Source organism: Hylobates moloch, unplaced genomic scaffold (genome assembly GCF_009828535.3).
Source record: "Hylobates moloch isolate HMO894 unplaced genomic scaffold, HMol_V3 SCAFFOLD_1, whole genome shotgun sequence".
In the NCBI taxonomy this organism is placed as follows: domain Eukaryota; kingdom Metazoa; phylum Chordata; class Mammalia; order Primates; family Hylobatidae; genus Hylobates; species Hylobates moloch.
Window position 1 is genome coordinate 25424864 of NW_026652276.1, and position 258063 is coordinate 25682926.

General features: G+C 44.0%; 3 protein-coding genes across 3 annotated transcripts; 1 reads left to right on the forward strand and 2 right to left on the reverse strand.

Annotated features, from left to right (window-relative positions):
* Positions 1 to 357: 357 nt before the first annotated feature.
* SMARCAL1 (SWI/SNF related, matrix associated, actin dependent regulator of chromatin, subfamily a like 1) lies at positions 358 to 70547 on the reverse strand. Its single transcript, XM_032754554.2, has 18 exons — positions 70329 to 70547; positions 69091 to 69127; positions 67523 to 68391; positions 66725 to 66775; positions 62544 to 62777; positions 59379 to 59429; positions 54283 to 54469; positions 50209 to 50359; positions 47609 to 47767; positions 44627 to 44692; positions 35952 to 36092; positions 31932 to 32150; positions 18704 to 18774; positions 15326 to 15428; positions 7911 to 8093; positions 6168 to 6268; positions 5084 to 5180; positions 358 to 637 (listed from the first exon to the last, which is right to left on the reverse strand). The coding sequence occupies exons 3-18, from the start codon at positions 68331 to 68333 to the stop codon at positions 398 to 400; spliced, it is 2865 nt and encodes a 954-aa protein (XP_032610445.1). The 5' UTR covers positions 68334 to 68391; positions 69091 to 69127; positions 70329 to 70547; the 3' UTR covers positions 358 to 397.
* Positions 70548 to 110936: 40389 nt separating this feature from the next.
* MARCHF4 (membrane associated ring-CH-type finger 4) lies at positions 110937 to 221078 on the forward strand. Its single transcript, XM_032754575.2, has 4 exons — positions 110937 to 112956; positions 195241 to 195396; positions 201116 to 201308; positions 219201 to 221078. Exons 1-4 carry the CDS (start codon positions 112438 to 112440, stop codon positions 219566 to 219568), a joined length of 1236 nt encoding a protein of 411 aa, XP_032610466.1. The 5' UTR covers positions 110937 to 112437; the 3' UTR covers positions 219569 to 221078.
* Positions 221079 to 230730: 9652 nt separating this feature from the next.
* LOC116810327 (cyclic AMP-dependent transcription factor ATF-4-like) lies at positions 230731 to 231962 on the reverse strand. Its single transcript, XM_032754577.2, is given in 2 exon segments — positions 230731 to 231814; positions 231817 to 231962. Coding segments are annotated over 2 exon segments (1050 nt in total). The 5' UTR covers positions 231878 to 231962; the 3' UTR covers positions 230731 to 230825.
* Between the last annotated feature and the right edge of the window lie 26101 nt (positions 231963 to 258063).

A 258063-nucleotide genomic window follows, 5' to 3' on the forward strand; every position in this document is an offset into this window, starting at 1 on the left:
CTTTTGTTGGATGAATGACTACCAGCACTTAGGACAGTGCCTGCACAAATTAGGTGCCCTATAAATATTTGTTGAGTCACTAAATTTTAAAATTCTAGATTATGGGGACTGTGTAGGAAGGACCTCATTATTTAGAGAACATGAATTACCCACTACTATGACTTGCTGTGTCCATCCCTAAGCCAGAAGAGCGGAGGTTAAGACCCCAAGCAAGCCCACACATAATGACACAGGAATGGAAAGCTGATGCTCGGCCTGGTCTCCTGCTGAGCCTGGACACAGGCATAGGCACTGCTGCAATGGCAAGAGAAGCGCAAAATGTTTTAAAACAAAATACATTATTTTATTTTAATTCCATGATTTTAAAATGCTTTTTATTTTTTTCTTTTTGTCCCTTTTACAGGGGAGAGGTAAAACTGTCCCAATTATCAAAAAATTCAAATCTCCTTTTCTTCTGGGGACTGGCTGTCAATGAGCTTTCATCCAGGGTGTCTCCCGTGTTCTGGGAACTACTTCCAGATGTTCCTGAAGCAGTTCCTGGGTCAAAGGACTCTGCTGCTTCCAGGAGCTCCATATCACTTCCTTCTTTCTCAAAGGACTTCTGGAATAGGTCATAGATCTTCTGCTGCTTTGGGTCCTTCATCAGAGAAAGAAAACAAAAGATAAAAGGAAGAACCCAGGCTCCAACACTGATTCTCCTCCACTAGGGCTGATGGGAGAATATAAAGATGAGAGACCACACATTTTATGGTGTCAGGGAGCTACGTGATGGCAAGTGCGCATCATCTCAGCAAACCATCACTAAAGCAGCCTCATTGTTTTAGTGTCTGCCATCTTACCCTCTCCGCGCTCATAGGGTTAGGAAAAAGAAATGGTTGTGAGTGCAACAAAGAAGCTGCTCTCACGCTATAATTTACGTTGGAAATGTTTTCTCCCTTTGAACTTTCCAAATCATTATTTCAATACTGAAATAGCACCCAGGATCTCACTTCCTCCAAAGTCTTTCTCTACTAAGGGTCAGTTAAGGTGTAATTCAACTTCTAAATCTCTATTTTTAAATTTATTTTTATTTTTATAATTTTTTAAGAGATGGGATCTCACTAAATGTTGCCCAAGCTGGTCTCGAACTCCTGAGCTCAAACGATCTGCCCATGTCGGCTACCCAAAATGTTGGGATTACAGGTGTGAGCCACCATGTGCCCAGCCCCCTAGACTTCCAAATCTCTGTGTTCAGCCATGGCTTATACCTAATTTTCAAAGTGGTTGAAAAAACTTACACACATTTAACATATTCATAAGTAGATATGTGTACCTATTCTGATTACCTTAAATTACAAACAATCAAAATACCTACCAACTGCATCTATACATTGATGACAATGGTGTAGTGTTAAAACCATGCCCAGTGGATACAACCACAACACAGGATCACTATCACCCCTCTGCCGATTTTTCCTACATCTAAATTTCCAACCTTGACCATTTTTCAATCCAGAGGTATATTTCCCATATCTCCATTGACGTCCCACAGTTTCATAAAACTAAACTGGCTTAAAATCAAATGATCTTTTGGCTGGGCACAGTGGCTCTCGCCTGTAATCCCAGCACTTTAGGAGGCCAAGGCGGATGGACCGCCTGAGGTCAGGAGTTCGAGACCAGCCCAGCCAATGTGGTGAAACCCCATCTCTACTAAAAATACAAAAAATTAGCCAGACATGGTGGTGCGTGCCTGTAGTCCCAGCTACTTGGGAGGCTGAGGCACAAGAATCGCTTGAACCCGCGAGGCAGAGGTTGCAGTGAGCCATGATCACGCCACTGCATTCCAGCCTGGGTGAGTGAGACTCTGTCTCAAAAAATAAATAAATAAATAAATAAATAATAAATAAATAAAAGGCTGCTGCGAGGGCTCACACCTGTAATCCCAGCACTTCGGGACGGGAGGCCGAGGCGGGGGGATCATCTAAGCTCAGGAATTAGAGGCCAGCCTGGGCAACATGGCAAAACCCCATCTCTATCAAAAATACAGAAAATTGGCCAGGTGTTGGCAGTGTGCACCTGTAGTTCCAGCTACTCGGGAGGCTGAGATGGGGGGATCACTTGAGCCTGGGAGGCGGAGGTTGCAGTGAGCCAGGATAGTGCCACTGTACTCCAGCCTGGGTGACAGAGTGAGACCCTGTCTCTAAATAAATAAATATAAAAAATCAAATGGTCTCTCATCTCACTCCTATACTCTCAAAGCAGCTTCTCTTCCCATAAGTCTATTTCTTATAGTCTACCTGCATTCTCGTAGTCTCCCAGGTGGAAATCATCCAGGCAAACAGAGTCCTCAGCTCATGCAAGTTTGTTCCCCCGTCAGTTCCCTCCTCTCTCCTTCAGGCACCATCTTTACTTGGGCCACGTCACTTGGTACTGCATGGATTTGCAACAGCTCAGCTGCGCTTCCTGCCTCAGGCTTCTTCCCATTTCACACAGCCTACAGATATTTGCCAGCTGATTTTTACCCCAGGCTCTCCCTTAAAGATTTTTTTGTCATGTCTTTGGGCTCTGCTGTCCCTACCTCATCAAGTCTAAAGTTGCTCCCCTGGCTTTTCAGGCCTTTATAGAATTAGGTCTCAACCTACCTGGCCACTGTTCCTCACTATTCCTTAACCAAATCCCTCCACATTGGTGAAGTAGAGTTCCTTGAAAATTGATCATGACAGCCTGTCATGTAAGAACTCCAGATTATTCAATTAACCTGCACCCGAAATCTCCTAGCCTTTCAGGATCCCAGCCTTGCAGAGAGGGAAATGATATGAAAGATCATCAAGGCTGACCCCCAAATAACCCACATGTCCTCCTCCAGGATGCCCTCATCAGCCTCTTTCTGAATGACTGCAATGTCAAAGAAACGCCACCCTGCAAGGCAGCCTATTCCAAGTAGAAAAAGCTGCTAATGTGCATTTGATTATGATGATGGCAACACTGTATGCTAACTTGGGGCATGCATAATTAATTGGAAGCGAGTTCCAAGATCAGATTAATATTTCATTTCCCTTCTCAGAAGGAAGGCTATCTCAGTGAGATATAACCTCTTCTGCTTTTGTCTGCTATATTGGAAGCAACATTTTCTTTTTCTAGTAGTTGATAAAATTTTCAGCCCCATCTTAATTAAAAAATAAATTGATATAGTTATTAATCAAAATAAATATTGATAAAACTCATTTATATTACCTTGTACTTATATTTTAGGTAGAAATTCTTAACTAATTTAGAGTAAGAGAAAGGCAAGGAGGAATAAATGAGTTCAAGTGAGAATCCTTTAAAAATAGGCTTTCTTTTCTTTTTTGAGACAAGGTCTAGCTCTGTTGCCTAGGCTGAAATGCAGTGGTGTGATCTTGGCTCATTGCAACCTCTGCCTCCCAGGTTCAGGGAATCCTCCTGCCTCAGTCTCCTGAGTAGCTGGGAATATAGGCATGTGCCATCATGCCTGGCTAATTTTTGTATTTTTTTGTAGAGATAGGGGTTTCACCATGTTGCCCAGGCTGGTCTCAAACTCCTGGGCTCAAGCCATCTGCCCGCCTCAGCCTGGGATTAGAGGCTTGAGCCACTATACCTGCTCAGACTCTTTCTTTTCAAAAGGCTTATAATAACCTAGGCTCTGTTACCATTTACCATTCAGCTGAACTGGAGAGTTCTTTAAAAAGCTTAAAAATAAGGTTGTTTTAAAATTGGCTTATTAACTATATATGTCTGAAAGAATAATTTGCAGTCTGCATTTAAAAATATGATCTGAGTCTTATTTATCCCAATATTTAGCAAATAAATTCTTGCAAAGAAAGAATTTATTTGCTAAATAAATGTAAGTGAATGAGCAGATCCACAGAGTCTTAAGTCTTAGTGTCAACGATAAGATTTAACTCAACTTCTTATTTTTTTAAGCTTTTTAATTTCTTTCTCTTTTTTTTTTGAGGCAGGCTCTTGCTCTGTTGCCCAGTGTAGAGTACAGTGACCATCATGGCTAACTACAGCCTTGACCTCCTAGGCTCAAGTGATCCTCACCTTTTCCTCCCGAGTAGCTGGGACTACAGGTGTGCACCACCACGCTTGGCCTAACTCAATTTCTGATGGTGATTTCACAGGAAGGAGGAGGTGCTTCACTTTCCTGATAAGCTACCCTAAGGCCCCTTTCTGCATGAGGCTCAGACCTGCTTCAAACTCTCCTGGCAGAAACAATTCAACCACGAGCTGTGCTCGAGGAGGGCATACTCCTAGTTTTCACCTTCTGGCCAACAATCCAAGCTGGGGAAGGAAAACAAGCTTTTTGAAGGCTCTGGGTCTCTTGCTCCCTCCATTGTGTTTCACTGAAATGGGGGAGGAAGAGTCTGTGGCAGCCACTGGGCTGGAGCACTGAGGCCAGGCAGGCATGATGGGCCCAGGGCTGTCCTGTCCAGAGGCAACAGCCTTCCCCCTCAGCACCTTTGACAAGGCCTGCCTGATCATGGAGGGATGCCTCTTATACTCCTTTACAACAAGGGGCTGAGCTCAAAGGAGGAATGCTGGGCCAAGTCAGGAAGCCTTCTTCCTTGGGCTGGCTTCACATGCCCTGTGACTTTGTGCAAACCTACTACACTGCCATGTCTCAGTTTACCCCTCTATCAAGTGGGGAGACACTGAGAATAATTAAAATGACAGAAGGGAAAATATATTCTATGAAGCCAGTACCCTATTTTAAACATTCCCCATTCTGTGCTGGGGACGCATTCCTGTGGCAGCCCTCTGTGTGGTGTTGCTGTGTACTTTTTGAAACAATTCAACATTTGCCATGGGGAGTTTTGTCAGTTTCTAATGGCCTGCTGGAAGAGGCAGCATTCAGAGCCTGTGCGGGAATGTCAGCAGCTGTAGGAGCTAATGCCATCACTTCCCCATAAAGCGATGCATGCATGGTTCAACTGAGAATGACTGCAGGCCATTGTTTTCAGCTCTGGGGCTGGGGGAGGTCCCTAGGAGTGATTCACATCCTCCCACTCAGGACCCAAAGACTTGGCAGACAGCTTAATGCCTCCCTCTGCTCCAGGGGTGAAGAGCCATGTGCTGGCATTACCTTGTAGAGGTGATCAGTGGATTCTGTCATTTCTGAAAAATTGGTCTCAGAAAGCCCGGCTTCCGCCAGAACTTTAATCTTCTCTTGAATCAGGGGCCTTTTGGGGAGAAATGAGCTGCAGTGAATACAACCTGCACAGAACCACCGGACTAATGAAAATGAGGCCACCCTCCTTGTTCTTATGGGGCAACGGCTTGTTTACGGTTTCACATCTTTGCATCTCTGCAAACACCCATCTTGAAAAATTTGCCCCCCTCTCATTTGTAAAAACTCCAATTTAAGGCTAAGAATATCATCAGGTTCAATATTCTTTCTAATGGAAGATGTGTAGGAAATAAACGCTGCCTCATTACAACATAATTTTGAATCTGGTGGTGTTATAAGCTGCCCAATTAACAAATCCACTAAACAGAGGGAAGTAGGAGTGACCCACACACATTGCAAAGGGAAGACTCCTTAGTCATAAGGCTGGAAACAGAGACAAGCAGTGGAAGCGAATGAGATAATCAAGAAATTTAATATCAGGAAGGGGGAGATAAGGGGAAGAAGCTTTTTGAGATTTTTCACTTAGTTAACAGACAGAAAACCCCAGGTTGAAAATCTTACTCCAGCTCTGCTAACGAAGTACACTACATGGTCCAGGGTAAGCCACTTTCTCCCTGTGGTCCGGCAGCAGCAATGTAAGATGTGCCCACCAGATAAATGCACATCATAAGAGGTAAAAGACTGTCACCCTGTCCTAACAAATGCCTTCACAGCTGGGAACAGGGTGTTTTACAAACTAAATTCCATCTACATTTTGTCATAATCGGCACCTCTCCCTGCCTCAGACCAGCAGCAAAAGGAGCCACAACCCCTTATTGCTATAAGATTCCGCATGCACCCTGCAAGCCACCAGTGAATGCTAGTGAGGGAGGCCAAATATGGTCATGATGAAAGCAAGAGGGCATTACTAGTCAACTTTCTATAGATCCTTAAAGACCTTACTTAGCAAAAGCAGAAGCACTTTGGGAGCAAAGTAAACATATCATCAGTTTCCACCCTTGCTCGACTGCAACTGCCAGGCCACCCAGCCAAACCATACCAAAGGTAGTCATCAGCTGTGCCCTTTGCCACGAGGTAGTGAATGCCCACGGAGCTGGTCTGTCCAATGCGGTGCACGCGGTCCTCAGCCTGGATCAGCACCTGTATGTCCAGGAATCGAGACGGGCAGGTAAAGGCCTGAAGCAGTTCCATCCACCATAGCAGGTAGCCTCTCCACCCCATTTCCAGCCCCACCACAACCCTCCCTCCGCAAAGCACTGCACTGTCTCAGACCTAGAAATAACCTGCATTTCACCAACTCAGACCTACAAATGACCTGCCACTTTAACAAAAGAGAGAACCCAAAACAGCCCTGGTTGGGGAATTGGAATCTGAAGCAGAAGATCTGCGGGTGGCTGTTCAGTGCTGGGCACTGAGCTAGGTGCTGTGAATGAAGAGGCACAGGCTCTGCCATCAGGCTGCATGGGGAGGGGCTGGTGATGGAGGCCTGCATGCTTCCATTTCTTCTCTGTGTGAAATAAAAAGTTATCTTCTAAATAAATAAAAACATCACACACAAGGGAGAGGCTATCCATGATTTGGGCGTAGGGTGGTGGTTTAATATAGTGGTAAGCCTTATAATAAATACTTAAGAGCTGGGCGTGGTGGCTCACGCCTGTAATCCCAGCACTTTGGGAGGCCAAGGCAGGCAGATTGCTTTAGCCCAGGAGTTCCAGAACAGCTTGAGCAACATGGTGAAACCCCATCTCTACAAAAAATACAAAAATTAGTCAGGCATGGAGGTGTGGTCCCCTGCTACTCAGGAGGCTGAGGTGGGAGGATCACCTGAGCTGGGGAAATCAAGGCTGCAGTGAGCCAGTAAGTCCCTGCAGTCCAGCCCGGGTGACAGAGCAAGACCCTGTCTCAAAAAAGGAAAAGAAAACACCACCTAACATCATGAGCATTACTTCTTGTATAAAATGGCTTCACCCTCAAGGTCTACCCATTATTAATGTACTCCCTCATGTGTAGCCAACAAAAGCCACAAATTATTAAATATTATATAAATATTACAGGGGATATAACTTTTCTGGAGATTACCAGAAAAATTTAAGAGTTCAAACAAATGTCTTATCTCTGCCCTCAGTTGGTCAGGTGAGGCCAATGGTGGTGTCCAGGAAACCCTCACTGCTGTCACTCTGCGTGAGGTCCATTGTTAAAGCAGCTCACATGATGGCTACTAAAGGGGGCACAGGCTGGAACGTGAGGCCTGGGCTGCAACCTGGTGCCACCACGTGCCCCTCTTCAGTTATGGTAGTGCAGTCCTGCCTCACCCCTTGAGCTCTCGGTGCCCTAACTTCCTCCTATGAGACATGAAGTCAAGATTCCTTCTAGCCCTGGAAGACTTCAACCTTCCCGTTGATAAAATGGAGTGGATAATCCTACAGGTTGCTGTGAACATCTAGAAACCAGCCAATCGCCTGGCGCAGTGGCTCACTCCTGTAATCCCAGCTACTTGGGAGGCTGAGGCAGGGGAATCACTTGAACCCAGGAGGCGGAGGTTGCAGTGAACTGAGATCACGCCACTGCACTCCAGCCTGGGTGATAAGAGACTCTGTCTCAAAAAAAGAGAAAAAGAAACTAGCCAATCAACACAGAAGTGCTTAAAGGAAGTGAAAACTGACTTGTGGGAAGTATAATGAATGGATAAAAAGGAAACCACTTTCCGCGACCGACACTCGCTGCTTCCTGCCCACAGCCATGAGCATGCCTGGGGGGTATCCAAGTCTTCTGCGTCTCTTACCCCTGGGTTCCAAAACAGCTCAGCGAACACCACCAGGTCGGCCGAGGAGAAGGTGAGGCCCATATTGGCAGCGGTGATGGACAGCACGGCCACGGCATGCCTCTCCGACAGTTGGAACTGCTGGCACAGGTCTTCCCGCTCAGCTGATGAGGTGGAGCCGTCGATGCGGATGTGCTGCACGTGCTGCAGGAACAAGGGGCAGAAGCAAGGTGGGCAACAGCCCCGGGGGCTTCTGAGCAAACCACACCCAGCCATAGCTCGAGCACAGAACCAGGTTCCAGCTCAGCAGAGGCCCCTGCCTTCAGGGCTTTTCTTTTCAAATTGAAATTGGTATTGAGATGATTGCTTATACTCAGGTGCCATTGTAAGAAATAATACAGAGATCCCTCTTAGGCCTTTGCCCAGTTTCCTGCAATGGTAACATTCTATAAGAACTATAGTATAATACCGCAGCCAGGATGCTGACTTCTATACAATCCACTGATCTTCAGATTTCTTGTTTTACTTGTATGTGTGTGTTCTACACAATTTTATCACCTGTGTAGGTTTTCATATATTCACCTCCAATGTCAAGATACTCAACAATTCCAACATTGCAAGGATCCTTTTACCTCCCTCCTCTTTCCATGGTCCTTAGCTCCTGATAGCCACCAATCTGACCTGCATTTCTAAAAAAATTTTTTTTCTTTTTCTTTTTTAAGATGAAGTTTTACTCTTGTCACTCAGGCTGGAGTGCAGTAGCGTGATCTTGGCTCACGGCAACCTTCGCCCCCCGGAGTTCAAGCGATTCTCCTGCCTCAGCTTCCCAACTAGGTGGGATTACAGGCACGCACCACCACATCTGGTTAATTTTTGTATTTTTAGTAGAGGCGGGGTTCCACTATGTTGGCCAGCCTGGTCTCAAACTCCTGATTTCAGGTGATCCGCCTGCCTCGGCCTCCCAAAGTACTGGGATTACAGGCATGAGCCACTGCACCTGGCCAATTTTTTTTTTTTTTTTTTCAAGAATGCACTATAGGCCAGGCACAGTGGCTTACACCTGTAATCCCAGCACTCTGGGAGGCCAAGGCAGGTGGATCACCTGAGGTCAGGAGTTCGAGAACAGCCTGGCCAACACGGCGGAACCCCGCCTCTACTAAAAATACAAAAATTAGCCAGATGTGGTGGTGCGTGCCTGTAATCCCACCTAGTTGGGAGGCTGAGGCAGGAGAATCACTTGAACCCGGGAGGCAGAGGTTGCAGTGAGCCAAGATGGCACCACTGCACTCCTGCCTGGGTGACAGTGACAGAGCGAGACTCTGTCTCAAAAAAAAAAAAAAAAAAGAATGCTATACAAATGTTATACAAATTGCACAGCATATAACCTTTTGGAATGGGCCTTTGCATTCAGCATTCTCTGGAGATTCATCCAAGTTGTTACCTGTATCAATAATTTTCTCCTTTTTATTGTTGAGAAATAGCCCACGGTATGGACATACCATAGTTTCACCATCCATCTGTTGAAGGACATCTGAGTTGATTCCAATTTGGGGCTACTACAAATAAAGCTGCTATGAACATTTGTGTACAAGTTTTTCTGTTAACCTAAGTTTTCATTTCCCAAAGAAAAATGCTCGAAAGTCAATTGTTGTGTTGTATGGTAACTGCATGTTTACTTTAGCTATTTTCTTTTAGATGGCATTTATTTATTCTTGCTAGTGATAAACATGATAAGGAAAATAAAAACATTTAGTAATCTAACCAATCTACTTTTTCCTGTCTCTTTTTTTGATGTGTATGGTATATATATCTTTTAAATAAAAAGTTTTATATCCCGTTTTCCCCCAATAAAACGTATTGTAAGTAAAACTGTATTATTAAGTGTTCTAAAATATAATTTTTAATGGCCCTTTGTCATTAGGCAGCAACAGCATAATTTAACCATTCTATTTCTGCAGATTTAGGGGTCTCAAATTTTTCCTAAAAGGATATGTTGGTAAATGTCCATCAACAAGTGAACAGATGACGTACAATGGGATGTTATTCAGCACTAAAAGGGAGTGAACATCTGCAGGTCTAGATAACCAAAAAAGAAAAAAAAAAAAGGAAAACCAAAGAGTGAACACTAAAAAGGAACGAGACACACAACAACACGGATAAATCTCAAAAAAAAAAAAAAAAAAGTACATCCTGAATGTCCTTTTCTCCACATTTATATTCCATTATATTCCATATTTATATAAAATTCTGAAAAACTGCAAACTAATCCTCAGTGACAGACAGTAGACCAGAGGTTGCTTGAGGATGGGAGGGTGAGGGAAGGGGCAGGAGGGAGTGATTACAAAGGGACACGAGAAAACTCTGGGGGCGGGGGCAGCGGGTGGCAGATATGTTTCCTATCTTGATTCTTATAAAATTGTACACATTATGTGCAGTTTACTGCATGTCAATTATACCTCAATAATGCTATTAAAATGGAAAGTTTGTAAGAGGATGCCAATTTTTGGTGATTTTCTTAGATTGGACTACAAACCAAAGTACGATAGCAAAAAGAAAAAACTTAATTTAAGGCTCCTGATATTATTGCCAAATTGCTTTCCAATAACTAATGTATTAGCATGTCCATCTTGGTACACTTTCAGCAACAGTGAGCACCACACATTTTTAAAACCTCTACTGACTTGATGGGGTAAAAAAAAAAAAAATCTTTATTTTTCACTAACTTGATTACTAGTGAAATTGGGTGTTTTTGTATCTTTTAATTGGCTATTGGTGTCATTTCTTTGATGAACTATCTATTTATACAGGTTGCCCTTTTTTTTTTTTCCTACTGGGAGTTAGGAAATACCTTTACATGTAAAAACCATTATTTGTATGTCACAGAGGTGGCTAATAGTTTCCCTAGCTTATTTCCTTCTATTAATTTTCTGTTGTTTTCTAAATGCTCCTTTATTTTTAAAAACATAATTTTTCTTATTATAAAAATAATACACACTCATTGCAAAAATACAGAAAAACTAAAAAGATAATGACTACTTAGAGATAATCATCATTAACGTACTGGTATATATTAATCAGGCTTTTTTCTATGGATGACTATTTTGTTTATTTTATTTATCTTATTTTTGAGACAGAGTCTTGTCTTTCACCCAGGCTGGAGTACAGTGGCAGGATCTCGGCTCACTGCAGCCGCTGCCTCCCAGGTTCAAGCAATTCTCGTGTCTCAGCCTCCCAACTAGCTGGGATTACAAGCAAGCATCACTATGCCCAGCTAATTTTTGTATTTTTAGTAGAGATGCGGTTCTGCCACGTTGTCCAGGCTGGTCTAGAATTCCTAACTTCAGGTGATCTGCCCGCCTCAGTCTCGCAAAGTGCTGGGATTACAGGCGTGAGCCACCGCGCCCGGACAACATGACAATTTTTAAAAATTATTATACATACAACAGCTTTTTGTCCATAGTATGGACATCTTCTGATAGCAATATATACTAACCAGATACCAAGACCTTCAATTTTGGAGTTTCTTCAGGTTCTTATAGGGTTCAATGATCTCCAAAGTTAGGAACCACTGATCAATATTATATTTTATGGCTGAATGGACTATAATTTATTTAATAGTATATCTGTTGATAAAAACTTAGATTTTTAATTATTGAATATTATAAACAGCATGCCTAATATTCTCATTTATAAATCTGACTAGTCTGATGATTTCCTTAGGATAAATTCCTAGAAGTGAAATTTGAAAAACTGAGTGCACGCCTTAAGTTACTGTCAAACTGCCCTCCAAAAATGTAACAAATGTACAAGAGAATCATAACCACCGTGGGCCGGGCATGGTGGCTCACGCCTGTAATCTTAGCACTTTGGGAGGCCAAGATGGGTGGATCACCAGAGGCCAAGAGTTTGAGACCAGCCTGGCCAACACAGTGAAACCTTGTCTCTACTAAAAATACAAAGATTAGCTGGACGTGGTAGCAGGCACCTGTAGTCCCAGCTACTCGGGAGGCTGAGGCAGGAGAAATGCTTGAAGCCAGCAGGCAAAGGTTGCAGTCAGCTGAGATTGCACCATTGCACTCCAGCCTGAGTGACAGAGCAAAAACTCCACCTCAAAAAAAAAAAAAAAAAAAAAAAATTAATCACTGTGTATATGTCACAGAAAAAATCCATGTGTTTAGGTAATTCAAATCAATTTTTCCTTTGTAATTTCTTTGTTTTTATGCTTAGAAAGTCATTCTCCACCCAGTGATCAGCTATTGTTCATTGGTATTTTCTTCTAATACTTTATGGTTTCAAGGATCTTTGATTCACCTGGAATTTAATATAGCAAACAGTGAGGTAAGGTTTCATCTACCCTCCCCACCCCCCAATTATTTAGGAAATTATCCAAACTTTGTTGAAGAAATTGAAAACGGATTTGTGACAATTCCTTGATCATGTATTTGCTTTCCGTTTATGGTAAAGGGTTATCTATTCTATTCCACCATCTGGCCATCTCTCTGGGGACAGCATGGCTGAATTTTAATTATTGGTGTTTTATAATAGATTTTAATATTTAATATCTGAAGGGACAAGTCTTCCAACATTGCTCTTCTTTTTCATAGTTGTTTAGATATCGCTGCCTTTTTTTTTTTTTTTTTTGAGATGTTCTTGGGAGTAACAATATAAAGTTCCCTTTAGAAAATCCAACTGGAGGCTGGGTGCAGTGGCTAATGCCTGTAATCCCAGCACTTTGGTAGGATGAGGCAAAAGAATTGCTTGAGCCCAGTTCTAGACAAGCCTGGGCAACATGGCAAGACCCTGTCTCTACACAAAAATTAAAAAATTTGCAAGGTATGATGGTACATTCCTGAGGTCCCAGCTACTGGGAAGGCTCAGGCAGGAGGATCACTTGAGCCTAGGAGGCTTCAGTGAGCAGTGTTCATGCCACTGAACTCTAGTGTGGGAGATAGAGTGAGACTCTGCCTCAAAAAAAAAAAAAAGATCTAGTTGGAGTTTTTATTAGAATTCAATTAAACCAGCTGGGCCTGGTGGCTCACACCTGTAATCCCAGCATTTTGAAAGGCTGAAGTGGGTGGGTCACTTGAGGCCAGGAATTCGAGACTAACCTGGCCAACATGGTGAAACCCCATCTCTACTAAAAAAAATGCAAAAAAATTAGCTGGGCATGGTGGTGCGCACCAGTAATCCCAGCTATTCGGGAAGCTGAGGCATGAGAATCTCTTGAACCCAGGAGGCGGAGGCTGTAGTGAGCTAAGATGAAGCCACTGCACTCCAGCCTGGGCAATGGAGTGAGACCCCCTCCCCAACAAAATAAATTTAAAAGATAAAAAGATAACTGATAAAACATTAATATCCAGAATTTATAAAGAATTTTCCTAAATCAATAAGAAAGAAACAATCCAACAGAAAAACAGGCAAAGGATACAAACAGAATATTCACAGGAGGCAGCTAAAATGGCCATAAATAAATAAATAAATAAAATGATACACATTTTACTGGTAGTCAGGGAAATGCAAATTAGAGCAAGAATGAGATGATATTTCATTTCTCTGGATTGGTAAAATTAAAAAGTCAGATAATACCAGTGTTAATGGGCACACAGAACAGCAGGAACCCTTATATGTTGTTAATGAGATTATAAATGTGAATGACCACCTTGGAGAGCAATTTGACACCACTTAGTATGAAGATGAGCCTATTTAATAACCATGCAACAGCATGACTGAATATGCTTCCCCTACACAAAGCACATACACAAGGCATGAAGAAATGCATAGATACAAACATACACCTACTGTAATATTCACACGATAGCAACCATCAGCAGGAGAATGGATAAACTGCAGTATAGCTATCCAATGAGATACCATTCCACAGTTACAGTGAATGAACTACACGTGTAATGCAGTATAAAGAAATCTCCATTGGGAGGCTGAAGCGGGCGGATCACGAGGTCAGGAGATCGAGACCATCCTGGCTAACACATGGTGAAACCCTGTCTCTACTAAAAATACAAAAAAATTAGCTGGGCATGGTGGCGGGCGCCTGTAGTCCCAGCTTCTCTGGAGGCTGAGACAGGAGAATCACTTGAACCCGGGAGGTGGAGCTTGCAGTGAGCCAAGATCACACTACTGCACTCGAGCCTGGGCGACAGAGCGAGACTGTCTCAAAAAAAGAAAAAGGAAATCTCTAAAACAATGCTGAGAAAAAAGTAAGTTGCAAGATAATTACTCCGTGCTGTCATTTATTTTAAATTTTTAAAAATATGCAAAAAGGAGACGATAAATTGCTTATGGATACATACTCCTAGAATATAGTATGACAACATGGAGGGCAAGGATACCCATTGCCTTCATAATAGTGATGTTATTGCTGGAGAGATGGAAGGGGAATAGAGTTAGAATACTGAGGGGACCTAAGTATTTTATTATTAAAAAGATAAACCTTCAGGCCGGGTGTGGTGGCTCATGCCTGTAATACAAGCACTTTGGGAGGCCAAGGTAGGTGGATCACTTGAGGCCAGGAGTTCAAGACCAGCCTGGGCAACACGGTGAAACCCCATCTCTACTAAAAATACAAAAATTAGCCAGGCGAGGTGGTGTGGTCCCAGCTACTTGGGAGGCTGAGGCACTTGAACCTGAGAAGCGGAGGCTACAGTGAGCTGAGATCCTGCCACTGCACTCCAGTGTGGGCAACACAGCAAGACTCTGCCCCAAAATAAAAAAACTAAAAAAAACCTTGAAATAAATACAGTGGAACTTTTCATTTATTAAATCTGGGTGGGAGATACATGGGTGTTTGCTGTATATTTCTCTGTACTCTTAATGTACATTCAAATATTATATAAATATAAACGATGAGGGAAGACAAAGAGCAATTTACAGCCTTAAATTTAACCAAAAATGAAAAGGGGATGAAATGTGTTCAGTTTTCATAAACATCCTTGGAAATCCTTCTAGATCCCTTTTGTTCAATTTCAGGAGAGCCATAAAACTCTCTACTAACGTCTGCACACTGCCATGTGCAATTAATAAAAGTGCTTTGACAGTGCTAAGCAGGAATGAAAGGAAGGAAAAAAGGAAAACATTCACATAAATACTTGTCTCCATACAAAAGGACAATTTTGCTATCTCCTCTCTTGCCAACTTTGTAATTATTTATGCAGAATAATGGAACAGCCCCTGGGAGAAGTTCCTAAAGCAATACTCCTGGGATATCTATTTGGAGCATGGAGGAAGTTAAAATGACATGGCTGGGGAAACATTTTGACCCCACTGTGGTTCTATAAGCAAGAAGAACTCTTCTTCAGAAAGTCTTCAGCAATGCTTCCAGAAGCTATCGGTCTCACTTTGCTTGGCTCTGACCTAAGCCTGCTCAGAACAACTTTGTACGTGGCAAAAGTAGCCCATGGTGAATTTCAAAGGGAGCTCACCTTTCTCTCAAGCTCTTGTGTAATTGCGTCCAGGACCACCTTATGGTGTGCAAACACTAGAAACTTCTCTCTTCCACTTTCCAGTAGGTCCAAGATATATTCACTGCATTTGACAATGACAACAAAACAGATTAAACATATACTCCTTATGTTTTATGTGTCTCTGGTATGTTACTGAAACATTCTTATTATCTGGGATCATAGAAGATGATCAACAGTTTTCACTTTACCTCCGACTATCATTATAATGTGTTTTAAATACAAATTAGTGTCCCCTGTAGATCTCAAAACACTTAGGGAGGGGACTAAGGAATTAATGACAGTACACAAATTTCTAGAAGCTAAATATTGAGACATACATAATACTAAAGAGACATTCCAGGAAGGATCTCCAGCTCCTCCCACTTTAGACCTCAAATGACAGGGCCAGTAGTTAAGTCAGTTAATTCTCTTCCAAGGCAGAGGACTATGGAGAGAAGGTTCTCATTTGTTTGGCTTCCCTTTAATTTACATCTCTCTTCCATCCACTGTGTTTTTTCTTAGCTTCCCACCCTTATTTTTTTTTTTTTTTTGAGACTGAGTTTCGCTGTGTTGCCCAGGCTGGAGTGCAGTGCTGAAATCTCGGCTCACTGCAACCTCCACCTCCTGGGTTCAAGCAATTCTCTTGCCTCAGCCTCCTGAGTAGCTGGGATTACAGGTGTGTACCACCACGCCCAGCTAATTTTTGTATTTTTAGTAGAGATGGGGTTTCACCATGTTGGCCAGGCTGGTCTCAAACTGCTGATCCCAAGTGATTTGCCCACCTCGGCCTCCCAAAGTGCTGAGATTACAGGCATGAGCCACCACACCCAGCAAGCTTCCCAACTCTTATCTTTCGCTTGGCCTTAAGGTAGCTACCCTCAGGGAGCAGTGGGGTGGGAAGTCATCAGGTTAACAGACCCTGGCTAGGTCCCCCTCTCCCCTGGTAGCTCCCTGAAGAGGGAGCACAATCCCAAAGAAGAGGTAAGCCCAGTACAGGCAAGTGAGCTCCTTCGCTGAGGCCATCGCCAGTCATGGGTGCGTCTGGACAGGGAACAGACTCTGCCTTCCTTAAAGAAGGATATGTCTCAGGTGGGGGAAAGGTATGTGGACTCCCCTGTAAACATCCAAGAGTCATTTCAAACAACACTATGACTGACCAGGGCACCAGATTTGAGTTCAATTTGTGAATTGTTGATACTAATAGAATTCACTTTAATTATTTTGAGAGACATAAAATTTGCCATGATATAAGCAAAAAAGTTTACGGCTACGGCATCAAAAAGTCACAAGGCCACAAAATCCACTTGGTGAGCTCATAAAAACCACAGGCCCCAATTTTCCTAATGCCTCTTTCCCCTCTATATCTCATACACAGCTTTGTTGTTCTATAACCTTCTACAAGTTCCTAGGCTGGAAATATCTGCCTAGCACAATAACCTTGGCTTTTATATTAAAAGATGCCCATTAAAATGAAAAAACAAACAACAGCAAAAAAAGAAAAGAAAAATAACTAGCTGAGGAAATTGGGGTTTTGAAGACGTACAATCTAATTTCCACTTACTAACTGTGTGACTCTGAGGTCCAGAGAGTCATAGATTTACTCAGTGTTTGCATTTTTAAAAATGGAGCCGGTGTGACTTACATGATCTCACAAAGATGCTGTAAATGTGAAATGAGTTCACAGGTGTAAAAAATGTTTGGAAACTACAAAGCACTACACAATTTATTGTATAACAGAATTTTGAGAAAGTATGTATAAGGTATGACCAAAGTTTATTTATGAGGTGGTAGAAAGACTTAAAATTTCTAAGGGAAATGGGTGGCTCTGGGCGCAGCATTTGAAGAGAGGCACCTAGTGGACTCTGAATTTTGCAGGTCCTGAGCTGGCTGAGGGAGCAAGGGAGAAATGCACATCCTTGCCATCTGTTATTCCACAGCACATGAGAAATGGGTCAGCGGGGGCAACTCTGATGTATTTCTGGGAGAAAAGTTTCCAGGCCATAAAAACCACATCTGGAGTTCATTAGCTCTGTAACAGGGTCATAAATGAAAAGGGCAGTGCCCAGGAAGTGAAGGGGAGAGGCCAGCCCTGGGCAGTCTTTCCAGGGGGCATTGCAGATCGAGTGGTGTAGGGAACTGTCTTGCCACAGCGGAGGGGGTGGAGACGTAGGTGGGCCAAGTACGAGGATGGGGCAGATATGTTTCTTAATTTATCCCCAGATCTCAGTCCCCACAGCCAGTCTGGCACCACTCAGCCCTACGGAATCCATTCTCATTGTAATTTCATCAGTTGGACCATTATCCTGCCAGAGCATCACATGAATGTTAAACAAAAAAAAAATCAGGCAAACTGCACGTCATTAGAATTGCCAGGTTTCTACCCAGTGATATTTAAATAGGAGTGGGTTTTTCTCTAAGAAAGGCATACAATTGAGATTTTGTCATGAATAATTCTAAGAACAGAAATTATTACTTTAGCTTTAGTTTACAAGGTGGAAATAGAACTAGGTGTGACAATGCCCATATGCCCATATCTTTTGAACAAACTTTGACATTTGTCTTTTTATTTAGGTAAGTAATGGATGACAATTCCTGACCTTGGGGAAGACCCAAGTATCCCCATAAGGCAGCTTTTCCTTCTAATTTTTTTCCCCTAAAGGCAAATGATCACAATTCTCCTAGAAAAACTCTCCCTTTTAGTGTTGGGGACAACCCCACCCTCCTTTTAAGGAGCAGCAGCTCCAGCCTACTTGGCTCAAGACAGGATCTCTTAGAGAACCAGGTACATCCTAGTAGTCGCTCCAGTTACCGGCCAACTTATGCCTTGTGTGTAATTAAGGGCAGGGTGCCCTAAACTTTTACTTTTTTCATTTTTCCCTTGAGACAGGGTTTTAGTCTCTTGCTTAGGCTGGAGTGCAGTGGCAGCATCTTAGCTCATTGCAGCCTCGGCCGTCCTCCCTCCCAAGCAATCCTCCCTCCTCAGCCTCCTGAGTAGTTGGGACCACAGGTGCATGCCACCATGCCCAGCTAATTCTGTTCATTTTTTGTAGAAATGGGGTCTCACTATGTTGTCCAGGCTGGTCTCAAACTCCTGGACTCAAGCAATCCTCCCACCTTGGCCTCCCAAAGTGCTGGGATTACAGGCGTGAGCCTGGCCCCTAAACTTTATTTTCAAGGCAGCTATAATTCTACTCTCTGATCATCTGTTTTATTTTTTCCTTCCTCAACAAAAGGCACATTTAATAATCTCTGGTCATTTCTTAGAGGCAGTAAAATCATTCAGGCAGAATAAAGTAATAAGTTTTGTTTTTTTTTAAAGATGAGAGAGAGAGAGGTCGACACTTCATGACCACTTACATGACAGATGGGATTTTAGCTTCAGCTGTTCTGTTGAAGAAGAGAATGAGGGCGTCTTTCTGCTGCTGTTTCTGTTGAAAGATAAGTTAAGAATGTTAAGTGCCCCAGTCTGAGAACTCTGGGATGAGTGGATCTAATTATTGCTCCTATGTGCTTTACAAATCTCAACCATCCATCACCAGAGTCAGGAGACCCTGGTGCTGACAATGATTCCCCTTTCACTTTGGCCAAGTCAGAAGAACTGCCTGGGTCGGGTTTTGTCCTCAGAGACGGCATTAGAGCTACTCTGCCATTGTCCAAGAACTGTTGCAAGAATCCAAGAGGCAAGGAATACAAAAGCTCCTTGGAAAAGCATTTCGGGTAGGGCTTCACCATATACACCAAACCCATGTGACCCACTGAAATGCGGCCTTGGCTAAGCATGTAAGTGACATGCTTGTCACTAAGCATGTAAGTGACAACTTACATGTGACATTTCCCCAACTTGCTTTTTGCTTCCCTCTTTTCTTCTGCCAAGCTGTGACTATACCTGACTTACGGAGCTTACCTCTGTCCAAGATTTACTGAATCAATTCCAATGGACCCTGACTAGTCTATTTTACTATCATTTTATTTTATCTTATTTTTTATTTTTTTGAGACAAAGTCTTCCTCTGTCTCGCCAAGGCTGGAGCACAGTGGCTTGATCTCAGCTCACTGCAGCCTCTGCCTCCCAGGTTCAAGCGATTTTCCCGTCTCAGCCTCCGAGTAGCTGGGACTACAGGTGTGTGCCACCACGCCCAGCTAATTTTAGTAGAGACAGGTATTTTTAGTAGAGACAGGGTTTCACCATGTTGGCCAGGCTGGTCTCGAACTTCTGACCTCCGGTGTTCCACCCACCTCGGCCTCCCAAAGTGCTGGGATTACAGGTGTGAGTCACCGTGCCTGGCCCATTTTAGTATCATTTTAAAACCATTATTCAGGTGTTCTTGGTCTACCTCCCACATAAGGTAATTAACTTCCCAGAAGAAGAAACGGTGTTTTCTTTACGGTTTACATTTAAGTGACTCCTAATAAAGAATGCTAACACAGGAGATGCTCAAATTGTTTCATAATAATGTGAGATAACATTTACTATTGCTCTGGCCTCCCAGAGATCATATTCTTACCATCATTGGTAAGAGTGTCCCTCCAAAATTCATAATCTGAAACTTAATTTCCAGTGCAGTGGTGGTGGGAAGTGGGGCATCTGGGAGATGCTTAGGTCCTAAGGACAGAGAGCCTGTTTTTTCCTTCCGCCCTCTTTGAAACAGAAACTGGGCCCTCACTAGACACTGAATCTGCTGGCCACTTGATCTTGAACTTCCCAGCCCCTAAAACTGTGAGCAATACGTTTCTGTTTATAGATGACTCAGTCTAAAGTATTTTGTTACAGCACAAATGGACCAAGACAGGTGGCCATCTCCTTTCACCAGCAAGCATAGTTTTACAGGTGCACCCCCCTTCTTGTGCCTGGCCTCTGTAAGATCTGTGACTGACAGGACAGCTTCCCCAGGGAACAAAGACGTGATTCAACAGCAATAACATCTATAGCCTTGAACCTGTCATTCTGGAGATCTTGATAACTCAGGAAAACAACCACAGCCAGACTGTACCTAAAACTAATAACCATGGATGGAGGAAAAAGCTGTCTGGTTAAAACAGCTTCTTGGCTTTGGGGTTGTTTTTATTGTTTTTGAGACAGGGTCATGCTCTGTCACCCAGGCTGGACTCGACCATGGTTCACTGCAGCCTCAGCCTCTTGGGCTCAAGGGATCCTCCCACCTCAGCCTCCCAAGTAACTGGGACTAAAGGTATGCACCACCACACCAGCTTTTTTTTTTTTAATTTTTTTGTAGAGACAGGATCTCACTATGTTGTCCAGGTTGGTCTCAAACTCTTAGGCTCAAGTAATCCTCTCCCATCTCGGCCTCCTACAGTGCTGGGATTACAGGCATGAGCCACTGCATCTGGCCAGCTTCTTAGCTTTGAATGGTGTCTTTCCTCCAGGACTTTATGGGAAAAAAGAAAGATGCTGAGGAACCACAGGAAGCTGTGGGGTCACTGATTAGACTGTAAATCCCTTTCATATCCTACATGTGTCTTGGCAGTGGCAGCCACCTACCCTCCTATTTTGTATCAGGCTCTGGAAACATACACTTTTCACCCATGGCTAGTGAGCTCAGACTTCATGAAATCCATTCATGGACCTCTAACGGTCCCCAGGAGCAGGCTAGGCCCTCCAACCCAATGCAGTTTCTAGTAGCCAAAGGGGCAGGGCAGGCGTACATATGATGACCTCACTCGCAGCATGTGTGCCTCCATCAGACTGCACCCCAGTTGGCCCCCGTCTACAGTTTTACTCCTGTGTCCTTCAGAGACAGCCTACCCCTCCCACCCACACTCACTCATGCCACACTCCCTACTAAGAAAGAAAGAGGGCAAAACAAACAGATGGAAAACTGCTGAGAAGCACTTTCAGGAATCTTGCCCTAACATTTAGCACCTAGAGTTGATGAGAGTGTGAAGAAACAAACACTTCTATTATACATGACTGGTGGCATGGTACACTGGGCTAGCCATTTTGGTGATGATGCAGCAAAATGTACCAACCCCCTTTAAAACATGCCAAAACCCTATCATCCAGCAACTTACTCCTTAAAACTGATTCTCATTATAAAATCGCATGTGCACAAATTTCAACGTAAGCTACTTTTTCAGTACAGTATACTCAGAATAGTGAGCAACTGAAAATAACTTAAAGGCCCAACAAAAAAGATTAGCAAAATTATAGCCATGTGAGAAAACACTATGCAGTCTTTAAATATTATGTTTTTTTTTTTTTTTTTTTTTTTTTTTTTTTTCGAGACAAGGTCTCTCTCCGTCAGACTGGAATGCAGTGGCACAATCACAGCTCACCTCCGCCCCAAACTCCCAGGCTCAGGTGATCCTCCCACCTCAGCCTCCTACCCGAGTAGCTGGGACTACAGGTACACACTACATCGCCCAGCTAATTTTTTTGTAGAGACAGGGTTTTGCCATGTTGTCCAGGCTGGTATCAATCTCCTGGGCTCAAGTGATCCTCCTGCCTTGGCCTCCCAAAATGTTGGGATTACAGGAGTGAGCCAGCACACCTGGCTAAACATTATGTTTTAAGATAATATTATGTTTTAAGATAACATGGAAAAGTCTTCATAAGACAGTAACCTGTTTTCCTTCCCACTTGATGTGTATGATCCCAGTTCTGCTTTTAAAATATACGTATTGCTTATTGCATATATAAATATAACATTTTATATATATTTATATGCAGATATATAAAAATATATCTTAAAGCAACATATACACACATAATTATAGAAAAATACTCATATATGCCAAAATTATGGTTGTATAAAAGATGATTTTTAAATATATATATATATATATTTTTATTATACTTTAAGTTTTAGGGTACATGTGCACAACCTGCAGGTTACATATGTATATATGTGCCATGTTGGTGTGCTGCACCCATTAACTCGTCAGTTACATTAGGTATATCTCCTAATGCTATCCCTCCCCGCTCCCCCAATCCCACAACAGGCCCCGGTGTGTTCCCCTTCCTGTGTCCAAGTGTTCTCATTGTTCAGTTCCCACCTATGACTGAGAACATGTGGTGTTTGATTTTTTGTCCTTGTGACAGTTTGCTGAGAATGAAGGTTTCCAGCTTCATCCATGTCCCTACAAAGGACATGAACTCATCATTTTTTATGGCTGCATAGTATTCCATGGTGTATATGGAGTCTATCATTGTTGGACATTTGGGTTGGTTCCAAGTCTTTGCTATTGTGAATAGTGCCGCAATAAACATATGTGTGCATGTGTCTTTATAGCAGCATGATTTATAATCCTTTGGGTATATACCCAGTAATGGCATGGCTAGGTCAAATGGTATTTCTAGTTCTAGATCCCTGAGGAATTGCCACACTGTCTTCCACAATGGTTGAACTAGTTTACAGTCCCATCAACAGTGTAAAAGTGCTCCTATTTCTCCATATCCTCTCCAGCACCTGTTGTTTCCTGACATTTTAATGACCGCCATTCTAACTGGTGTGAGATGGTATCTCATTGTGGTTTTGATTTGCATTTCTCTGATGGCCAGTGATGATGAGCATTTTTTCATGTGTCTGTTGGCTGCATAAATGTCTTCTTTTGAGAAGTGCCTGTTCACATCCTTCGCCCACTTGTTGATGGGGTCGTTTTTTTTTTCTTGTAAATTTGTTTGAGTTCTTTGTAGATTCTGGATATTAGCCCTTTGTCAGATGAGGAGATTGCAAAATTTGTCTCCCATTCTGTAGGTTGCCTGTTCACTCTGATGGTAATTTCTTTTGCTGTGCAGAAGCTCTTTAGTTTAATTAGATCCCATTTGTCAATTTTGGCTTTTGTTGCCATTGCTTTTGGTGTTTTAGACACGAAGTCCTTGCCCATGCCTATGTCCTGAATGGTATTGCCTAGGTTTTCTTCTAGGGTTTTTATGGTTTTAGGTCTAACATTTAAGTCTTTAATCCATCTTGAATTAATTTTTGTATAAGGTATAAGGAAGGGATCCAGTTTCAGCTTTCTACATATGGCTAGCCAGTTTTCCCAGCACCGTTTGTTAAATAGGGAATCCTTTCCCCATTTCTTGTTTTTGTCAGGTTTGTCAAAGACCAGATAGTTGTAGATGTGTGGTATTGTTTCTGAGGGCTCTGTTCTGTTCCATTGGTCTATATCTCTGTTTTGGTAGCAGTACCATGCTGTTTTGGTTATAGTATATACCTATAAGGTTGTAGCCTTATAGTATAGTTTGAAGTCAGGTAGCGTGATGCCTTCAGCTTTGTTCTTTTGGCTTAGGATTGACTTGGCAATGTGGGCTCTTTTTTGGTTCCATATGAACCTTAAAGTAATTTTTTCCAATTCTGTGAAGAAAGTCATTGGTAGCTTGATGGGGATGGCTTTGAATCTATAAATTACCTTGAGCAGTATGGCCGTTTTCAAGATATTGATTCTTCCTATTCAGGAGCATGGAATGTTCTTCCATTTGTTTGTATCCTCTTTTATTTCGTTGAGCCAGTGGTTTGTAGTTCTCCTTGAAGAGGACCTTCACATCCCTTGTAAGTTGGATTCTTAGGTATTTTCTTCTCTTTGAAGCAATTGTGAATGGGGGTTCACTGATGATTTGGCTCTCTGTCTGTCTGTTATTGGTGTATAAGAATGCTTGTGATTTTTGTACATTGATTTTGTATCCTGAGACTTTGCTGAAGTTGCTTATCAGCTTAAGGAGATTTTGGGCTGAGACAGTGGGGTTTTCTAGATATACAATCATGTCATCTGAAAACAGGGACAATTTGACTTCCTCTTTTCCTAACTGAATACCCTTTATTTCTTACTCCTGCCTGACTGCCCTGGCCAGAACTTCCAACACTATGTTGAATAGGAGTGGTGAGAGAGGGCATCCCTGTCTTGTGCCAGTTTTCAAAGGGAATGCTTCTAGTTTTTGCTCATTCAGTATGATATTGGCTGTGGGTTTGTCATAAATAGCTCTTATTATTTTGAGATACATCCTATCAATACCTAATTTATTGAGAGTTTTTAGCATGAAGGGCTGTTAAATTTTGTCAAAGGCCTTTTCTGCATCTATTGAGATAATCATGTGGTTTTTGTCTTTGGTTCTGTTTATATGCTGGATTACGTTTATTGATTTGCGTATGTTGAATCAGCCTTGCATCCCAGGGATGAAGCCCACTTGATCATGGTGTATAAGCTTTTTGATGTGCTGCTGGATTTGGTTTGCCAGTATTTTCTTGAGGATTTTTGCATCGAAGTTCATCAGGGATATTGGTCTAAAATTCTCTTTTTTTGTTGTGTCTCTGCCAGGCTTTGGTATCAGGATGATGCTGGCCTCATAAAATGAGTCAGGGAGGATTCCCTCTTTTTCTATTGATTGGAATAGTTTCAGAAGGAATGGTACCAGCTCCTCCTTGTACCTCTGGTAGAATTCGGCTGTGAATCCATCTGGTCCTGGACTTTTTTTGGTTGGTAAGCTATTAATTCTTGCCTCAATTTCAGAGCCTATTATTGGTCTATTCAGAGATTCAACTTCTTCCTGGTTTAGTCTTGGGAGGGTGTATGTGGCGCGGAATTTATCCCTTTCTTCTAGGTTTTCTGGTTTATTTGCATAGAGGTGTTTATAATATTCTGATGGTAGTTTGTATTTCTGTGGGATTGGTGGTGATACCCCTTTATCATTTTTTATTGGGTCTATTTGATTCTTCTCTCTTTTCTTCTTTATTAGTCTTGCTAGTGGTCTATCAATTTTGTTGATCTTTTCAAAAAACCAGCTCCTGGATTCACTGATTTTTTGAAGGGTTTTTTGTGTCTCTATCTCCTTCAGTTCTTCTCTGATCTTAGTTATTTCTTGCCTTCTGCTAGCTTTTGAATGTGTTTGCTCTTGCTTCTCTAGTTATTTTAATTGTGATGTTAAGGTGTCAATTTTAGATCTTTCCCACTTTCTCTTGTGGGCATTTAGTGCTAAAAATTTCCCTCTACACACTGCTTTAAATGTGTCCCAGAGATTCTGGTATGTTGTGTCTTTGTTCTCCTTGGTTTCAAAGAACATCTTTATTTCTGCCTTCATTTCATTATGTACCCAGTAGTCATTTAGGAGCAGGTTGTTCAGTTTCCATGTAGTTGAGTGGTTCTGAGTGAGTTTCTCAATACTGAGCTCTAGTTTGATTGCACTGTGGTCTGAGAGATAGTTTGTTATAATTTCTGTTCTTTTACATTTGCTGAAGCGTGCTTTACTTCCAATTATGTGGTCAATTTTGGAATAAGTGTGGTGTGGTGCTGAGAAGACTGTATATTCTGTTGATTTGCGGTGAAGAGTTCTGTAAATGTCTATTAGGTCTGCTTGGTGCAGAGCTGAGTTCAATTCCTGGATATCCTTGTTAACTTTCTGTCTCATTGATCTGTCTAATGTTGACAGTGGGGTGTTAAAGTCTCTCATTATTATTGTGTGGGAGTCTAAGTCTCTTTGTAGGTCACTAAGGACTTGCTTTATGAATCTGGGTGCTCCTGTATTGGGTGCATATATATTCAGGATAGTTAGCTCTTCTTGTTGAATTGATCCCTTTACCATTATGTAATGGCCTTCTTTGTCTCTTTTGATCTTTGTTGGTTTAAAGTCTGTTTTATCAGAGACTAGAATTGCAACCCCTGCCTTTTTTTGTTTTCCATTTGCTTGGTAGATCTTTCTCCATCCCTTTATTTTGAGCCTATGTGTGTCCCTGCACGTGAGATGGGTTTCCTGAATACAGCACACTGATGGGTCTTGACTCTCTATCCAATTTGCCAGTCTGTGTCTTTTAATTGGAGCATTTGGTCCATTTACATTTAAGGTTAATATTGTTATGTGTGAATTTGATCCTGTCATTATGACGTTAGCTGGTTATCTTGCTCGTTAGTTGATGCAGTTTCTTCCTAGCCTTGATGGTCTTTACAATTTGGCATGTTTTTGCAGTGGCTGGAACTGGTTGTTCCTTTCCATGTTTAGTGCTTCCTTCAGGAGCTCTTTTAGGGCAGGCCTGGTGGTGACGAAATCTCTCAGGATTTGCTTATCTGTAAAGTAGCTTATTTCTCCTTCACTTATGAAGCTTAGTTTGGCTGGATATGAAATTCTGGGTTGAAAATTCTTTTCTTTAAGAATGTTGAATATTGGCCCCCACTCTCTTCTGGCTTGTAGAATTTCTGCCGAGAGATCCGCTGTTAGTCTGATGGGCTTCCGTTTGTGGGTAACTCGACCTTTCTCTCTGGCTGCCCTTAACATTTTTCCTTCATTTCAACTTTGGTGAATCTGAAAATTATGTGTCTTGGAGTTGCTCTTCTCGAGAAGTATCTTTGTGGCATTCTCTGTATTTCCTGAATTTGAATGTTGGCCTGCCTTGCTCGGTTGGGAAAGTTCTCCTGGATAATATCCTGCAGAGTGTTTTCCAACCTGGTTCCATTCTTCCCGTCACTTTCAGGTACACCAATCAGACATAGGTTTGGTCTTTTCACATAATCCCATATTTCTTGGAGGCTTTGTTTGTTTCTTTTTTCTCTAAACTTCTCTTCTCACTCCATTTCATTCATTTGATCTTCAATCACTAATACGCTTTCTTCCAGTTGATCGAATTGGCTACTGAAGCTTGTGCATTTGTCACGTAGTTCTTGTGCTTTGGTTTTCAGCTCCATCAGGTCCTTTAAGGACTTCTCTGCATTGGTTATTCTAGTTAGCCATTTGTCTAATCTTTTTTCAAGGTTTTTAACTTACTTGCAATGGGTTCGAACTTCCTCCTTTAGCTTGGAGAAGTTTGATCGTCTGAAGCCTTCTTCTCTCAACTCGTCAAAGTCATTCTCCTTCCAGCTTTGTTCCATTGCTGGTGAGGAGCTGCATTCCTTTGGAGGAGGAGAGGTGCTCTGATTTTTAGAATTTTCAGTTTTTCTGCTCTGCTTTTCCCCCCATCTTTGTGGTTTTATCTACCTTTGGTCTTTGATGATGGCGGACGTACAGATGGGGTTTTGGTGTGGATGTCCTTTCTGTTTGTTAGTTTTCCTTCTAACAGTCAGGACCCTCAGCTGCAGGTCTGTTGGATTTTGCTGGAGGACCACTCCAGACCCTGTTTGCCTGGGTATCAGCAGCAGAGGCTGCAGAACAGCGAATATTGCTGAACAGCAAATGTTGCTGCCTGATTGTTCCTCTGGAAGTTTCGTTTCAGAGGGGTACCCAGCCATGTGAGCTGTCAGTCTGCCCCTACTCAGGGGTGCCTCCCAGTTAGGCAACTCAGGGGTCAGGGACCCACTTGAGGAGGCAGTCTGTCTGTTCTCAGATCTCGAACTCCATGCTGGGAGAACCACTACTCTCTTCAAAGCTGTCAGACAGGGACATTTCAGTCTGCAGAGGTTTCTGCTGCCTTTTGTTTGGCTATGCCCTGCCCCCAGAGGTGGAGTCTACAGATGCAGGCAGGCCTCCTTGAGCTGTGGTGGGCTCCACCCAGTTCGAGCTTCCTGGCCACTTTGTTCACCTACTCAAGCCTCAGCAATGGCAGGCACCCCTCCCTCAGCCTCGCTGCTGCCTTGCAGTTTGATCTCAGACTGCTGCACTAGTAATGAGCAAGGCTCCGTGGGTGTGGGACCCTCCGAGCCAGGTGCGGGATATAATCTCCTGGTGTGCCGTTTGCTAAGACCGTTGGAAAAGCACAGTATTAGGGTGGGAGTGACCCTATTTTCCAGGTGCCATCTGTCACAGCTCTGCTTGGCTAGGAAAGGGAATTCCCTGACCCCTTGCACTTCCCCGGTGAGGCGATGCCTCACCCTGCTTCGGCTCACGCTCGGTGCGCTGCACCCACTGTCCTGTACCCACTGTCTGACAAGCCCCAGTGAGATGAACCCGCTACCTCAGTTGGAAATGCAGAAATCACCTGTCTTCTGCGTCGCTCATGCTGGGAGCTGTAGAGTGGAGCTGTTCCTATTTGGCCATCTTGGAACTGCCCCAAGATGATTCTTTTTTATAGTATAGTAATAAAAATAACAACTAACTCTCATATACCACTTATTACAGGCCAAGCAGTAGTCTAAGAACTAAATATGCATTAACTCACTGAATAATCAGCATTGCTATGAGGGAGGCACTATTATCACCACTGCACAGATTAGGAAACTGAGGCAAAAAAAAGTCAAGTGAGTATACTTGTCACACTGCTACTAAATGGTAGAACCAGAATTTGTAGCACTTAAAAGTGCAGGCTCTGAGGCTCAAATATCTGGGCTGATGGTGAGAATTTAATGACCCAATACACGTAAAGTACCATGCCCAGCACATAGCAAGTATTCAATAAATGTTACTGATTGTAAGTATTTTTATTTTTCAGATTTTATACAATAGATATCTATTGTGTTAATACTTTTAATGTGGGAGAAATCAATAGTTTTAGCTTTAAGAAAAACTCCCCCAAACTGTGCAGACATAATACTCTATTAATGATCTTACTTCTTTTGCCAGCTACTGGCCAGGAAATTTTAAATAACCTGCATTCTTTGTTCCTGACTAGACCTTAATTAAATTAGATCCAATGGAGTTTTTAAATTTTTCTACATTGGAAATTCGAGTGGATTGTCAAATGGCAAGGGTGAACTGATATTGTTACCAGGAAATCTGTATGGACTTGTTCCATTTCTCTGTTACTGGTCTTGAGGATGAAAAAATGGCTTTAGACAAAAGATGATTACAGTCAGCTTTCCTTTGCCTGTGAAGCGATATCCATTATTTCAGCTGAAAAAATGAGAAAAGTCTTTCATTATACATTATATTCTATAAATTGGCTCCTTCACCTCGGCTCCTGTGATATAAAGCTTTTTAAGAAATGTATTCTTCCAGATGGAAAGGTGTGAAGGAACAAAGAAAGAATCAATTCTTGACAGGCAGGTCAGCAGTGCTTGGCTGCAGTCACTATGATTTGCAAAATTGCAAGGAAACTTGGGACTAAAAAGTAACTTAAAAAGCTGGTGGCAATGGAGAGAAGGGACTTTCTATAGATCCACAGGGTCTCCTTATTTGACTAAAACCATAAAAAAAATAAGTCCCCATTTTAACCCTTCCAACTCAGGATTTCATAGCTGGCCAGGGTTTGGAAGACATGCCTATGGTCATCTAGTCCAGCCTCCAGCTGATGCTGACTCCCATCCTGAATTAAGTTAGAGCAATGCTCCTGATCAGATCCATGATTTAGAAATGCACTAAATCAATGGCTTTAGAAATCCAAAGGTTCTGATGGCCCAAAGCACAAACACACAAATCTGTTTTCTACTTGGATTTTCCATTATAAAAATGGATTTATATTAAGACACAAAAAGTCATCAAGTTCTTAAGGAATTATTATCTGAAAGAATTTAGTGTCTCGCTTCAGCCATCACACTGAAGGTAATCTGTACCAACTCAATTTCTATCTTTCAGGGATAAACGTTTAATTTTCCTAAGACTCCAAGGAAGCAGACAGCAACTCTCAAGTGCTGGACTGAGAAGAGCTCCGGGCTCTTTCTCAGCTGGATTCTTAAAGAATGACACTGCAATTTAGGCTCCATTTTCATCATCTGCAAAATGGAGTTAAGACTGTGGTGTTTACAAAGCAAGGAGGATAATCACCCAATAGGCAGGATTCTGGGCAACTGGCACTATCCTTATGTACTTTTCCACAACCAAAAGGGAGCTGTGGCTCCATTTCTAAGCAAGAAAATATAAAAATGTCCCCCAAAATACTGGATTTGTATAGCTACCTAAAGTTATAAAACACCCAACATTCCTAAGTTCCATGGTACCTCCTAGTTAATTTCATAGCAACACCAACAAGCTCAGAAATCAAACTCTCAGGTGGCATCTGAAATCATCTTTGAAAAGAGCTACTTCCTTTACTTGAAGAACTATACAAGTTGGCAGAAGTTTACAAAATGCTTTCAGATCTTGTTGCACTAAGTACAAAATTTCTACTGCTTTTCTTTTTTCTTTTTGGCCATACTACACAATTCACAGTTGTGTTTCAACAAGTTAATGTGCTTTTCCTGCTTAATTCAAATGCCCACTAATTGCTTTTTCAGGTGTCTACCTTGGCTGTTCTGAAACTGGTTCAGGAGGTGAACCAGGTATTGGTGAGGGTGTTCTCTGGGGAATCTCATGAAACACTAACAGACTTACTTCCATCTCACACACACAAGGAACAACTTTGCTGGCAAAAAAACATTTTATAAATATTCAGATCTTTGCATCTAAAAATATTGCATGTCTGAATTTTTCCATTAATATTATATTTGCTATACCAGTTCACTGGTTTTCTTGTCTGGTAGAGTTCACCAGTAGACAAAAGTTATTAAGAAAAAGTTATAAGAAAAAACTTCAAATTGAGAAAAAATATTCTACTCATTGCATTTTTATCTCTAAAAATAAATAAAAGACCACCAAGATTGATTTTAGTGACAAAGCTTCCTGGTTTTACTCATGGTTCCACTGAAATATAATCTGAGAACACTGGTCTATATGTCTACATCAATGTTGTTTAACTTTGAAAACTCCACAATAAAGAGATGATGCCTGCTCACTTACTCCAGACCATCCAGATTATTATATGTAGTACAGCATAAATTCAATACAGCTTGACAATTTGCCAGTGCATCCTCTATCCTGCCATTTCTTAAAAGTTATCAATGAATCTTGCTCATCCCATGGCAAAATAACATGAAAAACATGCATTCTGTCTCTTGTCATTCTTATTTATTTTGTAACCTCCCAGAAGGCTGAGATCTATATCTAAATATCTTTATACAGGGTAATATCAAGCCCAGATAATGCTTCATGATGTTGAAAAATATCAATGACTGTTATTTTCTTGGTAATGGGAATTACAAGATTTTATCTAAGAGGACAGAAACAGAGCTGGTATAGATTATAGCACTTAGCACAGTATGACACTAAAGACAGAAATAAAATAAAATGTTTGAAAAGATAAAACCATCATAGTGAAGAGTCCTAAAATAGGGGCAAGAGGCTTGGTTCTAGCCTCAGCTCTGCAGTGGAGCAGCTGAGAGACCCTGGGCAAACTGCAATCTCTATGAGCCTCAGTTTCCCTCTCTGTAAAAGGGGGATGCCAACTTCCTGCCAACCATAAATGCCTGTAATAGGGATTTAAAAGGTTAGGAGGGTTTGAAAAACTTTATTTTGTTATATGAATGTCGACTTGTTATTTTGACTAACACAAATGACACAGTATAGCTAAAGGATTAACATATGTATCAAACATGTTAGGACTAATTTTCTAACAACTGTTACTAGAATGATGCATTCTCAAAATATAGTAGACATAATTTCCACATTCTTTGAGGGATTCGGAATATTGATCACCACCCTGCTGTTGCCTGTGCTTATCTTTATGGCCATCCATCAACAGCGATCTATGCAAGTATAAAACCACAAATTAATAAGAGATTTTTCAAAACCGACTAGGTAGACTGAGGAATGAAATGGACTTGCTGTTCTTGCCTAGGGAAGAGGGAAAAGGTTACAGAAAGGAAAGCTGAAAGAATGCCAGGTCATTTTCAAGGGCCTCTCATGGAAAGGAACACCTAGACACCTCTGCTTCCAAATCTGTCTCCAGCCCTGGACTCACAGTTTTGTCCTTGGTGGTCATTTCCTTGGCTGCAGCATCCAGGGCAGCTCTGGTCCTGGCATTGATCCGTCCTGGGGCAATCACCACTATCTTGCGCTGCTTGGCAGGCAGCTGGGAAAGGACGTCGGACTTGAGGCGCCGCAGCATGACCGCTTCCTCCAGCAGGAGCTTCAGCTCTCCCAGGTTGGAGGAACCTGAGTAGTCCCACCCCCAAGGCATCTGCAGAGAACAAGACAGCAACAGCCCCATGAGGCTCCTTTCAGGCCCAGTCCAACAGGGACGTGGGATCCTGGGAGGTCCCTCTTCTCACAACCACCCCTGGCTTAGCTCAGAGAACTTCTAGTGACTTACAGGGACAAATAAACCCCCAATAAAACAAACGAGAAATGGAAAGGAAAAGAGAGAAAAAAGTCAGGAATGAGATGAACAAAAAAACACCTATCATGGCATTCTAGTTTGGCAGTGAGCTTTCTTTTCCAGCAGCAAATGCCAGAAGTCAAGCAATTGGGTGTCCATTTTATTAAAAAACAAACAAAAAACTTGGCTTGTCAGACTATTCCTGTACACTAAATACTAAATCTTCCCTATGGCTTATCCTACAGAGTCCATTGCACAATGTAATAAAATAATGTCAGTAACATCTTTATTTGATGAGACTTACAGGGATTTTAAAAACTGTTGTTCCTCAGTATGGATTACACCAGCACAAACAAGTACAATATAATAAAAGTAACTGCAGTGTTTTTGTGGATGGCAGCTGGGGTTGGCAGGAGGAGCTCACCACATAGGCTTCTGGCAGTCTGGCTAAGTGCCTAGGCAGTCCTTCATAAACATGGCTCCCTCGCTGAGTAGCTCACGGGAGGCAGTGAGCTCAAATGTTCATTCCCCATCACACAGCTAGAGAAGCCATTACCGGCCAGGCACAGTGGCTCATGCCTGTAATCCCAGCACTTTGGGACGCGGAGGCAGGAGGATCACTTGAGGTCAGGAGTTAGAGACCAGCCTGTCCAACATGGAAAAACCCTATCTCTACTAAACATACAAAAATTAACCGGCATGGTAGTGTGCACCTGTAATCCCAGCTACTAGGGAGGCTGAGGCAGGAGAATTGCTTGAACCCGGGAGGCAGAGGTTGCAGTGAGCCGAGATGGTGTCACTGCACTCCAACCTGGGCAACAGAGCAAGACTCTGTCTCAAAAAAAAAAAAAAAAAAAAAAGAAGCCGTTACCATTAAAAACCCTATCCCTCACCAACAATCTTACTGGAAATGGAACTGATTTCTACAATCTAGTAGAAAATCAGGGAGCCAGTGTGCCTGCTACTTTGTATTTTAAGGAGCTCATCTCTCCTCCTGGCTGATGAGCTAGCTACCTGAAGGTAGGGGCTAGGTTTTTCCATTATGGAGGGCTAGAGAGCCTAGCATAATAGTGGAGACAGAATAGGTGTCTCATAAACCTTTGCTAAATTGAGAGAAGGAAGAGATGGTCAAAGGTGGAGGAATAAAATGTTGTAAAGCTGTTTCTTCTTTTTAAAAAATACTCTGAAATCAACTGGAAGTTCTCAGCAAATGCCTTCAGATAGTTAGTGGTTTGCAAATGAGCTCAGCATGAGGTTCTCTTTTCAGTGGTTTCTTAATGCATGAGGCTGGCAAAAAATATATGAACGTATCTGATTTTTTTTCCCCGTATATTTCTTACTTTGTGCATTTGATATTCAGTTGTGTTTGTAATCACAGAAAAATAAAAGCATATATTTAAAAAAAAAAAAAAGAAAAAAAAAAAGGCAGCCCTGGCTTATGGATTGTATTAAATAAAAACCATGCTGAGAACAAGTGGATATCATAATTAATTTGGATATTGCTATGGCTTAAATGTGTTCCCCAAATTTCACATGTTAGAAAAGTAATCCCCAAATTCATATGTTGATTGAAGGTGGGACCTTTGGGAGGTAGATAAGGTCATCACGGTGGGTCCCCCATGTTGGGACTGGTAGCTTTATAAGAAAAGGACCAGAGACCTGAGCTGACACATATGGTCTTGCTCTCTTCTCCATATGATGCCTTCTGCCATATTATGAAGCAGCAAGAAGGCCCTCACTAGATGCCAGTGCCATGCTCTTGAACTTCCCAGTCTCCAGAACCATGAGCTAAATAAACCTCTATTCTTTGTAAGTTACTTAGTCTCTGGTATTTAGTTACAGCAACAGAAAACAGATTAAGACAGATAGCATGCTCCTAGGTTCTAATATTGTTAGCTCTTAACCTTGTAGGTTAAAACTTAGTAATACCAAGTAAAGCAATTTGTTACTTTTTTTTTTTTTTTTTTTGAGACAGAGTCTTAGTCTGTCGCCCAGGCTGGAGTGCAGTGGCATGATCTTGGCTCACTACAACCTCTGCCTCCTGGGTTGAAGCGATTCTCGTGCCTCAGCCTGCAGAGTAGCAGGGACTACAGGTGTGTACCGCTGCATGCAGCGAAAATTTTAAACTTGACTTTGGGATAGTCACAATCCAACAACCTTTAATTGAAAAATTACCACATATCAGGCACTGGGTTAGGTGGAAAGAAGGATGTGAAGATGAGGAAGGCATTCTTTGTTGTATTGGGGAGGTGTATCAAGAAGGCAGGAAAAGGAGAATTCAAAGATAATGCCTTAGTTTCTGGCAGGAGAAACTACTGAGATGCTGGCCTGAGATGAGGAACATAGGAAGGGACAGTTTGGGGAGGAAAGGCAATGAATTTTATCTTCAGCCCCTTTCATCACTAGCTGAACATTATTATGCCATGGGCCCATATAGTCAAGAAAGAGAAGATCCTTTTTAGAAAGTGGACTATTTGCAAATAGGACAGAAATCCAAATCATACATGAAGGGTTTTGAGGGACCATGAAAACTATATAGCATCAATCTAATCTGGATTGATCTACAGGGAAAATGAACTAAATATATGATTAAAGAAGTGTACAGCTTTTAAATACATTTAATAATTGGGAAATTTCCTGCCTCAATAACCAGCTAAAAATGGTTTGCAATTAACTATGCTAAGCACTACAATTTACATTGTAAGTACTTTGTTTGAATGTAAGTGGATATTTTTAAAGTACTTGAAAACTTTTTTTTCTTCTTTTAAAAATTTAAAAAATAAGACAGACACTCTCATTTATATCATGTACTTGCACAGCAAGGCTTTTCCCTGATAGATGGCTTGTACCCTCATAGATGGCTTGTAGGATAAGTTGCAGCTATTTCTCCAAAGTGTCAGTACATTTGTGACTTGATCACACAACAAGAATCCCTAAGGTCTGAATTAATGTGGTTTTAAAAACAAGGGTTCCATGGTAATGCATTGGTGTTTACAGGGCTTCCCTGCCATTTTGGGAGAGCATTTCTGGAGTGCTGACTGTAGGTCCTGAGGTGCCTGCGCCATTGGCACTGCACTCACAGAGCCCACCCAAGGCAGTTTGGGATCAGGCTCCCCAATCTACCTTTATCTTTTTTTTTTTTTCTTTTTTTTGCACAGGGAGGAATTTCCCACCTTTACTTCATATTCCTCCCATATCAGGAGGAAGCCCTTACCCCCTCACCTACTTCTTCCCTCTGCCTGGGGCCTCAGCCTCACTCCTAGCTCACCTCAGTGCCAGCATCTTCTCTAGGGCCAGCACTTGACATGGACTTTCATTTTATAGCTCCAGCACTGTGCCTCATGCAGAGCTGTGACTCTGGGCAAGGGGGCAGCCGGCTCTCAGAGCTCCACACACCTACACATCAGCCACTGGTCCCTTTACTGGAAAACGGTGACTTGGGATAACCATAACCATTAAAACTAGATTTAAAGGGTAAGATGACCATTGTCATCTTACCCCTGAGGACATTCTAAAGCCATAGTAAGAAACAGAAAGACTAACATCCATTCCCCTGGCCAGTGCTCTTCTGATCATATCATGGCCAGAGAGAAGGAAGAGAAAGGTAAGTGTCAAAATCAGGGTGAGAAATGGGTGGGCTGGGAGGGAAGAGATAATACATACCCGCTTGGCATCACAGTAGCGAAGTCCAAAGGCATGAAACTGGGGGAAGAAAGTTGGCTTGACTGCGATGATCTGCGTGTAGAGCTCTGCGGGCCGGGACATGGCTGGTGTGCCCGACAACAGGATCACCCTCTTGGCAACCTAAAAGACAAACAGCCAAAGGTGCTCTGAACACAGGGAGGAGCACACAGGAAATGTTCAAAATGCCCCAGTGAGGGAGGAGCTGGATGCCCCCAGAAAAAAAGACCACGCGTGTTGCGAGAACCTAATGGCATTGCCAATGCAAGCAGTTAGACGGCATCTCCTTTTCTTTAAATCCTCCCTGCCTGCGCTCTGCTGAGCTCTATCCTAGTACTTAACATATTACATTGAATTATAACTTTTCTGTCTCCCTTGTTAGACTGCAAGCCTCTTGAGATCAAGGACTGGGCTGTATTCACCTTTATTTTCTGTAGCATATGCCTGACACCAAGTAACCAATAAATGTTCACCGTATGCTGCAAAAAAATTCACAAGAAAGCTAATCAGTACCCTGCAGAACACAGAGTAAACTCAAAGAATCCAGCATTGGACAGGAAGTGGGAGAAGACAGTGGTAGGTCTGAACTTCCTCCAGAGTGGATCTGTGACATGCAAGTTGAACGCAGATAATGACAATTACAATCAGCCTTCTCCTGTTCCCAAGAGGAAGTGTCAGGGGTTGCCAATGTATACGTCTCCATGTGACTTTCTTTAAAGGAAAATAAGGCCTTTACTAACTCAGCTTCACAACGCTTCAAGCCTACAGATCCTGATTCAGGCTCATTTTGCAGTTATTAACAATAAGAACCTTAAAAGGTGATACCTGGTTCCATTTTCCCTAAACTCAGCCCAGATCTGCAGCAGCCTGCTTAGTATAGGCAAGATGGGAAAAAATAGATGGTCAACAGCAATGGCAGATTCCAAGTTCCTCACTACCCAGACGCCAACCTGACCCATGGGGATCAGACCCAAAGATCCCATCTCCTATTATTAAGATGGGAAAGAGGGTGAGAAAAAAACAAAGGAGACGCTTCCTACTGTATTAGAACACAGAATCACTACAAATTACTGGAGGTAAAATTCACTTCAGCTCTGGGAACGGACCCTACCATGGAGCTCAGTTGTCTAGAAACAGCTTGTTAACCACTGTAACCTTGAGTTAATGACAGTAATACAAGGCAATTGCATGTAATAAATCACCTAGGAGAATAAATTAGGTTTACAGATGGATACACTGCCTCATAAAAATAAATAAAGGTGCAATAGTGAAAAGAAAAATCATTCTTTATAAATATACAATATATACAATTATCAAAACGCATTTGTGCCCTCACAACAATCGCCAATATCTAATTCCATTATGACGGGAGAGCTATGAATGTCTCCAGCTATAATTTCCACAGTTCAGTTACCTAGGCCTTCTAATTTCCTGCACAGTTTAATGCAGACTCATTAAAATAACAATGAGCTGACGTTGGTAGCATCTCTTGCCTTGGCTTTAAGATCATTTCAATGAAAAAGGAAAAATGAAAAGTTTTATCAAAAAGAGAAAATCTCCCCATCACCCCAAACCTATTTTTCATGTCGCTGTGCTGGCCTGGGGATGGAGCCAGGGCAAAAACAGTTCATGAATCAGATGATGGAAATTAACTCCAGGGTCTTCTGTCAGATATTTATAGGATGTAGTTAGTATTGAATCGCTTCTCCCATACACTCCCCAGACTAGAGAGTGATGGGAGCGTTGCAAATGGGTGTTTGTGGGCATCAAAAAGGCAGAGGCAGCATTACAAAAAAAGAAAAAGACCAGCTTTGAAAAGAAACCAGAATGGCATCTCGTCTGTAATGGGGTGATTTGGCTTGCTCCCGGCTCAGCATTAACATGTGTGTATGTCATCACTATCACCCATAAGGGCTTTTAACACATGCCGAGCTGCAAAGGTGTCATATGTCACCCTCCACTTCTGAAAACTTCCAAATCTAGGAAAACATAAATCTATAAAACCACATAAATCAACACTAAATTGAGTTTACAGTGAACTCCCCCACCTAAGGGAGAAAAGCAACACCCAAGAAATCGACAATAGAACAATGTAAAAAAATACTTTCTGTGTGGTGTTAGAAAGATAACATGATTCACATGTGCAGACACTGTTGGGATCAGATGACCCTTAAAGACAGGCTTAGTTTCTTCGTGGGTTGGGGGTGGGAAAGCCCTGCAGAATAGGTTGAGTTTGTGTATATATAATTTGCCACAGAGAATTCAATGTAGTAATTGAAAGTGGATAACCTACACATAGTTTTAAAATTAAGAGTTGGCCAGGTGTGATGGCTCATGCCTGTAATCTCAGCACTTTGGAAGGCTGAGGCAGGCGGATCATCTGAGGTCAGGAGTTCGAGACCAGCCTGGCCAACATGGTGAAACCCTGCCTCTACTAAAAATACAAAATTAGCCGGGTGCAGTGCTGCACACCTGTAATCCCACTACTCAGGAGGCTGAGGCAGAAGAATCGCTTGAACAGGGGAGGCAGAGGTTGCAGTGAGCTGAGATCATGCCATTGCACTCCAGCCTGGGTGACAAGAGTGAAACTCTGTCTCAAAAAAAAAAAAATTAAATAAAAAATAAAATTAAGAGCCAAGAGAATGTTCTACTGTAGAAAAAAGAGCTGAAGTCTTAAGTTTATGTAAGAAGCAGTCCAGAAATTCTTCATCACTTTATGTTATCTCTTTTTTTTTTTCCAAATGAGCCAGTAACTTGCTTTACTGAATTATTCTGATGGGCTGTAATATATTTTGCCAAAACCCCAGACTAGGAAAAAAATCATGCTCTCCAAACCTCAGTCCAGTCTTATACCCAGAATTATTCCTAATGGTAGTCTAAATAAATTTACACAATACCATATATTCAATTTAGAAATAAGACATGAAGAAGGCAGGTAACATCAAAGAGAAGGTCAAGTCCACACTGCTGGAAAGTCTCCATACTCAGTAACCCTGATGTGGCAGGGACATTGAAGCTGTGTTTTAATTAGTTCAGAGGTCATGATACAATCTTTAAAAATAAGGATAGTGGCAAGCATAGCTTGAGGACAAGTGACCAAAAGAACACAGATCAAGAATAAATGTGGGATCACAGTCACTATACCAGGAGCTACAAAAGAGACACCTGTAGTTAAATCGAAAGCCTAAGAGCAAAAAGAAAAGCTCAACATTCAGAAGAAAGCCAGTGCTTGGAGTCGGGGAGGGAGACCGCAGGTGTATTCTTTACTCTGCTCCTGAGTGGTGCCCCCCAAAACAAACCAGGCCAAACCAAGAAAACAGCATAATTATGGCCACTGCTGACCAGAGGCTGCCCTAAGTATTGGCAGAAGGCCACCTACCACCCAGTGATACCTTATATATGGCCTTTGAATCTCTGGTTAGGTCAGCTTATTTCACATAAATGGTTCCCTCTAGGTTCTAGCCTATGTTCCAAAAAAGACAAAGTTCCAGTCACAAATCTGAATAGTACTAATCTTAACTAAACTGATTTGCTATAATAACCATAATGCCTTCAGGCTAAGTGAGTATTGCTGCTGTAACATAAATGAAATTATCATGCCACATACAAGGCAGTTCTTGGGTAAGAACAAACAGAATGAAGACAGTGAGTGCATGTATATTGGTCCAAAAATACCAAAATATTATAATGAGAATACATCGAATGGTATAATTATAGCTGATTAAAGTTATGCCATTCCAAGCTTTTTTTTTTTTTTTTTTGAGACAGAGTGTCACTCTGTCACCTAGGCTGGAGTGCAGTGACATGATCTCGGTTCACTGCAACCTCCACCTCCCAGGTTCGAGTGACCCTCCTGCCTCAGTCTCCCATATAGCTGGGATTATAGGCGCACACCACCATTCCCAGTTAATTTTGTAGAGATGGGTTTCACCACGTTGGCCAGGCTGGTCTTGAACTCTTGACCTCAAGTGATCTTCCCACCTCAGATTCCCAAAGTGGTAGGATTACAGACATGAGCCACTGTGCCCGGCCTAAGGTAGATTTTTTTACTCTGGAAAAGACAGTCTATTTTACCATAGGCTTCAAACTCTAATAATTTCCTTTTTAAGTCTGATTATGTAATGAAAGTGAGGAAATAAATGAGAATGGCTGGACCCCAGGGGACTTCTATAGCCTCATCACACTAGGGCAGAAAACAGAATCTGCCAGTTGACACTGCTCTCCCCTCTGTCCTGATAGGCAAAAAGCTATCTCAGACACAGAGGGATTGCATTTTCTACTCCCCACTTCTCTATTGTATGAAAAAATGGTCATTGCAGTGTTGCATGTAATAGCTGCAATTTGGTTATAAATCTATCAAAAGAGAACAGATAATACATATTATGATAAATTTATCCAATAGAATGCTATTTGCAAGAATGCGGTAAAAGTCATTTGGAACAATATGGAATGATTTTCAAGACACATTATTAAGGGGATAAAGGCAAGTGTAAAATAATGGTTGTAAAACACTCTAAGGAGGCAGAAAGGAAACACACACATTCGTACTTCCATAGGCACAGGCTATTTTATGGAAGTAAACCTGAAAACTGGTAACTATAGCTGCCTTTAGGGAAAGAGACTGGGGACTAGGGATCCAGAGGGGTTGAAAGACTTATTTTTCACTGTCCATCCTTTTGTATCATTTGAATTTTTTTTTTTTGGAGACAGACTCTAGCTTTGTTGCTCAGGCTGGAGTGCAGTGGTGTGATCTCGGCTCAGGGCAACCTCCGCCTCCCAGGTTCAAGTGATTCTCCCGCCTCAGCCTGCCGAGTAGCTGGGATTACAGGCATGTGCCACCACACCCGGCTAATGTTTGTATTTTTAGTAGAGATGGGGTTTCGCCATTTTGGCCAGGCTGGTCTCAAACTCCTGACCTCAGGTGATCCTCCTGCTTCAGGCCTCCCAAAGTATTAGGATTATGGGCATGAGCCACTGCACCCGACACCATTTGAATTTATCATCTATTTAAACTACTTTAATAACAAAGGAAAAAGAAAAAAACCTTATACATTTTAGCTGCTATCTCATCCAGCCAATCAACAGAGATATAAAAAGTACTCTCTACTTACAGAAAAAGAGAAACAGCTGCTTCTTAGGAAAGACTGGTAGGATTCTGGGGGCCTTTCCCTTTTAAAAATTTTAATTTTGTTATTACACTAGTTTAACAATAAAAGCCAGTGTTGACAAAAGACAACTAAACTAAAGCAAAATACCCCCCACACCTACCTCACTGTTCAAAAGTGAGGTAGGCGCCTGCCGGTAATCCTGAGGGCAGAGTCATGTGGGAAAAAAAAGCCTCTGATTGAAGACTGAATGGGAGTGAAGATTGTTATGCCTGGCCAGACTGGACTTCAGAGGCCTCCCCCAAAAAGGTCAAATGAAAACTGGCCTGGCAATTCTGATTGTAGGAATTTGTCCTAATAGGATAAATATGCAAGTACATACAGATGATGTTCACTTGCAGAATTATTTATAATAGCAAAAATGGAAAACAACAACATGTCTGATACTGAGGATTAAATTATGGGATGTGTCTCTACTATGTAAATGTTCCATAGTTATTGAAAAATGATGATTTTGCTCAATAATTCACATGATGGAAAAATAAGCTGTTAACAGTGGTTTTTTCTGTTGGAGGGATTAACAGTAATTTTAACTTTGTTCTTTTTAGCTTCTATCTTGTCTACTTTCATGTATTTATATATAAAAATAGATCTACCTCATTCAAGATTAGTAGCCCCAGCAAATAGTGCTGTGGGAGAAGAAAAATGTCACATTTCCCAGGGGACAGTGACACTAGTTTCTTACAATCTAACACATCTTCTCTCTGCTGACTGCTATTGCCATTTACAAAAGCCACATTTTTCTGGACACGATCTGGCCCTGCTATCCAACGAACTGTATGATTTAATCTAAATACCTCATTATGCCTATTTGCTGAAAATATGCTCATAATATTATCAGAATATAGTTCTAAGAGATGTTCACATTAGAGGAACAATCAAGTGGTATTAAATTAGGTCCTTATATGGCTTTTCAAAGACATACTTTACTTTTCCCCAACTATCTTATTATTCCAAAAACATTTAGATTCATTTCCTTATTTAGATTGGTGGTTCTCCATGGGGTTGGGGAAGGGCAAGGTGGGTAGAGAGTGATTTGTCCTCCCTCAGAGGACATTTGGTAGCATCTGGAGACAATTTTGGTTGTCATGACTGGGGAGGAACTGCTGGCATCTAGTGGGTAGAGGCCACGGATGCTGCTAAACATCCTAAAATGCACACGACAGTCCCCCAACAACAGAGTCATCCAGCCCAAAATGTCAACAGTACCAAGGTTGAGAGACTCCAATCTAGACGAAAATACAATAGACAGAGGTGAAAGGTTCGGTTAACAGAATAGCACGGAATGCTCCATCCCACTCCTTCACCCCAATCCTGCCACAGTCCAGCATTATATGAAGTCAACGTTGCAGAAGAGCGTGGCCTCAAGACACCTTCATAAACACAGGCCATGTTCATGAGGCTTATTTTAAAATATTAATTCATCCAAGTTCTACAGCAAATGCAGAGTAGTACATATTAGTTAGCAGTTTAAAGATTTCTTTTAAACATGTCACTTTGAAACACACTCAAGATATTATAGAGGTATATGCTGCTTCCAAAGGTCTGGCTGAGAAGCACACATTTCAGAAACCACTATCTGGTTCAGCTTGCCCAGCCAGGCAATGACTACATTAACAAGTGGTTGCTAGAAGCTTTCACATTATATCTTTAATGATAGAATCTATCTATTGTGCAATTTCTTTTGTCTAAACAATCAGGAGTAAAGATTTAATTTAGTTATGGCTGAAATACTGAAACCATAATACCAAACCCTATTGTTTTCTTATGGAAAGCATATTAAAGCCTCCCAAAAGAAGGGTTACCAACCTGGGAAAAACATTTTATTTAAATGTGTCCATCAATGGCTATCGACATATAAATATTTATAGGTAATACTGGCAGAGAATCAAGCTTTTTTTTTTTTTTTTTTCTCTTTTTGAGACAGAGTCTTGCTCTGTCATCCAGGCTGGAGTGCAGTGGCGCAATCTCGGCTCACTGCAACCTCCGCCTCCCAGGTTCAAGCGATTCTCCTGCCTCAGCTTCCTGAGTAGCTGGGATTACAGGTGTGCACCACTATGCCTGGCTCATTTTTGTATTTTTAGTACAGACGGGATTTCGTCATGTTGCTCAGACTGGTCTCAAGTGACCCACATGCCTCAGCCTCCCAAACTGCTGGGATTACAGGCGTGAGCCACCACCCCAGCAAAACCAAGCTTTTGCAGTAAAAGACTTTCATTCTTAGGTTTGGCACATGACGTGACTCTGCCTTGGAAAATGTATCATATTCCGTTATTCCTAAACACATGAAAATCTGAAATGAGTGGACACTTACGTGTGTTTTGTGAGGAACTGGTAAGATTAATGTTCAAATGCTAAGCTTCATTAACATTTAGCATATTTGTTTTCCCTAGTTTAGGTAAAAGTTAAAGCTTCTTTTAATCAATAAAAGCCATAGTTTTAAAATGCTAGTACAACACAAAGGTTGCTTTGAGCACAAGAAAAACACACACTTTGGTTTGCTCAGTCTACACAAACCAAAGTGGATACCTCCAAAGTTATCTGTGAGAAATTTCTAACTTGTTACGAGAGAAAAGGCTACTTTTCTAATTGTACTTCTCCTTCCCTCTTCCAATAATAGGAACAAAATCATCCCACCACCCCCAAAATGGAAGGAAATTTAGAGGCCTACCCTCTGTTGGGATGGGGGACTAAGAAACCAAACACAGACAGAAGAGAGAGAGATGAAACACAGAGCCTATATTGCACATGAGAACATGCTTAGATAAAGACTAGAATCTGCATCACATATCCACGCCTGCCTGCTGTGAAGCCAGAACTCACACCCACCAAAGCACTCAGAGATGAGTTTAGGCCACCACAGGGAGGAATGGGGATGGCTGCCCCTTCTGTCAACCAAAGAGGCTCAGGGTAGCCACAGAAAACAGTATCAGCTTTTAAAGCCCATCTTGGCTTTGCCAGTGTATCTCGCTGACCCCACCAGCCCTTGCTCAGTTCTGTTTGTATTAGGTTGATGCAAAAGTAATTGCATTTTTTTGCCATTACTTTCATTAATACAACTCATCTTCCCTGATTTCCAGCATCTAGACAGCTTTGCCACTACAAGTGACTTAGAAGACAGGCAGTTTTTTCTAAGCTAATGAGTAGACAAGCTGCTAGCAGCTCTCCCTTGTCTAAGTAGGAAGCCAGAGGAGGATTCTGGAGTCCAATGCCCACCCAGCCTCAATAGTCTTGACCTTGGAGAGACAAAGGCAGCACTACTGACTACTAGTACTGACTACTAGTTCCTTAGCAGGATGTTAGGAAGAAAGATGAAATTGGTACCACAGCCCTAAGGAGAGAGAGAGAGACACCCTAAGTCAATGCCAAGTCATGACCATGGCCCACAGGTCTGTACTTGCAACCCCTGCTGGACTAGGGACCACATGCAAGCCTGAGCAAAATATTATGGGATGCCAATGCTCAGTGGGCTCGGTTCTCAGAAGTACTCACCTTTAGAACTGGCATAGCTGCTCGACAGCGGGCAGTCCTACTGTTTTTGAGGAAGTGAGATTCATCCTGAAAAGAAGTAGCCACATAAGTGAACAAGGTTCAATCTTGAGTGGACAGAAATATGGGCCACTTTAGGCTTGACCCTGGCACGGCAAGCACAAGGTGGATGCTCCCTTAGCACTTTCTCATTCAAGGAGATGGCTCAGTGGGCCTAGGTCAGGACCCAGGGTTCTGGTGGCAGCTGCTCTACTGCATTCTGAGCAAGTTGCTTCATCTCTCCGGGACAATTTTCCATCTATAAAGTGGGATTCATGAATCCCTGCTCCACCCACCTCAGAGGCTGCTCAAAGAAACCACTAGAAGGTGGTTTGCTGCTTTTTAAGAGGCACCTCGCACCTGTGGAGCACTAGACCAAGTGCCCCATAGTGGGCCCTGCACTGGTGCAAAGCTCTGGGGTGTCCGGCCCCTGCCCTCAGGGGCTCAGGGTGCAGGAAGGATGCCAGACACAGTGACAACTGATCAGGCTATATTATCAGTACTGTCACTGAGGCAAGTGTAAACAAAGTGCTGGAGAAACTGAGAAATGGAAGGAAGATGATATGATTCCTATTCTCAAGGAACTGCTATGTTTAGAACATGAAGTCTGATTAACCACTCTGTATCTGTGCATAAGAAAATATATATATATATATATATAGTTTTTCTTTATTCTTTTTTCTTTTTGCTGCATAAGCAAATATAGAGTTGATCATATTTTCTAAAGCCAAATGAGTAACTAATACCTAAGTATTTGAGTGGAAATTTTCTAGTTTGGTACAGAGTCAAATTCCTTGCTGTGTGACTCTGAGCAACTACCTCTCCGTAATGCCAGTTTTGCTGTTTGTAAAATGGGTATCATAGTCCCTTATGTATTAGGTTGCTGTGAGTCTTAAATGAGCTAACACATTGTGAAGTCCTTAGCACAGCCCTGTCACTCAGTAAGCACTCAATGGTATCAGCCTTCCTATAACTGGGATACCAGTGAGATCCCAACGCTGTCCTTAAAGATGATCTATAAGAAATCCCCTATTCCATTTCAGCTATCACGAGCAAAAAGGGCCACAAAGCACAACAGAGCGGAGTGTGAAATAACCCTCAAAATGTCAAGACGGTATCTTGTCCAGAAAGCTGGAGTGTTACAGTCATATGCCTTTCTGATGATGAGACCTCATTACAGTCAAGAAAAAGGTATTTATGGAGAAAAAACACAGAAAGTACAGAGGATATGGAAGAGAATGGGCCCTTTCAACCAATGGGTAAAAATGTGCCAATACTGGAACAAATCTCAAAGAATGGCTTGAAACTGAAGCCTCTTCTGAAAAGTGTGACACTTCAGAGCCATCACTCTATTCTTTCCTACAACATTTCTCTGAAAGCAAGGGGACAGAGCTCTTACTTAACTGAAGAACAAACCAACAATGGTGGTAAGTGGCTTGCCAAAAATCATACGGCAGGTTAAGTGATGGGCCAGAAAGAGAAGAACATGAATTCTGAAGGCAGACGCAACCCAGCTTTAATCAATAACCTCTAACTTGCTAGCTTCGTGCCTATGGGCAAATTTATGTACCCACTCTCACTGCCAGTTTCATCGGCTGTGAAATGGATAATTCACAAGGATAAAAGATAAAGCCTGCTCAGGGGCCACTGGGAAAATAGATGATTATATGTCAGTACCTAACACAAGGCAACACTCAAGAATTGAAAGCATTATTCTTCCCACACACTCTAGAGCCATCCCCATCATCCTGGGAAACTTCTTGTAATGTTTTCATTTCACATGTATGCTGACATCTTTTCAAAGCCACACTTGAATTTGTGCCGAACCAGAAATTACTCCCCCAAAGACTCATTACCTCTATCACTTTGCAAAACTATCAACACTCAAGTTTGCTTATGCTAAGAACACAGTGTGGCTCTCATGTCCAAAACAGAATAATAGATCCCCTGAGGTCAGTAACGGTATCTTCTCCTTCCTTTCTCTAAGCTCCCACAATATTTGTTTGAGTTTTGTAAATATACTCAGTACTGACAGAGATGGCTGGGTACCAAGTCTGTCTAGACTTTCCTTAGGAAGTATGTGAGGAGTTAAAAGTAGGAAAGCCTGCAACTGAAAGATATGTTGTCAAATCTGGAAGCAGGTCAGTCAGACCTTCTTTAAAAAACAATTAGAGGCTGGGCAAGGTGGCTTACACCTGTAAATCCCAGCACTTTGGGAGGCCAAGGTGGGTGGATCACCTGAGGTCAGGAGTTTGAGACTAGCTTGGCCAACATGGTGAAACCCCATCTCTACTAAAAATACAAAACTTAGCTGGATGTGGTGGCAAGTGCCTGTAATCCTAGCTACTTGGGGAGCTGAGGCAGGAGAATTGCTTGAACCCGGGAGGCAGAGGTTGCAGTGAGCCGAGATCACGCCACTGCACTCCAGCCTGGGTGACAAGAGTGAAACTCCATCTCAAAAAAAACAACACAAAAAGACCTCCAAAATACAATTAGAGTAAAAAGTGCTTTTGTGGGGTGGGGGTGTATCTTCACATTGGCTGGAAGAAAACTCAATTGTTTGAGTAAGATGGCACCAGATGTAGGCACACCCCCTTACCGTCCAGGTTGTAGTCCCCAGAGCCCCAGGTGGCCTGGGATCCACATGATGGCCTCCATCCATGACTCACGCTGGGAAAGAAGATGAGCTAGAAATCCCCAGCAAAGACTAATTAAATCACAATTTCAAAAAAAGCTCCCTAGGAGATTCTAGTACGTAGCCAGAGTTGAGAATGGCTACTTGAGGGGAATGAATTTCCAGTTCCCCACAAAATAAAGACAGTGATTTCTATTCTTCTAGAAACTAAACGCGGCTCAAGGAGATTATAGACATGAAAGTTCTCAGAGCTTTTACAAAGAAAGTTTCCAGAGAGATAAAGTACTTAAAGACTTTGCCAAGTTTCTTACAATGATGACAACTTTAAAAGGGGTTTTTAGCTGTTTTTCCAACTTGCTAAGAAGGTCAAAGCTGACAATGTTGATCAGGCCAGCTGTCAGGCGGTCCTTCCCAGTCACCACGACGTTGATGCAATCTGGGCTCAGAGATGGCAGCCACCGAAGGAAGGCCTGTGGACAACAGGAGGGAACAAAGCTACAATGACCACCCAGCACAGCAGCTGTTGGTTGTGACAGCAGCAGGCTCATGCCCATGAACAGCCATCACCTCTACCTTCCTCTCACTCTTCTGCACCCCTTCACTTGCCACTGACAGGACACTCCCCCCCGCCTTTTTTTTAATAGTTGGGGGAGCTGGGTGCGGTTGCTTACACCTGTAATCCCAGCACTTTGGAAGGCCGAGGAGGGCGGATCACCTGAGATCGGGAGTTTGAGACCAGCCTGACCAACATGGAGAAATCCCATCTCTACTAAAAATACAAAATTAGCTAGGCATGGTGGTGCATGCCTGTAATCCCAGCTACTCGGGAGGCTGACGCAGGAGAATCGCTTGAACCCGGGAAGTGGAGGTTGTGGTGAGCCGAGATCGCGCCATTGCACTCCGGCCTGGGCAACAGGAGAGAAAACTTGGGTCTCAAAAAAAAAAAAGAGTTGTATTGGTCACACTTTGTTGCCCAGGCTGGAGTACAGTGGCACCATCATAGCTTACAGCAGCCTCAAACTCCTAGGCTCAAGTGATCCTCCCGCCTCAGTCTCCCAAGTTGCTGGGACTACAGGTGCGTACCACCATACTCGGCTAATTTCTTTCTTTTTTTTTTTTAAAGAGATGGGTCTCAGTATGTTGCTCAGACTGGTCTTGAACTACTGGCCTCAAGTGATCCTCCTGCCACAGCTTCCCAAGTTGCTGAGACTACAGGCATGAACCACCATGTCTGGCTATCTCCCTGCCTTTGTCAACAGTCACTTCATAGTGTCTGGGTTTCATCTCTGTGATCTCTAACTAGATGGTAAGTTTTTGCAGGGAAAGAACGCGACTCTTCTTAAGAGGAATTTTATAAAGGACTTAGCAGAGCCTGGTACACTGAAGGCAAATCATAAACGTTTATTGATGATTATAAGACTATTTATGTCAATATTTCTACAAATTCACCTTCTCTCTCTGGCAATCTGAGGATCTCTAGCCAAACTCACCCAGGCATCTGGGTGCTCACTTGCCTCATCTGGGGTGACACTGTTCGATACAGGGAGGGCTGGCCTTTTCTCTAACCTCAGGCTGGTCACCATCTGGCTGACTCTTCCTAGAATTTCTGAGGGTACTGTGGGAACCTAACACACACAAAATATGTACTGAAGATTACTTTCTACAGGCACTGGCAGAATTCACAAGACTTGGGAGGCCAAGGCAGAAGGATCACTTGACCTCAGGAGTTCAAGACCAGCCTGGGCAACATAATGAGACATTGTCTCATCAAAAAATAAAATAAAAAATTAAAATTAAAGAAAAGAACTCAGACCACCCGGACAGAAAAAAAACGAGATGCATATTTTTTAGTTTTTTTTTTTTTTTTGCCATCTCTTCGGTCGCAACAGCATGCCTGGGCCTTGGGCTGACTGGCAGCAGGAGGAGCTGCCTCCTCTGCACGAGTGGCTTGTGGAGGCCTCAGGAAGAAGCCCCAGGCTGATGTCAGTCGCATAAAGCTAGAAAAAGCTGTGGACGATGGACTAGGTCTTCCTTCTTCACTGAGTTTGTTCACGGGCTTTTTATTCATTTCACAAAACCACTCTGATTCCTGGATTTACAGTAGAAAAAGCTCAAGGGTGGGTGATACAGTTTTCTTGTCAGGCTCTGCATCCATAAAGCTACCTGGCAGACAGTGAACATCCCATTCACTCCCCCCTCTACAGAGTGCAAAATCCCTGAGTCGGGAAGTCAGGAGATGCCACATCAAGATCTGCCAGGGCTCCTCATTAACAGGAAGCATGGAGCTTAACCTCTGAGATTCCATTTTCTCATCTATAAATGGGGTTACTGTCTATTGTACCCACCACACAGGACTGTCATGGGATTGAGGAAAATATAGGAGGTAAAAATATTTTAAAAATTAAGTGTGGGCCAGGCACAGTGGCTCCTGTAATCCCAGCACTTTGGGAGGCCAAGACAGGTGGATCACTTGAACCCAGGAGTTTGGGACCAGCCTGGGCAACATGGCAAAACCTCATCTTTACAAAAAGTACAAAACCTAGCCAGTCTCATAATCCAGTTTCAAAATGAATAAAAATTTTAAAAAACAATAAAAAAGCAGAATAAAAAAAATTAAGTGTGGTACAGATGAAAAGTATTATTAGCAGGGCACAGAGGTCCCAGAAGTGCCTGCTGACAGATGAACGCAAGTCTCTAAGCCAGTTTCTCCTTGGCTTTCTTCCCTCAAGGTGTAACCTGATTCTAATCCAGAAAATCCCCAGCCTGCCCTCAGGTGGCATCTCATCTCTCTTCCTGCCTTTGCCTTTACCTAAGACGATACTTAAAGATCCCTAGGCCCTGTCTGCAAACCATTATTTTATGACTCTAAGAAAACCTTCTCTGTGAAAACTGCAATTTGAAGAGCATTAACCTGCTCCCAGGTGAAGCGCACAGAGGATGGCACCACCACCAGGAGCGGCCACTCCTTCCGGTAAAAGGCTGCGATGCAGATGGCTTGGATGGTCTTCCCCAGGCCCATGTCGTCAGCGAGCAGCAGGCGGCCTCCTTTGGCTATGGCAAAACTGAAGGCAGACAAGGTGAGGATGGCACGTTTCCCGGGGCATGAGTTCATGTGCCCTCATGTCCGGTGGGTCAGCACTGCTGGGTGAAAGCCACTGCACTGGCCAGCCCGGGCCCAGCCCACCACCAGACTTGCTCCCCAGAAGGAAAGGAGCATGGGCCAAATAGGGAGCAGAATAAAAAAGAGAGAGAGAGAGAAAGCCCAAAAAGGAAAAATGTGGAATGTGGTCAAAAGGTAGGGAGAAGATTTGGAAGATGATTAGGTCGTGGAGGCCAAAGAAGGAAGTTTCCAGTGAGAGGAGTCGCCTCGGTCCACTGTAGGCAGGGCCCAGGGGACGTACATGGAGGAGGGTGGTGGGAGTCCAGGACTAGCACTGAGGAGGGCATGCTTACTCACTCCAGAGTCTGCCTTGAAAGGAAGGAAAGGGTCGGGCGCGGTGGCTCATGCCCGTAATCCCAGCACTTTAGAGAGGCTGAGGGGGGCAGATCACCTGAGGTCAGGAGTTTGACACCAGCCTGACCAACATGGTGACACTCCATCTCTATAGGCACATGCCTGTAGTCCCAGCTACTCAGGAGGCTGAGGCAGGAGAATCACTTGAACCTGGGAGGCAGAGGTTGCAGTGAGCCAAGATCACACCATTGTACTCCAGCCTGGGCAACAAAAGCAAAACTCCATCTCAAAAAAAAAAAAAAAAGAAAGGAAGGAAAGAAAGAAGAAAAGAAGGCTTTCTGAAGATCAGAGAGGACTCAGTATGCATAAAGGCAGAGAAAGGGGCTGGCAAAGACAGAAGATGCTGCTAACGAGGAGAGAGGCGCAGAAAAGGATGGGAGGAAGGGTGCTTGTCCAACAGGGAGCACCAACCTCAGTACTGAGTTTTTCACTATGGCAGCCTCCAGGACCCTAAAGCCCTTAAGTGCAGCATCCCTTGCTAATAGTTCATGAATAAAGGTGTATTCCACTATTTTGGAGCCAGATTGGCTGGGGTTGGAGTCCCAATTCCATCACTCAGCAGCTGTACACCTTCATGCACATGATTTAACCTCCCTATGCCTCAGCCCCCTCAGCAGTAAGAAGGGAGTAATAACGGTACCTATCTCATGGAGCTGTGGGAGGGTTAATAAAGCTAATACTGAAAACAGTGGTTGGCAACATCATAAGCGCTAAGGAAGTGCTTCTATCATAACTACTATTCCACAAAAAGAAAAAGAATCAAAACACAAACAGTAAAAATGACTTGTTCGTGTCGCATGATGAAGCAGTGAAAAGCTAAAAGGATCCCAAGTGCCAGATGTCTGGTCCTCTGTGCCAAATACTAGTCTTCTTTCATCTAATCTCTGAAAAATAGATCATTTGCTCAGAATCCTGATAATAAGCTGCTGGGATAGTTCTTTCTCTTTCCTTCTCACACAGTGAAAACAGAGAATGTCACCTCTTCTAATCAGCAATTAGCAGGGCTGACAAGAAGTCTAGGCTGCACTTGCCCTTTCTGAATTGCCTGGAAACACCGTTTCCAAAGATGGAAAACTGGGCAGCAAATCCCCAGGCAGCCCGAGGCCAGTAGAGTGTGGGGACAACAGGCATCATAGCATGGCACCCTTCTGTTCTCCCTGCAGCCTGGGCGGGGCCCTGCCTGGGAGAGGGGGCAGCCCTTCCCAAAGCCCAGATTTGGCGGCCTCACCCTCCACTGGGGAGGAACGGAGCCGAGCAGTGGGCTGCCTCACCTCTCCAGAACAGGCGCAGCCTCCTCCCTGTACACCCACCTCTATGAAATCTTCTGGACCATTTCTGGGATCAACCCACAACACAGACAGATGGGGGGAGGGCAGGTGTGAAAAGATGTATTTTTTACCTCACTTTCTGATTTACAAAATTGGTGGCCAGCGAGGACAGGCAGTACCTAAGCAACGGAATCCATGGAGAGCCCCACGCCCTTTGAGCATCTTTTGTTTCAGCCTCCTCAGCTTTACCACCTATAATTTCCAGAAGTTTGGTCTATCCACATCCTTAGAGCAGAATGGACCCCCTGAATTTCACATTCTCTCCTTTTTCCCCTGCCTAGAGGGAGCCCAACTAAGGAACAAAGTGGCCAAAAAATGACAACAAAGACAGAAAAAGCCTGGATAACAGAGGAACAATAACATAATTAAATGTCATCCTCCACAGGGTAGTTGAATATAATAGAAAAAAATGCCATACTCAGAAATTAATCAATCAGAAAACACAGACTTAAGCCCCAACTCCACTTTTGGCAGCTGGATAACTTTAGGCAACTGACTGTCTTTCTAAGCCTCAATTCATTCACCTGCTGAAGAGAGTGACTTGGATATTAGAAGATGCTGATATTTCTAAGAGATTCTGCTTTATAAATTAAAGGGTGTGTTCAATTGTAGTTCTTGCATTAAAGAAAACAAAACAAAACATGGAATTGACAGCCCTCCTCCCCCAATGCCAAACCCCCACCTCTTCAGGGTATGAAAGTTAAAATCTGAGTTTATTTAGAAAATTCTGAAGAAAGATTACAAGTACTTTAGAGCCACAGAGAGAGAAACAGATCTGCCCTGGGGCGCCTCACACACAGAGCCTCTCTCAGGGGTAATGGGGTAACTGGTAAGACCAGCACCCACCACGTGGACCCAAGGATGGCTAACAGTGCCACAAAGAACTGGATGCTGAAGGCAGGGGCTGCCCAGGGGGTGGGGCTGGGCAACCTCTACTGCAGCTTTAATAAAGAGGCCCAGAGAAAGAAAGATGAAAGGAAAAAACCACCCTGAGCCTGGTTAAAACAAGGCCCAAAGGACATCTCACCAGCTGGAGAATTGGAATGGCAATGCCAGAGGAGGTTTTGCAGAGTGTGCTATTTAAGAGAGATAGAAGGAAATGAAGAAAAGAATTAGGGGGAAGGGCTAGGGCCAGGTAATATAATAAAGTGCATTGTGCCCAAACGGCACACTGAGACCCAAATCCTGCCAAAGACGGTAGCCAAGCTTTCACCAAAATACCACAATCAGGCTTCAAGCAGGCAGGCTGTTGTGGTTTGTCAGTGCCATTGTTAATTTAGGTTCCTTCCCTTGCACAGGGCTCTATGTCCAACTACACTGTCTAATAACAGCTTCTTATTTCTAGACAGACTATCAAGACTTCCTCTTTCTTCTCCTTGAACTCCCATATTTTTAAGAGAAGACTAGTTCAAATCTGGCATTTTGCTTCTCCCAAGAAACTCAGGAAAAAAAGGAAAGATCAGGATGTAGGTTTATCTTTTTTCTTCCTCTAATAAGAGCACCTTGACTTTCTTTTGGAGAACTGCCACCTCCCACCTTCAATCCAAGTAATTTAGGTGGGCAGGCCTTACCCTCTGGTTCTAGGGACAGGCCTATCACCAAGTCTAATCACCAAGACCTCAAGCCTCCAAGGCCACAATGACTGGCTCCAACATTGGTACCAGACTTAAGCTATTGCAGTGTTAGCCCCATTAGAAAAAAGGTGCTTCTGTGTGTTGCTAAGCTGAGAATGCAAGTTGGAAGCTCCTGGCTGCCCGAGCTGCCACACTTGAGTGACACCTGCTTGGGAACAGAGCAAACAAACAGAAAGCAGATCTGAGAGAGGAGAGCAGCCTGATGAGATCTTTAGAGATGCTGGATTTTCTCTTACAGGCACTGAGAAATCTCTTTCCTTAAGCTAGTTTGAATTGGGTTTCTGCATAGCTGCAATTCAGAGTCCTGATTAACCCATGGAATTTGAAATCAATGGTTACAATAAAGCTTTGGTAACAGCACACCTGGCTGTTTAATGCCTAGACTCCTCTAAATTTTCATCTATCCGTGGAAAATAAAAGTTCATAAAACAGGAAGCATCTGAATGCGGTCTGTGGTGAGTAATGAAATTTGAGCAAGAGAGGAAGAGAGAGGAAGATCAAGAACCTACTTGACTCCAGCTCTCTGAAAGGGCATGAGATTAGACACGAGCTTGGGGTCCACTTCAGAAAGGTCTGCCTCTGGGACATCTGGCGTGAGACTGAGAGATGTCTTCTTGAGCTGAGAAGCAAACGCCAGGGTGAGGGTCGTGGGCAGAGGGTCCAGCTGAACTTGTGGGAGGCAGCGCACCTTTGCAACTGAAAAGAAGAACAGAAGCATATGAGCTGGAGTGTTCATGCCCAAAAGATTTAGAGAAAGAGGAGCTTTGGGATATATATATTTCCTTCCAATGATGCTGGTCCTAGGTCCCTATATAATGGGTGGAGAAATCTCTTCTAGTCAGGACCATTAACCCAAATGGGAAAAAATAATTTACTTGGGATCTACATGGAAATGAAAGCAAATGAATTGCACTGACCTTGCTTTTTGAAAGAATGTAGTCTCACCTGATTTTAAACTTCAAAAAAGAGGGGAAAAAAAGCCTTTATTCAATAGAGAAACAGAAAAAGAATAAACCAGAGAGATAAATAAAACACATAATTCTTGGGAGAAGGAGGCTGAATTACAAATTAAAAATGCAGAGAAAAAATGACAGAACAAGAGACCCTTGGCAGTGGAACTACCGTTAAATCACTAACCACAGCCTGCTGTCCTGAGGGCTGTCACTTTCAGGATGTTCTTCCCTTTTATCATTTTCCTTTGAAAAATCTAATTAGAAGAGTAGCCATTATTTACAGATCGTCAATTGCCCTTTATCATTTACCTTTTCAAGGGCACTCTGGGAGTCAGAGTAACCCACCAAGAAGCTAATTGTCCTCCGGTATCTAGTAAAGGAAACTACAAAGAGAAACCGGGTATTATTTTACTTCTATCCAATATTATTTGAAATAGTAAGGCTGGTTCTCTATTTCATACAGTCATGTGTGATCATACGTTTTCTCAATACCCTCACAAGTGATTCCAAAAGTCTTTTGCCACAACCATCAATTGGTTACCACTGTAAATACTGATGTGAACGTGCAGGGCTGAGCCATCTACTGCTACCTCCAATTGCTTTGTATTTTCAATATATTTAAGTCCATTTCTCTCTTCCACTAAATATAAGTATCAGTTATTTCTGGAAACAGTTTCCACAAAAATAATCACCATGAGAGGAAATTAGGTAAGGTTGATGGCTTTAATACAAAACAGACTGTCCATATTGATGCAGAAATACATTTTATACCTCCAAATTAAATATGAGCATGTTGATTTCTGCACACTTCAGGAGGCTGAGCACTCCTTGTGCTTTCAGAAACCATTTTCATTTTAATTCTAGTGATCCTCAGAACTCAAATACCTGATGAAAGCTAAGAAAGGGCTGACGAACTGGCTGGTAGAAAATGCAGGGCTTTGTAAGCATTATGTTCCTTCGGCCATTTAAGAGGAATAAAACCAACATCTACCCTGTCTCCTACCAACTACTGTCTCCCAAATTCTATGCTGCTAGTTCAGACATCTCAGTGTTCCTGAGAAAGCAACCATTCCTTGACAACGACTGTCTCTACTGTCCTTTCCCTGGTACTAGGAGATAACAGACGTGCTGTCTGGCTTCATGAGTCATCTGGAAGTCATTTCTGTAAAATAGCTCTCCGCCAGAATGCTACTAGCCACATAGCAGAGATGCTAATGTTTTCAAATAGCAGCTGACAAGACAAGATTGTTGAGAACCCTTCTGGACTGACAGCAAGGGGAAAACAAAAGGCCTATGCCAGTTTCACTGGGGGCAAAAGGCCTGAGTCACTTAGAATAGAGGAGGAAAGCTTAGATTCTCCTTACTAGAGAAAATAACTCCCACTGCTTCACCAATGAACACTCACATACTCAGGTCTTATTGTCATTTCTTCATTAGTTTCCTATGCACATGTTCACTAGCTCAGGGTCAACGATCCAATTTCACTCGTGAGGAAGGAGAGCATGGGGTGTGGAAGGAGGTGGGCATTCCCCAGGTTCACAGTACTGGCGGAGAAATAGGAACTAAAGTGGAACTGGGCTCTATTCTCACCGCTTTTCCCTCCCCAGCTTCTTAGTATAGCTGGCTTCTAAATTTTATAATGGGTCACGTTACAAAGGCAGATGGCAATTTTAGTCTTATTTCTGTCACTGACCTTACTGTAACCCTGCAATGCTCCCAGTAAGGAAAGCCACTGTTTCCTTTCTCTGGGCCCAACCTTTTCTCAGTCTATGAAATAGGAAGATCAGTCTTATCTTCCGTGAGACACTGTCATGATGAGCTAGCAGGTAAAAATTCTAAATCTAGAATCTTCACTCAGGATCCATGGAATCATCTTTATCAAGTGCAAAATCTTATTTGTGACCATTATGTGCATTTTTTTCTGGGTGAAGAATCCATTCTTTTCATCAGGTATTTCAAGGAGTCTGTTGTCTGCAAAAGATCAGGAACCACTCTACAATGCTATCTGAGTCACAAGTCATGGTTTTTCAACACTACATTTATCTATTAATGTTGTAAGTGTCCTGCTTTTTGTTGTTCCATAAAAGTCAAAGACTTTATAGCTAACATATGTGTGTTTCCTGGTTGAAAGACAAAGGCAAGAAGGAAAGAACTCACTTCTATTTTTCTTCAAAAATTCAGCTTTTGTGGCCGGGCACGGTGGCTCACACCTGTAATCCCAGCACCTTGGGAGGCCAAGGTGGGAAGATCACTTGAGGCCAGGAGTTCGAGACCAGCCTGGCTGACATGATGAAACCCCATCTCTACTAAAAATACAAAAATTAGCCAGGCGTGGGGATGTGCACCTATAATTCCAGCTGATAATAGCAGGAGGCAGACAACTTCCTAGGCAGACAGGTGTGGGTCCGCAGTGAAACCCAACCTTCAAGCCAAAGACAGACTGAAATCTGAAAACCAGGCTGTCAGTTCCAGGTGGAGTCCACAACCCAGAATGAGAACTTCCTCAATGCCTTTTAGCCAATTGAATGGTGCTTTTTCCAGGCCTGCCCATGGTCCAATCAGCACACACACCCCCATTCTGAGCCCATAAAAACCCTGGACTTGGCCACACGTTGGGACTACCCACTTTGGGTCCCCTCTCCACTAAGAGCTGTTTGTTGCTCAATAAAACCCTTCTCTGTCTTGCTTACTCTCCAGTTGTTCATGTAACCTCATTCTTCTTGGACGCAGGACAAGAATCTGGGAGCCGCTGAACGGCAGGTGAGAAAACGGCTATATCACATTCCTGGTCTGCTTGCCAAGCTGCAGGCAGTGACATGCTCCTGTTTGTCGGACCACAGGAGTGAAGAGTGGCAACCTTTCTGGAGCCCAGACCTTGGGACTCCCTGAGCCAGAGCTGTGACACGCTGTAACACCCCCTTGGGGCTCCATGGTTGCTGGTGTCTTCAAGTTTTCGGGTACCAGCACATTCTCATCATCCAGATGCTGGTGCCCAAGGCAGAAGCTGCTTGTAGTATGCCTAGTCCAGCTGTAGCCTCACACGGAGCTAGTGCCTGTGCCACAGTCTGGAGCTGCCCGCTCTGCTGCAGCAGCTGGCGCACCTGGCTGTGTGCTGTGGCCAGACCCTACACTCACTCGCTCACATACCCTCCACTGCTCCATGCCTAGCTCGCCCATGGTGGGTGTGGAATCTGGACTGGTAGTGTGAGCCGAGCGCAGTCTGCCAGGTCGAGTGGGCAGAGCAAGCCCAGTGGCAAGCCCGGCTGGTAAAGTGGCACCAAAAGGATTCTGTGTAACAGCTACTTGGGAGGCTGAGGCACGATAATCGCTTGAGCCTGGGAGGCAGATGTTGCAGTGAACTGAGATCGTGCCACTGCACTCCAGCCTGGGTGATATTGAGACCCTGTCTCAAAAAGAAAAAAAAATTCAGCTTTTGCCAAATAATTCCCTCTAAATCACAAGTTCCAAATAGTAGCAGCCAGAGTCTCAGGATCAACGTGAGCCAACCTTTCTGCTTCAGCCGGCATTTATGAAGTTATCATCTCATATTCAAACCTAATCGTGTAGTTCACAGCAAGTTTTGCTCAAGGAACCAAAGGCTCTTCCTTTATATTTAATTCCTATGTCAGGAGAGCAGATAGAGATTAAAGACCACCCTTTTTTTAACTAAAGGGACAATGGGACCCAGAATGTTTAATTATTTACTCAATGTCACACAGTAAATCACATAAGAAGGAGACAAAAGGAAGGAACCCAGTTTTTCCCTCACATTGAAGCCCTAGCCTGCCAGGCAAGATGGCCAATGACTCAGAGCTCCCAGGGTTGGCTCGTGTCTGTCCTGGCCTGATTGGTACCCACAAATGACTCCTTCCTTGGTTTGGGAGGCCCAACAGGCCATCAGGATTAGGAGTAAAGCAGAGGAACATAAGCCATGCTAGCTGCAAACCCAATGCAGAATTGTTACAGCCAGATAGATAAGGGACTGGTATTCTGGTACAGTCTGAGATATTACCATATTTCCTTTTTCCAGGCATATTAGAATTTATTGCCCCATCTAAGCAAAACACAGAGAAGAAAAATGATAAACCCAAACTGGCTTCTTCTTGCACTTATGCTGTCTGTACACATATCCCTTTTCCTTGGTCAGTCTGTAAAGTGCTTGTTAAAATGCCTAAGTCCCTCGCCTTGACGTCTGCCTCAAACAGAACTCTATGATGAAGTCCATTCCCAGTGAGACTCTCCTACCTTTCTTGATCATCCCATCCAGTTCTAGAAGTACACTGAGAGCCTATTCTTAGAAGTAATCTATGGTCACTTCCACCTAAGCTAAGCAATCCTAGCTCACTTCTGATTCCTAAAGTCTACGTACCCATGCTTCTAGCACTTCTATGACAGCAGGAAGGTTTCACAGGCCTGGGAAATTTCACTATTGCTGCCTCACCCTCATGGCAGAAGAGGCCTGGCATTTGTCTGGGCTGTCATAAAGCCAGTGGATGTGGACAAGGCTGCATCCTCACCTGTACTCACCCTGTACTCAAGCATCCCACCATAGCAAAGGGAGGAGAAGATTCTTCGAAAATACATCAAATTCAAGGTGAATTATTAAAGCTTAACAATAGTATGATATAAAACAAGTAAGGAAGGCTTCTTACTTAGTTTACTGTGCTCTTCCAAGAGAAAGCTCCACTTCCTGGTCTTGACATCTGCAATGACAAGAAATAAATAAGCAAATAGGACACCTTGCCCTCCTGCTACGTGATCACACTTACTCATTTATTCCTTGGCTTCATAAACTTCCATTAAGCTTAGACAATGTGGCAGCTGGTCCTGTACCTAGCACTGCAGATACAGAAATTAGGAGAGTACTTTCCCTGGAGGTTTCCCCAGTATACTGGGAGGAAAAAGAGGCAGAGATGCTGACAACACTGGGTTGTAAGGGTTGTGATAAAAGGTGCCACAGGATACATGGCTGGGGAGGGTCTAGCAGGTCAGAAATGCCCTGAGTGACAGGGGTGGTAACTGGAGCTCACACCTAAGCAGCATTCATGTTCAGCCCGGCACTGTGCCAACACTCAGTGGCACCCTCTCATCTGCCCCTCCCAAGTCTGTAAGGTGGGCTGTTGTTAACTCCATTTTACACATGGGAAACAAGTTGCATGTGGTCAGTGGTCAAAATGCCAAAGTTTCAACTTCAGCTCTGCCTCTTGCTAGCTATGTCACCTTGGGCAAGTCACTGTAACACCTCTCCCTCAGTTTCCACATCTGAAAAATAAAGATACTACAGCTCCTACCTCAGGGGTTACTGTGAGGATTACGTGAAATTAAAGTAAAATGCTTATAAAAGTATGACTGGAAAGCAATGAGCACCTCAAAAAGCCAGTTATTATGAATTATTGTTAGTGTGATTATTATATCATCTGCTAATCAGCATAGTGTAGTATAAATTACACACAATATCAACTAAAAAAGGTGAGCATCTTTCTACCCAATGGTGGCTTATTCTCTAAATAGAGGAATTTCTCTACTAATCTATCTTTTGAAAAATCAAGAAAGCTTGGTCTCAGTAAATGCTATCTGGGCAGCAAAAGTTCATTCTTCACTGTATAGTTCCTTCAAAAGCAAGGTGGTCAGAAAAAGGCATCATGGACACAGAGTCAGTTTCAGCAAAAAGCGAGGTCGTCCAGGTACAACCTGATGGAAGGAACAAAGCAGACAGACTAATCTTAAATGCAGAACTAGAAAAGGAAGGCCCTTCCTGACAACTTGATTCTCACAGTGGCACAGCAGCAAACAGGAAAAGCTGTGAACAACAGCTAAGGCAAAGGAACCAATCACGGTTTTTAGACCAGTATCAATGTGAGCAGGATCAGTATCAATACCTTCATGGTACCCACTCCTAGAATGCAGACCATGTCAGAAGTGTGATCTCATAGGCCGGTGATAGACACATATCACTGTATTTGCCTTTTTTATTTTTGAGATTGTCACCCAGGCTGGAGTGCAGTGGTGCGATCTAGGCTCACTGCAACCTCTGCATCCTGGGCTCAAGCGATTCTCCTGCCTCAGCCTCCTGAGTAGTTGGGATTATAGGCTGGCACCACCACACCTGGCTAGTTTTTGTATTTTTAGTAGACAGGGTTTCACCATGTTGGCCAGGTTGGTCTCGAACTCCTGTGACCTCAGGTGATCCACCCACCTCGGCCTCCCAAACTGCTGGGATTACATGCCACCACACCCGGCCTGTATTTGCCTTTTAAGGGCCACCCCAAGCTGAAGCCGAACATCCGAGGGGGCAGGAAAGGCAAAGGATCTAGACTGTCGTGGAGCAGCTCATCTCACGACCTGCCTGGGCCTCGCACAACTCCCCTGTGCCCTGCTCACCAGCCTGCCCTCATCAGTCCAAACTCCATCCATCTAAGGATGATGACGTAGCAACCAGCATCAGCCTCCTCCGGAACCCAAACCCTGATGAAAGCTCTTGTTGAGCAAGCAATTCTAGAGGCTTCTTCCAGAATGATGCTTGAATGTGAGGTCTCAAAGGCATGAGGTTTTAAGTATTTGAGTTCTACTGGATTAAGAACAAGATTAAACCAATTCAAGAATGGGGAAACACTAATCCATAAAAACTACATAGTTTTTAAAAAACAATGTGGCCCAAGCTAAGAATGACACCCACGAGTCCAGAATCTATAGCTGCTTCTCCTCTATTCTGACGGGGGAGCTTTTGAAGAACCTCACAAAAAAATAAAGCAAAACGGCCAGGTGTGGTGGCTCATGCCTGTAATTAATCCCAGCACTTTGGGAGGCCAAGGTGGGCGAAGAAGTTTGAGACCAGTCTGGCCAACATGATGAAACCCTACCTCTACTAAAAATACAAAAATTAGCCCAGTGTGGTGGCAGGTGCCCGTAGTCCCTGCTACTCAGGAGGCTGAGGCAGGAAAATCGCTTGAACCCAGGAGGCAGAGGTTGCAATGAGCCAAGATTGCACCACTGCACTCCAGCCTGGGCAACAGAGTGAAACTCCATCTCAAAAATAAATAGAATAAAATAAAATACAGCAAAACTATTCTGCTGTGGCCAGTAGATGTCAAGACTGGCTTATAATTAGGGTCATCTGAAGATTAAAAAAAACAAAACAAACAAAAAACACCCCAACAATGTCCAAGCCCCACCTCCGACAAAAAAAACATCTCTGGGTAAGAATCAGGCATCGGTGCTTTTGAAATGGCCCCGTGATGCTGATGGGCAGGCTGAGAGCAGAACTACCAGCATTTTCAAACTGTGGCACCATCACCAGCAGCAGCACCAGCACAGGGAACTTGTGAGAAACGCAAATTTTTGGCTCCACGCTCAAGTTCTAGAATCAGAAACTCCAGTAGTGGGGCCCAGCTAGCTGCGTTTTAACAACCCCTGCAGGCAGTTCCCTGCATGCTCAAGTTTGAAAACCACTAAGTTTGCATATGGAAAAGCATTTATTTTTATGGCAACCACCTGTTTTTCTGCTCGGCAAAGGCCAAAATAAAAACAGATGGGTTTTAAATGGCTGAAGCAGGAATTTACCTGCTTCTACCAAGAAGATATTGACCAGGGGGAAATTACGAGGTCTTCCCTTTGGGAGGCCTTATGACAAAACAGCCGCCACTGTATGTTTACTATCTGGAATAATTAACATGTCATCTTTCTATAGGAAGAGGAGCAGAACAGGAAGTCTTTCCCAAGAAAGTAATTTTTGAATATTCAAGGTAGAGAAAAATACCCTATGTTGAGATCACAGACCACTACACATTCTGGGAATCAGACAAAGACCAATTACTTGCCATATCTTCTGGAATCCATCTGTTTAAAAAGCACAATCAGGTCCTGTGAATAACTGATGTCTGCCTCGAAGTAGGCCCTGGAGATGAGCATGCATCGCCCTTTGACAAACGAAAGGGATGGAGCTAATGGAAGTCCGGCCTGTCCCTCACTGCTGGTGGAGGGTGACTCGCTGCCGCCATAGGCCCATTCCAGAGGCTGCAGGTTGACCGTTGGGAGGCTCTGGGCTGCTTTCACTGCCAAAGAAGAAGAATCGAACTGAAGTGATAAAGCAGAGGACTATGATGTGGCTTTGAAATACAGGCAAGGCAAGAGGGAGAAAGTGGGGAAGGGACATGGTCAAGAGGCAAGAAAAGGTACTGTTAGATTAGGAAGGCTTGAAAGTGTTTTTTAGTTGGGGCTTTGGGAATTTCAATATTTGTTGAATGTAACTTTCCATCTCCTTAAGTTTCTCTTTTTTTTTTTTGAGACAGGGTCTTGCTCTGTCACCCAGGCTGGAGTACAGTGCTGTGATCATGGCTCACTGCAGCCTCAACCTCCCTGGCTCAAGCCATCCTCCACCTCAGACTCCCCAGTAGCTGGGACTACAGGCGTGCACCACCACATGCGGTTAGTTTTCGTATTTTTTGTAGAGACAGGGTTTCGCTATGTTGCCCAGGCTGGTATCAAATCCCTAAGCTCAAGCCGTCTACCCACCTTAGCCTCCCGAAGTGCTGGTATTACAGGCGTGAGGCACCATACCTGGCCTCCCTACATTTTTCACATCAAAACATTTAAAATTCAGAAATTAACAAGGGGAAGAGGAAGCTCGCCAGGATGAATAAACTTATTAGATAATTTCTGGCATGGTGTTGGAGAAGCCACTGAAGTCAGCACACCACAAATCACCCAGTTAAGCCCACTCCTAGGTTGCTACTCTGTCTACTGCTCAGAGAACAAAGGAGTGAGGACCAGGATCACCAGGTCACAAACACACAGTTCTGAACACTATTTTATCTACTACAGATGCATTTTATAATGAACAAATTCAACTATGTAACACTAAGCTGTCAATAGACACACACTGGAGTGAAAGGCAAAAACCCTGAGTAAAGAAATATAAAAGAGCTCATGCTTTAAAAAAGTACTAAGACCACAAAAGAAGAGGATAGAGATGTAGCTAATTCAAAACGGGAGGAAAAAAACTAAGAAACATTTGAAGAAATGTTAACCTTCACAAAAAATCAGAAAAATAAGAGACTTTTTTACTTCTCGAATTTGCAGGATGAGAAACAATCAGACATCCATATTGCTAGTTAGGAATAAAACCTTCTGGAAAACAATTTGGCAATTATAGCAAGAGCTCTAAGAATAATGATTCAAGTTCTGGAAATCTATCCCAACTACCGATTGAAAATACAGACAAAAACTTACATACAAAGGTGTTCCTCTACAGCTTTAAAACTGGAAGAACTGGCAGCAAATTAAAATCAAGCAGGAAAAAATAAACAACAACAATTTAAGCAATGTATGACACATTCATAAGACAGAATGTTATACAGCTATCAAAATTTATTTCGTACTAAAAATTCTGGAAAAGACAAAAGTAGTTCAACAACATGAAACCATTTCTTGAAGGTCAAAATGGCCCATTATGATAATGGACACATTTTCATCACTTAGAATTAACTGTTAACATTCAGTAAAATAAATATGCTTTATGCTGGACCATTAAATTAAAAGGGCAAAATAAAAATTATATGCATATGTAAAACTTTATATTTTAATGCATAGAAAAAAGGCTGCAGGGAATGAAACCAAAATGTTAATAATGGTTAGTTGAGTGGGGAGATTACGGGGGATAGTTTTTCTTCTTCACAGGTCAAAATATGTTCTACAGTGAGTATGTGGTAGGGTTAATGAAGCCAAATCCAGAGATATACCTAAAACAAAATGACAGAAAGACTGACACAGAGACAATTTTATATGGTTATACCGATAAAAAGCCAATCCTGACACACAATCATGAACCTATCTGAAACTTAGAAATACAAGGAGAAATTCACAAATCCATAATTATGGCAAGGAATTTCAAGGTTTATCTCAGCAGGCAAAAGGTCAAGTGTGTAACACATTGGTAAAGATGCAGAGGAGCCAAACAATCAGAAAAATTCATCTAAAAGCTATATGGAGAATTTTTTTCTCTTTTGTGAGCTTCATTGAGAAGTATATATGGAGAATTTTGTACCCAATAAACATGGTTTTCAAAACATGTGGAGCATTACACAAAGCAATGATAGTCGGGCACAGTGGCTCACACCTATAATCCCAGCACTTTTAGAGGCTGACGCAGGTAGATCACCTGAGGTCAGGGGTTCAAGACCAGCCTGGCCAACATGGAGGAAGCCCCATCTCTACTAAAAATACAAAAATCAGCCGGGCGTTGTGGTACACACCTGAAATCCCAGCTACTCAGGAGGCTGAGGCAGGAGAATCATTTGAACCTGGAAGGCAGAGGTTGCAGGGAGCCAAGATCACGCCATTGCACTCCAGCCAGGGCGACAGAGTGAGACTCTATCTCAAAAAAAAAGTAACGATATCACACAAAAAACCTAAATGAATCTGCAAAAGCAGGAGTCATCTAAGTCACCATGCACCGTGGTCAGAACAAGAGTAAAAAGACAAAACAAACAACCGCAACAAGGGAAACCACTGGTTTAAAATCACCAGCAATGAGAATACCGGGTGTCAAAATCTGCAATCTTTATCCAGAGCCTTGGGTCTCCCTGTTCCAACAGCAAACAAATCGATTTAAAAATGAGCCCTCGCTAGACGGACCTAGCAGCAGCAGTGTTATGGGTTGAATTGTGTCCCTCCAAAATTCATGTTAAACACACAGCACAGGACCTCAGAATGTGATCGTATATGGAGACAGGGCCTTTAAAGAGGTTAGCTGTTCAAAACAATGAGTTCACCAAGGTGGGCGATAATCCAATGACTGGTCTTCTTCTAAGAAAAGGGAGAGACCCTAGGGATTTGCACACACAAAGGAAAATCCACACAAGGACACAGAGAGAAGGCAGCCACCTGCAAAGCATGGAGAGAGGCCTCTGAAGAAACCAACCCTACCAATCTCAGGCTTCCAGCCTCCAGGACTGTGAAAAAATAAATTTCTATTGTTTAAGCCACCCAGTCAGTGGTACTTTGTCACGGCAGCCCTCGCAAACTAACACATTAGCAGCTACCAAAGAAAGATATCGCCTAATGTACACATTTCAAGAATTGGAGGCCAAGGAGAAAACCAGGAAATTCTACAGGGAGCTGTCCCATCACCGGCCCAAACCACCCTTCCCAGAAACTGTACTGGTGCGTCCAGATAATCCTATCTCATACCCCAAATCTGCAAAGTGACCATCTTTTCCCTTCTTAAGCTGGGGGAGGAAGAGAGGGTGTAGAAACGGCAGCTGGGGGAAAAGAGTAAAATAAATGGAAGATGAAAACACACGGGGCTGACGCTTTGACACAGGTGTGCAAGCTTCATGTACCAGGATCAAGTGACAAAAACTTTAGTGTATGACAGTTTTCTCAGAAGACAGAGGGACGTAACCAGGTGCTGACTATGACCAGACACTGCATTAGCTGGAATTTGCTTGGCCAATGCCCCCTCCTTGCATTTTTGAGTAGTTAGCTGCACAGAGAGTACTCTGAGGATCTGTGCTGTTTGCTGAACTGTTACCTTCCTGGGAGCAGGGGCTGGCAGGCTGCCTGAGCTGCCTGTCACTGCTGGGGCCAGCGTAGTCTGGTGGGAACATGTAGTCTGAAGTCATACTGTTAGGGTTTGAATCCCAGTTGTACAACTTATTGGCTATGTGACCCTGTGTTACTGACTCATCCTCCCTGGACCTCAGTTTCCCCATCTGTAAAATAGTCATTATAAGGAATAAAAGTTAGCCTAAGGGGCTTAGAATAGCCTAATGCATAGCGAGCATCATTTAGTGCTAGCTTTTGTTAATATTACCAACGGCCTTCACCCACAGAGCTGCCTCATTAGGCTAGACAGAGTGGGAAGGAGTGTGGGGGGGTGCCCTGAAAGCTTTCACCACCTGTAAAGCCATGCACACCATAAGCTAGACTACATGTGATACTCTAAAGATTTTCAGCACCAGTGTCGCCCTCCATGAGAGACAACCATGTGTCTACTTACTCAGGGCACTATAGTCATTCATGCTGAAGTTCCAAGTCTTGGTGACAGGATCTGAAACAAAACAGAGGGCTGATGACTGTTGACAATTTGTACTTAGGCACTCAACACAAGCTTGTCTTCTAAATGAATGAATGAAGGATGCCAAGTTCAAAACAGCTGACCAGCAAGCCCCCACTGATCTATAAAAACCTCTGTAGAGGACAAATAGTAAATATAGACAATTCTTTTATTCCATGTAGTGGAATCCAACTCAGGCCCTGGGAAGTCATGAACTTCACCTAAGAGGACTGAGGGCAGAGTTAGGACTAGAATCCAAGTTCTCCAGGTCGTAGTGTGGTCAGGCAAAGCAGTATGAGGGGTAATGGCTCTGGGCTGTAATTGAGCTAGTCACATCCTGACGCTGCCTTTCCAGACCAATGAAACTGGGCCTGTCACTTAATCTTGCTGAGCCAGTTCCATCGCCTCAAAAACTAAAATAACATCTACTTATTTCAAAAAAACTGCTGTTCAGCTTAAGTGCTACAATGCATATAAAGCACCTGGCAGAGGAAGCGTCTTCTCAATAACATTCAACCGTTCTCCAGATGGCCATGTGACAACCATCAAGTTTGGCAGCTGTTTGAGGGAATGACTATTATGAAGGGAAACACAAGCTAAAATTGAAAAATTGTTAACAACTGGATGGACAGAATGTGCCAATGCACTCTCTTAATATTTATGAGAAACTGTTAGATTAAAAGAAACTCCAAAAATAAGCAAAAAAAAAAAAAAAAAACAGCTGAAGAACAAAGACATTACCATAACTCTTGCTGGGCAGGCTCTTAAACACTGCAATGAGTTCCGCATTGTACCCAATCAACACCTGGAAACGATCGCCGTTCCTTATGCACTTTCCGTTCTGAGAGTTCACTCCTTTTTGGACTGAGGACCCTGACTTCTGTTGGAGTCTTCCTTCTGTCCTGGGCGTTACATTCTCTGAGCTAGAATGGACATAAGAAATGTTCTGCCCCGAGGTGGAGGCTTTTGCTGTCTTGGCCTCTAATTTAGCATCCCTGCGAGGCTGTCCAGAGGAATGAGTTGGTGTCTCTTGGGAACTCTTTGCTTTGGCCAGAGGCTCATGACTTGGGTTAGCAAAGGGTGTGAACCTGATCTCAGGTGAAGCCTGAGCATGACCTTGACCTAACTCATAACTCAAGAGCTGTTGTTTAGGGACCTCTGGAGGACTTTGTGCCAAGGGAGGAGAGATTCCAGTGACAGCCATTTGACTACGTGGACTGTGGCCTGGGCAGGCTGTGGGCATTTCTTCTGGCTTTTTCCATATTCCCTTTGCCTGAAAACTGTGGGAATCATGAGGTCTTTGGTCAGCATTAGATGAGCTACTGAGATTCTGTTGCTTGAAAATGACACCATGGCTCACTGGCTTACAAGACTCCCTTGGGAAATTTTGGGATGGGCCTTGCTTGGACTGGAATGGGCTGCCAGCAATGGAGGTGCCCGAGCTAGTCCTCTGACGCTGTTCTGCCAATAACTTCTCAGCTCTGCGGGCCAGAGCCTTTTGTCGATTCTCTTCAATCTTTTTCCTCTGCTCCTCTGTAAGAGGCAAGGACATTTTCACAGAGAAATGCTTATGCAGGAATGTCAACCTTTAACTGGAAAGTTGGCAAAAGCTGTGGAAGAAAGTAAGAAGAATGAAATGAACATTACATGTATTAATTGCCATGCTCCAACCATGATTTTCACAAGCTTTTGTCCCAGAAAATGCATAATCAGCACAACTGAAGGATATATTAAAGTTTCTTTTATAATTGCACACACACTGAAATAGTAGGTAGCAAATGCTGAAATAAAGATCCTGATCAAAAAGCAAAAGCAGGCCAGGCGTGGTGGCTCATGCCTGTAATCCCAGCACTTTGGGAAGCTGAGGCAGGCAGATCACTTGAGGTCAGGAGTTGAGACCAGCCTGGCCAATATGGTGAAACCTCATCTCTACTAAAAATACAAAATTAGCCAGGCGTGGTGGTGCACACCTGTAATTCCAGCTACTTGGGAGGCTGACGCAGAAGAATTGCTTGAACCTGGGAAGCAGAGGTTGCAGTAAGCCAAGATCGTGCCACTGCACTCCAGCCAGGGCGACAAGAGCAAAACTCTCAAAGGAAAAAAAAAAAAAAAATTAAAAGGCAAATCCAAAGCTAAAAAGGCATTTCAGAGGCAATATTTCTCTCCTTCCCATGGCCCAGCCAAGGTGAGTTATCAGAACCTAAGAAAGTTATGCAGTGCAACGTGAATCCATCAGATAATGAGAAAGGTGACATTTTTAACCAGAAAGCATAATAGATTAGACTGAAATAGACCAACCAACCACATACCATGGCGTGACACTTGTTAAAATAGTCTCTTTCCAACCTAGAAGAAGGAAAAAAGCATTAGCCTCCCATAGACTGCACACTAAATTCTCCCCTCACATTCACCCCTTTTTATCATTCCTGGCAAATCAGTCTGCCTGTGGCTCAATGCAAGTCAGAGCAGCTGGCCTTAGTACCTGACTTCCAAAACACAACACAAGGAGCAACTGACTGACTCTCCTGGGAAAATAAGGGGCAGAAAAAAAAAAATTATGTGTTCAGTGTGCAAATTAAGATGCTACATAAGGATGTAAACAAAAAAAAGAATAAAATTACTCTGTAATCTTACCAGCCATCAATAACCACAGTTGAAATTAATAATTTAGAGTATATAGTTCGGATTTTTTTTCATCCATAACCAAATGGCACATATTTAGGAGACATAAGAATTTATTATAAAGTAGGATAATTGTAAACATTCCATATTGCACCCTGATTATATTTTTTTCCATGAATTTACCCGGAACATTTATTTTCCTATGAGCTGAGACATTTTTACAATATTTTAGAAGCAGAGGGCAGGACACCAATTTGTCTGGCTTGGTTCAGACTAAATAGCCTGCATCTAATGTAATACTGTGTAACAGTTAGAATGATGATGTAGGGGTACTCCAAAAGCATTGCTTAGGCCTCTGGGCAGCTATAGGGTTCAAAGGTTTCCTTCCCTACTGGGGCTCCCTTTGGCCAGAACCCAACCCCTCTCTCCCCTCCCCCACCACGAAGTATCTATCCCCAGAGAACTTCCACCTTCTCCAACCATTAGCAGTTAGGAAGGGGTGAAGAGGTTAGGGAAAGGTTTTGGAGGTGCACAGCAGAAGCCCTCAGTTTCTCTGGGTAACACACTCCTGCTTAAGTTTCCAACCAGGGATCTCCTGCACCTCCAAACTCCCCAGATCCCAGGCCTGGTAAGCTGTCTCCACTAACCAGGGAGACTCGGCCATAAGACCCACTGATCAGCCCCAAACCATAAATCCATTCCGCCACATGGACGCCCCTCTTCCTCTCTAGGCAGGGACCTCTGCCACCCCCCGGCATTTCGGGGCGCGCCTCACCCGGCCTCAGGGTAAGCGGGCGCCACGCCCCACTCCCACCCCTACAGTCTCCACTTGGATTCACCCTTCCCATTGGCCCACTTCCTCCTCCAGGCTGGCATTGGTCTCGTCCGCCTCCGCCGCCTTCCTGCCAGTCTACCACTTTCTCACCCAGGGAGGCCTAGAAGGCGAGCCGCATTCGACCCCTGCCCTGACCCCAGGCGCGACTCCAGAGCCTCCCGAGCGGGGCCGGTCTTCCGAGTGGACGGTTAGGCCATGGGTATTCAAGCGCTGCGAGTTCGCCCGCCTTATTGTAGCGGCCAGGCCTGAAGGGCTCGGCCACCGCTGAACTACATTTCCCAGCAGGCAATGCGGCCGCAGTTTCGCTTCCAAAAGTAGGAATGATGAGACGAGAACGCGAGCGGGGCTGCAGCGTCTTCCGGGATTTGTAGTTCGGGCCGGCAGCCTGGCGAGGAACGGGAGCTGCAACGTCATGGGCGGGGCGAAAGTGGTGCACCTTGGAAGTTGTAGTTCTCCAGAGGTTTAGCCAAACGCTAGGTCCTGAAAGCCTGGGACATTGAGGTTTCCAAACCCGGAGTCTCCTGTCTCCACAGGGCATCCCAGACAGCCATACTAACTCGGCAGCTCTTAATAAAAAATATCTCCCCGGGGCATCCATTCCTGGTATTGCTATACTTGCAATTTAAGCCCCACCCGCTGCGCCCGGCTGCCATCATCGTCATCATTGTAGTCATCAGTCATTGTGTTTAGGATAAAGATGAGTTACCTCATTTAACCGCACTACAACCTATGGAACACATTCTTGTCCCCATTTTACAGAGGGGGAAACTGAGACAGCTATTTGATAATATTTCTCAAGGCTTTATTAAGCTAGCTTGTGATTCTGATTCCATAGCCCCTCCTCTTGAGGGAAGATTAGTCATGAGACTTTAAGAGTCGCCTTACCCCATCCTGAGCACCAACATCCTGAGCCATCCTGAGCACCATTGGTGATAAATATAATATTTCTGTATCAGTGTGCATATGAATGTTGCTATTGTTCTATTTTCAAACACGGCTCATTTAAAAACAAACAAGTCTACTAAAGGATTTGGAAAAATGGACCAGACATGCTAAGAAAAAGGAAGCACAGCAATGTGTGTAGTTTGATTTTTTTTTTTTAATCCTTACCTGTACATGTATGTAAACTCATAAAGGTCTGGGAAGGAAACTTGAAAAGTCACCAAACTGTTCAGGAGCAGAGTGGCATGGAATACACTTTTCAGCTTTTTAATCTCTATTTTTCAGAATGATTTGAATTTTCTAAAATAATAATGTAGAATTTGTGTGACTTTTGAAGCAATAAATAATCTCCCTTCCTCCTTCCTTCCTTGCTTTTTTTTTTTTTTTTTGAGACAGAGTCTCACTCTGTTGTCTAGACTGAGTGTAGTGGTGTGATCTCGGCTCACTTCAGCCTCTGACTCCTGGGTTCAAATGATTCTCCTGCCTCAGCCTCCCAAATAGCTGGGATTACGGGTGCACGCGGCCATGCTTGGCTAACTTTTGTATTTTTAGTAGAGACAGAGTTTCACCGTGTTGGCCAGGCTGGTCTCGAACTCCTGACCTCAAGTGATCCACCTGCCTCAGCCTCCCAAAGTGCTGGGATTACAGATGTCAGCCACTGTGCCCGGCCCATTTTTCTTAAATGACAAAGACATTGCCTGTCTTAGGGGATCTGTGTGAGGTTTAGTAGTAGAAAGTATTCAAATCTCAGCTCTACACCTCTTATTGACCTCACATACCCAGTGACTGTGTCTCCATTTTCTACATCTGTAAAGTAAATGTAGAAAACAATACCACCTTGGTAAATCTCCTTGTTATTAGAATCAAAGCAAGGTATTATGAGGGGAAGTGCTTAGTGAACTGTGAAATCCCAGAACAGGTAAGAGAGGGATGTTGTTATTATTTGAGGTAAATCTCTTATATCGTCCATTTCTCTATGCCTAGTGCTCATTTCCTACTATATAGCGTGAACAGAAAATAGTTAATGAACACCTGTCCCTGCCTTTCCTGTCTCCCAACAGAGTCAGTTAATTTGCTAACAAAGCTGGGTGCTGTGCACTTGACTCATGTCTGTCACCGATTCATAAGACCATCACTTCACTTTCCTGGGCTTCAGTCGTCTCACCTGTAAAATGATATCCTGCTTTGACATATGCTAAGAGGGCCTGTGGACCAGTGGATCCTAATGTTAGATCCTAGAATTCTTATAGAATTTTTCTTCCAAAACTTAATCCAATAATGTTTAGTCAGTGAAATCCAAAAAACTGGCAGACACCACCATAAGGGAATCCAAAGATGAGTAAGGTCCAGTTTTTCTCCCTCCAAAAGGTTACAGTATTTGGAGAACAGAAGACAAATAACTAGAACAGCCAGATTTAACAAATGTCTCAAATATTTGTCCCAAATATTGTGTGGGACATACACTAAAAATGGATTTAAACATATCTGAAATTCAAATGTAACTGGACATACTGTATTTTACTCGACAGCCTCCTATTATTAGTAGCTCAGGACTTAGTTGAGCAACAAGCAAATATCCATTGATAGATGATTCATGGATATATTGACACATTGCGTTTTAAAGCTAGAAGGACCTTTAGAGACCATCTGGTTTCATAGGTGAGGGAATAGAGGCCAGATTGGCTGCCAGTCCATATGGCACCTGTGTTACTCTGCTCAGGCTACAAAAAAAAAAAAAACCCACCACCATAGACCGGGTGGCTTAAACAACAGAAATGTACCTTCTCACAATTCTGGAGGCTGCAAAGTCCAAGATCGAGGTGCCAGCCGTTGATTTTTGGTGAGGAGTCTCTTCCTGTCTATGTCCTCACGCGGTGGAGAGGGAGAGAGCACAGCCCCCTCTCTTGTCCCTTCTTAGGACGCTGATCCTGTCATATCAGAGCTTCGCCCTTAGGACCTCACTGAACCTTCATTCCCTCCTTGCAGGTCTTGTCTCCAAATATGGTCACAGTAGGGGTTAGGGCTTCAACATATGAATCTCGGGGGGGACACAGTTCAGTCCATAGCAGCACCTTTGTGTGTTGTAAAAACACACCCCTTTCTCCCAGGAAAGCAGCCTGGCTCCAAGACCCACTGCAAGCAGAGCATTGCCAGCCCCCAGTGGGGTGCCCCGGCCAAGTGGCAGTCTTGCTGCCTCCCCAGAAGAATGCCTCAATTTTGCCAAAGCTACTTCCTTAGGTGGAAGAACATTGATTTCCCATCTCTCTTTGGAGTAACCATCCCTCCCCAACTTCATGCAGACTTGGGAGAGTGTTAATCAGGGGGCCTCACTCTCGGGGAAGGCAGTGGATGCAAGATACGAGGGAAAACACCAGACCCCCTCCTTCTGGGAACTTAATCTATAAGGATATGATACAATGATAAAAAGACAACTGAACTGATATAGCCCAGCAGTGGCTTTGAATGGAGCCTGTTCCTTAGTTCCTGACACCCAGCTTTGAGAGTCACCCTGACCCTGTTATTCCTGAGCCTTGATTTTGATTTTGCTATTCTGTGAACTGCCCTTAGCCTTCCAATGAATTCTTTATTTTTATTTTTGGAGTGGGAGACTCTAATTAGCCAAAGTCAGTCTCTGTTGCTTGCATCCAAAGAACCTTGACTTCTTTTTTTTTTTGAGACGGAGTCTCACTCTGTCACCCAGGCTGGAGTGCAGTGGCACGATCTTGGTTCATTGCAACCTCCGCCTCCTGGATTCAAGCAATTCTCCTGCCTCAGCCTCCTGAGTAGCTGGGATTACAGATGCAAACCACCATGCCCAGCTAAATTTTGTATTTTTAGTAGAGATGAGGTGTCACCATGTTGGACAGGCTGGTCTTGAACTCCTGGGCTCCAGTGATCCACCTGCCTCAGCCTCTCAAACTGCTAGGATTACAGGCGTGAGCCACTGTGCCTGGCGAAGAACCCTGACTTCTAACTGTCAAGTCAAAGGAGTTTTATCCTCCTTCCCTCCATTTTCCTTCCTTCTTTTCATCCTCCTCTGAAATATGCTGAACTCTCAATAAGCTGAAAGTTTAGTGTAAAATACCGGTGCAAAAAGGCAACGTTTACAAAAGGATCCAAATAATGTGAATTTGTCATTCTCAGGTTCAACAAGTCCCTTAGGATTCCACAACATCATCTCTAGGTTATCTTGGATTCTTGATCCCTTGAGGACAAGAGTTGCATCTAAGACATATTCTTCCTAGTCTATAACTCTTAATTATCCACCTTGTATACTCTGGGGTACTCAAAGTGTAATAGCAGCACTACAAATACATTTCCAGAGAATCTATCTCATTTTCTTTTCTTAACCCATAAAATGAGATTTAGAAAGGACCTTAGAGAGCATTAATCTCTCTTTAGAGCTAAAGAAATGGAAGCCCAGAGAAGTTAGCTATGCCTGATGTCATAGACCAGGCACAGGCCAGGCTGGAATGAGGCACCTCAGTCCCCCAGTAGGGCTCTTTCTAGATACTAATTAAATGTACAGATAGTGATTGCATGCTTGCCCTTGCCTGACAGTGTATATCTGGGCACCTAAAGCAGTTTCAAGTCCCTCTCTCTGGAGCTTACCTGATAGTGATGTAAGTACTGGGCTTCCCTCTTCCCTCAGCAAGGATTCCCTAGAGAGCGCTTGACAGCCCTTTGGGGAGAGCTTTTTTGAAAGCCACCGGTAGGGCATGTCATCGCTCAGGTTAATTACACCTAGAGTGCTGTGATGACATTCAGGAGCAGATGCAATACTTTGGGTGGAAAAGGAGGCTATTCCCTCTCAGATGCTGCCAGTTGGCAAAGACATTTGCATATCCAAAGCACAGAGGAGTAATGTAAAGGTTTATAAGCCAAGAAATTCACCTTCCTTAGTGGTTGTTCCGTTCTGATGGACTTAATTGCTTGGAGTCTGACAGTTCTGTTTTTCTTCCTCCTCTTGTCTGCCTCCCTCTCGCCCTCCTTCTCCCTCGACTCTAAATGTTTTATGAAGACAGAATCTCCATGTAATTTCCTTACACCACACATTCCATGGCTTGGTATGAGGGTTCTCCTAGTGTCTTAATTTCTCTAACTGGTCTTGGTGGCTGTGATTACTTCACTAGCCTCTCTCTCAAACCTGGCACATTTTCTGCTGGGATGGCTTTGTCTGTCCTTTGCTAAAAGCACCCACCTAGACACCCTGTTCCAGTGTTTTTAGACTTAGGAAATTTTACTTTTTTCTGTTTCTTCAATATTGCAAATTCCACTTTGTTCATATTCATCCATTCATTCTTTTTTCAACCATTCATTCTTTTTCTTTTTTTTCTTCTTCTTCTTCTTTTTTTTTTATACAGGGTCTGAATCTGTCACTCAGGTTGGAATGCAGTGGTGTGACCTTGTCTCACTGCAAACTCTGCCTCCCGGGCTCATATGATCCTCCCACCTCAGCCTCCCAAGTAGCTGGGACCACAGTTGTGCACCAGCATGCCCGGCTACTTTTTGTATTTTTAGTAGAGACCGGCTGTTGCCATATTGCTCAGGCTTGTCTCGAACTCCTGGCCTCAAGCGATCCACCCGGCTCATCCTCCCAAAGTGATCCCCCAAAGGGATTACATGTGTGAGCCACCATGCCCGGCCTTCATCCATTGATTCTTATATTCACTTAACAAAAATTTAAGGACCTACCATGGGCCGCACGGTGTGCAGAAGCAGCAGGGCTGCAATACTGATGTCACCCTTTTTTAAATAAAGCTTACAGTTTAGTTAGGGAGGCAGATCCCCCCCAACACACACACAAAACAGAAACAAATCAGCTAAATGATAAGTGCTGTGAGGGACCTAAAGAGAGAGCCCAAGTGGACACTTAAGAGGGAACTATTTCAGAGTGGTCAGGAAAGGTGTCCCCAGGGGAGACCTGAAGGAGGAGAGGAGGCAGCCATGAGGAGCTCAGAGGGAAGCGGGTTCTGAATGAGCTGCAAGGGCAAGAAACATCGGGCCCAGGCAAGGAAGAGCTGAGCTGGGCATGTTTGAGAAGTGGAAGCGAGGCTGGCTTGGCTGGAGGAGGTGTGAGAGGATGAAAAGGACACAAGATGGGGCTGGGTAGAGAAATAGGACAGATAACGTCCAGGTTCTTCAGTACCACACAAAGACATTGGGAATTTGTTCTGAGAACAGCAGGAGGCCCCTAATAAGATGCACACCAGAGTGGAGTAACTTGTGTGTCTCAGGAAGCTTCTTGCTGTTATGTGCAGAAAGCCCCGGAGGAGGGCGGAGTGCGGATAGGAGGACCTCTTAGGAAGCCATTGCAGGAGTCCAGGGAAGAGACGATGGTGATGGAACTGGATGGACAGGTCGGAAAGCTATTTGGAGGTGGCTCCAGCACCATCTCTCTATCTCAGGAAGCCTGAATGTCTGAGTCTAGCACATGCACGTGCAGGGCTCCACAGCTCATCTGTTGGCCACAACAGACATGAAGTTGGCTTAGAAATTCAAGTTCGGCTAGGTGTGGTGGCTCATGCCTGTAATCCCAGCACTTTAGGAGGCGAGGTGGGCAGATCACTTGAGGTCAGGAGTTTGAGACCAGCCTGGCCGACATGGTAACACCCCATCTCTACTAAAAATACAAAAAAAATTAGCTGGGTGTGGTGGCGCATGCCTGTAATCCCCTCTACTCAGGAGGCCAGGGCAGGAGAATCACTTGAACTTGGGAAGTGGAGGTTGCAGTGAGCTGAGATCGTGCCGCTGCACTCCAGCCTGGGTGACAGAGTGAGATTCCCCCCAACCACCCCCAAAAAAAGAAAGAAAAGAAAAGAAAAAGAAATTCAAGGTCATACACTAAACTTTCTTTTTCTTTTTTATTTTTTTGAGACACAGTCTTGCTCTATCACCCCAGACTGGAATGCAGTGACATGATCATAGCTCACTGCAACCTTGAACTTCTCAGCTCAAGGGATCCTCTCACCTCAGCCTGTTGAGTATCTGAAATTACAGGCACATGCCGCCAAGCCCGACTAACTTTTAAAATTATTTTTTGTAGAGATGGGGTCTCACTATGTTGCCCAGGCTGGTCTTGAACTCCTGAGCTCAAGTGATCCTCCTGCCTTGGCCTCTCAAACTGCTGGGATTTCAGGTGTCAGCCATCACATTGGGCTGAGCTTTCTTATGGACCATTTCTTCCTGCATATGAGGCAGCTTCTTCACAGAGACATAGACTGGAAAAAGTATGATTCATGATTTCATGATTATTAAGGGAGAATGAAGGCAAAGGGAAGCCAAGTAGCTTGTGCAAGGATATGGAGAACGCTGGAGCCCAAACTTGATCTCAGGCATCCTAGTTTCTTCTACTCATCCAGCAGGCCACTCTGTAGCTCCAGCAAGTGGAGCACCATCAGCCTTTGATCAATAGTCTACTCTTAATATAATTGTATCCACCACACTAGAAATTGCCTAACTGTTCAAAGTGCATTTTTGTCTGCAGATGTGAACTGTTAAGGTTGGATTTGAAGTAATTGGCTGACTGCAATGTCCCTGAGGACCACAAGGGGGCGAATAGATAGGCTGCCTGTGTCCCTCTGTCCGTCTCACCTGCCCCTCTGTACTCCTTAATTTTATTTATTTATTTATTTATTTTTTTGAGAGGGAGTCTCGCTCTGTCACTCAGGCCGGAGTCCAGTGGTACAATCTCGGCTCACTGCAACCCCTGCCTCCCGGGTTCAAACGATTCTCCTGCCTCAGCCTCCCAAGTAGCTGGGATTACAGGCAATCGCCACCACGCCTGGCTAATTTTTGTATTTTCAGTACAGACAGGGTTTCACCATGTTGGCCAGGCTGGTCTCGAACTCCTGACCTCAAGTGATCCGCCCGCCTCGGCCTCTGAAAGTGCTAGGATTATAGGCGTGAGCCACCTCACCTGGCCTCCTCCTTAATTCTACATGTGTGTGCTTTATCGATCTCATTCGATTTTATTATAGTAAGTTACATCTATTTACTTTTTATCTTTCTCTTTCTCTCTCTCTCTCTTTTTTTTTTCTGTGCTCCTCTAACCCCACATCCAGCTGCCCATAGCATGGAGATAAAGCTTATTTTGCCCGGTTTGCCGTATGTGTTAAATTGCTCCTGGTTTTCAGTTCTCAAAAGGTACAAGTGAAACATCTCATATTTCCCTCCTCTAGCCTTTCCTCACGCTGATTTGATGTTTTCTTATATGGCCACCAATTGCCTTCCTCTTTTCTAGCTGAGTGGTCTTCAATAGAAAAAGAAAGAGGGGTCTACCTCTGACTGAAATGCAATAGCACACACACAAACAAAAGGCCAATCAGTTCTTAAGGAATTTCCTGAGTAAGGGAAAGAAGGCTTTGAGGCCTGCATCCTGTCTCTACTGTAACTAAGATGGCACCAAAATAACCATCCAAAGTGTGGGATTCCTGTGGGTCTGGGCAAAAGGCAATTCCTTCCTTCCCTTTCTCCAGCATTTCACATTTCTTATTGTCAGATTATTCTTTTTAGTGTTCGCCCAAATTATCTGCAAATTGTGTCCAAATTCCCTGCAAATTTGTTCTGTCCATGGGGGAAAGATAAATGGAGGGGCTGCTAGCTATTTTGTGTTCCTGTTGACTTGGAGGACTTACAATCAGCCCCTTGCACAGAGCCAGGCTACAAGCTGCAGGTTTAGACCTCAGGGTGGTGAGGATACAAGGCTGGCTTTCTGCCCCAAACAGAACTATTTATATCTGCATTCAATGAAGGCACAGCCCAGACTAAATCAGGGAGAAGTAACTGTCCCATTCATCGCGAGGATAAATTACCCTAATTGAGTGGTTAAGAGCCTGAATGATTTCTAGACACTTTACAGTAAGGGACCTGCTACTCCTAGATGCAATAATAGAAAACCACGGGCCATCAGAGCCATTTGGGAAAGAGCATTAGCATCCTGTCTGCTCACATCCTTGGTCCTCAGCACTGGTTTCCAGGAAATTAGCTCCCTTTTAACAATCAGTGCAATATTATTTGAGTTTTTACTTTAATTTTCTCTTGTATGTTTCTGAAGAAGCAGGGTCTCTTTTCCTTGTCCCTACGTGTATACATGTGCAGTATATGCCTTTTATTTTTAATTGTTTTCATTTTTCCATGTTACAACTGTATATGCCTTTTACATTTCTGACACAAATCTCTACTCGGAATTATGAAGGTAAATCCCCATGTCCCTCTACCCTGCCTCCATAAAACAGGCAACTCTGGAATTCCTCCTCAGCACCCCCACCAGCTTGCTATAGGCACAGACACCTCTGCTTCTGGAAAAATGAAAACTTAGTTATTTACTTTTTGAAAAATGTAAAAGTCCTGCTTTATGAAGTCAGTTGGAGAACTGGCTTTTAAAAATATTATTATTATTTTTGAGAGAGAGTCTCACTGTGTCGCCCAGGCTGGAGTGCAATAGCATGATCTTGGCTCACTGCAACCTCTGCCGCCCGGGTTCAAGCGATTCTCCTGCCTCAGCTTCCTGAGTGGCTGGGCTTAAGGCATGTGCCACCATGCCCAGCTATTTTTTTGTGTTTTTAGTAGAGACAAGCTTTCACCATGTTGGCCAAGCTGGTCTTGAACTGCTGACCTCAAGTTATCTGCCGGCCTCAGCCTCCTAAAGTGCTGGGATTCCAGGCGTGAGCCACTGTGCCTAGCAAAACAAAAAATATAAATTTTTAAAAAACTGTATCTTTTTGAATAGACAATGCATTTACATGATTAAAGCTCCATATATTTAATATATACAAAAGTATATATAGTGGAATGTCTCCTTCCTGCTGAGGGCAGATTTAAAAAGTAACCTATGGCATCAGGGATCCTCATTTGCATATATCCCTTCTAAGGCTCTGTATCTAATTTTGTATTTTTTTGGTAAAAGTGCTCCCCCCAAATTGTATGAGCTTCAGTGCACTCAAAACTTGATTCTGCTCTTCTTCCATTCTTAACTCCCACATCCCATTCCCTTCCCAGCAGGCAGCCAATGTCATCCATTTCTTTTTTTAAAAAATTGTTTATTTTTAATTGACTTATAATAATTATGGATATAATTATTATATTTCAATTACATAATCAATTTCTTGCATATTTTTCTGGATATATTCTATGCACATTTAAGTAAAAACATTTATTTATCTTCCCTTCCCTTTCATACAAATGGCAGTGTGCTATACACACTGTTCTGCACTTTTTGCATTTGTCTTGGAGTAAATTCATCTCTTTAAATTTTGTTTTTTCCATCTGTAATATGGAAATAATTGTACCTATCCCATAGACTTCCTGTTAGGATTACCTGAGATCATGTAAAGCACTTAGCTCATTGCCTGGAAAACATTAAGTAATCAATAAATGTAAGTTATTATTCCATTAATGTTTAAAATATACTACAAAGCTACAATAATAAAACTAGTGTGGTATTGATAACATAGTAGCAGACTGATGAAACAAAGTAAGAAGCCTCTTCAACTTGGTCTTTATGATTTGTGTGCAAGATACTGTTGCCAACAGATGAAATACAAACACTAAAAAGAAAGTTTGTCTCAAAGAACTTAAAGACTAGGGGAAGAGAGAATATGTGTGTGAAAAATATAATACAAAAATAATTGTGGATAAGATCAGTGCAGTGGTGTGTGCCTGTAGTCCCAGCTGCTTAGGAGGCTGAATCAAGAGTGTTGCTTGAGCCCAGGAATTCAAGGCCTTAGTGGGCTATGATTATGCCTGTGAATAGACACTGTGCTCTAGCCTGGGAAACATAGTGAGACTCCATCTCTAAAAAGAAATCAATCAATCAATCACAGATAAATGGCCTTGCGGGTTTAGTGAGGAGCTCTGATGATGGAGACACAGGGAATACAGAATCAGGAAGGTTAAGTGGATGAAGTGGTGTCTGAACTGGCTAAGTAGAAATTTGGAATCCGACAATAATAGGAAGATGGTGGTTATGGCAAGGATGATCCAATCCGATGGAAGCACAAATGCTGAGAAAAATCTAGTTAACCAAAATAATGTGTAAAAAAGTTTATTCTTTAACATAGAGTTATAGATTGGCGGGATGTTTTCCTATATGACTTGGTCTCTGGGGTCCTTTCTACAAGTCTGAACAAGTAAAAGAGAGCCAGAAGTCCCTTGGCGGGGGATAAGATGTGCATTTTGATTGAATTTGGCATCTAAATCTAACTCCTAACTGCATTAAAGGGGGGAAAACCTTGTCAATATTAACAAAACCAGTCCCTCACGAACAGACTCAAAGTCTAAATCTTTAGCTAGCACTTTATCAATAACATGTTCTAATTACATGTGAAGCTTTGAAAATATGCCTCTGTGTGATAATTGCTGGAAAGCAGATTTTAATCCCAGGAACTTATAAATTGCAGTTGTAAAGAAGAAATAGAGAGCTTATCCATTGACACTATTTAGTGTCATTTGATTGCAACTGCAGATATTGACAGGACACTGCTTGGAACAATGGGTGCCCTGTCCCCCTCTATGACCACCACCCCAGTAGATCAAGTGTATAAGTGACAGTTAATATGCAAAATGGTCAAAAGGCTACCTGATCACCCCCCAAGGCCACATGAGGCTTTGAGGAAACTGAATGCAAAGCCACCTGTTAGGTAAAATAAAGCTTATATCTTCATCCCAGAAATTAAAAAGCCTCCTGGCAAAGTCAGCTTCCAGACAAGCTGAGGCTCGAAAGAAGAACCAGTCCCACAAAGCTCTATCATTGGATTGAATTGTTTCAGACCTGAGGAGGAGGGAGCTCCTGAAGCTGGGCCCACCCTGGCACATGGAGGGTGGGCTTCTTCTGCCATCTGCCACTTCTTTATTCCAATGCCTTCTCCTCTCAGTCTAGATTTCCCTGGGCCCCCAGTCCTCGCCCAACCAGTATGTGCTGTTTGTGTGATCAGCAAATCGTTTAGGGAAAAGCCTTTTAATTAAGAGGAGAGCAACAAATTATTAAATCAGAGTCATTTATTACCCTGCCATCTGGCCAGACTTCCTTCTGGCCCCCCTTCTTCCTCAGCCAAGCCTGCACAGGCATATAAAGTAACAAAGAGAATGAAAAAAGAGGAGACTCCTTTCTGCCTGGACTTGGAAAGGACTGTCCAGCTCCTCCTGGAAGCAGGGTAAGGGTTCTAGGAGGACTTTTCCACACCTTTTCTATACTGTAGAAGCCAAGTCTTTGTTTTCCTCTCCTGTAGAACGGGGATGATGAGGTCTACCTCAGGGCTTCTGGATGCCTGGCCCAGTGGCTGGTATAGTGGAGGCACTCAGGAAACAGAAGCTGAATCTGAAGCCTGCAAATTGGAAGCTTTGTTATGGATGGTGGCCTCAGCAGTAGCGGAGGCAGTGATGGCTGGAGGGAGCCTACTAAATGTTTCCATCCTGTAAGCCCAGCTGGCTCTCCCTCTGTTGTGACCCACAGAGGTATTCCCTTGCTGCCTCCCTGCAAATGTCAGGGAAGCTCAGGAAATTCATGCCCACCCCTTGCTCCCATCCCCAACCAAACCTGAATGCTGGGACATTATTCCAAGAGAAAGGTAGCTGGAGACCACAGTATCTGGTTCAGGCATGATGAGAAGGACTGAGCAACACTCAGAGTAGAAAGAAGCTAAGGAATCACACATAGGGGTGTATTTCAATAGCCAACAGCTCAGAAAGGACTATGCTGGGATACATAATAAGATAGTCAGGCACTATTTCCTAAAAGCAAAACACCACAGTTACGACAGCTATGAATGAAAACTAATACAGGCATATTGGAGACTCAATTACCATGAGTGGTGTGGCAGTCAATGATGTGATTTTCCAAAAGAGTGAGCAACTCTGGTAAAGAAATTAACAACACAAACTCTAATCTTCCCTTAATTTACAGAGTAGTTTCATTCTTAGCATATACTTAGTGAATATTAACAATCATTTTTAAAAAGTCTCTCTGTTTACATATAAAATTAAGTTACTTTTTAAAGCTCAGATAGTTATAAACAAGTTATAAACAGCTCTGCAAATATCTAGTAGAACATTTGAAAATTGTGTGGAGCATAAGGTAAGTATATATGAGATGGTGAGATTGTCTCACAGATAGTAAAAGATTGAGCTGCCTGGGGTCCCAGCCTCTACTTGCCAGGAGTGAGCCCCTTACCTATCACTGGGGCAACCAAAAACACTCCACACTTTTTCAAAATGCTCCCTAGTGGGTGATCCTGTGCTAGACTAAAAATTGAAATGTGAATCAAACTAAATTAATGTTAAAAAAAAACCTTACTTTGACACAATCGAGAAATTTTGAATTTGAATGGATGCCTGATGATATGAAAGAATTTTTGTTTTGTTAGATATGATAATTGTCTTAGTCCATTTGCATTGCTGTAACAGACTACTACAGACTAGGTAATTTGTAAACCAGAGAAATTTATCTGGATCAGGGATCTGGAGGCTGGGAAGTCCAACATGGAGGAGACGCATCTGGCGAGGGCCTTCTTGCTGTGTTGTAACCTGGCAGAGGGCATCACATGGTGAGAAACCTCTCCAGAGCAAGAGAGCACGAGGGGGCTGGACTTACTTTTATAACTGTCCCACCCCGGAGACAACTAACCACTTCTGCAATAATGATTTTAATCCATTCTTGAGGGCAGAGCCTCCTGACCTAATCACCTCTTATTAGGCCGTGCCTCCCAACACTTTTGCCTGGGTGAGTAAGTTTCCAACACACCAATTTTGGGGGACACATTCAAATCATAGCAATAATGAAATGGTTTTACATAAAACCACATTCAAACATGCATATACTGATATCAAAAAATCAGGCTCACAATAAAATTTCAGTAGTGACCATCTGAATACAATATATCTTTGCATTTTATAGAAAGTATTTCTTGGGGTGGCTACTCAGCTCCCAAAGACTCACTCATCTCATGGAACTTCCTTAATACAATACTCAAGGGGACCTTAGTAGTGGAGTTTGTGTCCCTTACTCCCCTGTCTGTAGGTGATGAGTCTATGTGGGACCGGAGCACCCCTGACCCAAGTGAAGCCATTCAGATGCTCTGGCACAGGAATCTGGCCATTCTGAAAAGAGAGATGGGGGCCTAGGGTGTGGAAGCTGAGTCACATTGGTGGCAACTCCTAGAGAAGAGCCTTGTACTGCAGGAACTGAAGTCTCCAAAGCCACCCTGTTCCCTGTCTTTGTTGAGGCTTAGTAATCCAGTCCTTCCAAGGTTTCTGTGAGACACCACAGAATCTTTCCCCCAGATTCCCTTCATTTGTGTCCAAGACAGCTAAAATTGGTGCTTTCTGTTTATTACCAAATAATTTTAGCAAGATTATTTCATTCTAGAGGCAAATAATATTTCAGGAGATGATTTACAGATAAAAGATGGATTACTTAGGACTAGGTCCTTTGGAAGTCAAAGTTAGAGAATTGTTATGTGCCTGAATTTGTTTTTTAAATAAACACTACAAAGGGGGATGCAGTTGAACTTGGCAAATCATCTGTCTTTGGATATATTGGAAATTCTCGTTTAAATAGAATAGCTGTGATAGCCAGTTTCCAAAAGGGCCCCCAGTGTTGTTAGCTGCTTGGTATTCACACTTTGTTTAGTCCCCTCCCACACGGAAAAAGGCTGACCTGTGCAAGCAATAAAATACTATGAAATATTATGTGTGGAGTCATAAAAAATGGAGGCTTCTGCTTTGTCTCTTGGATCACTTACCAGGGAGGAAGCTATTCCCCATGTCATGAGGACCCCGTGGAGACAGCCGTGTGGTGAGGAACACAGCCTCCTCCCACTTGCCAGCCTTGTGAGTATGTGAGCCACCTTGGAAGAGGGTCCTGCAGCCCCAGTCAAGAGGCTGCAGATGAGTACAGTACGTGGCGACCATCTTGATTACAATCTCATGAGGGTCCCTGAGCCACTGAAACTGTGAGGTAATCAATGTTTGCTGTTGTTTTAAGCCACTGTGTTTTAAGTTTTGTTATATTCCAATAGATACTTAGCCCAAAATTCAAATCAAACTCCTCACAAACTGTAGGTGGCCTTCCCACTTTCTTTCCCGAGCTGCATTTTTTTTTTTTTTTTTTTTTTGAGACCAAGTCTCACTTTGCCACCCAGGCTGGAGTACAGTGATGTGATCTCGGTTCACCGCAACCTCTGCCTCCTGGGTTCAAGCAATTCTCCTGCCTCAGCCTCCCAAGTCAATGGGACCTACAGATGCACACCATCATGCCTGGCTAATTTTTGTATTTTTAGTAGAGATGGGGTTTCTCCGTGTTGCCTGGGTTGGTCTTGAACTCCTGACCTCAGGTGATCCACCCACCTTGGGCTCCCAAAGTACTGGGATTACAGACATGAGCCACCACACCTGGCCTTTCCCAGCTACATCTTTATTTTTTCTTTTCTTTTCAACTTCCTTTGTTTTTTCCTCCCCCAACTACATCTTTGACCCTATCTTCTGGTCCTCTCCCTCTCTCTCATTCTGCTTCAGATACCCTGGTCACCTGCTTTTCTTGGAACTTGCCTGGCACGCATCTGCCTCACACACTTTGTATCTGTGGGCCTCTCTGCCCAAACCACCCTTCTCCCAGATACTTAAGTGACTCGTTCCCCCCGCCTCCTTCAACACTTCGTTTAAATCTCACTTTCTCAGTGATGCCTTCCCTGGTCACCATATTTAAAATGAAAATCCTTCTCCTTACCTGGCAATTCCAACCTCCTCTCCTGTTTTATTTTCTCCATCACTCTTATCACCATTTCACATCCCATATGTTTTACTTGTCCGTCTTCTTTATCATCAGCTCCAGGAGGGCAAGGATTTAAGTGCATTTTGTACACGGCATCCTTAGGGTCCAAAACAATGCTTTGCATGCAGGAAGCTCCAATAATTATTTGCTAAGTGAATGAATAAATGAATTAATCTAGTTAGCTTAAAATATTAAACTCATTATAGGGGTTCTTTGTAGGAAAATAGAAACTATGATAACCCTTAGGAATGAAATAAGAACGACCAACTGGAAATATCCAATACTAACATTTTTCTAGATATTCTTCTTGGCTGCTCTCATTCATGCCCTTAGATTTGCAAGGAATGGAAATCCACTCTGGCTAACCCAGACAAATTAAAGGCTGCAGAGGACTCTAGGGAAATGGACAAGGCACAAGGCACCTCTGGGGGTTAAGAGAACCAAAACTCCAACCAACATGCTGCTCTCTCTGGCTTGTGGGGCCTTAGGACCTCCCTCCCGTGGCATCTCTGCTTCCTCTCCTCACCTGCTCCAATCTGCTCACTCATTAATTCACATATGGTTTTCATGGCTGTTCTGGGATTGCCATGCTTTTCAGTCTTGCTGGCTTAGTCCCTCTTTGTCCCAATTCCCAAGTTCCAAGAAAACTCTTAGTATGCCAGCTTGGGCCAGGCATCCTCGTCGGGTAGACGAGGTCATAAATCTGTATTTGTTTGCTGGAGCTGCCATAATGAAGTACTACAAACCGGGAGGCTCAAGCAATGGAAATCTGCTGTCTCGTGGTTCTGGAGGCCAGAAATCTGAGATCGAGGGATTGGCGGGTTGGTTCCTTCTGAGGGCTCTGAGGGAGCATCTGCTCCATGCCTCTTGTCAAGCTTCTGGTGGTTTGCTGGAAATAAATCATTAGCATTTCCTACCTTCCACTGCATCATGTGATCTCTGCCTTCATCTTCACGTGACATTCCTCCTGTGTCTATCTCTTTGTTTCAAAATTTCCCCTTTTTATAAGGACACTAGTCATATTGGATTATGGTGTACCCTAATGACCTCTTCTTAAGTTAATCATCCACAAACACCTTATTTCCAAATGAAGTCACATTCTCTGGAATTGGAGGTTAGGGCTTCAGCATAGACCCCGTGATGGTCACACTGAAACACAAACGCTCCCCGACTTACGATGGCTGCAGGACTCACCTCCTTTTCTCTGCTTCTGAGTGAGGGTGATGCTCTGATATCAACTTGCAAAAAGGACAGGTCTAGATGCCCTTTTCCCCAACAGATCGTGTTATATAAATGTCTCAACATCTGCCAAAACGGAGACTTGGGCCAGATACTCTCAAACCTCTCTTTAAGATCTTAAAAACCTGCAGTCCCTAAACCTGAGCCATTGGCCTGGCAATATGGGCAATGTACAGGAAAACGAGTGGTCCTGTTTAGCCAGGACTCAGGGTGCGTTTTCCTGTAGAGGGTCCTCTGGTTCCAGGCACCAGGAGGGACAGGGTAAAGTCACATAAGTGGGAAGGTCATGCTGAATTCATCCCTGTATCCTTAGAGCCCAACACAATGCTGGGTCATGCAGGACATGTTTGATGTCTAAGATAAAACCCCTCAAATGACAGTGGCCGAGCTGAAGCCCCAGTCCTCAGAGACCCCCAAACTGTTTCTGAGAGTTTCCCAGAGTGCTGCCTTGCATGTGTCCAGAAAGAAATCCAGGAGATGATTCCTGTTGCCTTATCCCTGAGCCACTGCCTCCTTCATTGACCTTCACCGTGTTTCGACTGGATATGATTGCCCTGCTACTACCACTGATTCGACTTCTCTGGTCTCAAGGGAGGAGACACTGCCCACTGCTCTGCTGTTTGGTCCCAAATGGGTACCAGACTCTTCCCTCAGCCTCTGCAGCATCACTGAGACCAGGCTGTAGATCTTAAAGAGACTTTTCTCTAAGTCAGAGATTAATGGAAGGAAATATAAAAACTGAAAATTACCAAAACTCTTGCCTGATACCAGGTTCTTCCCTAGGATCTGTTTCCTTGTTTGGCTCCTGGGCTGCCTACATTTGGCAAAGGGCAGCCTTCCTTCTGCCCCAAAATTCACTCACTGGGAATATCCCACTCCTCTCTTGGGACACCAGATAAAGACATACCCTGCTCTGGGGAAAACGAACACTTTCTTTTCTTTCCACTCTCTGTCTCTCCTCTTTATATCCTTATAGCCAGCATCAAATCAAATTCTTGCCAGGATGATGGACACGAGAGCATCCATTAGCTTCAAGGGCAAGCCCTCCGTATTCCTTCACCAGGGTGTGTCTGGCCTAGATAAGACAACCACAGAATGGCCTGACATTAATGAATTTCTTCACTTGGGTTCGCTAGTCTTATTCATATGCACTTTATTGATGAAGCAGTGAATGATGTGACCTAAATCAAGGTACCCACCCTAATTCCAACCAACAAGGCCTATACCAAGCATCTTTTTAAGTATTCAGACAGCTTCCTCTTCACACCAGAGCTTATAAATTCCCAGCACAACCTCCAGCACGGATCAACACTATCTTCCCTTCCTCTGGCCATCGTCAGTTCTCCAAGCCCAGGATCATTAAACACTCTGCCACCACCAGGCCCTTTCTGTCAGCCATGGTCCCCTCTGACCTGTCCTGTCAGTCCCCATCCCTTGCCTCAGCCTCTCACAGCAAAGCTGAGGCTCACACCTGTTAGAATGGAATGGGCAAAACCAATCAACAGGGGTGTGAATCTCCCCTACTGCCCACCCTGCTTCCCACCCTTTCATTCCTCTACTTCTCAATAGCACGCCATGACCTGACACATTTAGATTTTTTTTCCTTTGAGAAGGGGTCTCACTCTTTTGCCCAGGCTGGAGTGCAGTGGTGTGATCTCAGCTCACTGCAGCCTCGACCTCCCAGGCTCAAGTGATCCTCCCACCCTAGCCTCCTTAGTAGCTGGGACTACGAGAGTGCCCCATCACACCCAGCTAATTTTTGTATTTTTTGTAGGGACAGGGTTTCGCCATGTTGTCCAGGCTTGTCTGGAACTCCTGGGCTCAAGCAACCCGCCCACGTTGGCCTCCCAAAGTGCTGAGATTAAAGGAGTTAGCCATTGCGCCCAGCCCACATTTGGATTTTTAATTTTTTCCTGGGATTAGCCAAGGAGTAGTGGTGATGAGAGGAAGTGGGGAAGAACTTAGGGAGAACCACAATCTCTGGGGGGTCCTGTGGGGCTTTGGGTGCACCCTAATGCCTGGCTGCCCTAAGCACATAAAAAAGTTCTCCAACTTGGACCTAGATTCCCGTGAGGAGAAATTGCAAAACCTAAATGGAACTGCAAAGGAGAAGCAGAATATGATGCTTTACTTGTGGGCCCATTGTCTTATTTTCTTTACAGCCTGCTTCCTAATTTCTTCAGGGCCCTGGTCATATGGGCATGAATGAATTAAGTGACTGGCATCTCAGTAGGAGGCAAAATTGTAAAGTAGGCCACTCCTGCCTCCTCTGAGCTTCTGGCCGTATTAGCTCTTTGTGCTAAAAGGAGCAGACTCAAGGGCCTCCCTTCCACTCCCAGGAAGCCTACTTTAATGGTGACCTGCTGGGAAACATGCCCCGTTCTTTATCATCTAAACCCTTAGCAACTCTAATGGTAGGAATTTCAGGCTCAATAAGAAGGGACGGTGTCCCAGGCAGGTGGGTAGAGGAGATATTTTTAGGCAGGCAGAGCCTCTGAGAACCCATCAAATCACAGCGGCCCGCCCACTCCACCTGTGTTGTCAGCTTTAAATTTGGATGGTATTTTTGGTGGCACAAAAGAGTCTATGCCTCCTGCCACTGGGAGGGCCCATTCTCCCACCCTGCCATTCTCTGGATATTCCATCCTTCTCTTCCCCGCTGACCCCAGCACCCAGCTGGCTCCACTCAGCTTGAAGGACAGCAGGCGGCCAGACCAGCCTTGCTAGACTGGCCATCTGTCTCAGAGGAGGGTGGCAGTCCCACCTATCCCAAGGCCTCCCAGGGCTGCTGATACAGCTGCTCCAAGAAGAAGATTTTATTTTATTTTAATTAATTTATTTATTTTGAGACAGCATCTTGCTCTGTTGCCCAGGCTGGAGTGCAGTGGCGCGATCTCCACTCCTGGCTCACTGCAGCCTCTGCCTCCTGGGCTCAAGCAATTCTTGTGCCCCAGCCTCCTGTGTAGCTGGGACTACAGGCATGCACCACCATGCCCAGCCTAATTTTTGTGTTTTTAGTAGAATGGAGTTTCGCCATGTTGGTCAGGCTGGTCTTAAACTCCTGGCCTCAGGTGATCTGCCCTCCTCTGCCTTCCAAAGTGCTGGGATTATGGGCGTGAGCCACCATATCCAGCCAAGAGAGATTTGAAAGCATGTTTTCTCATAGGTGCCACCGACTGAGATTGGGTTGCAGGGATAGTGACTTCTAGCACTTCAGGCCAAATCCTCAATCTCTACATGGATCATTTCAGAAAATAGGACCCAATATCGGATAGAGTTGGTGAGGGAAAATGAGCTGGGGTAGAATAGTGAGGAGATGTGGCTTCTGGTCCTGACTCTGCTTCTCAGTAACTGAGTAGCTTTAGTGATTATTTCCTTCTCTGGGCCTCCATTTCCTCCTCTGTAAAATGAGAAGGCTGGATAGGTTGTATCTATTTCCTTTTAACGCTTCCTTTTTATGGATTTAATATGATTCTTATGACCAAATATCTGTATGAAGCATCCAGGTAATACCTACAATGATTCAGTGGCATTTGAAATTGTGACAAGTGTCCAAACTTGAGGCCCATACTTTCCTTAATTTTATTAATATTTTAAGCAGAAGTATTTTGATATATTTGGGAAAGGTACGGGGTGGGAGGAGGCTGGGTAGTGCTTCATTCTACTTTTTTTGCTGGTATAGATTAGATTTATTTGCTGGGTTCAGATTAATTTGAAAATACTTATATATGTTGTCTGCACTGGGGTGACTTTTGGGTACTGGGAACTCTATTCCTATTCCATCTGTATCAGTTAAATCATTTTGTTGCAAGCAGCAGAAACCCCAACCCTAAGGGACTAAAGCCAAGCAAAAAAACATATTGTCTCATAAATCTAAACCATTTGTCACTAAGATCCACTTCTTCTCTGTCCTCAGCTCTGCATCCTCGAGTCTTAGATAGGGCCTTTCTTCATGATTAGAAGAAAACTTCCAGGCCAGGCACAGTGGCTTATGCCTGTAATCCCAGCACTTTGGGAGGCCGAGGTGGGCAGATCACCAGGTCAGGAGTTCAAGACCAGCCTGGCCAATGTGGTGAAACCCCATCTCTACTAAAAATACAAAAATTAGCTGGGCCTGGTGGCACGTGCCTGTAATCCCAGCCACTTGGGAGGCTGAGGCAGGAGAATTGCTTGAACCAAGACACAGGAGGCAGAGGCTGCAGTGAGCCAAGATGGTGCCACTGCACTCCAGCCTGGGCTACAGAGCAAGACTCCTTCTCAAAAAGAAAAAAAGAGAGAACTTCCAGTAACTCCCAGGGCCACATATGTCCTTATTGAAGTCTATGTCAGTTAGGATAATTTGAGCTGCAAACAGGAGAAAATCTGACCCAAAGTAGCTTAGATGATAAAGCAATTTTTTTTTTTTTTTTTTGAGACAGAGTCTCGCTTTGTCGCCCAGGCTGGAGTCCAGTGGCGTGATCTCGGCTCACTGCAAGCTCCACCTCCCGGGTTCACGCCATTCTCCTGCCTCAGCCTCCCGAGCAGCTGGGACTACAGGCGCCCGCCACCACGCCCAGATAATTTTTTGTATTTTTAGTAGAGATGGAGTTTCACCGTGTTAGCCCGGATGGTCTTGATCTCCTGACCTCGTGATCTGCCCGCCTCGGCCTCCCAAAGTGCTGAGATTACAGGCATGAGCCACCGCGCCCGGCCGAGAAATTTTTCTCTGCACACAAGAAATATAAAGATGTGGTGAGATCCAGAATGGTTGATTAAGCGCCTCAACAATGTAGCTGAGATGCCAAGTTTTTCCCACCCCTTCATTTTCAGTGTCAATTCTCTCAGGATGGCTTCCCTCATGGTTACACAATGGCTGTTAAATTTTTAAGTGTCATATTCAGACACTGCAATGTGCAGAAAAAGAATTGAAACTACCTCTTCCTTCTGCTCTTTTGTCAGAAAAAGGAAATGTTTCCCAGAGTCTCCTAGAAGGCTTTTTACATCTTATGGGACAGAATTGCATCACTCACCCATCCCTCACCCAGCCACTGATAAGTAGGATAAAATGTTCATGGTTAGCTTAGACTAGTGGTTCTCAATCAGGGGAGATGTCGCCCCACTGGGGCCATTTGACAAAGTCTGGAGTCATTTTAGGTTGTCACTGAGTGGGGTGGGGTGGGGTGCTCCTGCAATCTAGTGAGTAGATGACAGAAATGCTGCTAAACATTCCAGATTGCACAAGACAATTCTTCTACAACAAAAAAACTCTCTTGTCCAAAGTGTCAGCAGTGTAATGTTGAGAATCCTGGCTTAGACGATCACCTAGGGTGGAATGACTGGTGGAAAGTCAACCAGCCATAATGTCTTCTGCAGTGTCTGCTCTAGGAAAAGTCTTTGTTCCAGAATTTCTAGCAAAATTTCACTACATTTTATTGACTCTGACTGCATCACATATCCACCTCTGAAACAATTTCTGTGTATAGGAAAATGGGACACAATGATTGGATTAAGCCTAGGTCACATGTTCCACCTCTGAGCCAGGCTCAAGTCAACTCTACCTGAAACACATGAGCTGAGACTTGGGGAGGAAAGGATGATACCCTAGAGAGAAGCAAGAATGTCACCAAGATAAGATGAATATATGATGAGCACCAATAAACAAACAAACACAAACAAACAAAACTCCGGATGTCCACTACGCCAGTCCTCTTACTGAGAAATTGTGGGCAAGAATTGTGCATGTACTTTGACTTGGATAGCAGCAGCATCAGCAGCAACAGCAGGCTAATGGGACTGTCCAGGAACTCTCTGAGCTGACTCCATGAATTTCTTACTCCTTATGGTAGGTAGAAGTACTGACTTTAACTATCACCATCCAGGAAGTACTTTTCACCTGAGGAGATGCTCAGTCAACCTAGCAAAGTGAAAGTGGGAGGAGCAGAGAAGGAAGAAGGAGAGGAGGAGGCAGCAGCTAAGAAGAGTGCAGAGAGAGGGAGAGTTGGAGCACAGGTATACTGTTTGTCCCCAACCCCGGATGACTTCTCTGGGCTGGGGGCCATCTCTATGACCCAGAAACCCAGGCTTCCCTGTCTCGTGGCTTTCAGTTGGGTTTGGCCAATGGGTGGCATTATCAGGGGATGAAAGGGAGGAGGAATGAGAGATTGGGATATTTGTTCCTCCTGTTTCCTCCCCTACTTGTCAAGAGTTCTGGCAGTCGCTACATCCCGCTTTGACTAGTGCTTCTGTTGGGTGGTTCCCCATAACACCACTTCCTCCCTTTGCTCCTTTAGGTCTAAAGGTGACATTACATTACTGATGGTACCTTCCTAGATGAGTCAGTATTGGTTTTCTTAATTCTACCTATACATCTGTAAATAGTACCTTCATTAGAAAGTCTCTGAGTGTGTTGTCTGGTTCCTATAAGGATCCTGACTAACAAGCAGGTGGGAGGCACAAGAGCCTCTCATGCCAGACTGTTGTGCCTGGATACCACATGCTTTGATCACACCCAGTGCTCTGTGAGCCTAAAGAACATCTACTCATACCTGTTTTTAGGACCTAGCCTTCTTGGGAAGCCTAGTAGTTAAAATGATGGATTTGCAGGTTGTTCTCTCTCTCTCCTTCCAATCTCTGCCAACCTCTTCTCCCTATTTTCTAAGCAAGTAAAAAGTATACTAACCATGATATATTTGATGAAGGTGCCTCCCATTTCTTGAACACATTATGTGCCAGACACTGTGGTAAGCACTTAAGATGCTTTACTTCATTTAATCTTCACAACAATTTATATGTTAGATACTCTTGTTTTTCACATTATACAGTTCGGGGAACTGAGGCTCAGAGAATTAAGTATTGCCCAAGATCAAACAGCTGGTAAGTGGCTATGGTAGCTAATACCAGTGGTCACCAATATTTTCAATTCTCTTCCTCTTCCTAGATACATGGGAAACTTTGTTTTCCATCTTTCTTGGCAATTGGGTAGGGACTTATGACTAGTTTTGCCAATGTGTTGTGACTTTGAGTGATAAGGTACTTCTAGGCTGACACATGTAAGAGCTCTCATGTGGGCTTTAATGCTTTATTCCTCTGCTCCAGCAGTCATGGAGGCATTTGTTGAAATGGAGGTGCCAAAGATTGAAGAGATGTGGATTGCTGACCCACCGCATGAAGGCAGTTGCCCTACAGAGTCACTTGGACCTGCACTGACTTGGTATAAATGTAAAATAAGCTTTTATTGTGTTCAGAAACTGAAAATTTGGTGCTGCTTGTTACTGCAGCATAACCTAACCTATCCTGACTGAAACAATGAAGGAGCCAGGATCAAATCAAAAGTCAGTGTCTTTAACCGCTGGATAATACTCCTTCTCCCTGCCTCTTAATCCATGGAAATTTCTTGAAAGTTGTGGTTTTGGAAGGATGAGTGAAATGGGACAAAAGAAAAGAAAGTGATACTCATGAGGACTATTCTTGAAGGAATAAAAATGTTAGAAAGGGATTAGCAAAAAATCATGCTTGTCTTTCCTTTACTTCCCACGTCAATAAAAAAATGAAAGAAAATAAAAGAGAGAAATCTTTAGAAAAATGTTTATACATAGGGCCTCCAGGATTTTTGCTCTTGGCCAGGGAATTAATTGTGGCTGCTTCTTACTGAAAATAACTTGCAGCCCATCTCTAGAGAAGTCGAAGTGGAAATTCTGTCTGCTTTAGAAGAGAAGCTTCAAGCAACAGCCCCTTTGCCGGAAAGCAGGACAGAACCTCCATTCGGGTCATTGTCTCCCTGTGTGGTTTATCTCTTTTTTTGGTTCAATAAAGACAATTTGCTGGTTTAACACTGCTTATTAATCTTAACCACCTCCTCCTTTCAGCCCTCCATCACCTACTGCTCTCAAATCCCAAGGATCGACAGGCCGTGTCTTTGTATCTAAGTTTGGAAAGAACCCAGGTAATGAGGCCAGTGTTCATGGATCTAAAGGCACTTTGTATAATAAATCACAGTCCCCCAAGGTTACTAGAAAACCTGAGTTTAAAGGGATTACATAGGAAACCAAGATGCTAAAATGACCTCTTTTTCTGGAGTGAAAAATATAATACTTTCTATAGAAAGAAAAAAAAAGATTTGACAAAGAAGGTGGTACTTATTGCCCACATCTTTATATACCTATGGATGGGAACATAGAATGGTGACCCATCTTATCCATATTCCAGGGCATGTGTACCCGTGTCCCCAAACTGGAAGCAGCTATGAGACAATTTGCTAATTAGCATCATGTTTACACATTTATTGTCAACTGTAATTACTTGTTTATTAGAACAGAGGTTTCCCTGTTTATTACAGTCATTATGGTCTGTCAGCAAGAGATAGTGTGGTTGAATTTCACAAGTATATGTACATTGCACAAGTCCTGCCAGCCCTAGCTGGGACCAACTCAGAGTGAAAATGCTCGGAGAGGTAATTCTCAAGGAGGTATGGGGATTTAATTTTAGCTAATAAGGAGTTATCCTGCCCAATAGAACTGCAAATCTTCTCCTAAGTAAGGAATTTGCAGCAAGCTCCTTCTTATTTAGCCTGAATGTCTTTATCTTCAGTAGTGTTAATGCCAGGCATTGTGCTAGGCACTTACTTGATATGTGTGTTTTCATTCCATCCTCACAACAACCCTTCAGTGTGGAAGTGAATAGCCTCATTTTCTAGATGAGGAAACCAAAGCTCTGAGAGGTCAGGAGACTTGCACTGAGGGACGCACCTGGTATCTATTACACACACACACACACACGCGCATGTGCACGTGCATACACACTCTGCCCACTTATGCTCTCGTATCCCACATAAATGAATTACAAGATAACACTGATTGGGCTAATTTTTCTGGTGTATGTAACTGCAGGGGTGCATAAGAAGGGGAATTGTTGGGAAGGACATGACAGGGAGGTAGAGTCTCTAGGTTAGCAAAGGCAAGCAGAGGTGTGGCAACGTGTTAAGATGGGGAAGCTGGTGATGGAACAAGGTTGTGCTGTTTGCTGAGGAAGTTAGAAAACATGATGACTCATCGAGGAATTGGGAGATCAACTGTTGTGGATGGAGTTGGACAACCAGGACATTAAGAATCATTAGGTCTCTGATTATGTGTAATCGTTTTTTGCTTTCACAGATTCTGCAGGGCAGAGGTTGTGTTCCATAAATAGTGCTATGCATTGAGTGTCTTCTGGCTCTGTCAGTGTGAGGAGTAAGGGGTGGTCATGATCATCTTGGAAAGAGCCCACTGTTGCTGAGAGTTACTATGTGTCAGACACCATGCAAAGTGCTTTACGTTAATTTTTTTCATTTGATTTTTCTGCAGCTCTATAAGGTTTGATCTATTTTGTTTGTGGATGAGGAAGCAAGCACAAGGAGTAAAGTGGCCAAGGTGACATGACCATGAATTATCACAATCCAGACTCAATGCTCCACCTTATCTGAACTAACAGAGTTCTGAGAAGTGCCCCACGTAGTAAGTTCCAGCATCCCTCTGAGATGTTGTGGATTCAGTTTTAGGCCACCATAGTAAAAAGAATATTGCAACAAAGCAAGTTACACACACTTTTGGTTTCCCAACGCAATAGAAATTATGTTTACATTATCTTGTAGTCTATTAAGTGTGCAATAACATTGTGTCTAAAAAACAATGTACACATCTTCATTAAAAAATACTTTATTGCCAAAAATGCAAGTGATCATCTGAGTCTTCAGCTAGTCATAATCTTATTGCTGGTGGAGGGTCTTGTCTCTATGTTGACAGTGGCTGGAGGGTCAGACTGGTGGTTGTTGAAGGTTGGAGTGGCAGTGGGTTTTGGGTTTTTTTTTTTTTTTTTTTTTTTGCTTGAGACAGGGTCTTACTCTGTCACACCTAGATTGTAGTGCAGTGGTGCAATCACAGCTCACTGCAGCCTTTCAAGTAGCTGGGCCATCAGGCATGTGCCACCACATCTGGCTAGTTTTTAAAAATTATTTGTAGAGACAGGATCTTGCTGTGTTGCCCAGGCTGGTCTTGAACTCCTGGGCTCAAGCAATCCTCAGCCTCCCAAAGTGCTGGGATTATAGGCACAAGCCACTGTTCCTGGCCCAATTGGCTCTTTTAAGAAAGATTTCTCTGTAGCATGTGATGCTGTTTGATAGCATATCACCCACAGTAGAACTTCTTTCAAAACTGGAGTCACTCCTCTTAAGCCCTGCAGCTGCTTGATCAACTAAGTGTATGGAATGTTCTAAATCCTTTGTTGTAATTTCAACAATGTTCACAGCATCTTCACCAGGAGTAGATTCCATCTCAATAAATTGCTTTCTTTGCTCATCCATAAGAAGCAACTCCTCATTCATTAAAGTTTTATCATAAAATTACAGCAATTCAGTAGCATCTTTAGGCTGTAATTTCTGATTATGATTATCTTGCTATTTCCACCACATCTGCAGTGACCTCCTCCCCTGAAGTCTTGAACTCCTTAAAGTCATCCATGAGGGTTGAAATCAACTTCTTCCAAACTCATGTTTAAAGTTGATATTTCGACCTCCTCCCATGAAACATAAATGTGCTTAATGACATCTAGAATGATGAATCTTTTCCAGAAGGTTTTCAATGTACTTTACCCAGATCCATCAGAAGAATCGCTATGCATGGCTGCTATAGCCTTACAAAATGTATTTCTTAAACAACAAGACAGGAAAGTTAAAACGACTCCTTGATCCGTGGGCTATGGAATGGACGTTGGGTTAACAGGGCAGGAAAACAGCATTAATCTCCTGGTGCATCTCCATCAGAGCTCTTGTGTGGCCAGGTGCATTGTTAATGAGCAGTAATATTTTGAAAGGAATCTTCTTTTTCTTAGCAGTAGTTCTCAACAGTGGGCTTAAAATATTCAGTAAACCAGCCAGGTATGGTGACTCATGCCTGTAATCCCAGCACTTTGGGAGGCCAAGGTGGGCAGATCACCTGAGGTCAGGAATTCAAGACTAGGCTGGCCAACATGGTGAAACCCCGTCTCTACTTAAAAAAAAAATTAGCCAGTTGTGGTGGTAAGCACCTGTAGTCCCAGCTACTCAGGAGGCTGAGGCAGGAGAATCACTTGACCCCAGGAGGTGGAGGTTTCAGTGAGCTGAGATCACACCACTGCACTCCAGCCTGGGCAACAGAGTAAGACTTCTTCTCAAAAAAAAAAAAAAATACATATATATGTGTGTGTGTGTGTGTATGTGTATATATATGTATACATATATATGTATATATATTTATATTTATATATATTTATATGTATATATACATATGTGTATGTATATATACATGTACACATATATATGTATACATATGTATATATGTATATATGTGTGTGCCTCTAGCTAAGACAATGATAAATAATGTATACATATATACACACATATATGTATACATGTACACATATATGTATACATATATACACATATATGTATGTGTGTGTGTGTGTGTGTGTATATATATATATATACACATCAAATATTCAGTAAACCTTGCTATAAACAAGTGTCTTGTCATCCAGGCTTTGTTGTTCCATTTATAGTGCACAGGCAGAGTAGATTTAGTATAATCCTTAAGGGCCCCAGGAGTTTTGGAATGGTCAGTGAGTATTAGTCTCAACTTTTAAGTCATCAGCTGCATTAGCTTCTGACAAGACAGTCAGCCTGTCCTTTAAAGCATCAAAGCCAGGCAATTACTTCTCTAGCTGTGAAAGTCCTAGATGGCATCTTCTTCCAATGTAAGTCTGTTTTGTCTACACTGAAAATGTGTTATGTAGTGTGGCCACCTTCATTAATTGTCTTAGCTAGATCTTCTGGCTAGCTTGCTGCCCCTTCTCCACCAGCACTTGCTGCTTCACCTTGTATTTTCATGTTATGAAGGCAGGATCATGAATCAACCTTTGCTAGCTTCCAGCTTTTCTTGTGCAGCTTCCTCACCTCTCTCAGCCTTCATAGAATTGAAGAGAGTTAGGTCCTTGCTCTGGATTAGTCTTTGGCTTAAAAGACTGTTGTGTCTGGTTTGACCTTCCATTCAGACCACTAAAACTTTCTCCGTATCAGCAATGAGGCAGTTTTGCTTTCTTATCATTCGTGTGTTCACTGTAGTACTTTTAAATTCCTTCAAGAACTTTTTCTCTATGTTCATAACTTTGCTGTTTGGCTCAAGAGGTCTAGCTTTTGGCCTATCTCTACTTGCAAAATGGCTTCCTCACTAAGCACAATCATTTCTAGTTTCCAATTTAACATAAGAGACATGCAACTCTGCTTTTCACTTGCATACTTAGAGGTCATTGCAGTGTTATTAATTGACCTAATTACAATATGGTTTGGTCTCAGGGAATAGGAAGGCCTGAGAAGCAGGAGAGAGATGTGGGAATGGCCGGTCAGTGGAGCAATCAAGACATACACAATATTTATCAATTAAATTTATTGTTTTATATGGGCATGGTTCATGACACCTCAAAACAATTACTATAGTAACATCTAAGACCACTCATTACAGATCCCCATAACAGATATAATAATAAGGAAAAAGTTTGAAGTATTGTGAGAATTACCAGAATGGGACATAGAGACACGAAATGAGCACAGGCTATTGTGAAAATGTCACCGATAGACTTGCTCCACGTAGGGTTGCCACAAACCTTCAATTTGTAAGAAATGCAAGATCTGTGAAGTGCAATACAGTGACATGTAATAAAACAAGGTATGCCTGTACTCTTTATTACCCTGGCCCCAGGTTATGAGACAGCATCCTGGATTTCAAGAGGCAACTTTGTTTTTTCTCACTTTTTAATATTGAGGTATTTACCTATATATAGCAAATTGCACGAATCTTAAGTGAATCACTTAATGGATTTTTACCCAATTATCTAATCATGTAATAGTGTTCTATTTCAATAACTATACCTAATCTGAAAAGGCAGAAATGAAAATGCACTTACAAAAGTTTTTTTAATCTCCAGGTAATGTTACTTAGGACATAGTCACATAGCATGCATGTGTATGGTATTACATACAAATTCTTGTTATAATTTATGTTTTGGATGGTGTGTGAATTCAGATGCTTAGGGTGCATGTGGTGCACAGGTAGCATTAACTAGAATGTTATAGGACTTTCTCTGTGTTTATATTAATTCTGCTTCACGTCTCATGCATAGATAAACTTTTATTTTTTTATTTTTTTATTTTTGCACACAAAACAATAAACATTTTCTAAAAGTACATACAAACAAAAAGATGCATATCAAACATATTAGGAAGGTTGCACATGGGAAGACGGGGAATAGAAATGGGGGGTGGGAATTAAAGAAAATAAATGAGAGAGGGACTTTGTATGGATCAATGATAATAACTCAATCCTCTATTTGACAAAGAAGAAGGAGAAGGAAGAGGAAGAAAAAGAAAGTGGGATAAAGGATCAGAAAGGGAGGAAAATAGAAAAAATTAGAGTATGACTCCAGGGTAGACCTGTTTTGTTGTCGCTTGGTTGGTTGGTTGGTTTGTCAGTTGTATTTTTCATATGTTTCGCCATGTTGGCCAGGCTGGTCTCGAACTCCTAGCCTCAAGTGATCAACCCGCCTCGGCCTCCCAGAGTACTGGGACTACAGGCGTGAGCCACCATGTCCAGCCCCCACATTGCTTCTGGCCTCTGTGGTAGACCTCCCAGACAGGGCGGCCGGGCAGAGGCGCTCCCCACATCCCAGACGGGGTGGCCAGGCAGAGACACTCCTCACTTCACAGAGGGGGCGGCCAGGCAGAGACGCTCCTCACTTCCTAGACAGGGTGGCGGCCAGGCAGAGGGGCTTCTCACTTCCCGGACGGGGCGGCCAGGCAGAGGCGCTCCTCACATCCCAGACAATGGGTGGCCGGGCAGAGGCGCTCCTCACTTCCCAGACGGGGCGGCCGGGCAGAGACGCTCCTCACTTCCAGGATGGGGTGGCGGCCGGGCAGAGGCGCTCCTCACATCCCAGACGATGGGCGGCCAGGCAGAGACGTTCCTCACTTCCTAGACGGGGTGGCGGCCGGGCAGAGGCGCTCCTCACCTCCCAGACGGGGCGGCCGGGCAGAGGAGCTCCTCATAACCCAGACGATAGGCGGCCAGGCAGAGACGCTCCCCACCTCCCAGACGGGGCGGCGGCCGGGCAGAGGCTGCAATCTCAGCACCCTGGGAGGCCAAGGCAGGCGGCTGGGAGGCGGAGGCTGCAGCGAGCCAAGACCACGCCACCGCACTGCAGCCCGGGCAACACCTAGCACCGAGTGAGCGAGCCTCCGTCTGCAGTCCCAGCACCTCTAGAGGCCGAGGCGGGCAGAGCACCGGAGGTCAGGAGCTGGAGACCAGCCTGGCCGACATGGCGAAACCGCGCCTCCAGCCAAAGGAGAAAAACCAGGGAGGTGGTGGTGCGCGCCGGCAATCCCAGGCAGCCCGCAGGCCAGGGCAGGAGAATCACGGGAGCCAGACGCAGGGAGCCTGCAGTGAGCCGAGTGTACTCCAGCCTGGGCCACAGAGGGAAGAAAAGAAAGAAGAAAGAAAGAAAGAAAGAAAGGGAAGGAAGGGAGGGACGGAAGGAAGGAAGGAAGGAAGGAAGGAAGGAAGGAAGGAAGGAAGGAAGGAGATAAACTTTTAGACTCTCCACATAGGGAAGAAGTGACACATCCTGCACATTCCCCAGGAGAAGGACGCGTATAAAGGTTTTATTGTTGCTATGTCTGTATCTAAAAATCAATATTTCTATTTGTCTGACTATCAAGCTACATGTGCCCATTGGGCAGACATTTAAAACAGGCTGTTTTTAAAGCCACATTTCTTTAAGTGGGCCCTGTGTTAAAATGGGTTATGTGTATATGGCTAATGTTTGCAGAATGTGGGTATCACTGTACACATATGAGCTGGGGGAATTTGAGGTAAATACAGATTACATTTCTGTTTAGAACTATGTATGTATACACATGACATCTCAGACACCTATAATTCCATATATTGTCACATGTCACTTGAACAAGATGATATGTCACCAATGAGGAATGGTCTGTGGAGGGACTTGTCCCCATGAAGGGTAAAAGCCCTCATGTCTGGGACCACATGTAGGGTGGACGCATCAGAGAAGCCCTGGGACGCATGGGCTGAGACCACACGTCCTTTGTCCCAGCCTCACTCTGAGTAGGCAGCTGCCCTCTCAGCACAATTGAAAAGCAGGTTCCATCTATCATGTCCACTGCCTCTTTGCAGGTGTATTGAATATTTAATAATGCCATTTGCCTTCCCAGAAAAAGAGCTCAAAGAAGCCTGAATAGGCTGGCGGTAGGCAGCAGGGTGGTGCTGGAGGTGGGTAGCAGGGCCGGTGATGATACAGAGCAGGCTGGCCAGTCATTTCCCCCCAGGAACATCCCCAAACTGGAAACCCCGGCAGATGGCTCTGGGCTGGGATGCGACAAGCAAGGAGGCCATCTGTGTGGTTTCAGGCACCAGTCAGGAGCTTGGAGAGGAAGAGGAAGTGCTGAGCTGATATCAAGTGACCACGCCATGCAGTGAGATTGAAACCAGAGACTTATTTTCCACTCACATATAAGAGCTTGACTCAAATTCAGGCTACCATGGTGTATTCATGGAATAGCGAAGCTAGAAGGAACCGTACTGCTCCCTTGGTGCCAAGCAAACATTTTACTGATTGGGAAACTGAGGCCCCAAGTGTACTCAGTCTCTGCAGTCATACAGCTGATTGGTGGCCAAGCTGTTTCCACTCTTGCCTACTTCCAGTCCACTCCCTACTCAGCAACCAAAGGGATGTTTTACAAAATAAAAATCCATAACTTAAAATCTTTCAGTGGCTTTCCAGCTCTGTTAGAATTAAATGCAATCTCTTTTCCCATTGTTACAGGAACCTACATAACATGATTCCTGCCCTCCTCTCTCATTTCATCTTCCATTACCCCGCCTCTCGTTCCCTTGCCTCCGACTGGCCTTTTTTTCTGTTCCCCTAATGTGCCACATCAGTCTCACCTCAGGCTCTGTGCTTGCTGACTTCTCTGATTGAAAACAGCCTCAGATCTTCACATCATTAGTTCCTTCTCTTTGAGGTCTAAATTCAGGGACGCCATCGCAGCCCTTACCGTCTATTTTCCTCTTGTCAACACACATTCTAGTGGGTCATTCTCTATCACATTACTGTGTTTAGTCTCCTTATGGTACTTACCAACACAGGAAATTAACTTATTTTATTTGCTTACTTATCTGTCTTTCACACTAGGCTAACTGTGAGGGCATGGACATGATCTGTCTTGCTCCCTACTGTACACCTATCACTGGGAGGGTCTAGGGTTCCAGTGCCGAATGATCAAATCTCTGTTCAGCATCTTTTCTGTTTCACTATGTTGCTTCTTTTTGACACTGATCCAGCAATTGCTCTTTACTCACTCGTGTCTACAGAGTAATATTAACTCATGACAGGCAGTAGCTAGCTCTGCTCTGACAGTAGCTGATAACTGAAGGGTGGGGTCCTGGCTCTGGGCTTTACCTTTTAAGTCAGTATTCTTCACAAGGGAGCTTAAGGATCACCTGTCTCAGAATTGCCTAAGGAACTAATCCAAAGTGCATAACCTAAATCCTACACTGTACTAAATTGGAATCTCTGGAGGCGAGAGTCTACCAAGGAATGTGCCCCTTTAATGAGTGCCACAGGTGATCCTTAAGATAATCTTAGGGCATTAATTCATGCTCACCAATTAAGCATATCAAAATACTTCCCCCTCCCCACCCCGATGAGCTCTCACATTTATACTTTCAATGCCTTATGAATGATCAAACTCTGTCTGAGGTTAGGGTAGCATACCTTGAGATACAGGAAGTATGGGCATAGTGGTTGGTGTTCTAAGTGCCCTTATGTATGGGTTATCAATTGCTGTGTAACAAATTACCCCAAAACTTAGTGTGCTCCTCTCATTTAGGGACAATCTTATGCTCACCAGAAACTCCTTGAGAAGTATGGAGCAGAGTAACATAGGTCAGGAGCAGAAATAGGACAGGAAACTAAAATCCATTTCAAATTACCCCCTTGTCAATGGTTTAATGAAAGGCTTGGATAAGAGGCTGGGGATGTTGGTGAAGATGAGGCTGCAATATTGCTTTGGATTCTTATGATCTATAAGTCAAAGAGAACTAGGCTTAGAATTATGCTGACTACAGTGATGATGGACATAACCCATTCAACACATTTTTACTGAGCGCCTGCTATGTTCCATCACTGATCTAGGCACATGGCATCAAAATGGATCCCCTCTAGAATGCTTGCCCCGTGGAGTCTAAATTTCAGAAGAGGAAACAGAAGATGGTGCTGGGATTCCCCTTCCATGTTTGGAACATTTTATTCTTGAGTTCTTAGTCATTAGAGACTTGGTCTACACCAAGTAAATAAGTCTCTAGTTCCCATCTCACCACATGCCATGGTCACTTGATATCTACACTGTGTTCTGAAGTTCAGTGAGGGATTCTGAAAACTTTATCTCTTCCAAGGCTTGCAGACAGATATCTGTCCAAAATGTTTTATGCAGGGAAGCAGACTCTTGTTGACAGGCAGTTATCTCTGTGTACATGTTTTGGAGGTGGCAGCTGTGATCACATATAGAGGGCTTAAGACAAATACATCTATCTAATAGTTTCTGTCAGTTAGGAATTCAGGCAAAGCTTTTCTGGGACCCCTGGCTCAGGAGCTTTCATAAGGCTGCAATCAAGGTGTCAGCCAATGCTGCAGTCATCTCAAGGCTCAACTGGGGAAGGATCTACTTCCAACCTCACTCACAGGGCTGTTGGCAAGATTTAGTTCCTCATGGGCTGTTGAACTAAGGGCCTTGGTTCCTTGCTGGCTGTTGGCTAGAGTCTGTTCTCAGTTCCTCACCACATGGGAGAGCCTCCATAGGACAGCTCACACTACGGCACCTGGTCTCCATCACAGTGAACAAATGAGAAGAGCCAGAGAGAGCAAGGGCAAGCAGGGTGCAAGTCACAGTTCTCCCCCTCCCCCTCCTCCTCCTCTTCTTTTTCTTCTTCCTCCTCCTCCTCTCCCTCCCCCTCCTCCTCTTCCTCTTCTTTTTCTTCTTCCTATATATTTTTGAGACAGGGTCTCACTCTGTCACCCAGGCTACAGTGCTGTGGCACAATCTCAGCTCACTGTAACCTCTGCCTCCTGGATTCAAATGATTCTCAAGCCTCAGCCTCCTATGTAGCTGAGACTACAGGTGTATGCCACAACACCTCGCTAATTTTTGTATTTTTAGTTGTATTTTGTATTTTCACCATGTTGGCAAGGCTGGTCTTGAACTCCTGACCTCAAGTGATCTCTCTTCTTTGGCCTCCCAAAGTGCTGAGATTACAAGTGTAAGCCACCGCACCCAGCCAAGTCACAGTCTTTTGTATCCTGATCTCTGAAGTGACATCCCATCACTTTCACTGTATTCTAATTGTTAGAATCAAGTAAGGCATGGATGCCAGGAGACAGGGATCACTGGGGCCATTTAAGAAGCTCCTTACCACACCTTATCTTGAATTTGAACTATCTTTTGACATGGGACATGTATGGCAGACAGATAACTATGTGGGGATTCCATGTGGCACCTGGAGATCTAATTCAAAAGGCAGTATTTCATAGTAAGAGGAGCATAGACTTCAGGTTCAGAGAGGCCTCTGTTAGAATCTCAGCTTTAGTATTTACCAACTGCATGACCTTAAACTTAGTTTCCCCAAGACTCAGTTTTCTTACCCCAAAAATGTGAAAAATAACACCTATCATCTAAGGCATTTTGAGGTTTAAAAAAATCACTTGGGTAAGGCACTTGTCAAAAAGTGGATTTCCAGGTTGTTTCCCAAGAAATTCTTATTCAGTAGACTTGCAGTGGCACCTAAGAATTTATATTTTTAATAAGTGTCCAGGTGCTTCTAAGTACATATGAAAAGCACATGGTAGCTGTTAATTTGCCTATTAACCATAATTCTACACCTATTCTTGAGGAGCTATATGTTTGAAGAAAGTCAAATGTGATATAGTAGAAAGCAAATTGTATTGAGGATTAGAAGAGAAGATATGTGAGTTCTGGCCTCTATCTGACACTTACTTTGCAATGAGATCTTAGTCACAGAGCTATCCAATTTTTCTAAACCTCTCTTTTTAAAGGGTCTGTAAAATCTCCTCTAGCCTGGGTTACTGTCTGTCTAGGTAAAGAAGAAATAATAACAACCAGCGTGGAGTCCCTTTAGAGCTCTCTTTGTTGGAGAAACAAGTACAGTGGCCTCCATAATGCATCTCTTCTGAATCTCTGGGTCTTCTAATATTTCTTCCTGAAGACTATTTTTTGGTGCCTTTCATTCCACTATTCCTCTTCTAATTCTTATGACCTCAGCATCCCTGTATGTAATGAAATATATCTGAAAACAACCTCGTTTAAAAGAATAAATCTATTAAGGAGCTGAGAACTTTCTGGCGTGAAATGAAAAATATTGATTGCTTCCCACCTGTTAGCAATGAAATCCCATCCAGTTAATTAACCTGCTCAGAGATAAAGTTTATTTTTGCCCTTCACTTTCAGCTTCAAATCTTTAAAACCATTAAAACAAGTACTTGGTCAATGAATAAATCTTCTCCCAGAGTGGCATTCAGGGTCTTCTGTAATCTGGCTCCAGCCTACCTTTCTGACATTTCCTCTAGCTACTTACCTTTGAGTACCTTCAACCATAGCCTAATGGAAAAGCTAAAGTATTCAGTGCTCCCACTGCCAGGAATATGCCTCCCTCCTCTAAATTCCACATATTTTAACTCAGTTCAAATGTCACTTCTTGAAAAAGGCTTTCAAGGCTTTCCCAGAGCTGTGGCAACTATCTCCACCTCCCCACTCTTCCCACCTCTCCTAATTGCTGCCAAGCTGTAAGCATTATCTCCCTATTTTGAACACTCCCCAAACTTTGTATGCTTTTGTAACACTATTTTATGCTTTATATTATGATGACATACACATTTATAGTACTAGACCCTTGAGGATGCAATTCCAACCAGTTTGTGCTCTGCGTATCTTTCAACACAATGCTTTACCTATGATGAGTGTTCAGTAAATATTTTTTGAATGTCTAAATAGGAACCCATTGATTTAATATGGTCTTTATGGTTTGTTTTTACTCTGGAGCTCATTAGACAATAATGGGGTTTTTACTTTTGGGCTCATGATTAGGCAATTATGTAAGAAGAATCTAACTCAGTGAAGTGTTTTACAAGATTTACATTATATTCAAAACAGGCCTCTTAGGCTTCTCAATCTTCTTCTTTTTTTGAGATGGAGTCTCACTCTGTCACCCAGGCTGGAGTGCAATGGTGCAATCTCAGCTCACTGCAACCTGCACCTCCCTGGCTCAAGCAATTCCCCTGCCTCAGCCTTCCGAGTAGCTGGGATTACAGGTACACACCACCACACCTGGCTAATTTTTTAATATTTTTAGTAGAGACAGGGTTTCACCATGTTGGCCAGGCCGGTCTCAAACTTCTGACCTCTGGCAATCCACTGCCTAGGCCTCCCAAAGTGCTGGGATTACAGGTGTGAGCCACCACGCCCGGCCATTTCTCAATCTTTCTAAAGGCAGCCCTGTTGTTGCTTCCTGTCCTTAGCAGTTTTCCGTTTCTAGAAATCTTTTCACTTTCAATGGAAGGGTTGGGAAAGGCAGTCTTGTTATGGACATCATCTCTTTCTTTCTTTCTTTTTCTTTCTTTCTTTTTCTTTTTCTTTCTTTCTTTCTTTTTCTTTCTTTCTTTGTTTTTCTCTTTCTTTTCTTTTCTTTTTTTTTTTTTGACAGAGTTTCGCTCTTGTTGCCCAGGCTGGAGTGCAATTGTGCAATGTTGGCTCATGGCAACCTCCTCTTCCCAGGTTCAAGTGATTCTCCTACCTCAGCCTCCCGAGTAGCTGGGATTACAGGCATGTGCCACCACACCCGGCTAATTTTGTATTTTTAGTAGAGACGGGGTTTCTCCATGTTAGTCAGGGTGGTCTCGAACTCCCAACCTCAGGTGATCCACCTGCCTCGGCCTCCCAAAGTGCTGGGATTACAGGCATGAGCCACCATGCCTGGCCGGACATCATCCATTTCTATGACTCTGGATATAGGTCTCATATGGCATTTCTATCTCCTGCCCTAATTTACTTGCACAACACACTTGGAGCTAGAATTTAATGAGCACAAAACCCTAAAACTCAATTTTAGGTAAAGCAGATATTCAGTCATATGTGGGAGCACTCACATGTATGTGTTTAGGCTGAAGGGGAGAAATATGGTAGCTTCACTGAAATAAAAAAGCCATTTATTTATTCAGAGTCCATTTTCTTGAACACCTACTAAACTTCAGGTGCTGCATTATGTGCTGGTGATACAAATATAAATACTGATCCCAGCCTTAAAGTAGCTCTGAGTCATACAAAGGGAGATGAATGTATGGTGAGATAATTATTATATAGACTGTGACTTCTGCAATACCAGAAACAGATACAGAGTGATGTGGAACACAAAATATTTTCTTGAAGAACAAATAGAATTTTTTAAATAAAGAGGTTTTCTGTTGCTGCACAGTATTTGTGCTGATATTAATCAATAAATATTATTTTGTAGTTATTAAAACATTAGTATCATCTTTAAACAAGCACCTTGGGCTGGGTCTCAGCATCCATGGTGAGTCCTGGGGCATGATTCAGACAAGTAGCCATGCTGGGTTAACCAAGACTGAGATGTAGGTCCTTTCTCCTTAGAGCTTGTAGGAATGAATCATTTCATAGAGATGGCAGCAAAGGGGTAGTTTTCTTATGACTCATTGGACTGAACTTCATTCCAATGATATTTTGCTGCAGAAATTGTGCATGCTACTCTGTCTATGGCTCCAATATTTGTAAAGGCATTACCATGGCTGTTTGGATGAATCACTGGCATATCTTCTCTATGGCCCTAGAGGGGTGTGTGTGTGTGTGTGTGTGTGTGTGTGTGTGTGTGTGAAAGAGGTTTATAAGGAAAGGCAAAAAAAGCAATCCTAAGTTTTCAATGACCAAAATCTGCAGCTGCAAACACTGAGGTTTTATATAGACCAATTTAAGTTTCCTTCTTTTTCTTGCTCTTCACATTTAGTGGCACTTTGCTGCTCAAGAAACTCCTTGAGAAAAATAGGGTAGGGTGACATGAGTCAGTAGCAGAAATAGGAGAGGAAATTAAAATCCATTTCAAATTACCTCTTGTCAGCGGCTCAGTGAAAGGCTTGAATAGGGAGAAGCCTGGGGATGCTGGTGAAGATGAAGCTGAAATATTGCTCTGGATTCTTATGATTCACAATTGAAAGAGGACTGTGACTTAAAGTAATGATGACTGTGGTGATGGTGGCCACTAGCCATTCAACAAATATGCATTGAACATTTACTACATGCCATCACTGACTTAGGCACATGGGATCAAATGGATTAAAAAAATTATCTCTGTCAACTGGAGCTTAAATTCTACGCGAAGAAGCTGACCAAAAAAATGGTACTAGCATCCTCCTCCCTGTTTGAAAATTTGAAGCATTTCCTTCTCATGTCTCAAGCCTCAATGAAGCATTTCCTTCTCATGTCTCATGTCTCCAGCATTTCTTTAGTCATGAGGGATTTAATCTCCATCAAGTCCCAGCTTCATTGTGGAAGTCACAAAACTTTATCTCCTCGAAAGCTTGCAGACTGAGATCTACTTTAAATGTTTATGTGAACAGAGAAACAGTCTCTGGTCGAGAGGTGTCTGTGTCTTGTATGTGCAATGAGGGGAGCTGTGATAGTGGACAGTGGGCAGAGAGTCTACAACCAAACCTTCCACACCGACACGTTCCTGCTGAGGTGAAATGCAAGAGTTAGTGCCTGAATCGCTCCCCTCCCTCCCCGCGGCCTTTCTCCTTCTTTCTTTTACTCTTCACTTCGCTCCCTCCTCCTCTTCTTCCTAAATCCCTCCCTCTCCTGGTTACCTCCCTTTCTCTTGGTCCCTCCCCATCCCCTTCCCTCGCACAGTTCTCTCCTCCTCTTGCTCCCTCTCCCTCCAGCTTCTTTTCCTCTCATCCCCTTTCCCTCCTCCATCCCTCCGCGGCGTCTGCGTCAGGCCCCCACGAGCGTGACGCGCGGGGTCTGGGTGGGAGCTGTCCACTCGCCCGGGGTGCTGAATGCAGCAGCGGCGGCCGCGGCGCCGGCGGCGGAGATAGCCGAAAGCCTCCCTCGCTGCAAGAACCTTGTTTCCAGTTCTCGGACGGTCAGCTCGCCGCCCCGCCACCTCCCTTCCAGCGCCACCCCTTTGGGAACCCAGCCAGTGGGGGCAGCGGCGGGTGCTGAGCAACGGCGGAAGACGAGACAACACCTGGCAGCAGCCTGGAATCTGATTTGCTTCCTCTTGGCTTTTATAAGAGATATATTTATATATGGTTTTGGGGAGTCGCGAGGACCAAGCTGGAGCCAAGTGCCTGCTGCCTCCCACCTCGGCCACACTGCTTCGCTCCCCCCTCCCCACCTTCAGCTGGCACCGCAAACAAGCCTTACCTCGTTGCATCTGCGAGGAGAGGTAGCAACAGCGAGCCCAGCCAGCCAGAGGCGGCGGAGAGGAGGAAGGGGCGGGGTGGGGGGGCAGAGAGCGAGCCGAAGCCGCCCTTGGTGGGGGTAGCGGGGGCAGAGCTGCCGAGTAGACCCGGCAGTCGCCCTCCTCCGCCCCCACCCTCCGGAAGCACTCTTGCCTGACTGAGAACCGAATTATTCCACTAGTATTATTTCATTTTTTGTTACCCCCCCTCCTCACTCCCCAGCCTCCCCCACCCCCACGCCGGCCTCGCCTCTGGTTGCATGGCAGCGCTGCCCGGGCGCGGGGGCTCAGGGCTGGCCCCCAGGGAAGGGGGAGGAGGAGGAGGATCATGAAGGCCGGAGTCGCGACCGCGCCGGACGGCGGGCAGCAGCCAGAGGACGAGCCGGAGCAGCCCCCGCCCCAGAGACACCCGGACGCCGAGCAGCAGTCGCCTCCGCCGCCGCAGCAGCAGCTGCGGGCGCGGGCCGACCCGGAGCCGGAGGAGGAGGGCGACCGCGACCCAGAGGAGGAAGAGGAGGAGAAGGCGAGGCCACTCGCCCGCCCGGACCTGCCCTTCTCTCGGCTCTTGCCCCTCGCCCGAAGGGACCTTTGATGGAACCGAGGGGAGGGGACCACGGATTTGCCGACTGCAGCAGGGGTGGGCTGGGGGCTGAGATAATGTAACGACTCCTTTCTCCTGTTCTCTCCCACACGCCCGTCTCCTCTACCCCTATTCTCTGCTCCGCCGCCCTCTCACCCCGGTACACACACCCTTCCTCTAGCCAGGATCTTCATGCTCAGGAAGGAGGCGCCTCTGCAAGGGTTAAACGATCTTTTCTTTTTCTCCCATCCTTTTTCCTTCCCAAACCTCTATTTTACCTCCCTTCTCTTAATTGGCTTTCCCCTCTTCGGTGTAGCCCTTTGGCTGCGGAGGCAAAGCACAAGCCCCTAGCCCAGTTTCACCTGCAACACCCCTCCCCCACCCAACTGCTCTCTTAAAAGCAACTCTGGTGCTTCTGGGGGTTAATTACCCCAGTTTTCTGCCCAGGAGAATTAAAACTTCTCCCAATCTTCTCTCCTCCCCTACCTTGACTCCTCCAACCCCTACCACCTGAGAAAAACGATCTTTTCTCTCTCACACATGCAGTCCTCAATTCTTCATTGAGCTAGTTTTCTCTAAGCCCAGCTCAGTCCACTCCAGATTCGATTTACAGTTGTTCCCACCCTTTTATATAAAAGAAAGATTTCTCACTGCCTAGGAATTTGAGAAGAACCCAATAATCTTTTCCTGGGGAACTTTTAAACAATTCGACATTGATTTTAAGGCTCTAGTGGCCCCTCCACCACGCTTCTTCAATCCCTCTGCTCCTACGAGTGTCCTCAGGTCAAAGGCAGAAAGGAGACACACTGAACAAAGTTGGAGGTTGGGGTGGGTGTGTGAGGGCAAGAAAAACTTTTTTGTTATTGGGCTTTCCAGGTGGAATTCAGAACCAGTGACTCACACTTCTCAGTCCTGGGAGCAATTTATTTGCTACTTGGAGGGGTTGTAAGAAAAGCCAGTGAGAAAGCAGACTCCCCCCACAACACAGATCCACTGTGGACCCCCAAACCTGTCCTGTCCCCCTCTTTTAAGACTCCGGCCACCCCTCTTGGGCTCTCTACTTCCACGGGGCACATGCTGATGCCCCTGTGTGGGCTGCTGTGGTGGTGGTGGTGCTGCTGCTGCGGCTGGTACTGCTGTGGATTGTGCGCCCCAGCCCCCCAGATGTTGCGCCACCAGGGTCTCCTCAAGTGCCGCTGCCGCATGCTCTTCAATGACCTGAAGGTTTTCTTACTGCGGCGCCCTCCTCAAGCGCCCCTGCCCATGCACGGCGACCCCCAGCCCCCCGGTTTGGCGGCCAACAACAACACCCTTCCGGCTCTGGGCGCCGGGGGGTGGGCAGGCTGGAGGGGCCCCCGAGAAGTGGTGGGCAGGGAGCCTCCTCCTGTGCCACCTCCACCCCCCTTGCCACCTTCTTCTGTGGAAGATGACTGGGGTGGCCCAGCCACAGAGCCACCTGCCTCGCTGCTCAGCAGTGCCTCCTCAGATGACTTCTGTAAGGAGAAGACCGAGGATCGCTACTCACTGGGCAGCAGCTTGGACAGTGGTATGAGGACCCCACTCTGCCGCATCTGCTTCCAGGGGCCAGAACAGGTGAGTCCCCTTTTCTCTTCTCCTGCTTCCTGTGGTATTTTCAGGTCTTGCAGATTACTACTCGCCTGCTTGCCCTGGGGAACCGTTACGTTGTCTTTAGTATGAGGACTCTATGTTTAAGAGCCCTCATTGATGTTTCTTGTGGTTAAGTTTGCCCAATGAGTGTCTGGTTCCTGGTGGAGCCTGTTTGGTGGTTCGTTTGTGTTCTAGATTTTGCATTTTCCTTCCAATGCTAGTGTCTCCAATTCCAACTCCAAATTTCACAAACATCCTCAGAATAGAAGATCTAGAAACAACGGAGTGAAGAAACTTGGTGGTACATTCACACTGGTTGCCAAGATATCCTCTTATCTAACTTGTTGATAGTAACATTTCGTCTAGCCCATCTTCAGTCCCATATCCCAACTTCTTCCTGATCTGAGAGTATGCCGAGATCTTGTTCTCTTTTCCTATTCTCATAGGTTGAAATCCAGTAAGTTTGTTCTTTTACTTTGGAAAACTTCCTTTCATATCACATTGACATCCTCAGCATTATGTTCTAGCAACTGAGGAGGAAATGGAGAGGGATTCTAGGTCCAAGACTATATGGTTTGCTGAGACACTTCTTGGGAGACTCGAATTTTTCTATGTTGAAAACAGGCAGGTAAATGGGAACGAGAGTGAGTTTAAGAGACTGGTGTAGGCAATAAGGTATCTTGCTATTTCCCTTTTCAGACCTAAAAAGTGTATTGACTTAGAAAATCCCTTAAATGCTCCCCATCCAGGATAGGGGATGCCAACTCTCATATGGCCCAGAGCTTTCCCAAGTCTGGCAGGTTTTTCCTACCCTATTCCTTCAGATTTTCACAGACACCTCTCCCAACTTCACCTACAATCTAGTATCGGCAATGCTGGATAGCATGTGTACATTCTTCAAGAACCATAGAATGTGGCAACACTCTCCAAAGAATCCCAGATAGAAAGGCTCACGCAGTTAGTGATGCTGGAGAAGGAGTATTCAATTGCAAGGTGGGCAAGGTTATGTGTTCCTATCAGCCACTTCTTCAATAGTTTCCTGAAGTGCAGGGAAGACTTCTGGATACTCCTCGAGGAAGTGGCAGTGCAGTAGGATGCCATGCCAGACTTTGACTGGCTCTGGTTCTTGTTGAGGGTGTGCTCTGTAAGATGCATGCTTAGCTGGCATTTTCATTCATTTTCTTGCTTTGCTCTCAATGGACAAAGAACTTTAGGGATCAGTGATCCCTGGAGCTACAGCTTGGAATTATGAGGGGAAGTGATTATAGATCTCAGTGTGAATAAATGTCTCTGAGAGGCTGGGGGCTGGGTTCTTCCATCTTAAGATTACCTAAGTATCCAATAAAGTGTTGTCCAGAGTTGAAAACTCCTGTTAGGAAAAATCCTCCAGAGTGCCTTTCCTTCAGTCTTTCTCTCTACTTCCAGCACCAGGCTCTGGCAGAGCTATGGGGTAGAGTGTCTTGGCTGACAACAAGAGGGTGCCTCACTTTGATATCAGGATCTTGCCACCATCAAGTACTTCATACTTCCAAAAGAAAGAATTACTTAGCTTCCTAAATTCCTAAGGCATTTCTTTTGTCTCCCATATAGGCTCAGGTCTGCATGTCACAGGGGCTTCTGAGAGTGTGGCTTCTGGCAAGAGCACTCTTGTCTCTAGAAAACAGCAGGACTTGGAGGTACCCTGGGATAGTATTTCCCCCACTGTGTGAACTTCTCCAAATAGCTTTATGCCTCTAGGCTGCTTTTCCAACTTAAGTGATTTGGAGACACCTTTTCATGCCCCCGCCCCCGCTCCTTTCCTCAGAGGTGTGTTGGGAGAATCCAGGAGAAAATAAGTGTAAAAATATCTTGGAAGGAATTTATATATAATGAGCATGTATTTTGATAACAGAAAGCTGTATGTTATTGAAAAAAGAAAAAGAAAAAAATCATTGGCAATACTGTGAAATACCCTCATGTGATACAAGATCTGGTCAGAGGTTAGAAGCTTTCCTTTCTTGTTCATTATTTTGATGGTGTGTCATAAATAAAGCATTGAATAAAAAAGCTAACGCCAGTAAAGTAAAGGGCTCTTTATGTGGGAGGATTAGGGGGCCATGTCTGCATTAAAACTGGATCAAATTAAGCACTTCCTGCATATGATTATTATGTTTTGGGGGTTTACCTTATCTGCGCAGGAGCCAAGAGGCTTTAATGGGATTGTGTTACAGTAGTAATAACAGCAATGTGAGTACTGCATTAGATGTGGAGAACACAGTTTCCCAGTTTCTTCTCATTTTTTTTTTCACAGCATTTCTATGAAGGAGACAAAGGAGGGGAGATAAGGGAAACTCTAGAAAAGGAAGAGAGAGATAGAGAGGCAACAGCAGCGGAGGAGAGGGAGAAAGAGAGGGATAGAGAGAGAAGGAGGAGGAGGAGGGAGGAGGGGAGAGAGAGAGAGAGACACGCTAAAATTTCTGTATTTTAATTTCTGTGCAGGGAGAGAGCTGTCCAGCAATTGTCTACACATGGCCCTGGAGGAAATGTGGTCTGCAATCTTAGTAGCTGAATGTCTTGGTGTTATCTCTGCCCAAACAAAGGAATTAAGCAGACCCCCACCTCCCTGCTCCCCATCACCCCAGTCATTTACTACTGCTATAGGGGCTAAACGACTGCCAAAAAATGAATATTTGATCTTTTCCTGCCAAGAGCTTGCAATATTTGTGGTGAGGAACAACAAGAGAATCCAGCTAGTTTCACCTTTGTACCTATCTACAAAGGACTTTGCACCTATCTACAAAGGACTTTGCATCCATTCGTTGGTGCATGCATTTATTTAACAAATTTTTCAGGGCACCTACAGTGTGCCCGTTGCTATTCCAGGCATGAGTATTCAGGAGTGAACAAAACAGACGAGATTTCTGCTCTCCTGAAGCTGACATTCTAGTAGAGACACACAAATAGACAAGTAAACTAGTAAGTAAATAAGGTGATTTAAGCTCCATGATGAAATTTAAAAAGGAAAATGAGTTAGAAAGGAATGAAAGGGAGGCAGTGGGAAAGGTACCATCACATTGGATAGGGTAATCAGGAAAAGCCTTCCTAAGAATGTGTCATCTGAGCTGACAACTAAATGATGAGAAGGGCCCAGCAATGCATAGGTCTAGGGGAAGAGCATTTCAGGTGAAGGAAATATCAAGTTCAAAAGCGTGAATGTGAATGAGCTTAGCATGTTGGAAAAACAGAAGAGAAGACAGGAAGAGAGAGAGAGATAGGTGTGAACACTTGCTTTGCGAACCTACTTGGCTCCATGCTAGAAAGCTACTGAGTAGCCTCTCTCCTCTCCACCATTCATTCATGTTGAGCAGGGGTCAGGACCCATGAGACTGTAGAACCAGAGTCCAGCTCACAACCTCCTCACTCTCCCTTTTTGGTTGAAGCTGCACTAGCCCACTTTGCGGGACAATGTACCATTGTGAGTAATCTGAACTCTCTGAAGCCAGATGGCCCCAGTTGGAGGCCTGAACAAGTTATATAGCCTGTCTGTGTCTTGGATTCCTCATTTGTAAAGATGGAATAATAATAATAGTCCCCATGTCATAAGATTATTCTGAGCATCAAATCAGTCAATACTATAAGAGCAGTGCCATTGTAGTATTTTGTTATTGTTATTACTATCTCAGATGCAATACAGTGCTGTTCCTGCCTTGTTTAAAAGGAAAAATGTGCCCCAGCCCACAGGCTGTCAGGAAGCCACTATGATTGTGGCATGGATGTGGACTGTTTCTTGCAGATTTATAGTGCTCTAGGCACAGAGCGGAGCTTGTCCGTTTCCATCATCAAAGTCTTTATAAGGACCTACCTTTTGCCTGCTGTTCTGCTGGACAAGGTCCAGAGACATAGGGTAGATGTGGTCCTGCCCTCTGGGAGTGTCATAATCTAACCCAGACATCACAGGGGCTGATAGAGATCAAGAACACACAGACAGTGAGGCTGAGTGAATTACAGTAATATCAGGTACAAGAAAGAGATGCATGTTTAAAAGAAGCTAGTGGGCGGGGTGCCTATTCAAAAAGACAAGTCGGGGAATTTGCCACTTTATCTACAGTTAGTTAGAGAAGGCTTCTCTATTGCTGCTGAAGACCAAGTGAGAAGAAATGGATTTAGGCTGCAAGGCTGAGGTTAGACAGATGGAAGCAGAAGAGATGTGTCCCCCACCCCCACACCTGACTGCCATGGTGGATTTTATTTTTGTGGAGCAACCTCCAGGCACTCCACACATGGATACCTTGAAAAGAGGTGAATCCACCTCCCAGCTAGGCAGCTGTGGAGTGCCTAGCAGTGGGTACGAAGACAAAATCCACCATGGCAGTCAGAAGCTAGGGTGGGAGGCCACCTGTTCTGGCCCTAATGGGAAGTAGGATGTGTATCTGGAAAAGTTTAGCAGGCTTAATCTGCCTTTTTATTCTTTCTGGGGTTGTCTTCCCTGGAGTTCTGCATTCAGAAGGAGCAATAATTGTATAGAATGTTCTAGTCAGTGTTTTGGTTAGTTGGGAATAAGATATGGCTTTTCAGGGCTTGGGGAATCTGGAGATCCTAAGATGCAATGAAAACCTGGGAATGGAGCTCAAGTAGAGCATTTTACAAGAGACTTAAATGGTGTACTTACTCATCTTAGTGCTGTGGTTTGATTTTACATTTCTTTGTGTGGTTATTTAGTATCTGTCTTCCACAAAGAAGAGACTCATCCCTAACATTTACAGGCCCTAGGGCAGGAGTATAAATGGAAGCTCACATACTATGTGCCAAAATATTTAAAAGTAGTAAATCCAGCTAACAAACTGTTAAACAAAATATACTTTATCCTTCTTTCCTGAAAAATACTCCTTCAAAATAACCTGGAAGACAGGTTTGAATTTAGAACTTTTAGATGTCTCTGGATTCTGTACTAGCCAAATGGGGATAACTGTCCTTTGGTCTACAGGACATTCTGATTCTCTTTCCAGTGCTGACTCTAGCCTGTACTAATGAGCCTTGGACCCACGTGTATGGACAGTCCTGCTGGCTTGTCCAAGCTCTGTCCATATCATCCCCAAAACAGTGGTGCCTTGCCCCAATCCCTGCCCTTGGGCCAAGAAGGGAACAGTTTATGGATCCAAAGAAGAGAGTCTGCTTTGGACGGTGCAGGTCCTGGGAGCTAGTTCATGGCTGTCTGGACAGGAATTCCAGGGTTCTGGGTAATTGGAACATATTCCAGAAGAGGGGTGAGGTTTCTTGACCCTGCAGACTCCTCACACTGTGGGGAGAGGTGCAGCTGAAGGGGGAGCAGAGTGGGGTCCTCTAGAGCTAGACGTTCTCTTGCCTGGGTCTAAGGGGAGCACTGCAAAGGGACTATAAGATCCCTGGAGGAAGTGAACTGTGTGTGTTCATTCATTGTTAGATCATCGGCTTTCAACCCAGTACCTGGCACCTGCTTCATGCTCTATGAGTATATCTTGAAAGGACCAATCTCTGGAGCTCATCTAGTGGGCAGCTTCATAGGTAGGAGAACTGGGGAAAAGAGAACATTTAGGAAAAAAGTGGTGTCAAATGCCAAAGGTGTGCTCTGCAGAAGAAAGGGTCCACAGGGCAGTGCCTTCGATAGTGATAGAATTTCCAGGGAAGTAAACTTGGGTTTCACTATTATACAAACTTTCTATCAAAGCTGTCCCAAGATGTTATAGGCTGCCTTAGAAGGAGGATCTTATGGGGACGTGGGACTAGATAATCCTCAAGATCCCTTCTGAGCTTGGGAGTTGGAATTCATAAATAAGATCATTTTGGGGTCCGGGAGATTTTTAATCTAAGCAAAAAGAGATGATCCCCTCACCCTCTCCAATTCAAGGGGTCATGTCATCTCAGGACATCTAGGCCCAGTAAACATGTTACATGGCATATACAAATATATCTTCAGCAAAGATTGGAGAGAACAGTCTCTGTCCTGTGTTCATAGAAATCCTAAGGTGTTGCCAGCCATATTTTTGCTGCAATTGTAAATTTTCACCATGCACACACCATGATGGGAGAGCAAGCCCTTCATGGCCAATAGGCAATGGACACCATTATGGACCCAAGGATACAAAACCATCCTGGGAAAGGGGGAGCCCAGTTACCTCCAAGAGTTGTGAGCTTTCAGTTCCTACTTCTGTCAGTCCTGATCCTACTTAAATTGGAAGCTCCAAGAACCTTTTCTTCACTCAAGGCTCTTACCAAAGCTCTAATTCTCTATCGGGAGATAAGGTAAGGATGTTAAAACCCCACCACTGGGTTACAGGCTATTTCACAGATATAGCTATCTTACATGCACACACTTGCTCACGCATAAGCACGAATACAACATTGAATGCATCTGTCTCACTTTCACAGGCAGAACTGGGAATGAGAGGAGGGGAGATGCCTGTGTCTTGACACTTGTGAAGCAGTTCTCCAATCAATTGTTTGTAAGATTCTCTACACAGTGTTCAGTTCGTAGTAATCCTTCACTTACCAGTATCAGCTTGGGCTGAGTTGACCAATTTATTGGATGTGGCTTCTAGCTGAGGCCCCCATTGAGAAAGTTACTTAAGGCTAGCAGGGCAGGAAGTTATGAAATAGGGATTTCAGAAGAGGCTGGAAGAGAAAAAGGAGAGATACTGGGACTCTCTCTTTCTCCTGTCTTTCTGCCCCTTTTTCCAGCTGGTATGCTGGAAAAGCCCAGCTGTGGCCTGTGAGATGGGGGAGGGAGAGGAGGTTGGAGGGAGAGGAGACACTTAAAGGAGTGTGGGAATGAGCAAGCTGCTGGTTGTTTGCTGGGAAGGAAGCCAAGTTGGAAGTGAGCCTGGATGTAAAGGAGCTGGCAAGAAAATACTGTATGGCCCAAGCTGCATACCATCCCCCTCCCGAGATGCCAGAGTTTACATGTGCATATAGTACACATTTGATACCTCCTTCTGTGTATGGTAAAAGCAAAGGTGAGGTGTACCCAGGGCTGACTGTCTCATGACGAAATAGCAAAATTGAGTAAGTTACAATTTGAAATCCAGGTAGATGCAAATTGTCAGGGAAAGAAAGGGGGAGTTTGCAAATATAGGTTCTATCCAACTCTGTGATCCAAGAATGACCTCATGCCCCACAAGGGGGACACAAGGTCCCCAGTCCTGAACCCAGCGAATTGTACTCATGAGGATTTTTGCAGGACCTGTCCATAGAGGTGTTGAGAAGGACAGATCAAATTATTTTTCTCCTTTATGGAAAGATTGTTTTGGATGTAGTTGAATAGAATCAACATCAGTGTCTGAAAGAACCCTCTTGAAGCCAGCCCAGTGGCTAGCATAGGGCTCTGCATACAGTAGGGACTCATTATTTGCTAATCCTTTCCCCCTGCTACTCGCACATGTTCATTCCAGATTAATAGTGCTATCTTTGGTTCCTAGTATATGCGTGGTAGAAGACATATTTGTGTGTGTGTATAAACGAAAAGGCCAAGCAACGGGGGTATGGATGACCCCTTGCAATCTCATCCAACCTCATTTTCTGTTTCTATAATGACAAATAGCAATGATTCTTGTCCTGGTAATCATAGTGATCATTATCTTGGCTTGAGACCATTTGGCCAGCATGCATTTCCTTATTCTATTGCAGAATGATGGGAAGAACATGGGCTTTGATGTCCAAAAGACATGGATTTCATTCCCATTTGGGGCCCTTCCCAGTTGAGTGGTCTTGGGCAACTTATTTAACCTCCCTGGACCTAGATTTTATTGTTTATAAAGCAGAGATAAAATACTGAGTTTGAACATTTGTAAGGAATTGACATGATGCATTAAAGATCTAGGCACACAACAGCTGCTAATTGAATGAGGGTGATATTTACCCCATCCCACCAGTGTATCTCCGAGACCTGGAATGGAGCCCTCAGATCACACTGTTGCTTTTCCTACTACCCTCTCTCACTGGAGTCTTTAAAAAATCAGATGTCTAAGGCTATGCTTCCATCACAGTAAACCCCAAGCTGTTTTTGTGACTGACAATCAGGGATGCATGTTTTGGACCAGCCTCTGTTTAGCACATTTTCTGCCTCTGTGTTGTCTGATTCAGCTGAACTCTGTCCTCTCTTCCTTGGATCCCTCACTCCTAACATAGTTGTCTTTATCCATCTCCATCATCACCAGGTCCCTGACAGGTCTTTATTAAGCAGCACTCTCTGCTTGGCAGGAACCATGTAGAAAGACACTTTCCTGGACTTTGAGTCCCTAGAGGTCAGGGGCAGACCATGCATGCAGGCAAGCATGCAGAAGAAGTTGCAGAGGAAACACTTGCCCAATATGTAACAGCAAGGGATTTGCATTGAGGGTCCTCCTTGGACTAGGTCCTCCTTTCTGAAAGCCTGAGTTGGGATGGACAGCCCCAGACAGACATAATGTTAAATAACATTGATCCCCAGGTAAGAATGTTGTTCCCTTTTCAGTTTGTTCTTATGCTTCTTGATTATGTCTAGGAGAAAATCTGACCATAGTGATAATATGTCTTTAACACCTTTCTAGCAGTGTCAGTCTGCTTTATAAACAAAGAAAGAAGGCATTAGACTCAGAGTCTTCAGACGTGCACTATTTTAGCTAGAATTTCTCACCTTGTTTGTTTACATTTGTGTGTGTCTATTCTTTTTTTTAATGGGCTTCATTTTTTTAGAGCAGCTTTAGGTTCACAGCAAAATTGAACAGAAAGTACAGAGAGTTCCCATGTAATCCCTGCAACCCCACCATCAACATCCCGTACTTTGGCCAGGCACAGTGGCTCATGCCTGTAATCCCAGCACTTTGGGAGGCTGAAGTGGGAGGATTGTTTGAGCCCTGGAATTTGAGACGAGCCCTGGAATTTGAGACCAGCCTGGGCGACATAGCAAGACTCCATCTCTACAAAACAAAACAAAGGCAAAAAAAAATCCCACCAGGGTGGAACATTTGTTACAACTGACCCTACATTAACACATCATTATCACCCAAAGTCCATAGATTACATGAGGGTTCACTGTGGTATCGTATATTCTAAGGGTTTTGACAAATATATAGTGACATGTATCCACCATTATGGTATCATACAGAATGGTTTTACTGCTCTAAACACCCACTGTGCTCCACCACCTATTCATCTTCCTGCTTCCACTCCCGATCTCCCGGCAAAATATTTGGCCTTTTCCAGGATGTCATATAGTTGGAATCATACAGTGTGTAGCCTTTTCAGATTGGCTTTTTCACTTAGTAATATGCATTTAAACTTCCTCCATGTCTCAGTGTCTTTTTGTGGTTGATAGCACATTTCTTCTTAGCGCTGAATAATATTCCATCACATGGATGTCCCAGAGTTTTTCTATTCTTTTTATGGCAAATGGTACCAGTTTTTTCATTTATGGCAGTGACAAAAAGTCTCCCTTAGAAATAAATTTATTGAAATAGAAATGTGAGACATTTAAAGGCAAATGTTAAGTTTGAAGAAAATAATAGTATAAATGGTACATGAATACATCAAAAAGTATAAGTGACTGAAGTTATTCTGACCTGGCTACACTTTAAAGTAGCTTTGAAACATCTGTGGACATCAAGAAGTGCTTCAGGAAGGGGATGATACGTGGAGTCCCAGGCTGTGATCCCAGGGTAGTGCCCCGGGATCTGCATTTTCAATCTCTGACTTTGAGAATTCCAAAGTAGGTGACTACTTCAGGAATACCATGTATTAGTAGGAAATCAAGTGGGGAGAAGAAATGTGTCCACCAGACCTGAGGTTCTGGAACAAGGAACAGAGGTGTGGGCCCTGGAGGAGGAGAGGAGAGTTAGTTGGAAGAGTATGATATAATAAAAAATGCAAGCTCAGTCATTCAGTGCTGGCAGAGTTCAATTAATAAGAGCAAGATCTGTTATGAAGAAAGTGACTTTTTATTCCAAAGCTAGCTTAGGGGAAGAAGTACAGGTTTCTTGCTTTAAGGGTACTACTTCGTTTTCAGAGCAGAAAGCAGGTGCTTTTAGAAGGGGTCTCAGCGTGCAAGGCACACAGTGGAGGAAGCAAGCAGGTGGAGGTCTGCATAATTCATTTCAGTGCCTTATCTACTGGGTGGTCAAGCTGGTGACTGCTGGCACCTTCATGAGCAGAACTAGACTGTAAATGTGATCAAAACTTTCCAGGTGGGAGAGAGTTTTGTAGTGGGCATACTTGGGGTTGTAGATTGACTGTTGTCTCTTGAGGCAACCTCCTGGTGGGTGAGTTCCACTCAAGCTTCTAAACACATAGTTAGGTGAACTTGTCCTGTAGGGAGAGCCTGATGAAGAGGAGGTAAAAAGCTATAATTGCCTTTCTAAAGGACTAAGTAGGAAGTGGGGAATAGGGGGAAACAGAGAAAAGAGAAAAGAAGAGGAAAAAATAATAAAAATAATAATTCATTCTCTTTTTTGTAGAAAAATGGGGGTACTTGGCTACAACAGGACCATGTGACTAGGAAAGAAGAGGCATGTGTCACCCATGGCAGAGGTAGGAAGGGATGCCTCTTACATCTCTCTTCTCCCCTGCCTCAGGGATCTGAGAACTCTAAGTCCTAGGTAGGATAGCTGCAAGATGGAAAAGTCTGACCAACATGGGCTCTGACATGAAGGAAATGCTAACTTTGATTGTGTTAAGACACTGAAGCTTGGGAGTTTGTCTGTTACCCAGCTAATGTTAATTTCCCTGACTAATACAACCATAAATTCCCACTCCTGAGGGTATTCTTGAGTGAAGAATATTCTGTTCTGAGGGTATTCTTGAGTGAAGCCAAATCTGGGGCTTGCTTCTCGTTTCTCCCCATTTGGTTTCCTTCCCCTGGGTTCCAGAGCAGGGCAACAGATGGTACACAGCTCCATCCCTCACAGCTCACTAAGTCCCAACAATGAAGTGTTTCAGCTCAGGAATGACATATCACTTTTGTCTACAACTGCCTGGCTGGATCTAGGAACATGGGTCTGCCTAACAGCAATAGCGGTGGGGAGTATAATCCTTCTGGGTACCGGCAAAAAGATGAAGGCTTTTTTTCCAGGGATGGGTGAGTTCTAGAAGTCTCTACCTCAATAAAAATAGAGGGAGTGAACAAATGAGAAAACACATGGCAAGCTTTTAGAACACCATTTGACCCACATTAAGCATGCAATAAGTATTCCTAGTTATTGTTCTTATTTGCTCTTTTATAAAAAGAGGAGGTTGTGCTCTGGAATATCCACGCTGCTTCTAGTTCTGCTGTCCTTGTTTATGCCTTATCATGCCCCCGTCACACCTGGGGCTGATATAAATCCAATTCCTCCTTCTATCTATAGCAGATGCCTCCCTAGAAGAATGGTCTAAAAACTGGACATTAAAGGCTGAAAAGGGAAAAGAATTTGGGAAATAGAAAATGAAGACTGTCCCTGGCATAAGGACAATGAAAGCAAGGAGTCAGAGATGCTTTTGGAGAAAATTAGCAAGGTTGATAAGAACACGGGCTTGTAGAGTCAGGCAGAACTGCTTTCAGATCCCATTGTTACTGTGCAGTAGATATGTGTCCTTGGGCAAGTCACTTGTAGACTCAGAATCTTAATTTCCTCCACTGTAGAATGGCAATGATAATAATAGTACCTGTCCCAGAGGTTGTTGTGAGGTTAACTGATATAATGAATGCAAAAATCTTAGCATAGTGCAGAATATAAACATACAATAAAATCACAAACGTACATTAAACATTAGTGCTTGGTGTTTTTGTCTGACCTCACAAGCTCGCTATTGTTTTTTCAAACTTTGAAAATTTCTGCCTTGGACTGTGTATGATTGCGGGCTGCTGACCTCAGGAGGAGCTGCCATAATATCATCTTTCAGGAGTAGATGAAACTAAATATACCCAACCATTGCCTGTAGCTAAATAAAATGATCTCACAGATATACTTACTATTTTTCAAATGTATATGGAACAAACTCAAAAGCATTCTTCAATTTACTATAGCTTGTCAATAAATATATTCTCAAAGAGATACTTGAAGTATAACTACAGTCATTTGAGGGTTTGTGATACTTTTTGAATATTAAAAAGAGTCTAATTAGAGAGATTTTATAAAATAACTGGCCAGTACTTTCCAAAGTCTCAACATCATGAAAGATATAGAATGAAGGCCGGGCATGGTGGCTCATGCCTTTAATCCCAGCACTTTGGCTGACTAAGGCGGGAAGATTGCTTGAGCCCAGGAGTTTGTGACCAGACTAGGCAATATAGTGAAACTTTGTTTCTACAAAAAATTTAAAAATTAGCCAAGCATGGTGGTGCAAGCCTGTGGTCCCAGCTACTCAGGGGACTGAGGTGGGAGGATTGCTTGAACCCAGAGGCAGAGGCTGCAGGGAGCCATGATGCACTACTGCACTCCAGCCTGGGTGACAGAGGAAGACCATGTCAAAAAAGTGTGTGTATGTGTGTGTGTGTGTGTGTGTGTAAAAGTGTACATATAGAATGATGGGGAACTATCTCAGATTGGAAGAGTCTAAGGTGATATAACGACTAAATACAATGTATAATCTGGATTGGATTCTGGACCACGTAGAGGACATTAGTGGGACCCTCGGTGAAATTCAAATATCTGTAGATTAGTTAATAGTCTTGTATCAATGTTAAGTTCCTAGTTTGGGTCATTGCACTATGGTTATATGAGATTTAACCTTTGGGGAACTTGGGTGAAAGTCATATGAGAAATCTTTGTGCTATCTTCATAATTTTTTTTTTTTTTTGAGACAGAGTCTCGCTTTGTTGCCCAGGCTGGAGTGCAGTGGCATGATCTCAGCTCACTGCAACCTCTGCCTCCCAGGTTTAAGTAATTCTCCTGTGTCAGCCTCCCTAGTAGCTGGGATTATAGCGGCCCGCCACCACGCCCAGCTAATTTTTATATTTTTAGTAGAGACGGGGTTTCACTATGTTGGCCAGGCTGGTCTCAAACTCCTGACCTCAAGTGATCCACCAACCTCGGCCTCCCAAAGTGCTGGAATTACAGACGTGAGCCACTACGCCCGGCCTATTTTTATAATTTTTAAAATAAGTTTAATGTTATTTCAAAATGAAAAGTTAAAAAATAAAAATAAAAGGGAAGAGGCTTTTCAGACTTGGAATAATTGCGAATTACCAGTATAGCAAAAAGAGCATAGATTTGCTGGTTAGAAAAACCTGTATTAGAATCCAGGCTCTAGCATTTACTAGCTGTGTGGCTTTAGGCAAATCAGTTAAATCCTCCGAACTTCAGTGTCCTCTATCTGTCACACGGGGCTAATGAAAATAAATATCTCATAGAATTGTGTGGAATTTAAGAAGACAATACGTAGCACAGTGCATGAAATGGGCTCCTGAGAACTATTAGTTCCCTTTCTGGTCTTTTCTTCCCCATCTGTCCAAAGCGGATGATAAACATGCTTCACGCAGTTTCTCAGGTATAAGTATACTGCATGCTTTGAGATTGACAGGAGGGACACCCGAGCAGTGCAGTGTTGAGTGGGCAGGGAAGTTTCCCCAATATGGGCCCTTCAGCATCTAAACAGTTAATGATCATCAGCACAAACAGCATTGGCCATTATGCAGTGTTCTTGAACACTTCTTAACCTGACACTGCCAAAAGAGTGCCTTCGCACATTGAAGGAATGTGGGTTGTATATTTTGATTTATCCCATGGTGATCCCTCTAGGAGCCACAGATTTAAGCCTCTACGGAGCAAAAAGAGCTTTCTAGTCCTGGGGCTGTCAGTTCTTCGACTGGTTTGGAAAACAAGTGCCAAAACCAGCCAGAGGCAGGTGAATGAGTATAGGCAGCCGGTGAGGGTGTAGAGGTGTCCCTTCTGTTGTATGTGTGCTTGTGGGTAAGAGGGAGGGAGAAGATTGAGGGGTTGGGGGAGTAGGCTGGGTCTGCGTGAAATGCAACTTTTTAACATAAAAGAAAAAAGGCACTCCAGGGGTTGGCCCATTTGGCTGCTCCAGCCTTTTGTGCATCTTTGTTCCAGGGAGAACCCAGAGGGTCTGGTCTTTGCAAAGTCAATGCAGACATTCTGTGCAATACTTGCTGCTTTATTTCTGGCTTTTTGACATCCATTACGCATTTGCCTGCAAAAAAATAAAAAATCAGTTTGAGTATCAGAAAGAGTACGTGATGTGATTTCACGGACTTTCCACCCCTAACCAAAGACCAAACAACAACAAAAAAAATCCACTTATTGGGAAGTGACCCTAGAGGGAGGTTCCTCCCAATTTAAATTAATTTTTATTCTTTCTACAAATGCAATTCAAGTAAAAAACTGTGTCTTTGACATGACGCTGGAATTTGCTTCAAAATAATCCAGTGACTATAAGTAAAACAAGACTGATTTTGTGTGTCATTGCTGAAGGTGGGTGCTGGGTACATGGGGGGTTTATTCTAATTTTCTCTCTACTTTTATATGTGCTTGAAAGTTTCCATATTGTTTCATTAATAAAAAGATTATAAAAATACAAGTATTAGGGCCAGGCGCAGTGGCTCACGTCTGTAATCCCAGCACTTTGTGAGGCCGAGGCGAGTGGATCACTTGAGGTCAGGAGTTCAAGACCAGCCTGACCAACATAGTGAAACCCTGTCTCTACTAAAAATACAAAAATGAGCCGGGTGTGGTGGCACATGCCTGTAATCCCAACTACTCGGGAGTCTGAGGCAGGAGAATCACTTGAACCTGGGAAGTGGAGGTTGCAGTGAGCCAAGATCACGCCACTGCATTCTAGCCTGGGTGACAAAGTTAGACTCCGTCTCAAAAAAAAAAAATTATTAAATAAGTTTCACAAACAGGCAGGTGGAATTAGCTGAGAGTAGACAAGACAGCTTTGGGCACAATTATGCTGAGGACCAGAGTCAAAGACAGAAAGGACCTGAGTGAGTCCCACCAGGTATTCACCAGTCTTGCTCAATGAGGGGAATCAACTTGATGACCTCTTAAGGGATCCTCCATCTCCCAAGGTCATGATTTAGAGATGAAAATGTCCTGTCGTGGCCGGGCGCGGTGGCTCACGCTTGTAATCCCAGCACTTTGGGAGGCCGAGGCGGGCGGATCACGAGGTCAGGAGATCGAGACCACGGTGAAACCCCGTCTCTACTAAAAATACAAAAAAAAAATTAGCCGGGCGTGGTGGCGGGTGCCTGTAGTCCCAGCTACTCGGAGAGGCTGAGGCAGGAGAATGGCGTGAACCCGGGAGGCGGAGCTTGCAGTGAGCCGAGATCGCGCCACTGCACTCCAGCCTGGGTGACAGAGCCAGACTCCGTCTCAAAAAAAAAAAAAAAAAAAAAAAAAAGAAAATGTCCTGTCGTCTGTTTCCTTTCTGGTCCCCCTGGTCTAGTGGCAGCACTCAGTAGAGGTTGAGTGAACACCACTTGGTGTCAGGCCCCGGGAATGCAGAGATAAGATGAGGAGCTCGGAGTCTTGTGCAAGAGACTGGTGTGCTGAGAATAACCACAAGACATACTGAGTGCCATGGACCAGGGTTGCATATGTTGTGCTAAAAAACCACACAGGAGGGGTGACTAGTGATGCCTGGGAAAGCTGGAGAAGGACCCCACGTGGGCTTGCCTTTGAGTGGTTGAGTAAGAATGAGTAGGTGGAGACAAGGCAGTTAAGGGAATTCTCCAGGTGGAAATGTATGCCAAAATATGGCAATAAGAGATTAACCCCGATTCTCCTCATCAGAAATGTATTCCTTCCTACTCAGCCTAATCCTGTCTCTCTCTCACTGCATTTCAAATTGCCCTCTGTGCTTTAAGACCCAGAATGCAGGGTAGGGTGCAGAGATGGGAGAGATGTGCTTACTCCTCTTTAGCAACTAGTCCTCTTAAGCCCAGCCTTTTTGTGGTTGGTCCTAATGACCTTTCTGTAATAGGAGTCTAGAAGTCTGGATGTGCTTGGAGGCACCTGCCTGGGAACAGTAACTCCACAACAGCCATCTTGGTTGATTGAATGGAGTTTTTCTCTGGAAGCCACCGGAAGGTCTGGAAGAAACCTTGTGGGTTCAGAAGCTTCCTTATCTTCCAACACATGCAGAGCCACTAGCTCATGTTTCTATGATGGGAGGGAAGAGTAGGCATTGTTTTCCTGATCTTTAGAAGCGAGAAACTGGAGGCCAGGCACGGTCTCTCATGCCTGTAATGCCAGCACTTTGGGAGGCCGAGGTGGGCACATCACTTGAGGTCAGGAGTTTGAGACCTGCCTGGCCAACATGGCAAAACCCCGTCTCTACTAAAAATACAATAATTAGTTGGGCGTGGTGGCAGGTACCTGTAATCCCAGCTGCTCAGGAGGCTGAGGCAAGAGAATCATTTGAACCTGGGAGGGGGAGTTTGCAGTGAGCTGAGATTGCACCACTGCACTCCAGCCCAGGCAATAGAGTAAGACTCCATCTCAGAAAAAAAGAAGAAGAAGAAGAAGAAGAAGAAACTATGACCCAGAGAGGTGAGGGGACATGTTCAAGGTGGAAGGCAAATGCCTAAGCTGATATTTCCTATTCTCAGACTAGAAAATATCAGTGAATACATCTGTACCTCTCAGGAGAAATAAATTCTTCCTTTTTTCACCCGCTTTCCAGCCTCAGAGCTATTTATCTATTCACTTCCTACATATTAATATATTGTAGTAAAGGATTAATTTACCAGAATGCTTAGATAATGGAAGAGATCAAAGAGAATGGGTGGGAGTTTATGGTTAATTTGATTTTCTAGTGAATTTGGGGCTAACCCCTGTAAGTTTTATTTCAGTTTTATCGTTGAAAGTCTTTATAAAATGTGAGGATACTTGGCAGTGCTTTTGAACATCGCCTCAATTTTTTTTTTTTATGTTGAAGTGTTGTCGTTTAAAGTTAGGCTCTATGGTTAGAAAAGGCACAGGAAATGAAGTTCTAGCTTCACAGACCACAGGATATCTTGTAGAAGCTGGTGGGTGGCTTTTATTTAAACTGTGATATCAACTTGTTTTATCTTTCTCCCACACAAAGGGGAATAAAATCTCTAGTTCATCCATTCTGCAAATATTTATTGAGCAGCTGCTTTGTGCCAGAACTGCATGAGGATTCTGGGTACCATGGTGAATTGGAACATAGCTCCTGTCTTCTTGGTGCTTTGCCAGTCTTGTGACTGCAGGGCAGGAATTAAGATATAGTATGGTAAGGACTGAGGACTGCTCAAGGTGTTGTGGGAGGGCAGGCTTGAGGAGGGTCAGGGATGGCTTCTCACAAGGTGAGATATCTATGGTAGACCTGAATTTAGCCAAGATAAGAGAGTGGAACACACTCCAGGTCAAAGGAGGAGCTTTTCCAAAAGCACAGAAGGGCCAGGCCTGGAGGTTTATGTCTGTAATCCTAGCACTTTGGGAGGCCAAGGTGGGAGGCTGGCTTGAGCCCAGGAGTTCAGGACCAGCCTAGGCAACATGGTAGGACCCTGTCTCTATTTAAAAAACAACAAAAAGAAGCAAAAGCTCAGAGGGAGGAAAGAAATGTCACCCCTGGGAGGAAGGGAAAGGCCACTTTGCTTCCATACACAAGCACTCACTCATCCTCCTTTCTCCGCACACTCACCCTGGGCAGTAGAGTTGTGTCAGCTTCTCTGGAGCATCTGCTGGGGCAGCTGAATTTCCCTTGACTTGGGAGCTCCATCTGTGCAGGCCCTGGCCTAACCCAGCCTGGCTTCCACCAGGAGGCTGCCTTACTTAGCCCACTTGAGGAAGGGGGACACAAGAGTCCCTCCATTTGGGGTGATCACTAAGTTAACAATCACGTCAGGTTGCTGGGGATTGAAACAGGTGGACAAAGGAGAGTACAGAAGCCCCAAGCCCCTGGACATGCCAAGGTCCCTCCAATGTGGTTGGCAAAGCGGATCTCTTTCAAGACTCATGCATACTTCTATTCCAGATCTTTGACCTAGAGGCCATTTTCTGGACAGAGAGCCAAATAAAATATCAGAAATGCAGCACATACCCCATAGTTTTCTCAGCACTTGGAATTATCTAGTCCTTCCTATTATTCTGCATTTGCTCATACCTGTAGGGATCTGGTAGATGCACAACCAACGTACTATATTTGCCTTTTTTTGTCCTTTTAAAATTAATCCCCAGGTGCCATCAGCATTATTACTACCTACCCTCATGCTGGAAAGGGTTAACAGGTTCTGTTATTTATAGAATAATGCACTTTGAGAAAGGGACCTTCCTTCATCTTTGAGATGAGTCAGTCAAGGTCTAGAGAGGTTAAGTGAGGTGTGTGTGTTACTGTCATGCACAGATGCTGTGCTAGCCATAGCCACAGCCATATCATCATAAACAAAACAGACAAGGCCTCCACTCTCATGGAGCTTACAGCCTAGAAGTGAAGTCCAGCAGAACTGTGGGTCCTCAGCTCATGATAGTGGTCCTGGTGGCCTTGGCCCCTTGGCTGAACTGCACCAGCTTCTTCTTTTTATTATTTTAAAATTTATTTTAATTATTTATTTTTTAAAGGCTAGTCAAGTGAAGCAGTGGGAGTGGAAAAGGAACAAAGAAATTTGTAACTGGTTGTGATCAGTTATTTGTAAATACCACTGCACTTGGACCAGCCAAGCTTCTTGGCATAGTTCTGCTTGTAGCTCTTGCATTCCCTCTGCTGATAAGCCTTCAGCCTCTCGAAAAGGGTTGACAATTTCTTGGTCAACTTTCATGTCCTTTCTCCACTACATTTCTACTTCAAATATTCAAGATGTCTTTTTCCTTGCGCGTGGTGATGCCTGGCATGCAGTGGGACTCCCAGTGGCAGTAATGTCTGTTCTTTGCATGTTTCCACTCTAGAAACTATTCACTCTGAATAAACAATTACAGTTGAGGTAAGTGCAATGGGCAGAAGCACAGCTATTATGCTCCAGAAATATAATAGGGTCCTTCAGGAGAAAACTGTGAAATTGAGATTATTATCCCTTTCCCCTCCTATGAATGAGAGGCAGACTTGGAGGGTTGGGTTACTTGTTTGTTTGTTGTAAGACCGGGGTTTGGATTCTAGGCTCCTGGCTCCAAGGTCAATGCTCTTTCTACTGTTTAATTAAGCATAATTAAATTTAGCAGCTATTTTTCAAGTACCTGTGATTTGCCAAGCATGGTGCTAGCCCTAGGAACTCAACAAATAAATATGGTTCCCTGTCTCAATAACTTTTCAGTTTAACAAGAGAGATAAGTGTGTGAGCAAATGATTGTCATAAAAAACCATGATGATGAAATGTTCCAATAACATCAGGGGCAGAAAACAGGGAGGGGCATGCTTAGATTGCATGAGTCAGAGGCCAGTGGCTTCCTAGACAACAGAACCTCTAGCTGGTGGTAGGAGCATGTGCGATAGCAGACCAGAGAGGTGGGGGAGAAGGGGCCCACAGGCACCTGTCAAACAAGGTGGTCTGGTGTCACAGTGTGGTGGTGTGGCACAATGAGGTAGTATGGCACGATATGCTGTACTGTGGTGGTGTGGCACAGTGTGGTGGTGTGGCACAGTGGTGATGGCGTTGGTGGTGGTGTGGCATAGTGTGGCATCATGTGGCATAGCACGGTTGTGTTGTGGCATAGTGAGGTCTTGTTGTATCACATTACGGTGCGGCAAAGCAAGGTGGTGTGGCAGGTGAAAGAAATCCACTTGATGAGTGTCAGAAGACAGGAGGGCAAGGCCCAGAGGCCCCTGAGCATGTTAGTTTTTTGCCTCCACCCGGCTGTCCCTTGCAGTGAGATTGGGAGGAAAGCATCAGGCCACCACCTGACCCAGTGACCCTACATAATAAAGATTTTGAGCAGTTCACTCTGCTGCTTCTCACTGTCGAGAAAAATGTTAAATGCCCAGTGACAACCAGGCACTCCTGAGGTCCGACCCTAACCTTTTGGTCGAGCCTCCAACCTCATCACTTTAACCTCCCACCAGATACTCTGGCTAATCCCCACTGCCTGCATCTCCAAATAGACTCCATAGCTCTCTGCCTTTCGTTTCCATTCAAAGGCGTTCTTCCCCACTGAGGCCTCTCTTCCGTCACCAGTCCAAGCCCAGCCTCCTCCAAGCACTAGCCTGTCACATGTCACCTTCTCCATAAAGCCTCCTTCCTGCACTTCACATCATCCCCAGCTGTGCTTCTGCAGCACGCAGCGCAGGCCACCTGCCCTGTTATCACTATGTACCTGTGAAACCTCCATTTCTTCCTCCCAGGTGAACGATGAGCTCAAGGGAGCTTATTCCATGTGTCTAGTTCACCTTTATACAGAACCTTGTGCCTTGCAATCGCAGAGGCTCAGAAAGGTAATGTAATTACTGCAATCGAAGCCAATTAGGCATTTAGATACTTTCATGGATCCACTCAAGAAAAACTTGTTTTTGTTTTCCTAACCAGTGTTCTCCCCTTTCTGCTAAGACGGGAGAGGAGAGATCCCTGAAACTTATGTTTTTAACCATCTTGTGGTTAGCACATCATTCTCTCAGCCCTTTCTTCAGCACATTGAGCATGTACACTGAATTTGTTACTGCTCCCCACACTGGGAATTAGTCACTGAACAACGAAACAAGATCCTTGCTCTCAAGGAGCTTACCTTCTTGCTCTCAGATACAGAAACCCAAAGACACCAGACCAGCCCAAACTGACTGACAGTCGGCAAAATCACTGACGTCTTCTCGGTGTCAAAATCCTGAAAGACAAGAAAGACTGAAGGACTGTTATAGATGGCAGCAGGCCAAGGATAAACAACAATGAAGTGCAATGTGGAATTCTGGAACCAAAAACAAAAAAATAGGATGTTAGTGGAAAATTGATCAAGTTTGAATTGAGTCTTTAGTGTGTACCATAATTTCCTGATTCCGATCATTGTACAGTGAATATGTCTAATGTTAATGTTACAGGAAAAGGGTCCTGATCTAGACCCCAAAAGAGGGTTCTTGGATCTCTAGCAAGAAATAATTCAGGGCAAGTCCATAGAGTAAAGTGAAAGCAAGTTTATTAGGAAAGTAAAAGAATAAAGAATGGCTACTCCATAAAGCAGCCCCAAGGGCTGCTGGTTGCCCATTTTTATGGTTATTTCTCAATGATATACCAAACAGGGGGTGGATTATTCATGCCTCCCCTTTTTAGACCACATAGGGGGACTTCCTGACATCACATGGCATCTGTAAACTGTCATGGCACTGGTAGGAGTGTAGCAGTGAGGACAACCAGAGGTCACTGTCGTCACCGTCTTGGTTTTGGTGGGTTTTAGCCAGCTTCTTTACTGCAACCTATTTTATCAGCAAGGTCTTTATGACCTGTATCTTGTGCTGACCTCCTATCTCATTATGTTACTAAGAATGCCTTAACCGGCCAGGCACGGTGGCTCACGCCTGTAATCCCAGCGCTTTGAGAGGCCGAGGCGGGTGGATCACCTGATGTCAGGAGTTTGAGACCAGCCTGACCAACATGGAGAAACCCCGTTTCTACTAAAAATACAAAATTAGCCAGGTGTGGTGGTGCATGCCTGTAATGCCAGCTACTCGGGAGGCTGAGGCAGGAGAATCACTTGAACCGGGGAGGCGGAGGTTTCAGTGAGCCGAGATCGCGCCAGCACTCCAGCCTAGGCAACAAAAGTGAAACTCTGTCTCAAAAAAAACCAAAAAACAAAAAAGAATGCCTTAATCTCCTGAGAATGCAGCCCAGTGAGTCTCAGCCTCATTTTACCCAGCCCCTATTCAAGATGGAGTCGCTCTGGTTAAAATGCCTCTGACATTAACATTAGGAAAGACTCAGTGAGGGATGTATGAAAACTGTATTTTTGCAACTTTTTGGTAAGTCTAGAAGTAGTTCAAAATAAAAAGTTAAAAAAAAAAAAACCTGTGCCTAATCCCCAATTCTTCTCTGTCTTTACCATCACCCTATCTCCATCAAGGGCATTTTTCTTTTTTTTTTTCTTTTTTTTTTTTGAGACGGAGTCTTGCTCTGTTGCCCAGGCTGGAGTGCAGTGGTGCCATCTCAGCTCACTGCAACATCCGCCTCCCTGGTTTAAGCAATTCCCTGCCTCAGCCTTCCAAGTAGCTGAGATTACAGGTGCCCATCACCATGCCCGGCTAATTTTTGTATTTTTAGTAGAGACGGGGTTTCACCATCTTTGCCAGGCTGGTCGGCATTTTTCAAACACCATGTTCTTCTATGGCTTCTACTCTCTGGATAAAGAGAAACGGATGGATTCAAGAGATGTTTATACTGCCACCGTCTCAGTTCAAGCTACCCTCCTCTCTTGCTCCTGGATTACTAAGCCTTTGTTTTGACTTCCCGCTTTCATTTTTATTTTCTCCATTCTATTTTCTACAGAATTGTAGAGTGATTGATCATTTTTCACCCAAATCTGCTTCTCAAAATTGGCTTTAAATTCTTCTGTGGATCCTCTTCTCTTAGAATGATGCCGCAGTTCTTTGACTGGTTTTACAGGGTCATTCACAGGCTGCTGTATTAGACCGTTCTTACACTGCTATCAAGAAACACCTGAGACTGGGTAATTCACAAAGAAAATAGGTTTAGTTGGCTTATCGTTCCACAGGCTGTGCAGGAAACATGGCTGGGGAGGCCTCAGGAAACTTACAATCATGGCAGAAGGTGAAGGGGAAGCAGGCACATCCTTACATGGCCAGAACAGGAGGAAGAGAGAAAAGGGGGAGGTGCTATACACTTTTAAACAACCAGATCCCACAATAACTCACTCACTATCACGAGAGCAGCACCAAAGGGGAAATCTACCCCTGTGATCTAATCACTTCCCACCAGGCCTCACCTCTAACACTAGGGATTACAATTTGACATGAGATTTAAATGGGGACACAGACTCAAACCCTACCAACTGTCCTCTGCCTACCTTTCTAAACTCATGGCCTACCTTTACCTCCCACCTCTCATTGTATCCTCCTTAGGAATATTGAACTTCTTTCAGGTTCAAAGGAGCCATGCTCTCTTTTGCCCCAACCTATGGACCACTATTCCTTCTGCTTAGAAGCTTTCATCTCCTTACTTATGCCCTTTGCCCCCACCTGGTTAATTTCTCCCATCCTTCAGAACTTTCTGGCACACATGTGTGGTGCTCCTCCCATAAGCTTCTGCAGATCCCTACACTCAGACAGTGATCACAGTGCCCACTCCACTGCATATCATCACTCTGTATTCGCCTCTAAACTGTAATCCCCATGAGGGCAGGTGTTGTGTCTACTTCTGTATTTTGCAGAGGCTGGCACACTGAGGACACTCAATGAATTTTTGCTGAATGAATGAACCAACATTTTAAAGCATTAACTATATGCACAAAAACACCCAAGTTCCTAGCTATGTGTGTTCATGAGGGTTGGTGGGTACCAAAGAAGCAGAGCTTGCCTTTTATGGGGTGTCTGTGCGTGTGTGGGTGGGTGGGGGTGGAGGGCTTAAAATCGGTTCAAAATGTTGCTTGACATAGAATGACCAACTATTCTAGTTTGCCCAGAACTGACAGATTTCCCAAGATGTGAGAATTACAATGCTAAAAGTGGGACAGTCCCTGACAAACCAGGACAGTTGGTCATCTTACAAGAATGCTTCAGCTAACTACACTGTACACTGTTAAGCCCGAGAGACAACACTCAAATACCGAGTGTCTGCTTGCTGAGATGTCAGGAAGCACTTGTTCATGATTGGTTGATAGGTGCCTGTTTTCACACTCTAGGGAAAAGCAGACATCAGCTCTTTGCCAGGATGCTCAGAGATAAGGAGGTGTGATCTCGGAGACCCTCCTATTTGATTTTACATGGGGTGGGTGGATTTAAGAGGTTAGTTCTCTAGCATAGAGCTCCTCAGGCTTCAGTGGAGAACAAGGCTGGAGTCCTTGTTGAATTGCAGATTCTGATTTCTCAGATCTGGGGTAGAGCCCGAAATTCTGCATTTCAAACAGAAATCCAGGCTCATGCAGGTACTTCTAATTCACAGATCACACTTTGAGCAGCAAAGGGGTCAGTGGTTCTCTTTCTTAGCTGGCATATTAGAATTATCTGGGAGGGTTTTCCCAATGCCCAGCCACAAAACCAGACCAATTAAGTCAATCCCTAAGGGTGGGACCAGGCATTGGTATTTTTAACTTTCCCTAGGTTATTCCAATGTGCAGACAGAGTTGCAAATCCCAGGAAGGGGGAAGTGGAGAAAAATATAGCTTGATGATAAAGGCTGATTGATTGGTCCAGATGGGCTAGGCTGTGCTGTCAAGAGATTTATTGGATGTAGAATCAGAAATCTAAAAGAAGTAGCTTATTTTGGAAAGCCTCGAGGCAAGATTCTTAAAAAAAAAAAAAATCAGGGTGTAATAGTTTGTGTTCTTTGGCCTTTTAGCAGGGTATCAACAACATTCCCTGAACCCTTGCTCAATGTGTAATCTTGGGGAGAAGAAGGGGCCGTGCTTTAACAGTATTCTTGGGGAGCGAGCAGAGGTCCTCCAAACCAGCAAACCACAGGTTTCACAGACCAAGGGATCTACACTGGACCTCCCACTATTCAGCCTTTCTTTTGTTTCTTTACTTGTTGATGTTTCCTAGCAGCTGTTCCCAACATTTCTTATTCACATGAAGTTGCCATCCTCATTCTCAGCAGACGACCTTGCCTTCTACATTGCTGAGAAAATTGGGGTCAGCCGTTCACATTCCATCATCTTTCCCTTTCTGCTTGCCATCACTGCCTCTTCACTCCTGTAAATATCTATTCTTACCTAGACTCTCCCCTTCCCTATCTGAGAGAAAGAAGCACCCTGCCTCCTTCCCAAAGTGCTCTTTGTCCCAGCTCATTCCAGGATTTTCCATCTCCCCGTGGACTTGGCTCCATCCATTACCACCTCCGCTCACACCCACACAGCTCACTGTGGGACACCTTCGATCACTTCGTCTTTGCTGGCTCCCTCCCCTCTGCATGCAGGCAAGCCTTTAACACCCCTCCCTCTTTCATCTCCTTAAGCCTACTCCTATTTTCCAGTCTTGTTTCCACCTCCCCCACTGACTGAAACGGTTCCTTGGAAGGTCCCTTATGCCCTCATTGTAAAAATAAGGGGCCTTTTAGAAGCCCTGCCCTCCTTGATTCCTCTGCACAGTAAGTATTCTCAATTTCCCATTCTTGCCAATATCAATTCCTCTCTTGGTTCTGTCTTTCATAAAGTCCGTGTGTGGTGATCATGAGGACTGGCTGCTCTACTCCACCCTGCTTCTGGTGAAGTCTTAGCCAAACTTTGGGCCCTTCCCCATTTGTGAGTCATGAAATCAATTCCATAAGAGGCAGCCAGCGTTCTCCTTCTCCACCTGCACCCCCACCATGAAATCGAGTAGAATAGGATAGGAAAAGTCAGAGTACATTATGCAGAGGAAGAGAAAGTATTGTTACACGTTTTTTGTTTGTTTTTGTTTTTGTTTTGCTGTGGGTGAGTTAAAAAGTTGGGAAGTTTCTGTTTTAGTTTGTCTTTCTGTACCGCCAAGCTGGGAAGTAAAAATGACACTTACCATTCCTCTATAACTAACACAACATTTTCAAAATCATAGTAAGACTATCTTCTGAAAACTGAGCTCTCTCCCAAATTCTCTACATTGCTAATGGTTTTGCCAGGGTTCCCATCAGTCCCCCCTCCCCTGCCCCATCCTCTGTGACTTCTTCCTCTGGCCCCATCCATACCGGATCAATTATCACTAGGTCCCACTCTGAGATCTCCAGCATTCATTCCCTCTCGTGATTCTCCTGCCTCAATTGCAGTTACAGATATTACTATTCATATCCAGATAGTACTTCTAGCTACTCTTCCGACCTCTAGTTTCACAAAGTCCCCGACTTCAGTTACAATCCTGACCTGTCATTTACCAGCTGCTATATGACCTCAGGAATGTTGTTGGACATTTCTGAGCTTCAATATCCCTACATGCAAAGTGAAACTATTTAATATTTTTCTCACAGGGCTGTTCTCAGAATTAGAGGAATATGGAGATAAATATATATACATATATAAAGCTGGATAAAGGATACACAAAGGGGCTAGCACAAGTTCGGAGCTCAGATACTAGCTTCCAACCTCACAATGTGTCTGACGCTATTATGGACTAAATGTTTGTGCACCGCCCCCAACACCCGGATCATATGCTGAAATCCTGACCTCCGATGTGATGGTATTAGGAAGGGTGGGGACTTTAGGAGGTAATTGAATTTAGATGACGTCATGTGAGTAGATTCTCCATGATGGGATTAGTGTCCTTATGAGAAGAGGAAGAGACTAAAGCTCTCTCGGCCATGTAAGAATACAGCAAGAGGGAGGCTGTCTGCAAGCTACAAAGAGAGGTCTTACCAGAACCCAATCATGCTGGCACCCTAATCTCAGATTTCCCAGCCTCCAGAACTGGGAGAAATAAATGTCTGTTATTTAAGCCACTCAGTCTATGATATTTTGTTATAGCAGCCCAAACTAAGACAGATACCCCACTAGCAAACCTTCCATGGCTCTCTGTTGCCTGCTGAATGAAATATCTCAACTCTGGTCCTTGTCCCTTAAGAATCCTTCAGCTCGGTCACGGCCTGCCATTTAAGCCTTCACTTTCCATTAGTCCCAGTCCTTTGGGACAGGGGGACAGCTCACCGTTCTTCCTACAGACATGTGTGCTCCTGTCCCCACACTTCTTCCTCAGGCAGTCCTTTCTGCCTGCCCCGCCCTCCCCACACCCCCACCTTGCTCTCATGCTGGTCACTACAGCACGGTCTTGCTGAAGGTGATCACAAGAGCCCACCTACCGGCTGGTGGCCCCACCCAGGACCTGGGAAGGAACTGGACTGGAACCCAGGAGCAGCAGGCGTCTTGGAAGGGAGGGTGTACCGTGCGGCCACACTTAGCAATCGGTTCCCTGGGCCAGTGCAGAGAAGGTGGCATGTGGGCCTTTCTGCAGGATCATGGAAAACAAAACCTCAGCCCCTCCTAGGGGGTCTCTGAGTCCTCACTAAGACCCAAGTCCGCTCATTCCTCCCACAAGAATGAACTCCAGAATCTCTCTAACATACCTACCCCATTCCCACTTCTCCATGCAGGTTCTTATGCCTTCCCACCATTCCTGCAGGCATCCTAGGCCCATTGCAGCCACCCCTAGCAACCTTGCCAGTCCCTCTGCAGACCTGTCCTCAGCCCCAGCCCGACCATCAACAGGACACATGCCGAATGGAGCACGGAAACATTTTCGCACCCAAGAGGGTCTTTTCTCCTCCTTGGAGACAGGCAGATTTGGGTTCAACCAGCTGCCTTCTCTTGTTCCAGATGAGTTCTCCTGTTGGCTCCCATCACCCCATAGAAAACTGATTTTCAGTTTTCTCCTCTTTCAAGTGGAGAGAATAACAAGAACCTGGTGGGTGGTTGTGAGGAATTAACTGCAGTTAAAGTTCAGCACAGTTTCTGGTACCCTAAGGCCAGAGGGCTCAAACTGGGGGCTCTCAGAGGGCATATGGGCAAAGATACATTTTATTTGGCCTAGTCTGGCTATGTAAACAAATGTTTTAAAATAAAAAGTTCTACACACACATACACACTTCAGATCAGACTGCTCTTGAAAAATGGGAAGATCCAGAATCAATGGGCTGCTTCCTCCCACGAGGCAATTATGGGCCACTGCTGAATAGTGGTTGCCCCAATGATGAGTTTGCCACAGTCATCTCCAACCTTCTTATCTGACCCTCTGGGCATATGGCTGATATTTAATATTGCTGTAACATTGCAGTCCTTCTGTGCTGGTTGGTGAGCAGCTGCTGTCTGGGACTTCACCATCCTGGCTGCTCCAGTCCCTCCCTGGGATCCCCAAGACCTCATTAGGATTCAGCACCTAAAGGGTTAATTCTCAGCCCAGTGGGGGAGCCCCTGGGACTGTGCTACTTGGTGGCTGATGGATTGGTGTCTATGCAGGTCCAGTTGTTAAAGATTTAGAGTAATATTCCCACCAGGAGGCACCGGAGTTGCTGTCCTCCATTCACTGCTTCAGTCCTCCGCTTTGAGAACAGGATGAGGTGCACAGTAGGTACTAAGCCTACTAAGACTTTGACTTTGTGGACTGAGTTTTGTCTTATGCCCTTAAAACCATTAGTTTCCTCTTCTTGGCCTTGCCCTCCCCTTCCTTTCAGGCTAACAGAAGACGGCCCTCCCAGCTGCTACCCTTTGCGCAGCTCTGCCTCTCCCCAGGCTTAGTCCGCATTAGCAGTGAACGTGGGTGGGGTCTGGGCGGCTCTCTTGGCTCAGGCTCAAGCCCCTGTGGAAGAGGCAAGCAGGCCTCTTCTAGGAGCCATGGTTGAGGGATGCAGCTGGTGCCTTTTGCCTTGTGGGTAGCCAAAGTACAGTCATTCACGAGAGACCGTGGGTGTAATCAAAACCATTTTATTTCTCAGACAATGGAAACAAACAGAACAGCCATCTCAGTCAGGACATGGAAGGACCAGCAGGGAGCAGGCAGATTGGAGGAGCTGCAAAATGGTATAAATTAATGAAAATGATTCTGCTGGCACTGCTCACTGCCTCCTCCGAATAGTTCCAGCGACTGCTTTCCCGGGGCCCGGCCACTCACGGAGGGTAAACGCTGGAGGATCCGAGGAGAGTGAGGGGAGGAGGAGCAAGAGGAACTGACTGACAACTGGGCGTAGTTCACAACCTGGACATTTAACTTTCCAAGCCAGGGGGCTTCAGTGTGAGTCTTGTGCTGCCCTTGACCGGCTGTGTGACCTTGGACAAGGCACCTCACTTCTCTGGGCCTCAGTTTTCATATCACTGAGTAGACTGGGGTAGTGCAGCATCCAAGGCCCTGCCGGCCTCTATTCTGTGGCCCCCACATATTGTTTTATATACTATACTTCCCTTGTCCCTACCCCAACACCGTATTTTCTCTGTTGAAATACTTGGCTCATAGACAGCTCTGTCTTCTACAGCCAGGAGCTCCTCCTCAAGGCTAGGGAGCACTTCCTTTCCCTTTTTGTCCATGAGGTCCTAGGGGCATGGGAGATGCTCAGTCAGCCCCTGGGAGGCTGGACCAGGGGTAGGCTAAGACTGTTGCAGGTGGCAGCCCTGGGGGGCTACTGACAAAGGCCAAAGGAACAGTAGGTGTTGGTGGAATTAGGCGAAATTGCTGGCTTGACTGGATTTGGATGGGGTTTGTTGACTCAAGCCTGGAACCCCCCAGGCCTCTTCCTCTCCCTTCTGTAAACATAGCCTGGCTGGGCGCGGTGGCTCACGCCTGTAATCTCAGCACTTTGGGAGGCCGAGGCGGGTGGATCACCAGGTCAGGAGATCGAGACCACGGTGAAACCCCGTCTCTACAAAAAATACAAAAAATTAGCTGGGCGTGGTGGCGGGTGCCTGTAGTCCCAGCTACTCGGGAGGCTGAGGCAGGAGAATGGCGTGAACCCGGGAGGCGGAGCTTGCAGTGAGCCGAGATCGCGCCACTGCACTCCAGCCTGGGCGACAGGGAGACTCTGTCTCAAAAAAAAAAAAAAGATAGCCTCAGAAGGCTGCAGGAGGAGAGCCAGGGAGGCCTGTGTGAATTCCTGGTGAAACCGAACTGCCAGCCCTTCAAAATCATTATGGGGTTTATATTCTTGTGTCACCCTAAATTAAACAACAAACAACACTCAGATGGGGAATTCCACCCCCACTCCCTCCCAGCCCACTCCGAGGTCCCTCATTCTGGCCAGGAGAGCTAAGCATGGTTCCAAACGCTCAGGCTGTAAAAGGAATCTGGCAGCAGGCTCTGTGGAAAAGCTCCAGGGATTGGATGGATCTGAACAGCAGCCCCACCCTCTCAACTTCCTGTTTCTTTTGTCTGGGGCGAGGGCTTGGGAAGAAAGGCTGCAGGGGAGGTTTGGGAAAGAGAGAGGCGGATAACGGCTGGAAATTCAGCTTCTCCAACCCAGCGGACTTGAGGGAAAGGGGGTGGGTGCTGGGGAGGAGAGCCCGGCAGGGAGGGAGCCAGCTGCTACTTGATTTAAGGAGTTGTTTTCCAGTCACCCCAGCAGGAGGCCCAGAGAGATGGTGGAAATTAAGTGCATAAGTCCCCTGAGGCTCCATGGTACCTTATTGCCCTGGCTGGGTCCTGGGCGATAATGGGATCTCCTGGAGGGCCTCTATGGGATCCTTGCTGATGCCAGCCTTATACTTGACAGGCCCCAATAAAACCCAAAGCCCTAAGTCAGTGCCTGCCCCATAGAAGGCACATGAATGAACGAATGAACAGATGGATGAATGACCAGGAGGGCAGATGAGGATTTGAAAAGGATTGTAAAACTGCCAGACTCCCTGTGTTAATGCTACTTTCACTCTTGCTGAAGAAAAACACTTCTCCACTGAGCAGCCAAGAGAGAAAAGCATGTTTTGCAAGAGGAGGGGAAGGGTAGAGGAGAGGAAAGAATGAATGGATTTTGTGTTTTGACATATTTACTAAAAAATGTGGAAGCTGCTCAGCACCTGCTAATTAGAATCAGAGCAACCTGCACTCTCTGTGATGTGCAAGTACCAAGGCAGCGGGAGCCTGAAGGATGGGTGGATTGCCCAAGGGGATTATGGGCTTTTTCCCAATGGAGGAGAGAGGACCATGGGAAGTAGGAGGGTGGAGATGAGGAGCAGAGGGAGGTGCGGAGAAGGGCACGGCCATTGAACACTGCACATTGGATTTCTTGGCATATTTCCTTTACTGTCTTCTCCCATAGATGCCTAGAATGACAAGACTGCTGTTGGGTGCCAGGAAAGGGGGGATTGGTGACTAGGTCTATCCTCTCAAACTACAGATCAGGAATTGCAATCCTGAGGTCAAAGACTGGTCCAAGGCTCCCCTCGTCTTTTTTCTAACTCTCACCTCTCTTAGGAATCTCTCCCATCTCCCCACTCCTTCCTGTCCAACCTGGGACAGCCAAGAGGTAGGAACACAGGTCCTGGATTCAAACAGCCTGGGTCTCACTCTTCCTTCTCCAGCTTGCTTGCTGTGCCTTTTGGGAAAGTTTCTTGGCTTCGGCTTTTTCTCTTGTAAATGGGAGATAATAAGAGCACTCACTTGGTAGGGTTGTGGTGAGGATTAAATTAGATGATCCGTTTGAAGACCTTGACACTTAGTAACTATTCGATGACTATGGGCTACCATCTTTGAAGACTTTGGAGTCCAAGAGCCACGAGTATCCTAGTTCAGCCACTGATTAGCTGTGTGACTATGTGGGTCAGGATCTGTTCAGGAACACAGGCCACACTAGATGGTTCATGTGGGGATTTTAACATCAGGAACTAGTTATAGAGGTGGCAGTGGAGCTGTAAGTCCACGCAGGAGAGGCTGAGATGGAGCAGAGATGGAATGCAGGAAGGCAGTGCCTAAGCTGGAGGGACAAAAGGAGGAGGTAGGTTACTAGAACCTGGGAATCCAGGGTTGATGGGAACTGCGACCACTGAGGAAGGGCTGTCAAGGTTTATGGGGGCTGGAACCAAGGAGGGAAACAGCCACTGTTGAAGCTACTACCTGCAGTTGCTACCTGGAGCTGGGAGGGAGCCAGCAGAAACTTCTGTGGTTTCTCCGTAACTCCCATCCTCCAGCCTCCCATTTGGCTGAACCAGCTGGCAATGGTGTCTAGGTAGTGTAGATTGCAGGCGTCAGTACTCTGGGAGAGACAGCAGAAGAGGACAAGGCAAGGAGTGACCACACAGCACCTGGGCAGGTTACTTACCCTCTTGCACTTCAGTGTTCTAAACTGCTTAAGGAAAAGTTGGGAAGGGGAGAGGATGCTGGGTATGATTGCCGGGAGAATTATATGACATAAGGCATGTAAAGTCTATACCACAGGGCCTGGTCATAGCCAATAACTGTGGGCTCATCATGTTCCCTCCTCCAGGATCCAACTCTAGTCTTACCTCTTCAAGAAGTCACTGCTGACCTCTGTGATCTTAGACCACTTTGCTCATACTTTTGAGTGTGTTTTTCCACACTGCAGTGCCATTTCTGATCAAATATCTGTCTCTTCCACTAGAGTCTGAACTTCTAGGAGTGTCTTCCTCCTTTTGGTGTCCTTTGCTCCTTGAGTGCCTGCCACTCAACAGTTAGAGGATGCAAACCCTGTATGTCAGCATACAACATGTAACTGTTAAAAAACAGTCTCCAAGCAATGCTGTAGTTCTTGGGGTATGAATTTCTAGAAGTAGTAAGTCACTAACCAAATTTAAAGAAGGGAAGGGAAAGACCATGAAAGAGATGTGAAGGTCAAGGAAAATGAGAAATATGAAGACTTGGAGAGAGGCACAGTGGCTTATTTAAGGCCATATACATTGGAAGGGTGTTCTAGCTTCTAAGCTAATGAGTGATTAAAAACTCTTTTTTCTTTTTATAAAGAATAACACATTTTCAGTGTGGAAATTTTAGAAAATTCAGGTAAACAAAAAGAAGAAAATAAAAATTATCCATAATGCCAACCCCAAAATAACTAAATATTTTGGAGTTTATCCACTCAGTCACATGCATATGGCATTTTTTTGTGTGTTTACTAAAGTAGTATCAGTCTGTTTCACAGCTTTTTAAAAACAATAATGCTTGAAGAACTTTTCAAGACATCAAATATGCTTTCACAGCACAAATTTTAAAGCTTCATAACAGTCCGCTGATCCATTTAACCAACACCTGTTATTGAAATTTTTACTTGTCTTTAATATTTTACTGTATTAGATAATTCTGGTACAAAATCCATGTAGCCTGATCTTTTTGCACATTGTCATTCATTCTTTTTTAACCTTTCTTTTTTTTTTTTTTTACTGAGAGGGAGTCTTGCTCTGTCACCCAGGCTGGACTGCAGTGGCATGATCTCAGCTCACTGCAACTGCCGTCTCCCAGGTTCCAGCGATTCTCCTGCCTCAGCCTCCTGAGTAGCTGGGACTACAGGCATGCACTACCATACCTGGCTAATTTTTGTATTTTTAGTAGAGACGGGGTTTCACCTTGTTGGCCAGGCTGGTCTCAAACTCTTGACTTCAGGTGATTTGCCTGACTCAGCCTCCCAAAATGCTGGGATTATAGGTGTAAGCCACCGTGCCCGGCCTGTTTTAAAAATAATTTCTTTGAAGTGGAATTGTTGGTCAATGAATCCCATTCACATTTTTACAGTTTCTAACAAGGGTTGCCAAATTGCTTTCCAGAAAACTTTTTTTTTTTTTTTTTTTTAAATCTATTTGCCTTTCCCATTTGCCATGAAGGAAGTGGTTTGGGGTGAATTTACCAACACTGAATTGATCTAAAGCCATTTTGCCAAAAACCAATTCATCAAATAACCAATTCACAAAATAGCCAGTTAGGAAGATACAGTGACAGACAGATGGGTAGAACAAGCCAAAGACAGACGGATAGAACAAGCCAAAGACAGACAGATAGAACAGACAGAACAAGCCAAAGCCAATTCTTCAAACTACCAATTAACAGAATAAATAATTTAACAAATGTACTGATTAACATAGTCGTAAAGAAATTTCTACTGCGCAGGAAGGTTTTCATGTGGTTTTGGAGATCACCAACAAGTCTGAGTGGATGGGTTTTCATTTTGTTCTTACAGCAGCCATTATGGATTACTCAATTTGTTGAAATGATGGGGCTTTGTGTGTGGGTATCTTTAATATCCAAAAAGTGTATTTCTTCATTAGACACCAGAATGTTGTCATTTTAAACAGTAATCTTTTGGTTTTTACTGATTTGTTTTGAATTCTTTTTTAATGTCATTTTCTGTTGCCACACTTAAAATTTTTATGAGTGTTCAGCTACTTTCTCCATAGTTTCTCAGCTTAGCAATTGTCTAGCATTTTTTGGATTAGTAACCAATTGACTTGTTATCTTTCCTTAATACCTTTTTTTTTAGACAGAGTCTCACTCTGTCACTCAGGCTAGAGTGCAGTGGTGCAATCTCGGCTCACTGCAACCTCCACCTCACCGGTTCAAGTGATTCTCCTGCCTCAGCCTCCTAAGTGGCTGGAATTACAGGTGTGTGCCACCATGCCCAGCTAATTTTTGTATTTTTAGTAGAGATGGGGTTTCAACATGTTGGCCAGGCTGGTCTTGAACTCCTGACCTCAAGTGATCCACCTGCCTCGGCCTCCCAAAGTGCTGGGATTACAGGCACGAGCCACTGTACTTGGCCTTCCTTAATATTTTTGTATTTTATATATTTCTATTGTATATTGATCATTAATGTCTGTCGTATTCAAGGCACTCATTGTACTGCTCATTAAAATAATCTCTCCTAGATTTCTGTACTCCTTTTCGGCTGCCTGGAACAGTTTACTCTTTTTTGTCAACTCTTCTGCAAACTGCTACTAAGTCCTCAGATCCCAAGTATTCCTTGCTAGACATCAAAATGTCAGAATTTCATATTAGATGGGATTGTTTCCTCCGATCTCTTTAGTATGTTGGTGAATGTCTCTTACATTTATTCAATTATATGCATTTTTAGCATTCATTTGCTAATTCCTCAGATTGTGTGTTAACCTCAACGCATTTCTAGCCATTAAATTGTTAAATTTTTATCATTTCTCCTGTAAAGAATTCACGGATTGTTTTGGACTCCTGCGTGCCATTTTCTATCATTCCCATCTTTAGTCATTTGGGGCTTTGTTTTTTCAATTTCTGAATGGCATATCAGCTTCTATTTTAAATCCTTCTGATGGTTTCTGCCCTTTTCTTGCTTGGCCCATCTTCTGGGCTACTATTTGGAGCCAATTAGTGTTTGACTCTCTTAGTTAATTTCATATTTATAGTGAATCTATATCCAGATTTGGTGATTCTAGTCTGTCACTGATACCTTCTTTTTTATATTTTGACCAGTTTTGTCTTGATTGTGAGCTATATAGATTTTCTGAAAATTGCTACCAAGTTGATATTATTATAATTTTTTTACAACATGTAAATCGTCTATGATTACTGGAAATAACACATAGCCATTTGAACAGTGGGAGTAGTTCTGAAGGTTCCCTTCCTACATCATCCCTCACAGTACTCCAGAATCCACAGGCTACTTTCAGTGTTGTCGTAAATCAGTAAATTTGGTACATTTATTGACTTATTCCACTAACGGGCTATTTGGAGAATCCATGTTTTAGTGAATTCTTTTCTGATAAAACAGCCTGCTTTCTTATGAAAGTCCTATTTTCTTGCCTCCTTGACAACTATCTCAGTTTTCCATTGCTGCTGTACTATTATAAATAGCTATAAACTAGGCAGCTTTAGGCCAGGCGCACTGGTGGCTCATGCCTGAAATCCCAGTGCTTTGGGAGGCTGAGGTGGGAGGATTGCTTGAGGCCAGGAGTTTGAGACCAGCCTGGGCAAGGGAGCAAGACCTCATCTCTACAAAAAATTTAAAAACTAGCTGGTCATGGTGGCCTGCAACTGTAGTCTTAGCTACGTGGGAGGCTAAGGCAGGAGGATAGCTTGAGTTCAGGAGTTGGAGGCTACAGTGAGCTGTGATTATGTCACTGCACTCCACCGTGGGCAACAGAGCAAGACCAAAAAAAAAACAAGATGTGAGCATATCACCTTACTTTCTGGAGGCCCTAGGGAAAAATTCATTTTTTGCTCATTCGGGTTGCTGGCAGAACTCAATTCCCTGTGATTGAAGGAAGAAGTCTCTGTTTTCTTGCTGGCTAGCAGCTACCACATTCCTTGACCCAAGGCCTTCTTCCTCCATCTTCAAATCCAGCAACAGCAGTCAGTCCTCCTCACATCACATCTTTCTGATCCACTCTCCTGCCTTCTTCCACTTTTAAGGGCCTGCGTCATTAGATCAGATTCACCTGGATGATCTAGGACAATCTTCCTACACTTAGCTGATTAACAACCTTAGTTCCCCTTTGTCATGCAGTGTAACATATTCACAAGTTCCATGGTTTAGGATATGGGCATCTTTGGGGGGTCATGTTCTATTCTGCCTATCAAGCCAACATTAGGTATTATTGTTAAAAAAAAAAAATTACTTCAGCCAGGCTGTTTCAGGCCTCGATTTAGGAGAGTGACATAGGAGGCCCAATGATTGCTTTGGCACCATGTCACAAAAGTTTCCCCCACATTCTACGCGGCAGTGGCTCCAGGCTGTGGTCAGTTCCTAAGGATGTTGAGATGTGTCCTAGGGACAGGTGTCTTTCCAGGGGCTGCTAAATATAGGAGGATGGAAGCCCTCATCATACTCTTAAGGGAGAAAAGGTGAGAAGAAACTTGACAGATTTTAAGAGAAAATGGACTCAAAAGAGATTATTTTAGTGCAGGGAGACATGAGGAAACATGGAGCAAGTGAGGAGCTGATTTTATGATTCCTGTACTGCAGCTGCTGGGACGTGGGGCATGCATGTGGGACTTTCGTGGCACCTACCACATAGATTTCCATATATGTTGTGCAATTTACATTCCCACTAGCAATGAAGAGTCTCCACAGCTTCTGCAACAGTGGTATTTTCCGTCATTTTAATGTGAGTCAATCCAGTGGGGTCATATGGCATTTCATTTTGGTTTTAAATTCATTTTTTATAAGCACTGAAGCTGAACACTTTTTCATAAATTTATTGGCCCTTTGGCCATCTTCTTTTGTGAAGTACCTGTTCAAGCTTTTTACTCATTTTTCTGCAGGGTTAGCTGTCTCTTTTTGGTTTCTAAGAGTTCTTGATATGTTTTGAATTTCAGTTCTTTGGCGTATATGCGTTTTGCAAATATCTTCTTTTATTCTGGGGCTTGCCCCTTTACTCTCTAAATTAAATCTTTGGCTGAGCTAATGTTCTTAATTTTACCAATTTTTCCCCTTATATAATTAATGGTATTTGTGTGTTATGTAAGAAAATTTTGCCTATCCCAAAGATCATGAAAATATTCTTCTTTGTTTTCTTCTAGAAGAGTTATGGATTTTCCTTTCACATTTAATCCACCTAGAACTGGTTTTTGTGTATGGGATTGGGTGGGTTCAAGATGCACTTTTTTTTTGGTATGGATATGCAATTTACACAGCAACTATTAAGAAGACTAGCTTTCCCTCACCACCCTACCATTTCACACTTGTCATAAATCAAGTAATCGTGTATCCGTGTATGTGGATCTATGTCTGTACCCTTCTCTATTCCACTAATCTCCTTCAATTTAATTCAATACCACATTGAATTAATTACTATGGCTATATCATTAGTCTTAATATCTGGTAGTTCAGACAGCTTTGTTAATCCATAGATGCATTTGGGGAGATGACCGTCTTTATATGTTATTAAATTTCTCTCAGCAAAGTTTTATAGTTTTCAGTATAAAGGTCTTGCAGATCTTTTATAACACCTAGTTTTAAGTATTTTAAAGTTTTGATGCTATTGTAAATGAAATTATTTAAAATTTTTTTCCTTTCTGTTTGTACTGATAATATAAATTGACCTTTTTTTTTATATTTTATTTTTTGCACTGGCATGTATACAGAGCAGTGATTTTTATATTGGCCTTAAAATCAATAAATCTTGCCAAATTTTGGGGTTTGGGGTTTTTAGTTTTTTTCTTTTTTCTTTTCTTTTCTTTCTTTCTTTCTTTCGTTCTTTCTTTCTTTTTTTTAGACAGAGTCTTGCTCTGTCACTCAGGCTGGAGTGCAGCGACTCAATCTCTGCACACTGCAACCTCCACCTCCCGGGTTCAAGCGATTCTTGTGCCTCAGCATCCTAGGTAGCTGGGATTACAGGTGTGTGCCAGCATGCCCGGCTAGTTCTTTGTATTTCTAATACAGACAGGGTTTTGCCATGTTGCCCAGGCTGATCTCAAACTCCTGGGCTCAAGCGATCCTTTCGCCTTGGCCTCCCAAAGTGCTGGGATTACAGGCATGAGCCACTGTGCCTGGCCCCAAATTCAGTTTTTAATCACAATTTGTAGATTATTTTTTTCTATGTATATAATGTACTGACTACAAATAATGCAAGTTTTATTCTTTTCTTTCCAATTCTTATAATGTTACATATTTGTTTTTATTGTTTTATTGAAGTGGCTTAAGACTCCTAGTATAATAAGAACAGAAATCGTGATATGTGCTGAGCATCTTTTCATTTCTGATTTCATGGGAAAATTTTCACTATTTCTCAAGTATTATTTTTACCTTAAGAGTTTTGTAGATACTTTAAAAGACCTAGAAATTCTCTTTTAGTCTTAGTTCACTAATAACTTTTTCATTCATTGGTGTTAAAATATTAAACCTTTTTCTCATTTATTTAGATGACCATATGATTTTTCTCAGTTATTCTGTTTATGGCATGAACTACGTTGATTGGTTTTCATAGATAATTCTTGTGTTTTTGAACAAATCCACTTAGTCCTGATATATTGTCTATTTTATGTATCATTGGATTCAATTTGCTGATATTTTGTTTATAAGTTTTGTGCTACATTCTTGGAAGAGATTGGCCAAAGTCTTCTTTCTTTTTCATGTGTATGTCAGATTTTGATATCCAAATTATATTGGCTTCATAGAATGTAATATTCTCTATTTTTTGAGTTTGCATAATATTGATATTATTTATTTCTGAAATATTTGAGATAATTAGTGAAGCCATTTGTGCCTAGAGTTTTCTTTGTGTGAAGATTTTTAATTATATATTTAATTGATTTAGTAGATACACAGCTATTCAGATTTTTTTTAAATTTTTTTTAAAATTGTGCTTTTCTAGAAATTTTTCCATTTACCTAAATTTTCTAAAATGTTTGGCATAAGGATGTGTAATAGTCTATTAACTTCTTAGTGTCTGAAAAGTTTGTGGTGAATTTAATTTCTGATATAGGTAATTTGTGCTTTTCCTCTTTTTGTCTTGATGAGTCTTGTTAGAGATCAATTCATTTTTATTAGTCTTTTCAAAGACCAAAATTTGGCGTTGTTGACTTTCTCTAAGGTGCATTTGTTTTCTATTTCATTACTTTCTTTTTTTGTTGTTTTGTTTTGTTTTCCATTTCATTAATTTCTGGTCTTATTTTTATGATTCCCTTCCTTCTACTCACTTTGAGTTTAATTTGCCGTTCTTTTAAAACATTATTCAATGAATACTTAGATTCTTGAATTTCAGCCTTGTTCTTTCCTAATATATATGCATAAAGCTATAAGTAAAGCTTTAATTGCATCACACATTTTTAATTTGTCATATTTTATTATTAAGGATGAAATTTTTCCACTGTGATTTCTTCTTTAACCCACGGATTATTTAGAATTTTATTAATATTTGGTGATATTTTAGGGTTTTTTTGTTATTGATTTCTAGTTTAAGTTAACATACTCAGAAAATTCTGACTGATTTCAGTTCTTGGGATTTTCTTAGAACTTGGTTTTTGGCACAATATATGTTCAAATTTTAGAAACATTTCATGTAGACTTGGAAAGAATGTATTAATACTTTTTGTCATCATTGTGAACAGTATTTTGTATGTATCTGTAGGTCAAGTTTGTGTCAATTTTGTTTTTCGGATCTTTCATATCCTCGTTAATTTTTTTGTCTGATCATTCTGTCAGTTATCAAGAGAGATGTGGTAAAGTTTCCCTCTGTGACTGTGGCTTTATCTGTTTCTCCTTTTAGTTCTGTTCATCTTTGTTTTGTATACTTTTAGTGATATGATAGTTATATATAAGCCAATAATTGTTATATTTTCCTGACACATTGACCATACTGTCATTATAAAATCATTATCAATGAAAAAATTGACCACTCTATCACACTATCATTATAAAATGGATGACCATATTCATTCATTACAGCATTAATCTCTCTGGTAGTGCTTCATGCTATAAATCTACTTTGTCTGGTATCAGTATAGCTACACAGTTTTCTTTTGATTAGTGTATACTAGGCATTTTTTTTTTTTAAACGAGGCAGACTCTCATTCTGCTGCCCAGGCTAGAGTACAGTGATCATAGCTCACTGCAGCCTCAAACTCCTGGGCTGCAGGAATTTGAGGCAAGGAATCCTCTTGCCTCAGCCTCCCAAGTAGCTAGGATGACAGGTGTGCATCACCACACCAGCTAATGTTTTATTTTTGTGGAAACAGGGCTGTCACAATGCTACCCAGACTGGTCTCAAACTCCTAGCCCCAAGCGATCCTCCCACCTTGGCCTCCCAAAGTGCTGGGATTACAGGTGTGAGCCACTCGACCCAGCCCTTTTCTTTCTACCTTTTGTGTCCTTATACTTAAGGGACATACAGTTGGGTTTTTATTTTTTATCTAGCATGACTGTATTTGTATTTTCATTGAAGTAGTCCATTTACATTTAATGTAATTACTGATATAGTTAGGTTTATATTTACTATCTGTTTTCTGATTTTTTTATTTGTCCTACCTGTTTTATGTCATTTTCTCTCCTTTCTTGCCTTCTTTTACATTAATCCAGTATTTTTCCCTATATTAGCTTCTTAGTTATACATTCTTCTATTCTTCTTATAGTGGCCACTCTTGCTTACTTAGGTCCAATATAAGTTGATATTTTTCCCATTTCTGAAATAATCCAAAGACTTTAGAAAGTTTAAACCTGTCAACTACCTCAGGGTGTTTTTTGTTTGTTTGTTTGTTTTTTGAGACTGAGTCTCGCTCTGTCGCCCAGGCTGGAGTCCAGTGGCGCGATCTCGGCTCACTGCAAGCTCCACCTCCTGGGTTCACACCATTCTCCTGCCTCAGCCTCCCCAGTAGCTGGAACTACAGGTGCCCGCCACCACGCCTGGCTAATTTCTTTGTATTTTTAGTAGAGACGGGGTTTCACCACATTAGCTAGGATGGTCTCGATCTCCTGACCGAGATCCACCCGCCTTGGCCTCCCAAAGTGCTGGGATTACAGGCGTGAGCCACCGCGCCAGGCTGGGTGTTTTTATTTTTATCATAGCTTTTATTTGTTTATTTTTGTTTTGTTTTCTTGTTTGTTGTTTTTCTGAGACGGAATTTTGTTCTTGTTGCTCAGGCAAAATCTCGGCTCACTGCAACCTCCACCTTACCGGTTCAAGTGATTCTTGTACCTCAGCCTCTGGAGTAGCTGGGATTACAGGCAACCACCACCATGCCTGACTAATTTTTGTATTTTTAGTAGAGACAGGGTTTCACCTTGCTGGCCAGGCTGGTCTCAAACTCCTGACCTCAGGTGATCCAACTGCCTCAGCCTCCCAAAGTGCTGGGATTACAGGTGTGAGCCTCTGCACCCGGCCTATCATAGCTTTTAATTCTACAAATATTTAATCCCCCATAAGATGTCATTGTTATTGCTCTTTGCAACCAATATTCTATTGCATTTATACCAAATTTACTCTTTGAGTTGCCCTTCATTTTTTCCTGCATTTTCCACAAACAACTAGTAAACTCTGGGTGATGTCTCCATTCACTAAGAAGTGAACAAGGGCTCTAACGGCCCCTGGAGGGCAAAGCTGGGATGTAGCAGGAGTCACAGTAAAACAGAACCGTAAGTCCTAGGTTCTGCCAGATGTGTGGTTTGAACAACTTATTTCATATTTCTAAGCCTCAGTTTCTTCTCTTAAAATCAGGATTGTTGGGCGGATCGTGAGGTCAGGAGATCGAGACCATTCTGGCCAACATGGTGAAACCCCGTCTCTACGAAAACAAAAATTAGCCAGGCATGGTGGTGCACACTTGTAATCCGAGCTACTTGGGAGGCTGAGGCAGGAGAATCACTTGAATCCGGGAGGCGGAGGTTGCAGTGAGCCAAGATCGTGCCATTGCACTCTAGCCTGGTGACAGAGCGAGACTCCGTCTCAAAAAAAAAAAAAAAAAAACCAGGATTGTACACCCCCTTGCCTTTCCTGTCTTGCAAGTATATTCAAGATTAAATGAGGTAGTAGATGTAAAAGCACTGTATGAACTACAGCAGGGATTATAAACTGATCTATGGGCTATGCAGGCAGCAGACATGTTTTCTTGACCTACAGAGAGCTTTCTTTCTTTTCTTTTTCTTTTCTTTTTTTTTTTGCAAGGTAATGTTAAAAAAATATTTCACATAAAAATACAAATTTCTGCCTTTTTCCCTGGAAGGAAAATCTGAAGATCTGGTGACTGTAGAAAACCTGTAGATCTGGTTTCATACCTGTAGAACAATGAGGTAGAGCTGAATAGTGCTTACCCTCTGCCTGGGCACAATCTCAGTTGGGTCAAATCCTGCCATTCTCAACAGGGACAAACATGCACTCATTTATGTGGCCAGGTTTACTCCACTCTACCTCCTTTCTTATCTCATTTCATGGCTCTTGCTAAAGCATTATATCAACATTAGTGGTTATTACCCATTTAAAAGCCAGGGACACACAGAGACAGAGCTTTCTAATGTTAAGTGTTGCTAAGCGCTGAAACAGGTGACTGAGAGAGGTTGCAGAAAAGCTTTCCCTGGAGATCTAAAAATAAAACCAATTGGATTTTATCTATAGACTTTCCAGGATGCAGGAAAGCGGCAAAATGACTGTCCCAAGGTCCTTCTAGGTTTTAAATTTGGCTGGGGGTGGGGAGGAGCTGTTTTAGAACCTATAGAAGCAGACCTTAAGATGAGGGGAAAAAAAGAAAGAAAAAAATAGAATCTGTATGCTGGTGGTAGGGGGGTGAAGATTTCTCATGGATAGATTATATATTGTAATATAATTCAGCATTTGGAAAACAAAAAACTTTAGAATATAGGGAATAGAAAGGGCATGAGGCTTTTATCAAAAAGAGGCATGGATTTGTCAAAACGTATTGAACTGTCCATTTAAAATCTGTGAATTTCACTGTGTGTAAATTATATCTAAATTTAAAAAATACAAAGTAAAAACAAAATTTAAAAAGGGAAGCAGGGAGTAAAGTCTCATTCTAACCTTTATCAGGCACTTAGTATATGCCAAACACTGTGACTAACATGGATTAATTGGATTATTTTATCCTCACAGTATTTATACGGTAGATACTATTATTATCTCCATTTTACCAAGTTCTGAAACTGAAATTCAGGGTGATAAAATTACATACAAACCTCTCCTACTGGTGTCTGGAAGAGCCATATCTTGCATCTCAAATTGAAGGACTCCAGGGCCCAGATTCTTACCCACTCATTTGGATGATGGCAAAAAAAGGAGAAAATTAATTACTATAAGCTTAAGGAGGTTGACAGAATGTAAATATAACTTACTAGGGTATCAGTTTGAACATCTAATGAGGAACACACTTTGCTTATTCAATATTAGATACACTCATTCAGAAAACCCAAGCCTCTCAGAGAATTACCATTGCATTCTTATGGGCAAGGTGATCAAACTCCATACAAGAGAAAAAAGGTTCTTCTGAGGCATTAGTAGCTTCTTTCCAAGAAAAATTACAACTTTCTTGGCCTTAATAGTAAATAGCTTTGTTTTCTGACAGGACATCTTATGGTATAACGTTTCCATCTTTAACAAAATGCACTCTGACCCACCCATCCAGGTCATCTGTGTGTCTTGAGACCAGTTCTTTTTTTTGAGACGGAGTCTCGCTCTGTCACCCAGGTGACAGGAGTGCACTGGCAGGATCTTGGCTCACTGCAACCTCCACCTCCTGGGTTCAAATGATTCTCCTGCCTCAGCCTCCTTAGTAGCTGGGACTACAGGCACCCACCACCGCACCCAGCTAATTTTTGTATTTTTAGTAGAGACGGGGTTTCGCCATGTTGGCCAGGCTGGTTTCGAACTCCTGACCTCAGGTGATCTGCCTGCCTCAGCCTCCCAAAGTGTTGGGATTACAGGCATGAGCCACCGTGCCTGGCTGAGACCAGTTCTTAATCCGATAATCTGATGACTGCTAAGACCCTCCACAACAAAAGTGTGTATGCACACATATATGCAAAATAATACTGTAATTTCAGGAGGTTCAGAGGTCCCCTGAAGGTCACTGATGGACTCCCTAGTTAATAACATTTGCTGTAAACCAGAATTGGGCCAGATTCCAGGGATAATCAAGCCAGCCTTCAAATTCTCTGATTATTCCAGGCAACTTATCACCAGTGGGCCAATCGTCTGGTTTTAATTTTCTTCTCTCCTAATGACTTGAGGTCCACCTCTTGCTTTTTCATTATCTCCTGGTAAGTTGGTCCTGGTAAACACATTTTAGGAGATGCTGCCTTTGTTGGTTCTCATTCTTGTTACCCACCTTGGACTTCTGTAGACATCTTTGGCAATTCACAGTTATTTACCAGGACACACACACACACATACCCTTAAGTATACCTCATTGTGCACAATGCTTGCGGTCAGTTTAGTCCTCATGTCACAGCCATTTCAGTCACAGCGACTTGTAAAACAAAGGTCTATTCACAGGTCCACCATGTGTGGATGTTCAGGTTGTTCACTGGAGAAGAGTAGCTGGTTTGGGTTGGAGGAGCTAGTCACTGCAATAGAAATTGAGCCCATGCTCTCCTCCTCAAACTAGATGCCCAAGGCTGATTCTTCCTGAAGGAATGGGCATCTTTTTCTGAGTCATACAAATGCAGTATATGGGACAATAGCAGTCCCGCCTGATTAGTAGCATCACCAAGAAGTCCAGAAGACTGACATATCAGAGGAAAAAATACCAATATCCCTATTCTGATTTTGTATCACCAGTCACCAGTCACCTTGTCTCTTCTTTCTTTTCAATGAAAGTGTTCCCAGGGCTACATTTGCTTGGAAGAAGGAGACCTGAAGGATCAATTGCCTGTATTGCCCATCTCCATTTCACAAGATTCAGGTTTCCGCTATGGCAAGCTGAGAAGGAGAAAGGACAGAATGGGTGGATGATTCCATTAGCATTTTCCCTCCCCTCTTTGCCAACTCAGTTCCTGGCCATCATTCATATCTTGGCTCAAGCATCATTCCTTCAAGGACAGACCAATCCCCTCTTACAGCACCACATTTCTCTCTTGCATTGAACTTAACCACCATTGCAATTTCATGTTATTTTAGATATTATGGATATACACATATTAATTGTATATATATCCATACACCTCAAAACGATGAGCTTCATGAGAGTGGGGGCCATTCTATTTGTATTTACCATTGCATTCCTATTGCCTGGCATGTAGTCGGTATCTAATTTAATATTTGTTTGACTGAATGAATGGATGGAAGGTAATTAGTCCAGATTGTGAGAAGCCTTGGAGTCTTGACTGAAGAGTTAAGAGTTTCCTACAGACACTAGGAAGCCTATTTTCTGGGCTAAAAGAACTTCTTGTCTCACTCCAAAGTTCTGGTTTTGAACTGTGTATTATAGCTCTGGCATTCCAACATCATTATTCTTCGATCTTACTCAACTTCAGAGAAATTTTGCAAAATCTTACTTAAAGAAAAAGAAGCATCTGGGTGCGGTGGCTCATGCCTGTAATCCCAGCACTTTGGGAGGCCGAGGTAGGTGTATCACGAGGTCAGGAGTTTGAGACCAGCCTGACCAACATGGTGAAACCCCGTCTCTACTAAAAATACAGAAAAAAAAAAAATTAGCCGTGCGTGGTAGTGTGTGCCTGTAATCCCAGCTACTCAGGAGACTAAGGCAAGAGAATCGTTTGAACCTGGCAGGCAGTGGTTGCAGTGAGCCGAGATCGTGCCATTGCACTGCATCCTGGGTGACAGAGTGGGACTCCATCTCAAAAAAAAAAAAAGAAAGAAAAAGAGGCTACAACTCTACGTCCTTATCTGCTATGAGAGGCTGCATAATACGGTAGTGGCTTAAAACATGGGCCTTGGAATTGGGTAGACCGTGGTTTTAAACCTGGATTGCCCATTTGCTGGCTGTGTGATTTTAAGTAAATGATTTCATGCCTCGAAGCCTCAGTTGCTTCTATCTGTAAATGGGGATAATAATATCTTCCCCAAAGGATTGAATGAGTTAAGCAACATGAAATGCTTATTAGAGAACCTGGCCTTTAGTAAGGACTCAATCACTGGAAGTGTTTATTATTCACTAAACTGGATCCTCATAAGAGAAGCAGGGAATAAAGCACCCATAGGAACACAGCATCCTCCTTTCTTATTTGCTTCTCAGAAAATATGGAAGGAGGAATACCTTAACAGCTGATATCGTTTATGGGTTTGTTTAATAATGAGTCCCTTATGTTCCCTAAATATATCTTTGTGTCTTACAGTAATCTTAGTTCTGTGGCAGATTTTTTACTTTCCCTTTGACACCACCCATCACACTGGGGAGAGGAAGAAAAACTCAACCAAGGCATTGACTAATGATTCAGCTTCTAAACTCATAGAAGCATCCAGATTGGAGGAGCATGTCAAGGACCAGCCAGGCAGCAAGTGAAGGCTCTGATGAGGAATGTGGCTTTCTAGATGACAATGGCAAGTGCTGTTTGTGAGGGTAGGCCAAACAGTTGGGGGTATTAGTTCCATTATCCTGAGAGTAGTGAGCCTGGGAAGGTTGCCATCTCAGTCCTTGTGGAAGGAGGCAGTGTGAGTGATGGGCTGGGGACTTAAATCCCAGGATCTAGTGTAGATTTCCTTATTCAATCCTGTTTCTCCCATTACCAGTTTCAGCAGAAAGTTCAGAGCCTGAAGTCAAAGAAGAGGCTTATTATGTTTCCCAAGAGACCAATAAAAGTTCTATAGCTTCCGTGCTCAAAATCATAGTATTTCTTTAATTATCAAACTCTCTATATGGCATGAATAATTTGAAAATTGCAAAACTCTACGAATGAGGTAAAGAAATTAGGATTATATTGACCTGCTTCAGGTAGGGCCTGGATAGTTTCTTATTCTCTTGCTCTAGACAGGACATGTAACCCATCTCAAGAGGTTCATTTCATTGATTCCACGAGCATTTATGAGTGTCTGCCGTGCACTGGGTACAATTCCAAACACTGGGGATGTAGAGGCACCTCCTATCCATGGCCCCTGTGGTGGTAGATTTGTGTGTTTTTTTTGTTTTTTTTTTTTATGGAATCTCACTCTGTTGCCCAGGCTGGAGTGCAGTGGCACGATTTTGGCTCACTGCAACCTCTGCTTCTTGGGTTTAAGCGATTCTCCTGCCTCATCCTCCCGAATAGCTGGGATTACAGGCACCTGCCACCACGCTGGGCTAATTTTTGTATTTTTAGTAGAAACAGGGTTTCACCGTGTTGGCCAGGCTGGTTTTGAACTCCTGACCACAAGTGATCTGCCTGCCTCAGCCCCGCAAAGTGCTGGCCTGACAGATGTGAGCCACCACACCCAGCGGGTAGATTTGTTTTAAGGTAAATATATTTCATATTCCAGAAGTATTTCAGCAATCACAAATTCTTTTCTTTTTTGAAAAAAGAAAAGAAAATCCATAATCCTACCTCCCCTACATAGACTGCTTTCATTTTTGTGTGTCCCTTTTCTGAAATCTTTGTCTTTAAAATCCCCTAAAGAAGTAGCTTTGATGACTTTTTCTTAGTCACATCATTAAAGTTTGGGGGTGGGGAAAATCTCTTTAGCTGTAAGCGCTTTCTGTGTGTTAACCCAAAGTCCCATCATGACAGCAAGGCCCCGGGCAGTGGAGCCCCTGGCACCTCTCTGATTTCATTTCCTGCCATTCTCCTCATTCACGGCAGCCCCTTTTCTCACATCAGCTTGCTCCTACCTCAGGGCCTGTGAACTTGCCCTCCTCTGTCTGGTCTTCCCTCTGATATTCACACAGTTGACTCCCTCACTTCCTTCCAGTCTCTGCTCAAATTTCATCACCTAAGGCTTTCCCTGAACCCCTCTGGTACTTTGCATTGCTCTCCATCCCTTTATTGAGATTTAATTATCTTCATAGCATTTATGACCCCCTCCCATATATATTTTGAAATTAACTGTTTATTAAAGTCTATCTTGTCCTGCTGGAATGAGTCCCCTGAGAGCAAGGGCTTTGTTTTATTTGTTCACTGCTACATCCCCATCCCCTACAGCAGTTGGCTGGCCTGGGAGGGGCGCTCATTTGCCCGCTCAAGGATACTTTCTGCTTCAGCTCCCTTTCCCTTACATTTTGCTCAACAGAGGTGGTGAGGAACTGCCTGCTTCCCTTGCTGTAACACTCATTTAAGGATGACCTGTGCCAAAGTAAGGAAAACTTAAATCGAGACACTAACCTGCAGAACCTTGAGAGAAAAGACATGAAGGCCACTCTGTTTTCTGCTGGTGACTTGAATCGAGCTTCCTCCTGTAAGAAGGAAAGATTCTGCAATGAGCAACATGCTTTCATTTCCACAGCTTGTATCTAAGATCAGCCTCGGAAGCGCTGGTTGCATTGCTTGGAAGAACTCTTGTTTTCCTAGTAATCTTCACACCTACTCCCTTTACCTTCTCACTGTCAGACAGCTGGCACAATGGCTGAGGTCTTTCTATTGTCCTCCATCAGCACGAACTGTCCTGGAATTGCAGAATTCTGTGGATAGTCAATGTGTCCACTGTTTACTCTTCCATTCATATCCTTCACACAACCACCACACGACCCGGTCATCTGCTTTCTCTACTTTACCTGCTAATAGAGAGGTGTAAAAAAAGCTTGCTTTAAAAGGATTAGGGGCCGGGCATGGTGGCTCATGCCTGTAATCCCTGCACTTTGGGAGGCCAAGGTGGGTGGATCACTTGAGGTCAGGAGTTCGAGACCAGCGTGGCCAACATGGCGAAACCCCATCTCTACTAAAAATACAAAAATTAGCCAGGCATTGTGGCTTGTACCTGTAATCTCAGCTACTTGAGAGGCTGAGACATGAGATCACTTGAACCCAGGAGGTGGAAGGTTGCAGTGAGCCAAGATCACACCACTGCACTCCAGCCTGGGCAATAGAGCAAGACCCTGTTTCTACAAAAACAAAAAAAGGATTAGGAAGCTGATGCTGCATATGGGCACCCAAATTGGCTCCTCATGGGAGGAGAGGGGGTTTAATTGGATTTAATGTTTTAGAGCCCAACCTTCCTGCTGCATTTCCCTAACAAGATATGATCAAAGCTAAATACACACAAAAATATTCCCATTACCCCAGAAACTTCTATGAGATAAGAAAATAACACTACCAACCAATGGCTCTGCCATAAGATAATCGTCCAGCAATGTATCACTGGAGAGCAGGTCCTCTATAAAGACGCCAATGAAAGAGTATGGCTGTGGGGGGTGGGGGCACACATATCAGGCTTGGACTTGACAGGTTCAGAAGCCCCTTCCAGACCAGCTTGGGCTGAAGAGGTTAGAAGGTTGAAGAAGGTTGGAGAGTGCTCATCCTTTCCCTCCCTTGCAGGCAGTCCCCGTCTCCCACCTCATCCCATGCTGGTCATGCTTAGATTCCTCAGACGTCCCTAGCCACTCCTGTTGAGCAAAATGTAAGGAATTCCCCCTTGGAGTCCTCTGATGTGCCCAGCAACTAGTCTCTCCTCATCCCTTACGCCAGGATTCTCAAAGTAAAGTGCACAGATCACCTGCTTCTGAATGATCTGGGGTGCCTTTTTCAAAATGCAGATTTCTGGACAACACCTTGGACCTGCAGAATCAGAAGTTCTGGGGATAGGGCAAGAAGTACATAGCAGCTTAGGAACTTCTGTCTCAGTGTTCAGTTTTTACTTAGTACCTTGACACTACTCTTAGTTCCTGGCTCTACTGGTATAATTTTGGGATTTGGGGGTGTGTCTATTTTTTTGTGCCTGTGTTCTTCTGACCCTGTCGCCGCACCCCTCTCCCGCCCCCCATTTCCCAGGACTGTGGACCTATTTCATTTCTTCAAGAATGAAGTTTCCTTCTTCCACTATGCAATACCCCGTTCTAGAAATTTGCCTTTCATCTCTTTCCTTGAATCAGAGAGCTGCCCTGTTTTTGCAAGGTTTTGCAGCCCTCGGCAATTTTCCCACATGTTCAGGAGGGACTAGGAGGAAGATAGGGCCTCCATTTTAGAACGGGGCGTGAGCAGGCAGGGACCCCACTGCAGGAAGCACAATTAAGAATGTTCTCAGCAGGAAGGCTGCTCTCCGGGAAGCACAGAGAGCTGTCAGGACAAGTGACCTTTCTAATCATGCCTGACATTTCACAGCCTCGAAGGCGGAAGGATTGCCCTTATTCCGGAGGCGCAGTGTCGCGCTGTGTCACCCCCAGACACCTGCGTCTGAGCTGTGGTGACTCGGCCTCCAACCGGGCGATGAATCAGAGCAGCAAAGGGCTTTGTTTCCTGGGGAAAAGAGAAAACATTGAGCAGAGGGCTTAGGTGGACGGTGACTGTGTCTAAACCAGGGATAGAAAGGCCCTGGTGGAGGATGTTGCCTCCCTTAGGGATAAGCCCTGCTCTGGAGGGCTCTAGTGATGCGGATCAAACAGACCTGCTCCCAGGAAGTGAAATAGATGGGATCCTCTTCCAGTTCCTTCTGGCCTAAGGCGACTAGGATGACTCACTTTTTACCCATCTCAATAAGAAAACAGCTTAATTTTTTCTTAGTATAAACAGTAATGCACACTCATTCTAAAAAGGTCGTGTAAAATATAAAGATATAAAAAGTAAAAGTTACATGTAATCTCATCGCTTTGAGAAATCCATTGTTAACATTTTACAGACATTTCTATGCATATATATGGTATTTTAAAACAAAATACAGTCCTATCAAAAGTGCTGTTTTGTAAGCTGCACTTTTCTACTCAACATCTTGAAGGCATTTTCATGTCAGTAAAATGTAAATTTAACAAAATTCTTCTTAATAACTTCACTGTATTCCATTGTATGAATATAGTCTCCTGAGGTTGTCTCTGATTTTAAATCATAATAGAATATAGTGTAATGAACATCCCGATAGTTAAATTTTTCTGCAGAACTGAGTGTGCTTCCTTACAGCAAATTCCTAGCAGCAGACTTTCTGAGTTGAAGAATATGTGTATTTTTAAGGCCTTTACTCTCCGTTTTCTAGAAAGGTTATACCAATGCACATTCCCACCGACTAGCAGAGAATAGAATATTTGCTTCTCCATACTCTCCTTGATTCTGTGAATTACCATTCTTTTAAATCTCTGCCACTCTCAGGAGTAAAAAATAGCATGTCATTATTGTTTTAAGGTTTATGTTTCTATTTACTAGAGTTAAGAAGATTTCCAATATTTATTGATTATTTGTGTTTCTTGTTTTGTGAATTTGCTTGACCTTTTTCCCCCCTCTTTGGGAGTATTAACTTTTCTGATATTTAGTTTTAAATACTTTCAATCTAGTAAGGACAATAATATATTGACATTCAAGTTATAATGATTTGTACCAGTTTACCGTTTGTCTTTAGCTTTATGTGGTCTCTGCCATGAAGAATTTAAAAATTCTGATGTCGTCTGACTACTGTGGTTCCAGCTTTTTTTGGAATCACATTTAGAAAGGGCTTCTCTGTTCCATGGTTGTAAAAATATTTATCTGTGTTTTCTTTCTAGCTCTGTCACCTCCCATGGTCTTCTTACCACTTGCCCTCTCTGCCTGGAATGATCTTCCTTTGCTCTTCAACAGACTGGCTCCTTCTCATTCCTCCAATCTCAAATTAAATACCATCTGCTTTGAGAAGTCTTTCCAGGTTATATAACCTAAAGGAGGTTTCCCTAACCCTGGTCTTCTTTCTCTTAGCATCCTATTATTTTCCTTTTTAACTTTTATCAATAATTGTAGTTACAGGCCGAGCATGGTGGCTCTTGCCTGTAACCCCAGCACTTTGGGAGGCTGAGGCAGGTGGATCACTTGAGGCCAGGAGTTCAGGACCAGCCTGCCTAACATGGTGCAAACCCATCTCTACCAAAAATACAAAAATTAGCTGCGCTTGGTGGTGTGTGCCTGCAATCCCAGCTACTCAGGAGACTGCCATGGGAGAATTGCTTGAACCCTAGAGGCAGAGGTTGCAGTGAGCTGAGACCGCGCCACTGCACTCCAGCCTGAGTGACGGAGCAAGACTGTCTCAAAAAAAAAAAAAAAAAAAAAAAAAAAGAATTGTAGTTACATCATTTATCTACTTATTTAATATATGCACCCCTAACTAGATTGTAAACTCTATGGAGGGCAGAAACCATATCTGTTTTGCATTTTAAGAACCTAACCTAGCAACTGGTACACAGTAGATGTACAAAAGATATTTGTTAAAAGTCATTGCATGCTAAATCCATCCAGAATTTATTCTGGTGTAGGGGTAAACTAGAGAGCTAATTTAAGTTTTTCCAAACAGTATATTGTGATCATAACACACAACTACAATGCAGACTAGCTGTCTTATAATCCCCTTTCACCTGGCACCAAGAAATTAGACCTAGGATGCAAGAGGGAAATAGAATCAATGGCTCTTGTTATTGCTGTTCTCCAGCCCCACTGTCTCTTCTCTCTGCAGGGACTTCCCTTTCTCCATTATTGCCTTAGCCCTAAGTGCTTCCCATAAGGCTTATTTCAGGGCTTAGCCTAGAGTGGATCTTTAATTAATGGTATTTACTGGCTGGCTCAAATCATTTAAATGGCAGGAGAATCAGATATCTTTGATGTGTTTCATACAATATTCACATCAGCCTTTGAAAGCCCTGAAAAATCTATGCTCCCTTCACAATCCTGAGAAAGTAGATCTTTCTACACCCTTTCCTTATCTAGGGATCATGTCTAATAGTTGTGAACAAGGATGAGAGATGGAGAGCTGTCAGAGACAGAAAGAGGAAGATAGAGACACTTGCTTACATGTGATAGTAAAGTTTCAAGTGCCACTTCATGTTACATGCCATTTGCTCCTTCAAAACTGACCTGTGAACTAGGTATGGGAGCTTTACAATCAGGCCTAGGGAAGCCATAACTTTTAGTCTTTAGAATTTAATATCAGTATTTTTTTCTAATTTATGAAAGTAACACACTAGGAATAAAATAGTAAAAGAATCAATTTTACTCCATTTAAAACCTGTTTTAATGAACTAAAAATGTTCAACTTTACTAATAATCAAAGGAATGCAACTTAAAAGAGAAATTAGATGCCATTTGCCTCTAAAATCAATGGAAGTCACATAGAGAAACCAAATTTATTCAATTTAAAAATTGTTTTATCAACATAGATCAATGGAACAGAATAGAGAACCCAGAAAAAAAGCCACATACCTACAACAAATTGACCTTTCACAAAGTTGACAAAAATAAACAATGGGGAAAGGACACCCTATTCAGTTGATGGTGCTGGGATAACTGGTTACCAAGGTGCAGAAGAATGAAACTGGACCCCTCTCTCTCACCATACACAAAAATTAACTCAAGGTGGATTAAAGACTAAATGTAAGACTTGAAACTATAAAAATCCTAGAAGAAAGCCAAGAAAAAACTCCGTGGACATCGATCTGGGCAGAGAATTTACAATGAAGACCCCAAAAGCAAATGCAAAAAAACCAAAAACAGACAAATGGGACTTAGTTAAACCAAAAAAGCTTCAGCACAGCAAAAGAAAATAATCAACAGAGTAAACAGACAACCTATAGAATGGGAGAAAATAATTGCAAATTATGCCTCTGACAAATGACTAATATCCAGAGCCTACAAGGAACTCAAGTAACTCAACAAGAAACAACTCCATTAAAAAACTGGGCAAAAGGCATGAATAGACATTTCTCGAAAGAAGACATCCAAGCAGCTAACAAACACATGAAAAAATGCTCAACATCATTAACCATCAGAGGAATGCAAATTAAAGCCACAATGAGATATCATATTATACTAGTCAGAATGGCTATTATTAAAAAGTCAGAAAACAACAGATGGCATGGATATGAAGAAAAGGAAATGCTTATACACTGTTGGTGAGAATGTAAGTTAGTTCAACCTCCACACTGTGTATCTACCCAAAGGAAAATAAATCATTATGTTAAAAAAGACATCTGTACTTGTTTGTTCATCACAGCACTATTCACAATGTCAGAGTCATAGAACCAACCTAAGTGACCATCAGCAGGTGACTGGATGAAGAAAATGTGGTGTATATACACCTTGGAATACTACACAGCCATTAAAAGAATGAAATCATGTTCTTTGTAGCAACATGGATGAAGCTGGAAGCCATTATCCTAAGTAAAGGAACTCAGACACAGAAAACTACATGTTCTCATTACAAATGGGAGCTAAACAATGGACACACATGGACATAAAGATGGAAATAATAAGCACTGGGGACTCCAGAAGGTGGACAAGGGTTGAAAAATTATCTGATGGACACAGTGTTCACTATTTGGGAAACAGGTATGCTAGAAACTCAATCCCCACCAGTACACAGTATACCCATGTAACAAACATGCATATGTATTCTTGAATCTAAGTTAAAATAAAATTTAATAAAAAATTATTTCATCAAACCTAAAAACAAATCAACCTTATAAATAATCAATGGATACAACTTAAAACAGCAATTGGATACCATTTGCTCCTAATACGTTGATTACAATATAAAAATTATAATACCTAATCCTGAGCAGAAAGTGATAAGACAAGTGCTTCACACACTATGGATGGGAGAATAAATGGCTAAGTCGTTTCTGGGCTGGAATTTGCTAAGAAGATACAAGAACCTTACAGAAGTCCTTACTCTTATGCAAGCCCATGGTCTGGTACTTTAAAATAATTTAAGAAAGGTTCTTACCCTACTGATTTCTAATCTTATCTCTATAAATTTTTACTAAGAATGTTCAAACTGTGGTTGTCTATTAAAGCAAAAATGTGAGAAAACCTAAGTGTTTAACAATAAAGACATGATTTACGGCCAAATGCAGTGGCTCATGCCTGTAATCCCAGCACTTTGGGAGGCCAATGCAGGTGGGTCATTTGAGGCCAGGAGTTTGAGACCAGCCTGCCCAACATGGTGAAACCCCATGTCTACTAAAAACACAAAAATTAGCCAGGTGTGGTGATGCATGCCTGTAATCCCAGCTACTCAGGAGGCTGAGGCAGGAGAATCACTTGAACTTGGGAGGCAGAGGTAGCAGTGAGCCGAGATGGTGCCACTACACTCCAGCCTGGATGACAGAGTGAGACTCTGACAGAGTGAGACCCCCCCACCCAAAAAAAAAGACATGATTTAAAAATTCAGACATGGACTATTATGGAGCGATCGCCAATAATATTTCCATGAATTACTTAATGGCATGGGATATGCTCCTGAATCTAATAAATATTCAGAATTTGATTCTAAAGTTTATTTGAAAATTATGTTTATATTTGTATAGAGAAAAGATTAGAGGAGAGATAATAAGGTGTTAGTGGTGCTTATCTCTAGATGGTAGGATTGTAGATAATATTTGGCTTCCTTCTTAATGTATTTGACTTCTTTATAATCCAATATATTACTATTTAATTTAAAATAATCCTTCCCCTACTCCTTCCCATCACTTGGTGATGTTAATGTGGTCCTAGTCTATCCTCACTAAAGTATGGAATCCAGAAAAGGGGAGTAAGAGACCTCCTATACTCCTATTTTGTCAGCCTAACACCTGTCTTGTGCAGGATGAAGCCCTGAATGCCACATGCCCCCAGAAGTAGATTAATAAAAAGGTGACTATAAGAAGAGACTTAAAACCATGTGACACGAAGAGTAGCTGGAATACACGGCAGGACCAGGAAGCCAGACTGGCTGCCCACCAGTACTTTGAAGGTTATCATGCAGCAAAGAGCAAGCTTACCCTGCCTCACCCCAGAAGAGAGGGCCAGTGGCTAGAAATAACAGACAACTAGATTTTGATTCGGTTTAAGAAAGAACTGGCTGGGTGTGATGGCTCACACCTGTAATCTTAACACTTTCAGAGGCTGAGGCAGGAGGATCGCTTGAGCCCAGGAGCTCAAGGCCAGTCCAGGCAACATAAGGAGAATGTCTATATAAATAATTTACAAAAATTAGCTGGGCTTGGTGTCATGCACCTGTAGTCCCAGCTACTCGGGAGGCTGAGGTGGGAGGATTGCTTGAGCCCAGAAGGTTGAGGCTGCGGTGAGCTATGATCATGCCACTGCACTCCAGCCTGGGCGACAGAGTGAGACCCTACCTCAAAAAAAGAAAAGAAAAGAAAGAACTATCTAATGATTAGTAATGCCCCAAGGCATTACTTGCCTCAGCAAGGATGGAGACTCATCACTGGAGTCAAGGCTAGGTGACCACTTGGTAGCACAGTTGAGAGGTGCCTGGCACCATTTGAGTGATTGCACTGGGTAGGTGCCCTCCAGGGTCTCATCTAGGCAGTGGTTCTATAGTTTGCCTATCATAAAATGGGAAGGATAATCCTAGAGATATTAGTTTGTCATCATCCCCTCTTCTTGCCAGCTCCTCAGTTTCAAGCCAGAAGGCACCAAAGCCATTCTAGATAGGTGGTGTGTGTTTGTAGCTAGGATGGGATTGGGCTTCGGAATCAGGGAAATGGAGCTATATCAGTTAGAGCTCTTTTGGTTGAAAGGGGCAGAAAGCCAAGTGGAACTACATCATGCAAAATAATAATAAAAAAAGGAATTATACAAAAACAGGAAAGCTGAAGTAAATGGCTGCATGTGGTTACAGCTGAGGCCTCTCTTTCTATTTTCATCCCTTGGTCTGTGTAGCTGGGTCTAGCTCAGGTCTCTCCACGTGGAAGCAAGATGGTTTCCAAGTTTATCTTGTACTTATAGCTCATAAACTCAGCTCAGACTAAAATAGTTTTTTCCAATAAAGCTTAAGTAAAATCCCTGGGAAGCCCTCCTCAGATGGTTTGGGTCATGTAACCCATTTCTAAACCAATCACTGTGTCCCAGGGTAGGAGTCTTCTGATTAGTTAGGCTGGGGTTGTATGTACACCCTAGGAACTTGGATGTGGTAGGTGCAATTTAGCTTCACGTGGACCATGTGAGTTGAACAGGATAAGCAAAGGAAAGTGTCCTATGTCCACTACAGGGAGATCGTGCCTGTGTTAAAAATATTTTGGAAAAAGAGTTATACCAGCTGCCATGGAAATCTATTTCATGTCCATACCATCTGGTAATTCTACCTCTCTTCTAGCTTGAATTTCTCCTGCTATAATTTTCACCTGTCTTATTCTGTTCCAGCTTCAGGGTACATGCAGATCAAAACCTCTTCCTGAAAGACACACTGTGAGGATTAATTAGGTTTTTCCAGAAACCATCTTTAAAGTGTCATGGGATCTTCAGAACCAAATGCTTTGTGAAGATACGTCGCCATTAGAATCAATTCTCCAGTTTTTATGCTTATAGGGGATTGGTGGTTGGGGTGAAGATTGACCAAAAGGCAAGGAGATGGAAATCTATAGCTAGTCCCAAGACTTCATTTTGACCACGATAACCATTCTCTTCCCTCTCCAAGTACTTTGCTTCTGCAGTTCATAAGGAGCAAACATGAAAACCATGAATAGGTTTGAATATTCACACCCTTCTTCGAAAAGAATAGGAAAAACATGGGAACAGGGGACCAGGAGTTGCTAAGCAGGTTGTATAATTAGAATCAAACCAGGATCGGACCCTGGAGGATTCACAGCTGGCTATGGCAGTGGCTTTCTATTTTTAGCTCAGGTTAATGAGCTATGAATGATATATAACTGTCTGGGCAGCATGCATACATCATAGTCTGGGTTCCTGTATCAGTTTGCAAGATCTCTTTCTGAGGACTCTCAGGGGCAAATGCTGGGAAGCACAAGTAAGTTAGTGGGAGGATCACAACTCAGAGTTCCGGAAGCAGAGTGCAGTGCAGGCCTGGCTCACAAGCCACACCTTAGGCAGTACCAGGCACACTGTAGGGCTCTTCTGTGCCATCTGCCTATATGGATTGCACAGGCCTATCATCAGCATTCAGCGTGGGTGATACAGGAAACAGATTCTAGGGAGTAAGGCCTGGAGTTCAGGATAGAGCTCCATGTGCCTGACTTTTTTTCTTTTCTTTTTTTGAGACAGGGTCTGGCTCTGTTGCCCAGGCTGGAGTGCAGTGGCACCATCATAGCTCACTGGAAACTCTGCCTCCTTGGCTCAAGCCATCCTCTGATCAGCTTCCCAAGTAGCTGGGACTACAGTCACGTACCACCAACCCCAGCTACTTTTTGTATTTTTGAGGATTAGAGACGGGTTTTCACCATGTTACCCAAGATGCTCTCAAACTCCTGAGCTCAAGCGATCTGCCTGCCTCAGCCTCCCAAACTGTTGGGATTATAGGCTTGAACCACCGCGCCCAGCCTTTTTGTCTTGTCTAAACACATATTTTCCCAAACTTTGAGGGTTTTATTTGTTTTTGTTTTCTTGAGATAGGGTCTCGCTTTGTCACTCAGGCTGGAGTGCAGTGGCTCAATCATAGCTCACTGCAGCCTTGAACTCCTGGACTCAAGCAATCCTCCCGTGTCAGCCTTCTGGACAGCTGGGACTATAGATGCATGCCACCAGGCCTAGCTAAGTTTTTTAAATTTTAAATTTTTTTGTAGCAGTAGGGGTCTTGCCATGTTGCCCAGGCTAGTCTCAAAATCCTGGCCTCAAGCAGTCTTCCCACCTCAGCACCTAGGCATCAATAAGTATTTCATGAATGAATGAATGAATACGTGGAAATGTGATCCTTTTCGCTTACTCTGCTCAACAAGCGGTTTAAACGTGTTTTCAGTCGAGCTATCACGGGGGCCTCCACGTGCTCCGGGAGAAGCCAAGCAGGCAGGGCTCAGGAAGCTGCCTATATGTCCATGGAGATAAACGGCTCCCCTTTTATTTATTTTTTATATTGGCATTTCTTCATAGGATACCTTTGGAGAAAAGATTCCAGTTCCAAAAAAAAAGTAGGTTTGAAAATCACTTCCCTAGACCTTACCACTCCCACCAGTTACCCCTTGCTCACTCCCATCTTTTCTTCCTTCTTCCTTCTTCACAGGAACTTCCACAGAACTAATGCCTAGCAAGGGTTTAAAAATAGAAACCGCTCTCCCTCCCTCTATTCCTCCATTTCCTTTCATTCCCACCCCCCTTGTAATTTGTTGTAAAAAAGGAAACTGTCTGGATGTGCTCCATTGAGAAACCATGCTCTTCCTTTCTAAATAAAACAACACTGATGGACTCCCTCAGCCAGCAGTCGAGCCCCTGTGAGTCCCCGTGGGGCTGCCACCTTCAGGTTTCCCAGTTGGAACTCAGAGGCACACCTGTGAGGGCCCACCTAACGTGCTGTCCATGGGAGCTCCTTCCAGGTGGTTCCTGGGGCCACTGTGGGACTCACCTACCAGGGAGGGAGGAGAGAGGAAGTTGTGCTGCTCCCAGGGTGAGGCCTGGAGCAGCACAGTGGCCGTCTGTTGTGCTTTATTGGGAGCACAAAGGGTGTGTGTGTGTGTGTGTGTGTGTGTGTGTGTGTGTGTGTGAGAGAGAGAGAGACAGAGTCAGAGAACAGGAGGTAGGCAAAAACAAGGCAAAATGTGTTATGAGATGCGTGTACAGCCGGTGAACACAGTATACTTATGAATGAATTGAGAGACACTGGAAAAAAACAGTACAGTAGGGGAAATAAAAGGAGATTTTAACACCCACAGTCCTGGTTTTTAATTCCCAGGTGTATCAGAGTCTCTGTATGAGACTGGGCAAGTGACCTCATTTCCAGCCTCAGTTCACTTATCTATAAAACGGGGATAATTATATCCATCCCTCAACATTGCTGTAGGATTAAATGAGATAATGTTTACTTGATGCCTATATATACTAAGCAGTTAGTAACGTACCCTTGCTATAATATGGCAGGGCACCTTCACTCTGATGATATTTAGAAATATTCAGTATAAGATAAAACTGATTAGTGATCAAAACCACCCTCAGTTAAATGTATGGTTTATGAACATCTGGCAGAAGATTACAACTTCTTGACAAAATTCAGATCTGCAAACTTTGATCTAGAAAAAAATAGATTTGGAAAGATTATAAAGCCACATAATAAAGTCTTCATTGACAGAACTATAAATAGTAAATTTTGATACGGATTCAAAACTGATCAACTTATCAAGTGGTTAATGCCTATTTTACTTATAAAATGATTGATCCCGAGGAAAGTTTCAATAACATTAAATTAGAAATGGGAAAAAAATGGAAACAATTTAACTGCTCTATATTTTAAAAGATTGATCAAAAATTACATTGGCTAAAGAGAATTCTCTTTGGAGAATAGATTGTCAATGAGAGTTTATCAATGCAGATAAAATTTCAATTAAAACTTTGCATGTATAATTTCAATTAAAACTTTGCATGTATAAAATACAGAATCAAAATGTCCTTGGAGTTGAAATGGTGAACTCAATCTCTACAATGATGATAATTATGGTAATGATGATGATAATAATGATAATGACAACTATTATAAAAAAAATGTTTTGGTGCAGGAGGGGTGGGGTGTGGTCAGGTAATGTGTTGGGATGTCCTGGCGAGAACAGAGAATGTTTAGATTAGATAAATGGGATGCCAAGGCAAGATGTGTGTGGTCCTTCTGCCTCTTTATGTTTGAGGATTTATGTAATGTCATTCCTCTGATGGGCTGAGTACAGGGAGATGGTTGGCAAGGACAATCAGCCCTTGATTTCTTTTATATGACCAGGATGATGCAAGTTGCTCCATCTCCACATGGGCCTATGATAAAACCAGTCTGATCTGTGGAAGGTCAAAAACATGGATTCAGTGCTCTTGGCCATCGAGTCTGAGTCTGTGGGTGTGAACAGGTGCTGGCTTGGCTCAGGCAGTGAGGGCCTGCCCACCCATTCTGCTACTTTGAGTCTTTTGGCAGCTCCTTAGCACCCCAGGCTGGCTCTTTTGTCTCATGTTCTCTTCTTCTCTTCCTCCTTCCATTCTTCTTGCCTCTGGCATTTTTGTCTTAGTGTTAGAGCCAGAGCAAGAAAGGTGATACTTAAGGTGAATAGGAATAAGGATTTATCCCAGAAGACAGAGGTGGGACAGGTGATGGAGGAAATCGCTGTGAAAGAGCATTCAAACTATAGACCATGACCACATGCACATTCAGACAGACCTGGTACACTTGAACCTTGAACTATACCTTATAACCTGGAACTTATACCCGCCTATCTCCTTTCCTGACTCCACATGCATACTGGACTCTCCAATACAGACACACATCACCAGATATCCTGATTATCTTCACATCTTTAATAATGCCTCTTTGCCATGCCTTACACATAGTCCTGCCCTCCTGCAGCTTGTAATCTAATATTTATTCATTTCTCCAGCAAGCATTTGTTGATTGGAACAATTTTTTTTTAATGCAGTGGGTACCCTTGTGAGGTAGTAAGCTCCCTTTCACTGAAAGGCTAGTGAATAATTAGGAACAGGATGCGTGGGATGCTTGCATGCTGAATTGAATGACTTCCATGCAGTCTATATTAATGTTTTCTTTTTTTTTTTTTTTGAGATGGAGTCTCACTCTGTTGCCCAGACTGGAGTACAATGGCATGATCTTGGCTCACTGCAACCTCCACCTCCTGGGTTCAAGCGATTCTCCTGCCTCAGCCTCCTGAGTAGCTGGGACTACAAGCACATGCCACCATGCCTGGATCATTTTTGTATTTTCAGTAGAGATGGGGTTTCTCCATGTTAGCCAGGCTGGTCTTGAACTCCAGACCTCAGGTGATCCGCCCACTTCGGCCTCCCTATGAATTTTTCTACACTGCCCTAGGGTCTCAGACAGACTTGACTGGTGGAGATTTATAGAGCAAAAACAAAAAATGGAATAAAAACAAAAATACATTATGTTGGCCTTATATACATTTCAGGAATGATGAGTCTCCTATTTGGATGAGAGTGAAAGGAGAATTAGGACAAGAAGTGAAGAGGTGATCAACCTTAAGAGAAATTTTGGCCTGAGAGAAACCATTCTATTTGTCCTCGGTCTTTACAAACAGCTTCTCTTTCCTCTACTGAGGGATCTAGGTGTCAGTTTTGCAAGTCTGGTACCTTGATTTAGTGGCCCTTTATCCCTGGGTATTTGTATCCTGTAAAGTCATAATTCAAGCCAAGAAAACTAATAAGAAATCAAGACAGAGACCAGAAAGATGATTTATAGCTACAATTGAAGATGCTCCTTTTCAATACCTAGAATGCTTATGTCCCCATGTCAAGGAAACTCATTCTAGAATCTATATGGATATATGAGAAGCCAAGTAAAAGCTAAGAAGCATGAGGAAGTGAATCAGAAGCTCTTTACACATGATTTGGGGTGAGCAATAGAAATCTACCTTTTTCTACTCTAGGCAGCAAATCTTTCCAGTAACCTGAGTATCCCCATGACATGTCTCACCCTCTGTTGTGCTGCAGACACACAACCCTAAATTTCTCTTTCCAAGTTCCCTGTTTCCGGGTCCTGGGGTGGGTAGGAGGTTTCCAGCAGCTGGTGGTGCCATTTCCAGGTGACCTTTTGACCTGCCCATGAAGTGTGCTGCTCCCTTCCTTTACAAAGAACTCCTGCTTCTATGCCTTTGGCCTACCTCACCTTTAAGCAATTCCTGGAATCTGGTGTTGCTTTTCATCTACAGAACCTTTGTATAATTTATAAAATCTTTAAATATAAAAAACTGTCAGACTAGTAGAGATGATTTATCCAACATCTCATTTAACCAATGAGAAAAACAGCAGCTCACTTGGCAAGAGGAACAGACTTGCTCACTTGGCAGGTGGAGGGGACAGACTGAAAGCCAGGAACTTACCTAACCTTTTTCAGAGCTTGTTCTTCATCCTTTACACCATCAGAGATGCACCTACTTTGGGCATCGGCACTCTCTGCAGCACTAGCATTGGCTTCTGTAACTGCACTCCCAGTCAAGTGGCCCAGCCATACTTCATTTCAGGACCCTGGACATCAGGGAAAAAGCCAGCTCTGTCTCCAACAACCCCCTGACCTATTACAGAACCAGAAAGTGTGAGAAAATTTATCCCTTGAAGGGGTGAGCTGATTTGTGCAGTCAATTATCTCTTCAAATGGTTATCCTGACCATTTCCCAAGCACTGATGATCCAGTTAAGAAAGATTAAGCACAGGAGCCTGGGCACCCAAGCATGATCTGAGGACCAGGTGTGGAAGGGAATCAGCTCTTTTCAATAGTGGGAGGCCTGTTCTGCCTTTTAAGGACATGAACCAATGTCATCTTCCTCAAGCTCTTTTTTCCCAAAGGCCAAGGGCTTCTGAGTGCTTTTTCTAGGAGATAAAGTTCTTGCCATTTCGGAGAGAACACTGTGCATTGTTCACGTCTTTTCTTCCCTAGTTTCATTCCTATGCTCTGAGCTTAAATCAGAATGTTTTATTCCTCAATGAAGAGACAGGAAGTATGAATGGAGAAAGGAGCTGTAAGAGAAGAAATGGAATTGAGGTGTGAGTTTGGGGGGCATTACAAATTAGGATCCTTTATATCTTTATAAATACATTTTTGTAATTACAAAATGCCATTTTTGTTTTTTTTTGATACGGAGTCTCACTCTGTCACCCAGGCTGAGTGCAGTGGTGCTATCTTGGCTCACTGCAACCTCCACCTCCCAGGTTCAAGCGATTCTCCTGCCGCAGCCTCTCAAGTAGCTGGGATTACAGGTGCCCACCACCACACCTGGTTAATTTTTGTGTTTTTAGTGGAGACGAGGTTTCACCGTGTTGGCCAGGCTGGTCTTGAACTCCTGACCTCAAGTGATCCGCCCACCTCAGCCTCCCAAACTGTTGAGATTACAGGCATAAGCCACCACACCCGGCCTAAAATTCCATTTTCAATGGTCCTCTTCAATGTATTGCTCACCTTCCTTACTGAGTTTGTGATGAACTTTCAATAAAAATTTGAAAATAGCCAGGCACAGTGGCTCACGCCTGTAATCCCAGCACTTTGGGAGGCCGAGGTGGGTGGATCACGAGGTCAGGAGATCAAGACCATCCTGGCTAACATGGTGAAACCCCGTCTCTGCTAAAAAAAAAAAAAAAAAAAAAAAAAAAAAAAAAGTTAGTTGGGCATCGTGGCAGGTGCCTATAGTCCCAGCTACTCGGGAGGCTGAGGCAGGAGAATAGAGTGAACCCAGGAGGCAGAGCTTGCAGTGAGCCAAGATCACACCACTGCACTCTAGCCTGGGAGATAGAGCGAGACTCCGTCTCAAAAAAAAAAAAAAATTGAAAATAAATATCAAAATGCACGATAAAAACAAAACTGCTTACTTGTTCTAAGTGATGGTTTATTGCTGTGAGTTTTAAAGTATTAATGAAGTAGAGTTTACTGCAAATTCTGAATTTTTATCAAGCTTCTGTCTCACAAAATAGTTTCCTGAAAGCAATGATTTTGCTTGTGTTTTTTTGTTGTTCTGCTTTGCTTTTTGCCAACAGATTTATTATACCACTAGGTTGACAGAGCGTGGGTGGGTCAATAACTGGTCCCACTTCTCTATGTCACTTCACTAGAAGGAATCACGAGGACATGTTTATTAAGACTCTGCACTATTCTAAGCTCTTTACATATTATTCTTTCCAAAAGCCTTATTAGATCAGCAATACTATTGCCCTCATTTTAATAATTAGAAAACTAAGGCACCAAGAGGTGAAGTAATTTGTCCAACATTCTCCAAAAGCCACATACATCATTGTACATTTATGCTAAAAAGTGACATTGCCTTGTTTTTCATAGTCACATCTATTGACCTTCACATGTCATTCTTTTCTGTATTTGTGTTCCAGAAATTGCCGTGGCAGAAAGGACATACTCATTGCCATGAGAACAAGTTTTCCCTAAGCATAGTTAGATTAATTTATTTGAGTGAAATAAATTCACATTGCCCTGAAACAACAGTACAGGAATGCTGTGCCATTGCTTCAAACCATACAAATGGACAAATGGCACACACACAGTACACTGGGGAGTTGAGCTTGTATTTGGAGACCTCTCTGAAGTCGAAGATTGACAATACAAGTGACAGTAACTATGTGGTGCTTCTCTCATGGAAGTTGGGGGAAGCACAGAGATGAGAAGATTCACAGGCTCTGTGCTCCAGTACTGATCGCCCAAGTGTGAGAAGGTCCTTCACCTAGGCTGGAGTCCAGCCCTGGAATTGGAACTGTGGTGTTGCAGCCAGGAAGGCCCCTGAGCATGGGAGGTTCTTGCTGCCATGCACCTGTTTGAGTCCTTTCCCTTGGAGCTTCCCTTACCTGCTTTGGGGGAGCAGACCAACTCTTCCCTGTACTTCCTGCCATGATGCTTTCACAGCCAATTAAAATTCTATTCCATTCTCAGCAAGGGAGCTGGCAGTCTTGGGTCTCCCCAGCAGGATGGGCTGGCTGCAATTAATGTCCCTTCTGGAGCCTGATTAGCTAAGGAGCGGCCAGGATACTTATCCTATCCCCAAAGCCACATTTAAATTAGGAAATGGGGGTTTCTCATTTTATTGCCTCTATTAAGAATCATCAGTTAATGCAAATGTGTTAACTCCTTTCTATTTCATTTGTGGTATTGGACCCAGATCAGGAAGCCAAGAGGTCATTTCACAACTTGATGGTCCCAGGAACAAAGGGAAGAGATACTCTTTGATTCCTTTAGTCTCCAAATTCCAGACCATTGGAATGAATTGAGGGCACACTTGATTAGGCACAGGCTAGGAGTTGGGGATTCAACAGAAGCCATGGGAATAATGTTTATTATTACTATCTTCGAGCTTTGTATGTATAACATAATGCATAAGAATGATGCACTTAAGGGCCAGGCATGGTGGCTCACGCCTGTAATCCCAATACTTTGGGAGGTCAACGTGGGTGGACTGCTTGAGCCCAGGAGTTAAAGACCAGCCTCAGCAACATAATGAAACCCTTCTTTATAAAATATACAAAAAAATTTAGCTGGGTGTGGTAGCAGACATCTGTACTTCCAGCTACCTGGGAGGCTGAGGTGGGACGATCACTTGAGCCTGGGAGGTCGAGGCTGCAGTGAGCTGTGATCATGCCACTGCACTCTCACCTGGATGATAGAGTAAGTCATATATATATATATATATATCTTGAGATGGACATATATATATATATGCATTTAAGAAAACATTCAAATGATGGAAAAGGAAAAGAAAATTAATAAATATGGCATGTTTATTGTGTAGCAGACATTTTACATACATTATAGCAAAGAATACCAAAAAACTCAGCACTTTTATAGATTATAGAGTTAAAGCTCAGAGAGGCTAAGGAAATTGCCCAAGGTCACAAAGTTAATGTGGTAGATTGATTGTACTAATGGCTCTAGATCTTCACGCTTCCCTATAGCCACTTTCTTTGGGTAATGCCTACGCACACTGACTCTGAAGTAAGCCACATGATTTGCTTTGGTCAGTGGGACATTAGCAAACTTGATGCAAATAGAGGCTTGAGAGGTGCTTATGCATTGAAAAGTGCTTGCCCTCTTCTGCTGGTGGGAACTCTTCTGCCTTCAGGCAAGCAAGCCTGGGCAATTCTACTGGATGATAAGAGACAAGAGGCAGAGGACAGTCAACCTATGCTGAATCAGACAGTGTCCAGCCAATGCACAGACGCATGAGTGAGTCCAGCCAAGATCAACCAAGTCAGATTAGCAGAACCATTCAGCCAACTTGTAGGCTTGTGAAAAGTAATAAGTAGTTGTTATTTTAAGATACTAATTTTGGAATGCATATGCAGAAGTGAAGTCAGCAGCTGGTGTTAACTGATACAGTTAGTAAATGACAGAGCCAGAAGTTGTCTGATCTGAAAGCCTGTGTGATGTTCATTCACCATGAAAAGATAGGAAAAAGCTGAAATTGCAGCAGGGAAAATACAGGTTAGATTAAGATATGTTTTTAACCACAAAGTCTTTTAGTCACACAAGAGTCTTATTGGGGAAGAGTGTGGGGTTCCCATATCTAGGTATCTTACAGAGGGCGGTGGTGGGCAGTTATCTGACTGACAGGTTTTAAATGTGGGACCTTTCAGCCCCGGTGTCTTTGCCCTGAAGTTTGCCATCTCAGAGACTGACTATGCTGAGACGCTTGATAAGAATACTCCAAGTCATTCCTGTCATCTGTCAGTTCCACGGAGAAGGCAAAACACCCAAGCTAAGATTCTGCAGCCTCCAGCTGGCAAGGCACCCCCTGGTTCTCTTTCATGGCTGAGATCCCCCTCCAAGATTGCCACAGTTGCACTGCTGCTCATTTATGACTTAGCTCTTCCTCAGTCCTGCAGCCACATCCCACTCCTTCCCTACAGTGCAAAGAAAGGTAGGGGAAAAAAACAAAACAAAACCCAGAATGTCTATGTCTTCTGAGCCTTTCTTTTCAGGATCACAGTGGTGGTGCTGTTGACAGTTGCCCATGAGAATGAGCAGAAAGGACAAGACCTCAAACATGGGGCAATAGCAGCAGATAGTGACATGCTCAGATGATATAGATGGAAATTCGTGTCATCCTCCTGAAGGCCGATTTGGCAATATGTGTAACAGCCTTAAAAATGCCCTTTGAATTAGTAATTCCATTCCAGTACTGTCTTCTCAGAAACTCATGGACAGGATCTGTGAAATCATGGATCACCAAGAGAATTTTTTTGTGACATAGTGTGAATGAAAAAATACAAGTTAAAAACAAGCTGTACATTATGTTCCTGATTTAGGGGGAATTTTATGTGTGGGAAGGGGCTGTAGTTATGAGGAAAATTTTGATTTATAATAAATCTGTACATATTTTTAAGATATTTTAAGATGGGAATAATTTTTCCTTCCCAGCCTCTGGGCACGTACATCCATGGCTATCTCAAATGTAGCAGGAAAACATACCTTAAAAACCTAACAGAGGCTGTGGATAGTGGCTCACGCCTGTAATCCCAGCACTCTGGGAGGCCAAAGCAGGTGAATCTCTTGAGCCTAGGAGTTTGAGACCAGCCTGGGAAACATGGTGAAACCCCATCTCTACAAAAAGTACAAAAATTAGCTGAGCGTGGTGGCACACACCTGTAGTCCCAGCTACCCAGGAGGCTGAGGTGGGAGAATCACTTGAGCCTGAGAGGTCAAGGCTGCAGTGAGCCATACTGTGCCACTGTACTCTCCAGTCTGGACAACAGAGTCAGACCCTGCTTAAAAAAAAAAAAAAAAAAAAAAAAAAAAAAAAAAAAACTAAAAGACTGGTAAAATAGTCTGGAAAGAAAGTGGTTGTTGAAATGATCAATGACATGAGAATAGAATTTAAAAATAGAGCTTTTCAGGATGGATGGATAATGGTTGAGCAGAAGATGAATGAAGATTAAATAATTGTGAAGCATAAGAGGATGGGGAACATGAGCTTGGGTCACCAAATCCCAGAAAATAACTGAGAACAGCATGTCTTGATTGCTTGTTTAACTATCTAGTCATCTGAAATAAAAAAGGTAATATGTTATACACCAGCTACTAATTAAGTGAAATACAGGCCTAAAAAGCATGGCAAAAGCTGAGAATCCATCTGGATTTGAGAGAGTGTGTCCTCATTTGTGAATGTCTCTTGGGCAGGTGCCCTCTTGAGTTCTCAACACCAGGGCTAAGAGTCAGTGCTCAACCAATGCCGCTGAATGGCTCCTAAAAGAAGACCATGGGGGAGGGGTGTGGTGGCTCACTTTGGGAGGCCGAGCTGAGTGGATCACCCGAGGTGGGGAGTTTGAGATCAGCCTGACCAACATGGAGAAACCCTGCCTCTACTAAAAATACAAAAACATTAGGCGGGCGTGGTGGCACATGCCTGTAATCCCAGCTACTCGGGAGGCTGAGGCAAAAGAATTGCTTGAACCCAGGGGAGGCGGACGTTGTGGTGAGCTGAGATTGTGCCACTGCACTCCCGCCTGGGCAACAAGAGGGAAACGCCATCTCACCAAACAAAACATAAAAAACAAGAAGAAGACCATGGGCTATGGCCTCTCTCCTTTGGACGGAAATAGTGCTGGTCCATAAATATCCCCCTGATCCCTGAGTGCAGAGGTGTGGGCTGTTCTATGAGCTTTGGCCCTGTCTCATGTTGGTTTTCATATATGGATCAGAATGGGAAAACTGGAAGGCACTGGTGAGCAAGGAAGACCCCAGAGCTCCCTTCCATCTGCCAGGACTGGGGGTAGGCAGTCTGACCAGATGCTGGGGGAGGGGAGGAGGACCTTTGATGACCAGGCCCTTCCCAGCTCTAGAAGTAAGGAATGTAGAATTCTTTGAAACAGAAAACAAAATTGCGAAGATAACAGAAGCTACAGCCACTTGGAGCAGCTTAGCAGAAGCTTGGAGTCAACAGACCAAAGTCTATTCACACGCCATAGTAATTCAGATTCTACTTAGCATGCTTATTCCTGACGGGGAACTGGAGCCAAGATTTCAGGAATAGTACGTTTCCTTGAGAGGTGTGAAAAGAACTGGGCCAGGTTTTCAGCAGACTCTGGCACGGCTATCACCTGGTGAGAACGACGAGGCATCAATCTCCCAGGGGCGCAGGACCCACCCTTTGGCGCTCTGAGCCCAGAGCGGGGTTTGGTCTTCAATTTTTTCCTAGTTCAATGCTGCCCCATTGCGCCACCCTCAGAAAGGCCAGTGCCCTCTCTGTGTGGCAGGTTTTTCAGTTTAAACTGAGTATAATGATGAAGCCGATAATGAAGAAGAAATACAAGTCCCACATAGAGAAAGAATTGAAAAACAACTTAAATGTTTACTGCAATGTCTTTATAAAGTGGGCAGAGAAAATGATAGGGCAGAGATTTCTTTTTCTTTCTCCTGTTCCCCTTTCCTTGCTAAGCTCTTAAAATTGCAGATCATTTTACCCTCTGGGCCCTGCTTTCACTTTCTCTAGGCAAAACAAAACCCCCAGTTGCTCCTAGAAACACACAAGCTCACAGCCCTACCTGAAAGCCGGGAGGTAAGGAGAGGAGATGCTGTTTGTTTCCTCCGGTCACAGGAGGTAGAAACACACACATGCACAGGAAGAAGGCTTGGGGAGGGGCGAGTCCTTAGGAAGAGACATGGAGGCCGGCAGGTGCAGAAAGGGCTGGGGTATCTGATTTTTTGTTTTTTTTTTTTTGAGACAGAGTCTTGCTCTGTCTCCGAGGCTGGAGTGCAGTGGCACGATCTCAGCCCACTGGAACCTCTGCCTCCCGGGTGCAAGCGATTCTCCTGCCTCAGCCTCCCAAGTAGCTGGGACTACGGGCACACGCCACCAGGCTCGGGTAATTTTTTTGTACTTTTATTTTTATTTATTTTTGTTTGTTTATTTATTGAGATGGAGTCTTGCTCTGTTGCCCAGGTTGGAGTGCAGTGGCATGATCTCGGCTCACTGCAACCTCTGCCTCCCAGGTTCAATCGATCCTCCTGCCTCAACCCCCCTAGTAGCTGGGATTACAGGTATGTGCCACCACGCCTGGCTAATTTTTCTATTTTTAGTAGAAACAGGGTTTTGCCATGTTGGCCAGGCTGGTCTCAAACTCCTGACCACGTGATCCACCTGCCTTGGCCTCCCAAAGTGCTGGAATTACAGGCGTGAGCCACCGTGCCCAGCCATGGGGTATCTGTTTTGTTCTTTCCTCCCCTTGACACAACAGGGCCGTTAGCCACACCTGGAGACAGGTGGCTTTCAGCATAATTACCCACACACATGATCTAGGCTCCCAGGCAACTACACACTCTCAGGTTTCAGACTGATGAACTTCATTTACAAGGCAGTAAAGTGAGGTGCCTGGGAAGGCCATACATGGAAGGCACCCCTTGTCCACAAGCAAAGAGAGCAGTGTCCTCTCCCTATCTCTTTTTATTAGGATGTGAAGAGATGAAGTATGGATAGGTGGGTACATGAAAGCCAACAATGACACCACAATAAACACTCCCTAGGTTTCAGATAGGGTCCTAACAACATCTCACAGCTGGGTGCAGTGGCTCATGCCTGTAATCCCAGCATGGCAACATGGCGAGACCCCAACTCTACAAAAAATAAACAGAATTAGGGTACAGTGGTGCATGCCTGTAATCCCAGCAACTCAGGAGGCTGAGGTGAGAGGATCGCTTAAGCCCAGAAAGTTGAGGGCTGAAGTAAGTTGAGATTGCCACACTACACTCCAGTCTGGGTGACAGGGCAAGACCCTGTCTCTAAAAACAAAACAAAACAAAACAAAAAACAAAAACCCTCACCTTGTATTATCCCATTGAATCCTTATGAGCGCCTGGGAGGCAGGAAGTATCTTTGGTCCCACTTTACCCCTGAGAAAACTCACTCCAGGTCAGCAAGGATTCAACCCAGCCAGCCTAGGTCTGCAGGCCCCGCTAACCATGCTGTATCACCCCATGCCTATCGGGTGCTCAGGACAATACCTAGCCTCTAGTACATGTTCAAAGGTGTGAGTTACCAAGAGAGGCTGCAACAATAGCAGAAGCACTGGCAAAGCGCTATAGCTGCAGATGGTGTGGATGGGGTTTGGAGTGGGTAAGTACGTTGCACAACATCTCTCACCAAGCAAGTGGAAGAACTGGGATTTGAACCCAGCAGTCAATACTTGCATACAGGGTTGGGCACCTGATAAGTGCTCAGTAAGTTTCAGCTATTAGTATTTATTTTTATCTTTGTATACAGAAGAGTCTTAAAGTAATGTAGGAGACAAGATTTGCTGAAGAGTATCTGGTCCAGCGCTTCACAAAATGAGTCTCAGCCAACCTTACTTCAAGAGAAGAAGAGAGGGTCTTCATGCAATCAGAATCTCTGGAGTGAAGCCTGAGCTTCTGAATGTGTAACAAGCCTCCCAGGTGATTCTTACACATGCTAAACTCTGAGAACCAAGAAATCAGGGCTTAGATTGCTTAAGCCCGTGGCTGCCAGCCTGAGAGGGTGGCAGAGCTGGAATTGATTCTTAGGAAAGATCTTGCTTTTTTTGCTTTGTAAGAGTCAGCGATACACAAAAGTGTTTCTAAGTGCCTGGGGCCATGATCCGGAACATTAGTGAAGTGTAACTTGTCATCACAGCTCATTTGCACTTGCAACATCTGCTGTTTCCCCTGAATACACTGAATATTAATTACAGTGACTGAAAATTAATTTTTGAAGAATTTCACCATAGCTCCTACAAAGAACACCATGAGGGTTTTGCACAGCTGAGGCTGGGATCCCTCTGCTTGTGTACGGAAGGCTGCTCATAAGAGGCAAGATTATTTGCCACTTAACTTGCCAGGGGACCTGTGCCTTTGCCTTGGCTTGATTTCTGGGAAAGAAAGAGAACATGGTGACCTGGCATCCCTGAAATTTCAGGGTAGTGGCCTGGAACTTGAAAACAGGCCCAGCCCACCATATGCAAATAGCCCAATTCTGGTCATGCAAGATTTATCTAAATTATGTTTTTCTATTTAGCCAGGGGGAGAACTGAGAGCAGGTCAGTCTTTAATTGTAGCTGTTTGGTAACAATGGTGATGGTAATGATGAGTTATGCAGAAAGACAAACGGACAGTATATTACACATTTAGGTCATTAGAAATACAGATATGATTATAAATATACACATTAAACGTGACCTTTTTTTTTCCACCAGCCCCCATATAGCTTGGTTTGTTTATTATGCAGATCATGTTTGACTTCATAGAATTGGATGTTATTTAAATTCAATTATTGTGAGGCTAAGTTCTTCTTTCTAGTACCAGTTGAGTAAATTTAGAGGCAGTTAGAGGAAATAGGTACATTTGTCTTATACCAGTAAAATTATAGGGAGAAAAGCACTGCAGGAACAAAATAATTATTGTGAAAATGAAAAACATAGTTTGGAAGGTTTGGCTTGGATCTGTTTGTTTTCCTTGTCTCTTTTTACATTGTTTTGTTTTTACATTGAAATGATGAGCAGAAAGGCTGGAAAATATTCCATGAAGACGGAAGCAGATTAAACATGTGTGTGTGTGTGTTTGTGCGAAAGTAAGCTGCTGGTAGGAGAGTAGAACTAGAAATAATTATGTGGTTAATTGGATTTCGTGTAGATAACTACAGCTCATTAAGGCCTTAAATCTTTTTTCCCTAGTAATAGAGTTTTTTCTTTTTTTAATCAAATTATCTTGCAACAATGCCTTATTTCCTCTTGCCAGTGTCAACACACTGTTAGTCTCCTGAAGCCAAGACTTGGCCTTGGTGCCATCAGGAGGGAAGCGAGAAGCCCGGCGTGAGCTGACTGGGAAGGGAGCATGTGAAATGCCATGGACGGGTGGTGCAGCTAAAGGATTGGCTGGGACGGACTCCAGTCAGAAAACAAAGAGCTGCTCACACACTATCAGACACCACATGAGGAGAATTCAGATTGGCTGGTCTGTGAACAGCAATGGATTCTAGGGCCATAGAGGATCTTTGAAGGTCATCTTGCCAACCAGCCTGTCTCCCACAGATAAGGGGGAAACTCACTTAATCATTCTCTAGGGCAGCAGGAGTCAAACCCTTCTCCATTCGTCTCTCCTCCACAATCTTTGTTGGAAAGAAGGTCTTCCTGGTAGTTCATTTTTCTTGATCCTAATACCAGGATACATTGACCTCCCACAGGTCTGTAGAGTGAAGAAATTACTGCCTGGTGTCCTGAAGGAAGAAGATACTGGAATCTTCTGGTTTCTCCTAGCTTATTTCTATTCGCTGGCCCCACTGGTGATCCACTTTTGTCTCCTCCCCCGCCAAACCCTTTCCACCAACCCAGATCACAGACACAAATAGTTGGTCAATATCACACACAGTTTGGTTGTGCCAATAAAGTTGGTTGTGTGTGTGTTATTGACAAGCCTTATTGTCAGCTGGTTCCTCAAATATAGGAGTCCAAGAAGTGTTACAAAACAGTACTTTCTCTCTCAAGTCTGTCATCATAGAGACGATCTAATATGGACACTGGAGAATTCCTACTTTCTCTGTCATCTCTCCTTATTCTTCTCCACAAATCCAGTGAATTTTTCTACTCCTATACCCGTTCCTCCCCACACCAACACACATGGGCTCCACCTCCACCCTGGAGGGGAAATTCTGATTTCAAGGCTTTAGATTCTCTGAGTCTTCACAGTGGAACAACTACAAGGCAACTGGACATTTCCTGCTAATGTGGACTCCATCTCAGAGCAAATTTTAATGGGTTGCTATGCTTCCAAAAACCTCTGTCCCTTAACTTTGTCTTAACAGATATCTCCCCCTCACCAAAGGTGGGGTTGTAAATAAAGTGTGAAGGGAAAGTAAAACCCCATGTTGTCCCACCCCCTAACATAAACACACATCAATTAATCCCCAACAAATACTACCTACCAGGAACTGGTTTAGAGGAAAGGGACTCAGGGGAAAGCACAATATGGTTTCTGTCTTGGTGTTAATATGATAACAGGGGAGCCAGCAAGGCCATCTCTTACATCGGGACAAAGAAGGTAAGGGTCTGATGGACAGGCTGCTGTGGGTGGGAGTGGAGACCGAAAGCAGGAGTCACTGCAATGGGCAGAGAGGATATGGGTAAATTTGATGGACAGACAGGTTCCAGAGACCTCCTTTTCCATTTTCTTGAGCAAGTAACAACCTCTCTATCTTCATCTATAAAGTGAAGGAAATTGTTGTTAGCTTCATTTAGCTATTGAGGTAGTAGGTGGTATAATGTCTGTGAAAGTGTTTGTATGTAGAACTGTGAAATATTTATAACAATAGAATTATTAATAAGAAAATGTTACAGAGAGGAGAGAGAAAGGAAGCCAGAAAATTGATCAACATTTGAAGTGGGTGAGAAGGTAGGCTTAGAGGTGAGGAGATCTGCTATAAACTCTTACCTATTAGCCAGCATTTACTGAGAGCTTACTGTGTGCCAGGCATGGAGCTAAACAGAGTCTCTTACTATCCTCCTCCCTCAGTTTTACAGATGAGCTATTTTATTTTAATAGAAAGGACACTTCGTGCTGCCCATAAGCATACTTTATTTCTCTAGTCTAATCACCATAGAACTCTCCTGGATGACTATTTTATACCAGTCCACAGACATCCAGGACCTCCCCCGCCAATCTTCACTCTCAGCCTATGCCTTTTCTTCATATTGCACTAAGAAAATAGAAGAAACCAGAAAGAAAACTTGCCAAGTCCATGGTTACTGTTTGGTTCCCATCAGCAGCATTTGACAAGGTCCGTTACTCCCTCTTTTCTTGAAACAGTGTCGTCTTCTTGGCTTTTGGAAAAATGTCCTCTTGCCATCTCATTGAGCTTCCCTTCTCAGTCTCTTCTGCTGGTTCTTCTACATCTCCTGACCTCTAAACATTGGCATCCTCTAGCGATCACCTCTGGTACCCCTTCCTTTTCCTACCTATACTCACTGCTTTGGTTGTCTCATTCAGACTCAGCTTTTAACACCATCTGTACACCAAATGACTCTCAAATTTACATCTTGAGCCTGGACCTTCCCCTAAACTCCAGACTAACATATCTCTCAGTACTTACGTGACATCACCTCCTGGATATCTAACAGGCATCTCAAAGTTGACACTTTGAAACTGAGCTCCCAATCTTTCCTCCAAACCTGCAACTCCTTCAGTCTTTCTCATCTCAATTAAAGGCAACTCCCTATCCTTCTCATTGTGCAGGTCAAAATTAGCATCATTCTTGACTTTTCTGCTTCTCTCCTTACCACATCCAATCCATCAGCAAATCTTAATATCCATATCCTCAAAATGTATCCTGAAACTGACCATTTCTCAGGACTTCCTCTGCTACTATAGTGATCCAAAACACCATCGTGACTCACCTGGATGAACACAACACCAGCCCTTATTTCCCTCCAGTCTGTTTACAATAGAGCAGCCAGTGATCCTGTCAAACATGATCAGATCATGCCACTCTCCTCTGCTCAAAACACTCATGATTGCCCATCTCACTCACAAATGCCAAGTCCTTAAAATGATTCACAAGCCTGGCCTGATCTGTCCCCTGACTCTTGATCCCTGTTATATCTCTAACTTCATTTTCGGCTCCTCTTCCTCTAAACTACTCTATCCCAGAGACACCAGCCTCTTTGGTTCCCCTAGAACAAACCAGGCATGTTTCTGCCTCAGGGCCTTTGTACTTGATGTTCCCTCTGTCTGGATGGCTCAGCCCCCAAATAACTGTATGGCTTGCTCCCTTACTTTCCTCAGCTCTTCACTCAAATACCTCCATTGAGTGAAGCCATCATACACAGTCACCCTATGTAGGATTTCAACTCACCCCCTCCTTTCTATTCCATTTCCCTTTTCCCTGCTTATTTTTCTCCATAGCACATAACAGCCTCTTAGGTACATATGCTTTACTTTTTAATCATATTTATTGTCTGTGTTGACTAGAGAATTTTAGTCAGTCCCATTCACTGCAGTATCCTTGTCACCTAAAACAAAACCTGGAACATAGTAGATAAATATTTAATGAATAAATGATAATTGAGCAAGGCCCAGAGATGTTAAGCAGCTTGCCCAGGGTCACACAGATTGTAACAGCTTGGATATACCCAAGTCTTCCTGAGATTAGAGTCCAAGCTTTTCACCACCATATTAGTCTTATTAAAGGAATATGTCCCTAAACTGCACCCCAAGGCTGGTATTTCTATTGTCTCCTTGTTCTGTTCTCTCCAATTTCCAAACTACAGCATGGTACAGGACTGCCTTTGCTACACTAGACTGTATTTATTTCTTTCTACTCAGTGGCAGGGATGCCTGAAACCTGTGTGGGCAGAAAAGGAAGTCTTTGGTTTACCTGTCACTACCATGGCAACCAGGTAACCTAGGGACTCCAGAAGCAAGACCTTCAGACTGAAAGAGGTGAAAAATGAAACAAGCTCAAAATAAACAGAAAGAAATCTATAAATGGAGAAACAACTGGAGACTGGTGTCTGTAGCTTGCTGTGTTATTGGCAGTGTTGGGAGGGAAACAATTTCTCCTCAACCATCACAAGTTTCTAGTTGGGACAGACCTTGTAACAAAAGACAGATAAGAGAAAAATGAGCAAGTTTATTAGGGTACGCAGTGTGTGTCATGTGGGAGAAATGAAAGGTAATTCACTGGCTTAGAACTCTGGCTAATATAGCATCTTCAACAAAAACAATATATATTTAGAGAAGTGGCAAGACAAAGGAAAAGGACTTTGAGTCTCTATGGGCAGCAACTCGGGGTGGGGGGAAGAAAACAAAGGGCAGAAGAACTTCAGTGAGTAAAGCTTGTTAATATAAATTCCTCTATTGCGGTAAGCCTTGCAGTGAGCTGAGATCGTGTCACTGCACTCCAGCCTGGGTGACAGAGCGAGACTCTGTCTCCAAAAAAAACAAAACAAAAAATATATATATACAAGTTTATATATATATATAAGTTTTTATATATATTCATATATAGATATATATAAATTCCTCTGGTGTCATCTGGAGGCTGATGAGGGTCTAAAGCTGTCTTCAGTGTTTACCTTTGTTCTCCTGATGGAGGGGGGAGGCAGGATAACTTTTGTCTTTGTAAATCTATGTCCTGCTTTTATGCAAATAGAGAAAGAGCAGAGAGCTCTCCTAAATCTGCTGCTTCTTAATTGTCTTAGCTCAACACGCCTTCGTATTTTGGGGAGGCATATTATGGTCTCCCACTGCGGTGAGCAGAATACATCTGTTCTCCCTCCCACCAGCTCCATCGCAACCAAGGCTAAAAGGGTCACCTCCTGCCTCCTGCCTCCTGCCTCTAGCACGACCCCACTTAACCCATACGAGAGGCCTGCACTCTTCTTCTGTTTGGCATCCCCTGAAAAGAAGTTTCCCCAGATGCTCCCAGTGTCCCCATGGTGACACAAGGAACAATCTTGGGCTAGAAGTCAGGGTCCCTTATCCATCCCAGAAGGGCAGAGTCTCTTAGACAATTCTTTAATCTTTACTGCTCTTGGTGACTCAATTGACTCTTTTCTTTAGGCAGTCGTTCCCTTCCTTATCTATTTCACCTGTCTTAGAGTGACAGTAGGAAACAGAGTTGTAGAAGAAAAAACTATGAAATTAAAGTTCTTACAGAAATGTGAGTTAGAATTGTAATAGTTTAACAGGAGGACTTACTTGTGCCATGCACTGTGTCAAACTCTTGCATGCCTGACCTCATTTAATCCTTACAGGCCAGGCACAATGGCTCACGCCTGTAATCCCTACACTTTGGGAGGCTGAGGCAGGGGGGTCATTTGAGCCTAGGAGTTTGAGATCAGCCTGGGCTACATGGTGAAATCTCATCTCTACAAAAAATACAATACATTTTGCTGGGCATGGTGGCATGTGCCTGTAGTCCCAGCTACTCAAGAGGCTGAGGTGGGAGGATCACTGGAGCCTGGGGAGCTCGAGGCTGCAGTGAGCCATGATTATGCCACTCTGCACCCCAGCCTGGGCAACAGAGTGAAATCGTGTCTCAAAGGAAAAAATAAATCCTTACTACCCTTGAGGAGGTAAGAGTTACTTGCAACGGAAAGATGAAGAAATGGAGCCTCAGAGAGGTTAAGACACTTGGCTAAATTTGCACAGCTGGTGAACAGACACTCAAAAACGAAGTAGCTGTTTCCCAAAACCATGTTCTTAACCACTTCCTCACAGTGTGTCCCTTGGGGGGCAGATGATTAGAGAAGATCCCATTTTTCTTGTTTTAGTCATTCCCAGGGCAGTCTCTGGCCCCAGCACTCTGAGCAGATCATTGAGGAAGTGTCTGGTGCCCTTTGCATTTAATGAGTCCCTTTGATCTATGGAGTTTGCTGAGCTCTGCAAACAAGATCACAGTAATCCTCCCAGCCCAAATGCTGGAGCCTCAGTAACTGGGCCAGAGGAGCTTGTCCTTTCCCATACCCTGGGGCCTGTTCAATTAGTAGCACACCTTAATTGTACATCGCTGATGTGCTCAGTTCTAGGGGGTATGTAGGAGCAGCTCTAATCCCAGAGCATTTGAAAATGGTGAAGTGTCAAACTGTGGATGATGATGGGAGACTTGGCTGAGGGTCTGAGCTGGGCCAGGAATTGGGGTGGGACCTGGAGAAGGGGAGACTTACAGGCACAGGTGCAGGTGGGGCAGCAGGATCCAGAGGATGGAAGGTGGATGAGCAGAGCGGGTGGTGAAGCTTAGAGTCTGACGCCCGTGTGACCTTGAGTGAGTCATTTAACCTTTCTCCTCAATCAGGGATATCTCTTATATTGAGAGAATTTTACTAGGGTAGAGGGGGCGAGAATTCATCTCAGTGTCCATGTAGCTTTTAACAGAGCTTACTGCAAAGAGCGTCTTCCTAAGTTTAGCTTGAATCCATCTGGCTCATTTCCACATCTGTTGTTCTTGGAGACATACAGATCTGACCAGTAGTTGGCAAAGAGTCCCTGTTAAAGCTTTTTAGAAGCCCTAAACACTAAAAAGATGATGGGCTTTCCCCGAAATGTATATAGAAATACACTAAATCATAACCTACAAAATTTGCCTGAATGCCAGAGTTAACATAGCTTGTTTCTCTGGATTCCACCCAACCCCCACAGCAAATACCCAATCATTACTTCCTTTTTCCCTTTACCAAAGTTAAACTTTTCTAACAGTTTGTTGTCCTTGCTTTATTTTCTTCTTGTTGTTCTTTTTTTATTTTTTTTATTTTTTTTTAGATGGAGTTGCGCTCTGTCGCCCAGGCTGGCACTGCAACCTCTGCCTCTGCCTCTGCCTCCTGGGTTCAAGCAATTCTCCTGCCTCAGCCTCCTGAGTGGCTGGCATTTTAGGAGCATGCCACCACGGCCAGCTAACTTTTGTATTTTTTGTAGAGATGGGGTTTCGCCATGTTGGCCAGGCTGGTCTTGAACCCCTGACCTCAAGTGATCCACCTGCCTCGGCCTCCCAAAGTGTGGTATTACAGGCGTGAGCCACTGCACCTGGACCATCCTTGCTTTCTAATATTTGTAATGCCAGAAGCAAGTCCCTATGCTGCCTTTTGGGGTTTTCTTCTCCCTAAAGGAAAATGAATGTTTCGCTGGAGGGGAAGCAGCATAGTCCTGGCCTCTTGTCCCTTAGCCACGTACTGGGATTAGGCCAGATCACGCTCCTCCTTTCTCCACACAGATTAGCATGCTGAGGCTTGGGGGGCTCCCATGAGCCCCAATGGTCCCACAACAAGAGCCCAGGTCTTGTTATCAGCTGTGCCCCAGGCAGCAGCTCTTCCTGCCTTGTCTCTTGGCTGCTGCTTGGGAAGCAAGGCGTGGAGACTTCACTGTCGCTCAGCACCGTTGCCAGGGACCAGAAGTAATGTCTCTTACCTGATGGGCAATTTGACATGGCTGCTTAACAACCCGATTAATCAAACCCAGCTCATCCTGTTAGAATTAATGAGCCTAGGAAATACTGCCACGAATAATGAGGAATTCCGCCCCGCCCCCAGCATGTCTCTCCACTCACCCCCTCCTGTTTCTTTTCAGAGCCATATAGCAGCTCCTCAGTACAAGGGCCCTTAGGCCTTGATGGGTGTGCCGAATGCCCAGCAACATGGGCATCTCCAGCCTCTTCTTCTCTCCAGGAGGTGGCTGCCTACCTGTAGTCAAAGGCTGGCCATGTCCTAGAGAAGCAAAACTTCTCATTCATAAAACAGATACGCATGCATTCAGCTCTCAAAGTTGGATTGAGTATCAAACTTTACCAGGCCCTTTACTAGATGTTAGGGCTGCAAAGATGGATAAGATATTGTCCCCGTGAGGGGCAAACGAGGCCGTGCTATAACAGAGCGTATGGGAAGGGCCTGGAGCCACAGCAAAGAGGGCCTGTTGTTATTGGAGGAGCAGAGTGGGGAACCAAGGAGGGTTTCACGGGGATGAGCACCTGAGCATTTCTGCCAAGTTCATTCATTGCACAAATACAGAGTGCCAGGCACTGAGCAAGATGTTTGTTCCCAGACTTAACAAAATGGACGTGGTTCCCATTCTCATGGAGTGGGCATTCTCATTCCTGTTCCTCAAGGCAGTGCAGGCAACCTGAGAAGACACTTGATTTATTTTTTCATGTACTTATTCAAACGTGAAAACTTATTTAGGGCTTGGCACTGGAGGAAAGGGGTGCAAAAATGAATACCTCACCCTGCCTTCTGGGGCTCCTCTGGTGGGTAGACAGGGATATGCATAGATCCTCATAATGATGTGCCAAGTGTGCTAACAGGGATGTGCCCAAGTCACTTAGCATAAGGCACTCAGAGCTCAAAGCACTGTGCTCAACCTGGAGAAGTCAGGGACCACTCCCAGTAGGAGGTGGCATTCGAATAATCTTGAAGACAGTAACAGCTGACAGGTAGACCAGGTGTAAAAGGACATTCCAAACCTCAGCCAGGCCACAGTGAGATCCTTGAGTGATAGGAGTTGAAATGGAAAAGAAATATGATTCCAGGAATCTTAGAAGGAAGAGCTAGTTCTGCAGTCTGCAGCCACGTGCATGATTACAGAGGCAGATAGAAATCCATAATTTCAAGACCAGCCGGGCAACATGATGAGACCCCATCTCTACAAAAAATAAAAAATTAGCCCGGCATGGTGGTGCATGCCTGTAGTTTCAGCTACTTGGGAGGCCGAGGCCAGAGGATCACTTGAGCTCAGAAGATCAAGGTTGCAGTTAGCTGCGATCATGCCACTGCACTCCAGCCTGGGCAGCAGAGTGAGATCCTGTTCCAAAAACAACAAACAAACAAAAAACACAGGTTTCAGCCACGGTCATCTGACATATGGTCATGGGAAGTTCTGGAGAGTGAGCCCAATGCTGCCGTCCACTCAAAGGAAGTTTCAAATCCTGACACCATCTTGCTCAGTTGAGTCCTCTGCCTCTCTGATTCCAACTCCTCCAAACTGGCTTCCCAGCTACCCCCAGCCAGGCCCAAGGGTGGCTGGCGGGACCCAGGCCTTCAGTGAGGGCATTTGTCCAACCTCCTAGATCCCCACATCTACACTGTCTAGAGCTGATGGTGGCTTTCCCTTTAGCTTGGGTCTGAGCCTTCCAATTCAGTCTCCACTAGCTAGCTTTTGTTATTTTGTTGCCTGTCTGTCCTTGAGGGCATTTGAGTTTGCAACCCTTGGCTGAGCCTTTACAGAGACACTTCTGCAGCCTGACACCCCACTGTGAACAGCAGAGGCTTCCGCAGAAACCAGCCCGCTCATCTTCGTAGAACCCTAGTAATTAATAGTACTGTGCTGTATCAAGTAGTAGCAGGGGCTCAGAGCCGTTAGTTGTGCTGCAACATGGCTTGGCTCTCATGGTGGGGGTGCGGGAGCCCAGGCCTCCTCCGTGGAGTCTGGCGCCCCCAAACAAAGCCTGTGGCCTACTTGGGTGGCCCAAACCAGGCTGCAGCTGCCACCCTCTCGCCCATCACTCACCCACCAGCCACTGTAGGTCTCAGCCTCATCGCCTTGTGCTCTCTCCCTGCAGGGGGAGCTGCTGAGCCCGTGCCGCTGTGATGGCTCGGTCAAGTGCACACATCAGCCTTGCCTCATCAAGTGGATCAGCGAGCGGGGCTGCTGGAGCTGCGAGCTGTGCTACTACAAGTACCACGTCATCGCCATAAGCACAAAAAATCCTCTGCAGGTACGACCCAGGGCTGCCTGGTGGGGTTGCTGGGCCTGGGGCTTCCACATCACCTGCTTCAACAGGAGGCTTACTTCACCTTAGATTCAGGACAGTTTGAGGAAAAGGAAGGAGATGGGCTGGGTGAGCAAGCACGGTGGGTGGCGTGGGGCAGGAGGGGATGAAAGGACATTTGTGTTTTCTCTTAAGCTTCAGCAAGAAGAAGAGGAAGAGATGGGGCAAAGAGAGGGAAATAGATACAGAAGGAAAGAAGTGTGGAGAATCAGAGGGAAAAGGGAGAATAAGTAAGTGAAAGGATGAATAAATGAATGCAGAAAGGAGAGGAAGAAAGAAGGAAAGGAAAGGAAGAAATGAAGGAGGGAGGGAAGGAGAAGAAAAAAAGAGAAAGGCCAGAGGGCAGAAGAGAACAGGAAATAGAAAGACAGAAGGTGGGAGGGGTGAGGAGAAGGACTGAGATCAAGCTATGGGCTGGTAAAGAAGAAATAAGAAGAATAGACTCACTGGCACTTCTCACACATCAGTGTGCATGTAATTGATCTGCAGTCTTCTCAAAATGCAGGCTATTCAGTAGGTCTGGAGCAGGGATGTTGTATTTGGTAGGTCTGGAGCATCTGTTGATGCTTCTGGTTCAGAGACCACACTTCCAATGGCAAGGGACAGAGGGAAAAACAGAAAAGAAACAGGAGAGGGAGGCAGAGAAAAATGGGAATAAGAGCAATAAGAAATAGAAGAAGCGGAGAGAATACTAAAAAGCTACTGTGGAAGGGCAGGCAGGGCCAGGGTGGAATGAGGGCCTGCCACACAGATTCAGACAGAACTTAGGGCTCCTCTGCCTGCCCCCACCACTCTATCCCTGCCCTGACACATCCATTGTCCCCAGGGGAGCTGGCACACCTGTGCCGCCCTCACGAATGCCCCAAATCAAGCAGCTCTCCTTTGGGGAGCACACACATACAAAGAGCATTTTGCTTCTGAAAATACCTCCACATATGCATGATCAGCCAAATAAGCTGCCACATAATCAATTAGTGAGCACGAGAGTGAGGATGGGGACTTCAGCTCCTGGCACAGTCTCACTCCTCCTCTCTGGGGTGGTGGTGGAGGGGGGAGTCCTGAAAGCCCAGGAGGGGTAATGGCAGTTGGGAGGGATGGTGGCGTTGGGGTCTTTGCATGGAGGAGCACCTGGAAGCACCCACAGCTATGGTGTCCAGGGTGTTTTATTTTACACCCCATGGAGTTTTACATGGGGCAATCCCAGGAATGAGTGTGTATGTGTGTGTGTGTTGCACACACACAAGTGTGCTGGGGTTGCAGGGCATTTCTGTAAGGTGGCACTAAAAGCCCCAGGCACCTTAGCCCTCTTAGTACTATACCAAGGGGTCATAAAGAGGTGCCTTTCCCTGCTGCTGGTTCCATCTTCAATTCATTTCAAAATCTCAAAGTGTCTTAAAATAGCAGTGTCACGAGACAGCTGACTCCACATCCTCTGGGTTCCAGCGGGGGTCTGAATGCCTTAACCCTCCCCTTGCTTTTCAGCCGGCTCAAGCCTCAAGAAAGGATCAGATTCCAAACTCATGAGCCCACCCCCAAGCACCCTTCCTTGGCTCCACCCTTGGCTCATAAAGTGAAAATGCATTTAGGGATAACTTTTTCCTGGGGGTAAAAAACGAAAAGGTTATTCTAATCTCCCAAGTCAGGTAAGCAAGTGGCAATGTTAGCAATATGGATCTATAAGGATCCATATGGATCTATTCCTGAGTCCCTACCCTGTCTTCCACTGTGAGTTTCTTGACACTCACTGCTGGGGGCTCCCTCTGATTCTGTTGCTCCTGGAAATGCAATGGTGTGTGCTCAGTAAATTCCATCTCACTTCTGGATAGCACTGGAAGAAGGAAGTAGTTTAGATTAGAAGCAATTTTGTGTGGTTGTGGTCCAAATTGTCCCAATTGTACGTCCTGCGCTCCTCAGACCCAGCAACATGTGAGACAGCTGCCTGCTCAGTACAGTGGGCAACTTCTGGGCTACTATGCCCCAGCCCAGCTGGATCATTGGCAGTGTAGGATGGAGCTGGCAGGCCCCACCACAAGTGGGTGGAGCAATGGATGGGAATCCCAGGCCTGCCTCTGCTATCAGAGAGGGGAAGCTCCTTCCAGGACTCCTGGTTCTCTTACCTCCTGGTTCATGCCCTGGACAGAGTTATGAGAAATAGGCCACGCATGGTGTCTCACACTTGTGATCCCAGCACTGATGGGAGGCTGACGCTGGAGGATCACTTGAGGCCAGGAGTTCAACACCAGCCTGGGCAACATAATGAGACCCTGTCTCTACAAAAGAAATTAGCTGGGAGTAGTAGCCCATGACTGTAGTCCCAGCTACTCGGGAGGCTGAGGTGGGAGGATTATTTGAGCACAAGAGGTCTAGGTTGTAGTGAGCTATGATTATGCCACTGAACCACTCCAGCCTGGGTGGCAGAGTGAGATCCTGTCTCAAAAAAAAAAAAAGTTGTGAAAAATAATACACTGTTTCCTGTGTATTATTTGATGATGCCCATGGGGCATCATCTCAGCAACCCTCCAGAAGCAATATTTCCAGCCAGAAGAACCACTGAAGAAGGAGGCACAGCATGGCCCTGAGAGTCTAAAGGCTTCATGGCTGCTTCCTACCCTCTCTTTGTTACGTGTGAATTGCAATTATTAATGAACATTTAGTTAGTGCTTATTAGGGGCCAGTCAGTGTTCTAAATATTCACATATATTGTATAATTTAGTCCTGGAAACAACCCAGTGAAGTGAGCACTATTATTTTTCCTAACCTACAGATGAGACAATGGAGGCACAGAAGGGTTCAGCAATGTGCCCAGGGTGACACAGCTACCGAGTGGTGGAGTGGATGTGGGGGTCTGACTCCTGGGTCCCGGTCTTAACTTCTGCACAGGCATGTTTGGGAATATCCCTGCCTTGACATGCTGATCTGTATTTTTGCTGAAACATCATTAAGAACGCCCTTCAAAGCACTGGTTTAAGAGTGATTTCGTTTAACATAACCCTCTAGGAAGCAGGAAAGACCAACTATTTCTATTTTACAGAAAGGAAAGTTGAGGGTCCTCATGATTGATTGACTTCTCCTAGGTCATATTCAGTGCGTACGAGTGGAGCCCAATCAGGATCGGGTCATCTGATCCCTCAGTCGGTGCCCCTTCCTGTTCTGAGACACACAACATCCAGTCTCTGTGCTCTTCCCCTTGTCTCTCCATTCATTGGTGCTGCAGGATGGGAGTTCAGGGTATGGAGAAACCTCATGACACTGAGATCAGAGTGGGGATCTGGTGGCAGCCTGGTACCCCGGGTGCCCATCTCCCCCTCCCAGCCCTCCTGTGAGTTTTCAGAGCTCGCTCACTCTCTGCTTTCTCCCTCATCTCTGTGGAGCCTCGTATGGGACAGACAGGAGAAGAGTGCCTTGTCCATAGAACCCCACCCTGCTCCTTCGTCACGCTTCACACTGCAGTCAGGAGCCCAATTTAGGTTCCACAGCTGGCTTCAGAGCTGGTAGAAGGGGCTTTAGGGATGAAGAGAAGCTTTCTGTGCCTCTATATTTGGCATTTTTGAAGTCTAGAGGAGCAGGAGAAAGTGAGGATGACGGATGCCTCAATGGTAGAAACAAAAACTCAGCCAGAAGCCCTCTTTCCAGGCAGCAGGGCAGGCCCTGGAAAAAGCATTTGTTGTGCGTGAAAGAAGTCTGTATGATGAAGTCATCTTCTGGAAAATCCTTTCATTATGTGTAACCCTAGGCGGGGGGAAACAGTGGAAAATGTAAAGGCCCAATTACCTGTAATGGAGGCTATCTGTTTAATTAAATGTAGAGGCTGATGTCCTATGTCTGGACCAGCAAGTGAAATGCTTCCCAACAGTTAAAATTCCCTGGAGGCCACTGGGCAGGCCAATCCCAGCTGCAGCCAGAATGAATCAAATGCTTCCATCCGGGTCTCCCTGTTGGCGGAGGGAAAGTAGTCTGCCTTTCCTCAGAGTTCAGAGTGAAATGCTTTCTGGGGGTGTTCTTTGCAGAGTGTTATGCAAATCTGTCCAGTCGGAAGGTGTCCTTCCCCCTACCTTCCCAAATTTGATCGTGTCAGTCCTCTGCTTAAAACCATTCATATCATCACATCTACACTTAAGACAAAGCACAAAGTCTCTGCATATTCTACAAGGTTCTGTGTGATCTCTCATTCTTCCTTTTCCAGTTGTCTCACCCCACAAGCTCTTTTACTGTCTCCACTCCACCCACTCTTATCTTCTCCCAGGCTTTTATCCTTCCCATGCTTTCTTCTGGCACAGGCCTTTCCACATGCTCTTCCCTCTGCCAGGAGCAGTCTTCCCTCCTTTCTTTGCCTAGTAACCACTTGGTCAGCTCAAGCATTGCTTCCTCTGGGAAGCTGAATCCCCCTATCACCGGCTCTCACTGTGCCATGTTCCTCCCTGACTTACCCTTGATGAATTGCATGTGCAAATAATTATATTGTTGTCTAAGGTCCCTACACTATAAGCTCCATGGGGCAGGCACCTTGTCTATTTTCGCCTAGGGCTTCATTGCCAACAGCTAGCATAGTGGCCAGCACATACAAAATACTCAATATATATTCCTTGAGTAAGTGCATGAATAAACCGCAAGTTAAAAATCTAACTCCTGGCTCCTTCAGACCTGTACTGCCTGGACCAGCCATAGAATCATAGAATTTCAGAGTCGAAATTCACCCACACCCTAGCCTTTAACCCATCTGTCAATACTGCTATAAGCACAGGGCTTTTTCTGTTAAAAAAATGAAATAATAGTGTTGATATACATTCAGTAAATTATAAGCTGTTTTTCTTCTCTCTCCCACATCTTATTCTCTCGTCTACTGAACTGGTAATCTCTAGCATAGAAATTAAGAGGCATGCAAGGTGATGTTGTAGAAAGCAAGAAAAAATAAAAATAAAAAACAAAAAAGCCTGTGCACTCTCAGCACCTATTAGTGAGAAAATAGACTGTGTTTCTCTGAAAAGAATCATCTAGGGGCAGGCCGGGCACGGTGGCTCACACCTGTAATCCCAGCACTTTGGGAGGTCGAGGTGGGTGGATCATGAGGTCAGGAGATCGAGACCATCCTGGCTAACACAGTGAAACCCTGTCTCTACTAAAAAATACAAAAAAATTAGCCGCGCGTGGTGGCGGGTGCCTGTAGTCTCAGCTACGCGGGAGGCTGAGGCAGGAGAATGGTGTGAACCCAGGAAGTGGAGCTTGCAATGAGCTGAGATTGTGCCACTGCACTCCAGCCTGGGTGACAGAGCAAAGACTCCGTCTCAAAAAAATAAATAAATAAATAAATAAAAGAATCATCTGGGGGCCTAGAACACCACCCTCACTAGCTCTGCATTTTCATTGTTCCCTCCATTTCTCTGTGTATATCATAATCAAGTCTAAGGGTCTTCCTTTCCAGCCATGCCCACCTAGAGCCCCCTCCTTACAATGAACTGTGATCATTTGGTGTGACAGAGACTTCCTCTGCATCAAAAGTTCAATGTGAAATTCAGCAACCTGCAAAATGTGCATTGTACCACAGGTTGGAAAGCCCTGGCTTAAATCTTAAATCAGAGGTGAGCTGTTGGAGCAGCAGACAGAAGAGGGGTGGGAATGGGATAAGGGCATCCAAGCAACTGCTAACTGGCCGCTCTCTCCCCTGCAGTGGCAGGCCATCTCTCTGACGGTCATTGAGAAGGTTCAGGTTGCAGCCGCCATCCTGGGCTCCCTCTTCCTCATCGCCAGTATTTCTTGGCTCATCTGGTCAACTTTCAGCCCCTCGGCAAGATGGCAGCGCCAAGACCTTCTCTTCCAGATCTGCTACGGGATGTATGGCTTCATGGACGTGGTGTGCATAGGTGGGTCTGGGGGTTTGTCTCCATGGAAAGTGGGGAACCATGTGCTTGTGGGATGGGCAGATCCCTCAGGATCCCCCACTGTGGGAGGCCGAAGCAGATATGGCCCCAGGCTTGAGACCTGGGAGCTCAGGAGAGGCCAGAGGTTTGGATTTAAGGGATGGATGGGAAGGGGGAGGAGGCAGGGAAAAGAAGGAAGATCTAGATCTTTCCCAAACAAACTTGTCTTGCACAGTTGAAGATAAAGATGAGGCTTGCCTCTAGGAGGATTTGAGAAAAATTGTTGGTCTATGCACCTCAAGCAGGATATGCATGGCCTCCTCTCCACTGTGCACCCTACACTGCCAAGCATGACAAGGGATGCCTGCCCATTTCATTCCATTCTCTTCACAGCAAACTGCCTAGAGACAGCCATGGTTGAATCTGCCCCCACTCCCTGCCTTATTCCAGCTTTCTGTAAGCCTGTTTCAATGCCCTGAGTTTCTCTAGTCCAGTGGTTTTCCAGCTTTGTGTAGCACTGGGGCCTCACACACAGCTCCAGGCTCCCCCATCACACCAGGGAATGGAAAAGGAATGCTGCACAGAGGGGATTCAAATCCTCACTCCTGTTTCATCATGGCTTCTGTTCTTTTATCTATTTACATGTATTTCTGTTCCAGATAAAGTTTTGTTTAAAAGGTTTCAGTGTTTTAGAAAAAAAAAATATTGGAAACCCCTGCTTTACATCCTACTCCTTCCCTGAACCCACCCGCAAGTTTATATTCTTCCTTTCTTCCGCCATGTAGTTTGGGTGGTTGAGGGCTGGGTCTTTCCCCTCCCTCCCCCAACAGATGATTGTGGCTATTGACTCTGAAGACATGGTCCAAGCAGCTAAGGAGGTGGGGGAGCGCTGGTCAGATATCCCACCCTAGAACTCTCAGGTTATCCCCTAAGTCACAGTCCTGGGAGCATTAGAGTTCCACAGTTATCCTCTCCGGGTGTTATTAGCGTGTATATTGTATTAAATATGCTACACTTCTCTGTTTGGCAGAAAAATATCTATTAGCTAGAATTTGGCTGGGATGATGTTTGTGTGAATTTCTTTGGAGTTCTTTAATATTAGGGATCAGAAAAGCCTGGAGACTTAGATACTGGTTGCAGCAACCAGAGACCAGGGATGCTGGAACTTGTAAACTTCTCTAAGCCATCTTGCTGTCTCTCCACGTTAGCTAAACCAATATATCAACTCCAAGTTCAAGAGTCTTTTAATTATAGCACCTAGCCAGTGAGAGAAGCAGACAGGTTTGGAGGACTATGAACGGGGAGCAATTTGACATTGATGCATTCTAGTTTCTTTCCCCCTCCCACCAAACTCCCCTCCTACTCCTGCTGAGCCCTGGATTATTGATGCCAAAAGCCAGGTGTGTCTCCATATGGAGGTTTACAGCAGCTCTGGCATGGAAGGGGGAAACAGTGGAGGGGCCCCTCTAGCTGCCCTTCATTCTCCTTCAGGCAGGCTTTAGATCAGTCTCTGATGTGTCCTATAAGACATGCTTTCTGTCACATGATGTATTAGTCAGCTAGTCAGCACTGGCTACAGTAACAAACAATTCCACAAATCGCAGTGCCTTACAACAAACATTTATTTCCCATTCAGGGATTTGGGAGATGGCTTTGGTTCTGCTGAGGTTGGCTGGGCTTAACTTCTGGTTGTGCATTGGGTTCAGGCCTGCTCTGAGTGTCTCCTCATGCTGGGACCCAGGCTAAAGGAGCAGAGACTACTGGGTGTGCTATTTTCCTAGATGAATGCAGGAGCACAAGGGGGCTTGGTGGAAACTTGCAAAGCATCTCAAAACGCCTGCTCAGAACTAGTGCACTGTCCCTTCTGCCCACAGCCTATTGGCTAACATAAGTCAACAGTAAGCCCAAAATCAATAGGGTAACAGGTCAGGGAAATAAGTTCCTTCCCTGGAGGGAGCACGGACAAAAGAGAGGAGCATAAATACCCGCTACCACCAATGGCTCTACAGATTTGAAGACCGAATTGAATATAGAAGAGACCATGTCATCGACCAGTCTGGCTTGCTTGCTTTGCATCTGAGAGAACTGAGGCTCAGAGAGAGGAAATAATCTGCTCAAGGTTCTTATCTGGGATTAAAAGCGAGGTCTCCTGACTCACAACCCAGTGCTCATTCCATTAGCTCTCTTGCACCAGATAGCAGGAGCCCCATGGTGTGACCTATGGAAAACCTACAGATGCCACCTGTGACTTTGAGTGCACCTGGGCCTACTCACAAGGGGGCTGTCACGCATAGGTCTGTTCCCCATGGCTCTGAACCTCCCAGTGCTCCCGCTCAGCCTGGCCTGGTGTTCTGGTCTCTCCTTCTCATGGTGTTTCTCTCTGAGTAGGGCTCTGTGCCATCTCTCCTCCTCCTCCTGTTTCTTGGCTTTTTTCTAGCTGCCTGTCTTTTCCCTGGCACACTTCTATCTCTCTAATTCTTTTTCTTATACACATGTGGCACTCAGTCCTTCAGTTTATTGGGAGAAGCAGAGTGGGCTGAATATTGAGAGTTTTCATTGCTTTCCTTTCTTCGGAAAACATAATAGCCCAAGATGCAAAAGCACGCCATAATTTATCCATTCTGTGCCGACAAGCCAGTGACTGCTTGGAGACAGCTATGGGATGGGAGAGGGAATGCAGAGGGACCCTAATTGCTTTCAGTGTCATCCAAAAGTGGTGAGATCTATTGACATTTAGACCATCTCACCTTTAAGGAGTTCAGACAGCTCTATCATTGCATTGATTATGATAAGAACCTATACCATTTCAGAGCATGACCGCAGGGGCAAGGATTCATCTTCCCGTTTTTCAGATTGTAAAATTCTGAAACAGAAGCATTTGTCTTAGGCTGACTCCTACAGCAGAGTAGAACTCTCAGTTCAGTGTTTTCATAGGAGAGGTTGTCCACAGGGGAAAATGCTGGGACAAGAAATAAAAAGGAGTAATATGTGATCTTGCAAGAGAGTGGGAAGTGCAAGGCATTGGCAGGAATCCACAAACAGGTTCTTGGGGTTGCAATGATGGGGATTTTAATGATGGTAAAATGATGATAATCAGTAGTGATGATGGTGGTTTGAGGGTGAAATTCAACTTCTCCTTCTGTGCAGTATTCTGTCCAGTAGAGGGAAACGCATCACACTGCACAATTTGGTGCAAAAATATCCACTTTTTAAGGGCTCTCTGGAGGAAGAATCGGGTAGAGCCTGCAATGCCTGCCAGGGATATTTTTATTTTAGGCTCAACTAGACATTCTGACTCATGGGGACTTCCAGAGAGCACACTTGGCATTAGATTCACTCAGGGCAATGTAGGACAGGAACCACAGCCTCTGGGATGGCAAGTTGGGCTTACCTCTGCAAGGAGTCCTCACCGCACTCCACATCCTAGTCCCCGACTATTCTCTTGGCTCCCAAACAGTAGCTCAGGAGCAAGAAGATGAGACCCACAACCATGGGTATAGGGTCCACCTGAGCATCATTTCCAGGGTTCCCACAGAAGTCAAACTCAGTTCAGGTCACTGTGCTCGGGGAAGCCCAAAGCCACAGTCTCCCAGCAGGCATTCCCAGTAAAGCACCCATCAACCAGGGGTTGCCCCCAACTCAAGTGATGCTGTAACACAGCCGACACTCCACCTTCATCAAATTTCCAGAATGCCAACCCAGGGTGCAGTTTGCTTTGAGAGAAGGAGAAAATGTCCCCATCACCCTTCTCCCACCACCTCCTGCCTCCATCCATGAACCTGGACCTCTGGCCACCCAAACCGGATTTACTGAACCAATGAGAGACAGAGAAGCTAGAACAGGGAACAGAGACCTGGCTGGGACTGCCAGAAGGAGGCGCAGCATGGTCTTCTTGCTGCACGAAGGCGGAAACAAAGGCAAGAACCATGGGAGGCATCTATCTTACATTTGAGGCATTCTACAGTTTCAAAACCTGATAAGTCAGTTAAGTTAGTTTGCTTCCATGAAAAAGGGGGAAGCTTCCCTTCCAGAAGTCCTGAGAGAGTGGAAGAAGATAATGTGAGTGGGAAGAGGAAGAGGAGGCTCCCTGGCAGAGAGAGAGTAGAAGGCATTTCAGCAGAGGGGCGTCTTCTCAAGAAATGCTGGTTGAGGAAAACGTTGACAAAAAAGCATCAATATCCATAGGCCCAAGCTCCTTGGATGGGTGGAGCAATTCAGCACCTGAGATAAAAATGTTATCATCAGGAGAAAAGAAAACGAGTCTGGCCCTGTGTTGGCTTTGAAGGCCAAGTAAGAGAAAAGGAACAAACCATCTGCTACAATGAGTCTCTAGACTTTCTTTATATTTCAGACACCAAGGACAATTTGTTTATTCCCTAAGACTGTTAAATGGCCACAGATAGTAAAGAATATGAGTAAACATAAAATGGATGGTTTTAACAAATTGTTCACAATGTATTTACCTTTCCTTTTGGAGCGGTGTGCTGAGGGACAGCTCATGAAAGTGGGAGGGACTCCAAGCAGAAACTTCACGGAAAGCCAACAGCAGCTCTGCAGATATGCCCTGCCAGGAACCCAGGAGGATGCGGTGTAGGATACTGCCTGCTTGCTGCTCGTGGAGCTGCTTCAACCCCATCCATAGCTGTATCCATCTGACTGGCTCTTAGCGGTCAATGAGAAGACTCCAGAGCAGTGACTCTCGGAGAATGGCTCAGTGCTTACCAAAGGATTTTGCCTGAAATTACTGCCAGGAAAGTCTGAGCTCCCTATTTGATACAGCACAGCTCCAGCGTTGAGAATGATGTCTTTAGACTTGGTTATACCAGAGGGTTGTACAATTACTGACACAAGCTGCCTCAACAGACAAAGCATCTCTTAGCTTAGGGTCCTAACTTTCTAGACTAATGCGTGCCACTGTGAAAGCCAAACGTAAGTTGCTTTGGATGGAACAAACTGTGACATCCCTGCAAGAACAGAGAGAAACGGATTAGCTCCAAAAGATAAGCAGGGTAAGTATTAGGATGCATATTTAACAGGTGAGGAAAGGCTTAAAGCAACTGTGCTCCAAGTCACACAGCTAAGAAAATGGTGGAGCAGAGGATTGGACCAAGAACCTCTGGCTCTAATTCCAGGGCTCTTTCTACTATCTATTTCTTCTCTGATTGCTCTGTAAAATTGCAAATGCAGAGTTTGGTTAGGGAGGCAGGTTGGGGGGGAAATTAGTCCAGTAATATTTTGACCCTCATGATAACTGCTGGTAACAATCAGAAATTCAGTGAGCCCCAGCTGCTCCTGTCCTATATTCAGGGTTTGGGAGGTTAGCCATTGTTGCATCTCCTTTTTGATTGTGCTATGTTGACATCAATTGAGAGAGAAGCCTGAGAAATTGAGATGAAATTTGATGGTTTATCTCCCTATAAGACACTCTGATGAAAGATTCTTCAGGTGGAAGAAGCTAAATCTAGTTAACATGAACTTGGGGAATCGTTTTATTCATTAATTTAAAAATATTTATTCAGGCCAGACACAGTAGCTCACACCTGTAATCTTAGTACTTTGGGAGGCCAAACTGGGAGGATTGCTTGATACAGCCTAGGCAACATAGGGAGACCCCATCTCTTAAAAAAAAAAAATTAGCCGGGTGTGGTGGTGTGCACCTGTAGTCCCAGCTACTTGGGAGGCTTAGATAGGAGGATTGCTTGAGCACAGGAGATCAAGGCTGCAGTTAATTATGATGGTGCCACTGTACTCCAGTCTGGGTGACACAGCAAGACCATGTCTCAAAAAAAAAAAAGAAATTATTCAGAGGAACCTGGGTATATATGCTCAAATGAGAGAGTCACCTGCTTTCAAGAATCTTTCTTCTTGCCGGGGAGGAAAACAAGGTAATCATTGAACCCCATATAATAAGAGCTGGGACTGAGGTCTGAACATAAGAATGAGTGTGAGCCCAGGAAAGAGGAACTTGAGTCGGAGCGGGTCATATCCATTCCTTCAGTAGCTTTTGTTTGCTACCTTGTTTTGTTCCCAAAACTAGAGAACATTCACAAAAAGATGATAAGACACAATTCCTTGCCCTCAAGGAGCTCATAGTCTACAAATAAGTCACAATCCAGGATGGGCTGTTCATGGTACAGAGGAAGGTAGAGCAGAGCAGAGAGCAATTGACTCTCTTGGGGGAGTCCAAGAAGTCTTATTGAAGGAAGGAACCCTATCCTTGAGCTAGTTTCCAAAGACAAATCAAAGTTCATCCAGAAGAGGGGGAAAGAGTATTTCAGGCAAAGGAACTAGCATTGTATGGAGGTGCAGAGACATGAGTGAGCCAGGTATGCTTAGGAAATATTGGGCAGTCTGTATGGCTCAATGCAAATAGTTAGGCTGGGAGGTGGGTGATGGGCAAGGAGCTTGGAGAAGTTGGCCAGGCCAAATCCCACAGAGTCATGGGTCATGTGCTAAGCCACTCAGATTTGACCCCACTGGTGGTGGGGAGGCATTGATAAAATTTCAAATGGGGAAATATTATCAGATTTGCATTTTAAATTGAACTCTAATTCAAATGGGGAAATATGAACAGATGTGCATTTTAAACTGAACTCTAGCAACTATGGAGAGAATGGGTCAGAGGTGGACAGAATTGGGAAGGGAAGGACTTCGTTGGAAAATGCTTGTAATAGGCTAAGCAAGAAATAAAGAGATGCAACACAGTGGCAGTGGGGAAGAAGTATAGGGATGACCTTGAGAGATACTTAGGATGTAGATTTGATAGGGTTGTTTGGGTCCCTCTCAGGACAGTGAGAGTCCCAGGGTGTGACTTGAGTGGGGAATGGGCACCACAGTGGAGCCTGAGAATGGGATGGGCAATGGATGGAATAAAGGACAACAAAAGGGTATGTCCTTGGCAAAGGCACCAAAACAAAAGGACTATCTTAAGCCTAAAATCCAGGCAGAGAGGCAAGAGCCTCTCTAAGCCAAGAGTTTGTAGTAGAAGATAAACAATACACATGGAGTACATTATGGAATACAAGGAGGAGAAGGCAGTACCAAGAAGAGGTCTCTTTGTCAGGGTAGAAAGAGGGAAAGGCCTTTTATAGCACACAGGTGGTCCCCTCCTGTCACATAGAGGAACATGTTGAGGGCATTGGTCCTATTCTGACAAGGGTTTGTGACTGATGGGGTTGGGGCTGGTGATAAAAGAGGGTTAAAAATCTCTGGTAGGCCAGACATGGTGATTAATGCCTCTAATCCCAGCATTTTGGGAGGCTAAGGCAGGAGGATCACTTGAAACAAGGAGTTCAAGACCAGCCTAGGCAACATAGTGAGTCCTCATCTCTACAAAAATTTAAAAAATTAGCCAGGCATGGTGGTGCACACCTGCAGTCCCAGTTACTCAGGAGGCTGAGACAGGAGGATCACTTGAGCCCAGGAGTTTGAGGTTATAGTGAGCTATGATTATGCCGCTGCACTCCAGCCTGGGTGACAAAGTGAAACCTGTCTCAAAAAAAAAAAAAATCTCTGGTGGATGCCTAGGTTTCTGTAGGCAGTTGGATGATGAGGCTTGAAGACAGATTTGGAAGTGAACAATAAAAGGTGTTTGAAGCTGTGGGTTTTGATGAGATAATGTAGTGCTCAGAGAGTAGGTGGCTGAGGACAGAGGACTAGGGGACACTAACCAAGTAAGGGACGGGTGAAGATAGAGAATGAGAAAACAATAGGAAGGACTGAGTCACAAAGGCCAGAGTGGTGGGTTTCCCAAGTGGAAGCCGTGCTACAGAATGGCCCAGGGCTCAGCTTCTTACTAACCTTGTGACCTTGAGGAACTGGCACTTCTCTCTGCTTCCCTTTCCTTGTCTATGAAATAGGATAATAACACCATCATCAGAGGGCGGTTCAGAGGCTTGGGCACTGTGGCAAATGTAAAGGAGTGTGTCCTTGTAATTATCAGGGACCAGGTAGGAAGCGCTTGATCAGGGTGGATTCCCCTCAGAAGGAACACTCAAGAAAGGTTGGCCGAAACTGTTATAATCAGAATGCAGCCATAGCCTAGATATAGAAATCACCCAAACCTGTGTCCTCACGTCTTTAAAAGTCTGCTCTTATTTGGAGCAGTGCTTTTTCTTGAAAGTTCTTTGTTCCCTCACCCGTGTCCCCTCAATGAGAAGATCTGATTACATCTAATGTCCTCATTCCACCTGCCTCCTCTTCTGTCATCTCTAATGATGCTGTCCTCTGCTGCAGAGGAGCTGACAGAGCCTCCCAGCAAAGAAATGGGGCATTCTCTGCTCCAGTGGGTCAAGTTATTAGGATTTAACAAGAGCAAATTAATTAAGGGCTTTGGCACCAAAAAAAAAACCATTTTTTTAACTCCACAGACGTAAAAGATTGGACATCAAATAGTCAACTCTGCAAAAATGAGGCTCTCTTCATCATGTTTGTTTTTAACTAGTGATTGAAATGGGTTAAGGGGAAGGAAGGAAAGGAATGTTCCTGAGATTACTTCCAAAGCTTTAAAACAGTAGAATATGGTAATCGGCTAAATTATAGAAAGTTTTTTTTTCAAGCTTCCTCTGTGTGTGGTCCCCTAAGGTTCTTTTCAGTGATTTAAAGATGCCTGGCCCCTGTCCTCTGAGATGAAGGAATTTAAATCTCATTTTATAGCAAATAGGCAGAGGGTGGGGGCAGCAGGATTGTACAAACATTTTTCTTTCAAACCTAATTTTAATCCACGTTAACTACAAAACATATATATGCTACAAAAATTCCTTCTTCTCCTCCTAGCTATAAATGACTCTACCTGTAAAACCTTTTAATTTCCTGATTAGGAAACTTGGAACATTTGTTGGAGGCAGCCTAGTGCAGTACAAGAAACTAGGAAGCAGATCTAGGTCTGAAGACCAGAATAGCCACTATATTAGTCCATTTTCACACTGCTATAAAGAACTTCCCTGATACTGGGTAATTTATAAAGAAAAGAGATTTAATTGACTCAGTTCCACATGGCTTGGGAGGCCCCAGGAAACTTACAATCATGGCAGAACTGGAAGAAGACACCTTCTTCACAAGGCAACAGGAGAGAGAAGAATGAAGGAGGAACTTCCAAACACTTACAGATCTTGTGAGAATTCACTCACTATCACAAGAATAGCATGGGGGAAACCGCCTCCATGATCCAATCACCTCCCTCCCTTGACATGTAGGGATTACAGGTCCCTCTCTTGACACGTGGGGATTACAATTCAAGATGAGACTTGGGTGGGAACACAGAGCCAAACAATATCAGCTACTAATCACCTCTATGGCCTTGGACAAGTTACTCCCTCTCTCTACAACTAGTTCCTTATCTATAAAATGAGAGGGGTGAACCCGACAACCTCCAGGTTCCTTCCAGGTCTGACATCCCAGGATTTTTATGTCACCTCCACACTGAGATGCCAGGGCTTGCAGAGGCTGACACTTGTGGCCGTGGGGCATCCCCAGCAATGTTGGGCTGGGCCACAAAACTGACATGAGAAGCAGCAGCTGTAGAAACTGGTGAGATGATGCCCATCCACGTACTGTTACTTGCATGTGGCTTATCTGGTTTTCTAGATTCCATTGTTAACTCCTTCCTACCCACCCGGGGCCTCCTGTGACGGCCACCAATCTCCACAGCCAAGTGGCTGGATGCTTAGAGATGAAGATGACTGATTTAGAAGCAGATGCACCAAATGAGCACTGCCCCTTTCCAAGGAGACCCCTCGACAGGCACTTCATTTATCCCAGTTGTGCTGACAAAGCTCAACATATTTTAGGAATATTTCTTGGGAACTCTCTTTGGCACAGAACAGATTCAGGAGTGGCCTGTCTGTTGGCAGTGGGTTTGTGACTAGAAATAGCCCCAATTTGATACATAAGGTGGATGCTCAAGCCAGCTAATACATTTTGGGGACAATATGAAACATGCCATCAAGCCACAAACTTCTTTTCTTGTGTGGCCCCAACCTAGAGCTGTAGGTATGTTAGTTAGGGTACCTTCAGCAGATATAAAAAGATAAGCCCCTATGTGTCAGTGGTTTAACCCAATAGAAGTTCCTGAGCAGTAGGAGATTCTCTTCCAAACAGCAATTTGGAGTCCCAAACTCCTTCCATCTCTGGGCTCCACAGGCCCCTAGGGCTGCTGAGTCTTTTGCCTCCGGCTAATAGAAAATTGAAGACAGCATGAGTAAGTCATCTTCTGCCCCAGCCCTGCACACGTTTTCTCTCAATACCCATTTCTTTTTTCTTTCTTTTTATTTTTTATTTTTATTGGGCAAACCTCATTCTATAAAATCAAATTAAATGAGTGCTCCCTAGACCCATTTCTTAAATGCTGGCCTGGCTTGTGGTCACATTCAGTACTAGTCACCTGGTCTCACCTTGATGCAAAAAGCTAGAAAATGTAACTTTTCAGTGGCAACTTTATACCAAGGAAAGGGAGTGTGGATTTTAGTGGACCGTTAGCCATCTCTGTCACAGAAGGCCAACCCCACTGAGCAATTTCCAGAAATGTTCTGAACTGGGATAACCCAATAGGAGTAAATACCCTATTTCCAAAGGGCAATACTTGGGATTTTAAAAGACAAAACTCTGATTCGATATAGAAAGGTGTTGGCATGTTTACTTAAATAAACTACTTTTGTAACTTTACAGTAACTTTATAATAAGCTTTGTAATTTTATAATAGCTCATGTGACATGTAGCCTGGCCATACCTGTGTCCAGTATAAAGCTGCACCCTGGAGAATCGTGGGCAGGCAGTGATGTTGTCAACCTGGCCTCTCCCAGCAGTACCCCCCGAACCCACCCAAAATAGCTGGTTATATTCATTTCTTTCAACCCTTGCCTGATATGTGCTTTGGTCCATGTTCTTAACAGGGCTGGGCACTGGAGGAGTGGAATCTGGAAGATGGGTGGTTGGCAATGGTAGGACCTCAGAGTGAGACACTGCTAAGCCTCACTCCATAGCTCTCTGACAGTGGGGAATTCTGCGGGGAAGGAGAGTGCCTCTCTGTGGTTGGAGAGGAGGCACCAGTATGAGAATCAGTTGGTCTCTAGAGTGCTTTTTACCTCTAGCATGTCATTCATCCATAAACAATGACTTGACTGAGGGTTGGGGAGTCAGGAGATGAAAGAGCAGGTACTTGTGTTGGGGACAAGGTTGCCAATGAAGAAGGAGGAAGAGAGATGAGTGGACTTTTCTTGTGTCCTGTAATCTCCCCCACAATAGTCAATATCATGTGGCATTGAGTGTTACATGTGTCCCAGGCACAGTACCAGGTATTGGCACGCAGGACTCATTACTTTATTTAATCTCATAACAACCCTATGAGGAAGGGTTTACTGATGAGAAAACTGAGTCTCAGAGAGAGGAAGTCCCTTACCTAAAGCCGCAAGGTGAGTAAGTGGCAAACACTCTGAAAGCTTAATATTAATACATACTCACTGGTAAGTTAACTCTTAGTTGTGGGGCACAAAGATCTTTGGGTCTAGGAGAGGAAGTGTTTATTTCTTCCATTTCTTCCCATTTCCATGTCTATGACATCTGGAAGTAGATTACTTTTTTAAATTACGTATAACAATTTTTGTGATCAAAATTTAGAATCTTCTGTGAGGGATAAAAACCATTTCCTAGCCTAGCAGTCCACACACAGGCAGCATCAACCTCACCTGAGGTTTCTTAGGAATGCATATTCTCAGGCCTCAGCCCAGAGCTACTAAGCCAGTAGGCCTCCAAGATTGCAGCCTGGGAATCTGTCTTAACAAGCTCTTTGGGTGATTCTGATGCACAGTAGAGTGTGAAAGGCAGCTGGGTGCAGTGGCTCATGCCTGTAATCCCAGCAGTTTGGGAGGCTGAGGCAAGAGGATCGCTTGAGTTCGGGAGTTGAGACCAATCTGCAACATGGCAAAACCCTGTATCTATAAAAAATACAGAAATTAGCCAGGCATGATGGTGTGTGCCTGAAGTCCCAGCTACTTGGGAGGCTGAGGCGGGAGAATCACTTGAACCAGGAGGTCGAGGCTGTAGTGAGCCGTGATCGCACCACTGCACTCCAGCCTGGGCAACAGAGAGAGACACTGTCAAAAAAAAAAAAAAAATGTGAAAAGCAGTGTTCTAGAGTTGTCAGCAACTTTTATGTCACTTAACCCAGGCCACTAGCAGGACATGGAGTGGGGGTGGGATTCTGATGACCCATGGAGCTTGCAGCTTTATGAGGAAGAAGAGCCCCGGAAGGTGGAGAGACATTGGAAAGACGAAGGAGACAATTCTTCTAGAACTGGATTTCCCACAAATAGAGCCCAGGGTTGGGTACATTGTAGGTGAGCACTAGAAAACCATTAAATTAAGTATTAAGACACCAGAAAGGACTTAATCAAAACTTGTTGGGTTTCTGATGTTACTATGCCCCCTCATTTCCCATTTTCTCTTCCTATGACTTTTCTGCCTCTGTTCACCAGCAGCCTTTCTTCCTAATCGAATCTAGTTTATTTCTCTATCCACTGTCATTTCCCATCCCCCTTCCCTTTTTCCCACCTCTTCAACCTTGGCCACGTCACCTGCTCCTATCAGATGAACCCCAGTCATCTTCCCCTGTTTCTTCGATATGCTGCCACCCAAGAAATCAATAAGAAATTTGTAGAGCAGGGAGCAGAGGAAGGGCTGTGAAGAGTGGATTTGAAAGAGGTAGTTTGTGCTTTTCCCTCTTTTGCCAAACAAGCATTATCTCGAAAAACAGGTCCACCTTTCTCACCTTCAGCCAACTATCCATTAAAATGGTTTAACTACTTCCTGAACACTAGACAGTTAGATAATTGGAAGGCAGCATTCACACCAGAAATTTAAGCCACACTCTTCAATCAGGACAAAATTGTCTGATCAAGAAACTAATTAAGAATCAAATGTAATGTCCCTTACTGGAAAGAGTGAATTTGGGGCTTCAGAAGATCCCACTTGTCTGTCTCCAGACCTCATCTCTTCCATTGTACCATTACACTCCTGGTGCTGTGTTAGCTGCCGGAGATTAACCAGACCTGGCTCTGTCCTCGAGGGGCTTACAGTTTGGAGAAAAGAGCATAGCAATGTTCAAACAAGGTTTGTGTGATAAATGGACAGATGAATGGCTTCAGTGCCAAGGGCACATTCAAAAGATTGGCAGAGATGATGGGAGTTGGTACAATTGGGAGAGGGTGAGAGAGTGGGACAACAAGGAAATCTCTTTGTTCAGCATCTATCAGGCCAGAGCAGAGGGTCCACAAGTGATCTTCAGGAGATTTAGTACAAGGACAATTTGAGTGTCTGTTTTCTTTCCCCTCCAGAGAGATGGTCCTTCCCTTCATTAGATCCTCAAAGGAGTGTGATCCAAACAAAGGGCTAGAAACCCCTGAGACTACTTCTTTTTTGATGAACCTTGAAGACTTGTTGAGCGAGGCATGATTTCAGACACAGTTTGAACACTGGGGGAGAAAGTGGCCTTGCGGGTGGCTCTGGTCTCCGAGATTGCAACCTGTTGGAGACTGAAGAGGCTCTGAGGTTTTGCACCAGGAGGCTGGGGTGACTCATTGCTGTTTGCTCCAAGCCGGCTGCTCCCCTGGATCCTCAGTAGCTGTGGGATGAAGCCCACCATGTGATCATTTCACCCACCATCACAGGGCCCAGCTCCTGGCAGCCTCACTCTCTGCACCAGCGTCCCTTTCCTGCTCAGCTCATCCCTACATCTGAGCTCGTCTTCCCAGCCCTTCACCATGCCCCCCTGCACTTCATGGTCCATCATTAGCAACCTCCTCTCTGTGTGTTCCCTCCAGCTTTCCTACCTGAAGCATGGCTGTGTCCTGAGAACACCATTTCCCTCACACTGGTGGCGGCTGTTCTTTCCCCCATACACTGTGTCTTGTGGGGTCTGGAGGTAGGGCCCATGTCCTTCTTGCTTTCCATTACCACTCGCAACTACTTCTCTTCCTTCATGCTTCAGAAGCCTCAGCCCCTTTGAAGTCTTTCTTTCTTTCCTTTTTTCTTTCTTTCTTTCTTTCTTTCTTCTTTCTTTTTCTTCTTTCTTACTCTTTCTTCTTTCTTTCTCTTTCTTTCTTTCTTTCTTTCTTTTCTTTCTCTTTCTCTCTCTTTCTCTCTTTCTTTCTCTTTCAGGCAAAGTCCTGCTCTTGTCACCCAGGCTGGAGTGCAGTGGCATGATCTCGGCTCTCTGCAACCTTCACCTCCTGGCTTCAAGCAATTTTCCTGTCTCAGCCTCCTAAATAGTTGGGATTACAGGCGCATGTCACCATACCCAGCTAATTTTTGAATTTTTAGTAGAGACGGGATTTCACCATGTTGGCCTGGCTGGTCTTGAATTTCTGACCTCAGGTGATCCACCTGCCGCGGCCTCCCAAAGTGCTGGGATTTCAGGCACGAGACACTGCGCCTAGCTGAAGTGCATCTTTCTTTACCACCCATTTTCCCTTCTGGATGCTGTTGGCTGCTGGCCGCCTACTCAGTCCTCAGATACCCTCATGCACCTGCTCATACACTCCCCCCACTCCTGTCCTCAGCACTACATAGATCAGTGCTTGGCAGAGATGGGCCTGTCCCCCGGAGGCATTTGGAAATGTCTGGGGTTTGTTCGTTTGTCTGTTTCCTAATGTAGCTGTACTGTAGCATTTTCACTGAAATGTATATTGTTTTGTTATAAAAGATTTCCCTTTATTATTTTTGTTTTATATTATCTGTTAGGGCATTATATTAATTTAAAAGACATAGTAGCTATGAATTTCATTTCAGGATAGGAATGGTGATATTAAAATATATTTGTTATAAAAAGGGGATGTTTGGTGTGATAGCATTGAGGATGGCTGATGCAGATAGTCTTTCCAATTCCCTGCTCCAAAGATCTTTTCCTCCAGCACACTTCAGCCCCAATCAAATAGTCACATCCTAGATTCATAACTGATAGTAACCACACCACTTCCAAAATCTGGATTTAAACATCCCACTCTCCGACCATCTACCCCCATTCACTGACTCCAATAATCCTCTAACCTCATAAAGACTTGGCCTTGACTCTCTCACTTTCCACTTTTCATTATTCCTTATACCTTTCGTATTCTCATCCCCAGCCTGGGCTCCATGGTCCAGCATGATAACCACTCTCTTGCAAGTACATATAATTCTCATGTCTGCTTGCCCAGGGAAACAGTTTACCCTGGTTAAACGCAGGTTTCTTCTTCCTCCACATGTGCACCCGAGCAAGCAGTTTGAAGGGGTGGAGAAAAATCACACAACCAGTAACTAGATTCACTTCAGATTTATGGCTACAAATCTCAAATGGACACTTAACACAGTGAGCTAATTCTACCACATCTCCCTTGTAAATTCACACTCCTACTTTCCGAGATAATTATTTCCCACCTTCTCCTCTCTCCACAAATCTTTAACACTTCCTCTCTTATCTCTTCTATCTTAGCTGATGACTTCATGGGAAAAAAGAATATATGTGTACTTGGATGAGAACTACCTGATTTTCTCGCTGTCATTTCTATCATTCTCCCTCCTTCTGTGCCCATGGAAAAGGTGGTCATTTCCCATTTTACTCAAGCTGACCTCTTGATAACATTGTAAAGAGTCACTGCACTCTTTCTGAATCCTTCCCTAGGCCTTTGGGTCTCCACACTTGCTGGTCTTGTTTCTACTCCACTGGTTGCTTCTTTTGAGCCTCATTCATTGGCCCTATCTCCACCAAAGCCTCCACCAAGCCTCTAAACACCTGAAGCCCAGGGCTCTGTCTTTGGCCTTCTTCTCTCCCCTAAGAGGTCTCAGCCTTTTCCAAGTCTTCAAGTTCTACCTCTACAATGATGGCTTCTATCTCCAGGCCAGACCTCTCCCTAAGCTTCAGACTCATATGTCCAGTTGCCCATCTGACACTTCTAGTTAGATTTCTATCAGACACCTTAAACTAACCATGACCAAAATGTAGCTAGTAATCACTCTGATAGGCTTGAATCATGAGCCCCAAAGACATCCAGGTCCTAATCCCTGAACCTGTCAATGTTACCTTATATGGAAAAGGACTTTGCGAATGTGATTAATTTAAGGATCTTGAAATGGGGACAGTATCCTGGATTATTCAGGTGGGCCCTAAATGTAGCCACAAGTGTTCTTACAAGAAGGAGAGGGAGATCTGATGACAGAAGAGTAGTAGGAGAGGTGAGAACAGAAGAAAGAGGCTGGAGCGATGCAAGAACGAGGCAGAAATTGCAATTTCTAGAAGCTGAAAAAAGGCAAGGAGACAGATTCTTCCCCCTCAAAGCCTCCAGAAAGAACCAGAAGGTGCCCTGCTGACACTTTCACGTCAGCCCAGTGGGATTGATTTTAGACTTCTGTTCTCCAGAACTGTAAGAGAAACATGCATCCCATTTTAAGCTACCAGATGTGTGGTATTTTGTCACTGCAGCAATAGGAAACGAATCCGGTCACGCAGCCACCACACAAATCCATAGCCTGCCCCTGGTGCCCTCCACTTCTCAGGAAATGGCTCCCCATTCATGCAGCTGCTGAGGCCAAGAGCTTCGCAGTTGTCCAGATCTTTCTCTTCATTCTTACCCTGCTAGTCAGCAAGTCTTCAACTCTACTTCCAGCACATGGCCTGACTCCAGCAGTTTCTCACTGCTCCACTGCCATGACCCTAGTCAATGCTATCACCATTTCCAACTAGCGTGACGTCACTGCTTCCTGCTTGGCTTTCCACTCATTCTCTTGGCCCTCTTCACAGGTGCCACAGGTGGCTTTATGAAGGGTGAATCAGATCACATCATTCCCCCTACTGAAACCGTCAATGGCTTCCCATTATACTCAGGATAGAACGCAAATCCCTAGCCATGGCCTATAAGACCCTACCATCCGTTGGCCTCTGCTCAACTTACCTCCCTCCACTTTCTCACTGCTACACTGTATTGGTCACACTGTCCTTCTCTCTGACCTTGTTCATTCCATTCCCACCTCCTGGCCTTTGCACTTGGAGTTCCTACCACCGAAGTGCTCTCTCTCCAGATCTTTGCATGGATCTCTCCTGTTCATCACTTAAGTCTCAAATCAGATATGATCTCCTCCAAAAGGCCTTTCCCACCACCCTTGCTAAAACAGGATCTCAAAGCCTGCAGCCAGTGGCTATTTAACCCCAGTTGTCTTCCTTAAGGCAATTGTCAGCACCTGAAATTGTCACATTGGCTTGTTTACACATCTATTGTGTGTCTCCGTGAAGATGTAAGCTCTCAGAGGGTGTCCTGCTGACTGCAGTATCCCCAGTGTTTGGCACACAGTAGGCACACAATGATTATTTATTTGCCTTGCTGCCTGATGTAGCTTGTATCCAACTCTATCACTGCCTCTGGCAGATATAACTGCATCAAAGGCCTGTTTGTGTCTCAGTAGTACCGGGGTATCCATGCAAAGAGTTAACCAGCGGGATTTCTAGCAACCTTTAGCAGGTGTGGAGAAACCATGGGTTTTCTTTTGTGGTGCTTTAAAAGCACACAATTCATTCAACATCTGCTAAGGACTGGGTGCCATGGATACATAATAGAGGGAGGAAAAGATATTTATATTATGCCTTAGTGGATGAATTTGGATTTTGTCAAGGCAGGAAGGGGGTGGGGTGGAGTAGAAGTGGGCGAAGGCACTGCCTGAAGGTGCTCAACTATTTCATGGACTTGGCCTGGTGGCCCCTCCACCTTCTGCCTACTGGAACTCGCTGAGCCTGGGAATCTGGGGATGGTCCTCCCATGGCTCAGCACTGGAGCCGATGCCCATACTTGCATAGATTCAGAGAGACTGTGGTCTCCTGGCAGTGACCCACTTCCTCTCATTTGGCCTCTGTTTCTCCTCTCCCTGCTCCCTCAGGTCTCATCATCCACGAAGGACCCTCGGTGTACCGCATCTTTAAACGGTGGCAGGCCGTCAACCAGCAGTGGAAAGTGCTGAACTATGACAAGACAAAAGACCTGGAGGATCAAAAGGCAGGAGGCAGGACCAACCCCCGGACCTCCTCATCCACCCAGGCCAATATCCCCTCCTCGGAAGAGGAGACCGCAGGCACCCCTGCCCCTGAGCAGGGCCCTGCCCAGGCTGCCGGCCACCCCTCAGGCCCTCTGTCCCATCACCACTGTGCTTATACCATCCTGCACATCCTGAGTCACTTGAGACCTCATGAACAGCGAAGTCCCCCAGGCAGCAGCCGAGAGCTGGTCATGAGAGTCACGACAGTGTGAGAGCAGAGGCCCGGGAGGAAGGCCATGACCACCACTGAGGGCCCAGAGCAGGGTGGGGGGTGCAGTGGCACCCCCAGAGCCAGCAGAGGGAGCAGGCAGAGGGTGGGGGGCCTGGCGGGAGCCCTGGGGTAGGGTCAGAGCGGGAGTGAGGCTGGTAGGAGCAGTTCTGCTATTTCCAATCAGTCAATGCCACTCTCCACAACAGCGGTGAAAACCAACACCAACTCAACAACAAAGTGCAATACAGGCTGAACCTGGCCCAACAGAAAAACCCTGCCCCAAATGCACCTGCAGGCAAGGTACGCGAAGAAGCAGAGGCTGAGGGCGGGCAAAGCCTGTGTGACTGGTGGCAGTGCCGGAGGCCAAGGGGGCCAAGAGGAAAAGCATCTGTGGTCTGCTCTGCTCTCGCCCTGTTTGGTTTTGTTTCTCCTGGGGCCGTGTTCTGCAGGCAGCTGGGAAAGGGGGAGGCACAGGTGAGCTGGCAGGGACACACTGCATTTGGGGCTCCTGGGCTCATTTGGATGGGCAAGATTCGCTGACAAATGGCTGTGGGGATGGTGGGGTGGATGGTCAGAGAGGGATGCGCAGGGAGGGAGATGCTGGTGTGGGCAGCCAGAGGGAGAAGTGTGTCTCCTTCCTGAAGGAACTTCCAAATGGAACTCCTGATTTCAGGTGGGCTAAAAGAGGGCTTAGGTTTGGAAAAGGGTGTCTTTCTGTGCCCTTGTTAATTTATTTTATAGTGATTTGGTTCAAAGATGTTTACAGGACACACACACACACACACACACACACACACACATCCCTAGAGAAAAGTACAGATTTCCAGTGGATATTTCAAGCACAGTTCTGCTGCTGTGGCTTCAGCTTTGGAAGCTCTCAATCCCGGAGCAACTTTCTCAACTACCCAACCCCACCATGGCCAGGACATGTGCAATGCCAGCCCCTTCTTGTCTTGGCACATGCACAGACCCAGTCCCCTCACGGTAGGGCACCCCTGACCTAGGGGCTTCCAAGAGAGCAGCTGCAGTGGTTGGGAGGAGCTTGGCCAGTGTGCTCCAAGGAGTGGAGTAGAGCCCAATCTAAGTATTCCTTGCTGCTTGGAACCCTCCCTGCTTGGAACCCTCCCCAAAGAGGCAGTCAGGCTGATGCTCAGTGCTTCGTGCTCCCTGCTGCTTCCCGTGCAGCCAGGTGGGCCCAAGGGTGCCTGGCAGGGAGCACTACCCCTGGACCCCTCCTGCTCGCTCTGGGGACCCTGCCAGGGAAGGCCACTGGGTGTTCACCTGCAAAGTTTCTGGTTGTCACTGCACAATGGCCGCGTCATCCGGTATTAAAAGGACACTGTCAAGTACTTTTTTAAACTAGTTTTTAGGGTTTTTTAAAACTCTCTGTTGTTTGTAATATTCTCTTAAAAGCTTGAAAATAAAACTTCTTTCCCTATCATTAGTGTCCCTTTCCATATGCGAGTTTTTCTTCCTCTTCCCTATCCTCCCTCTGTGGTGTAAACAGCCTTCTTTCTCCCTGTGTCTGCTCCATCCCTAGATTCTCCCTCATCACAAGAAATCAAGCATGTTTTCATTTCTCCTTTGAGGGCATGGATGGGGCAGGGCAGGCAGGGATGTTCCCTTCTGTGTGCCTGTGTGTGAATCTGTAGTAAACTCCTGGCCTCTTCTTGGCATCCTAGCAGACAGAGTCCTTCCGGCCCCAGGCTCTCCCAAGGATTCTGCCCAGGAATCCTAGAAGCAGAGACCATGGGTGCTGGGGGAAGTTTGGAGAGCTCCACTTCATCTGGTCATTTCACAGAGGCTGGGAAAGCCACACACAGGAGAGGGGTGTAGGACCTCATTGCCCTGAGAGTGTCCTTTGACTATCAGAGGACAGCACCCACGTTAAGGCCTCATGAGAGGGCTTGGACATATTATGAGGCAGCAGACAAGATCTTTTTTACCCTTCAACTTAATCTGGCCCTCTCACCCTGGGGCTGGCTGTGGGTCAGGCAATGACATCAGTGGGGTGTGCATAGGCTTAGAAAGGTTCCTCCCTGATGAAGCTCAAAATCCAGAGAGTTAAGAAAGACACACTTGGAGAGAGACCGAAGAACACACACAATGAGAATATACAAACAAATGAAAACCAATCACACTGTGCAAATAAACCATGCAGAGGAAGCATGTTTATTTTTCAGTATGGTCTAGGAACAGGCCTTTCAGTTTAATTAAACATTTATGGAGGCTATCGATGTGTTATATGGACTATCTGTTTTCAAAAAAGTACTACAGAGTGGGTTGCAGTGGCACATCCTTTAGTCCTAGCTACTTGGGAGGCTGAGGCAGGAAAATCACTTGAGTCCAGGAGTTTGAGGCCAACCTGGGCAACATAGCAAGACCCCAATTCTAAAAAGAAAAAAAGGCTGGGCACAGTGGCTCATGCCCGTAATCCCAGTACTCTGGAAGGCCAAGGTAGGCAGATCGTTTGAGGCCAGGAGTTCGAGACCAGCCTGGCCAATGTGGTGAAATGCCGTCTCTACTAAAAATACAAAGTTAGACAGGCATGGTGGCACACACCTGTAATCTCAGCTACTTGGGAGGCTGAGGCAGGAGAATCACTTGAACCCAGAAGGCGGAGGTTGCAGTGAGCCAAGATTGCACAACTGCACTCCAGCCTGGGTGACAGAACAAGATTCAAGTCTCAAAAAAAAAGAAAAAAAGGTATTATAATACAACAAAATATGCATATCATCAAAACTATAGTGGCCATGATGTTGTTTTTCTTTGGTGGTTCACAAGGCTCTTTAGACTCTTGCAGCCATTGAAGGTCATCATTTGAATATGTTGTACTGAAGAAGAAGAGGCAATTAATAATAAACTCTTGTAGGATGCTGGAGTTTGTTGGATCTTGATAATGCAAGCTCCAAGAGAACAAAGACCTCATCTGTCTTGTTTACTGCTGTATTTTCAGGACCCACAGCAGTACCTGGCACACGGTAGGTTCTCAATGAATATTTTTGAATGAGTAAGACACTCTTGGAAGAGTGCAAGAGTACCTTCAGCATCTAGGAGACACACCTCCTCTTCTTTCAACTTATGCTTTAACACACAAGGTCAATCACAGAGTAGAAAAGAAAGGTCAAGGTCTGACTTCTCCACTCAACATGGTACTCTCCACAGGATGGTAATTTCCCAGTGCCTTGGGGAGTTGAATTTATGGATACAGAAATGAATGAATTGGGGTTTTATATTTTATATGCATCTCTGGAAAGCAAGGTAAAAGTACACACTGATGACCAGAGATCACTGCCCCCTTTCAGATGTGCAGGTCATCTTTCATACCACTAGGCAAATGTCTATATTTCCTTTGGAGTTATTTAATGCAGAGTAATGAAAAGTAGCCCAGAGTTCACTTGCACATCATCTGCCCCCATACCCATGTATGGGGCAATATACTAGCTAACATCTGAAGTTCTTACTATGTGCAAGGCACCAAATGGAATGCTTTATATGTATTAATTCACTTAACAGTCCAACAACCTGATGAAACGGATGCCATTCTTATCTTCATTTTGCAGATGTGGATGCTGAGGCCAAGAGGTTAAGTAACTTGCCTATAGTCACCAGCCAGGATCCCATCCCCAGCAATCTGGCTTGCTTATTTATTTATTTATTTGTATATTTATTTTTGAGACAGAGTTTCACTCTTGTTGCCCAGGCTGGAGTGCAATGGCACAATCTTGGCTCACTGCAACCTCTACCTCCTGGGTTCAAGCGATTCTCCAGACTCAGCCTCCCAAGTAGCTGGGATTACAGGCACCCGCCACCATGCCCGACTAATTTTTGTATTTTTAGTAGAGACGGGGTTTCGCCATGTTGGCTAGGCTAGTCTCGAACTGCTGACCTCAGGTGATATGCCCACCTCGGCCTCCCAAAGTGCTGAGAATACAGGCGTGAGCCACCAGGCCCGGCCAGCAATCTGGCTTTGAGCATAACCACGCTGTTACATTTCCTCAAGACAACCAGCCAATTTAAGGAAAATCTGGATCAGGTCAACCAGGGAGTTTAGAATGTGAGAGAGCTACAGGAAAGCTTTGGAGATTGGGGTAAATACAAATAAATGATTTATGTTCCCTACAGAAAAAAAAAGCTGAGTTTACATGACAATTCTTGCTGTTACCCAAATAATATCATGGTTGAATGAAGCCTATATAATAGCAGGTTGGTTATATTTGAGAACAATGGAATTCTGAAAGGGCAATAGGAATAGTTCAATCATATTTTTATGGGGAAAGAGCCAAGATTCATATGGGTTCACAGAGGCCTCTCCTCCCAATTAAAAAAAAAAAAGTAAAAAATTATCCTTTTTGGATATTAGACTTTTGGCACTGGTTCCAAATGAGTGGTGCAGAGTGGCAGGTTGGGGGTTCTAGTCACAGTCCACAGCATTTAGGAGAACCCCACAAATACGAGGTCTTGTCCCTACCTCTCAGGAAAGTCAGGTGTCACCATCTTAGAACATAGAAACTCCAAAATCATAGAATTGTTTTAGTCTCTATGAGATAACTGTTATTTCTTTGTTTTGCCTGTGAGATCTGGATTTATGGCAGAGGGTAGGGGCATGGTTTTATAGGACCATAACCAATTTCTAAGGATAATTGTGTGTTCGTCAGCAGAATTTCTTATATTGTGGAGGTGAGAGGGCAGGTGGGGTGGGAGGAAAAACTCATATTGTATTGTTCCTCACTACCTTTCCTCAAATTATCCTGCTACAGCATTGATGCAGTAGTCCCAAAACCTTCTCCCCACACTTTCTCACCCCCCTTATTGGTAGAATAGAATATGGGAACTAGGCAATCCTTGGGGTGCTGTGGACAGTAGATTGAGACTCCGGAATGACTCCAAGTGTGAGGAACTGGCCTCATCCAGGGTCTGGGCTGCCTTGGCTGGTGGCCAGTGAGCTAGCTCAGTACCTACTCATCCCACCATGGGCCCCCATCATGGGTCCTCCCTCCTCCCACATCTACTCCTCACACAGCCCATCACAGCACCAAGAATCCACTGGCTTTCTTCCTGCCCAAGCCAACCAGTTGAGGACTGCAGCATTCAATATCCTCCTGGCTCCCAACCACTGGTGGTCGAGGTGAGTCCCTCTTCTTTAAGTGTGTTACCCATAACATGTACCAAAACATCTCCCCATCACGCTCGGGTCCAGCCCACGGGCTCAGCAGATGTTTAAGGAGGAGGAGGAGACGTGGCTCGGGAGGGTTTAGGGTTACGGATGAAAAGAGAAACAGGCTCACCCGGTGCCCATGCCGTTATAACTTTCGAGAAGGGAAAGTCCTAAACACAGCAACCTCAGTGCCCTTGGCACTGGCCAAAGTCTGGTGCTCTGCCATTTTCTGAGGGCCAGCCCAGCAAGGAAAGCGCCATGCCGATGCAGTTGGCACCTTGGCATAGAACACCTCCAAGGTGCCCATGGGTCTGAGGGGCCCTCCCACACAGAGAGGGGACAATCTGCTAAATGAAAAAGTAGAATGCTTGGGCTCTGCATCTAATAACACAGAGGTGGATTTATTTTATTTTATTATTTATTAATTATTTCTCCAAGGTGATTGGGTTTTTCCAACCCTTAAGTTGGAAACTACTGTTATTCCCATTTTTCAGGGGAGGAAACTGAGGCCTGAAAGGTTAAGCACGATGCCCAAGGTCATACAGCTATAGATGGTGGCACGGGAATCTATACCTCAGCTGTGTGAGGCCATACATTGGGCTGCTAACCTCTGCATTATACTGCCTCTCAGCAAAGTGGAAACGCGTTTAAAAGGTTTATCTGATTCAAGAGGCAAAGAAGGAAGTGAATGAGGCCCCCATCAGCCAGATGTAACCGAGATATCTGTATGTCACATGTCCTTCAATGTCCGCTAAGGTCAGCTCCAACCGCTCAATCCCTCCTTCTATGGGAAGATTGATACCTTCAGCAGTTTTTCTAATAATTCAGACCCTAAAATTTTTCCTGGTTGCCTCCTACTCCAAAATCCAGACTCCTGAACTCCGGGTTTCCGTTTTCTGTCTTAGAGCTATTTCTTTATTTCAACCCTGTGTTAAACCCAAATGTTGAACGTGATTCTTCCTCCTTGATTTTCCATTCCATCTTAAATAGTATCACTTACAGTTGTGTATAATTTAGTTTTATCAGGAAGTCAGAGATAACTAGAAGTTTGTTCATGTAAGAACCTGTAGTGAGAAACTGAAATATGGAAGTTCTTGCCAGGTGGGTACCTCAAATGTAAGTTAGATAAAACCACCTTCAAAAACCCCATTGCCTAGTTATTAGACTCTGTTAAGAAGCTCAGCATTTTTCATAAAAAACATTTCTCATGAAAGAGCTTGGCAAGCTTATGCTTATTAACTACAAATACGCAAGCTAACAGTGTTTTCTCTTCTGGGAAATTTGCATTTTTAAGAGGAGGTAATTCTTAAGCAAGGGGAGTAATCCCATAAGTGGTGGAATTTCAATCATCAGCAGGCAGGTGGAGAATTGTATGGTGTTCTTTCAGCCAGAAGGACCATAGCCATGTATCTGCATTTGACACGCAGGTACACACACAGAAAGACATAAGCACAGAGAGTAACAAATGCGTTCTCCAAAAGGTGACATGGAGTCAAGGCCTGTTGACTAAGCAGCCTGTTGGTTTTCTTCCGGAGGATCAAGACTCCCAGGCAACAGGTGGAGAGGGGCAGGAAGGGGCCTGTCTGCATCAGGCCCTCTAAGCTTTGTAATGTTACTTGGCTGGAGCAGCCCTTTTTTCCACAGGTTACAGTTGGGATACCAGCTCTTATGTCCCAGGTAGTGATCCTTCCAAAGGGTGACTTGTTGAGAAGGGAACTCTCTGCACCCTCCAACACAGGCTGCTATCCCTTTTCCAAGAAGAAATGCAGAAATGGTGGAGCTGCCACTGCCCTGAGCATGCTGAGAGGATACACCTGTCTGGTGAATTATGGTGACTTTATTGTAAGTCCTAGTCCCACCATCAAAAGCCTCAAGGCTGAGACATTAGCTCATGTTGTCCATCGCTCCTCAAATCATTTCGGTGGACATCTGTTGCTTTTGTCTATTCAGCACACAGTGACCCACCCTGTTTCCTATGGGAAACTCATGCCATACAGTTTTGGTAGGGCTGAACCACTAAAACCACAGTAGCCATAGAAATGAGACTGTGATCCAGGCTTGGATAGTCAAAGTCTGTTATTTCTGTGTCCACAGGAGTTGATTCAGCAATTGGTGTGTGAGGCCAGCCGTGGTGGCTCTTGCCTGTAATCCCAGCACTTTGGGAGGCTGAGGCAGGCAGATCATGAGGTCAGGAGACCGAGACCATCCTGGCTAACAAGGTGAAAGCCCGTCTCTACTAAAAATACAAAAACAAAACAAAACAAAAAACAATTAGCCTGGCGGTCACCTGTAGTCCCAGCTACTGGGGAGGCTGAAGCAGGAGAATAGCGTGAACCAGGGAGGTGGAGCTTGCAGTGAGGCGAGATTGCGCCACTGCACTCCAGCCTGGGCAACAGAGCGAGACCCCGTCTCAAAAAAAAAAAAAAAGAAATTGGTATGTGACTGAAGCCTGTCCATGTCCTCCCTGGGACTTATCCATCAGGGCTAGCGGGAGACACGGTTTCCCTCCACTAGGGATGCTAGCTGCATGTCTGTGTGTCAGGGAAAATAAAAGATCCCATCTTCTGCCACCAAGAAAGCATCTGCCTTCTGAATGTGGTCAAGAAATAGAGACACACAAAGCAAAGAGCAGGAGAGAGATGGTCCTGCCTCTCCTGGACCCACTCATGACTGAGCCAGCTTCTCCACTAGATTTCCTAGGACATTAGCCAATCAATTTCATTTTGCTTATATTAGTCTGAGCTGAATGTATGTCACTTGTAACCAAATTTTTTCAGAATTATGAATACAAAGCTTTCCTTATATCCCCATGACAAAACTTTGTGTTAAATCCATGGTGCACTGGTTGGGAGACCAAAGACTGTAACAGGTTGCCTCCCTTTCCTATTGAGTAGGGCTCAAGGTGGCTTCCTGGCAGCATTCACAACTGTTATTCTCCTTTAGTTATTTTTTTTGTTTGTTTGTTTTTGGTTTTTTTGTTTGTTTGTTTTTTGGTGAAAGTCTTACTCTGTTGCCCAGGCTGGAGTGCAGTGGTGTGATCTCAGCTAACTGCAACCTCCACCTCCCAGGTTCAAGCGATTCTTGTGCCTCACCTCCCAAGTAGCTGGGACAACAGGCACGTGACATCACACCTGGCTAATTTTTCTATTTTTAGTAGATATGGGGTTTGTCCATGTTGCCCAGGCTGGTCTGGAACTCCTGATCTCAGGTGATCCACCCGCTTTGGGTGCTGGGATTACAGGCATAATCCACTACACACCTGGCCTTCCATAATTCTCTTTGTGAATCTGTTCAGTTATCAAATGATAAAATAGAAAGACAATATGCACAGACACACATGCAGAGAGTGTTCTCTTAAAACATTTCTTTAGATTACAGTGGGGAGACAAAGAAGGGACCTAAAGTGAAAAGTAGGTAGACCTCTGATCAGAACTCTGATCTAAGGGCTTAGGAAGGGGCAGGATCCAGTTATGAGGGCTTCAGGACACCAGGATTCAGAATGGAAGAGGCAAAGCACACTGCAAGACCTTGATCCACTGGCCAGTCAAAGGGGTTCTCCTTTACCCCTGGCATTGGCCATGACATGGCCCCCCAGCACATGCCACCTTACTGCTACTATTATTGTTTTTCCTGGATTAAATAAGCTACCATGGGTGTCAGACTTTAAAAATGGGGACCTATGGAAGCAGTCAGAACCAGGTCAGAATCCTTTGTGAACATGGGCAAGTCTCTTAGCTTTTTTGGTCTCTGGTTTCCTCATCTTTAAAATAAAGATAACTGGCCTCTGAAGACCTTTGTAATATCAGAGATAATGCATATAAAGTAGGCAGTAAATAAATAATTGCTATTATCATTTTTATTGTTCAACAGAGTAATAGGAAAGTTGTACCGTTACCATAGCATATAAAAAGCAAGGTTACCTTTCTTTTGGGTATATACCTGGCAGTGAGATTGATGAATCTTATGGGGTTAGTTCTATTTTTAGTTTTTCAAGGAAGCTCCAAACTGTTCTCCATAGTGATTTGTACTAATTTACATTCCCACCAACAGTGTACAATGGTTTCCTTTTCTCTGCATCCTTGCCTGCATTTGTTATTGACTGTCTTTTGGATAAAAGCCATTTTAACCAGAGTGAGAGGATAGCTGATTATAGTTTTGATTTGCGTTTCTCTGATAATCAATGATGTTGAGCACTTTTTCATATACCTGTTTGGCATCTGTATGTCTTCTTTTGAAAAATCTCTATTCAGATCTTTTGCCCATTTTTAATGGAATTATTAGATATTTTCCTATTGAATTGTTTGAGCTCCTTATATATTCTGGTTATTAGTTCCCTGTCAGATGGATAGTTTACAAATATTTTCTCCCATTCTGTGGGCTGTCTCTTTACTTTGTTTATTGTTTCCTTTGCTGTGCAGAAGCTTTTTAACTTGATGTAATCCCATTTGCCCATTTTTGCTTTGGTTGCCTGTGCATGTGGGGGTATTAGTCAAGAAACCTTTGCCCAGACAAATGTCCTGGAGCGTTTCTCCAATGCTTTCTTGTAGTGTGATAGGGTTTGACTCTGTGACCCCATCCAAATCTCATCTCGAATTGGAATTCCTACAATTCCCATTTGTCAAGGCAGGGACCTGGTGGGAGGTGATTGGATCGTGGCAGCAGTTTCCCCCATGCTGCTTTTGTGATACTGAGTGAGTGAGATCTGACGGTTTTATAAGTGTTTGATGGTTCCTCCTTTACACTGTCTCTCACCTACCACCATGTAAGATGTGCCTGCTTCCCCTTCTGCCATAATTGTAAGTTTCCTGAGGCCTTCCCAGCCATGGAGAACTGTAAGTCAATTAAACTTCTTTCCTTTATAAATTACTGAGTCCCAGGTATTTCTTTATAGCAGTGTGAAAACGGACTAATACACAGTAGTTTCAAAGTCTGGGTTCTTAGATTTAAGTCTTTAACCCATTTTGATTGGATTTTTGTATATGGTGAGAAATTGGGGTCTAGTTTTATTCTTCTGTATATGGATATCCAGTTTTTCCCAGTGCCATTTATTGAAGATACTGTCTTTTCCCCACTGTATGTTCTTGGCACCTTTGTCAAAAATGAGTTCACTGTAGATGGACAGACTTATTTCTGTGTTCTCTGTTCTGTTTCATTGGTCTTTGTGTCAGTTTTTATGCCAATACCATGTTGTTTTTTAATTATAGCTCTGTAGTATAATTTGAAGTTAGATAATGTTATTCTTCCAGTTTAGTTCTGTTTGGTCAGAATAGCTTTGGCTATTCTGGGCCTTTTGTGGTTTCATATACATTTTATGATTTTTTTTCTATTTCTGTGAAAAATATCACTGGTATTTTGATAGGGATTGCATTGAATCTGTAGATTGCTTTGAGTAGTATGGACATTTTAATAATATTGACTTTTCCAATTCATGAACATGGAGTATCTTTCCATTTTTTTTGTATCCTCTTCAATCACCACTAGGCATATACCCTAAAGAAAGGAAATCAGTATATTGAAGAGATATCTGCACTCTCATGTTTATTTCAGTAATATTCACAATAGCAAAGATTTGGAAGCAACCTAAGTGTCAGTTGAAAGGATAAAGAAAATGTGGTACATCATACACAATGGAGTACTATTCAGCTATAAAAAAGAATGAGATCCTGTCATTGCAACAACATGGATGGAACTGGAGGACATGAAGTGAAATAAGCCAGGCAAAGAAAGACAAACTTTGCATGTTCTCATTTATTTGTGGGAGCTAAAAATTTAAAAAATTGAACTCATGGAGATAGAGAGTAGAAGGATGGTAAGGCTGGAAAGGGTAGTGGGAGACGGGGAAAGTGGGGACAATTAATGAGCACAAAAATGTAGTTAGATAGAATGAATAAAGTCTAGTATTTGATAGCACAACAGGTGACTAGAGTCAACAATAACTTATTGTACATTTAAAAATAACCAAAAGGGCATATAATTAGATGATTTGTAACATAAAAAAGGATAAATTCTTTTTTTTTTCCCTACAAAATAATTTATTGGAACACACAGCTACAGCAGACACTCTATGTACAAGCACATTGACGCTCCTGACTACCCTCAACTAGGGGACCCTTTTCTTCCCCCTTGCCTTGCGGACATCTTCTATCAAATCTTTCAGGTACTGGATCTCCTCGGCCAGGGAATCCGCCCTCTCTTTTAGAGCCTCGTTCTTCTTTTCTAGCTCTTTGCACTCGCCAGTGAGAGCCTCCTGCTCCGCCCTCTTCTTCTGGCGGTACCTAGTGGCTGCTGTCTTGTTTTGCTCCATTTTTTTCAGCTTCTTATCCAGTTTCTCACCCTTTACTTTTGCTGCTACCATCTTCTCTCCAGGAGGATTGTAAGGTTTGGGGCGGGCAGACCCACAGAGAACACCTGGAGATGGGAGACTCCTATTTGGAGAGCCCCTGGTAGAGGGGCTATGCTGAGGAGACCCCAGATACGACTCTGGGCTCATACATATTCCACTATCATTATCTGAAGGGGTGTCTTCCTCCTTTATGCACTGAGGGATCATGACAACGTAAGCAGTGGAGTCTGGCTTCCTATCTCCTTCAGTGATATCCACTTCACTGCCCAGCTCTAAACTAAAGGAATGATCTGGAGTGGAGGACAGGACTCCTGGGGAAAGGGGAAGAGGTTGCAAGAAGGTGAAGGGGGCAACCTGGTCGGGTTTTATTAAACTTTCTGGGAGATGGCCAATTGGGTTCACCGTCTGGGGGGGCTCCTTATTAGTCTCCTGGACTAGGGGGGCAAAGAGATCACAAGTGTCATCCAAAGTGGTCAAAAGGTCATCTGGCATGGTTTCCAGGTCATCTATACCCAACAGGGCATCAAAGTCGAACTCCTTCAAATCCATTTTCTCCAACATCCAATCTGTCCCGGAGAAGGCATCCTCCTTGCTCTTGTTGGAGGGACTGACCAACCCATCCACAGCCAGCCATTTGGAGGAGCCCGCCTTAGCCTTGTCGCTGGAGAACCCATGAGGTTTGAAGTGCTTGGCCACCTCCAGGTAGTCATCTAAGAGACCTAGGCTTTCCTCAGCCCCCAAACCTGGTCGAAGGGGGACATCAAGTCCCCCACCAACACCTCGCTGCTCAGGAAGCTCATTTCGGTCATGTTGCGGTGCTTTGCTGGAATCGAGGAATGTGTTTAATTCGAAGGTGTCTTTGTCGGTTACAGCAACGCTGCTGCTGAATGCCGTGAGAAGCGCCATGGCTTAAGCCTCTGGGGGGTGCCGCTGCAGAGCCTGGTGCTGCTGCCGCCGCTGCAAAGGCCAATGCTGCCGCAGGCACTGCTGCCCCTAATACGCCATGGTGGCCGTGGACCCTGAGGGCGGGAAGGAGGGAAGGCGCGCACGTGCGGAGAAAACTACATCCGTGGGCGAGCGAAGTAGAAATGCAAAAAGGATAAATTCTTGAGGCGATGGATACCACGTTTACCCTGATGTGATTATTATGCATTGTATGACTGTATCAAAATATCTCATGTACCCCATAAATATATATGCCTATTATGTACCCACAACATTTTTTTAAAAAAGGTTGAATCAAAGCAAAATGGGTACCTGGAATCAGTACTCTGTCCCATTTAAGTTTTTCTTCAGTTACAAGTAACATACCCAACTAGCAGGAGTTTAAACAATTAAGGGTGTGTTTTCCTTTTGTAAGAAGATGTCCAGTGTACATGGCTGCTGGCATCAGTCCAGTTGCTTGGTGATGCCACTAGCAACTCAGGCTCTTTCTGTCATCTGCTCTGGCACCCTTAAAATGTTGATTTGTCACCTGTGACTCTAACCTCATAGTCTCAATATTATAGCTCATCTTGAGATGAGATAAGAGAAGGGGTGGCCCCAGTCACATCTCTCCTTTATGTCAAGAAAAGCTGGCCTGGCACGGTGGCTCAGGCCTGTAATCCCAGCACTTTGGGAGCCTGAGGTGAGTGTATCACCTGAGGTCAGGAGTTCAAGACCAGCCTGGCCAATATGGTGAAACCCCGTCTCTACTAAAATTACAAAAAATAAAAATAAAATAAATAATTAGCCAGACATTGTGGTGTGCTCCTGTAATCCCAACTACTCGGGAGGCTGAGGCAGGAGAATCACCTGAACCTGGGAGGTGGAGGTTGCAGTGAGCAAAAATCATGCCATTGCACTCCAGCCTGGGCAACATGAGCAAAACTCTGTCTCAAAAAACAAACAAACAAAAAAAACTGAAAAGGTAAAGAACTGTGTTTCTGCTCCTAGATGCTTCCATGTGTAGCATTGTGGCCAAAAACATGTCTTATAGCCACACTCAGCTGCTGGAGGGGTGGGCTAGGAAAGTGATTATTTACCCTTTTTTATTTATTTACCAGCTACTACTATGGAATGCACCAAGGGAAAAGGAGATGGGACTAGATGCTGGGTAGGCCAGCTGGGGGCATCTGGCCCACCCTGAAGGTAGGAGTATAAATTAGTAGGCTGTTTTTGAGGGCTATTTGGTAGCATTCTATTGAATTTTAAATACACATGTCCTTCAACCAACGGTTTCCATTTCTTTGGAACTCTCCAAGAGAGAGAGTAGCAGATGTTGCATTCGCAAAGAGCTTGGGAAATGAGAGCAATATGAGCGTAATAATGAGATAAATTGGAAAGAACCTAAACGTCTGTCACATGGGAGTGACGGAGTATGAGATATTGAAACCATGCAATACCATCAGCATCAGAGAATGTCATAGGGATGGAAGGACTGACAGGGAAAGTTCTCAAAATCATATCGTTAATTGAAAAATGAAATCTGCAGGACAAGATGCACAATGATCACATACTTGGAGAACAACCACCACAACAAAACCACACCTACATCTCATATTCTAAGATGCCACATCCAAAAGAATATGGAGGGATACAACCAAACTGATTAGAGCGATTTTTGGGGGGAGAGGATGAGGTTGAGGAATGTGAAGGGGGAACTTTCTCTCTGCTTATATTGTTTGCATTTTAATTATAAAAATGAATTCATGTGATATTTGCGTAATGTTTTAAATTACGGTGCATATATACAGTAGAATATTAAGTAACTATTAAAAACAATGAGTAGGCCGGGCATGGTGGCTCACGCCTGTAATCCCAGCACTTTGGGAGGCCAAGGCGGGTGGATCATCTGAGGTCAGGAGTTCAAGACCAGCCTGGCCAACTTGGAGAAACCCCATCTCTACTGAAAATACAAACAGTAGCCAGGTGTGGTGATGCATACCTGTAATCCCAGCTACTCAGGAGGCTGAGGCACAAGAATTGCTTGAACCTGGAAGGCAGAGGCTGAAGTGAGCTGAGATTGTGCCACTGCACTCCAGCCTGGGCGACAGAGCAAGACTCTGTCTCAAACAACAACAACAACAACGAGTAAAATCTTTTTTAGAAAATAGGTACCTTGTACTTAGATAAAGTCCTGGGTCATCTTTCCTGAGAACTTGTAGCAGGGTGGGCCCTAAAGGGTTTGGGGTAGAGGACTCCTGAGGCTTCCCACTGCCTGTGTTTCTATGGTTCTGTGATAAGGAAAGTTTGAGAGCAAGGAAATCTGTACTTCAGACTTTATTTGGTAATTTAATGTAGGGCAGGGGCAGGGAAGAGACCTTGGGTTGGACAGCAGGAGTGGCCTCCCCTACCTTCAGTTAGGCATTGGTCCTCCAGACCAGAAGTTTTTCTAGAATAGCCTTTGGAGTGACCAGAGATCTGGAGTTTTTGCTGCCAGCACGCAGTTGAGAGGAGTCCGGTTGGCTGAGAGGCACCGCACACAGATGCAGCCAGCCATCTTTGAGAGTGTCTGCCTGCTAGTCCAGCTCCCTCTGTGCCCAATAGAAGCTGCAAGCAAGGCTGGCAAGCACAGAAGCAGGATCATCCAGACCGCAGGCAGTTGGTTCTTTTCCTTCTCTCCTCTACGTCTTTTCTCCCACCTTCCAAATCCTTCCTAGGCCAGGGTTTTCCTTCCAACAGTAGATGATGGCAGACAAAGTGTATGATGCCCTGTGCCCACTCCAGGTTCCAGTCCTCAGGGGCCAGTCAGTCCTCTGCCCAGGGACTGACTGCGGATATTCACTGAAGGTTTCTGCTTGTCCAGCCAAATGCCTGAAGCCTCACAGACATCAGTCCTGGCCACAGAGCCTGCCAGATGTGACTTGGGAAAGTCAGTCAAGGAGATTGACAATATGGAGCTACTGAAACAAACAAGGTGAAGGCTGCTTTCTGAGTTCCAAGGCAGATGGAGACCCTAGAGAATCAGACAGAGTAAACAAACATCAAATAAATAAAGCCCCTGTAATCCCAGCACTTTGGGAGGCCGAGGTGGGTGGATTGCTTGAGGTCAGGAGTTCGAGACCAGCCTGACCAACATACTGAAACCTGTCTCTACTAAAAATACAAAAATTAACCAGGTGTGGTGGTAGGTGCCTATAATCCCAGCTACTCGGGAGGCTGAGGCAGGAAAATCACTTGAACCCGGGAGGTGGAGGTCACAGTGAGCCGAGATTGAGCCAGTACACTGCAGCCTGGGCAATAGAGCGAGACTGTCTCAAAAATAAATAAATAAATAAATAAAGCCTTATTTAGCTAAAACAACAAAACAAGAAGGTAAAACAAATGCATTACCTTCTTTTTTGTGTGTGTATTTGAAAATTTTCATGACAGAAGTTAACAAAATGGCCCTCGTCACAACACACTTTGGTGCCCTTGTTTACGTAGTTTCTCTGGCCTGGAAGGCCCTTCCTGTCCTATACCCCTTGTATAAATCTTACAGATCCCACATGGCCCAATCCAAATGCTGTCTCTAGGAAGCCTTCGCTGATTCCTCCTCCATCCTCCATTCCCAGTGAGAGCAATTATACCTTCTTCTGGTTTCTTAATTCATTTTGCTTATACCACTTTGAAAGAAGCTATTCCATTCTCACTTTTAATGTCATTATCTGCATGCTAATCCCACTGATCAGCCTAAGAGTATATTAAAGTCAGGGATTCCGGTTCATTAATCTCCCTATTCTCGGTACCTGACACAGAGTCTAGGGTGATGAGAACTGATAAATGAATAAATAGATCAATTATTCATCCATTTCATAAGCATTTATGGTGCATCTGAATATAACAGGCACTGTACTAGGCAGTAATGTTAATAAGACAAATAAGACAGTAAACCCCTTGGCCTCATGGGGTCTGCAGTCTGGGTGACAGGGACAGCCATATAAGCAGATAATTACAGTAAAGAACCATTGGTATAATCATGAAAGTACATGCAAGGTACAGGGGACGAAGTGAAAGAGAGTTCAATTCTATTTGAGGGAGGTTAAGAAGATTTTTAAGAAATAAGTGACGTTAACTTGGTACATTAGTTCAGGTTCACAGAAAAGCAGATGCAAAGAGAGGGTGCTATGGTTTGAATGTGTCCTCCAAAGTTCATGTGTTGGAAATGATCTCAATGCCGCAGTGGTGTTGGGATGTGGGACCTAAAGGGAAGGGTTTGGGTCACTGGGGCACTGCCCTCATGACTGGATTAATGCCATTATCTTGGGCTTGTTATCTCAGGAGGGGGTTCCTTATTAAAAAGATGACTTCACCCTCCCATCTCTCACTCATGTGATGCTTTCTGCCATGTTATGGTGTGACAAGAAGGCCCTTACCAGATGCTGGTACCTTGATTTTGGACATCCCATCCTCCAGAACTGTAAGAAAACAAATTTCTGTTCTTTATAAATTACCCAGCCTGTGGTATTTTGTTACAGCAGCACAAAATGGACTAAGACAGAGGGTTACATACAAGAGATTCATTGAGGGAGGGAGCAGAAGGCAGGAAGACCCCTCAGACCACAATGCAGGCCTGATTCCTATCGAGGAAGAGAGGGATAAAGGAGGATAGGGTTGGCAAAGTCTCAGTTTGCAGAGGAGCAGTTCCAGGCAAGATTTGGCTAGACCAATGGAGAACTCTTGAGCCAAAGTCTCCTCCTAGAGGAATCTCATGTCTTGTTGGATGGGGCTGCCTTAGTACCCCGTTGTACTCAGTCATTGGCTGGGAGCAGCCCACTGGCACCATGGCCTTCATGTGAACATGGCAGCAGAACCAGAAGGGCAACAGCTGGAGGCACTGGCAGTTATGCTTTCTGCAGCAAGTGGTCTGAGTGGCACACTTTCATGGCCACTACACTTGGTCTTTATATTTAAGTATATATCAGCAGGCATATAGGTGAGAAAATGCGGGAGAAGACAAAAAGGACACATTCCAGGATGAGGGACCTGCATTAGAAATCACACCAAAGCATGAGTCCATGTAGCTTACTAATATACCTGGAAGTAATTCCGCATGAATGGAGTGATGGGGGGCACAATGCGGCAGGTTGTGGCCGGTTGGCAGAAGCTTGGCTATGGTGGGTATTGCGTGTGAGCAGTGGAGGGACATTAAAGGGCTAACATCAGGAAAGTGGAGCAGGTTTGGGCTTGGAAAATAGGCTCTGGAGGCATGTGGAGGAGGGCTCAGAAGAAGGCAGCCCAGAGAGGAGGACCCAGCAAGCATTTGGAGTGATGTGCTGTGGAGTGGACTAGATCAGTGGTGGTGGAAACAGAGAGGAAGAGGGGGATGGATGAATGGAAGGATGGTGAGTGAAGGAATGAATTAGTAAATGCAAGCGGTTAAATGCAAACTAGCTGTACCTCTCTCAGGGACAGTTCCATTGTATTCAAATCCTTGAATTCTGCTCTGTGTGTTCATGAAACTGATAACTCATTCCTGTTAGAGTTTCATTAGGTAAAAAATATACCCCGATATATTGTCAAGGGAAAAAAGTACATGTCCCAAATATCCTGCTCTACAAAAACACATCAGCACTTGCTGCCAACCCAGGCTGGTCTCAGGCAGGCATGAATGTAAGTCTGCCCGGTTGGAGCAGGAATCCCCAGGAGGCAAGGCCTCCTTTTGTGCTCCATTCATTTTCAGGGCCAGATGGTGTTTGCCTCATTGATTTTCATTGCTGATTTAGTCTTGTTTGCTGGTTTTTTACAGGTTGCTTCATTTCCTTATTTCAATTCATTTTTTCATGTGCCCCAGTTTTGCGCTCTGCAGCACGTTCATCACGATGGCAGGGAGACAACTGGAGCTCTCAGCAGGTGGAAGTTTTCAGGGAGCTGGCCAAACCTAGTTCCCACAGCTCAGCGCCCTGGCTCCGGGAAAACACTGTGCGGAGGGAGCTCTGAGGAAAAAAAACAGTAAATACAGTTTCATTGAAAAACACTGTTGATTGAGCAAGATGGCAGAGCCACCAATAACAGCCATGACTGAAAGGATGATTCCTGGTCCAAACTACTTCCTTTTTCTGGCCTTTCTGTTACCATGTTGCATAAAGACTAAGTCTAAACAGCAGTTTCAGGGATGCTCACCATCCAGGTGCTCTCTGATACTGCAGCATCCCTGTTGGGTCACCAGCAAGGACAATCAGCGTATTCATCTGCTCACACCATGCCTCCAGTCCTCAGATGCTTACCCCCAAATCAAAAGCTCCATCCTTTCTAGTCAAATGATATCCCCTTCCACCTTTTTTTTTTTTTGAGATGGAATCTCGCTCTGTCACCCAGGCTGGAGTGCAGTGGTGCAATCTTGGCTTACTGCAAGCTCCACCTCCTGGGTTCACGCCATTCTCCTGCCTCAGTCTCCCAAGTAGCTGGGACTACAGGCGCCCGCTGCCATGCCTGGCTAATTTTTTGTATTTTTAGTAGAGATGGGGTTTCACCGTGTTAGCTAGGATGGTCTCGATCTCCTGACCTCGTGATCCACCCACCTTGGCCTCCCAAAGTGCTGGGATTACAGGCATGAGCCACTGCGCCCGGGGCCCCCTTTCACCTTTAAAATTCAGTTCTGCTTCCTGCTAGGATGAGTGTTTCCAGCATTCTCTGTTACTTATATCTACAGTCCCATCTGGTTGTGGCTAATTGTTGACTTTGTTTTGGTCTGAGTTCTTTTGAAAATTAGGTGTTTTGTTCTATCTTCCTCGCTAGACTGTCAGACCCTCAAGAATGAGAATGAATCAAGTTGACAGATGAGCCATTTGAAGAAGCAAACACATTTTTAAAAATAAAAAGAGAATGGGAATGAAGCCTCATCCCTCTTTTCAGGCCTCTAAGTCTCTGGGGGAATGGCCTGTCACCATTGTGCAGTTGAGTGACGTGTGTCTCTGACTTGCAAGGCTTGGCTTCTAGTTCTGTCTTAGCTATGCTGTGAGTTTCAGGCCAGCACTTGTCCCTGTCTACTCAATGGAAAGACCAGCTTCTGCTCACCTACTGCATTATCTGGGTTTGGGTAAAATGAGTGTGACCTAGAAAGTTTGAGATGTTACAAACAGATAGGACAAAGAGACTAATGGCTGTTTTTAGCAAGTGATCAATACTTTAACATTTTAAACAACATCGATAGCCTAACATTTTAAAAACGTATTATCACCACTCTTATGGACCTTAGTCCTTATTTGGCTCTGCCATGTGCCTTTCTTGCTCTTCCTCCTTGCATGTTTTTATGACGTTGTGTAACTGCCTCACATTGTATTTAATTGACTCTAAGTGTATTATTCCAAAATCTTTTACTGACTAGCACATGGCTCCCTGGGCACTGACTCTGCACTTCTGTGGTAGCAGTGATTGTGTGTGTGTGTGTGTGTGTGGTGTGTGAGTGGAACTGAGAGAAAGAAAGCAACTCAGCAAGTGCCAACTGGCAGCCTCTCTGTATCAATAATATTAACTATTTCAGAGACTTCCAAGGAGCTATTGCCAACTCTTTTGTTTTTTTTCAATACTATTATCACTATTACAAGGGCACCCCAAGGCCCTTTTACTTAAATACATGACAGAATGACCCAAATGAGAGTACTATTGGTTTCTGTCTTCAAGAGCTACAACTTCAATGGCTCCTACAAGATGGGTGGTTGGGGTTAGGCTTAATCTTAATGTTGAGGTCAAGGTTTCACAAGGAGGGATGGTAGGATCTCCTGGGAGCTCATTTTGTGACTGGTACCCTTGTGACCACTTGCTCAGCCTTACTCTGAGAGTTTCCACCTGCCTTTATGAAGACATGTTTATAGAAATCTAGGACCACATTGGCAAAACAAGGTAGTGTTTAAGTGCGTAGGCTTTGGAAAAGGCATTCTGGTTCTACCCCGTGCTCTGTCATTTACGGATGTGTGATCGTCTCAAGGCCCTCCATCTCTTGAGGCTCCATTCCCTATTTTGTGGACTGTGGGACTGAGAAGTTGTCTAGTGGTGAATGACAACTGAGATTCTGTGATGGTCATTCATTGCAGGGGTTGGAGAGCCAGAGGGAGGGCATGTAGCTAAAGTGAGAAGACAAAGGCCTGAGAACCCCATGGAAGTCTTTATTAATTAATGTACTTATTTATTTATTTATGTTAAAATATTTTTAAATTGACACATACTAATTGTACATATTAGTGAGGTACGTAGTAATGTTGCCATATGATATGGTTCAGCTGTGTCCCCACCCAAATCTCATCTTGAATTCCCAAGCGTTGTGAAAGGAACCCAGTGGGAGGTGATTGAATTATGGGGTTGGGTCTTTCCTGCGCTGTTCTCACTACGGTGAATAAGTCTCACGAGATCTGATGGTTTTAAAAAGGGGAGTTTCCTTGCACAAGCTCTCTTCTCTTGTCTGCTGCCATGTGAGACATGCCTTTCACCTTCTGCCATGATTGTGAGGCCTTCCCAGCCACGTGGAACTGTAAGTCCAATAAACCTCTTTCTTTTGTAAATTGCCCAGTCTCAGGTATGTCTTTTTCAGCAGCGTGAAAACAGACTAATATACTATACATGTAATGCATAGTGATCAGAACAGGCTAATTAGCATATCCATCCTCTCAAACATTTATTATTTCTTTGTGTTGGGAGCATTAAATATCCTTCTAGCTGTTCATTTACTTATTCAACATATGTTTCTGGAAGGCCTACTCTGTGTCAGGCAATGCTCTAGATTCTAGATAAGTGCTGTCCAATAGAAATTTAATGCAAGCCACATAAGTACTTTTAAACTTACTTAATTTCTTTCTTTTTTTTTTTTTTTTGAGGCAGAGTCTTGCTCTGTCACCCAGGCTGGAATGCAGTGGTACAATCATGGCTTACTGCAGCATCGACCTCCTGGGCTCAAGATATCTTCTTGCCTCAGTCTCCTGAGTACCTATATTGCCTAGGTTGGTCTCGAACCCCCAGGCTCAAGCAATCCTCCCACCATGGCTTCTCAAAATGCTTGAATTGCAGGTGTGAGCCATAGTGCCCAGCTGTAATTTTAAACTTCCTAGTAGCCACATTTAAAAAGTAAAACAGGTGAAATTAATTTTAATGATTAATTTCATTAAAATTTTAATTTTACTTTAATTTAATCCAATATATCCAAAATATTATCATTTCATTTTGTAATCAATATATAAAGTACCAATAAGATATGATGTGCTCCCTTGTTTATACCAAAACTTTGAAATCCAGTGTGTATTTCAGTAATACAACTTACAGCACATCTCAATTCCAGCCCCATACTGAGTGCTCGGTAGTCACAGCAGCTAGTGGCAATTGTATTGGACAACACCACTCCTGAACATTTCCTAGTGGGAATGGTGTTGATGAGTGAGGCTGTTTGAAAGGCTGAATGGTAATGATGAGGGTGAGGAGCAGTGAAGGCACAGCGCTCAAATAATAGCTACCTAGGCTTAAGGAGGGACTTGGATAACAGTTGTTATGGCTAACATTTATGAGAGTGTTCATTAGGAGAGAGGCATTACTCTAAGCACTTTTCAGACATTAACTAATTTTAACCTACAACACATCTAATAGGCGTTGCTTTTACACTTACTTTATGAGATGAGGAAACAGAGGCCTAGAAACTCTAAGCTGCTCCAGACCATATGGCAGCTGAGTTGGTGAGCCAAGGAACCCGGTTTGCCTGATTCCATGCACTTGGGGATGTATTTATCATCCCATTTACAGTGCCCTTTGGGCAAGCCAGCCCATCTGAAACTGTTAACAGCATGTGGTTTGCTTTTAGCTTGCAAGATCGTGGTAAGGGATAAAACGAAACTTGTAAATGGAATGAATTGTTTACCTACCTCACCTAGAAAGCCAGGAATGGTCACATCCCTTCATTTTTTCCTATTTACGTTAAAGCTACCCATAAGCAAATCGGCAGGAAGTTCAATGTCACATTTTTGTGGTCCTCCTTGTCCTTGAGACTTACAGGGTCTTAAAAAAAAACATCTGCCTGGCCAGGTGCAGTGGCTCATGACTGTAGTCTCAGCACTTTGGGAGGCTGAGGCGGGTGGATCACAAGATCAGAAGTTCAAGACCAGCCTGACCAACATGGTGAAACCCCATCTCTACTAAAGATACAAAAAATTAGCCGAGCATGGTGGTGTGCACCTGTAATCCCAGCTACTTGAGAGGCTGAGGCAGGAGAATCACTTGAACCTGGGAGGCGGAGGTTGCAGATCACACCACTGCACTCCAGCATGGACGATGGGGTGAGACTCTGTCTCAAAAAAAAAACAAAAAACAAAACAAAACACACACACACACACACACACACATCTACCTGGCTCCACGACCACCTGCCACTGGCCACTGTTCCTGTGTGCCATGCAGGGCCATGTGGGGCACTGGGCCTCTCCCAGCTAGAGCTGTTGGTTCACACTGAAGTTGACTGGAAGTAAAACCACAGGACACCATCCTCCCACAGTGGGTTCATCCTCCCACAGTGGGTTCTTCAAGCCACCCCAAATCTAATCTAAAATATTGAGCTATTGAGCCCACATTTTAAAAAAGGGAAATTTCACATAAAATCTGGATGTATGGCTTCTCTAAAGAAAAATTTTTTTGAGACACGGTCTCATTCTGTCAACCAGGCTGGAGTGCAGTGGTGTGATCATGACCCACTGCAGCCTCAACCTCTCAGGCTTAAGTGATCCTCCCACCTCAGGCTCCCACGTAGGTGAGACTACAGGCACACACCACCACATCGGCTAATTTTTTTTAATTAATATTTTTTGTAGAGACAGGGTTTTGCCATGTTGCTCAGGCTGGTCTCAAACTCCTGGGCTCAACTGATCCATCACCTTGGCCTTCCAAAGTGCTGCAACTACAGGCATGAACCACTGTGTGTGGCCTACAAAAAAAATTTTTTTTAATCTGATGACATTAAATGCATATTCCCACATGGCTACCAAAAGCTGGCACTGAGTAGCAGTTGTCTCTTCTAGAGGGGGCACAAGCTAAAGTTGGCCACAGTCCTCACCACACCCCACTGCATCCTGGGCACTAAAGAAGATTACAGTTTCTGGCTGGGCACAGTGGCTCACGCCTGTAATTCCAGCACTTTGGGAGGCCAAGGTGGGTGGATCATTTGAGGTCAGGAGTTCAAGACGAGCCTAACATGGTAAAACCTTATCTCTACTAAAAATACAAAAATTAGCAGGGCGTGGTGGTGCATGCCTGTAGTCCCAGCTACTTGGGAAGCCGAGGCACAAGAATCGCTTGAACCTTGGAGGCGGAAGTTGCAGTGAGCCGAAATTGGGCCACTGAAGTCCAGCCTGGGCAACAGAGCGGGACTCCATCTCGAAATAAATACATAAATAATACAGTTTCTGTCTATCATCACATGTGTGCCATTGCTTTTCATTGTAGAGACCTATCTCTCTGTGTTCACATCTCCTGAAGTCAGATGACACACAGTCAGGCTGTGTATTTCCTTGAGGCCAGCAGCTTTACTCTACTTACCTGGCACCTTGAAAGGCCTGCCCAGTGCTCAGGGTCCACTCCTTCAGCCATTCACACAGTTCTTCTCCTCTGAAGATCCACCTTTGCAAAGGCATGGTGCCACAGCAGGTTTTGGCACCCATCCTGCTGATCCTGCAGCTTCTGTGCCTCTTTTCAGTTCTGGAGAGCCTTTGAAACCTTAAGTACTCATTCTGTTCTCCAACAGCACAGTTTGAGTGTGTGAATGTGCTTTTAAGGAGGCAAACCTTAAAAATGCTGGGGGTCCATTTTACCTTTGCTAAGGCTTGGGGAAACATCAACCACACCTCACTGACAAGCTGTCTTTCTAAGCAGACCATGAAGTGAAGTGGCTAAGTGTATAGATTTAGAAGCCAGACTATCTAAGCACATAAATCTGGCTTCTATCACTCACTACTTGTGTGAACTTGGAAAAGTTACTTGGTCTCCCTGTGTGCTTCATTTTCCCAAATGGGAATGCTAATCTATAGAGTTGACCCTTGAACAACATGAGTTTGAACTGTGTGGGTCCACTTCTATGCAGATTTTTTCAACCAAACACAGTATTCACTGGATGTGAAACCTGCATATATAGAGGCTACTTTTTGAATCCACAGGTTCCATTTCTGCAGGTTCCACATGGCCTACTGTGGGACTTGAGTAGGTGGCAATTTGGGTATACATACACAGAGGTCTGGGAACCAATCCCCTGCACATACCAAGAGACAGCTGTATAAAATGCTTATGTCAGTGTCTGGCACAGTTAGTGCTATTTAAGTGACGGCTATTATTCTTATGAAAAGACAAACCAAGTTTTCAGCAGGTCATCTCACTGGCCCATAGTAGACAGAAAAATTGCCTATTTTCTCTCTTAGTGCTATTGGTACAAAGTGTCAACTATGAAACATACTTACTTCTTGTCTTAGAGAATTTCTGATTTCATAGTAGGGACTAAGGGATCCTCATCACTTTTCAACACCAGCAAATATTCATGATGATGTGCTACCAGGAAATTAGGCTCAACAAAACAGCCCCTGTTTACTCTGCCTGCTCTTCAACAAAGAGGGAGATGTGTCCCACAGAGTATAGCAGCCATCTAGAACTTTTCACACATGAGGAGGCCTAAGCCTCCTCTCTTGTGTGAACACACTTGAAGTGGACAGCCTGGCTCCAGGCCCAATTATAGCCTGTGGCTCATGCTACACAGCAGGAGATGGGGGTCTGGGCAAAGATATTCTCTCCATCCTCCCTGCATCTACAGAAGGAAAAAAGAAGTATTCTGCTCTATAGAAGAAAATGTAAATGCCATCCCAAAGGATGGGATTGGTACAGCAGGGGAGCAAGGCCAACTGGACACAGGGGAGGCTGCTTTCAGGGACCTGGCTGAGCAGAATGTAGACAGGGTTTTAGGCAGCCTGGAGACATGGAATGAACAGGAGGCCTTGGCCCCAGGTCCACCTGTGTTGCTGACCAGCTGAGTAGCCTTAGGCAAGGCCTTCACCCTGCTGATCCTCAGAATCCTCAAGGAGGGGACAGGATCAGATATCCTCCACAGTCTCTTCTAGCTGTGATGCCCTTTGGCCATTGCCTGCCTCATACTTGAGTGACCATGCTTGTGATTGGTTCTGTTTGTCCCAGTGCTGTTAGAGACATACTGCAATCCTCCAAAGGAAGAACTCAGTGCTATCAGAGGCATATTGCATCCTCCAAAGCAAGGATTTTGTCTATAACAAGATCTAGGTTCCTATATCAGATGCTGCTTAGAATCTCAGCCCCAAATTGGGCTCAATAAAAGCTTTTTGATTCACAGTGATGGCTTCCATGCTGGGCATTCATACTTATGCATTCATTCATCCATTCTTTCATTCACTGAGCAATATTTATGAAACACTTATCAAACAGAACATGGTGTTGGCTCTGGGAAGAATGAATGAGACAACCCAGGAACATAAAATCCAGCAACTTGGCTCTGGAGAGGGGCTTCAAAATGGCTGACTAGATGCATCTGGTACTTGCCTCTTCCACAGAGGAACCAAAATAGTGCGTAGAAAATCACACTTTGAATAGATCATCTAAGAGAGAACACTGGAATTCAGCAGGGAAGTGATGGGAGGCACCAAAAGCAAAGAAAGAGAGAGAAGCGAGGCACCCTGCTCAGCCAGGACTGGTAGGGAGGCTGGAGGCTCCTTAATGCAGGGAAAGAGTAGATGAGACACCTTCAGCGGTCCATATTCTCGTCATGGGCTTCTACAATCCTAGCCACTGGAGAGCCCCTCAACCCTCACAGGCCCTGTGACTAACATAGGGAGCTGCCTGGAGACCCTGCAATGGCATTACTCCATGGAGGGAGCTCACATTGAATCCCACAACCCCCCGAGTCCTAAGCAGCTACAGCCCGGCACCATTTTGAGAGCCTACCCTTCAACAGGCTGCATCCTGCCCTGGGGCCCTAAGGCCCCTGCATCTCCACATCCTCTCTGGAGCCCCACTGACATTCCCTGCCTGTAGTGGCAGCCTCCAGGGCTGAGGCAGGAACCACTAGCAGTGACCATCCCCGCAATAGAGGGGGGTGCTGAGGACAAATTCCATTGCCCACAACCACCACTGTGAGTTGCTGTGGGGCCAAGGCATGAGCAAAGTGCATGTCCCCCAGACACCTACCTATGGCTACTCCCACTGAAAGCAACCCCACACTCTCCAGTAGCAAGGCTATAGCACAGCCACTGCTCCCCAGCCTAAGCATTTCCCTGGTGGCCTGGAGATCACCCTGCCCCCACCTACCACAGCCAGTGCCTGCATGCACCACTGGGGTCCTGAGAGCAAGACCACCTAGCCCAGCTTTGCCCTCCCCCAGTACCTGAGCATGAGCCTAGGAGGCTGGGAATCACTCAGCCTAGTCCACTGCTGTTAGTACCTGAGCATTCCTTCCAGGGTCTGAGGTTAGGCCCACTCGACCTGGCAGTACTACCACAGTTGAAACCCACCCCCATGCACCACCTGTAATGCAAGCCTGGGGCCTGGCCAGCCCAGCCTGTCACAGCCAATAACAACATCAGTTTGGACTGCTTGGGTCTCAAAGGGCTGTCCCACCACTGTTATTGCCATCATCCATACCATAACTGCTTCTCAGGGGATCAAGAACTGCCAACCCACCTAGCCCACTGCTGCCATTCCTGAGACCTGAGCAAGCCACCTCAAGGCCCAAGAATTGACCTGCCTGAACCTGCTCACACTGGTGCCAGTGTATGACACTCTAGGACTCAAGGGCAGCCGTGTTCATCCCACTGCTGGCACCACTGGGGCCTGAAGACTAGCCTACCAGGCATCCCAATCCCCAGCAAAATTTCACCACAGCATCTACTAAAAACCACACCCTAAGTCACCAAGGAAATCACAGCACCACTAATGCTATTTATAGCTAAAGAAAACATACAGAGACTACACTACTGCATGTACCCAAAATCAAAGGCAAAGTGCCCTTCCCAGTCAATACCATAGTTACATCTTCATGAAAAAGTCTTCCCCTACAATAGCAAATTAAAAAAATGGGAAGAGTTACTGTTACATCAGATGTGCAGATATCAATGTAAGGACACAGGAAATATGAAAAAGCAAGGAAATAAAAACACCTCCAAAGTAACACAATAAGTCTTCAGTAACAGATCCCAATCAAAAAGAAATTTGTGAAAGCCCAGAAAAAGAATTTTAAAAATACTGATATTAAAGAAGTTCAGGAAAATACAAAAGAATACTGAAAAATAATACAAAGACATCAGAAAAATAATTCAGGATATGAATGAGAAGTTTACCAAAGATAGATATCATAATAAAGAACTGAACAGAAATTCTAAACTGAAGAACTTATTGAATGAAATACAAAATGCATTTGAAAGCTCCAACAACAGACTAGATCAAGCAGAAGAAAGGATCTCAGAACTTGAAGACAGGTCTTTTGAAAAACGCAGACAAAAATAAAAAGAACAAAAAAAGAATAAACAAAGCCTACAATGACATATGAAACACCATAAAGCAACCAAATTTTTGAATTTTTGATGTCCCAGAGGGCAAAGAGAGAATGAAAGGGCTGGAAAACCTATTTAATGAAATAATACATAAAAACTTCCCAAGTAGGCCAGGCACAATGGCTCACACCTGTAATACCAGCACTTTGGGAGGCCGAGGTGGGAGGATCACAAGGTCAGGAGTTGAAGACCAGCCTGGCCAACATAATAAAACCCCATCTCTACTAAAAAATACAAAGAATTAGCCAGGTGTGGTGGCAGGTGCCTGTAATCCCAGCTACTTGGGAGGCTGAGGCAGGAGAATTGCTTGAACCCAGGAGGCAGAGGTTGCAGTGAGTGGAGATTGCGCCACTGTAATCCAGCCTGGGTGACAGTGTGAGACTCCATCTCAAAAAAAAAAAAAAAAAAAAAAAACATCCCAAGTATAGCAGGAAATTTAGACATCCAGATACAGGAGGCCTAGAGATTCCCAAATAGAGACAATTCAAAAGGGTCTTCTCCACAGCACATTATATAGTTAAAATGTAAAATATCAAAGGCAAAGACAGAATTCTAAAAACAGCAAGTAACCTAGTCACTTATACAGGAAACCCCCATTGGACTACAGTGGATTTCTCAGCAGAAACCTTATAGGCCAGGAGAGAATGAAATACTATATTCAAAGTGCTGAAAGAAAAATAAACAAACAAACAAAAAAACCTGTCATCCAAGAATACTATACCCAGAAAAGTTATCCTTCATAAACAAAAGAGAAAGTATTTCACAGACAAGCAAAAGCTGAGAGAATTCATCACCACTAAATTGGCCCTAAAAGAAATGCTTAAGGGAGTCTTATAACCAGAAGTAAAAGAACAATATCTACCATTATGAAAATACACAAAAATATAAAAGCCACTGGTAGAGGAAACACACAAACAAGGAAAAGACCAGACTCAAATGTTACCACTACAGAAAACCACCAAACCACTTTCTTTCTCTCATTAAACAGTAAGAGAAAGAAAGAACAGGCCAGACACAGTGGCTCACACCTGTAATCCCACCACTTTAGGAGGCCAAGGTCGGTGGATCACCTAAGGTCAGGAACTTGAGACCAGCCTAGCCAACATGGTGAAACCCTGTCTCTACTCAAAATACAAAAATTAGCTGGGTGTGGTGGCAAGCACCTATAGTCCCAGCCACTAGAGAGGCTGAGGCAAGAGAATTGCTCCAACCTGGGAGGCAAGTGAGCCAAGATCACGCCACTGCACTCCAGCCTAAGTGACAGAGTGTGACCCTGTCTCAAAACAATAATAATAATAATAATAATAACAATAATAATGGAAAGAATAAAAGACATGCAAAGCAATCAGAAATCAATTAATGAAATGAGAGGAATAAGCCTCACATATCGATAAAAACCTTGAATGTAAATGGATTAAACTTTCCACTTAAAAGATATAGACTGGCTGAATATATACAAAAAAATAAAAAAACACATAAGACATGGTCCATATATATGCCACTTAAAAGAAACTTGTCTCACCTGTAAAGACACATATAGACTGAAAGTAAAGGGATAGCAAAAGGTATTCCATGCAAACAAAAACCAAAAGCAAGCAGGAGTAGCTACCTTTATATCAGGTAAACAGATTTTAAGTCAAAAATAGTAAAAAGAAAAGAAGGTCATTCTATAATGATAAAGGAATCAATTCAGCAAGAGGATATAACAATACTAAATATATATGCACTCAACACTGGAGTATCCAGATATATAAAGCAAATATTATTAGATCTAATGGGAGAGATAGATTCCAATACAATAATAATTGGGGACTTCATCTCTCAGCATTAGACAGATCATCTAGGCAGAAAATTAACAAAGAAATGTTGAATTTAAACTATACATTAGACCAAATGAACCTAATAGATATTTACAGACTATTTTATCCAACAGCTGCAGAATACATATTTTTCTCATCAGCACATTGAACATTTTCTAGGATAGACCACATGTTAGGACACAAAACAAGTCTCAATTTTTTTAAAAAAATTGAAGTCATATCAAGTATCTTCTCAGACCACAATGGAATAAAACTTTGGAAACTATACAAATACATGGAAATTAAAATACCTTCTTTCGAATGACCACTGGGTTAAGAAAGAAATTTAAGGAGGAAATTAAAAACATTTCTTGAAACAAATGAAAATGGGGACACGATATACCAAAACCTATGGGATACAGAAAAAGCAGTGCTAAGAGGCAAGTTTATAGCAATAAATTTTTATAGCAATAAATATTTACATCAATAAAGTAGAAAGATTTCAAGTAAACAATCTAACAATGCATCTCAAGGAACTGAAAAAGCAAGAATAAACCAAACAAAATTTGTTGAAGGAAAGAAACATATAAGATCATAGCAGAACTAAATGAAATAGAGACTAAAAAAATACTAAGATCAATGAAATGAAAAGGTTTTTTTAAGATAGATAAAATTGATAAACCAATTACTAACCAAGAAAAAAAGAGAAAAACCCAAATAAATAAAATCAGAAATGAAAAATAAGACATTATGACTGACATCATAGAAATATAAAAGATCACCAAGAACTATTATAAACAGTTGTTCATAATGTGCTAGAAACAAACTGGAAAACCTAGAGGAAACAGATACATTCCTGGACACATAGAACCACTAAGATTGACTCAAGAAGAAACAGAAGGCCTGAACAGACCAATAACAAGTCATGAAATTGAATCACTAATAAAGTCTTCCAACAAAGAAAAGTGCAGGACTAGATGGCTTTTCTGCCAAATTCTACCAAACTTTCAAAGAAGAACTAACACCAATTCTCCTCAAATTATTCCAAAAACTGAGGAGGAGGAAATTCTTCCTAACTCATTCCATGAGGCCAACATTACCCTGCTATCAAAACCAGATGAGGACACAACAACAAAAAAGAAAATGACAGGCTAATTGTCTCAATAAACATAGATGCAGAAGTCCTCGACAAAATATTAGCAAACCAAATCCAACAGCAAAAAAAAAAAAACCCATCATGACCAAGTAGGATTTATCTCAGGGATGCAAGAGATACACAACACAATAAACATAATACATCATATTGACAGAATGAAAGGAAAAAACCATATGATCATCTCGATAGACACAGAAAAAGCATTTGATAAACTCCAACATCCCTTCATGATAAAAAGTCTCAACAAACTAGGTATAAAAGGAACATACCTCAACATAATAAAGGCTCTATATGACAAACCCACAGTTAGCATTACATTGAATGAGGAATGCTGAAAGCCTCTAAGAATTCAAACAAGAATGCCTGCTTTCACCACTCCCGTTCCTAGCCAGAGGAGCCAGGCAAGAGAAAGAAATAAAAGGAATCTAAATTTAAAAAATAAAAAAGGAAAAAAATTGTCCCTTTTTACTTACGGTATTATCTTATATCTAGAAACACCTAAAGGCCCCACAAAAAAAAAAAAAAAAAAATCCACACAAACTCTTATAGATCTGATAAATAAATTCAGTAAAGTTGCAGGATGCAAAATCAACTTACAAAAAGTATTATCACCTCAATATGCCAATAATGAGCTAGCTGAGAAAGACATCAAGAAGGCAATTCCATGTAAGTAGCTACCAAAAAATATATAAGAATAAATTTAACCAAGGAGGTGAAAGATCTCTACATGGAAAAATCATAAAAACACTGATGAAACAAATTGAAGAGGACACAAACAAATGGAAAGATATCCCATGCTGATGGATCAGAAGAATATTATTTAAATGACCATCCTACCCAAAACAATGTAGATTCAATGCAATCCCTAACAAAATATTAATGATATTTTTCAAATAAATAGAAAAACCATCTCTAAAATTAATAGGGAACCAAAAAAGAGCCCAAATAACCAAAGCAATCCTGAACAAAAAGAACAAAGCTGAAGGCACCACACTATCTCACTTCAAAATATATTACGAGGCTATTGTAACCAAACCAGCATGGTATTGGTATAGAAACAGACACACAGACCAAAGGAACAGAGTAGAGAATCCAGAAATAAATCCACATATTTACAGCTAAATGATTTTTGACAAAGGCATCAAGAACAGACATTGGGGAAAGGATACGCTCTTCAATAAACAGTGCTGAGAAAATTGGATATCCATATGCAGAAAAATGAAAATGGATCCCAATCTCTCCCCACATACAAAACTCGAGATGAATTAAAGATGTAAATGTAAGACCCCAAACTATAAAACTACTAGAAGAAAACATAGGGAAAACACTGCAGGACATTGGTCTAGGCAAAGAATTTATGACTAAGACCTCAAAAGCAGACAAGAAAAATACACAAATTGGGCTCAACAAATTAAAAAGCTATCTTCTGCATTCCATATCATCTAGTGGTTAAAAAGAAAGAAAGAAAAAAAAGCTTCTGCATAGCAAAGGAAACAACAGAGTGAAGAGATGACTTGATAAATACTCAAGGTGATGGATATCCTAAATATCCTGACTTGATCATTATACACTCTATGCATGTAACAAAACAAGTATACCCCATAAATACATAAAATATCATATCAATTTTAAAAACCAACAACTTTGCATAGGGCATGACACATGACCTCCGTGAACTGATGAGTCCAAGCATCTTGCCATGCATCTGCTTTAAGAATACATGCCATGGGCTGGGCGCGGTGGCTCACACTTGTAATCCTAGCACTTTGGGAGGCCGAGGTGGGTGGATCACGAGGTCAGGAGTTCGAGACCAGCCTGGCCAAAGTGGTGAAACTCTCTACTAAAAATACAAAAAAATTAGCCGGGTGTGGTGGCAAGCACCTGTAATCCCAGCTATTCAGGAGGCTAGGGCAGAGAATTGCTTGAACCCAGGAGGCGGAGGTTGCAGTGAGCTGAGACTGCGCCATTATACTCCAGCCTGGGGGACAGAGCGAGACTCCATCTCAAAAAAAAAAAAAAAGAATACATGCCATGTGTTACCCTAACTTCATGAGTCAGGTGGGTGCCCTGGGTACCAGAGAGCCAGGTTATCTCTAGCACCATCTAAGAAACTATGATACCAAGACCTCTTCTTCCAGCCTGAGCCACAATCTTTTTCCACACCTTCCCTCCTTTCTTAAGGACCAATGAAATGTATAAAGTCAAGGTATTTCCAGAGATTTTGCCAAACTGCACGTATCCTGGGCTCTGGCATCAGGAGTCTCTTCTTTTCCCAGAAGCCTGGGCAACCTCCCACTGACAGAGCCTGATAATAAATGAGTTCATTATCAGGCTGCTGGGGCCCATGACAGCCCATCTGCTGGCATGATTAATTAAAACTTTGACTGGCGATGGGGGGTGCCATCTCAGGGTCGGAAAGCAATTAATGGGAGCATCATCCAGACCATTATTTCTGTTGGATTCTAGAATGACCAATGCTAGAGAGCAAGGTATATGCGAGTCAGTCTCAGTCTCATTGCCTTACTCTCCTTTTGTTTTTTGTTTGTTTGTTTTTAAGATGGAGTCTCACTCTGTTGCCCAGGCTGGAGTGCAGTGGAGCAGTCATGGCTCACTGCAGTCTCGACCTCCTGGGCTCAATCAATCCTCCCAACTCAGCCTCCTGAGTAGTTGGGACTACAAGTGTGCACCACCATTGTGCAGCTCATTTTCGTATTATTATTATTATTATTATTGTAGAGACAGGATTTCGCCATGTTGTCCAGGCTGGTCTCCAACTCCTGGGCTCAAGCAATCCGCCTACCTTGGCTTCCAAAAGTGCTAGGATTATAGGGATGCCATTTTTCACAGAAATAGAAAAACCAACTCTAAAATTAATATGGAACCAAAGAAGAGCCCAAATCACCACCATACCTGGCCTCCTTACTCTCCTTTATATTTCTTGCAGAGTCTCTTCCCCAGGCAAGCCCACCCTAATGAAGCAGAGACAGATTGGTGGGAATCGGATCCTCAAATCCTCTAAGTGGGGCAGGAGGATCATCCTCTTAGGGCTTTCTACTCCTCCCAGGAGTGGGGAGTATTGGGATTCAAAAGAGGGTTTCACTCTGTTTTCTTGACTCTTGTGCTCAAGCACAGCAAACTCATCATTTTACATCTTCGTATTTGTCAGGTTTCCCCAGAAATAGGATATATATATATATAGATATCTATATATATATCTATATATATATATAAAATAGGAACTGGTTCACATGACTATGGAGGCTGAGAAGACCCATGCTATGCTATCTGTAAGCTGGAGAACCAGGAAAGCCAGTGGTGTAATTATCTGAAAGCCTGAGAACCAGGAGTGCCAATGTCTGAGGGCAGAAGATGGATGTCTCAGCTCCAACGAGAGAGAACAAATTCACCCTTCCTCTGCCTTTTGTTCTATCCAGGGTCTCAACAGATTGGATGATGGCCACCCACATAGGTGAGGGTAGATCTTCATTACTACTGATACAAATGCTCATCTCTTCCAGACACACCCTCACAGGTACTCTGAGAAGGTTTTATAGCTATCGGGACATCACTTAACCCAGTCAATAATTATGGATATATAATTAACCATCACAGTCTTAATATAGCGATGTTTCCATCACTCTGTCTGTGTTCTCCTAATGAGCTGCAAAGCTGCTAGGTAAGGCCTCAGGCCCAAACAGTGCTCTTCAGCCCATAGAACCAGAAGCCCTGCATTTGGGGAAAAGCTAGGGGATTTCCTGGCCATAAATAAGGTTGTGGTTTTGGTCCCCAACTGGCTATGATCATAGTTTGCTTATCTCTGTAGTGAGAACACAGAGGGGAAAGAAGGACTCAGACTCTGGGAATAAACCCTGCCACCTCTGGAAACACACAGGAGAGGCACCACACTTCTTTTTTGTGCAGCCCACAGCTCCTGGCACATCACAGTGAGTTCCAACATGGATGTCTCACTGGAATGAAGTCACAGGAAATGATTAGGTATTTTTTTGTGCCCTCACAACCCAGAAAAGCCGTCAGGTTTGCCTTTGGTCTAAACAAATTCTGTGTCTGTTTCTATATCACCTCTTCTGCCCATCTCAGTCCCCATGCTCTTCTACTACTCTTGAAACAAAACTTAATCCGGATCCATCATTCACCCCAAGATATAAATAGCTGATTACAGTTAAACTATTACTCTTAATAGGGGCATCGCATCTTCTCCTTTTCTAAGACAGCATCTCCCCCTGTTGACCAGGCTGGAGTGCAGTGGTGCAAACTCAGCTTACAGCAGCCTTGACCTCCCACCTCAGCCTCCTGAGTAGCTGGGACTATAGGTGCACACCCCACATGCCTGGTTAAGTTTTCTATTTTTTGTAGAGATGGGGTTTTGCTGTGTTGCCAAGCCTGGTCTCAAACTTTTGGGCTCAAGCAATCTGCCTGCCTTGGCCTCCCAAAGTGCTGGGATTACAGGCATTAGCCCCCAAACGTGGCCAAGGAGCATCTCCATTTTAACAAGGATCAAAGCCTTGAGCTATGGGAATGAGATAGGTGCATTTTTAGAACAATGAGTGAAGGAAGGGAGCTTTGCAGTCTTTGGGACCTTCTAGAAATGACCTTTTACACCATCATGTTAGCCAGTCCTCTTTTTCTGTATCCCTAATGCTATCCCTTATTGAAGTTAGCATGATTTCACCATGTTATCACCAGGAAGAAAGTGAGGTGCAGCATTCCTCATCTGGCTGGGCTTTTCACGTGAGACTCATAATCATAGGAATGAAGATGGAGATGTCTTGGATTAAGCAGGACCTTGAATTAACTCACGTGCATATTCTAGTTAGGCTTTTGTGCTTCTGATAGGTGATTGTGCTTTTTGGTACCATGAAGGAAAGAGGAAATGACTCAGAGACAAAAGTGGGAGGAGTCTGGCTGCAGGAGTATGGCACAAGCATAGCTAAGAGAGGAGAGGGCAGGCAGGACATTGGGGTCATCCCTGTAGGACACTGACTCACACCAAGAGATGGCTAAAGAGGTCAAGTTCAAGGGAGACTAAAGGAAGAATTTCTGACTTGTTCTCTCAAGCCCTGAGCTGTATAGAGTCCATTTGCCTCCAAACTATACAGGAAGGAGCACCCAGACAGCCTTTCTGCCAGTCTCACTACACACAGATATGTAGAGCTACATATTAGCAAGAATAGGAGGGAAACATCAGGACACGGTTCCCAAACTTTGCTGTACACTGGAATCAGCTGGGGATATTTCAACGCTATTTATTGTTGCCTGGCTCCTACATTCTGATTTAATTAGCAGGGCCTGTGACCTGGGCACTGGTTTTCACAGGTCCTCAGGTGAGGTGAATGTGCAGCAAAGATTACACCAGGAGCAGGTCTGCAGCCCTGCATGAGCCTGCCAGTGGCCAGCTTCTGTGATGCTTACCCCCCTTCTCAGAAAGCATGGCTTCTGGGGACAGGACAGAGTTGCAGGATGCTCAGTCAGTGCTCCTTGAGTGCATGAAGGTGGGGGCCAGCACGCCTGCAGCCCTGGGAAGACAACGCTTACTTTGTTTTCCTTCTCCATAGGGCACACAGGCAAAGATGACACAAGGTGAGAGCTTTGCGGAAGGAGGCTGCAAAGAATGGGAGGTAGCAAACTACAAGCACTTTCCTGAAAAGGGGGAAATGGTCAGAGGGGGACATGGCTGAGGCAGGACAGGTGTATCATGGTGGAGCAGTGAGTAGGGCAGGTGGCTTGCTCTGAGAGGAGAGAGGAGAGCTGGGGTGGGGTGGGGGACAAGCTGACCCAGCCTGACAAGTGGGCTGAGGGAGCTTATGGGCACATGCTGTTGATACTGGGGCACCTTTTCCCAAGAATCTCAGGACAGGGCTCTCCACTCTCTTGGGGCTGTCCTGGTTAGTACCTCATTCTCTCCCAAGCGATGTCAACTGCGTCTGAATTGTTCTCCTTGCATCCTGCCTCTTCAGTGCCTCTCCATCCTATTTGCACATTGCTGTCAGAATAATGCTGCTGAAGTGCCCATCTGATTGTATCTTTCTTCAAAAACAGGGTTTCTCCCACCATAACTGCCCTAACCTATCTTTGTCATCTAACTGCTCACCATTTCCCATCATGCACCTGACCTCCCAGCAAACCAAACCACTTACCCTTTCCTGCATCTGGTCTGAACTCTGCTGTGTCCTCTATATGAACGTCCTGGTCCTTTCCTCTTCATTAAATTCCTGCTCCATTTGTGGTTCATCTTAAATGCCACCACCTCCAGAAAGCATACCCTGTTACCAAGACTAAAATGAGTATCTTCTCAGTGGCTCTGAAACCCTTCTCAGCTCTCTTTTATATCCCTTCTCACCTTGTAGATTCTGGCTGTTTGTGACCTTCTCTCCCTACTGGACCATGAACTTCTGGAGGACAACGAATGCGTGTTCTTCAAACTCTAATCTTCCAGAGAGCCCAGGAGAGCTTTGGATATAGCAGGTGTTCAATATATTATTTATTAAGTGGAATTTTACAGTCAAGAAACTCAGGACACATGTCAGAGAATGAGTAGGCACATACCTGCTTTTGGGGCAGCTGGAATATCAATAGAGAGGCATCTCTTCCTGCTAGGCATGGTTTTGGATAAGATCCCTGTGGCCCACGTAATTCCCATGAGGACAAACATAAAAAGACAAGGCTGCATGCCTGGGACCCAGTGTTGTGCTGAACCCCTATTAACTTCAATAGGGAAGGCATAAGGTTCAAGACGCCAAAGAAGAGACCCAGAGCCAGCAAAAGACACGTGGGGTTTTATTGAGGGCTTACATATAGGGGAGGGAGTCCAGACGTGGCGGGCTGGATAGAATTGCCTTACATACAGAAATGGTCCTGTGGTGTTGGGCTGGACAACATATCCGCATGGCCTGGTGGTGGCAGGCTGGGCAGGAAAACCACAACTGCCTGCAAACATCATGCAGTTTACACAGCATTTTCACTTAACCCCTTTCCCTAATGACCGACACCTGGCAACTGTCACTTAACCCAAAACTTAAGGCCTCAATCCTCTCTACAGCCTGGGTTTCATGGGATGGGCCAGGGGCTCAGATGTCTATTATAGATAAGAAACGAATCTCCGATTGGCCACTCCCGGATTTTCTAGCTCGAAACACACATTCGGGTGCATCTGCCATACAGGGTCATTATAAAGGTGTGCTTAAGTTACTGCTATCAGGTGCATTTCCCCGACACCGGGTAAGACACCGACCACATGGACTCTTTCTTCATAATGTGCAAGAATTCATGAATAAAAGGACACAAAGACATACAATATCTAATAATAGTGAACATTTATAGAATACTTGCAGCTTGTTTCATATTCACATTCTCAATAAATGCAGACAGATTATGTCTTCACAATTTAGTAGTCTGACCCTTTCCACCTATATAACATGGACAGCCTGTTTATCACCTCCTAACACAGCAAGAACATCTAGCACACATGTGTGCACACACACACTTACAGAAAGAAGGGGACTAAAATGATTGAGTCCCATATTTCAGGTGCTGTTCTA

What these genes read in the sequence shown, in the direction of transcription:
- SMARCAL1 (XM_032754554.2), bottom strand. Translation starts at nt 68,333, where the DNA reads ATGTCCTTGCCTCTTACAGAGGAGCAGAGGAAAAAGATTGAAGAGAAT. An exon ending in GCTACTGTGATGCCAAGCGG is followed by an intron (nt 32,151 to 35,951) that starts GTATGTATTATC and finishes TGTTCTCTGCAG; the next exon opens with ATGCCTTGGGGGTGGGACTA. An exon ending in CCACTGATCACCTCTACAAG is followed by an intron (nt 638 to 5,083) that starts GTAATGCCAGCA and finishes TCTCTGATGAAG; the next exon opens with GACCCAAAGCAGCAGAAGAT.
- MARCHF4 (XM_032754575.2), top strand. Translation starts at nt 112,438, where the DNA reads ATGCTGATGCCCCTGTGTGGGCTGCTGTGGTGGTGGTGGTGCTGCTGC. An exon ending in GCACAAAAAATCCTCTGCAG is followed by an intron (nt 195,397 to 201,115) that starts GTACGACCCAGG and finishes TCTCCCCTGCAG; the next exon opens with TGGCAGGCCATCTCTCTGAC. An exon ending in CATGGACGTGGTGTGCATAG is followed by an intron (nt 201,309 to 219,200) that starts GTGGGTCTGGGG and finishes CTGCTCCCTCAG; the next exon opens with GTCTCATCATCCACGAAGGA.